The 288,358-nt window shown below is 48.1% G+C and overlaps 7 protein-coding genes across 14 annotated transcripts; 2 read left to right on the top strand and 5 right to left on the bottom strand.

The window, feature by feature from the left end:
- Positions 1-3,890: 3,890 nt before the first annotated feature.
- On the bottom strand, positions 3,891-47,274 carry LOC133350125 (cytoplasmic tyrosine-protein kinase BMX-like). The gene is made up of 5 exons (XM_061564153.1): positions 46,700-47,274; positions 42,823-42,927; positions 28,546-28,630; positions 6,014-6,145; positions 3,891-3,907 (listed from the first exon to the last, which is right to left on the bottom strand). Exons 1-5 carry the CDS (start codon positions 46,904-46,906, stop codon positions 3,891-3,893), a joined length of 546 nt encoding a protein of 181 aa, XP_061420137.1. The 5' UTR covers positions 46,907-47,274.
- A 16,161-nt stretch (positions 47,275-63,435) lies between these two features.
- MEDAG (mesenteric estrogen dependent adipogenesis) lies at positions 63,436-71,934 on the bottom strand. 4 transcript variants are annotated; one of them, XM_061563679.1, is made up of 6 exons: positions 71,811-71,934; positions 70,291-70,703; positions 68,442-68,554; positions 67,434-67,546; positions 66,104-66,416; positions 63,436-65,655 (listed from the first exon to the last, which is right to left on the bottom strand). In XM_061563679.1, the coding sequence occupies exons 2-6, from the start codon at positions 70,668-70,670 to the stop codon at positions 65,567-65,569; spliced, it is 1,008 nt and encodes a 335-aa protein (XP_061419663.1). In that variant the 5' UTR covers positions 70,671-70,703; positions 71,811-71,934; the 3' UTR covers positions 63,436-65,566. The 4 variants fall into 4 exon arrangements, with proteins under 4 accessions (XP_061419663.1, XP_061419664.1, XP_061419666.1 ...); XM_061563680.1 differs by having other exon boundaries at positions 71,783-71,911; XM_061563682.1 differs by having other exon boundaries at positions 70,291-70,700; positions 71,811-71,898.
- An 11,744-nt stretch (positions 71,935-83,678) lies between these two features.
- LOC133350103 (colipase B-like) lies at positions 83,679-88,187 on the bottom strand. Its single transcript, XM_061564126.1, has 3 exons — positions 88,053-88,187; positions 86,591-86,713; positions 83,679-84,189 (listed from the first exon to the last, which is right to left on the bottom strand). Exons 1-3 carry the CDS (start codon positions 88,131-88,133, stop codon positions 84,064-84,066), a joined length of 330 nt encoding a protein of 109 aa, XP_061420110.1. The 5' UTR covers positions 88,134-88,187; the 3' UTR covers positions 83,679-84,063.
- Positions 88,188-113,880: 25,693 nt separating this feature from the next.
- On the bottom strand, positions 113,881-142,846 carry NDUFA10 (NADH:ubiquinone oxidoreductase subunit A10). Its single transcript, XM_061563677.1, has 10 exons — positions 142,605-142,846; positions 140,311-140,476; positions 127,954-128,169; positions 126,300-126,386; positions 119,461-119,582; positions 118,624-118,703; positions 118,330-118,384; positions 117,457-117,542; positions 116,090-116,198; positions 113,881-115,021 (listed from the first exon to the last, which is right to left on the bottom strand). The coding sequence occupies exons 1-10, from the start codon at positions 142,701-142,703 to the stop codon at positions 114,953-114,955; spliced, it is 1,089 nt and encodes a 362-aa protein (XP_061419661.1). The 5' UTR covers positions 142,704-142,846; the 3' UTR covers positions 113,881-114,952.
- Positions 142,847-143,188: 342 nt separating this feature from the next.
- Positions 143,189-210,797, top strand: UFSP2 (UFM1 specific peptidase 2). Of its 5 annotated transcripts, none has more exons than XM_061563672.1 (12): positions 143,189-143,452; positions 161,724-161,802; positions 163,723-163,906; positions 165,719-165,779; positions 191,145-191,305; positions 195,717-195,972; positions 201,434-201,580; positions 202,504-202,668; positions 206,067-206,191; positions 208,610-208,686; positions 209,916-210,040; positions 210,618-210,797. In XM_061563672.1, the coding sequence occupies exons 1-12, from the start codon at positions 143,450-143,452 to the stop codon at positions 210,702-210,704; spliced, it is 1,470 nt and encodes a 489-aa protein (XP_061419656.1). In that variant the 5' UTR covers positions 143,189-143,449; the 3' UTR covers positions 210,705-210,797. The 5 variants fall into 5 exon arrangements, with proteins under 5 accessions (XP_061419656.1, XP_061419660.1, XP_061419659.1 ...); XM_061563675.1 differs by having other exon boundaries at positions 143,190-143,487; XM_061563674.1 differs by lacking the exon at positions 143,189-143,452 and adding an exon at positions 144,407-144,535 and having other exon boundaries at positions 202,597-202,668.
- A 1,456-nt stretch (positions 210,798-212,253) lies between these two features.
- On the top strand, positions 212,254-220,917 carry MTHFS (methenyltetrahydrofolate synthetase). The gene is made up of 3 exons (XM_061563678.1): positions 212,254-212,522; positions 218,474-218,807; positions 220,184-220,917. Exons 1-3 carry the CDS (start codon positions 212,409-212,411, stop codon positions 220,414-220,416), a joined length of 681 nt encoding a protein of 226 aa, XP_061419662.1. The 5' UTR covers positions 212,254-212,408; the 3' UTR covers positions 220,417-220,917.
- A 10,866-nt stretch (positions 220,918-231,783) lies between these two features.
- Positions 231,784-266,822, bottom strand: LOC133350102 (uncharacterized). Its single transcript, XM_061564125.1, has 10 exons — positions 266,723-266,822; positions 256,042-256,095; positions 255,435-255,544; positions 240,423-240,625; positions 239,288-239,367; positions 236,834-237,026; positions 236,049-236,225; positions 233,128-233,763; positions 232,444-232,592; positions 231,784-232,241 (listed from the first exon to the last, which is right to left on the bottom strand). The coding sequence occupies exons 2-10, from the start codon at positions 256,092-256,094 to the stop codon at positions 232,121-232,123; spliced, it is 1,722 nt and encodes a 573-aa protein (XP_061420109.1). The 5' UTR covers position 256,095; positions 266,723-266,822; the 3' UTR covers positions 231,784-232,120.
- Positions 266,823-288,358: the final 21,536 nt, after the last annotated feature.

The following is a 288,358-nucleotide window of genomic DNA, read 5'->3' as shown; positions in this document are numbered from 1 at the left end:
TGTATTGCAAACATCTCCTCAGCCACCTTTGTCTTCCAGCGGGGTCTGACAAGCAAAGAAAGGTCGCGTACGGGGTCGCGGGGGTGTCTGCTTCTTCTCGCTCTGTTTTTTTGTTTGTTTTCTCTCGCAAGAGACGCGGAGAGAGGAGAGGGTGCGCGTGTTGGAGTTAAACACGGCCGCCTTTGTCTCCCCGCAGCACGGACTGCAAGATTTACACACGCAAGCAAAATAACATTCCCCACCCCTCCTCCCAGAATGGTTACACAGCTGGGTCTTTACTAATTAACACGCACACGACACACGAAACACACGAACGCAGATGTGTTCAACCCACAGAAAGATATATGACGGCCTTCAAACAACTCGGGAAGACTGAGTGGATTTTCTCAATATAAGCCGGGGAAAAATCCATTCAACTCAGATCGTCCGGGCCACGGGCCCCACCACAGATCGTCCGGGCCACGGGCCCCACCACAGATCGTCCGGGCCACGGGCTCCACCACAGATCGTCAGGGGCTCCGGCCCCCACCACATCTCATCAAAGGCCCTGGGCCCCATCTCATCTCAACGCCGACAACGAAGAAGTTTTCGTCATCCAGAATGACGAGGTTCGCGGGGTATCGACGCACAGCTACAAGCCGAGGTCTGCACCACCTGAGAAGAATCGCTACCCTGTGTCGCCGAGCTGCGAGTGAAGCCAACAAAGACGCCAACGTCCACCCTGCCACGAACGAAGCATCGCTTCTCGTCAGAGTGACGACCAGCGAACAACCCGCAGGAAAGGCGGAGATCGCCAAGCGAGCAAAGCAGAGAGTCAAAGTCTTCCGAACGAGCGACAACGAGCGCCACCGAGCGACACCGAGCGACACGAGCGACCGAGCATCTTCACACACCACACAAGCTAACGACACAACTCCCGACTCTAAGAATTAATTAATATTACAAGGGGACAACGCACACACAGCACGCACACGAATAAGACTTTTAAAAAAAATTGTCTTTGCGTTTCAAAAAGGGTTGCCATTTCGAGGTGGTGCGTTCAATATCAACTGATCGTGCAAAGCAGTTGCTGCCGTCGAGTTACATGAATAAGAAATGTTTTAGTCATTCATTTTCGTTAACTGCATAATTTCGCCAATGAAGAAGTATTTTTAGTCATTCAATTTCGTTAATTGCATAAGATTGCCCATTAATGTATTTACGTATACTCGCTTTCGCATACTAGAGTGTCATGTGCTTGTTTAGAATTAAAATTGCTTAACACCAACTGTTCGAGTGCTTCTTTCCAAGTCCATGCAAAACTATCTTATTCTTGATAACTGTATCCTGTGATGAGATCTGAAACTGGAGACCTAAAATATCATAACACACACTAGGATAATCGGTAAATAATCTATGATAATCGTGTTATCCTGATTGATATAACTCTGGATAAACGAAGCTAAGCCTTATTATCACAACTGCACACATTAACATAATCGCAAGCATCCGCATAAATTACTACGATTATCTCCGTGATTATCATAATTTATGCATATTAATACACACACTATCATAATTAATGCGATTTGCGCATTTTTCGGAAAATTATTAATTTTTATTATTTTTATCAAAATTTCATAATTCCAACACATACAACAGGTGGGAATCCGGTTTTAGGTAAGCATCCGTATGGGTGGCTTTCCTGTAGACAGATTGGATCATTGAACCATCAGGTCTCCTTTTAATTAGGACATCCAAAAAGGGTAGCTTGCCATCTTTTTCGACTTCCATGGTGAATCTGATGGCTGGGTGTATGGAATTGATGTGGTCGAGAAATTGGTCTAGAGCAGGTCGGCCATTTGGCCAGATGACAAAAGTGTCATCTACGTACCTCTTCCATAAGGTCGGGCGTAGAGTGGCAGTCTGGATGGCGTCAGTCTTAAATTTCTTCATGAACACGTTGGCTACAACCGGAAATAGGGGGAGCCCATTGGGGTGCCCCCAGTTTGCTTGTAGAAAGTTCCATTCCAGGTGAAGTATGTATTGGTTAAGCAGTGTCTCACCAGGGGGGAGGTAGCCCAGCGTTCAGTCCTTGATGAACCAAGTCTTCAATGATTGCGATGGTGTCAGGTACAGGAACTTTGGACCGCATCCGTGAACATAAAGCAGACTTGAAACACGGTAGGACAAACACCTCAGCCGTGGCAGATCACTGTTACAATTCAGTGGGCTCACATGATATTGACTTCTCCAAGACAGAGGTTCTCTGCAAGCCATCTGGCTACCATGAGAGATTCGTTCATGAGGCGATCCACATTTACAAACACAGAGACAATTTCAACCGAGAAGATGGATTCTGGCTTAGCAATCATTGGAAGGACGTAATAAACCATTTCGGATCTTAACTGATTGTGTTCACGTTTACGGTGACTTTCAGACCACGTTCCACTCACTGGCATTGTATTCTCCGCAGGGAATGGATTCTTTGCTCCGCTGCAAGTTTTCCCACTACTCACCCATTGACATATTTCGTTGCTTCCTCTTATTATCTTTCGCACGACGGTCAATGGTACAGTGTATAATAACAAATAGTATAACATTTATATGCTTAATACAATGTACAAAGTAATATATAGTATCGTAATTGTATAGTCAATATACAGCAGTGTGCTATACATTAGGGTGGGTAGAATAATACATAGTGCAATATTACAATGTATAAGGTTTATAGCAATACAGTATATAATTTAATGTTGGGTTTGTCTATGGCAGTATATAGTACAGTGTAGACTCGTGTGATGCAAGAGAATAAAGTTTAGATGGAAGCATATTATATATGTTTTACGACATAGAATTGTAATGTATTACTTACTGTTAGTAACTCAGCTTATTGTAGAGTATATTTAGCATACTGATGATACTATGTAGTTTAGACTTTAGTTATTCTTTGTTTTTTTCGGTAAAGTCACGTATAAAAATAAAATAATAAATTAAATATTTAATTTATTATTTTATTTTTATACGTGACTTTACCGAAAAAACCAAAGAATAATTCCTGCAGTCACGAAAGCTCCAAAATTAAGATTAGACTTTAGTTGTTTACGTGGTGGTTTTAGTTACTGCAGCTACATACTATTAACACTCCTTCCCTTTATTAATGCTACCCCTATCCCCTCCCTTTGATGCTGCTAATCCTGCATAATGCACGGGCATGAGTAGTACTAATCACATACCTGCATTTCCCATAAATATGCTAAATGCCTCTTGATATGCATATTCTTTTGTCAAGGCACTCTTTTCCCCCCTTCCAACTCAGCTTATATATATGCTCCAAGCACGTGTGCTGTTTCATTCAGACGCTGTCGCCTCGACAGACCTGGTTTCACCTGAGGACGGCTGCTTGCGTTGTGGCCGAAACGTCGTGAGAATTGTTTTATTATGTTTTATTTTTAATATTTTATTACTTCCCTTCTACGTGACTTTACCGAAAGAACCAAGACGATGAATCCCTGCAGTCACGAAAGCTTTAAATCGAAAAATCTGCGACTCAGTTTGACTCACTCATAAACAATGAATGTGCGATTACGCACTTGAAAATCAAAATTTCTCCACTTATCTATTGTATGGAATTCGACAAACCCATTCTCTGGTCTTCCATGTGCCCTGTTAATTACAGTATCTCCAATTTTCGTCACGTTTGTTTTAAAAACAAAATACATTCTTCAAGCCCATCAGAATATATGTTCAGCCTTCCACATGTAAAGAACCCCAGACTTATCCTTTGTGTTGTATGTTGAACTTCTTTTGCCCCTTACCTAGCCAACCGTACTCATTGGAGGTACGCGTTGCTACCTTTTCCACAGACAAATTCAAACTGTGTACTTCCAACACACGCCGGTTACCAGATCTCAGTACAAAAACATACCTGCCACCCAAACACAGATGATGCCAACACCCGGACAGGTGGCAACCTCAGCCTGGGTAGTCCTTGAATTCGGGTTCCCACCATGCACAAACAGGCAATAAAATAAGAAGAGTAATTGTGTTCCTGCACAGACGGAGCTGACTCAGTGGTCAAGGGCATTTTGAGGATTGTTCAATACTCACGGCCAGCAAAGAGAGTATTGATTGACAGTAATGCAGCATCCCAATTTCTATTAGGTGAATCTTTGCTGGATGCAAATGAATGTGTACCTCTTGCTAATATTTAAAATGTCATTAATTCACATGCACCATGTTGTAACTCAAGTCTAGTGTAACTAACGACAGTCCCTTGCAATATATCGGCCATTTCTGGTGGAGTGCTGGAGGAATGTTGCATAACTACTCGTGGATGGTCCCCATCTTGAACGACGGTCCCCACCAACATCCCCATCCCCCCGTGCCCCACAATGCAGTTTCTATGATGCTATTTAGAGCACATCTTTGAACCGGTTTAAACCGGTTTTTTTATTAACGGTTAACCCCAACCAAACTATGCAACCCATATTGAACCGAATGGACTGTCATCAATTGGACCGTAATGATTGGACCGTAACCGGTTGAACTGTATTTGATTGGACCGTAACTTATTGAACCAGAACCGATTAAACCGTGACTGATTGAATCGGAACTGATTGAGCTGTAACCAACTGAGCCGTAATTGGTACGACTCTCCGATTGTCATCTTTGCCCAGGTGGCACATAGGTGATGCAGAACGTCTGTCACTCCTGTCACCAAATGCCGGGGGGATGCGGCAGGGAGAGCCTCACCAATCCAGGGACGTTCGGCAGACGACAAATCACTGCATTTCAATTACATTCACACTTTACTACCACCTACCATTCAATGAACACTTTATGACTTTTAACAATTAGCTGTTGACAGTGTAATGTTTACAATTAAAAGTCTTAACAAACACGTCCAAGGGAATTCACAGATAGTAAAGTGAACTTACCGGTAAGTTATTTGGGACAGCTGTGTTACCTACAGGGAATATAAGGAACATATTAGAACATCAAGTATTCAAGACAGACAGTCAACATAAGTCAACATGATCACGAGTGCCTGGCCAGGGTCAGGTGATTGACATATCGTGTGAATGTGAGAGGTATCCAGTGAGTGTCCGCTGAGTGGTCATTGCCTGTTGAGTGGTTGGTGAGTGAGTTCTGCGTGACTGATGAGTTTGATAAACCTTGGCTGAGAAATGTATCTGGGTTTGGTCTGTGGAATAGGTGACAACTCTAACCTGCCTGAGCCTCATTATATAGGGGCGCCACGGTGGCGAGATGTTATCTCCCTCGCCTGGTATACAGAAGGTCGTGGGTTCAATCCCGACCTTGACGCCTGTGTATTTGGAGTTTGCATGCCTCTCTCCCCGTGGTTGTGTGGATTTTTCTCCAGTTCCTCTGACTTTTCCCTCCACAATTAGAAACATGCGTTTAGAGTATTTGGCTGCTATATATATCAACACGGCAAGCCACTTCGTTGAGATATCATTTGTGGCCAGGATACTTCTGGAAAAAAGCATTGTAGCTCTGTGGACCTTACCTGGTAAGATACAGTATTTTTAAAATTCCATTTCGTATAGCAGCAATGTATTCAGGAGCTGAGTGCCAATGTGGAGGTCTGCTAGCCACAAGAACGCTTCAGAAGAGAGTTCGTGTAGTTTTGCTATTCCTCCATTGGAGGTAGAGGCAGACGACTGTACAGTGAATTACTACGTGGTCCACTATTTGGGTAGCATGGCCACAATCGCACTCCTGTGGTTTGTCTTTAATGTTCCAGTTTGGAAGGAGATGTGCGCATCACCCTGTTGATGTTCTGACGTGATTGCTGATTATTCCAGTGTCTTTGAGGAGGAATGTCAAAGCCAGGAGGTGCGATATTATTTGGGTCTCTGACGAGGAGGTGTTGATTCTGGACATCCACACTATTCCACTCTGTTCGCCAGCGTTTTTCCAGATCTAGGTGATGATTATAGAATGGCAAACAGCAGCAGCGTGATCCCAGAAGGGCATCGCAATGGGAAAGGATGCACGAGTGACTCACCAGCTCTGCTCATGCGCTGGTACTCCGTGCAGCCGATGGCATTCCTTGCAGTTTGCTGGCAGCAGAGCCACATCCCCTCACTCCAGAAGTGCGGGTGATATTTGACCCACAGGCAGGCATTGTGTTGGATTTCTAAACACAAACCAAATCCCACACACACCATTTTTGGTATAAACTAATATGCCTAGTAAGTGGAGGTTCAGTTACATCATACTATTTTGCAAGTCGAATTCAGTTTTATTTTAGTGATAATATCTGGGTACACTTATGATTCAACGTTAATATGGTAGGGCATTTTTTTCATTTGTTGGGTGTGGCAACTAAATATGTGGTTCAGATTCCCACACTATAATTGTCTCAATGCTCATCCCTACCCCACCTGGCAACAGTTGCCACAAACTGCCATGGCCACACTTGGCTGTAGGACCAGTACACGTGTAGTGACTGGAAATGTCACTGCGTGGTGCCGGGCCGGTGAAGCTACGGCGGGATGTCTACTGTTGTGGGTACACCCCGGGCACAGGGTGTAGTAGCAGCCCTAGTAGGGGCTTGGGTGAGCGCTGGTTAAACACGGAGGCACCACGCACAGCGTGTGGTGCAGGCTCCCGTTTAGAGAGCAAGAGAATGTCAGCCAGCAAGGGTTACATTGGGGGCATGATACTCTGGCTGACCTGGGAACACGTGGAGGGGGGCCACCGGTAGAGGGGGCCAATGGGTGGTCACATGGTCCGGGAAGAACTCTCGAGAGCCTTCGGGCAAGGGCGAGAGAGTTCGAGAAGGTGGGTGGGACGAGAGGCAGAGCCAGCCCCAGCCTGGCCCGATATAAGGGGGGCCCTGTGAGGGGCTCGGGGTTCTTACTGTTGGAGAGGCAGGAGATCCACGTCAAGCTTAAAGAAGCCTCCAGCCACGCGGTCCGGGACCCAGCTTGTGGTTCGGACCAGGTTAGTGGAACCGTGTCTAGTTCCACCGTAGCGTGGTTAGTTGGGTGGTCACCACCCGAGAGTATGTTGTGTTAATAGCCTGGAGCATGTTGTGCTAAGAGTTTAATAAAAACGTGTTGCTCCCTAAGACAACATCTGCGACTCAGTTGGACTCATACAACTGGTGTCGGAAGTGGCCAACTTGCTAGGAAATATATAGCGGTAGACAGTCATGTCTGCACATCGCAGAGTTCGTACACGGACGTCAGACGACAAAGATGATGAAGAGCTGATTCCGCCCACGGCCGTCAATAAAGGAGCGGAGGTGCTGCCAGCGGAGCAGAGTGCCGTCGGAGCGCGTGGCGCCTCACCATCATTGGAGGCGCTCATCAGAGATGCGCACGGTCACCTTGCGGAGCGTCTTCAGACGGCGTCCTCGATCCTCGCCGAGCTGCGTCCTCTTAACTGCTGCGGTGAAGGAGGGAGCGGCGGAGTCGTCTGGACGAAGCGACTCGGCCGCCATTTCACAAAGAGCGGGGACATCGACAGCGCAACCCACACTTGCGGCCGCCATTTTACCGCCAGTACGGAGTCCGCCAATCTCGAAGCGGAGCTGTCCTCGCCGATGGACATCCCGTCACTCCACCACCGACTGCCCTTCATTAAATAATTTGTTGCTGCCAGCGGCGATTGGGTAGCGTTTAAGCGGTGATTTCTCACCAATGCCGACTTGGCGAGATCGACAGAGGTGGAGGCGCTGAAAGCGCTGCCCGCCACCCTCGACGACGATGCCTTGGCAAAAGTTCGCCATAAGACGTAAAGGGGAGGGTGAGTCGGCTGTCGCCTACTGTAGCGCGCTTTTGGTGCTAGCAAAGGCCGCGTTCCCTAAAATGGACCACGACGGTCTTGATGCCTTGGTCCTCGAGAAGATGCTGGGAGTCTCGAAAGACCTCCACACTGTGCTTCCCGCCAAGGACGATGCGGTGTCTTCACTCTGGGTCGCCAGGTGCATCTAGGCGCAGCAGACCCTGCGCCACGACAGGGTGTTGGTGGCACGCGCAACATCCTCCACAGAGTCGGAGGCCTGCGCAGAGACCGAGCCTGCTCCTGCATGCTCACTGCACCAGTGGTTTGGCGTCCATCGGGGTGCTGATGATCGGCGGAGGGCCGCCCGACGACGGGTGAGGTCTTCATCGTCCCAGTCCAGGAGTGACCGGGTCCTCTGCTACAACTGTGGCGTGCCAGGGCACGTCCAATCGGGCTGTCGGGTTCCTCGACGGCAGCCCCCGGGAAGTCCACCTTCCTACGACTCCCTGCTTCATAAGGCGAGTTGCAGCGCATGCCACACTCGGCCCCAGGGTTCACTTCACCCATCAGGGGGGTCCGGTTTGGGTCGGGGTTGTGCGCGGGTTTGGGGGGAGTCGGGACGTGTTCGTAACGCGTGCCTGCTCCGACCGGATCAGTGGTCGGAGTTGGCCCATCGAGTGGCCGTGGCGGTTGCGGGTTTGTCGGCCATGCTTAGGTTTATTGAGGGAGTGGAAATCCGAATAATTTCTGAACTTATATTTAATTAACCTCCCTGGTGTCGCTTTTTGGAACCTGTGGATGCTCCATGTTTTGCCGCCAATGGCGGAGTTGCGTATCACCGATGTCAAATTGTCGGGCCACGTTCTGGTTTCTACGGCCCTAGCCATCCCGTGTTTGCTCAGGACTGATTTTCTGGGCAAGATGCCCCTGAAGATTTGTATTGATCAGGGCCGTCTGGAATTGCCATCGGGACGGCGTATGGTATCTCTTCCACCGCTGACTGGTATGTCTTCCGCTAACGGGACGGTGCAGGTTATGGTGTACCGAACAGTGCGGATTCCGCCTGGCGCACAAATGTTAATGCCCCTCTGGTTGTGAAAACCACTCGATGTGCACATTGCGGATGAGGGTGTTGTTTTGGAGCCCTCCACTAATTTAATCGCGGTATGTCGCTAGTGGCATCCCAGACATTGGTATCCCAGGACCAAGAACCTTTCATTCAGGTTCTTAATGCCGGGCCGGACACAACGGTCATCCAGGAGAGTACTGTATTGGCACATGCTTCGTTGGCACGTCCAGAAAGGGACGTTGTGGGAAGTGTCGGGGTCGGTGCTCAAGCTCACGGTGTCCGGGATGTAGACGAGGAATGGATTGGTAAACATTTCTCTGAGTGTGGCGATTTATCTATGGGACAAAGAGGGAAGCTGCGTGCTCTCTTGCGTGAATTTTCTCACATTTTTAGTAAAAGCAAATTTGATATTGGCCGTACGTCCCTTTTGAGCCACCATATTGATACAGGCGATGCTGCCCCGATTCAGTAAAATCCTTACAACCCGGCTGAGAAGGAACACATTCGTGTGGCGGTTGATGAGATGATGGCCGCGGACATCATCTCACCATCCACCAGTCCATGGGGTGCCCCAATCTTGCTTGTCAAGAAGCACGATGGCAGCTTGCGATTTGTGTTGATTTCAGCAAGCTCAATAAGGTTTCCGTCGCGGAAGCATACACCTTGCTGCATATGAACGATTCCCTGGACGCCCTGGCAGGAGCATAGTTCTTTTCCACCTTTGACCTTCTATTGGAATTTTGGCAATTTCCGCTCGATGATGCTTCCAAGCCCAAGACGGCCTTTCGTATGCCGCAAGGGTTGTTCGAATTTAACTGGCTCCCTGTGGGCCTCCACTCCGTGCCGGCCACGTTTCAGAGGCTGATGGAGCTGGTTATAGTGGGCCTCCAGTGGGATTCGTTCCTAATATATTTGGACATTATTGTCTTCGGTCGTACGTTTGATGAACATTTGGATCGCCTGTGGGCTGTTTTTCTTAAGATGCCTGCGGCCGACCTGAAATTTAAACCACAGAAGTGTCACCTCCTCCAAAAATCGTTTCAATATTTGGGTCACATAGAGAGTGAATCGGGTATCGCTACGGACCCGGAGAAGACGGCGTGTGTCCGCACGTGCCGACACCCACCTCGGCGAGCGAGGTGCGCAGTTTTATTGGTTTTTCTTCGTATTATTGCTGATTTGTCACCAGCTTTGCATCCATTGCTAAGCCTCTCCACGCCTTAACTGCTAAGGGGTGAAAATTTCATTGGGGGGAGGAGGAAGCCGCGTTCCGCTCCATTCACGATGGGCTGGTCAACGCCCCTCCCCTGCGTTATCCCAATTTTTAATTCCCATTCGTTTGGATACGGACGCCAGTAATACCGGTATTGGAGAGGTATTATCTCAAGTTGTCAATGGCGTGGAGCACATAGTCACTTATGGGAGAAGGGGGCTGTCCCCGTCCGAGCAGCGGTACTTGCGTTACGTGCCGAGAATTGTTGGCCATTGTTGTTTTCGTGCAGCAATACCCGCCTTATCTGTACGGCAGACATTTCGAGTTGTGCTTCGACCAAGCAGCGCTCCAATATGCGCTGCGTGTAGATCGGCCCTCAGGCCAATTACCACGCTGGCTTGAAACCCTGCAGGATTTTTCGTTCCATGTTACGTATCGCAAAGGTTTTCATCACACGAACGCGGGCGGCGGGTGTGCATGTTTTTCGGGTTCCGGTCGTTGTAGACCAGCCGAGTCAACCTCCCCCCCCCCCCCCACCTCTTGTTGTGTCCACCGCGGACACGATGGGTGGGTCGGGCGACGTCCCGGTTGTGCAGGATGCGGTAATCGGGTTGGACTATGAGGTGTGGGGTCGCTTGCAGGCGGAAGATGCGTTCTAGCTTAAATTACGGTGAGGCAGCTACACGTGGTGTCACCTCAGTTGTCCTGCAGGACGGGCTGCTCATGCACTGGGATGGTGGATTACGCTGGAACGCTATTGTTGTCCCTACCACTCTGTGTGGCGAGGTTGTTTGGGCCGTCCATAAACGTCTGTTACATCTGGGTGTGCAAAAAACGCTGGCTGCGCTCAAGTTGGATATTTCTTGGCCGTACATGGCCCCTGACATTGAAAATTTGCTTAAAGATTGCGTACAATGTGGCGGCGGAAGCCACTGGCGAAATCTTGTTGCCGTCCGCTGCAATCCATTCAGGCGTCACGAATCAACGAGCCGGTTGCCCTCGATATTCTCAGTCCAACTTCCGCGCAAGGCAACAAATACTTGCTCATTGAGTATTTCTCATGCTGGCCTATGGCCTGGCCGCTCTCGAATCAATCGGCTATAGCTGTGACCGAGGCGTTCATTAATGGCTATGTCCTGGATAAGGGTGCCCCTGAGCACATTTTTACCGATCAAGGTAAAAAATGTTCTTCGAAACTGCCGCGTGAGGTTTGCAATTTGCTGAGGACAAAGAAGGTGCACACGTCACCATACCATCCGCAGACAGATGGCATGGTCGAATTCCAGAATAGAATGCTGACCTCCATGTTGAGTCACCTAGTCACCGAGTCACAGCTGGATTGGGACTTGCATGTCCCTGCGGTTCTCGCCGCCTACAGGATGGCCCCTCACACGTCCACTGACTACTCTCCCTTCTTTTTGATGTATGGACGGGAATATGATCCTGCCATCGACGTATAGTTGCAGGCCGTGCCAGCTGTGAAAGTGTCAAGAAATTCGGTTTCCGTTCGTTTCACTCTTGCATAGCTCTCCGAAGCGTGGGAAGCTTCCAGGGTCAACTCCTGAGCCAGACAGTTGGCTAACGAGTGGCTGAAGGGGGCTCATGTTTCCCGGTCCGATTGGTTGCCGGGAGACAGGGCCTGGTTGCATTGTCCGCAGGTGCCCGTGGGCACATCCCCGAAGTTGCTGCAACCCTGGAGGGGGCCGATTGATATTGTTCGAATCGTGCGTCCACAATTTGTCCAAATTCGGCGTGGTACGTGGAATTGGTTTGTTCACCCCTCTCGTCTGAAGCCATTAATTGCTCCATGTTAATTTGTTTCATCTCCATATCGCAGGGGCCAAGTGTCGGGTGTGCCCGATGAGCTGAGGCGTGCGTCTGCTGACACCGGTCCTCAGGAAAGTGTTTCTGTCCCGTCCCCAGGTGCTGCACGATTGATGCCTCGCATGCGGCCGCTCGTGTCAGCCTCACGTGCTCCGGACGTGGAAGGTCGAACGGTCCGGCCGACTGCTGTTCGTGAGGAGCCGGCTTCATCTGATTGATTGCTCATTTCCTCTGAGTCGTCCAGGATGGACAAGCCCAACCCCCCTGGAGGCCCGGCATCGCGGATTCGCTCAAAGACTCGGGTTGCATAATCTGCGCATGTTGCACATTCCCACTCCGTCATTGGTTGTCGCGCTCGCATGAGTCATAGCGAGTAATTGGCTGAACCTGTTCGTCATTGAGCTCACGAGCTTTGTTACTTGTTGTGGGTGGGATATGTTGATTGCGGGGGCCCTGCATGTCGCAATTGTTATTGTTGTTCTGAATTTTTTTATTGTTAGCCAGTGTATAATTGTACAGGTGGGTTTGAAAATGTATTGGTTGTTTTGTTATTGTTGGAGCACACGTGTGTTCTGTTGTATATATTTCGTCATTGCTTCATTAAGGGGAAGTTGACAACCGGGATGTCTGAGTGCTATGTAGAGGGGGGGGGGGTGATGTAGTGACTGGAAATGTCACTGTGTGGTGCCGGGCCTGCGAGGCCACGGCGGGATGTCTACTGTTGTGGGTACAGCCCGGACATGGGGTGTAGTACCAGCCCTAGTGGGGGCTTGGGTGAGCGATGGTTAAGCGCACAGCGTGCCGTCCGGGCTCCCGTTGAGAGAGCAAGAGAGTGTCAGCCAGCTAGTGTTACGTTGGGGGCATGATTCTCTGGCTGACCTGGGGACATGTGACCGGATGATACTGGAGGGGGACCATTGGTGGAGGGGGCCAATGGGTGGTCACATGGTCCGGGAAGAACTCTCGAGAGCCTTCGGGCAAGGGCGAGAGAGATCGAGAAGGTGGGCGGGGCGAGAGGCAGAGCCAGCCCCAGCTTGGCCCGATATAAGGGGGGCCCCGGGAGGAGCTCGGGGTTCTTACTGTTGGAGAGGCAGGAGATCCACGTCAAGCTTGAAGAAGCCTCCAGCCACGCGGTCCAGGGCCCAGCTTGTGGTCCGGACCGGGATAGCGGAACCGTGTCTAGTTCTGCCGTAGCGTGGTTAGTTGGGTGGTCACCACCCGAGAGTGTGTTGTGTTAACAGCCTGAAGTATTCTCTTGAAAAAAAAAACTTTACTTTTTGATATACACCTGGAACGTCATCACCACCATTTCTTACCTATACCACATATCATGCAATGCGTCTCTCAGTTCAATAATACGGGAGTTTTAAATTATTTCTCAGAATGGAAGTTGATTGGAGACTAAGTGGGCACACGAACGCATTGGCTATCACACTGCAGGAAAGTATTTAAATTTATCCACAGTGGTGGAAAAGTGCTGGTATAGGCAGGTACGCCATACCATACCTGTCAACCCCTTATCAGTGCCTACCTTGTTACAGACCAATTCAGACCTTATTGGTCACCCCGTGCTCTTATAAATATCAACGTTCATCCTTCAAAGTCTCATCACAAGGGAGAAACACGAACAAATATCCCAACGTTTATTTTTACTCAATTTCCCTGTACAAGAATACAGGTAAAATTTCGATTTAAAGCTTTCGTGACTGCAGGGATTCATCTTCTTGTTTCTTTCGGTAAAGTCACGTAGAAGGGAAGTAATAAAATAATAAAAATAAAACATAATAAAACAATTCTCACGACGTTTCGGCTACAACGCAAGCAGCCGTCTTCAGGTGAAGAATGAGACACTACCAAACTAGGAGCTTATATATAAGCTGCATTGGGGGTTGAAGAGCGCCTTAACAAAAAGAATGTGCATGTGAAGAGGGATTTAGCATATTCATGGAAAATGCGTAGGCGTTGGGCGGGGGGGTGTCAAAGTCATATTATGCCCATGCATTATGCAGGATCAGCAGCAACCAAGGGGGGTGCAGGGATTAGCAGTAACAAAGGAAAGGAATGTTAATGATATGTAGCTGCAGTTACTCAACAACCACGTAGAAAACTAAAGTATAAACTACATAAAAAACTAAAGTATAAACTGCATCGCACCATCAGTATACTTACTATACTCTATAATAAGCTGAGTTACTAACAGCAAGTAATACATTACAATTTTACCTCGTAAAAATTCTATAATATGCTTCCATCTAAACCTTATTCTCTTACATCACACGAGCATATACCGTACTATATACTGCCATAGATAAATCCAACATTAAATTATATACTGTATTGCTGTAAACCAACCTATATCTTATACATTTAATATCACACTATGTATTATTCTACACACCCTAATGTGTATCGAAATGGTTTATTACGTCCTTCCAATGATTGCTGAGCCAGAATCCATCTTCTCGGTTAAAGTTGTCTCTGTGTTTGTATATGTGGATCGCCTCATGAACGAATCTCTCATGATAGCCAGATGGCTTGCAGAGAACCTCTGTCTTGGAGAAGTCAATATCATGTGAGCCCACTGAGTTGTAACAGTGATCTGCCACGGCTGAGGTGTTAGTCCTACCGTGTTTCAGGTCAGCTTTATGTTCACGGATGCGGTCCGAGACATGTCGTTTGGTTTCCCCAATGTAACTGCTACCACAGAGGCAACTTAGTTTGTAGACGCCAGGGTACTGTATGTCTGGAACCACATCTTTTACAGACGGTACCAGATCACGGATTTTATGTACTGTGTTGAATCGGACCTGGATCTTGTGTTTAATCAGGATTTTGGAGATCTTTTTTGTGACCCCAGCAATGTAGGGTAAGGTGATGGTCTTGAAAGGCTCCTCAACAGGATCCTTCTTGATGGTTGGAGTGATGGCTTTGCGGATTGTATAGTCGGAGTAACCATTTGCCTTAAGAGCTTGGCGTACGTGTTTGAGTTCACTGGAAATGTGTTCATGGTCGGAGATGCATTGGGCTCTATGATATAGAGTCTTGATGAGGGAATTCTTCTGAGATGGATGGTGGTGGGAATCCGGTTTTAGATAAGCATCCGTGTGGGTGGCTTTCCTGTAGACAGAGTGGCTCATTGAACCATCAGGTCTCCTTTTGATTAGGACATCCAAAAAGGGTAGCTTGCCATCATTTTCGACTTCCATGGTGAATCTGATGGCTGGGTGTATGGAATTGATGTGGTCGAGAAATTGGTCTAGAGCAGGCCGGCCATGTGGCCAGATGACAAAAGTGTCGTCTACGTACCTCTTCCATAAGGTCGGGCGTAGAGTGGCAGTCTGGATGGCGTCCGTCTCAAATTTCTCCATGAAGATGTTGGCTACAACCGGAGATAGGGGGGAGCCCATTGGGGTGCCCTCAATTTGCTTGTAGAAGGTTCCATTCCAGGTGAAGTATGTATTGGTTAAGCAGTGTCTCACCAGGGGGGGTACCCCAGCATTCAGTCCTTGATGAACCAAGTCTTCAATGATTGCGATGGTGTCAGGCACAGGTACCTTGGTGAACAAGGAAACCACATCAAAACTGACAAGCAGGTCGTCTGGGGACAGGGCAATCCCCTTGATTGTCGATACCAGGTCAGTAGAGTTAAGTACTGCAGAGGTGGTTTTTCCAGTGAAAGGCCGTAGGATTTCGGACAAAAAACGAGCCAGTTTGTAAGTGGGGGAGTTGATAGTAGAGACAATGGGACGAAGAGGTGTATCTTCTTTATGTATCTTTGGCAAGCCGTACAATCTTGGTGGTCTGGCTGCAGAAGGTTTCAACGAGAACTGTTTGGTCTGATCAATTAATGCGGTTGAAGCAGAAATGATGTTGTTGGTTTTGGAGACGAGGCTGTTGGTGGGGTCTCTTTTTATTTTTGTATAGCTGCCATCGTTTAGTAGTTCTTGAATTTTGTTGTTGTATTCTATTTTGTCCATGATGACAGTGGCATTGCCTTTGTCGGCTGAGAGGATGACAATGTCATCCCTCTTTTTTAATTGAGCTAATTCAAAACGCTCCTCTTTGCTGATGTTGCTAGCTGGCATCTTAGCGTTTTTGAGGGTTACAGAGATTTCGGATCTTGCTACGTCTGCAGCGATGTGACTCAAGCCCTTGAGAGCTACATCTACTCGAGCAATTATATCATTAACTGGTATGTGTCTAGGTGTGACTGCAAAGTTTAGTCCTTTAGCTAAAACGGATTTCAAACCTTCAGAAATAGGACTGTTACTGCGATTAATTACGACTTTGTTAATATCTAGCTTTTCAATGTGTGGGTCCGGTTTCTTGTTTGAGAGGCGATTGAATTTGGAAATCAAGTTGTCCTTACATTTAGTCGACATAGCGGCAGCTGAAGAGGCAGTCATTTTTTCCACATGTTCCCAATCCGATGTGGACATTGTTACACTCAAAGATAAGTGTGATTTGTAGAGTGTCTTGTCTAACTGATCTAGTTCGGTGCGCGTAAGTCTGATTTTCTCTGAGATAAGAGCTAAGCTAGTTCTAGACAGAATTCGTTTCGCATTAGAAGAAGTTACAGCAGCAGATGTTAGTGTAAATGCGTTTGGTATTACCTTAGAGTCGCGGCATCTCTTCAGAAAGGTGAGAGACTCGATTAGCTGAGCCTTCTTATCCCGGAGCTTGTTGAAGGATCTCAAAGTTATGTGGAAACCCTCCCCGTAGAGGCGGTTAAATTTCGATTTAAAGCTTTCGTGACTGCAGGGATTCATCTTCTTGTTTCTTTCGGTAAAGTCACGTAGAAGGGAAGTAATAAAATAATAAAAATAAAACATAATAAAACAATTCTCACGACGTTTCGGCTACAACGCAAGCAGCCATCTTCAGGTGAAGAATGAGACACTACCAAACTAGGAGCTTATATATAAGCTGCATTGGGGGTTGAAGAGCGCCTTAACAAAAAGAATGTGCATGTGAAGAGGGATTTAGCATATTCATGGAAAATGCGTAGGCGTTGGGCGGGGGGGTGTCAAAGTCATATTATGCCCATGCATTATGCAGGATCAGCAGCAACCAAGGGGGGTGCAGGGATTAGCAGTAACAAAGGAAAGGAATGTTAATGATATGTAGCTGCAGTTACTCAACAACCACGTAGAAAACTAAAGTATAAACTACATAAAAAACTAAAGTATAAACTGCATCGCACCATCAGTATACTTACTATACTCTATAATAAGCTGAGTTACTAACAGCAAGTAATACATTACAATTTTACCTCGTAAAAATTCTATAATATGCTTCCATCTAAACCTTATTCTCTTACATCACACGAGCATATACCGTACTATATACTGCCATAGATAAACCCAACATTAAATTATATACTGTATTGCTGTATGCTGGGGTACCCCCCCTGGTGAGACACTGCTTAACCAATACATACTTCACCTGGAATGGAACCTTCTACAAGCAAATTGAGGGCACCCCAATGGGCTCCCCCCTATCTCCGGTTGTAGCCAACATCTTCATGGAGAAATTTGAGACGGACGCCATCCAGACTGCCACTCTACGCCCGACCTTATGGAAGAGGTACGTAGACGACACTTTTGTCATCTGGCCACATGGCCGGCCTGCTCTAGACCAATTTCTCGACCACATCAATTCCATACACCCAGCCATCAGATTCACCATGGAAGTCGAAAATGATGGCAAGCTACCCTTTTTGGATGTCCTAATCAAAAGGAGACCTGATGGTTCAATGAGCCACTCTGTCTACAGGAAAGCCACCCACACGGATGCTTATCTAAAACCGGATTCCCACCACCATCCATCTCAGAAGAATTCCCTCATCAAGACTCTATATCATAGAGCCCAATGCATCTCCGACCATGAACACATTTCCAGTGAACTCAAACACGTACGCCAAGCTCTTAAGGCAAATGGTTACTCCGACTATACAATCCGCAAAGCCATCACTCCAACCATCAAGAAGGATCCTGTTGAGGAGCCTTTCAAGACCATCACCTTACCCTACATTGCTGGGGTCACAAAAAAGATCTCCAAAATCCTGATTAAACACAAGATCCAGGTCCGATTCAACACAGTACATAAAATCCGTGATCTGGTACCGTCTGTAAAAGATGTGGTTCCAGACATACAGTACCCTGGCGTCTACAAACTAAGTTGCCTCTGTGGTAGCAGTTACATTGGGGAAACCAAACGACATGTCTCGGACCGCATCCGTGAACATAAAGCTGACCTGAAACACGGTAGGACTAACACCTCAGCCGTGGCAGATCACTGTTACAACTCAGTGGGCTCACATGATATTGACTTCTCCAAGACAGAGGTTCTCTGCAAGCCATCTGGCTATCATGAGAGATTCGTTCATGAGGCGATCCACATATACAAACACAGAGACAACTTTAACCGAGAAGATGGATTCTGGCTCAGCAATCATTGGAAGGACGTAATAAACCATTTCGATACACATTAGGGTGTGTAGAATAATACATAGTGTGATATTAAATGTATAAGATATAGGTTGATTTACAGCAATACAGTATATAATTTAATGTTGGGTTTATCTATGGCAGTATATAGTACGGTATATGCTCGTGTGATGTAAGAGAATAAGGTTTAGATGGAAGCATATTATAGAATTTTTACGAGGTAAAATTGTAATGTATTACTTGCTGTTAGTAACTCAGCTTATTATAGAGTATAGTAAGTATACTGATGGTGCGATGCAGTTTATACTTTAGTTTTTTATGTAGTTTATACTTTAGTTTTCTACGTGGTTGTTGAGTAACTGCAGCTACATATCATTAACATTCCTTTCCTTTGTTACTGCTAATCCCTGCACCCCCCTTGGTTACTGCTGATCCTGCATAATGCATGGGCATAATATGACTTTGACACCCCCCCGCCCAACGCCTACTCATTTTCCATGAATATGCTAAATCCCTCTTCACATGCACATTCTTTTTGTTAAGGCGCTCTTCAACCCCCAATGCAGCTTATATATAAGCTCCTAGTTTGGTAGTGTCTCATTCTTCACCTGAAGACGGCTGCTTGCGTTGTAGCCGAAACGTCGTGAGAATTGTTTTATTATGTTTTATTTTTATTATTTTATTACTTCCCTTCTACGTGACTTTACCGAAAGAAACAAGAAGATGAATCCCTGCAGTCACGAAAGCTTTAAATCGAAATTTAACCGCCTCTACGGGGAGGGTTTCCACATAACTTTGAGATCCTTCAACAAGCTCCGGGATAAGAAGGCTCAGCTAATCGAGTCTCTCACCTTTCTGAAGAGATGCCGCGACTCTAAGGTAATACCAAACGCATTTACACTAACATCTGCTGCTGTAACTTCTTCTAATGCGAAACGAATTCTGTCTAGAACTAGCTTAGCTCTTATCTCAGAGAAAATCAGACTTACGCGCACCGAACTAGATCAGTTAGACAAGACACTCTACAAATCACACTTATCTTTGAGTGTAACAATGTCCACATCGGATTGGGAACATGTGGAAAAAATGACTGCCTCTTCAGCTGCCGCTATGTCGACTAAATGTAAGGACAACTTGATTTCCAAATTCAATCGCCTCTCAAACAAGAAACCGGACCCACACATTGAAAAGCTAGATATTAACAAAGTCGTAATTAATCGCAGTAACAGTCCTATTTCTGAAGGTTTGAAATCCGTTTTAGCTAAAGGACTAAACTTTGCAGTCACACCTAGACACATACCAGTTAATGATATAATTGCTCGAGTAGATGTAGCTCTCAAGGGCTTGAGTCACATCGCTGCAGACGTAGCAAGATCCGAAATCTCTGTAACCCTCAAAAACGCTAAGATGCCAGCTAGCAACATCAGCAAAGAGGAGCGTTTTGAATTAGCTCAATTAAAAAAGAGGGATGACATTGTCATCCTCTCAGCCGACAAAGGCAATGCCACTGTCATCATGGACAAAATAGAATACAACAACAAAATTCAAGAACTACTAAACGATGGCAGCTATACAAAAATAAAAAGAGACCCCACCAACAGCCTCGTCTCCAAAACCAACAACATCATTTCTGCTTCAACCGCATTAATTGATCAGACCAAACAGTTCTCGTTGAAACCTTCTGCAGCCAGACCACCAAGATTGTACGGCTTGCCAAAGATACATAAAGAAGATACACCTCTTCGTCCCATTGTCTCTACTATCAACTCCCCCACTTACAAACTGGCTCGTTTTTTGTCCGAAATCCTACGGCCTTTCACTGGAAAAACCACCTCTGCAGTACTTAACTCTACTGACCTGGTATCGACAATCAAGGGGATTGCCCTGTCCCCAGACGACCTGCTTGTCAGTTTTGATGTGGTTTCCTTGTTCACCAAGGTACCTGTGCCTGACACCATCGCAATCATTGAAGACTTGGTTCATCAAGGACTGAATGCTGGGGTACCCCCCCTGGTGAGACACTGCTTAACCAATACATACTTCACCTGGAATGGAACCTTCTACAAGCAAATTGAGGGCACCCCAATGGGCTCCCCCCTATCTCCGGTTGTAGCCAACATCTTCATGGAGAAATTTGAGACGGACGCCATCCAGACTGCCACTCTACGCCCGACCTTATGGAAGAGGTACGTAGACGACACTTTTGTCATCTGGCCACATGGCCGGCCTGCTCTAGACCAATTTCTCGACCACATCAATTCCATACACCCAGCCATCAGATTCACCATGGAAGTCGAAAATGATGGCAAGCTACCCTTTTTGGATGTCCTAATCAAAAGGAGACCTGATGGTTCAATGAGCCACTCTGTCTACAGGAAAGCCACCCACACGGATGCTTATCTAAAACCGGATTCCCACCACCATCCATCTCAGAAGAATTCCCTCATCAAGACTCTATATCATAGAGCCCAATGCATCTCCGACCATGAACACATTTCCAGTGAACTCAAACACGTACGCCAAGCTCTTAAGGCAAATGGTTACTCCGACTATACAATCCGCAAAGCCATCACTCCAACCATCAAGAAGGATCCTGTTGAGGAGCCTTTCAAGACCATCACCTTACCCTACATTGCTGGGGTCACAAAAAAGATCTCCAAAATCCTGATTAAACACAAGATCCAGGTCCGATTCAACACAGTACATAAAATCCGTGATCTGGTACCGTCTGTAAAAGATGTGGTTCCAGACATACAGTACCCTGGCGTCTACAAACTAAGTTGCCTCTGTGGTAGCAGTTACATTGGGGAAACCAAACGACATGTCTCGGACCGCATCCGTGAACATAAAGCTGACCTGAAACACGGTAGGACTAACACCTCAGCCGTGGCAGATCACTGTTACAACTCAGTGGGCTCACATGATATTGACTTCTCCAAGACAGAGGTTCTCTGCAAGCCATCTGGCTATCATGAGAGATTCGTTCATGAGGCGATCCACATATACAAACACAGAGACAACTTTAACCGAGAAGATGGATTCTGGCTCAGCAATCATTGGAAGGACGTAATAAACCATTTCGATACACATTAGGGTGTGTAGAATAATACATAGTGTGATATTAAATGTATAAGATATAGGTTGGTTTACAGCAATACAGTATATAATTTAATGTTGGGTTTATCTATGGCAGTATATAGTACGGTATATGCTCGTGTGATGTAAGAGAATAAGGTTTAGATGGAAGCATATTATAGAATTTTTACGAGGTAAAATTGTAATGTATTACTTGCTGTTAGTAACTCAGCTTATTATAGAGTATAGTAAGTATACTGATGGTGCGATGCAGTTTATACTTTAGTTTTTTATGTAGTTTATACTTTAGTTTTCTACGTGGTTGTTGAGTAACTGCAGCTACATATCATTAACATTCCTTTCCTTTGTTACTGCTAATCCCTGCACCCCCCTTGGTTGCTGCTGATCCTGCATAATGCATGGGCATAATATGACTTTGACACCCCCCCGCCCAACGCCTACGCATTTTCCATGAATATGCTAAATCCCTCTTCACATGCACATTCTTTTTGTTAAGGCGCTCTTCAACCCCCAATGCAGCTTATATATAAGCTCCTAGTTTGGTAGTGTCTCATTCTTCACCTGAAGACGGCTGCTTGCGTTGTAGCCGAAACGTCGTGAGAATTGTTTTATTATGTTTTATTTTTATTATTTTATTACTTCCCTTCTACGTGACTTTACCGAAAGAAACAAGAAGATGAATCCCTGCAGTCACGAAAGCTTTAAATCGAAATTTAACCGCCTCTACGGGGAGGGTTTCCACATAACTTTGAGATCCTTCAACAAGCTCCGGGATAAAAAGGCTCAGCTAATCGAGTCTCTCACCTTTCTGAAGAGATGCCGCGACTCTAAGGTAATACCAAACGCATTTACACTAACATCTGCTGCTGTTACTTCTTCTAATGCGAAACGAATTCTGTCTAGAACTAGCTTAGCTCTTATCTCAGAGAAAATCAGACTTACGCGCACCGAACTAGATCAGTTAGACAAGACACTCTACAAATCACACTTATCTTTGAGTGTAACAATGTCCACATCGGATTGGGAACATGTGGAAAAAAATGACTGCCTCTTCAGCTGCCGCTATGTCGACTAAATGTAAGGACAACTTGATTTCCAAATTCAATCGCCTCTCAAACAAGAAACCGGACCCACACATTGAAAAGCTAGATATTAACAAAGTCGTAATTAATCGCAGTAACAGTCCTATTTCTGAAGGTTTGAAATCCGTTTTAGCTAAAGGACTAAACTTTGCAGTCACACCTAGACACATACCAGTTAATGATATAATTGCTCGAGTAGATGTAGCTCTCAAGGGCTTGAGTCACATCGCTGCAGACGTAGCAAGATCCGAAATCTCTGTAACCCTCAAAAACGCTAAGATGCCAGCTAGCAACATCAGCAAAGAGGAGCGTTTTGAATTAGCTCAATTAAAAAAGAGGGATGACATTGTCATCCTCTCAGCCGACAAAGGCAATGCCACTGTCATCATGGACAAAATAGAATACAACAACAAAATTCAAGAACTACTAAACGATGGCAGCTATACAAAAATAAAAAGAGACCCCACCAACAGCCTCGTCTCCAAAACCAACAACATCATTTCTGCTTCAACCGCATTAATTGATCAGACCAAACAGTTCTCGTTGAAACCTTCTGCAGCCAGACCACCAAGATTGTACGGCTTGCCAAAGATACATAAAGAAGATACACCTCTTCGTCCCATTGTCTCTACTATCAACTCCCCCACTTACAAACTGGCTCGTTTTTTGTCCGAAATCCTACGGCCTTTCACTGGAAAAACCACCTCTGCAGTACTTAACTCTACTGACCTGGTATCGACAATCAAGGGGATTGCCCTGTCCCCAGACGACCTGCTTGTCAGTTTTGATGTGGTTTCCTTGTTCACCAAGGTACCTGTGCCTGACACCATCGCAATCATTGAAGACTTGGTTCATCAAGGACTGAATGCTGGGGTACCCCCCCTGGTGAGACACTGCTTAACCAATACATACTTCACCTGGAATGGAACCTTCTACAAGCAAATTGAGGGCACCCCAATGGGCTCCCCCCTATCTCCGGTTGTAGCCAACATCTTCATGGAGAAATTTGAGACGGACGCCATCCAGACTGCCACTCTACGCCCGACCTTATGGAAGAGGTACGTAGACGACACTTTTGTCATCTGGCCACATGGCCGGCCTGCTCTAGACCAATTTCTCGACCACATCAATTCCATACACCCAGCCATCAGATTCACCATGGAAGTCGAAAATGATGGCAAGCTACCCTTTTTGGATGTCCTAATCAAAAGGAGACCTGATGGTTCAATGAGCCACTCTGTCTACAGGAAAGCCACCCACACGGATGCTTATCTAAAACCGGATTCCCACCACCATCCATCTCAGAAGAATTCCCTCATCAAGACTCTATATCATAGAGCCCAATGCATCTCCGACCATGAACACATTTCCAGTGAACTCAAACACGTACGCCAAGCTCTTAAGGCAAATGGTTACTCCGACTATACAATCCGCAAAGCCATCACTCCAACCATCAAGAAGGATCCTGTTGAGGAGCCTTTCAAGACCATCACCTTACCCTACATTGCTGGGGTCACAAAAAAGATCTCCAAAATCCTGATTAAACACAAGATCCAGGTCCGATTCAACACAGTACATAAAATCCGTGATCTGGTACCGTCTGTAAAAGATGTGGTTCCAGACATACAGTACCCTGGCGTCTACAAACTAAGTTGCCTCTGTGGTAGCAGTTACATTGGGGAAACCAAACGACATGTCTCGGACCGCATCCGTGAACATAAAGCTGACCTGAAACACGGTAGGACTAACACCTCAGCCGTGGCAGATCACTGTTACAACTCAGTGGGCTCACATGATATTGACTTCTCCAAGACAGAGGTTCTCTGCAAGCCATCTGGCTATCATGAGAGATTCGTTCATGAGGCGATCCACATATACAAACACAGAGACAACTTTAACCGAGAAGATGGATTCTGGCTCAGCAATCATTGGAAGGACGTAATAAACCATTTCGATACACATTAGGGTGTGTAGAATAATACATAGTGTGATATTAAATGTATAAGATATAGGTTGGTTTACAGCAATACAGTATATAATTTAATGTTGGGTTTATCTATGGCAGTATATAGTACGGTATATGCTCGTGTGATGTAAGAGAATAAGGTTTAGATGGAAGCATATTATAGAATTTTTACGAGGTAAAATTGTAATGTATTACTTGCTGTTAGTAACTCAGCTTATTATAGAGTATAGTAAGTATACTGATGGTGCGATGCAGTTTATACTTTAGTTTTTTATGTAGTTTATACTTTAGTTTTCTACGTGGTTGTTGAGTAACTGCAGCTACATATCATTAACATTCCTTTCCTTTGTTACTGCTAATCCCTGCACCCCCCTTGGTTGCTGCTGATCCTGCATAATGCATGGGCATAATATGACTTTGACACCCCCCCGCCCAACGCCTACGCATTTTCCATGAATATGCTAAATCCCTCTTCACATGCACATTCTTTTTGTTAAGGCGCTCTTCAACCCCCAATGCAGCTTATATATAAGCTCCTAGTTTGGTAGTGTCTCATTCTTCACCTGAAGACGGCTGCTTGCGTTGTAGCCGAAACGTCGTGAGAATTGTTTTATTATGTTTTATTTTTATTATTTTATTACTTCCCTTCTACGTGACTTTACCGAAAGAAACAAGAAGATGAATCCCTGCAGTCACGAAAGCTTTAAATCGAAATTTAACCGCCTCTACGGGGAGGGTTTCCACATAACTTTGAGATCCTTCAACAAGCTCCGGGATAAAAAGGCTCAGCTAATCGAGTCTCTCACCTTTCTGAAGAGATGCCGCGACTCTAAGGTAATACCAAACGCATTTACACTAACATCTGCTGCTGTTACTTCTTCTAATGCGAAACGAATTCTGTCTAGAACTAGCTTAGCTCTTATCTCAGAGAAAATCAGACTTACGCGCACCGAACTAGATCAGTTAGACAAGACACTCTACAAATCACACTTATCTTTGAGTGTAACAATGTCCACATCGGATTGGGAACATGTGGAAAAAAATGACTGCCTCTTCAGCTGCCGCTATGTCGACTAAATGTAAGGACAACTTGATTTCCAAATTCAATCGCCTCTCAAACAAGAAACCGGACCCACACATTGAAAAGCTAGATATTAACAAAGTCGTAATTAATCGCAGTAACAGTCCTATTTCTGAAGGTTTGAAATCCGTTTTAGCTAAAGGACTAAACTTTGCAGTCACACCTAGACACATACCAGTTAATGATATAATTGCTCGAGTAGATGTAGCTCTCAAGGGCTTGAGTCACATCGCTGCAGACGTAGCAAGATCCGAAATCTCTGTAACCCTCAAAAACGCTAAGATGCCAGCTAGCAACATCAGCAAAGAGGAGCGTTTTGAATTAGCTCAATTAAAAAAGAGGGATGACATTGTCATCCTCTCAGCCGACAAAGGCAATGCCACTGTCATCATGGACAAAATAGAATACAACAACAAAATTCAAGAACTACTAAACGATGGCAGCTATACAAAAATAAAAAGAGACCCCACCAACAGCCTCGTCTCCAAAACCAACAACATCATTTCTGCTTCAACCGCATTAATTGATCAGACCAAACAGTTCTCGTTGAAACCTTCTGCAGCCAGACCACCAAGATTGTACGGCTTGCCAAAGATACATAAAGAAGATACACCTCTTCGTCCCATTGTCTCTACTATCAACTCCCCCACTTACAAACTGGCTCGTTTTTTGTCCGAAATCCTACGGCCTTTCACTGGAAAAACCACCTCTGCAGTACTTAACTCTACTGACCTGGTATCGACAATCAAGGGGATTGCCCTGTCCCCAGACGACCTGCTTGTCAGTTTTGATGTGGTTTCCTTGTTCACCAAGGTACCTGTGCCTGACACCATCGCAATCATTGAAGACTTGGTTCATCAAGGACTGAATGCTGGGGTACCCCCCCTGGTGAGACACTGCTTAACCAATACATACTTCACCTGGAATGGAACCTTCTACAAGCAAATTGAGGGCACCCCAATGGGCTCCCCCCTATCTCCGGTTGTAGCCAACATCTTCATGGAGAAATTTGAGACGGACGCCATCCAGACTGCCACTCTACGCCCGACCTTATGGAAGAGGTACGTAGACGACACTTTTGTCATCTGGCCACATGGCCGGCCTGCTCTAGACCAATTTCTCGACCACATCAATTCCATACACCCAGCCATCAGATTCACCATGGAAGTCGAAAATGATGGCAAGCTACCCTTTTTGGATGTCCTAATCAAAAGGAGACCTGATGGTTCAATGAGCCACTCTGTCTACAGGAAAGCCACCCACACGGATGCTTATCTAAAACCGGATTCCCACCACCATCCATCTCAGAAGAATTCCCTCATCAAGACTCTATATCATAGAGCCCAATGCATCTCCGACCATGAACACATTTCCAGTGAACTCAAACACGTACGCCAAGCTCTTAAGGCAAATGGTTACTCCGACTATACAATCCGCAAAGCCATCACTCCAACCATCAAGAAGGATCCTGTTGAGGAGCCTTTCAAGACCATCACCTTACCCTACATTGCTGGGGTCACAAAAAAGATCTCCAAAATCCTGATTAAACACAAGATCCAGGTCCGATTCAACACAGTACATAAAATCCGTGATCTGGTACCGTCTGTAAAAGATGTGGTTCCAGACATACAGTACCCTGGCGTCTACAAACTAAGTTGCCTCTGTGGTAGCAGTTACATTGGGGAAACCAAACGACATGTCTCGGACCGCATCCGTGAACATAAAGCTGACCTGAAACACGGTAGGACTAACACCTCAGCCGTGGCAGATCACTGTTACAACTCAGTGGGCTCACATGATATTGACTTCTCCAAGACAGAGGTTCTCTGCAAGCCATCTGGCTATCATGAGAGATTCGTTCATGAGGCGATCCACATATACAAACACAGAGACAACTTTAACCGAGAAGATGGATTCTGGCTCAGCAATCATTGGAAGGACGTAATAAACCATTTCGATACACATTAGGGTGTGTAGAATAATACATAGTGTGATATTAAATGTATAAGATATAGGTTGGTTTACAGCAATACAGTATATAATTTAATGTTGGGTTTATCTATGGCAGTATATAGTACGGTATATGCTCGTGTGATGTAAGAGAATAAGGTTTAGATGGAAGCATATTATAGAATTTTTACGAGGTAAAATTGTAATGTATTACTTGCTGTTAGTAACTCAGCTTATTATAGAGTATAGTAAGTATACTGATGGTGCGATGCAGTTTATACTTTAGTTTTTTATGTAGTTTATACTTTAGTTTTCTACGTGGTTGTTGAGTAACTGCAGCTACATATCATTAACATTCCTTTCCTTTGTTACTGCTAATCCCTGCACCCCCCTTGGTTGCTGCTGATCCTGCATAATGCATGGGCATAATATGACTTTGACACCCCCCCGCCCAACGCCTACGCATTTTCCATGAATATGCTAAATCCCTCTTCACATGCACATTCTTTTTGTTAAGGCGCTCTTCAACCCCCAATGCAGCTTATATATAAGCTCCTAGTTTGGTAGTGTCTCATTCTTCACCTGAAGACGGCTGCTTGCGTTGTAGCCGAAACGTCGTGAGAATTGTTTTATTATGTTTTATTTTTATTATTTTATTACTTCCCTTCTACGTGACTTTACCGAAAGAAACAAGAAGAAGAATACAGGTAACCCATATGGGTTTACAGGTATGCCATACTGGCCCTTCAACACGTTTCCTATTTCTATTCTGCGATGCTTTCCTAGAGGGAAGATGTAAATGAACATGGGTTGGTGCAGGAATAATATGTCTCATGCTGGGACTTTAGAAACATGCGTTTAGAGTATTTGGCTGCTATACATTTACACATGATAAGCCACTTCGTTGAACTATTATTTGTGGCCAGGTCAATTCTGAAAAATAGCTATATAGCTCAGTGGGCGTTACCTGGTAAAATAAAAATATATAGTTTAGTATATAGTTTTAGCACATTCACACTTGGACCGCTGATTATCCTGAAGTCGTGCAAGAACAGAAATGACGGTTTGCATTTACCTTGCTTGAGCATCGAGACCCATGTATGTTGGCTGACTTCGTTTGGGGCAAACACGTAGAGGCACCCATTCTGGTCATATATCACCTGAGGGGCAACAATGGAATTAACGTTTGAAAAATTAAAATAGGTTTTATCCTTCCTGGCAATAAAACAAGAGGCGTTAAGATGTTCGAACACCAAATAGAAACATTTTGCAAGGTATCAAGTCTGCATTCACCACACGTACGTGTGGTGAACATACAAACAAACATGCTCTGATTGTAAGCCAATCAGTTTCAAAGGGAATGCATATATTATCAGAGCATGTTAGTGTGTAAAAAATGAAATTAAAATTAAGAAAAATAAAACAATAAAAAATTAAAAATCACGACGTTTCAGAGGCAACACAAGTCTCCGTCATCAAGTGGGACCGTCACAGCCAGATTTTCTGCATCAAGTGAGGCAAGGATTCAAGATGTAAGCCCTTAAATGCAAGTTGAGGGGGAAAGAGAGGGGGGGGGGGAGCTTATCAGAATGTGGTAGCCAATGAATGGAACGTATCGGGAGGGAGGGGGGCGGAGCTGAAAGAAGGCACGAAGTGCTACGTAGAACGTATCGGGAGGGGGCGGGGCCAAAAGAATGCACGAAGTGGTACGCAAGAGCCGGCGACGTGGACGTGGTTGTGTGCAAGTAACTATTGTTGCACATGCTAATGTATTGGACGGGGAGGGGGAGGGGGGGCTAAAAGAGAGTATGGGGTGCAAGTGTACGTGGACATGTATATGTACAAGCACCTGTTGATACACATGATAGAAAAGAACGAAAATGCCCATGTTTATACCAGTGTTGGCTGACAATAAAGAGACGAGAGTACTGTTAAACACTGGGGATGTTAACACTCGGTAAAGTAAAGTAAAATAGTGTCTGTCAGATAATATGGTCCAAAAATGTGTAATTAAGTCTTGTTTGCATGGTTGATAACATCTTTCCAATGATTGGTGTTTGAACATCTTTACACCTGTTTTATTTCCAGAAAGGGTAATAGCTTTTCTTATTTTTCCCATGGAATGAAAGATGTCAGTTGAAAAGCACTCGACCTCGGCCACGTGGCTCAGTGGTCGAGCGAGTTGCTCGCAATCGTCAGGTTGAGAGTTCAAATCCTGATAGGGTTGACTCAACCCATCATTCTACCAGGGTCGCTACACCAGGTACTACTTTGTTAATTTCCACACGTAAAAAAAACATTTTCTCCAATGCACAAAATAACGTTGTTAAAACTATGAGCAGGGTAATGAAAACCATGAGATAGACGATGGGAGAAAGTTGCAAAGTCGAGCAGTGCGAGGGACGACACAGAGAGAGAAGTGTCGTGAAATGCAGTGTGGTGGTTGACAGGATGGATGAGACGGAACAGTCCGTGTCTGGTAGACTGAGTCCTGGACAAATGGTGGGTGGATGAATCAATGACTGAAGTTGACTTGAACAGTAGTAGCGGTAGAAGAATGATAAAGAGGTGACTGATCGCTGGCGAGTGAGTGGCTGGAGTAAATCAGAATTATTTTGACTGGAGGAGGAAACTGATGAGCTATGAAGCTCTTTTTCAGTCGGGGCGGGTGAGCAAGTTACAAAAACAAACAATACAAAAACGATAGAGTGCAAAATAAACACAAGGTAAACCAGTCACAATAAAAAAAGTAAATATAAATGAATGAATGAAGGAAAGAAATACAAATGACATAAGTACCTAAATTCCTGCCCATTTTCAACTCTGGACACAAGGCAGCAAACGACAGTCCCAGACCACACCAAGACAAAAAACAACAATCCCTCAATAACTTTGCAAATTATAATTGATATATCGATAGGGGTCAAAGGTACAAATTACATTTGAAAATCTGGTTGTATCCAGTGCAAACATTCTGTGTCAGGATATTTTTAAAAGAAGTTTTTCGATCATGGGACCTCCTTTGCCAGTACCAAAATATTAGAATAGGGTTTTCCGCTTTTTTTATGGCAACAAAACAGGTGTTAAGATGTTAAAACACAAAACTGAAAAAGTGAAAAACTTATTATCATATTTTGGTACTGGCAAAGGAGGTCCCATGATGTAGATGCTCAACCCGAGTTCTCATTACTCTGATCGTACATTGTCTTTGTGCTCTGTACGCCTTTTGGTGTCCTCTGGTCTAACACCGTTTGAGACGAGGCTCAAAAGAAAGCTGTCTCTGGTGTGGACCAATCAGTTTCAAGGACAATGCATATAATATCAGAGTATGTTTTTGTTTGCATTTTGACCAAAAGCATTGTGGTTAATGCAGACATGATTCCTTGTAAAAGGTTTCAGTTTGGTGTTTTAACATCTTAACACCTGTTTTGTTGCCAGAAAAATGAAAAAACCTATTATCAAATTTTTCGCTGTTAAGGGAGGAAACGAGGTTGTTCCAAAACGTTGGTGCTGCAACGGCAAAAACTGTATAAGGGCACGCTCATTACACACAAAGTTCTTGCCACAAAGGAACCAAAATACCTTGCTGATCTCTTCAAGGAGCATACACCATCGAGTGAACTCCGATCATCCTCTCAGCGGCTTTTGGCTAGCCACCAAACAAAGACGGTCACTGCATCGTGCAGCGCTTTCAGATCCAATTCCTTGCGATATTAGGAAGCCACTGAAGCTTTTCACTTTTAAATTATCTAGATTGAAAACTCATTTCTTAAGAACTGCTTTTTTGTGCTTAGTTTGTTGTCCTTCCCCCGCACCTCCGATTATATAATTATCACGGTTGGCTACGTACGGTGCACAAGAAGTTCAACAAACATACAGTACATACACATACCACCCATCGTTTTTCTTGTCACCTATTCCAATTCTTGAACCAGTGAGTACTGGATCATCAGTCACCCCCACTGCTTCAAAGTTGAGTTTGATCCAGAGCAGTGAGGTAGGAACTGGGTGTTCGGCCTCAAGTATTGCAGCAGGATTCCAACTTTGGCCGAATTTCTACAGATGTTTTGCAGCAGTATAGAAAACCAAGCTTCTTCAATGCCTCCTTAGCTAGATGAGTAACACAGCCAGATGAGTTATGCTGCCAATCATCTGACAGCTCAATTCCATCTTACAAACTTGGTTTCCACATTTATCCCAGTAGCTAATAGAGGCTAATGTTTTATTCGTGGTAAATAAACGTTTTAAGATAGCAGCTTTAGTTAAGTGGCGTTCGATGGAGGCACACTGTCAATGTGCTATGATTCTCGACCCTCTCTATAGGGTTTCTTTACAGATCTCCCCTTTGCACCACATCTCTCCACTTGACCCAGTGGTAGAGTGTTTCACCCTGTGGTAGAGTGTTTCCACTGTGGTAGAGTGTTTCACCCTGTGGTAGAGTGTTTCACCTTGTGGTAGAGTGTTTCACCCTGTGGTAGAGTGTTTCACCCAATGGTAGAGTGTTTCCACTGTGGTAGAGTGTTTCACCCTGTGGTAGAGTGTTTCACCTTGTGGTAGAGTGTTTCACCCTGTGGTAGAGTGTTTCACTCTGTGGTAGAGTGTTTCACCCTGTGGTAGAGTGTTTCACCCAGTGGTAGAGTGTTTCACCCTGTGGTAGAGTGTTTCACCCAGTGGTAGAGTGTTTCACTCTGTGGTAGAGTGTTTCACCCTGTGGTAGAGTGCTTCACCCTGTGGTAGAGTGTTTCACCCTGTGGTAGAGTGTTTCACCCTGTGGTAGGGTGTTTCACCCTGTGGTAGAGTGTTTCACCCTGTGGTAGAGTGTTTCACCCTGTGGTAGTGTGTTTCACCCTGTGGTAGAGTGCTTTGCTTCCCAATCAGAAGGCTCCGAGTTGAAATCCTGGTGTAACGTCAGGTCACTCCAACCTTATGCCAGTCAACACAATCAGTAACGCTTGGTGGGAAGTTAATAGAGAGGAGAACCCCTTCCAAAAGCGCGTCTGATGTCCACTGCTGGCGTAGAACATGCAACGCACATTAGTGCTGCCACAACGCCTGTTTAAGCGGGGACACACAGCTTGCACAATCAAAACGAGCACGTATTGATCCACTTTTGCAAATGGTGTAAACGGGCCTCGAACATAAAAATTGTATCAAATACAGTCGCGCAATTTGTAAATTCACTTCCAACATCATTTTTTGTGGCAGCAGAAACCAAACCAATGGTCCAATGTAAATTGAACACAAAATTGGAATGATGGCACACTGGTGGAGTTGTGAGTGTGATTACCAACTAGGCCAAGGATCGGCAACCTAATACCTGTCAACCCCTTATCAGTGCCCTACAATAATTACAGACCAACTCAGACCTTAGTGGTCACCCTGTGCCCTTTATAAATCTCAACGTTCATCCTACAAAGTCCCGTCACGAGGGGAGAACAAAATCAACCTACAGCACTGGAGTCGCATGTGGCTCTTTAAGGACTGCATCGTGACATTATTTATTGACGACCAACGACTCGTATTCACCACACAGTGCATTGCAGCTCTTGCAATATTGAGGGGTTTTTTTTACCTATTTTTTTTCTTGTTATTTTGGCTGTCGACCCCTGAACTAGGCCATCCAGACATCTGCTCTCCCCAGGATTTCACCTGGCGATCAGCTCATGGTAGAACTCTCTGCAGTGCGACTCACAACCTGTTCTTAAAGCCGAGAGCCACGAGTTGGCAGCGAGATTTATAAATACCAGTCTTGATCACACGTCATCACTTGTTTCCAGGAAAGCACATTTCATTCTTTGATATTGGTTACAACCGTTGTACACAAATTCAGTAGCCTATCGCATGGAGAAATCTACAGAAGCCTAGAGATTTCTCAAACAGTGCTTAATCACTCCTCACACCTGACCATGCCTCTGTGGTGGAGATTATTAAAATGAAAACCATGAAATGTACTGCCATATGTGTGGGTGAACTCAATGACCGGTCCCTCTCACGAGATTGCTGCGCTGATTAAAACAATGGTTTGAATGTGTATACAGTACTGTGAACTTGGGTTTGATTTACTGGCGTGTAAATGTGTTCCACAGACTTCTGAGTTCAGATTCCACTACAGCACTCACCTCGATTTGCGAATATTCGATATACGAAGTTTCAATAAAACGGATTAAACTCCATTATATTAATGGTAATACAAAGTAAAGTAGTAAATACAATCTAGATTTGAAGTTTTCGTGACTGCAGGGATCCATACTCTTTAGTTCTTTCTTTAAAGTCACGTAGGTATAAAATAAATTAAATCACGACGTTTCGATTGCAACACAAGCAATCATCATCAGGTGGGAAACCCACAGCAAGACAACATTTGCTGAAATGGGAGAGAGATGTCGTGGTAAGAGGTTATATAGGGGCAAGGGAGGGGGTAGGGGGGGGGGCGTTGCGTCACGCAACAAAGCATTGGCATTGTTACTCCAGTGGCGTTGTTACTGCAGTGGCGTTGTTGTTGTTGTTGCATTCCCCCCCCCCCGCGCATCCCCAGCTCTCTCATTGAACTGCCCATGTAGGACTCACAACTGTGATCTCTACATTGGGTCAAACTTAACATCTCTTAATGTTCGACGGCTTGTGCACCAGATCTTATTTATTCATGATGTACTTACAAAAAAAACCGCAGATTACCTGCTGGATCTCCTCTCTGTTTCAAAGAACAAATTTGACCTAAGGTATTCGCTCATTTACCAGCTTTACATTCCCTATTGCCGTACAAATACTGGAGGAAGGGCCTTTGCTATTCATGCCCCCAGGGTCTGGAATGTTATTCATAATCAACGTTTTTGGGTTTAGATCGCGTTATTTATAAATGTGTCGTAACCCTCCACCACCCGACACGGCCTACGTGTTAAACTGTCTGGAATGTTATTGCCAATAAACTGAAACTTGAGTCACTACCTATGAGATCTTCACTCAAAACTGCTCTAGAGGAGTTGTACACCCCAAGCTGCCACTGCTATTCAGGGGCCTTAAATAAAATGTTTCGCTCCGGATGATCGCTGCAAAGTATGACCTGTGTTTTGATTTAGTGTGCTGATCTTAAAGGTGCATTGAAACTTTTTATACTCCGACTAGTGCTCCTGCTGTTGTGGAGTGACTCATGCAGCCAGCTATGGCTGCAGAGTTTTGGTAGTACATGTTGTTTATGTCGTTTATTGTGAAAATTCGGTCACAGTTCCTATGATCGCTGTTTCATTGATTTTGTATGGCTTTATTTTGGTGATTTCGAAAAGTTTTTTGGTTTGGCCATGTTTGTTTGTTGTAGTACGGAGTTAGACTGATGGCCTTAATCTAATTTGTCTTGTGGTTGTTGTTGTTGTTTGACTTGCATCCCACTGGGATTTTTACACAAGGCGTTGGTGTACGGTGCTTTTCTGGAATATTTTGCTGTCTTTTCCTGGATTTTCTGTTTGCCCATAGTCACTTTAAGATGTCTTCTTGTTCATGTTTTTGTTTTTTGTTTGTTGCGGTTGCACCCGATTCAAGAGCCGAATGGCTCACAGGGCTATACTAATGAATGAACTTGAACTTTCACTCAGCCTCCCATTTCCAGCCCCGCCCACTTCCCCCCCCCCCCCCGTCCAGCTTCACGTCCCTCTCCTAGCGTCCCACCTGATGATGATTGCTTGTGTTGCAATAGAAACGTCGTGATTAATTTTATTTTACACCGACGTGACTTTACCGAGAGAACCAAAGAGTATAGTAAATACACTGAAATAAATAAAATCCATCTACAGTACCATATAAATAATAATCAAATTATATTAAGCGATGTGTGTCTTAAGCGTTGCGCATCGCGATGGGTCATATAATGTTTATATTCGTCTCGGCCAATCGGTGTGTATGTCGAACTTCTTTCGCGCCATCCGTAGCCAACCGTGCTAATCGGAGGTGCAGGGTAAGGACAACAAACGAAACACAAAAAGCAGTTCTAAAGAAATTAGTTTTTAATCTGGATGATTTAAAAGTGCTAAAGCTCCACTGGCTTCCTAATATCGAAAGGAAGAGCGTTCCAGACGGCCGCAGAAGCACATCGGAAAGCGCGCGATGCAGTGACCGTCTTTATTCGATGGCCAGCCAAAAGCCACTGAGAGGATGATCGGAGTTCACGTGATGGTGTATGCTCCTTGACGAGATCACCAAGGTATTGTGGTTCATTTGTGGAAAGTGCTTTGTGTGTAATGAGTGCGAGCTTATAATGTATTTGTCCGGCAGCCGGAAGCCAACGCAGCTTGGCGAGCACTGTGCGGGCATGGTCGAATATTGCAGTACCCGTCACGACACGTGCCAGAGAATTCTGCCAGACGGCCCATAGAGTTGCAAGTTGCAATAATAGAGCCTCGTCGATACTATGCTACACGTCACCGTGTTGGCTACATCACGACTCAATAGTGGTTGAAAGTGTCGTAGAGCCCTGATATGAAAATTGCAGGACCTGACTATATTTTGCACGTGGTGATCAAACGACATATTCTGGTCGGCGTATGGTGCCGAGACTCTTCAGATGAACTGAAAGGTGAATCCTGGAATCTTCGACCGCCACACCTGATCCTCTCACAAACCTTTTCACCTGAGCCTGAGTCCCAACCAGCACTAACGCACGCCAACCACTTACTTGCGGTCAGTCGCCTCCTTATCACTCTTTTATCACAACTATCATGCCGAAGACTCTTCTCATGAACAGACTGTTTCGTCTCATCTACATTGGTCAGCTACCATACTGTAGGTCACAACAACTCACTCACCCACCAACTAAACCCAACCGACTCACCGACTCACCAACTCACCAACTCACAAACGAACTCACCGACTCATCTACTAACTACCCCATCAATTCACCAGCTCACATATCAACTTATCGACTCACCTACCAACTAACCCACCAACTCATCTACTCACCCACCAACGTTCAGACTCACCCACCAACTAAACCCACCAACTCACCCACTAACTCACCAAACTCACCTCCAAACTAACCCACCAACTCACCGACTCACCCACCAACTCACCGATTCACCAAACTGTAGGCCACAACCCATCTCTGCTTCGTCACTCGCACTGCTCAACTCTGGAATCCTCTCGCATCGTCCCCTTTCCCAAGGTTTTAAAGTTGCCTTTTCTAAATTTAATACACGTGTTGACTCTCGTCTGTTACACGTTAGACATTTCTGTTTGTTGCTGGCCACTCTACGTTTTGGGCACGTGCTCAATAACTGTGTTTAGATGCAGATACAACTTATATAATCTGTGTTGAGTGACGCAATGGGTAGTAGCATCGAGAATGAGAATTCCCTTTCTTAAAGCGTGTCACTACATGTCTGCCATTTAACGGTGGGATTGCGTACTTTATTTCGCACCTAGATGTATGAGCATTTAAGTGTCTGGTGCAGCAGAGATAACGCTGGTAATCGGAATATTATTTAGACTGGAGGAGGAATCCGATGAGCTATGAAGATCTTTTTTCACAGATAAACAGGAGGAGCACGGGGTTAGCAGGGCAATGTCTGTGTCTCGGCTGGGCATGTGGATACAATGTGTTGTGCAGTAGAACCACGCGGAGACAAGGAATACTATAAGGGCTGTTGCCGTTTATTAAACCACTCTCACACTCGATATCCTACACTCACACCAGTGTAGGTGCACTCTATCTCGGTCCTTCCCCGGACACTGACACTATTTGGACCCTACCCTCGGCTATCCCTTGGCTCTCTCACTCGTCTGCCTGGGACGGGGGATCAGCCAACACCATCCCGCGACGAGGAGAGAGACCCTGGTCCTCTACCCTACTCTTGTACTCCGGAGATCCCTTAGGCTCTCTCACTCGTCTGCCCGGAGCGGGAGTTCAGCCAACACTACTCCCCGACGAGGAGAGAAACACTCACTCCGGCCGGTCCTTACCCTGGCTCCCCACAACGACTCCGCCTTCATCACGGGGCCCCCCTTAAGGATCCCTTGGGCAGCTCCTCCCCCCAGCTCAGCCCCGCCATTGTTCGCGAAGGTGCTCTCCGAAGCCCCTTACGTAACCCGTGACGTTACGTCACCCTTGACTGTCAACCCGTTAGCACCTCCTTCTGTTCGCCCCCTCATTGGTTACTCACAATACTCCACGACAAATGTAAGGGTTGACAGTCTGGAGGGGCGGTTCGTGGAACTAATCTAAGGTGTTTGCTGGGCAATATTTACAGGAAATGCGGACAGAAAGACAGTGAGAGGCATCTTCTGGAACAATTCATACAGGGCTGTTACAGACAACTAGTCTTCTTCCTAGCGTTGTTCCCGCTGTGGCACAGGGTCCGCTTTTCGGCATTGTCTTCTCCATTTGGCTCGGTCCAAGGCATCTTCGGGGGATGCGTTGACCGTCTTCATGTCTTCCTTTATTCGATCCATCCATCACTTCTTCGGACATCCGCGTGGACGGTGGCCCTCTGGCTCAATACGCATGGCAGTCTTGGCCACTGATGACTCTTCACTTCGCATCACATGGCCGTACCACCGAAGCCTTGCCTCAAGCATCCTGTCCGCAATGGGGGCCACACCAAGTCGCTTCCGAACGTCTTCGTTCATGACACGATCCCATTGAGTCCTTCCAAGGCTCCATCTGAGCATCCTCATCTCCATGGTATGGAGGGCTTGTTCGTGTACAGTTGTGGCTGGCCAGCACTCGGATCCATAGAGTGCCACCGGTCGGACGATGGTCTTGTAAATTTTTCTCTTCAGCCTATCCGGCATTTTCCAATCACAGAGGACTCCAGTGACTTGCCTCCACTTCATCCATGCCGCATTGACTCGTGACCTCACATCAGTCGTGATGCTTCCATCTGAGCTGATGGTGGAGCCCAGGTACTTGAAGTCCGTCACTTTCTTCAGATCTTCTCTGTCAATGCTGATGGTGCCGTCGGTTTGGGGGCCACACTCCATATACTCCGTCTTTTTGATGTTGAACCTCATCCCGTTTTCGTCCAAACGTTCCTTCCACAGGCGCGTTTGTCTTTCCACATCTCCTCTCTCTTCATCTGAGAGGAGGACGTCATCCGCATAGAGAATTGACCATGGCAGGGGCGTGTGCAGGTCAGCAGTGATCGTGTCCATGCACAGGATAAACAGGAGTGGTGACAGGGCCGATCCTTGGTGCACTCCAACGCTGATGAGAAATGGCGGTGATATGCCCACTGCGCACCTGACTGCACTGGTGACGTTCTTGTATAGGAGTTGCACCCAATGCACGTAGGTTTCAGGGACTCCATGGGATCGAAGCGAGTGCCAGATGAGGTCGTGGGGGACCCTGTCAAATTCCTTTTCAAGGTCTAGGAAAGACACATGCACAGATTTGTTCTTCTCTCTGTGCCTCTCCAGCAGGAGCCTCACCGCGAAAATGGCGTCCATAGTGCCACATGCTTTGACGAAGCCACATTGGTTGGGTGATAGGGTGATGATGTTTCTAATCCTCGTGTCCAAAACTCGCTCAAAAATCTTCATCGCATGACACAGGAGCCGGATTGGCCTGTAATTCGAGCATTCTGCCACGTCCCCTTTACCCTTCCAAATTGGAACCGTCGTGCTGGTCGACCAGGCTTCTGGGACCTCACCGGTGCTCGTGATGGTGCTGAAGAGCTGGATAAGAAGGGCAGCACCCTGCCTGCCAAGGATCTTCCAGGCCTCAGCAGGGATATCGTCCGGGCCAGTCGCTTTCCCATTCTTCATTCTCTTGATAGCTTGTTCCACTTCGATAATGATGATAGACAAAACGGGACCGAGGACGTGTTCAGCGCTAATAATCGGTGGGTGGGGAAATTCCTGGTTGCAGATTCCAGAGAAGTAGTCGCTCCAGCGTTGAAGGATGGCGGGCGGGTCTCTGAGAGCGCTGTGATTCTCATCCTTTATGCATTTAACCTGACCAATATCCTGAGTCGAACGATGGCGCGCCTCTGCCAGTCGATAGATCTTATTGGCACCTTCTGGGGTGTCCAGTTCGACATACAGTTGGTCGTATTGAGCTAATTTCACCGCTGCTACTACTCGCTTTGCTGCCGATTTGCAGTTTCTGTAGTGTTGGTAATCCAGATCTGCGAGCGTTTTGGCGCCACTTCTTGAAAGCTAGCTTCTTCTCTTTCACTGCTAGCTGCACTTCTTCGTTCCACCACCATATGTGCGTGTCAATGAAGCGTTTTCCCGGCTTAATTAGCCCCAGTGCTTCCGTTGCTGCTGTGCACAGTTGGCCAGGCGAGATCTTCCCAAATCGCATTCGCTGGTCGATTGGTGTTCACGTCAATCTGATTGAGGGTGACTCTCAACTAATCCTTGCATTCCTTCATCCGCCACCACTTAATTCGCTGCTGTCCCATTGTTGGTGGGCGATGTCGCTGGCCAATGTCCATTTTCATGTCCATGACCAGGATGCGATGTTGTGGGGTGATGTTGTCCGATGGTATGACTTTAGTGTTTGTCACCGTTTTCAGCTTATTCCGCTTGACAAGCCAGTAATCAATTTGAGTTGATCTCCCACCACTGGCGTACGTAATGAGATGGGACGGTCTCTTCTTGAAGAAGGTGTTGGCGAGGACAAGATCATGGGCTTCCACAAAGTCCAGGGCTCGATTTCCCTCATCGTTCCGGGTACCATATCCTTGGCCACCATGGTTTCGAAGGTATCCATCCCGGGCGTTTCCAACGTGTCCATTTAGGTCTCCACCAATTACTAACTGCTCTTCTCCGTTTATCGATTGCATGTGTCCATCAAATTGTTCCCAAAATTCCTCCTTGGTATCTGCTGGGCAGCCAGACTGCGGCGCATAACAAGATACGACCCTGAGGCATAGGTCGTTTGAGTCGATTTCGATGGACATGAGGCGGTCGGAAACACGGTGGACGGCCACGACGTTATCTCGTAGATTTTGGCTGACTGCGATTCCAACGCCGTTCTTGGTGGTTCTTTCACCGTTGTAGAACAGTTTGTATCCTTCTCCAATCTCTCTGGCCTTTGCTCCGCTCCACTTCGTTTCTTGGATGCATACGATGTCGATACGACGGGCCTTTAGGGCAGCTGACAATTCTCGACTTCTCCCTGTCAATGTTCCGATGTTGAGTGTTCCCAGTCGTAGTCGGACTAACTTCTTTAGCCTGCCCCGTCCATGAGCAGGTAGCCCTCGTCCACTTCTCGCGTCGTTTGGGCGAGGACGGCGCGCGTTTCCCCCGGGGGGCGCCCTAGCTTGTTCAAAGTTGATTTGACGTTGCCATAGATGCGACACAGAAATACTTTGGCCGGTGGGTCGCTCCATCTGACGCCAAAGACCCTCACTGTTGGTTGGAATCCAGCCGGCACCACGTGGAGGTGGTGATGGGATGTTGCCGGCCTGTTACAGACAACTAGTAAATTGGTAAAAGTGTTTAAAAAAATCGAATACCAGTTGTGAAAGTCATGAACCCGTGACTATTTCCACTGGAATTAGAGTCTTGAAGGCACTGCGATGCACGGGTGAAGGCCCAACCCGCCCTCGTGTCTGAGTTGAATGGTGGAAGGGCTTCCTCTGGAGGGGACTCCAAAGAGGGTATTTTTTAGTCTACTCTTTCACGCTGGATGGCAATTCAAGTGTGCACACCATTACACCGCCGTAGCAGTCACCTTAGTGTCTTAGTTAAAAAGGTATGGATGTTTTTATTGCTCTGGACATTTCTATATCTGCTTAAACCTGGTAACAACCAGTTGTTTTCTTTTTTTTTCATTCGGTTACCGGGAATGGAAAAATATATACGATTTTAACAACCCTGTTCTCTTATAACATTGAGGATTATATCTATGAGACCCTATTTATCAGTATCAAGATGATTAAAAATCCATATAATATGCTTTACCCCTTTCCGGCAGAAATATGGGAGGCGTTACAATGTCTAAACACCAACTAGACAACTAGACACCCAATCTTAATTTGGAGCTTTCGTGACTGCAGGAATTACTCTTTGGTTCTTTCGGTAAAGTCACGTATAAAGATAAAATAATAAATTAAATAATAGCATACGACGTTTCGATTGCAACACAAGCAATCATCAGGTATAAAAGAAATAGCAACAAAAATCTAACCAGAAAACTATAGACAGACATATAAGCAGACAGATATCACAACGATATATAGAGAGAGAACACACATCGGCACACAGAGAGAGAACGTCTCTGTGACGAGGCCTTAAATAGAGAGAGGGGGTCAGGGCGGAGAGAGGGAGGGGTTAGAGAAAAATTAGCATGTCAATGAGTAGGATGACGCGTGGTAAGGTACGCAAGCCTGAAAATTAGGAGAGTGGGTGAGAGACACACTAAATTAAATAACCTATCAAAATATCGAAATGTAATGTAATGCAACACATAGAGTCGGTCAACACACAATTAACGCATAGTCTGGTTGATTACCTATTTCAAAGATTGCTAAGTTACAAGTTAAGTGTGAAATTTGAAAGACACAAACACGAAGATCGCTACACAGGCAGAGAGAGAGAACAAAAAATCCAGAGAGAGAGAAAAAGATAAACTTAAAACTTCCCCGTAGAAGTGGTTAAATCTTAATTTGGAGCTTTCGTGACTGCAGGAATTACTCTTTGGTTATTTCGGTAAAGTCACGTATAAAGATAAAATAATAAATTAAATAATAGCATACGACGTTTCGATTGCAACACCTCCCTCTCTCCGCCCCCACCCCCTCTCTCTATTTAAGGCCTCGTCACAGAGACGTTCTCTCTCTGTGTGCTGATGTGTGCTCTCTCTCTATGTATCTCTGTGATATCTGTCTGCTTATATGTCTGTCTATAGTTTTCTGGTTAGATTTGTGTTGCTATTTCTTTTATACCTGATGATGATTGCTTGTGTTGCAATCGAAACGTCGTATGCTATTATTTAATTTATTATTTTATCTTTATACGTGACTTTACCGAAAGAACCAAAGAGTAACTAGACACCCATCACAAGGTATTCAGTCTGCATTAACCACGCATGTCTGTGGTAAAACATGCAAACAAACAAGCTCTGATAATAGTGCATGCATTGTCCTTGAAACTAATTGGCCTACACCAGAGCTACAGTGTCCTGAATGGCCTCGTCTCACCGGTGTTCGACCAGAGAACGCCAACAGACAAACAGCACAAAGACAATGCAAATATCAAAGCACACATCGGTCGAGTCGAGCAGTCACATCTCTTGAGGGATTTCTACTGCCGTTGTTTACTGGCAGTGTGTCTGTCAAGCCAAGGCGGGTGTCTGTGATGGCCTCTTGCGGGTGCTTGTGTATTGGGCCCTCGTGTTGGATGTGAAGGGGCTCCTCACTTGGAAGGGGAAGCGCTTCTCTGGGCTGGTGTAGGGGGTGGTCAGCACGCGGTCCACGCAGCGGATGCGGGACAGCAGAATGCATCCCTTTCGGCTTCCGATTTTCTGTGGAACGAGGGAGAGGATGGTTTGACGTTAATCATATTATTATAAAGTCACCTGCGCAGTGATGGCTCAAGAAATCCAGAAGCTTAGCAAAAAGGCATTCACTATACAGAGCACAAAATAATCAGGAACGTCTCTACAGGGAATATTAGCACCTCCAGTTAGCACGGTTGGCTACTTATGGTGCGAAAGAAGTTCAACATACATATACATGCATACGAACAGAATAAGTAGCTAAACACATTATGTTATGCACTATGCTGATAAAGTATTCGTTTTATCCACACTACACTCATGAGTATTGTGAGTTCAGAAATGTTATAATAGGTTTTCCTCAAACATTGCAGTGTGTGCAGTGGACGCGAGAATACCTTCGTCGTTATGTGGAATCTGGCGAACCTGTGCCTTTGTACTGTGTACACCGTAACCTTCCATGTGCTCTGTCAGTGTGTTCATCTTACGAACAAAACACACCAATCATTTGTTTTAATTGGAGGGACAGATGTGGCATATGTGCACCGCCTTCCCCTCATCCACCTCGGGGTCGGCAACCTGCAGTTCTTTAAGCACTGACTCAGGCATACCTGTAAACCCCTAATCAGTGCCTACCTAATTACAGGCAAATTCAGACCTTATTGGTCACCCTGTGTCCTTATAAATATCAACGTTCATCCTACAAAGTGCCATCACAAGGGAGAAACACGAACAAATATATATTTTTTGCCCGTATTGAAACGGCTGTACGACATATGGACCTGAAAACTCTATTTCCCTGTCTCCTCTTCTTGGTTCTTTCGGTAAAGTCACGTAGAAGGGAAGTAATAAAATAATAATAATAAAACATAATAAAATAATTCTCACGACGTTTCGGCCACAACGCAAGAAGCCGTCCTCAGGTGAAGAATGAAACACCACCAAGCTTGGAACGTATATTTAAGCTGGGTTGGAGAAATGTCTCCTCTTGTTATAAAAAAAAATGTCTCCTCTTGTTCTCAGAAATGTCTCCTCTTATAAAAAATGTCTCCTCTTGTTGTAAGAAATGTCTCCTCTTGTTGTAAGAAATGTCTCCTCTTGGTGTAAGAAATGTCTCCTCTTATAAGAAATGTCTCATCTTGGTGTAAGAAATGTCTCCTCTTGTTGTAAGAAATGTCTCATCTTGGTGTAAGAAATGTCTCCTCTTATAAGAAATGTCTCCTCTTATAAGAAATGTCTCCTCTTGTTATAAGAAATGTCTCCTCTTATAAGAAATGTCTCATCTTGTTGTAAGAAATGTCTCCTCTTATAAGAAATGTCTCCTCTTGTTATAAGAAATGTCTCCTCTTGTTGTAAGAAATGTCTCCTCTTGTTATAAGAAATGTCTCCTCTTATAAGAAATGTCTCCTCTTATAAGAAATGTCTCCTCTTGTTAGAAGAAATGTCTCCTCTTATAAGAAATGTCTCCTCTTGTTGTAAGAGACGTCTCCTCTTATAAGAAATGTCTCCTCTTGTTGTAAGAAACGTCTCCTCTTGTTGTAAGAAATGTCTCCTCTTATAAGAAATGTCTCTTCTTGTTATAAGAAATGTCTCCTCTTATAAGAAATGTCTCCTCTTATAAGAAATGTCTCCTCTTGTTGTAAGAAATGTCTCCTCTTATAAGAAATGTCTCCTCTTGTAATAAGAAATGTCTCCTCTTGTTGTAAGAAATGTCTCCTCTTGGTGTAAGAAATGTCTCCTCTTGTAATAAGAAATGTCTCCTCTTATAAGAAATGTCTCCTCTTGTTATAAGAAATGTCTCCTCTTGTTGTAAGAAATGTCTCCTCTTATAAGAAATGTCTCCTCTTGTTATAAGAAATGTCTCCTCTTATAAGAAATGTCTCATCTTGTTGTAAGAAATGTCTCCTCTTATAAGAAATGTCTCCTCTTATAAGAAATGTCTCCTCTTGTTGTAAGAAATGTCTCCTCTTGGTGTAAGAAATGTCTCCTCTTATAAGAAATGTCTCCTCTTGTCATTTCGGTTGCCGACGCAGGCCATAGCCATCCCTCCACTTATCAATGCTGCATAGAGTATTGTATTTAGAATATTGCATATTTTACATAGAGTATTGTATTTAGAGTATATTATACAATACATAGAGTATTGTACTTCGAGTATAGTATACAATTCTTAGATTATTGTATTTAGAGTATTGTATACAATACATAAAAAATTGTATACAATACATAGAGTATAGTAGACAATACATTGAGTATTGTATTTAGAGTATAGTATACAATACATATTATATTGTATTTAGAGTATAATATACAATACATATTATATTGTATTTATAGTATTGTAAACAATACGTAAAATATTGTATTTAGAGTATTGTATACAATGCATAGAGAATTGTACACACGATATAGGGTATTGTATTTAAGTAGGGTGTTGTATTAATAGCATACAATACATAGAGTATTGTATTTAGAGTATTGTATACTATACATAAAGTATTGTATTTAGAGTATTGTATACAATACATAGAGAATTGCATACAATATATAGGGTATTGTATTTATATACAATACATATAGAGTATTGTATACACTACATAGAGTGTTTTATACACTACACAGAGTACTGCATTGTATTTAGAGTATTATATACAACACATAGAGATGAGAAAGAGAGAGCAATGGAGAACAGAGTAGGTGATGGTTTGAATAGGAATTAAATGCTACAGCAATCACTTTTGAAGTGCAAATGACTACCAGAGTTATTGTCATAGACAGCTAAAGTCTTCTGTGACGCCAGGTAGGCCTCACTGCGTGGGGCGGTACCATTGGGGCATCACTATTTTAATAACGCCGTGCCCATCCATGAGTTAGAACGGCGTTACCAAGTAGGCGACTGTAAACACCACCGTTGTCATGTTCTGCTGAAATGAGCATTGAGGCAAGTGCTCGCCACCTGTTTACAGCCTCGAGCCAGCAGTGGACATTCCACATTCCTATGGCAGGAGTGAGTCTCTCCATAGGACAACCACTGTCGACTTTCCCACAAGTGGTTACTTATTTTGTATTATCGACCCCCGGAGGGATGATGGGCTGGGTCAATCACCAACCAGGATTTTAACTCGCGACCCTCCGATGGTGAGCAAGTCGCTCTCCCGCCGAGGTCGACTTTCTGGTCGCCAGTCTCCAGTGTGGAGTACAACCCGCTCAAAACAAACACACTCGTACACTCGTAACATCTAGCTGCGCTCACAATATTATTGTTTACGTTTAATCCACTGAGATTGTTTCATGATTGTAGGACATTTTCTTATTCAGGATCAGTGCTGCAATCATTTGACATAGTCTTAAAACAGCCATTGTGCGTACAACGTTTTTGTCACAATGATCTTGCAAAGCTGATAAGCTCGAGAAATCGAAGTACCAATCTTTTAAAGTTGCTCATTGTATAGCCACGAAAACATGTATCAATGGTAACTGTTGTATTGACAACCAAGAACGTTGACATAGAGTCACCATGACTTTATCCGTATAGTTACACTAACTTCCCCCTTTCCACAGACGAAGCACGAACATGTTTGTAATTCAGCCCAGGTGTACTTTTAAAACTGTGCAGTCTTACTCTAACAAAGTTCCACATAGCAATACCGGTACCAGATCTCGCGACAAACCAATTCCTGCTACCCGAACACAGATCCCAACCGGTGACAATCCTAAACGCCGATCCATTGTTGAAGGACATCAGGCCGGCGTTCCCCATGAGTCGAACAGGAGCTACATGCAGCAACGACTTGCTCACCTGGCTCGTGGGGTTGCACTCATAGTAGCAAAGAGAAGATTTGTTGAGGACGAACAGGCGCTCTTTGTAGTTGAGGGGGGAGAGCTTCTTTTTCTGCTGGGACCTCTTGAGGAGGATCTCGGAGAGAAGACAGTCCGCGCTGCTCCGTCTCACGAATTTCAGAGGATGCTCAGAACTGGCACTCCACGACGCACTGGGTGAATACATAACTCACCATGGGCAGTCGTGTCAAGAGGCGTGGTTGTGAAGTGTAAGGTCAGGTCAGCGTTTTCAACTATCCCGGCAAATATTTCCAACTTCAGAGCAACAAAATTGCGTGCCGAATATGAGTGTGGTGGAGTGATCGCTACAATTATGTTGGTGATCCCTTTCTAACCTCGTGCGCCCCTCGTCCCCCCCCCCTAACTGGTCCCTGTGGTTTGTTTGCTCGCTATGAGAAATGGCCGTGGGCGGAGACAGCCTCCTGCAAGAGCTCTGATAAAGCGCGCGCGGAAGTACCGCAGCCCGCCACGTGCCCGACGTTGCGATCTCACACTGGAAACACGCAAACGCTGTGTCCAGCACACACACACACGCCGGGTCCAGCACACGCGCCGGGTCCAGCACACACGCCGGGTCCAGCACACACACACACGCCGGGTCCAGACACACACACACGCCGGGTCCAGCACACGCGCCGGGTCCAGCACACACGCCGGGTCCAGCACACACACACACGCCGGGTCCAGCACACACACACGCCGGGTCCAGACACACACACACGCCGGGTCCCAGCACACACACACACGCCGGGTCCAGACACACACACACGCCGGGTCCAGACACACACACACGCCGGGTCCCCAGCATACACACACGCCGGGTCCAGACACACACACACGCCGGGTCCCAGCACACACACACACGCCGGGTCCAGACACACACACACGCCGGGTCCCAGCACACACACACACACGCCGGGTCCCCAGCACACACACACGCCGGGTCCAGACACACACACACGCCGGGTCCAGACACACACACACACGCCGGGTCCAGACACACACACACACGCCGGGTCCCAGCACACACACACACGCCGGGTCCAGACACACACACACGCCGGGTCCCAGCACACACACACACGCCGGGTCCCCAGCACACACACACGCCGGGTCCAGACACACACACACACGCCGGGTCCAGACACACACACACACGCCGGGTCCAGACACACACACACACGCCGGGTCCCAGCACACACACACACGCCGGGTCCCCAGCACACACACACGCCGGGTCCAGACACACACACACGCCGGGTCCAGACACACACACACACGCCGGGTCCAGACACACACACACACACGCCGGGTCCAGACACACACACACACACGCCGGGTCCCCAGCACACACACACACGCCGGGTCCAGACACACACACACACACACGCCGGGTCCCAGCACACACACACACGCCGGGTCTAGCACACACACACGCCGGGTCCAGACACACACACACGCCGGGTCCCAGCACACACACACACGCCGGGTCCAGACACACACACACACGCCGGGTCCCAGCACACACACACACGCCGGGTCCAGACACACACACGCCGGGTCCAGACACACACACACGCCGGGTCCCAGCACACACACGCCGGGTCCCAGCACACACACACACGCCGGGTCCCAGCACACACACACACGCCGGGTCCCAGCACACACACACACGCCGGGTCCAGCACACACACACACACACGCCGGGTCCCAGCACACACACACACGCCGGGTCCAACACACACGCCGGGTCCAGACACACACACACGCCGGGTCCCAGCACACACACGCCGGGTCCAGCACACACACACACGCCGGGTCCAGCACACACACACACGCCGGGTCCAGCACACACACACACGCCGGGTCCAGCACACACACACACGCCGGGTCCAGCACACACACACACGCACGCCGGGTCCAGACACACACACGCACGCCGGGTCCAGACACACACACACGCCGGGTCCCAGCACACACACACACGCCGGGTCCAGCACACACACACACACGCCGGGTCCAGACACACACACACGCCGGGTCCCAGCACACACACACACGCCGGGTCCAGCACACACACACACGCCGGGTCCAGCACACACACACACGCACGCCGGGTCCAGACACACACACGCCGGGTCCAGCACACACACACACGCCGGGTCTAGCACACACACACGCCGGGTCCAGCACACACACACACACACGCACGCCGGCACACTGGGTAGCCTGGATCCCCAAGCGCTGGACATGTGGGCCGCCGAGCGGGTTTTAGAATTGGAGCAGCGGTGCAGAGGTTAGCGGCCTGCCCTACGAAGCTGGTCAACCCGCATTCGATTCTCGGCTACGGCTGACGTCGGCGGTTTTTAACCCCAGCACGATTACCACTGTTATTATATCGCGTGCGTGTTGGAACTTTCCAGAGGGTCTGAACGATAATTGATTACAATTACTAAATACATTCACTTTGTAAAAAAAGTTGTAGATCGCGTTGAATAAAATCAATTGTGCCGAGATTTAAAAAAATACATTCTTATTGATCTGTTTTTCTTACCCCTTTGTGAATGCTGACATTGCTAAATAATCCTTTTTATTTTACAAATGCTTAGAACAAAAAGTACTACAACACCCCAATAGTTATAACTCTGGTTGATGTGATATGGGGGTGACATACGATTCACGATAATCTCATAATTGCGATCGTTCGCGTTCGTTTTATTATTCTAAATGTTCTATTATTCACGAAATATGAAACACCGATCTCAAATCATGACAGTGATAAATGCCAAGCCCTTGACAATTGAAACATGTTTTTCGGGGTGATTGCTGGTTTGATAATTACATGGCAGCATCGATATTCTAGTTTGTTTAATTATTGATTCTGCTGTAATCGGCAGAGTACGCGCTATGATTCGAGACTGCACTTTATAGGCCAAAGCTCATGAGGCCAACAGTCAAGGCCAGGGTCGAGGGCACTGGAGTCAGTCGAGACCAATGACCCTGAAGGCTGTCGCCACACTTCATCATTATCCAGATTTGTTTCCCTCAAATGCATCTCACAAATGTTTAGTTGAAGAAAAAATGCTGCACTGGTCCGCAGTGTGTGCATTGTGACGAAGTGTGTCACAGTGTGACACACTCTGACACACTGTGTGACACACTGTGACACACTGTGACACACTCTGACACACTGTGTGACACACTGTGACACACTGTGTGACACACTGTGACACGCAGTGTGTCACAGTGTGTCACAGTGACACAGTGTGTCACACTGTGTGTCACAGTGACACAGTGTGTCAGTGTGTCACAGTGTCACAGTGCGTCACAGTGCGTCACAGTGTGTCACACTGTGCAGTGTGTCACAGTGTGTCACAGTGTGTCACACTGTGTGTCACAGTGACACAGTGTGTCACAGTGTGTCACAGTGTGTCACAGTGTGTCACAGTGACACACTGTGCAGTGTGTCACAGTGTGTCACAGTGTGTCACAGTGTCACACTGTGACACACTGTGCAGTGTGCAGTGTGTCACAGTGACACAGTGTCACAGTGTGTCACAGTGTGTCAGTGTGTCACAGTGTGCAGTGTGTCACAGTGTGTCACAGTGTGTCACACTGTGTGTCACAGTGACACACTGTGCAGTGTGTCACAGTGTGTCACAGTGTGTCACAGTGTCACACTGTGACACACTGTGCAGTGTGCAGTGTGTCACAGTGACACACAGTGTCACAGTGTGTCACAGTGTGCAGTGTGTCACAGTGTGTCACAGTGTGTCACACTGTCTCCACTGCCTTTCTGCGCTCACCCGATGCTCTGCTCTAGAGAAAGGGGTATTACTTGAAACGTTAGCCTTCTCTATATTGTTTGCAAGTTAGTGTTCATAAATAAGTTCATGATTTGTATATATGTACGCAATTGCACAATATTTACTTTCTAATACACAAGCTATACAATCTTGATTGGAAGCTTTCGTGACTGCAGGAATCCATACTCTTTGGTGCTTTCGGTAAAGTCACGAAGGTAGAATTTATTTTATTTTATTTCTACCTACGTGACTTTACCGAAAGAACCAAAGAGTACTATCTATACAATGATGTATATACGTCGTTTTTTGTACAGTTAAAAAAAATAAACGTTTTTTTTTTAAGAGGCTGATAAGCTGTGCCGATGACTATCTCTCCTGGCTGTGGTGGTTGCTTGGAGTTTTTATTGAAACCCAATCTTGGCCAACCCAGAGCTGATACAATCCCGCCCGGGAGAAGCTGCACAAATTATAACGCTTCAGCACGAACCACACCTTGCACACAAAAAACATATCAACTCCTTTAAAAAAAGTTTTAAAAAACAACGGTTGAATTTTTTATTGCACTGAAAAGTGAAAAAAAAAATGTTTAGCCGTCACCAGCTGATCAGAATATTCTTCGACATTTGTAACTAAAACATAAAACCGTGGGGCGCTCCTTTAATATTTGTATGCATAATGAGTTGCTTTAAAATGTTTAAGTTTAATAAAAGTTGATTTGTGTGATAAAATGTATGTCTAAATTATTGTAAATCGTTAGTAGAAGAAGGGAAAATGTGGATTATGTAATTTAAGTTTGCCATGAAGTGTAGAACATTTGCAAGTATTTTGAGTATAATTGCAAAATCCGTATTGCTAGCTCTTTCTTCTATTATCCGTGTTGAAGTGCTTTTTTAAGAACAGTTGGCTGCAAAGTGATGAAAAGTATACCAAAACTCATAAAAAAAATTCACCTTCCTATGGCAACTTCTATTCTTGGTGAGAGTATATTAGTCGAAGGGAAGATAAGTACATAAATGACATGTACATGTAATTGCGAAATATAGATTTAAAAAAATTGGTTATCCCAAAATATAATAAAAGCGTAGTAGCTGTGTAACAAATTATTTAGAAGGTATTTGTCAAGTCTTTGTAATTGTAATTATTTTAGCTATTATTTATGCATTTTTTTATTTCCCTATCATAATCAAGTTGATATGTGCGTTTCAATTGCTCCAAATACTTGTTACTTATGTTGTAAAATTTTCACTTTTGATAAGTAAAGATTGCTCGTCAAGATTTACAGAAGAATAGTGAACTTTCTGTTATAATTTCATACTAGGCTTTTTATTATTGATACAGCGAGGGAAAAAAAGTTTTTGATCCCCTGCTGATTTTGTACGTTTGCCCACTGACAAAGAAATGATCAGTCTATAGTTTTAATAGTAGGTTTATTTGAACAGTGAGAGACAGAATAACAACAACAAAATCCAGAAAAACGCATATCAAAAATGTTATAAATTGATTTGCATTTTAATGAAGGAAATAAGTATTTGACCCCCTCTCAGCCAGAAAGATTTTTGGCTCCCAGGTGTCTTTTATACAGGTAATGAGCTGAGATTAGGAGCACACTCTTAAAGGGAGTGCTCCTAATCTCAGCTTGTTACCTATATAAAAGACACCTGTTCACAGAAGCAATCAATCAATCAGATCCCAAACACTCCACCATGGCCAAGACCAAAGAACTCTCCAAGGATGTCAGGAACAAGATTGTAGACCTACACAAGGCTGGAATGGGCTACAAGACCATCGCCAAGCAGCTTGGTGAGAAGGTGACAACATTTTTTCGATTTAAAGCTTTCGTGACTGCAGGGATTCATCTTCTTGGTTCTTTCGGTAAAGACAGACCTGTTCTTCACCTGAGGACGGCTGCTTGCGTTGTGGCCGAAACGTCGTGATAATTATTTTATTATGTCCCTTCTACGTGACTTTACCGAAAGAACCAAGAAGGTGACAACAGTTGGTGCGATTATTCGCAAATGGAAGAAACACAAAAGAACTGGCAATCTCCCTCGGCCTGGGGCTCCATGCAAGATCTCACCTCGTGGAGTTGCAATGATCATGAGAACGGTGAGGAATCAGCCCAGAACTACACGGGAGGATCTTGTCAATGATCTCAAGGCAGCTGGGACCATAGTCACCAAAAAAACAGTTGGTAACACGCTACGCCGTGAAGGACTGAAATCCTGCAGCGCCCGCAAGGTCCCTCTGCTCAAGAAAGCACATATACATGCCCGTCTGAAGTTTGCCAATGAACATCTGAATGATTCAGAGCACAACTGGGTGAAAGTGTTGTGGTCAGATGAGACCAAAATAGAGCTCTTTGGCATCAACTCAACTCGCCGTGTTTGGAGGAAGACGAATGCTGCCGATGACCCCAAGAACACCATCCCCACCGTCAAACATGGAGGTGGAAACATTATGCTTTGGGGGTGTTTTTCCGCATCAAAGGGACGATGGACGGGGCCATGTACCGTCAAATCTTGGGTGAGAACCTCCTTCCCTCAGCCAGGGCATTGAAAATGGGTCGTGGATGGGTATTCCAGCATGACAATGACCCAAAACACACGGCCAAGGCAACAAAGGAGTGGCTCAAGAATAAGCACATTAAGGTCCTGGAGTGGCCTAGCCAGTCTCCAGACCTTAATCCCATAGAAATCTGTGGAGGGAGCTGAAGGTTCGAGTTGCCAAACGCCAGCCTCGAAACCTTAATGACTTGGAGAAGATCTGCAAAGAGGAGTGGGACAAAATCCCTCCTGAGATGTGTGCAAACCTGGTGGCCAACTACAAGAAACGTATGACCTCCGTGATTGCCAACAAGGGTTTTGCCACCAAGTACTAAGTCATATTTTGCAGAGGGGTCAAATACTTATTTCCCTCATTAAAATGCAAATCAATTTATAACATTTTTTACATGCGTTTTTCTGGATTTTGCTGTTATTATTCTGTCTCTCACTGTTCAAATAAACCTACCATTAAAATTATAGACTGATCATTTCTTTGTCAGTAGGCAAACGTACAAAATCAGCAGGGAATCAAATACTGTTTTCCTTCACTGTAGGTGATATTCCATATAACGCATATTCTACATTGCCTAGAACCTTACACCTTACTTTTTTATTGTGAAATCAGATAGCACTCCCGTCATATTGTGAGACTTTAGTTTACAAAGGAATACTAGAAGCTATTTCATATTATAGTTTGTTCGAACTCTTTACAACCTAAATACTAGAATTTTAGCATGGAATAGGTTAGATCATTCCAAACGTGATACGAACATATCAAGCCATGTCAACCAACTAAGTACCATCATGACATTGTTAATAGCAAATAGAGATAGCCGTGCTATATTATTAGAAATGTTATAGTATTTTGTTATGCTATTGAGTAACATTTTGTTGATAACTTTCTTTAGCAATTCTTGGTCATCGACGAAGATAATAGTGGTATTAAAGGAGCACCCCACGGTTTTGTTTTAGTTACAAATGTCAAAAAATATTCTGATCAGCTGGTGACGGCTGAAAATTGTTTTTACTTTCCAGTGCACTTTTCAATAAAACCATTGTTTTAAAAAAACTTTTTTAAGGAGTTTATTTTATTATTTTTTGTCTTCATTTTGACAATGAATTTTTCTCAAGGAATATTGTTTGATAGTTTATTTTATAAAATACTTGCAAAAAATATTCAGTTTAAGGCTATGGCTAGTATGATGGTGAAGCTGACACTTTTTAACGAGCTCCCGTCAGACTTTTTATCTGTGCACACTTGGTCAATTTGTTTGATTCCCTCAGGTATATTGAATGAGGGATGATCTTCTATCCACACCGGCACGTGTAGATGCGGACTTGCACGATTCTGGAACTCGGTTCGCCCGCAGTGATCCTTCAATCGACCACCAGACACTTCACGATTCGCTTGTTGTCTGTCTAGACTTAATGATTATTTGTTAAATCGAATAATGAAGTGTCGAGTGACTATGACAGGTTCGATCAATCGTTGTGTGGCATATATGCTGAGTTCATTTGGATCTTCATCGGGTCTTTCATCAGCTATTAGGAGTGACTTGCGCATATCAAGGCAATTCAAATTATTGCAACTGAATGTCGCGAAGTATGTTGGTGGTCCTATTGAACGTATTTGTCCGATCAATTCATTCAGCGCTGTTTGCCAATATGCAGCTGATCCTCGAAGGTTAAGGTAGAGGTGAAGGTCTTCTACTCTAACATCTTATCCTTGAACCTTCTTTCCACAAGGTGAGATGTTAGATTGGATGCGATAATACTCGAACATTGATTGAAGAGGTAGTAGTTTCGTTCAAATTGTGTATCACTACGCAAGAATTCTGAATTGAAATGAGCCCAATGGAGTGATTCTGACAGCTCTTACTTATTTGAGTCCATTGATTCCTTTTGGGAAGGGGTAGAACCATGCACATTGTTCAGCTTTTAATCAATGTCCTTCGTTCAGAATGCTGTTGGTTGTATTACGCCTTATACTTATAGGAACCTCCTGGTTACACCAGCCCACAGGGGATTATTGTGTCCGTCGTGCAGGGATGGGCTGGGTGGGGAGGGAGGGAGGGGCTGGGTGAGGAGGAACTGGGTGGGGAGGGTGGGCTGGGTGGGGAGGGGAGGGTGGGGAGGGGCTGGGTGGGGAGGATGGGGAGGGGCTGGGTGGGGAGGGTGGGGAGGGGCTGGGTGGGGAGGGTGGGGCTGGGTGGGAGGGGTGGGGCTGGGTGGGGAGGGGAGGGGCTGGTCACCCCGTGGTGCCCTTATACAACTCAACGTTTAACCTACTCACGCCGGCTTGTGCCCGCCCTCACAGTCGGGCATATTTGCGGAATACACCACGCCGCCGTTGACACTGGCCATTGACCGAGCAGCCCAACGTTCCTACCAGCTCCCTTTGCAGGAATGTGTTTTCGTGAGTATTATCAGAGACTTCGTATTCATCTACCACATTTGGCTGATCACAATCTATCGAAGCCATAACTGATATTTGTACAGGCATCGATTCAACTTGTGCTACATATTTTCTTACATTGCCTCTCGCAGATGTGCTGATGAATCTTCTTCTTCTCGCATTCCTGGATCGGCAATGTAATATTTTTGGTTAACATCTATGTAGTTGATGGTGAATTGAACATTTCTTGATCCTGTTGATCGTCTGCAGATTCGTTCAAGTTCTTAAATTGTGTGACATTCAATTATGTATGCTCTGCCATTGCCTATCTATGCATTGTCCCATTGGATGCACTAATTAAAAAATGTAAATGGATAAAGCATCAATAGAAATGTTAAAAGTTAACTTTCAATGGGGTTAGTGCAAAAATGACGTCACTGACCCTACCCATTGGATGTACTACATCATAATAAACAAGTTTTGTAAACACACCAAAGCATTTGATGTGACTGTTAACCTTAAAGAAGGAAAAAAAAATATTGTACAAAAAATATATGTTCCAGGCAAGTTTCGAAGTGTCGACTGCTACGTTGGTATTAATATATATTTTTACAAAAACCTGTTTGCAAAGCACTCTTGGAATACGGCTTCCATACCAAATATGAATTGGTTTAAACGAGCCAAGTAATTGATTGATGGCGATTTGGATTCAGGCATGCATTGTGCCTGGATGTCAGTATGTGTGCAAAATTTGGGATCGATTGGACAACGGCAACTGGACGACATTTAGATTACAAGATTTGACCACGACATACGATGACACTTTTTTTCAAAACTTCGTTTAACTCACCGTCGAGAAGTGCGTCAATGATGCGGCGAATTAATAGGTTATTTTACTAATGAATCTTGAATGTACAACTTTTGTTTGTGTGGAGGGTGCCTGTATCTCGTTGACACAGAGCAGGTGTGCCTGAGACACGTGGCGCCTGCTTCTTGGGCAAGCCGATTGCAGAGTTTAGGGACCGCGGCGTGTTTGACCACCACAAATATATATAATTAATATGTTGTCCATATAAAAAGTTAATTGCTTTCAAGGAGCTCATTAATTTATTATTTAATTCCGATTTTGGTACACAACTTCGTTTAACTCACCGTCGAGGAAGTGGACGAAATGTAGATTACAAGATTTGACGATTTGACCACGACACAGGAGTCAAGTTAAGTAAAACCGTTGAAAAACGTGGACATCTCATGAGGACATTTGTACCATCGCTATTCGACCCTGCTCTCACTTATACAGGTAACAAGAGAGTGCACGCGACGAAATATAACAATAATACAATAGCCTCTTTTATATATAGTGCCAATAAAAAGTGTGTGAACCCCGTAGAATTTTCACATATTTTACATATTTCAAACTTAAAATTATATTAGATCTCAATTTGTCCTAATAATATATTTTAAAAAGATTCCGATTAAACAAATGAAGAAAAACATACTCTTTCAACATTTATTCATCCGCAAATGATTCTACATTCAATAACCATGTGTGAAAAAGTTTGTGAACCTTTAGATTCAGTAACTGGAGACACCCGTGAGCAGCAACGACTACAACTAAGCGTTTCCTGTAACCAGTGACATTTGAGGGTTGCCTTGCATGGACAGCTCCCTTCAGGTCCTGCCACAACATTTCGATGGGGTTAAGGTCCGGACTTTGACGAGGCCATTGTAAAATGCGGAATTTCTTCTTCTGCAGCCATTCTTTTGTAGATCTGCTTGTATGTTCAAGATGATTGTCTTGCAGCAAGACCCACTTTCGGTTCAGCTTCAGCTCACGGACGGATGACCTGACATTCTCCTCTAGCGTATTCTGATACAATGCAGAATTAATGGTTGTGTCAATGATGTCAAGCCGTTCAGGTCCTGAGGCAGCGAAGCAGCCCCAAACCATCACATTCCCACCACCACGCTTGGCGGTTGGAATGATATTTTTGCTGTTCAAAAGCAGTGTTTGGTTTTCACCAAACATAACGTTTCTCTTTTAGGCCAAAAGTTATTTCACTCCTCTGTCCATAGAATATTGTTCCAGAAGTGATATGGATCATCTATGTGCTATTTGGCGAACTTCAGACGGGCAGAAACGTTATTTTTGTAAAGCAGTGGTTTTCTCCTGAATCAGAATCAGAAAGGGTTTTATTCGCCATGAAAGTTCGCACAGACAAGGAATTTACTATGGCAGGAAGGTGTATACATTCAACATGTAGGAATCTTAAAACTTAAATAAGTGGTATACAGTCTAACTATACTAAAGTTACAAAGTCTAACTAATACTAAGGGGCTAAAGTATGTACATTTTTGAATAAGTATACAATATAAAATGTGAATTCGCCGTAATATACAATCTTAAAATACAAAAATACAAATAGGGTAACATGTTGTAAATATGGCAAGGTGTAATTTTGTAGATAAAATGTTAAAGTAAGTGTAAAAGTCATTTTAAGTGTAAAAGTCATTTTAAGCCCTTGGCCTTGCTGAAGAGGCCAACAGCGGATGGGAAGAAACTGTTTTTATGACGTGAGGTTTTGGTCCTGATGGACCGCAGCCTTCTGCCGGAGGGGAGTAGCTGGAACAGAGAGTGTCCAGGGTGAGAGGAATCGGCCACAATCTTCCTCGCTCGCCTCAGGGTCCTCGAGGTGTGCAGGTCCTCAAGGGTTGGTAGATTGCAGCCAATCACCTTCTCAGCAGTGTGGATGATACGCTGCAGTCTGCTCTTGTCCTTGGCAGTGGCAACAGCGTACCAGATGGTGATGGAGGTGAGGATGGACTCAATGATGGCTATATAGAAGCGCACCATCATTATCTTTGGTAGGTTAAATTTCTTCAGCTGCCGTAGGAAGTACATCCTCTGTTGAGCTCTCTTGATAAGGGAGCTGATATTCAGTTCCCACTTGAGGTCCTGAGAAAAAATAGTGCCCAGGAAGCGGAAGGACTCCACATTGTTGACTGGGGAGTCGCATAGGGTGATGGGGGTGAGTGGGGCTGTATTCTTACTGAAGTCCACAACCATCTCCACGGTCTTATGAGCATTAAGCTCCAGGTTGTTCTGGCTACACCAGGTCACCAGGTTGTCAGCTTCCCTCCTATAGTCAGACTCATCCCCATCAGAGATGAGCCCAATGAGGGTGGTGTCGTCCACAAACTTCAAGAGTTTGACGGACGGGTGACTGGAGGTGCAGCTGTTGGTGTACAGGGTGAATAGCAGAGGGGAAAGGACGCAGCCCTGAGGAGATCCTTGCTATCATTCTATGAACACCATTCGTGTTCAGTATTTTTCTGATATGAGTCATGTACACTCCCATTAGTCAAGGCGAGAATGGCCTGAGGATCATTGGATGCCTACAGGAAGGCCACCCATACAGATGTCTACCTAAAACCTGACTACTACCACCATCCATCCCAGAAGAATTCCCTCATCAAAACTCTACACCATAGAGCTCTATGTATATCAGACCATCATCACCTAGCCAGTGAACTGGAACACGTAAACCAAGCTCTCAAGATGAATGGATATTCAGACTACACAATTCGTAAAGCTATCACCCCAACTGTTGGGAAAGAACCATCTGAGGACCCAATCAAAACCATCACCTTGCCATACATAGCAGGGGTCACCAAAAATATCTCCAAAATCATGAGCAAACGCAAAATCAGGTTCGATTCAACACAGTGCGTAAAATTCGTGATCTGATCCCATCTGTGAAGGATGTGAGCCCTGACATGCCGTCGTCTGCAAACTAAGCTGTGTCTGCGGAAATCGTTACATTGGGGAAACTAAGCGACAGGTCTCGGACCGTGTTCGTGAACACAAGGCAGATCTGAAACACGGTAGGGCCAATACCTCGGCCGTAGCTGATCATTGTTTTAATGCGGTGGGCTCACACGAAATTGATTTCTCCAAGACAAATATACTTTGCAAACCCACTGGCTATCAACAAAGATTCGTTCATAAGCCATCCATATTTATAGACAAAAACACAATTTCAACCGAGAAGATGGGTACAAACGTAGCAATCATTGGAAGGACGTTATTAACCAGTGATGTTTCCACCCTACCTTCCGATGTTAGTTGTTATTTTCGGCTCTGATTTTACATTAACAAGTTACATTTCTCACACTAACACAGCCACCTCGTGCGCCAATGCTGCAGCAGCTCTGCAATCTCACATTAACATGCTAATCTCTCACATTAACATGCTAATCTCTCACATTAACATGCTAATCTCTCACATTAACATGCTAATCTCTCACATTAACATGCCTAATCTCTCACATTAACATGCTAATCTCTCACATTAACATGCTAATCTCTCACATTAACATGCTAATCTCTCACATTAACATGCTAATCTCTCACATTAACATGCTAATCTCTCACATTAACATGCTAATCTCTCACATTAACATGCTAATCTCACATTAGCATCACTAGTCCCGCCCACTTTGTTTACGACCCTTGGGCTACACCCATTTTAAACCTTTAAAACAGTCTGCCTCAGCAACTTTACTCTTTTTTCCTCCTGATGAGGATCGCTTGTGTTGTGATCGAAACGTCGTAGTTTTTATTATTATTTTCTTTCAACCTATCTACGTGACTTTACCGAAAGACCCAAAGAATATTAATTCCCGCAGTCACGAAAGCTTTAAGTCAAGGTTTACTTATTAATCTTGATTTGAAGCTTTCGTGACTGCAGGAATCCAATTAATTAATTTTTCTACCTACGTGACTTTACCGAAAGAATCAAAGAGTATGATTTATTTATTGTATGTTTAATTCATACATCATTTTGTTTCAAAAGACATGGAATTGGTAAATATAAACCCTATTGGCTATTTAAGAAAAGACCAGTTTTGATTCAAGAAGGCTATTATGGTAAAACTATGGAATTTCCACAATTATCATTGGGGTTAACAAACTTTTTCTCGGCACTGTATAGTACAGTAGCGCATATAAAGGCTATCGCAACTCTAGACGCTTCCCAATGTTACCTAACATAAGTACAAAATATTGTATTGAACACGTAAAAGAAGTTCAACCAATTATACGTGAATACGAACGATATAAAACACCTGGATTACGTTGCAAAATAAGAATATCAAGACGGATATTAAGGGCATAATTGGACAATTCCAAATCAAAGAAACTGGACGGTCGTGCAAAGGGTTCAGGTTAAATCACAGGAAGCGCTCTCAGAGCTGTGACTAAGACCCAATACATCAACAAAGAAAGAAAACAGAAGTAATACGAGAATTATGTAACAAAACATTTCAGGGCAGTCCATGACTTACCATCCTGCCATGGGTCATGTTCTGTTTATTTATTGAAAAATGTCCTTGGGAGTCATATTAGTATTTGCTTAGTACAATAGTCGCTGTAGAAAGGATTTGGTCCTCATACATAATACATATACAGTGTTATGGGATGCAATGTGCATGAATGACGCAATATAAAATGAAGGTATTATTATCATCCCTTCTTTCAAGACCAACTAATGCTAAAAACCGTCCGGCATGGCGTGGGCTTGTTGCGGCCTTATGCTCCACTGGGAGCGAAGTGGAGTAACTTGATTCCTTCTCCCCCTCCTCATCTCTCTCCCTGCTGCTGCTGCTCCTCTTGCGCCGTGCCCTCCTCTTTGTCCGTCTTGGGGACTTCTGCTCCAGCATCCTTCCTTTCCCTTTCGTCCTTCTCCCTACGTGACACGTTGGCTCTACTCCCCGTACTGTGCCATGGGTACAATGTGTTCCTCTCTACAAACGTCAGGGTTGTGCAAAAAAAACATTCCTGTCCTCATATCCTGAGCCCTTGAAATATATATGTCCCAAAACCAACATATTCAATGCAGCCATATTCCTCATAATCACGGCAAAACAATTACAGATAGACAATCCTTGTTTATTATATTTGACTATGAACAAAAACTTGTAAAGGCAAAAGCGCAGTAAAATTAAATCATCAAAAATTAATACATATGCAGCATAGCCACTACTTTTAAACGTACCCGTTTACCCACGAAAGCCTCACTGGCTCTAAAAACTGACCTTATTGTGCTATTGGTATCATGTTGTGATATGAAGTCCCCATTCTGAAGCCTCACGGTGCAGCCCTTGCATATACAGAAGGGCCCACAAAAGCAGATGTCATCAACACGCGAGCTACGAGGACCCTCCAAGTGACCTCCTGTACACACAACTAGAGGGCAGCACTTCCCCACTCACACGGGAACTTTCCTTTGAACAAAATTAAGTGCAGGTGTGACGTGGTGGGGATTTTTGCAGTCACTGCTGACTGGGCCGCGAGACCCTCAAGCCACTCGGCTTGAAAACCAGGTTTTGATAGCATGCGGCTGGCTGCCTGGATTCGAACCCGGGGTCTCAGCGGTTGCCAACTCAGCGCTTTCACAAACGATAACCTTCGAATGTTTACTTGTTTTAAAATGACAAAATAGGTCAAGCACGACGCTCATACCAGAGATGTCTTCAGGAGACAAAGTAGACCGAGGTGAAATTGCATGTTCAAATGCCATAAAAATTCGGTCTACATAATTATAATTCTCTCATATATTGATAGGTCTTTTTTTATAACTCCAGTTATAAACTACAGCATGAACACTGTACATTAATGTTCAAACTATAATAGGAGCACCAAGTAGGAAACTATGGTGTATGAAAACAACACGTTCACAAGCATACGTAAACAGCATACCCATATAAAGCACCCATATACAGCATAACCAATACGTTTGTATTCTTTGTTCTTTCGGTAAAGTCACGTGGAAGGGAAATAATAAAAAATTACAAATAAAACATCATAAAAATTATCACGTTTCGATTGCAACACAAGCAAGCGTCGTGAGAATTTTTATTGTTTTATTTTAATTGTATTCTTTCCCTTCTACGTGACTTTACCGAAAGAACCAAGAATATGAACCCCTGCAGTCACGAAAGCTTTAAATCAAAATTAAATACGTTTGCATTACTATGGCACACATCTCCAAAACACATTCCTGCGGAGGGAGCTGGTAGGAACGTTGGGTTGCTCGGTCAATGGCCAGGGTCAACGGCGGCGTGGTGTATTCCGCAAATATGCCCGACTGTGAGGGCGGGCACAAGCCGGCGTGAGTAGGTTAAACGTTGAGTTGTATAAGGGCACCACGGGGTGACCAGCCCCTCCCCACCCAGCCCCCACCCCTCCCACCCCCCACCCCTCCCACCCCCCACCCAGCCATACCCTCCCCACCCAGACCCACCCTCCCCACCCAGCCCCTCCCCACCCAGCCCCTTCCCACCCAGCCCATCCCCACCCTCCCCTCTCCACCCAACCCAACCACTCCCATTTTTGGATGCACGACGGACGGACACAATAATCCCCAGTGGGCTGGTGGAACCAGGTGGTTCCTACCAGTAATATTTACAATCAATCCTCATGTAGCCAATCAACAACATTTGGAGGCATTGGCGGTACATCGGTGCAGCATAACACAGCGGGGTCCTCATAAAACCGTCTGACAATGTCCCTGTTGCCCTCGAGTGAGCAGCAGACTCACAATCTGAAGTTACCTTTGATTCAGCAGCTGCATTCCCATTCGAACGTGTGGCGACACCACGAGTCGTAATCTTTTTTATGCCACCGTCCTCCATGAAATTATTCCAAAAATGAATCGAGGAACCGTCCAACCAAGTCTAGGGCACGAGGAGTCAAATCTGCCTTTGGAACAGCGAGCAGCCAATCTTCATCAGGCTGGGTGCTGCGAAATGGCAACAGACTGTGAAGCTTCGTGTTCAGCTGCTCATGACGTTCACCTTCCGACTGCTTCGACATCACGAGAACCGATTTTTATGCACCAACCTGCAAGGTTTCCTGACCAGAGGTTGCGAATTGCGGGGGGGGGGAAGCTTATACCACGCACCACCACCGGTGTACTGAGAATACGTTCAAATATTCACATTCCACACACCCAGCCACCACACATGCCAGCACAAATCCCTATTTTTGTAGTCCACGGGCCAGAGCAGAAATACCACCTAAGGTAGTGAAGCTTAAGTCACTACAATTTATTTACATAGCCAATAAGAGTGGATTACTTTGTAACACACTCATTTTGATTGGTTGTCAAAATTCAGTACTAATGGCCACATCAAGATATTGGAATCTGCAAAAGCTCCGCCACCTCAGGTAGCACCCAAAAGTGAAATATCTGGTCTGGGCTCATTGACCCACTGTGGAAATGTCAAGAAAACATGATTGAGACAATTATTCTGGAGATCTTTACATTGTCGTTTTTGTAAACCGGTATCCCTCGATTTAAGAACGTTTGGTTTGCGAAAATTCGCGTTAACACAATTGACAAATTACGGACACTTTTTGAATGACGAAATCGATTTTCCCGCAAGCGGCAAAATTTCACTATGGCAGGCGTCATCCATCCACGACAGCGTCACGGTGTCCTTGCAGTGCAACAGTAACGCCTCCACATCGCCTTGCCAGTCATTCCAACATGCAAACAGATCGTTTTGGAATTTCCCTGAAAACTGTAATTTATTTGTGTTTAATTAATTATTATTCAATTGTTTTCATATTTATGTTCTTTATTATTTTTGTATTGAGAAAAGTGATATGGGTGTCATTTTTTAGGCTGGCAGTCGAGCTATTAAATTAATGAGAAAAGCCATTCCGATTCATGAAATTTCGTTTTACGTGCGAATATTGAAGAGCGCATCCCTTTCGTAAATCGAGGGATACCCCATACATAAAATGTACACTTGGTTCAGAGGATGTCTCATTACATGGACACCACTCTAAGTACCTACTCATTCGAGTGTACTTTTAGAGAGATGAATATGTATCCAATAGCCCACTCTGAATAAAATTAGACTAATTTTTCTTTTTAAAAACTTACATCACAACATCACCACCGGCAGATGTGACCACGACTTCAAACCTACACGACTGATACTCAGACACGCACAGCTCTTGTCTGTGGAGATGGACACTGTAGATGTCTAGAGGTTTGCGCTTGTTGACTTTATCGATTGTCATAACTCCCTATATGCGCACTTAACACGTCTACTTGTCCATTTAAACGCAAGTGCAATCATCACCCCGGTACCATTTGAATTTTCTATAATTAATTATACTATTAATGGTTTTAAAGGTAAAATTTTCTTAGCCAATTCGTATTACAATGTGTTCAATGCGGTATACAGTAAACTCTTGATTATCCACGCTAGTGACGGGCAGGACGGCCGTGGATAATAATTCAAAATTGCGGATAATCCAAAAACATCTATTGTCCCCAGATCTCTATGCCAAAAAACACTAATGTAGGGGTATAAGTTATGTTTCAGTTGAGAAAATTTGTTAATGAGCAAAACAAAAAATTTGAGAGAATAACCGACCGATCGATATGCGTGCTCGGCCCACGAAGTGAATAACAGAGCCACGCCAATCAACATCTAATTCTGCCCACTGTTGTAAAGATCTGCAACTGTTGTACTGTAGAGGCGATCACGTGGATTTTGCATTAACTGGATCAACATATTTGTTCGGTTTAAGCACGTGACTTGTAATAAACATTTCCAAGAATAACAATGTATGTTTTTAGATTATTCACTTGGGCTTAATTTACGTCAACATCTAAGGTGCGAGCTTAAACTGCAAATTGGATAAACTGCAAGTGGATAATCAAGAGTCTACTGTATTTATTACTGTTCCTCAGAGAACCTGAAGAAACCCCACGCAGAGCAGGACAGAATACAAACCCCACACAGAGGGGCGCCGCCCGAATTAGGAATCAAACATAGGCCGTTCTTGCTGTGGGGAATGAGTGTTAACACTGCGCCACCCTGCTGCCCAGGTCGCCGAAAAGGATTTGTTCATTACCACTTACTCAGAAAGCTTAATGCTCAATGTAGTATTTGACAAGATGATTTCCAGCGAGATCTGTGCAGTCGTTCTTTGGCTAGTGACGGCACGTTTGAGACCAAGCCGTCTCGGATTGCAGTGTGGGACAGAGCGGCTGGGGTGGTCAGTTATTCCCACTGGACACGAGGCTTGCACGTGGGGACGATGACACAAACACATCTTCCCCACCCTCATCTTCCTCCAGGATGGAGTCTGTAAGACAAATAGGAATTGCGCTCAACACATTTTATACAAATCAACATTGAATGAAGAAAAGCATTTGTTCAGCTCAGTCTATCAAGACTATCTCATTGGTAGGTGGCCAAAGTCAGAGCACTGAGCTGCACCGATGGCAGTGATTTGCCAGCATTGATTCAAGCGAGCCAAACTCTGCTGATGAGTCGGGCTTGCTTAAAACAATGCTGGCTAACTGGCAGATGTTAATAAGCTAGGACCCTCTCTGCTAAGATACACATCCTACTTTGATGCAGAACTATTCGGGGACTCAAAACGCCACAATCGCTCGCGTCATTGTTTGAGAATATTTAAGTAACAAGGTGAGTAGAAAATTTCGCTTTCTCTAGATATACACCACGATCATGTAAACATAAATATATATGTACATGGAAGCATCGTTAAAGCAGAAGCAGCGCCGCCTGACCTTGCTTCTGGGGCTGCCTGGGCATTCCGCTGTCGCTGTCCAAGCTGCCCGAGCTGCCCGGGCGCACGAGCTCCTCCTTCATCTTCTCCAGCAGCTGCTTCACCCTGGTGCGTTTCTCCTCACTGCTGCAGGTCAGGTAGGCAGGCGTCACCTTCATCACCAATTCCCGCTTGCTGTAGCCCAACCAGTAAGCAATGTCAAAGAGTGCGTCCGTCTCGTATTGCAAGGTGAAGCGGAGGCCGGGGAGCGGAATGTCCTTGGCATAGCCCTCCTTGGAACTGAAGAAATCTTTGACAATTTTCTCCAGGCTGACCTGTTGACCAAGAATAGAAAAACATATATATACGAGCCTTTTGTCCGTCCAAGGACGGGTGTATTTCAGTAAATCTGAAACTTGCAAGCGAAAAGCAGACCGCAACGTGAAATTAATTGCATCAATTCGTGTGAAATTTGTTAAGCCGCGGTGACACAGACCTATTTCATTTAAAGGTTATAATCCCTCGTTCATCATGACGTCTTTTTTACTTCTATGTCTCAATAGGGTTATGGAAATCGCATGACGTGAGGGTTCTGCCTTTGTAGTGAGGGTTGTAAGTTGACGCCGAGGAGGGGGGAGGAGGCGCCTCACCCCCCCCCCCCATGTGGAGTGACGTCACCCTCTAAATATTATTAATGGGGGGGGCTGGCCGATGTAGAGTGACGTCACGCGCGGGACACACAGACACTCTTGGCTCATTATAGTAGTAAATACACACACATTTCCTTCATAAATATCATGATACTTTTTTTCCCAGGAAAGCCACAACGAGTCAAAATATTCCAGAGGGTCCTGTGGCATTTGGATGTTTGGTCAACATCAATTGCATAGTGTGCTGTGTGTGGTTGCAGCTGTGGGGAGAACCCGGAGAATCCGGAGGAAACCCACACCGGACAGGTGGAGAACACAGATAAAGGTGCCCGAATCAGGAATCAAACCCAGGTTCTTCCTGCTGTGAGGCACGAGTGTTACCACTGCACTACCTACCCTGCCATCCAATAAGTTGAAAAGTCTAAAGTCAATACTTAAATTGCAATACAGAACCATAATACAGATATAATGTCGTGTTGTATAACTGAATTGCCTGCTTCTTGTATGCAAACACAAATGGACTGCAATGTTTATAGGCAAGGACTGGTTTAGACATGCAGTGTCTCATCAGCAGTCCGGCTTGCTTGAACCAATGCTGGTGAACTGCCAAGCGTGTATAGGCAAGGACTCTTTCCGATGTAATACGAGTCCGAGTTGGACGTAAGCTACGTCATATACAAAACAGAGCAGGAGGCGGCTTACCTCGAACACATAGCTCTCTCCAGAGATGGACGCGATGGCATTGTCCATGGCTTTGATCAGCTGGTGGCGTATATTAGGGTGCCGTGTGTTGAGCAGCACGGCAAAGTCCTGATCTGAAAAGGCGCGGGACACAAACTCCACGTGTAAACACATTTTCTTTCACAGCACAGGGCAGCACGAATGTTTCGAGACTCGTGCCGAACACCTGCGAAGGTGCGTCGTCACATTCTCCCCCAGACGACGCCCATATGTCATTGTACACAGCGTCGGTCGTGAAAATTGTGTCTCGCATTCGCTGAAGGAATCACAGACAAGTGGGAAGGCAGCAATACAGTGAGCCGGCACTAACACTTTCCCCAAGGTCTGCAGTCCTCGATGAAGAAGTTTTAAAACCGATTCATGAGTGTTTACAAGTGGAACGAACATAATTGCTAGGTTCAATTCAACCCCTGGTTGGGGGGAGGACTCATCATCCCGTCAGAGTCAATAAAATGATTCCCACTTCATGGGGAAGTCAAAAGTGGTTGTCTTATGGTTTTAATTGCCCTTGCTATAGGAATGTGGAATTTACACCAATGGCTCAGGGTTGTAAACAGGATATGAACGCTGCCTGAATGCTCACATAAGCAGGAAATATAAGAAAACATGCATATTATGACAACTCTACTGATCTGTGATTTAGCTTATCCACAAAGCCTTAACAGACTTTTTGGGAAAGTGCTGTTAGCGAGCACCTGTGAAGATCGGAAGAGTAGAAGAAAGGGTGGGTGGTCAGCAGCACGCCTGGCCGCCTTTGTCTCCCCAGTGGCGATGTTTACACATTGCACCAAGTTCTCATTTAAAGCCGAGTCGACCTAGGGGAGGCCCAGGACCGGTTCAGATAATCGTCACTGGTGTTGGGCCGTGAGAGGGAATCGAACTCGGGTCGCCGGGTTCATAGCGCAGTACTGTGTGAACCGCTCGCTACGCCGCCACTCCCCGACTGTTCACACGCACAGCACCGCTCACCTTCAGGTGTGCCGTGACGCACGGCCTTCACGGTGATGAAGAACGCGAGGGGTTTGCTGGTGATGGCCTCGCGGTACTGCGTGTACTCCGGGAGCGAGCGAGTCACGTACTTTCTGCAGGACGCACGACACGCAGGCAATGTAGCGTGTGCGCGGGACGATCCACCCGACTTGTTTAGCATTTTGTAAGTGGTGTAAAAAAAAATCAGACGAATCTTCATAACGTTCATTTATATTTGTATTAATCATTATTACTACTACGCGTGTTTACCCAGGAAAGTCTCACCAAGTCTCAAGACGTTATTTTTTCCTGCCAGGTCTTCAGAAGAGCGGCAATGTTGTGGCTGTGTGTGATCCCAATTGAGGCATTTGCAGGTAAAATGTTCAGCATTGGAATGTTTTGGCCAATATCAGCTATATTGTATGTGTTTATTATACGTTGGCTTTCACAATCAATATTATGATTCATTTAATAGTTTATTTGTATAAGGTTGTATGTAAAAATGTGCACTGTATACCCTCCCCCACCCTACACAGCCAATTACTCAAGTTTCAAGTTTTTCAAGTTTCATGTATTAGGTATAGCCCTGTGAGCCATTCGGCTCTTGAATCGGGTGCAATCGCAACAAACAAAAAACAAAAACATGAACAAGAAAACATCTTAAAGTGACTATGTGCAAACAGAAAATCCAAGAAAAGACAGCAAAAAGTGTTACATGCATTTGGGAGAGGTTTTATTGAGGTGACATGCGTTTCTTTATTCAGCCCATCCACTAATTGTGTAACTGCTATAACTCAGCCAACCCGACTCTTTGGTTAGGACTTTCCTGGGTAAATAAAGTGTAACAATAATAACAATAAACGTATTTTCTGTAAAGATGTTGTTACCATTTGAACACAAATTGAGGAATGGCCTTTCATTTAAAATAATATTTACACTATATATTTAAATTCTAAACAATATTTCTATATACAGTGCCGGCACTTCTCAGAACACTAAACATGTGTACCGACACTTTGCAATACGTTTTAGCCTTAGGAACCACACGTTATATACACATAGATAGCATACACCTCCGATTAGCACGGTTGGCTAGGTACGGTGCGAACGAAGGTCAACATACATACAACTATTATTTTTATTTTACAAGGTAAGACTCACTGAGCTATATAGCTCCTTTTCAGAAGTGACCTGGCCACACATGATAGCTCCACTAAGTGGCTTAACATATTGACATTTAAAGCAGCCTAATACTCCAAACGTATGATTCTAAATGGAGGGGAAAGCCAGACCCAGAGAAAATTCACACGATCACAGTGAGAACATGCAATCTCCAAATATACAGGCATCAGGGTCGGGATTGAACCCACGCCCTCCCGTTTACCAGGTGAGGTAGTTAACATCTCGCCACCATGGCACCCTTACATACAACATGCATACACACACAGGGAGTAGACCACTCTGTGCTGGTGTTACAGTCCAAATCTGCCAAATTATAAAGTTACTTGCAAACTATTCAATCGGGATTAAAGCAATCATCACCCCCTATTGGGAGATTAATGCCCAATTGCAGGCCTGTGCCGAGTCACCTTGTGCACACAGGGCCAACTGACACTTGGTGTGAACTTTCAAACGTTCGAGACCAGATGCGGTTATCGCGTGTAAAGCGCTCCGAGATGCCCTGGAGTAACGGAGGGGAATTCTCATCAAGAACAAATCATGACTATTGTTATACACTACACGGCGAAACGATATAACAGCTGGCTGCCCACCCTGTTGGCCCATATGCGTGACGTGTACGACGGCTTTGCTGCGGGGAGGTTGTCGGGAAGTGGCGGCTCCTGCTCACCTGGGCAGGTAGTTGACGAGTGTATGGTGCTGGCCGTCCATGCTGAAGTCCCCGCCGCTGATGAGCATGAAGCCGCCGGGACCTTCCGAGTTGACCGTCAACACCCGGTCGGGCCCCTCCTTGAAGTCGTCGGCCATGAGCGCGAGGAAGTTACGCAGGGGCAGGATGCCCACCTGGCAGTTGCATGTCGAGTTGGTGGGCAGCACGGCCGAGCTGCTGGACAGCACCGAGAAGCTGCGGTACTCGCGCGGGAGCCGCAGCACAATGGGGACGCCCGAGGAGACGCTGCCCGACAGGTCCTCCGATTGGCTCCGCGTCCAGCGCTTGTCCAACGAGAACCTCTTCCTCTCGGGCAGCTGCATGCTCGTTCGCTTCATCATGTTGGGAATGGAGCTGTGGTCCTGCTGCTGCTACTGAAAAAGAAGGGCCAAGTTATGAACCGAGCCTGGGTCTGCTTGTGCTGTGGATGCGATTCTGTCGAGGACACGGGGAGAATGAGAATGTCCGTGTGCAATGGAAAAACAAGTGGTGATGATGCACAATGCTTATGATTCTTATGGACACTGAAACCATTACCTGGCACCTCAGCAATGCCATCAACATTACCTCCATTAACACTATCACAACACCTCCCACATTACCACAATCACAACACCAACAATATTACCACCATTAATATTACCAATATCATAACACTAGAAACTACGCAACAGCCGAATACACAAAGACAACTACAGCCTTGAACCACAGGTGGAAATTCTACGTTACTATGGCGGGACTGAGTCTTGCGTAGGCGAGCCTATCCATAGACAAGACACAGAGCCTCCGTGTATACCTTAACATACGTTTTGGCCAAGTGCCGTTAGCGAGCACCTATGAAGGCCGGCACGGCACACGAGGGGGTAGGTGGCCAACGCCACGCCCGGCCGCCTTTGATTCCCCAGTGGCGATGTTTACACACTGCACTAGGGACTCATTTGAGACTGAGTCTACCTAGGGGATGCCATCGGACCGGTTCAGATAATCGTCACCGGCGTTGGCCGTGACCGGGAATCGAACTCGGGTCGCCAGGTTCGTAGCGCCGCCGCGCTAACCACTACGCCACCGCTCCCCACTATCCAAAGGAACGTCCCAAAGCAACCACCATCTCTTGACCTTCCGGGTAAATGGTTCCCAGCAGCCATTTAAACGGCGTGTTCAACTAAACTGGGTCTCATCAGCAGTGATTTTCGTGTAGGGTAAACAGCCGCTTGTTGGAGAGCTCGACTCGGCGCATTGCCTCCGCGTTGGGGGGGTGGGGGCAGGTCTATCCAACCTCACCAGAGCGATGTTGGGACTTCGCAACTGCCGACTAACACGGCCACGCAGGTTCCATCACCTGCCTCACGGCACGAAGCTCTCGCGGCCCAACACAAACGCCGATGGCCACCGGTCCGGGTCAAACCCGGGTGACGACAACTGTGGCGTGACGCGATCGCCGCTGGGTTCCTACCACGGGTACGGCTCCTTGCTCGTCCTACCTCGCGGCTCGGGGTCTCTTGAGGCTCTGAGCGTCTCCTTCCTGGCCCACGACCTTTTTACTTTGCGCCTCGACGCAGCACAGGTGCGCTTCCGCCTCGCCCTCTCCGAGCCGGGAGCCCTCCCCCCTCCCTTCCCCCCTCCCTTCCCCCCTCCCCCCTCCCTTCCCCCCTCCCCCTCCCTTCCCCCCTCCCTTCCCCCCTCCCCCCTCCCTTCCCCCCTCCCCCCTCCCTTCCCCCCTCCCCCCTCCCTCCCCCCTCCCTTCCCCCCTCCCCCCTCCCTTCCCCCCTCCCCCCTCCCTTCCCCCCTCCCCCCTCCCTTCCCCCCTCCCCCCTCCCTTCCCCCCTCCCCCCTCCCTTCCCCCCTCCCCCCTCCCTTCCCCCCTCCCCCCTCCCTTCCCCCCCCCTCCCTTCCCCCCTCCCCCCTCCCTTCCCCCCTCCCTTCCCCCCTCCCTTCCCCCCCCGTCCCCCTCCCTTCCCCCCCCCTCCCTTCCCCCCACCCCTCCCTTCCCCCACCCCCTCCCTTCCCCCCCTCCCCCTCCCTTCCCCCCCCCCTCCCCCTCCCTTCCCCCCCCCTCCCCCTCCCTTCCCCCCCCTCCCTCCCCCTCCCTTCCCCCCCTCCCTTCCCCCCCTCCCTTTCCACCCCCTCCCTTCCCCCCCTCCCTTCCCCCCTTCCCCCCTTCCCCCCCTCCCTTCCTACCTCCTCTCCCCCCCCATCCTCCTCCCTTCGCCCTCCCCCCTTCTACTTCCCCCCTCCCTTCCCCCCTCCCTCCCCTCCTCCCTCCCCTCCTCCTCCCCCCTCCTCCCCTCCCCCCTCCTCCTTCCCCTCCTCCCCTCCCCCCTCCTCCTTCCCCCCCTTCCCTCCCCCCTCCTCCCCCCCCTCCTCCCCCCATTTGCCCCTCCTCCTCCCCTCCTCCCCCCTTCAACCCCCTCCTCCCCCCTCCTCCCCCCTCCATCCCCCTCCTCCCCCCTCCATCCCCCTCCTCCCCCCTCCTCCTCCCCTCCTCCCCCCTTCAACCCCCTCCTCCCCCCTCCTCCCCCCTCCACCCCCCTCCTCCCCCCTCCACCCCCCTCCACCCCCCTCCTCCCCCCTCCTCCCCCCTTCAACCCCCCTCCTCCCCCCTCCTCCCCCCTCCACCCCCCTCCTCCCCCCTCCCCCAACAGCTGCGATGGTCGCCGCGCCCGCGCCGTCACGCTTGAGGCTGCTGGGCGTTTGTGCCCGCGCCGTCCCGCCTCAGCGCTCCGCCAGGCTGACAGGGGACGGCGCCAGGCGGGCGGGGGGCCGTGCGGCTGTTGTTGCGGTGAGCGCGCTCACGGCCCAACACACCAAAGGTCGACTCGGCCTCAAATGAGTACCTGGTGCGGTGGGTAATAGACATTCTCCAATGGGGAGACAAAGGCAGCCGGGCGTGCTGTTGGCCACCCACCCCCTCGTGTGCCGTGCCAACCATTATATAGGTACTACTCTTAAACAACACTTGCCCCAATAGTCTGTTAAGGCTACCTGGGGGTTATTTGTCCCGTGAGGCTGACGCCGGAGCTGATAGTTGTCAGGCCCTCCGCGGCTCCATCGCGCGAGGCCGGCCGGGCGGTTGGTGGTGGCCACTCTGCACCTGTCCGGTGATCATCCGGCAGTGTGGAGGCAGCAGGAGCTTGGCTCTCCTGGATAAATAAATTAATATATTTCCATTGTGATCATGTCAACCCCGGCGGCCCCACAATAAGTAACATCTATTGTGCTGTAATGTATCGTAAACATTTTTTTAAACATCAACTTTTTTCATGGCTCATCTCCAAACCATTTTTCTTTAGACTGACGTGTGACTTTAAGTGCACCTCTATTGTGGTATTGTCATGGGACAAACTTGTAAACACCACATACCGGTTTGCCGTGCTTAAGTAAATGTCCAACAATAAACACAGCACGGTTACGGAGCTGTCGGCCTTGAGCCGCCACTGCCGAGCACAACACTTTCTGCTTCTTCCCTCGCACTGCTCCTTCACCTTGGAATTGTTTCCTCTGCTCATATATAGCCTTGCTCAATATAACGACAATTTTGTTGCAACTCTGATGGCGCTATGTGTTGTAGGCCAATTTACGTGTTGGGCCTTTGCTCAGCAACTGTTGAGAAAAGAAAACGGAAGCGATGAAAACTCTGGCCCAAGTACCGAACAGCCTAACGCGGTGGCCGAGATTTGCCGCACGTCCAATTCCACGCCTCCAACTTCCCAGTAGCATCCTTCATGAGCCCCCTCCATCAAGGCCAGTCTTGACACTGCTAGTACAGGTCACATTGGAAAGTCTACTCAGCTCCAAATCATTCTGTACCACATCAGCCCATCTCTGTTCCGTGCTCGTTGAGCCCCCTCTGGCCAAACAGAAGCTGCTGAGGAATGCATTGCCCTTTGAACCCAAGCATGACGAACTCCAGTGGCAGGGTGGCGCAGTGGAAGTAACACTTGGGCTCTGCAGCAAGGAGGACCTGGGTTCGATTTACGACTCGGGCGCCTGTCTGTGTGGAGTTTGTATGTTCTCTCCCTGCTCTGCATGGGGTTTCTCCGGTGTCCTCCCATAGCTAAACAAAATTAACGCGTCTTCTTGGTTCTTTCGGTAAAGTCACGTAGAAGGAAAATAATAAATAATACAAAATTAAACATAATAAAATACAATTCTCACGACGTTTCGGCCACAACGCAAGCAGCTGTCCTCAGGTGAAGAGCAGGTCTGTCGGAAAGACAGCGTCTGAATGAACACCACCAAGCTTGGCAGCGTATATTTAAGCTGGGTTAGAGGAGGAAGGGCACCTTGACAAAGGAATTTGCATATCAACAGAGGAATTTAGCATATTTATGAAAAATTCAGATATGGGATTAGTCACTACTTGTGGATGTGTAGGAGGTGGTATACAGTAGGGTGGGTAGAATAATACATAGTGTAATATTATGATGTAAAGAAAAAGTTTAGCTGGAGGCATATTATATTTTTTGCGACATAGAATTGTAATGTATGACTTACTGTTAGTAGCTCAGCTTATTGGAAAGTATATTTAGTATATTGATGATATTGATATAGTTTATATTTTAGTTTTTTACGTGGTGGTTTGGCTGCTGCAGCTTCTTACTATTAGAATTCCTTCCCTTTATTACTGTTAATCCTACATAATGCACGAGCATAATATGACTTTGAGACCCCCCCCCCCACCTCCTACAAATTCCATAAGTAGTGACTAATCCCATATCTGCATTTTGCATAAATATGCTAAATTAATCTGTTGATATGCAAATTCATTTGTCAAGGCGCCCTTCCTCCTCTAACCCAGCTTAAATATACGCTGCCAAGCTTGGTGGTGTTCATTCAGACGCTGTCTTTCCGATAGACCTGTTCTTCACCTGAGGACGGCTGCTGGCGTTGTGGCCGAAACGTCGTGAGAACTGTATTTTATTATGTTTTATTTTTATTATTTTATTATTTTCCTTCTACGTGACTTTACCGAAAGAACCAAGAAGATGAATCCCTGCAGTCACGAAAGCTTTAAATCGAAAATTAACGCGCAGTGGAACTGATATTGGCCCAAACACTTCGATGCTAAAATTACTAAATTGGGATTTAAACATAGCAACATCACTCTTCTTTGTAAAAACTAGGCAGGAGCCACCTGCAAAAGAGTGGAGACTTATTGAGGCTTTCCTGGGTAAAGAAGCTTAACCAACTTCATTGGTTTGTGCAAAATACCAAAATGGTATACTTTCGAGATGTACTCTCCGCGTGCCTGCTGCCAGTCCACAGAACAAACGTAACTAGTTTGACGTGTTTAAAGGAACAGACTGAAGGGATAACATTTGACTCATGTAATGCATGTAGTTTAACACACGTTTTAAACGTGTGTTAAAATAGTCTAATCAATGTTGTCTCTGATTGCGAGAACCGACATCGCCGATGGCGTATGAGCCCAGATTTTCTTCACCAATCGACGAAATGTGAGGTTAGTTTTTAAACCACGCGTGGCCGAACACAGGGCCCGAAAACGGAAAGCGGGCAGCAAGAGGCAGCACCGTCAGAGTTGTACTCGTCGACAAGAGGACAACACTTTCTGCAGGTGCGGGGTGCGGAATGCGCGGGCGCGCCCCGCTGACTCATACCTCGCCGAGCCGGCCTGCCAACAACAAACACTGCATTCGTTTCCAGATTTATAATACTTTTCTTATAAATCAGTTTACTTTGTAATACGTTTATGATTATTGAATGGTTGACCGTTATTCAGTATCCACTAGTAGGTCACTCATTCTATACCAATGTAAAACTCTTCATCAGGAAATATTAAATGTTGTTTTCATCAGGCCCATTATGTACAGGGTGGTCCAGATGTATTGTGACCCCACTTAATTGTCCCCTAACACGTTTTCTCTTTGCATATTAACTTCATTTGTAAATAAACCTCACTTTAGAAGTACAATATGACGTTTTAGAGAATTAAATGGGGGTCACAAGAAATTTGGACCACCCTGTACGGTGCAGTCTTCAGCCCTCATTATCCTCTCTGTCCCTTCACTGGCCTCTCGATGTGCGAGTAAGGGTCATTGCCCGAGCGTCTGTTACCTATTGTATTGTTCCTTAGGAGGCAGTTGTTGATGAATGTGCTGAGGATTCGTTAGCCTGTGCAACACTGCCCATGCAGCACCACCAAGTCATGCATTTGTTGCCTTTTGTGTCATCTTTAGATGGAGAGTAGACACACAGTCAGACGTTTAGTGAACTATAAGAGGCTGTTGTCAAACACTACTGTATGCATATTAACATGCAATCATATTAACATGCAATCATATTCAAACTTGATTTGAAGCTTTCGTGACTGCAGGAATTACTCTTTGGTTATTTCGGTAAAGTCACGTAGAAAGAAAATAAATAAAATACTATAAAATGTATTTAATAAATTAAATATAATACTATTTGATTTATTTAAATAGAATACTATTTAATTTATTTTCTTTCTACGTGACTTTACCAAAAGAACCAAAGAGTAATCGTATTCAACATAAGTCACGAGCTTTACAAACTATTTTTGTAGGGTATACATGACATTTCCATAACTACAGTGAGGGAAAACAGTATTTGATCCCCTGCTGATTTTGTACGTTTGTCCACTGACAAAGAAATGATCAGTCTATAATTATAATGGTAGGTTTATTTAAACAGTGAGAGACAGAATAACAACAACACAATCCAGAAAAACGTATGTCAAAAATGTTATAAATTGATTTGCATTTTAATGAGGGAAATAAGTATTTGACCCCCTCTCAATCAGAAAGATGTTTGGCTCCCAGGTGTCTTTAATACAGGTAACGAGCTGAGATTAGGAGCACACTCTTAAAGGGAGTGCTCCTAATCTCAGCTTGTTACCTGTATAAAAGACACCTGTTCACAGAAGCAATCAATCAATCAGATTCCAAACTCTCCACTATGGTCAAGACCAAAAATCTCTCCAAGGATGTCAGGGACAAGATTGTAAACCTACACAAGGCTGGAATGAGCTACAAGACCATCGCCAAGCAGCTTGGTGAGAAGGTGACAACAGTTGGTGCGATTATTCGCAAATGGAAGAAACACAAAATAACTGTCAATCTCCCTCTGCCTGGGGCTCCATGCAAGATCTCACCTCGTGGAGTTGCAATGATCATGAGAACGGTGAGGAATCAGCCCAGAACTACACGTGAGGATCTTATCAATGATCTCAAGGCAGCTGGGACCATAGTCACCAAGAAAACAGTTGGTAACACACTACGCCGTGAAGGACTGAAATCCTGCAGCGCCCGCAAGGTCCCTCTGCTCAAGAAAGCACATATACATGCCCGTCTGAAGTTTGCCAATGAACATCTGAATGATTCAGAGGACAACTGGGTGAAAGTGTTGTGGTCAGATGAGACCAAAATAGAGCTCTTTGTCATCAACTCAACTCGGCGTGTTTGGAGGAGGAGGAGGAATGCTGCCTATGACCCCAAGAACACCATCCCCAATGTCAAACATGGAGGTGGAAACATTATGCTTTGGGGGTGTTTTTCTGCTAAGGGGACAGGACAACTTCACCGCATCAAAGGGACAATGGACGGGGCCATGTACCGTCAAATCTTGGGTGAGAACCTCCTTCCCTCAGCCAGGGCATTGAAAATGGGTCGTGGATGGGTATTCCAGCATGACAATGACCCAAAACACACGGCCAAGGCAACAAAGGAGTGGCTCAAGAATAAGCACATTAAGGTCCTGGAGTGGCCTAGCCAGTCTCCAGACCTTAATCCCATAGAAAATCTGTGGAGGGAGCTGAAGGTTCGAGTTGCCAAACGTCAGCCTCGAAACCTTAATGACTTGGAGAAGATCTGCAAAGAGGAGTGGGACAAAATCCCTCCTGAGATGTGTGCAAACCTGATGGCCAACTCCAAGAAACGTCTGACCTCTGTGATTGCCAACAAGGGTTTTGCCACCAAGTACTAAGTCATGTTTTGCAGAGGTGTAATGCGAGCAAGGACAGGGTGGGCGCTGCCTCCGCACCACTCACGCGGGCCGGAGTATTAAGGGAGGTGGAGCCTGGTCGTCGGGGTGAGTGGGGGCGGAGTCAGGGTCACGTGAGGAGGAGGAGGAGTCAGGGTCACGTGAGGAGGAGGATATAGGGTGAGAACCTGAAGGGGATCGGGAGTCGAGAGAGAGTAAAGATAGGAGAAGCCACGCGGGGTGCTGGCGGAGGGGTGGCACGAATTGCCACGTGGTCGGAGTCATGGCACCGTCGGCCAGCGGTGTACGTGGAGCAGCAGAGTGGCTGCAGAGTGTGCGGGAGCACACGAAGCAGCGGAGTGGCTGCAGAGTGTGCGGAGTTACACGGAGCAGCGGGCTGGCTGCAGAGTGTGCGGGGCACACGGAGCAGCGGAGTGGCTGCAGAGAGAGCGGAGTTACACGGAGCAGCAGAGTGGCTGCAGAGTGTGCGGGTCACACGGGCAGCGGTGTGGCTGCAGAGTGTGCGGGTCACACGGGCAGCGGTGTGGCTGCAGAGTGTGCGGGTCACACGGGCAGCGGTGTGGCTGCAGAGTGTGCGGGTCACACGGGCAGCGGTGTGGCTGCAGAGTGTGCGGGGCACACGGGCAGCGGTGTGGCTGCAGAGTGTGCGGGTCACACGGGCAGCGGTGTGGCTGCAGAGTGTGCGGGTCACACGGGCAGCGGTGTGGCTGCAGAGTGTGCGGGTCACACGGGCAGCGGTGTGGCTGCAGAGTGTGCGGGGCACACGGGCAGCGGTGTGGCTGCAGAGTGTGCGGGTCACACGGGCAGCGGTGTGGCTGCAGAGTGTGCGGGTCACACGGGCAGCGGTGTGGCTGCAGAGTGTGCGGAGGACTCGAACAGCGTGCAGGGGCACGCGACGGAAGAGGTGCGGGTCCGACCGGGGACATCGCGGGGTGCGAGAAAAGAACCCAATAAAGGACAGACAGAGACCAACATCGCCTAAGAGTCCTTTATTACAGAGGGGTCAAATACTTATTTTCCTCATTAAAATGCAAATCAATTTATAACATTTTTGACGTGCATTTTTCTGGATTTTTTGTTGTTATTCTGTCTCTCACTGTTCAAATAAACCTACCATTAAAATTATAGACTGTAAATTTCTTTGTCAGTGGGCAAACATACAAAATCAGCAGGGGATCAAATACTTTTTTCCCTCACTGTATATACATATGTAAAAGCACTTTTCGGCATATCAGATGTCTTGAGCGTTTTGCAGGTCTTTAAGCAATAATCGAATACAAATGTATCATTCTTCTCGTCGCTACTTCAAGCCATGGTCCCTGTAGTACAGACAGCAGCCTTCATGGCTGTGACATGGACGTCTCTGCAGCCAGTTTCAAGATGATGCCTATGACACTCTTTTGAATCGAATGTTAGTTGTTCATGCGATAACCCATTCACTTATTTCAGTTGGTCGTTTGAAATGAGTAGCGTATGTGTAGAGGTGTTACGGGAGGGCAAACAAACACACCGGGGGTGGTTATGCCCGCACGCGGAAGGATGCTTACATCCACGTCCGCACCGTTTAGCCTGGGGGGCTAATACGGCGCTGGGATCGCCCAAGGCCCCACCCCTCGGTGGGGGAGTTGCTATATAAGGCGGTGAGCCGGAGGGCTCGGGGCTCAGTGTTTAGCTTAAACCAGCGAAGAAAGAAGACCGGCTAGATAGGCCCTGGGACTCCCCTGGATCGCTGTCCTTCTCAGGATCGACCAGGGCAAGCCAGTGGCGTGGCCCCGAGAGCCCAGAACCGATGTTCTTCTAAGAGCCGGTCTGGGGACTCAGGGTGCCATAATCCCAGCTTGACCAGAGCTGGGTCAGCTAGCCTCCCCTAGCCCTGTAGTGGAGGACCTGGGAGTAAGCTAGCCGGGACAGAGATTGTGGGATCTCCCTGTTAGGCGGGTGAAGGGGCCGATACCCCTTCGAGTGTTGTATATCTCGGCCTGTATATACAACTGTAGTTCAATAAATAAGTGTGCCTCCAACTACGTCGTCCAAGTCTTCTTGAACCTACTACATATGCACACGGTGCACAGAGCAGTGGCGCAGTAGTTTGCGCACTGAACTGTGACCTCGCTGAATTAAATTCGCACTCACGGCTTCCAATGTTGGCATTTGATATCTGAAGTGGCTCTGGACTACTCCTTCGCTAACCTGTACTGACCAGTCTGGTGAAATATAGTCAAACAACCCCCATGTTGTTGGCAGGTTGACAAATGACTGAAACTAATTCGGAAAATGTTACTTTTTTTTTTGTAGGTTTTTATAACATCTTAGAGCCTTAGCTAAAGTGAAGCTGGACACGGAGGCCTCTTACGGTGATTATTATCAAAACTCTCTGATTTAATGGCCAAGGTAACTGTTATAAAGACTGCAGATACTCAAAAAATGTAGCGTGAAGCTGCAGTAGGTATGTGGGTTATTGTGGCATTCACGGCTGACATCTGCAAAACCGGTTTGAGATTGATGCTGGATAAGCTACATTGTGACGCACCCGGCGCTGTGTGTTCATAGCACAGTGCATCATCGGTGACATTTACACCACTTCTATACAATAGATGACCCCAACAAATAATGTACCATTCCACACCAAACTACATTGCTGCTCTTTGTCAGGAAGCTGGAAATTCACTTAAAGATTATACATAAGGTGTTTGATGATATTGTATTAACAGTAAAATACATTTATAGTATGATGCATGCGTCATTATCTCTGCTTTGTTTGCATTCTCGTTTGTACTCCCATTTGCAACCTCTATTGCTGTTTTATGGAAATATTTTTTTGAGAATAGCTAGACCTTGATTATATTATTAAATAGAATACCTTTTGACGAGACACAGATTTTGCCAGTTAGCACTGACAGTGAGATTCAGGGTACATTAGAACACCTGCTGGAGTGAGCTTACGAGTTTTTAAGATGTTAAATCCATCAATTGAACTTTCAGTCAGGGATCTTTGATGTCTCACTTACAAAATAGTCAAAAGGCCGCGTAAAATATTTTGATCTGAAAGTGTCGCATAATATGCAGGAAATAGCAGTAAAATGTACGAGTGTAAAGTTGTAGCAAAACGTTCAAATTAAAACAATTGCTCACTTAGACGAAGAAAGTGAAATAAATAACTTGCCGCGATCATAACGGCACGGATGAGTTGACATGCACGCATTTTCTCTCTCTTGCTTTCAGTTATCTGAATCAGCGCCTCACGGGCTTCTCAGTTTGTCCTGCCCTTGGCCCATGATCTATATTTGTAATGCAGACTGCCTCGATTCCCGGGTAGAAAGGCGCTTTATGAATACAGTTATTACGTGCAGCAGTACAGGTTTGTACACATGGGACAAAGTTATAACACAACAGAGAAGTTGAGACAGCACTTTCTTCAAAAGGCAATGTAAGTCAATGTTCGGAATTGCACAGTCGTTGACGGATGAGATGACATCTGATTTTTCTAACGTTGACTGTATTGAGGGCATTGCGAATGTTGCTGAAGGGTGTGGTGGATTGCTTCCCAAAGCAGTCATTTCTCCGAAACAGCGCGTCGTAACTGTATGCTGCGTTGCGTCACTAGCGGCTCCGGTCGGGCCAGATTTAAATGATGGCACTTTGCCTGCAGACTTAATAACTTTAGCCCACATTTGTCCAATTTGTGAACAGCATATCTGTATCACACATCCTGACATATATTATTATACCCCCCCCACCCTGCGGGGGCCGATAAAATAAGTACCACTTTAAGGGGAATGCAACAGTTATTGTCCTATGGATAATATAGGACAATCCTGCCATAGGAACGTGGAATTGCTACCATTTTCTCGGGGTTGTAAACGGGGGGTGACCACCGCATAAATACTAATTTGCCTAAGAAATCGCTCTGACAGATGAAGGCTGCTTTGCGTGATTCACATATAAGGGGCCGTCCATAAATGACGTCACGCACCTAGGGGGGGTCAGACATTTGTGACGATGTGTGACGAGGGGGGGGGGGGGTGAGAAATATGACGTCACTTAATTGAATAGACTTTTTAATAAATGTTTTCTCCTACAACATCAGAGTGCAGCGCCACATTAAATACGCACTGCAATGACAATAGATTAAAGCGATTAGATGCATGTTTTATTTTGGGGGGGCAGAGCTTTGTGACGTCATATTTGAGGGGGGGTCTGAGTTTTTGTGTGACGAGGAGGGGGGGTCAAAAATCGTCCAAAATCGCGTGACGTCATTTATGGACGGCCCCTAAGCACAGTATATCTACTGTATATTAAAAGACCTTAGTTTGGATTTGGGCATCTTGCCCGCTTCTATGAAAAGTTGGCAAGACCTTCCAGACAAGAGTGTTGGTTTTTTTCTGGGTAAATACAATCATAATGAATCATGCGTAGGTCATTAAACCTACCCTACTTAGTTAGTTGGACTTCACGTTAACTTTCCAAGAGTCGTCTCGTGAAATATGTCCATCAGAGGTCCCCCCAACGTGTCCAAAGTATGTACATTTCTGCTTCACAAATAAGGCCTCGAGTGGAAGAGTGGGAGCGATCTCTCTTAGCACGGACGTGTTTGATATGTTGGCTGTCCATGGTATACTTCGCATTCTTCTCCAGCACCACATCTCAAATGCGCCGATCCTTTTTCGTTCACTCAATCTCGGCGTCCATGACTCACAACCATATAGGGCGACAGGGAAAACCAGAGCTTTGACAAGTCTCTTCTTGGTGTTTATGGTAATGGCTTGCGGGCGTCATTTCCATCGGATTCCCACTCGTCAAGAGTCCTGCGTATGTACCCATCGGCGTTGCCTTCGTCGTGTGCCGACAGCTGTGCCCACACGCACGCAGATCACTTTCACGCACGGAAGCCCTTCGTGTGTCGCTGCCTTCCCTGCTCCGATTCGTGTGTCTATCACAAAGGGTGGCTGCAAGTTTCTCGCATTCATATTTCCAAAACACGACAGTCCTCAACCCTAAACTAAACCATTAACTGTTTTTATTTTACCAAGGCCCACTGAGCGACTATGTAGCTCTTTTTCAGAAGCGACCTGGCCACAAATGATAGCTCAATGTAGTGGCTTATCATGTTGGCTTATCATGTTGGGGATTTATAGCAGCTAAATACTCTCAACTCACGTTTCTAAATGTGGAGGGAAAAACGGGAGGACCCGGAGAAAAATCCACGTGACCGCGGAGAGAGACACGCAAACTCCAAATATACAGTAAGCGTCAGGCTCGGGGTTGAAGCCACGAACTGCTGTAGGCCCGGCGAGGTAATTAACATCTCGACAAGTCCTTCTGAGACCAACTGCACCAAAGCCACACAAGACACGCTCGCTTGCTGCAAGTTGTTGTATGAGATTTATTTGGGCAATCAAAACATCGTTGCCATTTGTGTTATTTCGTAAGCTATCTGTGCCTTTGGTTGAATGTATTAAAACTCAATGACTGCTGACTTTGTTTCAGTGTTCTTAACTGTAAAACTCAGTGTCACGTTCAGCATGTTTTCGATCTCACTGCTAGGTGTCACCGTGGCTACGGTGTTGCACGTTTTTCACAAAGCAAATGTTGCACTCGCATTCGATGTGGACACTCGTTGTGCTGGTCTCGTGTGCTGCTGACGTGTGTATATGTGAACCGTGTGCAGGTGATTACGCGGCTTGGTCTGCGAGAATGTTGCAAGTGCTCGTCCTTGTAGTGGAGTCAAGAGCTGCCGCTGCTGCTGCTGCTGCCTCACGGGTCGTTGGGGTCGATGCAGACGCCGATATCATTGGTGACGATGATGCCACCGATGGTGCGGTCCACGTCGCACTTGAGGCCCGACTCGCACGGACACTCGTAGTACACGTCCCGGATGCCCTGTGCACACGCCGGGGTCACCGGCCTCGTCACTCACGCTCGCGCCAGCCGCAGTTTGTTCGAATACGTGAAGCAGGGTGAGACTCCGTCTCGAGAGGTCGGTGTCGAAACGGAAAGTAAACCGAAAGTGGCCAATTGCCAACTTTCGGCGCCGAAACCGAATTTCGTTCGGCCTCTATTCTAGTTTGTATTCTTAAGTGTGCTTTATGCATCATGTACGTGGTTGATGAATTTGAGTACAGGGTGTTTTAAAAAGATGGACCCAATTTCAAAACAGTACTGCTTTGTTCTAAAAAGATGGACAAAATTTGAAAGCAGTGCTGCTTCAAAGCAGTACTGCTTTTAAATCGGGTCCATCTTTGTAAAACACCGTGTATATTAGAACTGTTTGTTACGTGTTGCAACATTTTGGAGAATCTCTGCATTCTTTTCTGATGTTTACATGAACACATTGTTATGAAAGGCACAATTGAAACAAAGTCATGCTTGAATTAATTTCACAAAACAAATAAGCAATTACTTCCTGCACATTATCTGTCCTGCCACATAAACATTCACAATATTGCGTGTACACATCCCATCCGCAACACAGCCCTCTGGTAGTGCAACATATCAGCAGCATTGGGCCGGTTTTGACATTCAGTGTCTCATCAGCAGGCGCGCTTGCTTGAACCAATGCTGGAGAACTATCAGTTATAGAACACTAGCCGGCTTCCCCCGGGACTTGGATTCACCACGCCCGGCCGCCTTTGTGCCCCCAGTGGCGATGTTCACACACCACACCAGTTACTCGTTTGAGGCTGAGTCGACCTAGGGGAGGCCCAGGACCGGTTAAAATAATCGTCACCGGTGGTGGCCGTGAGCGGGAGTCGAACTCGGCCGGGTTCGTAGCGCAGCGCGCTAACCACGACACTACAACCACTACACTACAAGCACTACACTACTACACTAACCACTGCACTACAATGTGTTATGCTTCCGCACGCGTGGGTCACATGACAGATTTGACGTCACGGCTCACTTGCCGTGCAAAAAATATATGCATTATTGAGCTCCCCCACCCCCCCCAAAAAACACTAACGTGTATTTTCATAATGATTGCATGGTGTACAGTCTGGAAAGTACCCACATGGCAAATTTCCAGTTTGTTGCATGTCGGGAAGTACGCTAAACATTTTGAACAGACACATTCACAACTTTGCCTTTTATATACATGGAGATTATATCCTCTTTTCTAAATATGGTGCCTTGTTGAATACGACATTCTATATAATATATTATACATAGCTCAACAATCACATTATATGGAGGAACAAAATATGTGAAGGAGGCGTTTTATCTGATTATTTATTATTCTTTATATTCTCCACAACGACGTTAATAATAATTGTTTTTTTACCCTTTTGTCTGGCAACAAAACTGACACCTTTTTTACAAGGAGTCATGTTTGCATAGACCACGATACCTGCAGTCATAATGCAAACAAAAAACATAACTATGATCATGTATGCACTGTCCTTGTGCATACATTATCACAGTGCATACATTATCACAGTGCATACATTATCAGAGTTATGTGTTTTGTTTGCATTATGACTGCAGGTATTGTGGTCTATGCAAACATGACTCCTTGTAAAAAAAGGTATCAGTTTTGTTGCCAGATAAAAGGGTAAAAAAACAATTATCATAATTTTTACTGGCAAATGAGGTTTCAACGACGTTAATTATAATTTTGTGTTGGACTAATTATTGATCTGCTTCTTTAGCCAGTCTCAAGCCTCTTTTTCTGAAGGGTCCTGTCAAGCTTTTATCGCAGTCGGAGCAATGTTGCTGCTGTGCGTGATCCCCAATTGAGTAATTTGCAGCTAACATTTTGAACATTGGGATGTTTGGCCGTTATCAGTTACACCAGCGGTGGCCAATAGGTGGGTTGCAATATTATATCACAGCCAATTGTCGGTCATGGCTTTCGGGTGGATCGCAGAGGAGCCGTTGAGGTCCACCATAATGGATCACAGTGCTGTTTGTAGTGGCCACTGCTGAGTTACGTTTCACGTGTTTTTTTAGCCATGAGAGATACCCGGAGACCTCAGTGGAAACCAGAGAACCCACGTTTAGAGCATTTGGCTACTATATATTTCCACCTGTTAAGCCACTTCGTTGAGCTATCAATTATGGCGAGGTCGCTTCTGAAAAAAGCTATAAAGGCCCAGTAGCTCAGTGGGCCACCCTTAGTTTCAGAAACCCGAGCAGAACAGGGGATGAGGATACAAACTCCACACAGAGAGGCACCCTGCGAGGCACGAGTGCTACCGCAGTGCCACCCTGCGCCACCACCCTGCCACCGGTCATCATTTGCCCCCACAGCTGATGATGTGGGCACAGCCCTGCGTGGTCTCACATCGTACTGGCAGAGTTGGGTCTCGCTGGAGAGAGCAGCACAGCGGCGCGCGCCAATCAGATTTTCCCGCTTACAACATCCACTCTTGCACTGGCCTCCCTCCAAACACAGCTCGCCAACGTCCTGCAATCAGCCAAAACAACAGCGACACTCACATGTTTATATATATAGTCGGGAGCAAACTACGTCGTGTATGTGTACACTCGGCCACCATGAAATTGAATAATGCCCGAGCCTCCCAGGGAGGAAGCAGCTTCAGCATAATACATTAGGGACAAATCGCCATGAATGGGAAATGTGCAATCGCTGGAAGATATGCCTGTAAACCCATACAAGACACGGATCGCCTGTAAACCCATACAAGACACGGATCGCCTGTAAACCCATACAAGACACGGATCGCCTGTAAACCCATACAAGACACGGATCACCTGTAAACCCATACAAGACACGGATCACCTGTAAACCCATACAAGACACGGATCGCCTGTAAACCCATACAAGACACGGATCGCCTGTAAACCCATACAAGACACGGATCACCTGTAAACCCATACAAGACACGGACCGCCTGTAAACCCATACAAGACACGGATCGCCTGTAAACCCATACAAGACACGGATCGCCTGTAAACCCATACAAGACACGGATCACCTGTAAACCCATACAAGACACGGATCGCCTGTAAACCCATACAAGACACGGATCGCCTGTATAGCCTTAACAGCCCGTAGGGACAAGTGCTGCTTGCGAGCACCTGTGAAGGCCTGCACGGCACACGAGAGGATTGGGTGGCCAACACCACGCCCGGGCGCCTTTGTCTCCCATATTCTGGGGTAACTGACTAAATTAATCGGCAGACAGAAACCCTGGGGACCCCCCTCCGTGCCAACTTGCTGCATTTTAGCGACCCAGTGTTCCGTTGGTGTGCGCACGTATGTATGCATACTCTTTGGTTATTTCGGTAAAGTCACGTAGGTATGTATGTTGAACTTCTTTCGCACCGCATATAGCCAACCGTGCTAAGTGTCAGTGCTGCTCCTCCACCTGCCATTGTTGCTAGAGGGTGGCTGCTGCCAAACGGGCCGATTGATAAGCACTGAGACTGGGTTTTGACAACACTGGATGGCAAGTCCACTCAGTTCCAAATGTACCCCTACACACATCAGCCCATCTCATGATGCACCCATTTAGCCTCCGCTCTATCTGGCCAGACAGACACCATTTTGCTCATGTGGTGGCTGGGTATGTAGGCTGGTTGACATCTTAAATACAGCACCGTGCACTGTAGTACATTTATCTCAATTGATAAAACCATTGTGATGATAGATGTATGAATATCTGGCCGGAGAAATTAGAATTTTCTTACTAAAGATTGTCCTTTTTATAAAACCGTTCAAATGTATACATTCTTGGTATAATAGCCTTGTCCCGTGTAATGATAATGAAAGTTAGACTCACCAGGAAGAAAAACTTTTCCTTAGGAGGCACAGCAGACACCACTACTATGCAGACAGCAGCTAAGGCTATAATGAGTCTCATCGTGGAAGCTTTTGCGATCTCAGCTACAATTCCAGCCTCTGCGTGACTTTTATATGCGCTGATGAAGCAACTATGTCGGGAAATCAATACTTGACTTTACACATATCTGTTTCGACTGATAACACATCTCTCCAGTATCACCTGCACCTGTTTGCAAATAATCAACTCAGCATTTTTACGTGCAAATATAACACCTTTGGCTGCAGGATAAGTGACCAAACATTATTAGCAAAGCTTTTCAATGTCTAACAGTCACTGCATTTCATCTTGATAATTAATAAGAGCGCCAAGCACACTCTGAAAGTGACCTACTGCGTCTACACGATGCGACACGACCCCACTTCAACCTATCGCGGAGTGAAGCTGGGCCGTAAGCTGACCTTCCACAACCACCTGAAAAAGGTATCGTCAAGAGCAACACAAGGGGCAACCTGGTCCAGAAACTAGCAAGCACAAGCTGGGGAGCATCAGCCCCTCAGTGCTACGGTCATACATGGTGGCCCTCGTGTACCCTGTAGCCGTGTACTGTGTAGCAGTATGGACCAGAAGTTGCCACACCCGACTTGCTGATGTCCAACTGAACACTGCAATGCGGTATATCACTAGAACCCTCAAGTCGACCCCAATACCCTGGCTGCTCGTGCTGTGACACATTTCTCCCCCACCCATCACCTTTCCATTCATCAGGACCTCAATATCGTCCATCGTCATCGCTTGAAGTCGCGCAAGCCTTTTTGGACCCATGCGCTTATCCTTCAACAGTGCGAATTCAATCCCAATGAAGCTTGGAGAACTGAACGAAGTCAAACACATCTCGTAAACATCTCGTAAAAGATCCAATGCAGAAGATCCCTGGTTTTTAAATCCTTTATATTAAGTTCACTTGCTTGCTTGCGTGCTTGCTTGCTTACGACCGTGCAAATCTTTCGGTCGTTTTTTCACCCACTTCCCGTGATCCAATCGAGCTGACATTTTCCACACAGACTCGTTGTGCGTGACAATTATTTTCGTGAAATGTTTTCCAAAATTTTACACTGTTTAGGGAAAATGTTTTAAATATTTAATTACCAATTGCTTAATGCTGGCAGACAATCATCTGACCCATAGGTGGCAGCCATCTCAAGCCAGAGGACGAGAGGACTCTAGCCGCCACGCATATAAAGGATTTAGAGTGAAAAACTTAGTTTTACGGGTTAATTTTTCATTGTTTGCGTCACGCTGTGTGCAAGCTACCTGCTCTGTCGCTCCACACGAAGCTTCAGGTCTTCTCGGCCACAGTCATTCCCTCCCTTCTCTACGCATGCGAAACGTGGACCCCCTTATTGGAACAGCTTCACCGCTTACACACATTGAGGCTGGCCTGCCTACGATCCATCCTGGGTCTAACCACGCTGGATTGTGACGAGCTCACAAATCCTTTAAAGATCTGGACAAAGTCCATGAGCTCCTCCGACAGGCAAGGCTGCGTTGGCTGGCCCATGTAGCCCGCATGCCCAGACACCGCATGCCTAAACAGCTTTTGTTCGGCCAGATCGTTGGGAATAAACGCGCGCAGCACGGGCTAGAGAAGAGATGGAGTGATGTGGTACAGGAGGATGTGCAGCTGAGTGGACTTGACGATGACTGGTACCAGCGGTGTCAAGATCGGCCTCTGTGGAGGAGGCTCGTGACTGACGCTACTGGCCACTTGGAGGCAGTCGTCCTCCAACAACAACGGGGGGCGGAAGAGGGACGCTCACAACAACGAGCGGAGCGCCGAGTGGCTAAAGCACAGCAAGTTGCCAAAGTAGGGGGCACAGGTGGTGCATCAGCCATTCATCTCGGTCGTCTCAGTCAGTCGACCTGTGGCACCTGCTCGGTCTGGCCCGTGACCTCCTGCCAGCGGGCGTTCGACACTTTACGTGGCCTCAAGGTGCACATAGCCTGGCACAAGCGTCGTGGTGACGCCACTACCACTTAGTGTCGAATAGCGATTGTTATTGTGTAAGTCGATGTGTGTGTCTGTCTTTTTCGCCCGGGCAACGCTGGGTACTTACCTCTAGTGACACATAAAGGACTTAAGTCGTGTCGGCAGTTTGAGCAGCTCTCGACAAGACGTGCGATCCTGCCCATACTCGAGCATGGAGCGCGTTCACTAGCTCAGCTCTTCTGCGCATTCGTCCTCGCTGCGCTTGGACAAAATAAATTCATTAATTTCGATTTTCACTTCCGTTTATTAGGGACCCCGGGGTCCCGCCATAAGGTCAATATGTCCAACAGTAAATACATTTAATTGGTATTTTTGACACTTGTCAAGAGCATTCTCAACCATGTTCATATGCATACTTTTGTAATTGATACATTATGGCGCATAGTAATCATGCCCTGCATTGAACTGAACTTTACACTCTGCTGCAAGTTTATACGTTTCCAGTCGGGGCATTTCCCTTCTCATTGCTGTCGCAGCCTGCCAGGTTTTGGATATGTGCTGTGCTCTGGCACTGGGTGAGGTTAAACAACCTGTACATGCTCAAGTTCCCCATGTGGGTGCAGTATGCACGCTGTCGTGGCGTATGGACAGCAGTGGACCGCGGGCTGCTGTTGTCCAAGGACCACTGCTGTTGCAATGCCGCAATGCCGTCAGATATCTGCGGAAGTGCTTCAGATGCTACGATTGCTCGTGGGTTTTTAAATGAGTACAATGTCATTGGTGCATGGTGGTCTGCAAACGCAACTTGAAGGGTTGATAGGGACAGCTCATGGACCAAGAAGCGAACGTGAATTTATATTCTGTGTTGAGATGGGTAAACCACACCAGAGTTGAATATGACCATGTTATTCTGCTTCTACAAGCGAGAGAATGAAACATTATATTATTCTGAGGTAATAAAGTTGACAAGTGTTGTAAATGTATTACAATGAGAAAGCCATCTGCTGTGCAAACATGAATGCACTATACTCTTTGGTTCTTTCGGTAAAGTCACGTAGGTATGAAATAAATAAAACTAAATTGTATTTTATTTTATATCTACGTGACTTTACCGAAAGAACCAAAGAGTATGGATTCCTGTAGTCACGAAAGTTTCAAATCAAGAATGAATGCACTACTATGTAGCATCTAATCAAAAGGGTTGTATTTATTAAATTATCCTCCAGTCAATTTGATAACATATGTCTTACTCAACAGGCCTATGTTTACAGAAAGATGACTGATATCGTATATTAAATATATCGGCTTATAAATGATCATGGCCAATTCCATCATTGTTAAATGATGGAGGGAACTGTGGAATTGCCAGCCTTGCATGTTATCATTGGGATTTTTTTATTTGAACACGACCAGCTTTTGTCCCACCAATTTAAGAAGTGTTTCTTTTTAAAGTCCGTAGCGAGACCAAGAGCAGCAGCTGGGCAAGGGTGGCCCGCATCTCTAATCTCGCACTTGAGGCGAGACGCAACTTGATAATTTTGTTTATTTGAGTGAAGCATCTGCGTTGGGCAGTTTGATGTCTTTTCAGCTTCGATTTAAATGAGTGCAATGTATGAAGAGATACCATCATCACGTGAGTGGAAGATAAGTCAATAATAAAGAGACGCAACATGTTGGAGATGACACAAAGCGGAGTTCAAAACTGTGGAGTTCGTTTTTTCCAAAGTGCTGAGATTACGGGTCAAGGTTGACATCCCAAGAGAGTAAAATCAGTCATGTTAACCGTGCATGGAATTGAGACGGGTGTCAGAAACGGATGTAAGGAAGTGTGGCGATCTAAGATCGACGATGTGAGTAGCACGGTCAACTCATTGTTCAAGCTTCTCAATTTATAAACAAAGAAAACAATCAGCATCACGGCCAGCGTGGTTGAGTGTACTGGCAGTCTATAATGTAGACTGTACAAATAGTTATTAAGCTGGTTGAGTGTACTGGCAGTCTATAATGCAGACTGTAGCCTGGTTATTAAGCAAAGGGAGTGTAATGGCAGTTTATAATGCAGACTGTACAAATAGTTATTAAGCTGGGTGAGTGTACTGGCAGTCTATAATGTAGACTGTAGCCTGGTTATTAAGTAAAGGGAGTGTACTGGAAGTTTATAATGCAGACTGTATAAATAGTTATTAAGCTGGGTGAGTGTACTGACAGTCTATAATGTAGACTGTAGCCTGGTTATTAAGTAAAGGGAGTGCACTGGCAGTCTATAATGCAGACTGTACAAATAGTTATTAAGCTGGGTGAGTGTACTGGCAGTCTATAATGTAGACTGTAGCCTGGTTATTAAGTAAAGGGAGTGTACTGGCAGTTTATAATGCAGACTGTACAAATAGTTATTGAGCTGGGTGAGTGTACTGGCAGTCTATAATGTAGACTGTAGCCTGGTTATTAAGTAAAGGGAGTGTACTGAAGTTTATAATGCAGACTGTATAAATAGTTATTAAGCTGGGTGAGTGTACTGACAGTCTATAATGTAGACTGTAGCCTGGTTATTAAGTAAAGGGAGTGTACTGGCAGTCTATAATGCAGACTGTACAAATAGTTATTAAGCTGGGTAAGTGTACTGACAGTCTATAATGTAGACTGTAGCCTGGTTATTAAGTAAAGGGAGTGTACTGGCAGTTTATAATGTAGACTGTACGAATAGTTATAAAGCTGGGTGAGTGTACTGACACTCTATAATGTAGACTGTAACCTGGTTATTAAGTAAAGGGAGTGTACTGGCAGTCTATAATGCAGACTGTACAAATAGTTATTAAGCTGGGTGAGTGTACTGGCAGTCTATAATGTAGACTGTAGCCTGGTTATTAAGCTGGGGGAGTGTACTGGCAGTCTATAATGTAGACTGTAGTCTGGTTATTAAGTAAAGGGAGTGTACTGGCAGTCTATAATGTAGACTGTACAAATAGTTATTAACCTGGGTGAGTGTACTGGCAGTCTATAATGCAGACTGTAGCCTGGTTATTAAGTTGGGGGAGTGTACTGGCAGTCTATAAGGTAGACTGTAGCCTGGTTATTAAGTAAAGGGAGTGTACTGGCAGTCTATCATGTAGACTGTACGAATAGTTATTAAGCTGAGTGAGTGTACTGGAAGTCTATAATGTAGACTGTACGAATAGTTATTAAGCTGGGTGAGTGTACTGGCAGTCTATAATGTAGACTGTAGCCTGGTTATTAAGTAAAGGGAGTGTACTGGCAGTCTATCATGTAGACTGTACGAATAGTTATTAAGCTGAGTGAGTGTACTGGCAGTCTATAATGTAGACTGTAGCCTGGTTATCAAGCTGAGTGAGTGTACTGGCAGTCTATATTGTAGACTGTAGCCTGGTTATTAAGTAAAGGGAGTGTACTGGCAGTCTATAATGTAGACTGTACGAATAGTTATTAAGCTGGGTGAGTGTACTGGCAGTCTATAATGTAGACTGTAGCCTGGTTATTAAGTAAAGGTAGTGCACTCACCACTCACCCTCACCACTCACCACCAACACTCACCACTCACTACTCACCCTCACCACTCACCCTCACCACTCACCCTCACCACTCACCACTCACATTCACCCTCACCACTCACCCTCACCACTCACCACTCACCACTCACCTCACCACTCACCACTTACTCTCACCACTCACACTCACCACTCACCCTCACCACTCGCCCTCACCACTCACCTTCACCCCTCACCACTCACTACTCACCCTCACCACTCACCCTCACCACTGACCCTTACTACTCACCACTCACCCTCACCACTCACCACTCTTCCTCACCACTTATTCTTACCAATCACCACTCACCACTCATCCTCAAAACTCACACTTACCCCTCACCACTCACGCTCACCACTCACCCTCACCACTTACCCTCACCACTCACCCTCACCACTCATCACCACCACTCACCCCCACCACTCACATTCACTACTCACATTCACTACTCACCCTCACCACTCACCCTCACCACTCACCAATCACCCTCGCCACTCACCCTCACCACTTACCACTCACGCTCACCACTCACCCTCACATTCACCACTCACCCTCACCACTCACCATCACCACTCACCAATCACCCTCACCACTCACTGCTCACCACTCACCACTCACTCTCACCACTCACCATCACCACTCACCCTGTTTAACAGCAGAGGTCTCACTCCTAATCAGTCCAGCGGCATTGTCTTTTTAAATCCTTTATATTAAGTTCGCGTGCTTGCTTGCTTGCTTAGGACCGTGCAAATCTTTCGGTCGTTTTTTAACCCACTTTCCGTGATCCAATCGAGCTGACATTTTCCACACAGACTCGTTGTGCCAGACAATTATTGTTCGTGAAAAAAAATTCCCAAAATTTTACACTTTTTAGGCAAAAAACATTTATTTTACATATATTCAAATAGAACGCATTCATGGCTTTGGCTGAACGTCAGAGTGTAAGAGCCCAGAGCGTAACCCCTCCACAGGCCGTGGCGGAGTAGCGCAGTTGGTAGCGCCCTCGCTTCCCATGCCAAAGGTCGCGGGATCGATCCCCGCGTCTTCCACAGGCGAATATATTTTTAAATCCTTTATATTAAGTTCGCTGCCACGCATATAAAGGATTTATAGTGAAAAACTTTGTTTTTACGGGTTATACTTATTTAATCCTTTATATTAAGTTCGCGTGCTTGCTTGCTTGCTTAGGACCGTGCAAATCTTTCGGTCGTTTTTTAACCCACTTTCCGTGATCCAATCGAGCTGACATTTTCCACACAGACTCGTTGTGCCAGACAATTATTGTTCGTGAAAAAAAATTCCCAAAATTTTACACTTTTTAGGCAAAAAACATTTATTTTACATATATTCAAATAGAACGCATTCATGGCTTTGGCTGAACGTCAGAGTGTAAGAGCCCAGAGCGTAACCCCTCCACAGGCCGTGGCGGAGTAGCGCAGTTGGTAGCGCCCTCGCTTCCCATGCCAAAGGTCGCGGGATCGATCCCCGCGTCTTCCACAGGCGAATATATTTTTAAATCCTTTATATTAAGTTCGCTGCCACGCATATAAAGGATTTATAGTGAAAAACTTTGTTTTTACGGGTTATACTTATTTAATCCTTTATATTAAGTTCGCGTGCTTGCTTGCTTGCTTAGGACCGTGCAAATCTTTCGGTCGTTTTTTAACCCACTTCCCGTGATCCAATCGAGCTGACATTTTCCACACAGACTCGTTGTGCCAGACAATTATTGTTCGTGAAAAAAAATTCCCAAAATTTTACACTTTTTAGGCAAAGAAAATTTATTTTACATATATTCAAATAGAACGCATTCATGGCTTTGGCTGAACGTCAGAGTGTAAGAGCCCACAGCGTAACCCCTCCACAGGCCGTGGTGGAGTAGCGCAGTTGGTAGCGCCCTCGCTTCCCATGCCAAAGGTCGCGGAATCGATCCCCGCGTCCTCCACAGGCGAATACATTTTTAAATCCTTTATATTAAGTTCGCTTGCTTGCTTAGGACCGTGCACATCTTTCGCTCGTTTTTTAACCCACTTCCCGTGATCCAATCGAGCTGACATTTTCCACACAGACTCGTTGTGTGACAATTAATTTTCGTGAATTTTTTTTTCCAAAATTTTACACTGTTTAGGGAAAACAAATTAAATATTTAATTACCAATTGCTTAATACTGGCAGACAATCATCTGTCCCATAGATTGCAGCCATCTCAAGCCAGAGGACGAGAGGACTCTAGCCGCCACGCATATAAAGGATTTAGAGTGAAAAACTTTGTTTTTACGGGTTTAATTGTTAAATCCTTTATACAGGGTGACCAAAAAAAAACGGGCCCCGTGCACACGGGGCCTATTAGAGTTGGGGCCCGTTTTTTTTGGGTCACCCTGTATTAAGTTCGCTTGCTTGCTTGCGTGCTTGCTTGCTTACGACCGTGCAAACCTTTTGGTCGTTTTTTAACCCACTTCCCGTGATCCAATCGAGCTGACATTTTGCACACAGACTCGTTGTGCGAGACAATTAATGTTCGTGAAAAATTTTTCCAAAATTTTACACTGTTTAGGGAAAACAAATTAAATATTTAATTACCAATTGTTTAATACTGGCAGACAATCATCTGACCCATAGGTGGCAGCCATCTCAAGCCAGAGGACGAGAGGACTCTAGCCGTCACGCATATAAAGGATTTAGAGTGAAAAACTTTGTTTGTACGGGTTATACTTATTATCTTCCGTGAAGCTCATGGTCCACCCTAAACCACATACACTGCACAAACATGGCAGATGCGGATACCTAATGCACCAATGGAGACTTAAAAACTGTCCAGCGTGGGACTGTGGTCATCCAGAATAGACGGTACAACGTGTAACGACGCAATGCTCGATCCACAAATATGAAGGAGACACCACAGCGATGATACACTTCGCTGCTCCTGACGTGGTTACCTCGCTTGACCACATGAATGTGAAATTGTAGTTGTTGCTCTGCATCTCCATCAAACATACAAACGAAGAGGAAGAATGGGCTGCACTGGTGAGTGTTTGAATGTTCATGTTACTGACTCTGATAGTTCACGGTCAAGAGGTCATTACCACACCTCACTGCCTCTTCTTTCTGCCAAATCTCAATTGTACAAGGTATGACCACCACCAACCCCGTTTCAATATCTGGTTGTGGTTGTCGGCCAGCACTCGATCCAATGCTGTACGGCTCTGGCTGTGGTTCGCGTGTCTTCTCACGGTAGTTCCACCTGCTACGCGGTATCCCAGTGAAACGGGTTCCCTGCAGGCCATGGTGCCGCCGGCGAGTACCCGCAGCCAAAGCCCATTGGAAACGCTGCCTCATCACGTGGTGTGTGTGTGCCACCTGGAGTCGTCTTGTGTGCCGGTTCGTGACCGGAGGCGGCTCCAAGCAGATGATTGGTGGGAGCAGTGGTGAGGCGACTTTTGCGAACATAGTGAGTGGCCTTCGGCTGTCGGGTGCTCTGGCTGTACCAGCCCAGTGAACGCGGGGAAAAGCTTCTCCTTTATTGCTTTGTTAAAACATGATAATTGCTCTACTGTGGCAAAACGATCATGTCTTGTTTTTCTTCTGTAAGATGTCTGCAACGTCACAGTAACATCACGTTTGTTTATCATCACCTTAAAACAACTGAATACTCTACATAATAGAAACTGGGATCTTACCATCATCTGACCTCGCACACTCAATGTTCCCAGCCCACAGCCGTTTTCACTCTTTGGAATTGAAGAGTGAGTTTTGTGTTACCCAACCATGATCTTGCCATCTCTGGCCTTGATTTTGATCATCTGTAGGTCTCCGTATTTCTCCCTCCCTCCAATAAATGAATTCTCCGATTGTAGGACTGCCACTGGACGTGTATCCTGGTGCTGCGACCCTCGTCCAATCGTTCACGCTGTTAAGAATCCACGCTATACTTGAAGACGGCATTTGGATGTTTTTCAATTGAGAACAACCTTGAACAATGAACTGTGCTACTACATAGCAAGCCCTATCTTAGCTCAGCCCACAACTCAATACACTGTTGATGTTAATGCCCGAATTAGCACGCGTGACCACTGTCTAATCACCGTGCGGTATCCCTTCACCTTGACGTGAAAATGTAGGAAGGCTGAAGGCATTTTGTGGCATTTCAATAATGCTGATTGGGAGGGTCTCCGTGACTGATAGTTATCCAGACTTTTGTGAGGTCAAGGAAAGTCACTTGTGAAAGACATGACTGTGTGAAAATCCACAGCACGTACGAGCTGTGTTTGTTTGTTTGTGTATCACCAGTGCAGCTCGACAGCCAGGCAAGGGCGTGTTTGTGGGAAAGTCAACACCTGACGAATTTCGATTTTGTTTCGTGCATGGCTGCAGATAAAATACTTCGTCAATATGTTTAGAGATAAGGTGGTAGAGACCTTGTCGTTATTTTCAAACACCGAATACACAAACATATACAACATGCATAGGGACGTTGCTGATATAATTATGAAGAGTAAAAAGCACTAAAATTTGGCAGTGAAGACTGTGCTTGTAATACCAAATAATTAAAAACATCAATTCGTATATTTGGCCCCCAACATCCATTTGCTTCTTTCTGGTTTGTGAGATCATTGTCCCGAGCGACTTTCACCTTCACAACAGTTCATGGCTACAAGACAACCACGCTGGCCGTGATGCTGATTATTTTGTTTGTTTATAAATTGAGAAGCTTGAACAATGAGTTGACCGTGCTACTCACATCGTCGATCTTAGATCGCCACACTTCCTTACATCCGTTGCTGACACCCGTCTCAATTCCATGCACGGTTAACATGACTGATTTTACTCTCTTGGGATGTCAACCTTGACCCGTAATCTCAGCACTTTGAAAAAACGAACTCCACAGTTTTGAACTCCGCTTTGTGTCATCTCCAACATGTTGCGTCTCTTTATTATTGACTTATCTTCCACTCACGTGATGATGGTATCTCTTCATACATTGCACTCATTTAAATCGAAGCTGAAAAGACATCAAACTGCCCAACGCAGATGCTTCACTCAAATAAACAAAATTATCAAGTTGCGTCTCGCCTCAAGTGCGAGATTAGAGATGCGGGCCACCCTTGCCCAGCTGCTGCTCTTGGTCTCGCTACGGACTTTAAAAAGAAACACTTCTTAAATTGGTGGGACAAAAGCTGGTCGTGTTCAACTAAAAAAATCCCAATGATAACATGCAAGGCTGGCAATTCCACAGTTCCCTCCATCATTTAACAATGATGGAATTGGCCATGATCATTTATAAGCCGATATATTTAATATACGATATCAGTCATCTTTCTGTAAACATAGGCCTGTTGAGTAAGACATATGTTATCAAATTGACTGGAGGATAATTTAATAAATACAACCCTTTTGATTAGATGCTACATAGTAGTGCATTCATTCTTGATTTGAAACTTTCGTGACTACAAGAATCCATACTCTTTGGTTCTTTCGGTAAAGTCACGTAGGTATAAAATAAAATACAATTTTGTTTTATTTATTTCATACCTACGTGACTTTACCGAAAGAACCAAAGAGTATAGTGCATTCATGTTTGCACAGCAGATGGCTTTCTCATTGTAATACATTTACAACACTTGTCAACTTTATTACCTCATAATAATATAATGTTTCATTCTCTCGCTTGTAGAAGCAGAATAACATGGTCATATTCAACTCTGGTGTGGTTTACCCATCTCAACACAGAATATAAATTCACGTTCGCTTCTTGGTCCATGAGCTGTCCCTATCAACCCTTCAAGTTGCGTTTGCAGACCACCATGCACAAATGACATTGTACTCATTTAAAAACCCACGAGCAATCGTAGCATCTGAAGCACTTCCGCAGATATCTGACGGCATTGCGGCATTGCAACAGCAGTGGTCCTTGGACAACAGCAGCCCGCGGTCCACTGCTGTCCATACGCCACGACAGCGTGAATACTGCACCCACATGGGGAACTTGAGCATGTACAGGTTGTTTAACCTCACCCAGTGCCAGAGCACAGAACATATCCAAAACCTGGCAGGCTGCGACAGCAATGAGAAGGGAAATGCCCCGACTGGAAACGTATAAACTTGCAGCAGAGTGTAAAGTTCAGTTCAATGCAGGGCATGATTACTATGCGCCATAATGTATCAGTTACAAAAGTATGCATATGAACATGGTTGAGAATGCTCTTGACAAGTGTCAAAAATACCAATTAAATGTATTTACTGTTGGACATATTGACCTTATGGCGGGACCCCGGGGTCCCTAATAAACGGAAGTGAAAATCGAAATTAATGAATTTATTTTGTCCAAGCGCAGCGAGGACGAATGCGCAGAAGAGCTGAGCTAGTGAACGCGCTCCATGCTCGAGTATGGGCAGGATCACACGTCTTGTCGAGAGCTGCTCAAACTGCCGGACACGACTTAAGTCATTTATGTGTCACTAGAGGTAAGTACCCGGCGTTGCCCGGGCGAAAAAGACAGACACACACATCGACTTACACAATAACAATCGCCATTCGACACTAAGTGGTAGTGACGTCACCACGACGCTTGTGCCAGGCTATGTGCACCTTGAGGCCACGTAAAGTGTCGAACGTCCGCTGGCAGGAGGTCACGGGCCAGACCGAGCAGGTGCCACAGGTCGACTGACTGAGACGACTGGAGATGACTGGCTGATGCACCACCTGTGCCCCCTAATTTGGCAACTTGCTGTGCTTTAGCCACCCGGCGCTCCACTCGTTGTTGTGAGCGTCGCTCCTCCGCCCCCGGTTGTTGTTGGAGGACGACTGCCTCCAAGTGGCCAGTAACGTCAGTCACGAGCTTCCTCCACAGAGGCCGATCTTGACACCGCTGGTACCAGTCATCGTCAAGTCCACTCAGCTGCACATCCTCCTGTAGCACATCACTCCATCTCTTCTCTAGCCCGTGCTGCGCACGTTTATTCCCAACGATCTGGCCGAACAAAAGCTGTTTAGGCATGCGGTGTCTGGGCATGCGGGCTACATGGGCCAGCCAACGCAGCCTTGCCTGTCGGAGGAGCTCACGGACCTTGTCCAGATCTTTAAAGGATTTGTGAGCTCGTCACACAATCCAGCGTGGTTAGACCCAGGATGGATCGTAGGAAGGCCAGCCTAAATGTGTGTAAGCGGTGAAGCTGTTCCAATAGGGGGGTCCACGTTTTGCATGCGTAGAGAAGGGAGGGAATGACTGTGGCCGAGAAGACCTGAAGCTTCGTGTGGAGCGACAGAGCAGGTAGCTTGCACACAGCGTGACGCAACCAATGAAAAATTAACCCGTAAAAACAAAGTTTTTCACTCTAAATCCTTTATATGCGTGGCGGCTAGAGTCCTCTCGTCCTCTGGCTTGAGATGGCTGCCACCTATGGGTCAGATGATTGTCTGCCAGCATTAAGCAATTGGTAATTAAATATTTAAAACATTTTCCCTAAACAGTGTAAAATTTTGGAAAAAATTTCACGAAAATAATTGTCACGCACAACGAGTCTGTGTGGAAAATGTCAGCTCGATTGGATCACGGGAAGTGGGTTAAAAAATGACCGAAAGATTTGCACGGTCGTAAGCAAGCAAGCACGCAAGCAAGCGAACTTAATATAAAGGATTTAATAAGTATAACCCGTAAAAACAAAGTTTTTCACTATAAATCCTTTATATGCGTGGCAGCGAACTTAATATAAAGGATTTAAAATTATATTCGCCTGTGGAAGACGCGGGGATCGACCCCGGGACCTTTAGCATGGGAAGCGAGGGCGCTACCAACTGCGCTACTCCGCCACGGCCTGTGGAGGGGTTACGCTCTGGACTCTTACACTCTGACGTTCAGCCAAAGCCATGAATGCGTTCTATTTGAATATATGTAAAATATTTTTTTTTGCCTAAAAAGTGTAAAATTTTGGGAATTTTTTTTCACGAACAATAATTGTCTGGCACAACGAGTCTGTGTGGAAAATGTCAGCTCGATTGGATCACGGAAAGTGGGTTAAAAAACGACCGAAAGATTTGCACGGTCCTAAGCAAGCACGCGAACTTAATATAAAGGATTTAAAAAGACAATGCCGCTGGACTGATTAGGAGTGAGACCTCTGCTGTTAAACAGGGTGAGTGGTGATGGTGAGTGGTGAGAGTGAGTGGTGAGTGGTGAGCAGTGAGTGGTGAGGGTGATTGGTGAGTGGTGATGGTGACTGGTGAGGGTGAGTGGTGAGTGTGAGTGGTGAGCGTGAGTGGTAAGTGGTGAGGGTGAGTGGTGAGGGTGAGTGGTGTTGGTGAGTAGTAAATGTGAGTGGTGGTGGTGAGTGTGAGTGTTGAAGGTAAGTGGTGAGGGGTGAGTGGTGAGGGTGAGTGGTGAGGGTGAGTGGTGAGGGAGAGTGGTGAGGATGAATGGTGAGTGGTGAGGGTGAGTGGTGAGGGGTGAGCGTGAGTGGTGAGGGGTGAGTGGTGATGGTGAGTGGTGAGGGTGAGTGGTGAGGGAGAGTGGTGAAGGTGAGTGGTGAGGGTGAGTGGTGAGGGTGAGTGGTGGTGGTGAGGGTGAGTGGTGGTGGTGAGTGGTGAGGGTGAGTGGTGAGTAGTGAGGGTGAGTGGTGAGGGGTGAGTGGTGAGGGTGAGTGGCGAGTGGTGAGTGTGAGTGGTGAGGGTGAGTGGTGAGTGTGAGTGGTGAGGGTGAGTGGTGAGGGTGAGTGGTGAGCGGTGAGGGTGAGCGGTGAGAGGTGAGGGTGAGTGGTGATGGTGAGTGGTGAGAGGTGAGTGGTGAGGGTGAGTGGTGAGTGGTGAGGGAGAGTGGTGAGTGGTGAGGTTGAGTGGTGAGGGTGAGTGGTGAGTGTGAGTGGTGAGTGATGAGTGGGGAAGGTGAGTAGTGAGGGTGAGTGGTAATTTGTGAGAATGAGTGGTGAGGGTGAGTGGTGAGTAGTAAGGGTGAGTCGTGAGGGTGAGTAGTGAGGGTGAGTGGTGAGGGTGAGTGGTGAGCGTGCGTGGTGGTGGTGAGGGTGAGTGGTGAGGGTGAGTGGTGAGGGTGAGTGGTGAGTGATGAGCGTGAGTGGTGAGTGGTGAGAATGAGTGGTGAGGGTGAGTGGTGAGTAGTAAGGGTGAGTCGTGAGGGTGAGTAGTGAGGGTGAGTGGTGAGGATGAGGGTGTGTGGTGAGGATGAGTGGTGAGTGGTGAGGGTGAGTGATGGTGGTGAGTGGCAAGGGTGAATGGTGAGCGGTGAGTGGTGAGTGAGTGGTGAGTGAGTGGTGAGTGTGAGTGTGAGTGGTGGGGGTGAATGGTGAGCGTGAGCGGTGAGTGGTGATGGTGAGTGGTGAGGGTGAGTGATGAGGGTGAGTGGTGAGGGTGAGTAGTGAAGGTGAGTGGTGGTGGTGAGTGGTGAGGGTGAGTGGTGAGTGGTGAGGGTGAGGGTGAGTGGTGAGGGTGAGTGGTGATGGTGAGTGGTGGTGGTGAGTGTGAGTGATGAAGGTGAGTGGTGAGGGGTGAGTGGTGAGTGGTGAGGGTGAGTGGTGAGAGAGAGTGGTGAAAGTGAGTGGTGAGGGTGAGTGGTGAGGGTGAGTGGTGGTGGTGGTGGTGAGGGTGAGTGGTGGTGGTGAGGGTGAGTGGTGAGAAGTGAGGGTGAGTGGTGAGGGGTGAGTGGTGAGGGTGAGTGGTGAGGGGTGAGTGGTGAGTGGTGAGGGTGAGTGGTGAGGGTAAGTGGTGAGCGGTGAGTGGTGAAAGGTGAGGGTGAGCGGTGAGAGGTGAGGGTGAGTGGTGATGGTGAGTGGTGAGCGGTGAGAGGTGAGTGGTGAGTGGTGAGGGTGAGTGATGAGTGGTGAGGGAGAGTGGTGAGTGGTGAGGGTGAGTGGTGAGGGTGAGTGGTGAGTGTGAGTGGTGAGTGATAAGCGTGAGTGGTGAGTGGGGAAGGTGAGTAGTGAGGGTGAGTGGTGATTGGTGAGAATGAGTGGTGAGGGTGACTGGTGAGTATGAGTGGTGGGGGTGAATGGTGAGGGTGAGCTGTGAGTGGTGATGGTGAGTGGTGAGGGTGAGTGATGAGGGTGAGTGGTGAGTGGTGAGGGTGAGTAGTGAAGGTGAGTGGTGGTGGTGAGGGTGAGTGGTGAGGGGTGAGTGGTGAGTGGTGAGGGTGAGTGGTGAGGGTGAGTGGTGAGTGGTGAGGGTGAGTGGTGAAGGTGAGTGGTGGTGGTGAAAGTGAGTGGTGAGGGTGAGTGGTGAGGGGTGAGTGGTGAGGGTGAGTGGTGAGTGGTGAGTGTGAGTGGTGAGGGTGAGTGGTGAGTGTGAGTGGTGAGGGTGAGTGGTGAGGGTGAATGGTGAGCGGTGAGTGGTGAGAGGTGAGGGTGAGCGGTGAGGGTGAGTGGTGATGGTGAGTGGTGAGCGGTGAGTGGTGAGTGGTGAGGGTGAGTGATGAGTGGTGAGGGTGAGTGGTGAGTGGTGAGGGTGAGTGGTGAGGGTGAGTGGTGAGTGTGAGTGGTGAGTGATAAGCGTGAGTGGGGAAGGTGAGTAGTGAGGGTGAGTGGTGATTGGTGAGAATGAGTGGTGAGGGTGAGTGGTGAGTGTGAGTGGTGGGGGTGAATGGTGAGCGGTGAGTGGTGATGGTGAGTGGTGAGGGTGAGTGATGAGGGTGAGTGGTGAGGGTGAGTAGTGAAGGTGAGTGGTGGTGGTGAGTGGTGAGGGTGAGTGGTGAGTGTGAGTGGTGAGGGTGAGTGGTGAGGGGTGAGTGGTGAGTGGTGAGGGTGAGTGGTGAGGGTGAGTGGTGAGTGGTGAGCGAGAGTGGTGAGGGTGAGGGAGAGTGGTGAGTGGTGAGGGTGAGTGGTGAGGGTGAGTGGTGAGGGTGAGTGGTGAGGGTGAGCGGTAAGGGTGAGGGAAAGTGGTGAGGGTGAGTGGTGAGCGTGAGTGGTGAGGGAGAGTGGTGAGTGGTGAGGGTAAGTGGTGAGGGTGAGTAGTGAGGGGTGAGGGTGAGGGTGAGTGGTGAGGGCGAGTGGTGAGGGTGAGTGGTGGTGGTGGTGAGGGTGAGTGTGAGTGGTGAGTGGTCAGGGTGAGTGGTGATGATGAGTGTGGTGAGGGTTAGTGGTGAGGGTGAGTGGTGAGGGTGCGTGTGAGTGGTGAGGGTGAGCAGTGAGTGGTGAGGGTGAGTGGTGAGGGTGAGTGGTAAGGGTGAGGGAGAGTGGTGAGTCGTGAGGGTGAGTAGTGAGGGTGAGTAGTGAGGGTGAGTGGTGAGTGAGAGTGGTGAGGGAGAGTGGTGAGTCGTTAGGGTGAGTCGTGAGAGTGAGTGGTGAGAGGTGAGGGTGAGTGGTGAGTGGTGAGGGTAAGTGGTGAGGGTGAGTGGTCAGGGTGAGTGGTGATGATGAGTGTGGTGAGGGTTAGTGGTGAGGGTGAGTGGTGAGGGTGAGTGTGAATGGTGAGGGTGAGCAGTGAGTGGTGAGGGTGAGTGGTGAGGGAGAGTGGTCAGGGTGAGTGGTGAGGGTGAGTGGTGAGCGTGAGTGGTGAGGGAGAGTGGTGAGTGGTGAGGGTGAGTAGTGAGGGTGAGTAGTGAGGGTGAGTGGTGAGCGAAAGTGGTGAGAGAGAGTGGTGAGTGGTGAGGGTGAGCGGCGAGTGGTGAGAATGAGTGGTGAGTGGTGAGGGTGAGTGGTGAGGATGAGTGGTGAGTGGTGATTGGTGAGAATGAGTGGTGAAGAAGAGTGTTGAGTGGTGAGGGTGAATAGTGAGGGTGAGTGGTGAGAGGTGAGGGTGAGTGGTGAGGGCGAGTGGTGAGGTTGACTGGTGGTGTTGATGGTGAGTGGTGAGTGTGAGTGGTGAGTGTGAGTGGTGAGGGTGAGTGGTGAGTGTGAGTGGTGAGGGTGATTGGTGCGTAGTGAGCGTGAGTGGTGAGTGTTAGTGGTGAGCGTGAGTGGTGAGGGAGAGAGGTGAGTGGTGAGGGTGAGTGGTGAGGGTGAGTGGTGAGCGTGAGTGGTGAGGGAGAGTGGTGAGTGGTGAGGGTAAGTGGTGAGGGTGAGTGGTGAGGGTGAGTAGTGAGTGGTGAGGGCGAGTGGTGAGGGTGAGTGGTGGTGGTGAGGGTGAGTGGTGAGGGTGAGTGGTCAGGGTGAGTGGTGATGATGAGTGTGGTGAGGGTTAGTGGTGAGGGTGAGTGGTGAGGGTGTGTGTGAGTGGTGAGGGTGAGCAGTGAGTGGTGAGGGTGAGTGGTGAGGGTGAGTGGTGAGGGTGAGTGGTGAGGGTGAGTGGTAAGGGTGAGGGAGAGTGGTGAGGGTGAGTGGTGAGGGTGAGTGGTGAGCGTGAGTGGTGAGGGAGAGTGGTGAGTGGTGAGGGTTAGTGGTGAGGGTGAGTGGTGAGCGTGAGTGGTGAGGGTGAGGGAGAGTGGTGAGGGTGAGTGGTGAGCGTCAGTGGTGAGGGTGAGGGAGAGTGGTGAGTGGTGAGGGTAAGTGGTGAGGGTGAGTGGTGAGGGTGAGTAGTGAGGGGTGAGGGTGAGTGGTGAGGGCGAGTGGTGAGGGTGAGTGGTGAGGGTGAGTGGTCAGGGTGAGTGGTGATGATGAGTGTGGTGAGGGTTAGTGGTGAGGGTGAGTGATGAGTGGTGAGGGTGTGTGTGAGTGGTGAGGGTGAGCAGTGAGTGGTGAGGGTGAGTGGTGAGGGTGAGTGGTGAGGGTGAGGGAGAGTGGTGAGCGTGAGTGGTGAGGGTGAGTGGTGAGCTTGAGTGGTGAGGGTGAGTGGTGAGTGGTGAGGGTGAGTAGTGAGGGTGAGTGGTGAGGGTGAGTGGTGAGTGGTGAGGGTAAGTGGTGAGGGTGAGTTGTGAGGAGGAGTAGTGAGGGGTGATGGTGAGTGGTGAGGGCGAGGGTGAGTGGTGGTGGTGAGGGTGAGTGTGAGTGGTGAGGGTGAGTTGTCAGGGTGAGTGGTGATGATGAGTGTGGTGAGGGTTAGTGGTGAGGGTGAGTGGTGAGGGTGAGTGTGAATGGTGAGGGTGAGCAGTGAGTGGTGAGGGTGAGTGGTGATGGTGAATGGTGAGGCTGAGTGGTGAGGGTGAGTGGTGATTGGTGAGTGGTGAGGGTGAGGATGAGTGGTGAGTGGTGATTGGTGAGAATGAGTGAAGAAGAGTAGTGAGGGTGAGTGGTGAGGGCGAGTGGTGAGGTTGACTGGTGGTGGTGAGTGTGAGTGGTGAGTGTGAGTGGTGAGGGTGAGTGGTGAGTGTGAGTGGTGAGGGTGATTGGTGAGTAGTGAGCGTGAGTGGTGAGTGTGAGTGGTGAGCATGAGTGGTGAGGGAGAGTGGTGAGTGGTGAGGGTGAGTGGTGAGTGGTGAGGGTGAGGGTGAGTGGTCAGGGTGACTGATGAGCGGTGAGGGAGAGTGATGATGATGAGTGTGGTGAGGGTTAGTGGTGAGGGTGAGTGGTGAGTGTGAGTTGTGAGTGGTGAGGGGTGAGTGGTGAGCGAGAGTGGTGAGGGTGAGGGAGAGTGGTGAGTGGTGAGGGTGAGTGGTGAGGGTGAGTAGTGAGGGGTGAGGGTGAGTGGTGAGGGCGAGTGGTCAGGGTGAGTGGTGATGATGAGTGTGGTGAGGGTTAGTTGTGAGGGTGAGTGGTGAGGGTGAGCACCACCCGTGTTCGGGGGCCTCGCGCGCTACATGGGCCCCGCCGGACCCCCAGCCCCGAGGCGTCCTGGCCCCGCCAGGGGAGGGCGGGGACGGCAGCCCTTAAACCCCTCTGCCGCGGAGTTTGTTCCCCAGCCCGCATGTACCGAGGGACGAGAGGAACCACTGGAGTGGAGAAGGAGACCACCGCAGGAAACCCTGAGGATGGAGCCACCTCCCCCGAGACCAGCCACGAGGTCCGGGCGGATCCGCCGGACCCCACAGCGCTACCTCGTGGGCGCGACCCAGGCGAGGTGCTCCAGTCAACCCGGGACGGGGACTGGCACCTCGGGGGGCTATGTGATGCCACCGCCACGGAGCCGATCAGCGGGTGCCCCACCTACGATCTCGCCGCCCCCGAGCAGCGAGGCCGACGCTGCTTCCCCCTCACCACCCCCCACCTAAACACACACTCACGCATTCCCCCCACATATAGGGCGCAAGTGGAGAACCCCTGGCTGACAGGTTTTCACCTAGAAGCCCTCGTATAGGGATAATCTTCATGGTTTCCTGCGGCCAGGGAATTAGACGGTCTCCTCCGACGCTAACAGACACCGTGGCGTCGTAACTCGAGTAGAAATTACATGGTCATGACGGGGCTCCCCAGCCACCGCGGTTAGGACACGCACCACACACACGGATCGCAGATAGGAAAGAGGAACCGGAATAGGGGTGGAGCCACAAACGAACAGCGGGAAAACGGGGCCCCGCCCACTGTTCGATGAGACGACGCAATCCGTCACGCTAACCGGATTCTAACCGCCGGAAGCCAGCCAGAGGACAGGTGAAGCGCTCTGATTGGCCAGCGGAGCGGCACCCCCTGTGAGGTGAGGGGAATAAAGAGAGGGGTGAAGGAGGCATAGGGGAGTTCTTCTCAAGTCAGCTCCCGGGCCGTCAACTCCCTAGTCCAGCCACTCGAACGTCCGTGCGACGTGTCGACGTGCTGCGAGGACAAGCCGACAGGAGCGTCTAACCGTGAGTGAGAGAGAGAGAGGGAGGTGGGACTTCGTTTAAAAAAACCTGAGAAGTTTAAGTTTAGAGGGATAAGGTAAATTAAGATTCCTGAAAACTGAGAGATAGAGTGGTTCTGCCCTGCTGACTCCTACTGACTCGGGTAATAGGGGTTCACTAATACGCCGGGAATAAATTGTTAGGATCAATAACAGCCTGGTGTGGTCTTTGCGGGTGTGTGGGAAGAGCATGCGAGCGGGTGTCCGCTTGCCGTATCGCGTATAGTTGGGGCCCGTGAGTAAATATCAACCTGGTGTGATTCTCGCGAGTGTGTGGAAAGAGCGTGGTGGCGTGGGTGTGCTTGCCAGATCGCGTGCGGTCGGCACCCCGCGAGTGTGTGCTCTAACCCGCGGCTGCGGACTCCCACGTTGTGCACGGATAAACACCCGGCACGCGTGCCCACTCCACAGCCCTTTAAACCCATTTAATACAATCTCCCAATCGGCGGCGTGGGCACGAGTGACGTCGTTTGCCCTTCGACCCCTGACCCCTCGATCCGCGCGTGTGATTGGTGCGTGGTACTGCGCGAGTGGAGGTGTCGCGTTCGATTGCCGGCAAAACCCTAGCGGGTATCCGGTCGGGAGCAATGCCTTACCGGCAGGACACGCGGACTCGGGGTGGGGGGTTGCCCCAGGGAGGGGAGCCGGAGCGCGGCAACCCTTCTCCGACCTATGATGAGCACAATGGTAGCAGCTCTCACACTAGTGGAGAGTCTGCGGGCGACGGGACTTCTCGGGCAGGGTCACAGGCGGGGGAGACCCCGAGGGCCGACGGCCCCCACAGAATTACCGTGGCGGAGAAGACCTGGAGCTTCATGCGCAGCGAGAGACCAGGTAGCTTCCACACAGCGTAACGCAGCCGATGAAAAGTGAATGGCGCTCGACTAATTTGGAGTGAGACCTCTGCTGTTAAACCGGAGCCGGTCATGAGCACACTGGCCAGTTATGGGAATCTTTCCGATCTCTCCACAACTGCCGCATTACTAATTGTGAGTTGTGGGGGTGGTTTGTCCAATGGTACAAAATACCTAGGCTGGTGCTTAGTTTTGGTGGGGCTGATGGTAAGGCCCCACCTCTTAGTGGCAAGCTCCAGGTTCAGCAGCTGTGAGCAGCAATGACCAGAGCATCGGCATACATAACATGGTTGAGCAATATGGAGGCATCCCTTGACCGCACCCGGGCATCGATCAGCCTCCCATTGTATCTGTACCATATAGTAATTCCTCGGGTACAGCCATTGAAGACTTCACGAACTACGTGGTCAAAAGATGTTAAATAATGTGGAGCCAGAGGACATCCCCGTCACACCCCAAGGTGTAGAGGGAATGGCTCTGACTGACGGCCACGTAGTTTGACGCGGGGCCGCTCACCATCATGAAGGTCCTTAAGAATCGTGAGCAAAGTTTGAGGGACTCCGAAAGCATGAAGAACAACCCAAAGGCCAGGCCTACTGATGGTATCATAGGCCTTGAGCAGGTCAATAAAGCACATACTCACTCACACGCACACATGGACCTACAGACACGCAAAGAAATGGACTTACACTGACTGACATGGAGCCACGCACACAAAGCGACTAACACAGACGCCCATGGACTGACACACACAGACATATCGACTCACACACACAAACACACGGACTTACACACACACACATATGGACTCACACACACATAGACATGCACTTTAGATACACACACATGGAGTTACACACACATGGAGTTACACTCACATATATCGACGTACACACATACAGCGACTCACACACACACGACTCACACACAGACATATGTGGATTCACACACACATTGACGTAAACACACATGTACTTACACACACACATATCGACTGCCATGCAGACACATCGACTTACACACACACATTCACTTAGACACACACACATGGAGTGAAACACACACGTATGGACTTACACAGACATGTGGACTAACACACACACAGAGACTGATATGCACAAAAATGGACTGACACACAAACACTTGTACGTACAAACACACACATGGGGCGTTGTCCGTTTGAAAAAGACAGACACACACATGGACTTACACACAGACATGGACCCACATACATAGAAACCCATCGACTTACATGCACACAAACACATATGGACTCACACACACAGACATCGACTTTAGACTTGATAGCAGTAACTGCATGCATTTGGGGGGGGAAGAGGACATCACACTGTGAAGAGAAATCAGCAGCGTGATGTGTATATTTATTCCATGTTAAAGGCGTAAAATAAAATGTCCGCCCCCCCTCCCCCCCAGGCAATTGTCGTGAGTTGTTACGGTCGATGTCACGCAATAAGTAAATAATTAAATTAAGAATGCTACTTATTCGTTAATTAAACGACTTAAAACTTTAGGGACGTGAAAACGGAATAGCCTATTCCCACCACGGAGCTTAGGGTGTGCCGGCTGGCAAATTATTTCGGTCTTAAAACCCACCGTCAGAGAACCAAATCCCCCGTAAGCGCGAGCGTGCAGAGACTTTTATATATAAGAGAAAGAAAGAAAGAGAAGAACAAGAAGACTAGTGGGAAGTACCCGGCATTGCCCAGGCAAAAAATCTATTTCAAAACTTCTAGAAAAAACCTAACATATACATATGTAATGTGAGAATATATCCGGGTCGCTGACGGATCATAACTCGTCACGATGATTGGCTCTGCCGGTCCTAGTCCATAGCCAATGGGGGGAAGCCTAGGGGCGTGGCCCTGACGTAACGGGAAGGTGAGTAGAGGATTGGTTCTGCTGGCTTTAGCCACAGCCAATGGGGAGACGAGTCAGGGGCGTGGTCCCGGGAGCCTACGATGGAGTCTAGAAGATTCCACAGAGGCTAACCAGGATTGGTGGAAAGGTACCACGTGACCCGGGTATTAAATAGGGGTGGAGATGAACAACACGTGGTCAGAACTGGAACGAACGGAGGGAGAGGCCACGCGAGAGCGGGGGTCAAGGCAGCCACGTGGCTGCGCGCGTCTCTCTATCCCTCTCACGCTGTCTGTCAGCAACATGAAGGAGTGTTGTAAAGAAAGACAAAGAAAGACTGGATTCCAGAAGTCGCTTCCACGACCTTTATTACACATACACAGATACTAAGGTATTGTGAAAGTCCAGTGGGCCGTTTGTCCATTTCTCCACCAACAAAATTATAAGAGGCTTGCAGAAGTCAAAAAAGTTATATAAGGTGGGGGGTAAATAGTTGATCTAAAAGGTTACCGAAAATAGTCGACCCCCACCTAAAAAAGGTATTTACCCCCGCGTAGGTATATATTCCTACATACGCTACCTACAACAGAGTAAGTAGTATCTCCTGACTGCACTGAGCCAGTAGTAGCTACTGACTGTATAGTAGTATTTACTGACCGTAGTGGTATATACTGACTGTTTTAGTATCTAACTCTATATAGCAGTATCTACCAACTCGATAGCAGTATCTGTCACTACAGCAGTGCATATCGACTGTGGTGGTACCTGCTATCACTACAGCAGTGTATACCGACTGTGGTGGTTCCTGCTATCACTACAGCAGTGCATACTGACTGTGGTGGTAGCTGCTTTCGCTATAGCAGTGCATACCAACTGTGTGGATACCTGCTATGACTACAGCAGTGCCTCGTGACTGTGGTGTAACCTATCACAAAGGCAGTGCATACTGACAGTGGTGGTACCTGGTATCACAAGAGCAGTGCATACTGACTGTGGTGGTACCTGTTATCAGTACAGCAGTGCATACTGTGGTGGTAGCTGGTATGATTACAGCAGTGCATAGTGTGGTGGTACCTGCTATGATTACAGCAGTGCATATTGTGGTGGTACCTGCTATGATTACAGCAGTGCATATTGACTGTGGTGGTACCTGCTATTACAGCAGTGCATACTGACTTGTGGTACCTGCTATGATTACAGCAGAGCATAGTGACTGTGGTGGTACCTGCTAGCACAGCAGTAGTATATACTGTTTCGCAGTATATATGGAATCTATAGCACAAAGTAGTAAGCAGAGTGCCGTGGTGAGGCCTAGTCCCCTGCAGAGCCCCCGGGCTCGCCTAGATTTACCAGCTCGCCAAGGTGTCACCTGGCAGGCTGGGGGCTGGTCCTGACCCCCGGCCACGCGACAATAATGAGATGTAAGCGCTATAATATAATGTAGGGGCTCTATAGTCATTTCAGGACGCAATGGGGGTATCATTGTGGTGGGGCGAGAAGAGGACATCGCACTGTGAAGAATCTACGTGTTGTGTTTTTGCTGCATATGTAAGGCGAATGCAAATTTGTGGCGATTGTGTGTGCGTTGCTAGGGGCAACCCATGTGAGCAGTGCAAAGTGTAATTAAATAAATGCTCATAAGACGAATTTGTGGGACTTACGTCTTATCTAAAAGCATATCATACAAAAGTGTGCGACTTACCTTGGCGCGTGTGGATTTCTGGGGGTAACCTCGTGGGCGCTGTGCGCAAGTGCAGCAGGCTGCGTTGTGACCCAGTGCACGGCGAAGATAAATAAATAAAATACAAACTAACCAAATAATGAAATTTATCTCGCCAAAAAAACGCTAATTTAACTAATTTCAAGGTGACGGACGTGAAAAATGAATAGCCGATTCCCACCGCGGGGCTTCTGGCGTGCTGGCTCGCAAGTTTTTTTCGACAAAGCCCACCGAGAGCCAAATCCCTCGCAAGCGCGCGCGTGCGGAGACTTTTATATATAAAAGAAAAAAAATAACGGTATGCATAATACAGTGAAAATGCTCTCATCTTCATTATTTGTGACCTACCAATGTCTGTAGCCAGGATCTATCGATAACAATCCTATTACCTGCAGATATTTAACAGATGAGATGCGTTGCACCGTTAATGCCTCCTGTTTGATAATACTTCTCTTGTCCGTATGCATCTGTGCAGATAGGTTTTTTTGTGGTTAAGCCATAGTCCCCACATACCGCTCGTATCAATGCGAATAAGTGGAGCGACGACCCACTGTAGAACATTGGTTTCAACGCTTGTTACAATATGAACAGCGCATTGAAAACGCGCACTATTTTATTTACTGTTTACAAAGTGTGTTTACAAATCCACACTGAGAAACACGCTTGACAGAGGGGTATAAATTATACTGGTAGGAACCACCTGGTTCCACCAGCCCACAGGGGATTGTGTCCGTCCGTAGTGCATCCAAAAATTGGAAGGGGTGGGGCTGGGTGGAGAGGGTGGGGAGGGGCTGGTCACCCCGTGGTGCCCTTTTAAAACTCAACGTTTAACCTACTCACGCCGGCTTGTGCCCACCCTCAGTCGGCCATATTTGCGGAATACACCACGCCGCCGTTGACCGACCAACCCAACGTTCCTTCCAGCTCCCTCCGCAGGAATGTGTTTTTTTCGATAGTGTATTTAAATAGAGGTAATGCAGGTAAGTAGTTTTCAGTTTTAAAGGCATAGTTTAATAAGACAACACTTGCCATCATCCTTCAAACCCATTGGTATAATGTAAACTCAAGTTTTTATTTACATTATGTTTATGCAAGAGCTTATGGGACCACGGAGCCCCACCATAAGTAGAATTGTGAATTGTAAAAATTCTGTATTGAAAGAGCTTGCCATTATAAATTTAGAAACTCCAAAGCAGGCTTTAAATGAAAACAACACACATTTACAACTGAGATTAACCTTTATTAAACGCAGATTGATCAGTATTCAACAGCAGCCACTTCATGTGGATGAAGAGAGCATGCATAGATAGCAAAGTGCGCAATGATTACAACATCTGTGCTGCTTGACTATGGGTTCTGCAACTTACGAGTGGTGTTTCCTATCTTACACATCACGCGTGCATCGTATACCGACAACTCTGGTTACGCTCGTTTATCCAACAAAGCCACACCGAGTCTCAATACTCTTTTTCAGGAGAGTCTTGCCACGTTTTTTTCCATCGGGACAAAGTTGCTGTGTAATCCTAATGTAGTAATTTGCATTTAAATAGTGTTTTTTTCTTTGGGATAAAACTGGAAATCCCAGAGGAAACCCATGCAGAACAGAGGGAGATCATACAAACCCCACACAGGAGCCCGATTCAGAAATCGAAACTAGGTCCTTCTTGCTTTGAGGCACTGCGCCACCCTGCAGACTATTGTAACATACTCGAGGCTACCAGTTGGCCAGCGCGGTTGGTAACCAGTATGCAAGGCATTGCTTGAAACAGGTTTGCATCTTCATTGTATGGTACTCTTGTTTTAGCAGTCTGACACAATTAAAAAATAATTTGTTTTTAACCAACTTCATTTAGGAGTCACAGGTTTTATTTAGCATTTTGACGAAAACGTTCAATATAATTTACGTGCATATCTGAGAATGGGAGTAAAATCAAGGCAACTTTAATATTTAAAATATTGAGTCACTATGATAAGTCAAACATAATTCATATTAGAGGATATTAACATGTAGGTTTGTACCTAATTGCTGAATTTGGTTAAGAGAATCGGTTCTTTCAACTTATCAGTGAGCTGAAACAACAATGACTGCTGCATAAAACATTTGACAATTTACTTGCTTGGTTGTATTGACAAAAATGTGGTCTGATCACGTGGCCTAATCAATAAAATAAAAGTATAATTTGGAACAGCGTTTCTTTAAGGGGCAATTCAACTTCAAGGAAATGGGCATATCTTTAAATGTTATACTTTAACTTTGAAGCAAGTGTTGATGAAATTGTGTAGCTTTGATTTTACTTCAACCAGATCAACTTGTCACCCACATCTGCATTGTATCCTGGTGAGTATTTCCGCCCAGGCAGCTGAAAAACAAAAGTGTCACCATTTACGTTAAAATTTGTATTCATCACTCGAATCAAGCTTGCAAGTTCACATCCTGGTTTAGAGATTGATTTAGCCCACAATCCCTCGGGGTTCAATAAACAGAGTACGAATTTGAGGGGAAGTCAATCGTGGTTGTCTGATGGACTCTCCCCAGGAATGTGAATTCCGTAAGCGGGGAATGATGCTAATTTGAGCAGGAGATTACTTGAAAATTGTTGTTACAGATTCTTCACACTGTGAGGGTATTTTCTCTAGGCTAGTGTGTTCGCTGAGACCAGCTCTTCAGGGGCTCATGATGAATGGTGAACCAAGTCTTTAGGCATAAACTAAGTCTTTTTGCACTGTCACGCATGATGCAACGTGTAATAACCAGAAAATTATGTATTTGGTGAAAAAATAATAACACCAATTTTGAGTATAAACTCGTGTTAATATGGAGGCCACCTCATCCATGTCCCAGCATGACTTGGTGTCACTATCCTTATAGGTGCTTGGTCTCAAGATGCTTGCGATGGCTCAGGCAAGGAAGGTACATCAGTCTGGTTAGTGATGTTTAACCTTGTTATTCTTATGCTAATTTACTAATTTCTGTAATTCTAAGTTCCCTAAAATGTGAATATCCATTTTTGTTATTCGATTCTCTGGTCTATGCATATGAATGATCAAATATTTAAAAGTTCCTTCTAAAGTTAACAAAAGGAATAGTAATTTGAACTCAAAACTAATAGATTTGATCTGATAAAAACTAACACATTTAGAGTAATGTATGACATTGTAGGCGATAAATGAACAAGTTACAGAACAACACTTCCTAAACTATTTCATTGTCGCCGTAGCTAAGCCCCTTCTTCTCTAATTGTCACTTGTAAAGGCATTGAAATAAATGGTGCGATACCAATTCAGTCACAGATGGGTAACGAAAAACAATAATTTTGTCTTGAAGGAGCAATCAAGACCAATGTACACATACTGCAGTGAGAAATATAGAGCTATTACACGAGTCAATGCGTTGGTGTGGTGAAGGTGAGTGGTGGTTGGTAGCTCACATTACGGTAGGAGTAATAGATTTCTTCAACTTCGTAAGGCCCGACGGTGGCTTCTGGGACGAACATTGATGTGACGGTCAGGTTGGCCACTTTCATCTTATCAGACATGCTGGGGGTAGAGGGTGAAGAGTGGAGGTATGTGTGGGAGGGAGAGAATCAATGCACATTTAGAAATAGTTTGGCCAATACAGGTTAATGGCCAATACCAGTTACATTTGTAGTGACTGTGAATGTCACTGTATGGTGCCGGGCTTACGAGGCCAAGGTGGATAATGTGTTGGCATTATGTGTAGCCCGCTTACTGGGCATAGTACCAGCCCTAGCGGGGCTTGGGTGAGCGCTGGTCAGCACCACGCACAGTGTGCGGTGCGGGCTCCCGGTGAGGGAGCGAGAGGGAGTGTCAGCCAGCCAGGGTTACGTCGGGGCATGATACGCTGGTTGACCTGCCGACACGTGACTGGATGATATTGTGGAGGGGAGCCACCGGTGGACGGGGGCCGCTGGGCGATCACGTGGTATAAAAGAGCTCTCGGGAGCCTTCAAGAAAGAACTCGAGAAATCTAGAAGGTGGGCGGGGTGAGGGGCGGAGCTAGCTCCAGCCCAGGCCGATATAACGGTGGCCCCGTGAGGGGCTCGGGGTTCTTCGTGTTGCTGGTGAAGAAGATCCACGTCGGGTAAAAGAAGCCTCTAGCCACGCAGTCCGGGACCCAGCTTGTGGTCCGGGCCAGGATAGCGAACCGTGTCTAGTTCTGCCGTAGCGTGGCTAGATGGGCATTCAACACCCAAGTGTAGGTTGTGTTATGTTATGTTGAGTTGGTGAAATAGTGTTGCTCCCAAGACAACGTCTGCGACTCAGTTGGACTCACTACACGTTGTATATTTTAAATGCGCTATAGTACCAGGAGGAAAGATATTCAGAACATTGGGGAGAACATACAAACTCCACAAAGAAAGACACCGGTCGAAGATTGAACCCAGGCTCTTCTGGCTGTGAGCCACACGTGTTACCATTGTGCCACACAAACAAAGATCCCCCATATAGCCTTAACAGACTGTAGGGGCAAGTGCTGTTAGCGAGCACCTATGAAGACCGGAACGGTACACGAGGTGGTGGGTGGCCAGCGCTACGCCCGACCGCCTTTGTCTCCCTAGTGGCGATGTTTACACACCACACCAGGTAATCTTTTGAGGCTGAGTCGACCTAGGGGAGGCCAAGGACCGGTTCAGATAATCGTCACTGGTGTTTGCCATGAGCGGGAATCGAACCCGGTCGCCATGTTCGTAGTGCAGCGCGCTAACCGCTACACTACCGCTCCCCACCACACTGCCACTCTATCACAAGCAGCATTCAGCAAGAGACCACTTACAAGTCACGAATGTGGTACAAGGTCACGTTATCCTGCAGCTTCCATGGATCCTTTTCCCAATTCAAGCTGATGATGTCGTCGTACACCTGTAATGCACGTACACGCAGACACGCACACACGTGTATGCGCTACAAGAGCACTCTCTGTTGCCAATGCTTTATCTACTTTTCTGCGACTATCCATGATTCCAGGTACTACGTGGCGATGCTGCACGTGGCCAGTAATCTGTGGAAGTGAGAGTTGGTGCATCACACGCACATTTGTGCAACTTCTGGCTTTCCAGGATATGGCAGTACAGCAAGTGTATTAATTTCCATCTCTATTCCATCTATATGGGGATTGAGTGTCACCACCCTCGCATGTATGGGTTTTCTACGGGTACTTTGATTTACTCCCACACGTGTAAACAGTGCGCTTTAAACATTCTCCAGTATGTTTAGAAGCAATTTGCAAGCATGATGCTATATTTAAATAAAATGTATTATCGTATCACAATAATAATTATCGTTATCTAATTACAAAGATCTCCGAGTTCACCACTTATAATTATGCCTTTCTATACCAAAAAATGAAGAAACATGAACCCATAGATTTACAGTACGGTCCCACAAAACGTTCAAAGAAGCAGGAAGTCCTGGAGTTTGGTGCACCTGGTTTAGTCAGATTATAAACAGGAGGAACCACAACACAAAATAATTTCGAAAATCAGCGAGTAGTTAATCAGATGAAACCTAGTAAAGCATTCTCTCAGATGACCTTTTGACCTTGAGCCTATGTGGTAATTATTCAAGTTCAAAACTTCCATGGATTTTTTTTTGTAAACGAGTCCACAAACAAGAACTGGATGTTTTAAGTGTGAATTGTAAAAGCTACCCGCTCAGTATCTTCTGCGATTTTCCAGTTGTACTCCAAGACCTCTGACACTTTTCTGCAAAGACAGACACACATGCTAGCTGACATCCTCACTCCCAAACTCCGTGCAAAGGACACAACGCACTGGGGACAGACAAGTTTCACTCTATACCGTATATAAATGTAATGTCTTCAAGCGCAATTCTACTTGCAACATTACTATAGTCTGTCATATGTCCGACTGTCAGTGGTGTGAACATGCACACATTTCTCAAGGAAGCTTGTGCATGTGGTGCAATAAAATACTTATGTTACCTGGCTTCTGGCAGGAACTTCTGCTTGTAGCAGGCATCAATGTTGGTCAAGTAGGCAGGGGAGATGTTCTGCTCCATTGGCTGTAAGCAAATGCCAGGACCGCACATACATTATGCCTTTCCACAACAAAACCCTACCATATTGTGATGGAACATTAAACGTCCCAAATACTCGCTTTAAGGGATTTATTTAGGCGATGTAACAAGTGTATAATGTATAAACATAATTATGTTGGTGTTTCAACCAAAAGTGCCACGTCTCCCGAAAGAGCAAAATTTTTACGCGTGATTATGCACTGCTGTCAAAGCAGCATCAACAGAAACTTTGTATAAAATGTATTACAAGTCTAGCCATAGACCTGTATTTTACAGGTAGGAACAACAGTTCCACACTGCCCACCAGGGATTATTTGTCTGTCTGTCTGTCGTGCATAGCCACGCCCTCGATTTGTATTTCATAGAGCACTTCTGGCGGGCTCAGCACCACGTGACGCGCCGCCCCACGCAGCTTGCGCCACGTGACACGGATCGCACGAATGCGCTGTCCAACCAAGTTCCTACCTGCCCACTCCGAAGGAATGTGTTTAGTCACGGCTCAGTTCAGCCTTGGCTCTGGCTCAGATGAACCAGCTAAAAACCACGCTCAACTTGAGACGGCTCTGAGCTTTGGCTCAGCCACGTTCAGGATTTCCGTGACCTGAGCCCGAGCCAAGCTACGGCTGAGCCACTCGTATATCTGTGAAAGCAGCTGAGCCGTGTCAGAGGCCAGGTCAGAGCCGACTCGTGACTAAGACCACGGGACGTATTGTCTGGGACAGACGTAACGGTGTGCTGTCACCTTTGCCTTCTGCTTGAGACGGGCCTGCACCTCCTCTACAGGCATGTCGATATACACCACCAGGTGTGGCGGCAGGAACTCGCATATGCTGATCGCCTTCAGCTCGTTGTAGTAATCCACACCTGTGAGTGACCGAACATCATATTAGCCCCTTTGCCTTTAATACATTTGAAACCACAGAGTGAAAAAAACACTCAAAATATGGATTTTTTACCATAAATCCATAAAGAAGGAACACCCCTTCATCCTATTGTCTCTACCATTGACTCACCCACCAACAAACTGGCCCGATTTCTGTCTGAGACCTTACAACCATTCACTGGTAAGACCACCCCAGCTGTACTCAACTCAGCTCACTTGGTATTGTTAATTAAGGACATCTCACTATCTCCAGGTGATTTGCTCGTCAGTTTCAATGTGGTATCTTTGTTTACCAAAGTTCCTTTGATTGACACGATTGCAATCATTGAAGATTTGGTCCAACAAGAACTGAATGCTGATGTACCGGCCCTGGTGAGACACTGCCTGACTAACACTTACTTCACCTGGAATGGAACATTCTACAAACAAGTTGAAGGTACCCCAATGGGTTCTCCCTTATCTCCAGTTGTAGCCAATTTTTTCATTAAAAATTTTGAGACAGATGCCATCCAGACATCCACTCTACGTCCGTCGTTGTGGAAGAGGTACGTAGGTGACACGTTCGTCATCTGGCCGCATGGCTGACCAGCTCTGAACCAATTCCTCAACCACATCAATTCCATACACGCAGCCATCAAATTCACCATGGAGGTGGAAAAGGATGGCAAGTTTCCATTCTTGGATGTTTTAATTGAAAAAAGACCAGATGGCTCAATGGGACACTGTCTACAGGAAAGCCACCCACACAGATGCCTACTCAAAACCTGACTCCCACCACCATCCATCCCAGAATAATTCCCTCATCAAAACTCTACAGCATAGAGCTCGATGTATTTCCGACCATCATCACCTAGCCAGTGAACTGGAACACGTACACCAAGCCCTCAAGATGAATGGATATTCAGACTACACAATCCGTAAAGCTATCACCCCAAACATCTGAGGACCCAATCAAAACCATCACCTTGCCATACATAGCAGGGGCCAATGAAAATATTTCCAAAATCATGAGCAAACACAAAATCCAGGTTCGATTTAAAACAGTACATAAAATTCGTGATCTGATTCCATCTGTGAAGGATGTGATCCCTGACATGCAATACTCCGGCGTCTATAAACTAAGCTGTGTCTGCGGCAGTAGTTACATTGGGGAAACAAAGCGACATGTCTCGGACCATGTTCGTTAACATAAGGTAGATCTGAAACACGGGAGGACCAATATCTCGGCCGTGGCTGATCATTGTATTAATGCGGTGGGCTCAGACGAAATGTATTTCTCTAAGAAGACGGTACTTTGCAAGCCCACTGGCTATCAAAACAGATTAGTTCATGAAGCCATCCAAAAAATGTAGTGTCTTGTAAAATCACTCAGTCGGACACGTTGTCACAAGTCACCTGCTTACACTTTATTACCCTATTCTTGCACCAGTTGTAGGCACTGCTGTCTCTGTCTATATGGCCACTTTTGTTAACCAACTTCTCCCATCTACTTTACACCTCGCTGACCTGCCTGCAGCAGCTCTTCCTCTAAGCAGCTCCGCACTCACAGCTCCGCACAGACAGCAGCTCACACAGACTCTTAGGTTTTTTTCGGTAAGGTCACGTAGGTAAAAAATAAAATAAAAAATTACTAAAAGTAATAATAGAAATAAAATAAAATAATAAATCACGACGTTTTGGAGGCAAGACAAGTCTCCGTCATCAGGTGGGACCATCACAGCTAGATTTGTTGTATCAAGTGAGGCAGAGATTCCAAGATACAAGTTCTTAAATACAAGCTTAAGGGGGGGAGGAGGGACATTCTGTCTACAGGAAAGCCACCCACACAGATTCCTACTTGAAACCTGATTCCCACCACCACCCATCTCAAAATAATTATCTCATCAAAACGCTATACCACAGAGCTCATGGCATTTCTGACCAACACCACCTGGCCAGTGAACTAAGACATGGACATCGGGCCCTCAGGATGAACGGATACTCTGACCGCACCATCCGCCAAGCTGTTTCTCCCACCATACAGAAACAGCCACTTGAAACTACGATCAAAACTATCACGTTGCCATACATAGCAGGCGTGACTAAAAAGATCTCCAAAATTCTAAATAAACATAAGATCCAAGTCTGATTTAGTACAGTGAAGGATGTCATCCCTGACTTGCAATACCCTGGAGTCTATAAACTGAGTTGCAGCTGTGGTGATTGTTACATTGGGGAAACGAAACGTCATGTCTCTGATCGTGTCCGCGAGCACAAGTCAGATCTGAAACACGGAAAAATGTAGTCTTCTGCCGTTGCCGATCATTGCTACAACGCTGTGGGCTCTCATATTGTTTTTTTCCGAGACCAAGGTGCTCTGCAAACCCTCTGGCTACCATCAAAGGTTTGTACATGAAGCCATCCAGATTTACAAACACAGACATAATTTCAACCGTGATGATGGGTACAAACTGAGTAATCATTGGAAAGATGTTATTAACCATGTAAAAAATATTTAACTACGCATTTTTGGACCATCTTATTTGACAGGCATTTACTTTACCGAGTGTTAACATCCCCAGCGTTTAACAGTACTCTCCTTTTTGTATTTGATTGTCAACCAACACTGGATAAAACAACATGGCCATTTTCGTTCTCTTCTCGCATGTGCACCAACAGGTCCAACAGTTCCACACACTCTCTTTTAGCCCGACCCCCTTCCCAATACGTTCCTTTCATTGACCACCACATTCAGATAAGCCCCTCCCTCCCTCCTCCCCCCCTTAACTTGTATTTAAGAACTTGTATCTTAGAATCTCTGCCTCACTTGATACAGCAAATCTAGCTGTGACGGTCCCACCTGATGACGGAGACTTGTGTTGTCTCCGAAACATCGTGATTTATTATTTTATTTCTATTATTACTTTTAGTAATTTTTTATTTTATTTTTTCCCTACGTGACTTTACCGAAAAAAACCTAAGAGTATGAATCCTTGCAGTCACGAAAGCTTCAAATCTAGAAGCTCACACAGAGCTTGCACACGGCTGCGCTCACACAGAGCTTGCACACAGCAGCGTTCACAGAGGCTTCCACCCAGCTTCACTCACACAAAGCTTCCACCCAGCTTCACTCACTCAGAGCTTCCACCCAGCTTGCACACAGCAGCGTTCACAGAGGCTTCCACCCAGCTTCACTCACGCAGAGCTTCCACCCAGCTTCACTCACTCAGAGCTTCCACCCAGCTTCACTCACACAGAGCTTCCACCCAGCTTCACTCACACAGAGCTTCCACCCAGCTTCACTCACACAGAGCTTCCACCCAGCTTCACTCACACAGAGCTTCCACCCAGCTTCACTCACACACAGCTTCCACCCAGCTTCACTCACTCAGAGCTTCCACCCAGCTTCACTCACTCAGAGCTTCCACCCAGCTTCACTCACACACAGCTTCCACCCAGCTTCACTCACTCAGAGCTTCCACCCAGCTTCACTCACACAGAGCTTCCACCCAGCTTCACTCACTCAGAGCTTCCACCCAGCTTCACTCACACAGAGCTTCCACCCAGCTTCACTCACTCAGAGCTTCCACCCAGCTTCACTCACACACAGCTTCCACCCAGCTTCACTCACACACAGCTTCCATCCAGCTTCACTCACACACAGCTTCCACCCAGCTTCACTCACACAGAGCTTCCACCCAGCTTCACTCACTCAGAGCTTCCACCCAGCTTCACTCACACACAGCTTCCACCCAGCTTCACTCACACAGAGCTTCCACCCAGCTTCACTCACACAGAGCTTCCACCCAGCTTCACTCACACAGAGCTTCCACCCAGCTTCACTCACACAGATGCTTCCACCCAGCTTCACTCACACAGAGCTTCCACCCAGCTTCACTCACACAGAGCTTCCACCCAGCTTCACTCACACAGAGCTTCCACCCAGCTTCACTCACTCAGAGCTTCCACCCAGCTTCACTCACACACAGCTTCCACCCAGCTTCACTCACACAGAGCTTCCACCCAGCTTCACTCACACAGAGCTTCCACCCAGCTTCACTCACACACAGCTTCCACCCAGCTTCACTCACTCAGAGCTTCCACCCAGCTTCACTCACTCAGAGCTTCCACCCAGCTTCACTCACACACAGCTTCCACCCAGCTTCACTCACTCAGAGCTTCCACCCAGCTTCACTCACACAGAGCTTCCACCCAGCTTCACTCACTCAGAGCTTCCACCCAGCTTCACTCACACAGAGCTTCCACCCAGCTTCACTCACTCAGAGCTTCCACCCAGCTTCACTCACACAGAGCTTCCACCCAGCTTCACTCACACAGAGCTTCCACCCAGCTTCACTCACACAGAGCTTCCACCCAGCTTCACTCACACACAGCTTCCACCCAGCTTCACTCACTCAGAGCTTCCACCCAGCTTCACTCACTCAGAGCTTCCACCCAGCTTCACTCACACACAGCTTCCACCCAGCTTCACTCACTCAGAGCTTCCACCCAGCTTCACTCACACAGAGCTTCCACCCAGCTTCACTCACTCAGAGCTTCCACCCAGCTTCACTCACACAGAGCTTCCACCCAGCTTCACTCACTCAGAGCTTCCACCCAGCTTCACTCACACACAGCTTCCACCCAGCTTCACTCACACACAGCTTCCATCCAGCTTCACTCACACACAGCTTCCACCCAGCTTCACTCACACAGAGCTTCCACCCAGCTTCACTCACTCAGAGCTTCCACCCAGCTTCACTCACACACAGCTTCCACCCAGCTTCACTCACACAGAGCTTCCACCCAGCTTCACTCACACAGAGCTTCCACCCAGCTTCACTCACACAGAGCTTCCACCCAGCTTCACTCACACAGATGCTTCCACCCAGCTTCACTCACACAGAGCTTCCACCCAGCTTCACTCACACAGAGCTTCCACCCAGCTTCACTCACACAGAGCTTCCACCCAGCTTCACTCACTCAGAGCTTCCACCCAGCTTCACTCACACACAGCTTCCACCCAGCTTCACTCACACAGAGCTTCCACCCAGCTTCACTCACACAGAGCTTCCACCCAGCTTCACTCACACAGAGCTTCCACCCAGCTTCACTCACACAGATGCTTCCACCCAGCTTCACTCACTCAGAGCTTCCACCCAGCTTCACTCACTCAGAGCTTCCACCCAGCTTCACTCACACAGAGCTTCCACCCAGCTTCACTCACACAGAGCTTCCACCCAGCTTCACTCACTCAGAGCTTCCACCCAGCTTCACTCACTCAGAGCTTCCACCCAGCTTCACTCACTCAGAGCTTCCACCCAGCTTCACTCACACACAGCTTCCACCCAGCTTCACTCACTCAGAGCTTCCACCCAGCTTCACTCACACAGAGCTTCCACCCAGCTTCACTCACACAGAGCTTCCACCCAGCTTCACTCACTCAGAGCTTCCACCCAGCTTCACTCACACAGATGCTTCCACCCAGCTTCACTCACTCAGAGCTTCCACCCAGCTTCACTCACACACAGCTTCCACCCAGCTTCACTCACTCAGAGCTTCCACCCAGCTTCACTCACACAGAGCTTGGCGTCTGTCAGGCCATCAATCACCCCTTATCGCACGTCTCCCAGGCGACACCTCCAGTGCCAGCGTACAACCCCGGGCCGACCCCGTCTGCAACCGAATTTCCCATTAATGAGGTGGTTTGCTCGTGAAACCTTACGTTCCACACGCGCACCTGCCTGCCTTCGGTTTCCCTTGGCTGGCAGTGCGCACCGTGTATTTTACCACACTACATATATATATAGACACAGACACAAACTAAGCTATCATTGGAAGGACGTTATTAACCAGTTTAAGTCATAACTGGCTGTGATGTTTCCATCCTACCTCCCGATGTTAATAGTTATTTTCGACTCTCTGGTTTTACATTAACAGGTTAAATGTCTACACCCATTTCAAACCTTTAAAACATCCTGCCTCAGCAGCTTTCCCGCAATTTTTTATCCTGCTGACGATTGCTTGTGTTGCGATTGAAACGTCATAGTTTTTTGTTATTTTATTTGAACCCATGTACGTGACGTCACCAAAAGACCCAAGAATATACATTCTCAAATGTTATTGTACCCAGGCTAAGGTCAATGCAGAGTGGTCAGAATCTATACTATTTGGTTCTTTCAGTAAAGTCACACAGGTATTAAATAAAATTAAATCACGACGTTTCAGGTGCAACACAAGCGTCCATCTTCAAGGTGGGACAACCACAGCAGAAGTGGGCAAAAGGGCTATAGCCTCTTGTCACGGCAATCAATGGATTTGTGAATGAACTACATGAACCAAGTCTTTCTGCTTGACAGCTCATCGGATTCCTCCAGTATAAATAAATATTCTGAATCTAATTTGTGTCATGTATGCATACCTGTCAACCCATACGGTTTTCAGGTCCATACAGCCGTTTCAATCCGGGCAAAAAAAGTGTTTATTTGTTTGTGATTCTCCCTTGTGATGGGACTGTCGGATGAATGTTGAGATTGATAATGGCACGGGGTTACCAATCAGGTCTGAATTTGTCTGTAATAAGGTAGGCACTGATAAGGGGTTGACAGGTATGTGTATGTGTGTGAGATTATGACATTTGCATGAGTGATCTTTATTCATGATACGTATGATTCTGATACAATGAAGCAGGAGGCATCAGACGGTCTAATGGCACCTACACTGTTTGCGGACGTAGCCTTGCTTGTGCATAGCCTCCAGGAAGACAAAGTCACTGAAGAGGGACCGCTCCAGCACCACTCCCTGGCCTGTAGGGAAATCACGAGCAGAAAAACATCAACCTCCAGTTACCAATGCGGTCAAACAAGAAACGTAATAAATGCCTTGCAAACATGCAACTTTGGAAATGTACACACAATGTATAGCACATACATAGGTATTCCTCGATTTACGAATGCTCGGTCTACGAAATTACACGATGACACAATTGACAAATTATTAACACTTTTCAATTTCCGAAATCAAATGTTTGCATCAAACAAGCCACCCGGGAGGCTGTGTCATCATCCATCCACGACAGCGTCACGGTGTCCCTGCAGTGCAATAGTAGCACCTCTACATTGCCTTTCCAGTCATCCCAACATGCAGCAGATCTTTAAGTGACTTCCCCGAATTGGTGAATTATTTTTGTTTTCAATAAATAATTATTCAATCGTTTCAAATATTTGTTCTTTAAATTAATGGGTAAAGCCATTGCGATTCACAAAATTTAGTTTCACTCGCGATTTTTGAAGAATGTAATATACATCGTACATCACCTCAGCCACACGCCGGCTGAGGTGCATGGAGCAGTGATATCTCGACAGCAATTATGCATGGGGGTTGTCTTACCGGTAGCTGATTGTCTGGTGTCGTGGGATGACAATATCCCGAGCAGCCAAAGCTGTGTTCGTGGGTCCATATTTTAGATCTCGCTAGGACGTGCACAAATATTCTGGGATTTGCACAACACAGTTCACAGCCTCTGCCAATTGCTGCCTGACAAATTGTATGCTCATTTCCTGTAGTCCGGTCCTAGGAGCTCAACGAGGTTGCACCTGGAGGCTTTGAGGCTTCACATGCGAGCGGCCGCAGGAAGGTCGAGATCGGTTGAAGTGCTATATACACTGAAGGTCGGTGAACCCACGAGCGGTTGCTGAAGTGCTCCGGGTAAAGGGATCAAGGCATTGAGCTCCGCATCTAGAAGCTTTCCATCACTTATGAGGCAATAGCTTCTGACAGCCACTTCAAGAATTTCAATATGCAACAGCTCCATGCATTGTTCTCGAATTAAAAGGAAGGAAAACTAATTTTCTGCTCCCATTTCTATTTGATGTCTAAAAGTGTACACTGCTATGTAGGGGAAACTCGAACACTTAGGTTGTGCTGCAACTCATTATAATGGGTCAAGAAACAAAGGAAGCTGCCGCGGTGCAATGGTGAGCACACTTCACTTGCAATCCAGGTCACCGGTTCAATTCCATCTCCCAGCGTGGGAATTGAAACAATGGAGCAAGTTTCTTAAATTCCCTCTCCTCTGTCCACCCAGCAGTATTCATGTGTGCACCAGTTAGTGGATCGGAAGGTCAAATGTGGTGGGGTAACGTGGGTTCTCTATCTCTTCCTATTAAAATGCCACTGCAATTCCCTGTTCCTGACATTCAGAACTGGTAATCAATTCTGAAAATGGTTACCTGTTTACTAGTAACCATTTGACAACACTCATTAATATGACAATATTTAACAAAGCTGAAACATTCCTGAGCAATTACAATGTGAATATAGCATTCATCCTCATCACCGTGTAGAGTGAACTGTGCACCCCACGTTGCTTACCGGTGCTGAGCAGGTGAACCAGTGCATCCGAGTACTGCAGCATACGTATGGTGTACATCCACAGCTGCAGGCGAAAGGCATTTCCATCCGGGTTGTTTGGGTTGGCTAAGAACTTCTCCAAGCTGCAAATGCCGCTGTAGCACGGATCAAGGATGGACCTGTCACCCGTGATGTGGTCCCAGTAGTGCACATCCGCAGCTGGCAAATGCAGCATGTCTAGCACAAGTGGCAAAGAAAAAATATTACACGTGCTACTCACATTGATCGTTTTTGCGTGTAGAGGGCGCTCCATTAAATATGTAGTGGATCCAACTGAGTCGCAGACGTACTTCTTGGAGGTAACACATTTATTAACACCAACACATAACACAAAGGGGTTACTGCCCCTTTACCAGATAACCTATGGTGGTGGACCACCAGGCTAACTACGCTAGTTACTGGGAGTAGCTACAAAGGACAGGACCGTAGCTGGGGTCCTCATCCACGTGTTGGTGACTTCTTCTTGGACGTAGAACGTAGATCTTCAGATGACGACAACAACGCTGAACCCCGTTCCCTGTGCGGACCCGGTTTATATCCTCCTGGGACGTGGCTGGCCCCGCCCTTGGCCACGACCACCTTCGAGAAACCTCTTGTCGTTTCTCGACCCTTCCCGTAGGATCTCACCCTGGCACGTGACCACCCCCTAGCCCCCACCTGGGGCCCTTGTGTAGATCTTACTAGTCACGTGCCTTCCAGGGTCAACCAGAGTGCCATGGCCTAGGGTAACCTCATCCCATGGCGGACACTCTCACACTCCCCCTGTAGGAGTCGGCACTGCACGCCATGTGTGGTGCCACTGCGCTATCCCAGCACTCACCGAGCCCCCTCTAGGGCTGGTACTACACCCACCTACGGGGTGTCCGCGATGACAATGCATTGAACGCCATGCCTCGCTAGAGCCGGCACCACACGGTGACATCTGTGATGTTACTACATCACCCCCCCCCCCCTCCGTAGCACTCAGCCATCCCAGCTGTCAACTCCCCCTTTTAACGAACTAAGTAAGGTGATAAAAGTGAGTAAAAAGTGATTACCGCTATGTGTGCCTCAACAAGTAACAATAACCAATTAAATACCTAAACTCACCTATACAATATTTACACTACCTACAAATGTACATTAACAAAGGGGAGAAGGGTGTGAGTACAGAACAACACGAGTGAAAAAAACACTGTGCAGTGCACTGCGAACGCTCGGAATTCCCTTTATCGCTAACATCTCCCACCCTCACAGAGTAACAACACTCGCAAGCACAATAAGGGTTAGGTTCAGCCAATAACCGATACGGCTTACCGAGTGTGACAACCAACTGAGGAAGTCAGAGTGTGTGTGTGTGGGGATCACGAAACCCGAAGAGTTTTAGAACGAGTTCTTGTGGCCGAGCCTCCAGGGGAGGTGGACTTTCTCTCCCTGGAGGTCACGGGGGAAATATGCCATTGTCCCTTCGAGTCCGGCTCCTCACGAAGAGCAGTAGGCCGGGTTGACAGGTTCTCCTCTCCCGAATCCAGTGGAGATGGCGCAGGCGGCGGTGCTAGGGACGTCAGGCGAGCGGCACCTGGGGAAGGGGTTCATACAACTCCCCTGAGGACCACCTTCAGCGGGCACACACTCCGGCTCGCCGGACACATCTGACACTCGGCCCCTGTGGTGTGGAGATGAAATGAACTCGCATGGCGCAATGAAAGGTTTGAGGCGCGAGGGATGCACAAACGAACTCCGCTGCCCGAAGTAGATCTGGATACACTGTGGTCAAACAACCCAAATCACATCAACCAGCCCTCTCCAAGGTTTGAACAATTTGGGCGACGTACCCACCGGTACCTGTGGACAGTGCAACCAGGCTCTGTCCCCAGGCGCTCACTCATGCATAGAAACACAGGAACCCATGAGCCGCTCATTGGCCAATTGACGCAAACCGGAATCAACCCTAGAGGCTTCCCACGCTTCGGAAAGCTTCTGAAGGGTGACATTTTGGATTTAGCTTTGTTGGGCACGGCCTGTAACTGAATATCAATCGGGGGGTCGTGTTCTCTCCCGTACATAAAAAAAACGGTGAGTGGATGAGTGAGGGGCCATCCTATATGCAGATAGGACTCCGGGAATGTGTAATTCCTAGTCGAGTTGGGACTCGCTGACCTGGTGGCTCAACATGGACGTCAGAGTCCTGTGTAGGCGCTCAACCATGCCATCCGTCTGCAGGTGGTACGGTGATGTGCATACTTTCTTTGTTCCCAACAAATCGCACACCTCCCGCAACATCTTACAAGAAAACATTTTTCCCTGATCAATCAGAAGACGTTCGGGAGCGCCCTTGTCCATTACAGCCATTGAGGAATGCTTCAGTCATCGTCGCCGCTGACTGGTTGGGGAGCGGCCAGGCCACAGGCCATCGTGAAAAATACTCGACTCTCACCAGCAAGTACTTATTCCCACGAGGGGTAGTGGGGAATAGACCAAGGATGTCTAGCGCAACTAATTCGTTTACGCGGGAAACCTGAATCGTTTGTAATGGTGGACAACAGGGTTTCGCCGGCGGCTTCCGCCGCGCGCACTGCACACACCCTTTCAACAAATTCGCGGCATTCTCAGCCATGCCAGGCCAGAACAAGTCCAACTTAAGTGTGGCCAGCGTCTTATGCACACCTAGGTGCAACAAGCGCTAGTGTACCGCCAAAATTACCTTGCCCCACAGGGCAGTGGGCACAACGATGTTGTATTGGCGCAACCCTCCGTTCCAATGCATTAGCAATCCGCCTTTAAGAATGACAGAGGTAATACCCCGTCGATCCTCACCCCCTTCAGGCTCTCTGACACGGCGTCGCAATTTAAGCAGGGAAGTGTCCTCCACCTGGAGGCGCCCCCATTCTGCGTGGTCCAGCGTCACGCGCCGCCGGACCCTCGGCCCACTCAGATATTACCACGACAGCCGACGTCACGAGGGGAGGGGACGAGGGCTCAGCGACCGGCTTACAGCGCCCGGAGCCCGAAAAGCAGGCGCACCCGCCGCTCATTGGTAATCGCGACAGGGCGTCAGCATTCGTGTGACGGGAGCCCTTGCGATAAGTAACCTTAAAGGAGTAATCCTGGAGGACCTCCAACCAACGTGAAAGTTGGCCAAACGGCTGGTCAACACGTAGCGCGTACCGTAGCGCTGCGTGGTCAGAGCGCACTTCAAAGTGCCTACCATATATAGAACGCGAATCCTATGAAACTGTGTACCTCACCCACCGACATGGGGGTCGGCCAAGTTCGAACACACGCGGTTTTGTCCGGGTCAGTTGCAATGCCCGATTCACTTACTATGTGGCCAAGATATCGAACCGATTTCTGAAGGAAGTGACATTTCTGTGGTTTCAATTTCAGGTTGGCCGCACGTATTTTGAGAAAGACAGCGCGTAGCTGTTCCAGGTGTTCGTCAAGCGTATGGCTGAAAACGATGACATCGTCGGGGTATATCAAGCAAGTCCCACTGGAGACCAGCCAGGACCAGTCCCATTAATCGCTGGAACGCGGCCGGCGCAAAATGAAGACCCATCAGAAGCCGATTGAATTCGAACAAGCCTTGTGGTGTACGAAAGGCTGTCTTGGGTTTAGAGGCTTCGTCTAGTAGCAACTGCCAGAACCGGATAGGAGATCAAGGGTAGAAAAGAACCGCGCTCCGGCTAGAGCATCCAGTGAGTCATCCATTTGAGGTAAGGGGACGCATCAGCGACAGAGACCTTACTAAGCTTACGGAAGTCAACACAAAAGCGGAAGCTATCATCGTGCTTTTTAACGAGTACAATTGGTGCTCCCCTGGGCTGATGGACGGTTAAATAATGTCCGCGGCTAACATTTCGTCAATCGCCAGCCGAACGTATTCTTTTTACACAGGGCTCAGCCGGAAGGGATTCTTTTGGATGGGAGCGGTATTGCCCGTATCAATGTGATGACTCAAAAGCGTAGTGTGTCCAATATCAAATTTCCCTTTACTAAAAACATCTGAAAATTTGTGCAAAAGCACTCGCAGCTTCCCCCTCTAGACCTCGGACAAATCCGCATTCTCGGAACCCAACTTCTCCATCCACCCCTCATCAGATTTCTGGTGCGGCCGCGTATTCGACGCGGCACCCACATTGCCCACAATGCTTCCCTCAGGAAGCGCTGGCGACGCATGAGCTAGCACGGTACCTTCTTGGATGACCGGCGTGTCTAACCCTGCGTTAAGGACCTGAATGAAGGGCTGCTGGTCGTTGGATACCAACGTCTGCACCCCCACCAACGTCAAGCCACGACTGACTTTATTAACAGGACCCAAGATAATTCCTCCCGCCGTCACCCCCCGATCTAGCGGCTTCCGCAATCGTAGGAGAACCAACATTTGTGCGCCGGGGGGAATCCTCACCGTCCTACACGCAAGTGCTTGCACGGTAGCATTAGCCGTGTATAAGCGCGTGGGAGAAGGCAAAAATGCCATTCGACGGCCGGATGGTAATTCCAAGCACCCCTGGTCAATCAAAATTTTCAGGGGCATTCTTCCCAAAAAATCAGTCCCGAGCAAGCAAGGAATTGAAAGGGACGTCGAAACAAGAACCTGCCCTGTCAATGTAACATCAGCAATGCACACCTCCACTGTTATTTTCCCAATAATTCCCAATGAACCACCGTTTGTGGCGAAGCAGAGCATGAGGAACAACATTTAGGGAGTAAGATGTTATAAATCAATTCTGAAATGATGGTCGCTGATGCACCGGTGTCAACGAACATCCTAATTTACACCCCTTCTATCCGTCCAATAACAGCGGATGAACCTGCGGTCGCGGCCACCACTCGCTAGGCCAGCTCCGACCACTTACCCGGTCGGAGCATCCGGCCGGCCCAATCAACATCAAGATCCTCCCGCCCCGACGCGCGACCGGAACGAAACCCAAAAACACGAGATGAGTGAGGTGGTTTCAGGGGCCGAGTGAGGAATGTGTCGCGACTTGCCTTAGGGTGCAGTGGAGCGAAGGACGGTCGGGCGGATGACGGCGGTGGTCCGGGGAGTCATCGTCGCCGTACGCGGCAGCACGACGAGACGTGTCCCGGCAGACCGCAGCTGTAGCACACGATGGGGCTGCTCCCGGGACGAGGAGATGTCTTCCGCCGTCACTGGTCATCCGCCCGCCGCACAATGCTGTCCCCTCGCCCACCTCCACTCTGGGTCGATGTGCAGGCTGGGACGGGCTCCACGTCTTCAGGTGTGGGACACGGAACACGCCACCAACCCCTTGTGCCGTTGCAGGAGCTGGTGAGCCTGAATAAAATCGTCTTGGTTCTTGGTTATTTAGGTAAAGTCATGTGACTTTACCGAAAGAACCAAGACGATGAATCCCTGCAGTCACGAAAGCTTTAAATCGAAATTGAGCCTGAATGCATTTCGCCACTTTTGTAGTGGCATGGTTGAACATGATCACCACTATCTATAGCTGGCAGTGCTAGCTTGTGCCAGTAGGGAGCGGAAGGGAGAATGAACCTGATGGATAATGATGACGGGCCATTGGCCCGAGGCAATCCCTGGGGGGAGCATCGTGACCAACGGTCGGGACCCCAGACCCCAGGAAGGGGGCTGGGGGATAATGTCATTATTCAGGCCCTTGGAGAAGGTCCTGGAAGGAAGGCGTGGCTAGTCGCGGAGTGAGCCCGGACCTTGTATATAAGCCAGGGCCCTAAGCGGTCCCGGCAGTCATCGTCCGGCCGAAGACCGAAAAGCCTCACCTGGAGCCCTGAAGAGAAGAGCCCAATGGGTAGAGCCGAGCCCAATGGGCAGAGCCGAGCCCCTGGCTAGGGTCGGCTCGAGCTCGTACCAGTGAGAGCTCCAGCTTATAACCAGTGAAGACTCAAGAGAAAACTCAAGCCCCAACAGTGTAGGCGTAGTGATAGCCAGTAAGAGGCGAGCTAGCCCGGAGGAACTCCCTCCATAGAGTATTGGGTGAAAGGGGCCATTACCCCTTTGTGTTGTAGTCTGTTGGTGTTGCAATAAACGCGTTGCCTCAGAGTAAGCTTCCTCCAGTTACACCATTGGAACCTCATTTGCCAGTAAAAATATGATAATTGGGTTTTTACCCTTCTATCTGGCAACAAAACTGACACCTTTTTACAAGTAGCCATGTTTGCATAGACCACAATACCTGCAGTCATAATGCAAACAAAAAAACACAACTCTGATAATGTGCACTGTCCTTGAAGTTGATTGGTCCACACCCGAAACAGCTTTCCTTAGAGCAGGGTGTCCAAACTTTTTGCAAAGAGGGCCAAATTTTATAAAGTGAAGATGCCCGGCGGCCAATAGTTCCTTCCGACATTTTTACCACAAAATTTACGTGAAAATACACACTGTTATAAAACAATTATCATTGTTACAATTACCTTTATTTTTCAAATGACAATGTAACCAAATATAAGCCACTCAGGCAGACGTGAACAACTCTAAAAACACAATTCTGCCTTTCAGTCAGATAACATTGAACAAACTGTATAGAATACCTTAAATTTTCATGAGTTAAATATATTTGCCTCATGAACATTTTAAACAGGAGTTATAAGTAATGCAAAGTGGTCTGTTATCATTAAACTTTAAAACAAGTGAATTTTGCCCTCTCTCTTTACGTTGAAATCCTTAAACAAGGCATCCGTCTCTTTACAAATTAGACAAACAAAATTGCCTCGATTTCCAGTGAAGAAGTATTGTAATTCCTGCCACTCCTGAAAGCGGTGGCCCTCACTGTCAACTTTTCTCTTTTTTTTTTGCAGTCGCCATGGCAGAAATGATTCGAGGATTCGCGGCACGGATGCAACATTAGAGAGCATTAGAATGGTGCTGCCACCGTGTGGCGGAAGGAGGAATAACATCTTTAAAGTTTTATGATTTATAAGACCGAAGCTGCAGGCCGTATGAAATCTGACCGCGGGCCGTGATTGGCCCGCGGGCCGGACTTTCGACATGCCTGCCTTAGAGCCTAGTCTCACATGGGTTGGACCAGATGACGCCAAAAGGTGCACAACTCAAAGACAATGCGCCAGATAGAAGGGTAAAAAAACAATTATCATATTTTTACTGGCAAATGCGGTTCCAATGGTGTAAATGCTTACCCCGAGCTCTCATACTCTGATGGTGCATTGTCTTTGAGTTGTGCGCCTTTTGAAGTCATCTGGTCCAACCCATGTGAGACTAGGCTCTAAGGAAAGCTGTCTCAGGTGTGGACCAATCAACTTCAATGACAGTGCACATTATCAGAGTTGTGTTTTTTGTTTGCATTTCATTGGGATTAAGGTCTGGAGACTGGCTAGGCCACTGAAGGACCTTAATGTGCTTCTTCGTGAGCCACTCCTTTGTTGCCTTGGCCGTGTGTTTTGGGTCAATTTCATGCTGGAATACCCACCCATGACCCATTTTCAATGCCCTGGCTGAGGGAAGGAGGTTCTCACCCAAGATTTGACGGTACATGGCCCCGTCCATCGTCCCTTTGATGCGGTGAAGTTGTCCTGTCCCCTTAGCAGAAAAACACCCCCAAAGCATGTTTCCACCTCCATGTTTGACAGTGGGGATGGTGTTCTTGGGGTCATAGGCAGCATTCCTCCTCCTCCTCCAAACACGGCGAGTTGAGTTGATGCCAAAGAGCTTCATTTTGGTCTCATCTGACCACAACACTTTCACTCAGTTGTCCTCTGAATCATTCAGATGTTCATTGGCAAACTTCCGACGGGCATGTATATGTGCTTTCTTGAGCAGGGGGACCTTGCGGGCGCTGCAGGATTTCAGTCCTTCACGGCGTAGTGTGTTACCAACTGTTTTCTTGGTGACTATGGTCGCAGCTGCCTTGAGATTATTGACAAGATCCTCCCGTGTAGTTCTGGGCTGATTCCTCACCGTTCTCATGATCATTGCAACTCCACGAGGTGAGATCTTGCATGGATCCCCAGGCCGAGGGAGATTGACAGTTCTTTTGTGTTTCTTCCATTTGCGAATAATCGCACCAACTGTTGTCACCTTCTCACCAAGCTGCTTGGCGATGGTCTTGTAGCCCATCCCAGCCTTGTGTAGATCTACAATCTTGTCCCCGACATCCTTGGAGAGCTCTTTGGTCTTGGCCATGGTGGAGAGATTGGAATCTGATTGATTGATTGCTTCTGTGAACAGGTGTCTTTTATACAGGTACCAAGCTGAGATTAGGAGCACTCCCTTTAAGAGTGTGCTCTTAATCTCAGCTCGTTACCTGTATAAAAGACACCTGGGAGCCAGAAATCTTTCTGACTGAGAGGGGGTCAAATACTTATTTCCCTCAATAAAATGCAAATCAATTTATAAAATTTTTAACATTTTCTGGATTTTGTTGTTATTCTGTCTCTCACTGTTTAAATAAACCTACCATTAAAATTATAGACTGATCATTTCTTTGTCAGTGGGCAAAAGTACAAAATCAGCAGGGGATCAAATACTTTTTCCCTCACTGTATGAAACCAGAAGAGACCCGAGTCTGAGTCCAGCTCACATCCACCACTACCATCAGCAGCGATTATTTGAACCAGGTCCTGGGCCTCCCCTAGGTCGACTATCCTCTTTTTACATTCTCTTTGGTTCTTTTGGTAAATATGTCTCTGATCGTGTCCGCGAGCACAAGTCAGATTTGAAACACGGCAAAATTGAGTCTTCCGCCGTTGCCGATCATTGCTACAACGCGGTGGGCTCTCATGATATTGTTTTTTCCGAGACTAAGGTGCTCTGCAAACCCTCTGGCTACCATCAAAGGTTTGTACACGAAGCCATTCAGATATACAAACACAGACATAATTTCAACCGTGATGATGGGTACAAACTTAGTAATCATTGGAAAGATGTCATTAACCATTAAAAAAAGATTTAACTACACATTTTGGACCATCTTATCTGACGGGCACTATTTTACTTTACCGAGTGTTAACATCCCCAGCGTTTAACAGTACTCTCTTTTCTCGTATTTGATTGTCAGCCAACACTGGATAAAAACAACATAAGCATTAAATTTCGATTTAAAGCTTTCGTGACTGCAGGGATTCATCTTCTTGGTTCTTTCGGAAAAGTCACGTAGAAGGGAAGTAATAAAATAATAAAAATAAAACATAATAAAATAAAATAATTCTCACGACGTTTCGGCTACAACGCAAGCAGCTGCCTTCAGGTGAAGAATGAGACACTGCCAAGCTAGGAGCTTATATATAAGCTGGGTTGGAGGTGGAAGAGCACCTTAACAAAAAGAATAAGTTACAGCAGCAGATGTTAGTGTAAATGCGTTTGGTATTACCTTAGAGTCGCGGCATCTCTTCAGAAACGTGAGAGACTCGATTAGCTGAGCCTTCTAATCCCGGAGCTTGTTGAAGGATCTCAAAGTTATGTGGAAACCCTCCCCGTAGAGGCGGTTAAATTTCGATTTAAAGCTTTCGTGACTCCAGGGATTCATCTTCTTGGTTCTTTCGGTAAAGTCACGTAGAAGGGAAGTAATAAAATAATAAAAATAAACATAATAAAATAATTCTCACGACGTTTCGGCTACAACGCAAGCAGCCGTCTTCAGGTGAAGAATGAGACACTGCCAAGCTAAGAGCTTATATATAAGCTGGGTTCGAGTCTGTCACCTTTCTGAAGAGATGCGGCGACTCTAAGGTAATACCAAACGCATTTACACTAACATCTGCTGCTGTAACTTATTCTTTTTGTTAAGGCGCTCTTCCACCTCCAACCCAGCTTATATATAAGCTCCTAGCTTGGCAGTGTCTCATTCTTCACCTGAAGATGGCTGCTTGCATTGTAGCCGAAACGTCGTGAGAATTATTTTATTTTATTATGTTTTATTTTTATTATTTTATTACTTCCCTTCTACGTGACTTTACCGAAAGAACCAAGAAGATGAATCCCTGCAGTCACGAAAGCTTTAAATCGAAATTTAACCGCCTCTACGGGGAGGGTTTCCACATAACTTTGAGATCCTTCAACAAGCTCCGGGATAAGAAGGCTCAGCTAATCGAGTCTCTCACCTTTCTGAAGAGATGCCGCGACTCTAAGGTAATACCAAACGTATTTACACTAACATCTGCTGCTGTAACTTATTCTTTTTGTTAAGGCGCTCTTCCACCTCCAACCCAGCTTATATATAAGCTCCTAGCTTGGCAGTGTCTCATTCTTCACCTGAAGACGGCTGCTTGCATTGTAGCCGAAACGTCGTGAGAATTATTTTATTTTATTATGTTTTATTTTTATTATTTTATTACTTCCCTTCTACGTGACTTTACCGAAAGAACCAAGAAGAAAAAACATAAGCATTTTCGTTCTCTTCTATCAAGTGCACCAACATGTGCTTGTGCACAAACAGGTCCACGTCCACGTACCCCTCTCGTCCTCTCTTACACGTCGACGCCTACAAACACCTCTTTTAGCCCCCCCCCCCTCCCAATACGTTCCATTCATTGGCTACCACATTCTGATAAGCCCCCCCTCCCCCTTAACTTGTATTTAAGAACTTGCATCCTGGAATCCCTGCCTCACTTGATACAGCTAATCTGGCTGTGACGGTCCCACCTGATGATGGAGACTTGTGTTGCCTCCGAAACGTCGTGAATTTTATTATTTTATTTTTGTTAATTTTAATTTCATTTTTTACCTACGTGACTTTACCGAAAAAACTAAGAGTATGAATCCTTGCAGTCACGAAAGCTTCAAATCTAGAATCTTTCGGTAAAATCACGTAGGTTTAAAATAAAATAAATCACGACGTTTCGGGCGCAACACAAGCATCGGTCATCAGGTGGGAAAGCATGGTCTGCTGCTGAGGCAGACTGTTTTAAAAGGTTTGAAATGGGTGTAGCCCAAGGGTCATAAAGAAGTGGCCAGGGCTAGTGATGTTAATGTGAGAAATTAGCATGCAACTGTCGAAAAGGAGAAAAAGAGCGGCCACCTCGACGAGGGAGTGGAACTCAACGGGTGTAATCTAAAGGGCCTGTGAGTATGAGAGTGCAATCCAAAATACATGTGAGCATGAGAGTGCAATCCAAAGGCATGAGAGTGCAATGCAATGGACATGTGAGCATGAGAGATCTAAGAGAGAGGCAGAGAGACACAGAGAATCGAAATAACAGCTGACATTAACATGCTAATCTCTCTTACATTGGGGAAACGAAACGTCATGTCTCCGATCGTGTCCACGAGCACAAGTCAGATTTGAAACACGGCAAAATTGAGTCTTCCGCCGTTGCCGATCATTGCTACAACGCTGTGGGCTCTCATGATATTGTCTTTTTCGAGACCAAGTTGCTCTGCAAACCCTCTGGCTACCATCAAAGGTTTGTACACGAAGCCATCCAGATATACAAACAGACATAACTTCAACTGTGATGATGGGTACAAAGTGAGTAATCATTGGAAAGATGTTATTAACCATGTAAACAAGATTTAACTACACATATTTGTACCATCTTATTTGACAGGTACTATTCTACTTTACCGAGTGTTGACATCCCCAGCGTTTAACAGTACTGCTTTTTGTATTTGGATTGTCAGCCAACACTGGTTAAGTCGAAGTGCACCGATTGTTCTCTTGTAGCCCCGCCCACCCCCCCCCAACACATTCTATTCCCTGGCTACCACATTCAGATAAGTCTCTTGGAATTTTGCCTCACTTGATACAGTAAATTTAGCTGCGACGGTCCCACCTGATGACAGAGACTTGTGTTGCCTCCGAAACGTCGTGATCTATTATTTTATTTCTATTATTATTTCTAGTATTTTATTATTTATTTTTACTTATGTGAATTACTGAAAAAACCTGAGAGTATGCTAATCTCTCACATTAACATAGCCACTTGCGTGCCCTCTAATTTCTCACGTTAACATGAAGCTAATCCCTCACCAACATAGCCACTTCCGTGCCCTCGTCGAGGAGGCTGCTCTCCTAGCTTACATTTACATGCTAATTTCTCACATTAGCATCATGCTAATCCCTCACATTGACATAGCCACTTCCATGCCCTCATCTAGGAGACCGATCTCCTATCTTACAGTTACATGCTAATTTCTCACATAAACATCACTAGCCCCGGCCACTTTTTGATGACCCGTGGGCTACACCCATTTCAAACATTTTAAAACAGTCTGCTTCAGCAGCAGACCACGCTTTCCCACCTGATGACGGACGCTTGTGTTGCGCCCGAAACGTCGTGATTTGTTTTATTTTATATCTACGTGACACTTTTAACACTTACATTCAATATGAAGCGCTATCACGACTCAATTAACTAATCACAGGGCATGGGTAAGCAGTATCTTACCCAGTTTTTTGGCGAGCTCTTTGGCCAGCGTTCTCTTGCCAGTGGCCACGTTCCCCTCCACCACAACCAGCTTGCTATTTGGCTTGAAGTTGTCCTGGATCCTCTCGCCCATGAGGTACGCCAACCAGCCGCGTCTGCCGCATCGTGCGCTTGAATGCACGGATGCCTGCTTATCAAACAAGTCATTCGCAGTGAGCGGGGCAAGTGCTCAGGCGTTCGCTTGAATGGTAATAAAGATTACACTTTGAATCATAAACGAAAAAAACACACTCGTGAGAACGCCTGAAAATTTTCAGGAAGAACCAAACTTCGAATGCACGTAAATTGGATAATTGGTGATAGTTTGTGGATCGTTGGTAGCAATTGGAGTCGTTTATTGAGGATTTGTTGGAGAGCCTGTAGAGTGTAGAGGGGCTCGTAGTCAGAAGTGAGTCACTGAACGGAGAGCAATTAGAGAGTCAGTAGAGAGTCACAGGTCAGGAGAGTCAGTAGAGAGTCACAGGTCAGTAGAGAGTCACAGGTCAGGAGAGTCAGTAGAGAGTCACAGGTCATTAGAGAGTCAGTAGAGAGTCACTGGTCAGGAGAGTCAGTAGAGAGTCACATGTCAGGAGAGAGTCAGTAGAGAGTCACTGGTCAGGAGAGTCAGTAGAGAGTCACAGGTCAATAGAGAGTCACAGGTCAGTAGAGAGTCAGTAGAGAGTCACAGGTCAGGAGAGTCAGCAGTCACAGGTCAGGAGAGTCAGCAGTCACAGGTCAGTAGAGAGTCAGTAGAGAGTCACAGGTCAGGAGAGTCAGTAGAGAGTCATAGGTCAGTAGAGAGTCCGTAGAGAGTCAAAGGTCAGTAGAGAGTCACAGGTCAGTAGAGAGTCACAGGTCAATAGAGAGTCAAGAGAATCAGAGGTCAGTAGAGAGTCAGTAGAGAGTCACAGGTCAGTACAGAGTCAGTAGAGAGTCACAGGTTAGTAGAGAGTCAGGAGAGAGGCACAGGTTAGTAGAGAGTCAGTAGAGAGTCACTGGTCAGGAACGTCAGTAGAGAGTCACAGGTTAGTAGAGAGTCACAGGTCAGTAGAGAGTCACAGGTCAGTAGAGAGTCAGTAGAGAGTCACTGGTCAGTAGAGAGTCAGTAGAGAGTCACAGGTCAGGAGAGTCAGTAGAGTCACAGGTCAGTACAGAGTCAGTAGAGAGTGACAGGTCAGGAGAGTCAGTAGAGAGTCACAGGTTAGTAGAGAGTCACAAGTCAGTAGAGAGTCACAGGTCAGTAGAAAGTCACAGGTCAGTAGAGAGTCACAGGTCAGTAGAAAGTCACAGGTCAGTAGAGAGTCAGTAGAGAGTCACAGGTCAGTAGAGAGTCAGTAGAGAGTCACAGGTCAGTAGAGAGTCACAGGTCAGGAGAGTCAGTAGAGAGTCACTGGTCAGTAGAGAGTCAGTAGAGAGTCACTGGTCAGTAGAGAGTCAGTAGAGAGTCACAGGTCAGTAGAGAGTCACAGGTCAGTAGAGAGTCAGTAGAGAGTCACAGGTCAGTAGAGAGTCAGTAGAGAGTCACAGGTCAGGAGAGTCAGTAGAGAGTCACAGGTCAGTAGAGAGTCACAGGTCAGTAGAGAGTCACAGGTCAGTAGAGAGTCAGTAGAGAGTCACAGGTCAGTAGAGTCAGTAGAGAGGCACTGGTCAGTAGAGAGTCAGTAGAGAGTCACAGGTCAGTAGAGAGTCACAGGTCAGTAGAGAGTCAGTAGAGAGTCACTGGTCAGTAGAGAGTCAGTAGAGAGTCACTGGTCAGTAGAGAGTCAGTAGAGAGTCACAGGTCAGGAGAGTCAGTAGAGAGTCACTGGTCAGGAGAGAGTCAGTAGAGAGTCAGTAGAAAGTCACAGATCAGTAGAGAGTCAGTAGAGAGTCAGTAGAAAGTCACAGGTCAGTAGAGAGTCAGTAGAGAGTCACAGGTCAGGAGAGTCAGTAGAGAGTCACTGGTCAGTAGAGTCAGTAGAGAGTCACAGGTCAGGAGAGTCAGTAGAGAGTCATAGGTCAGTAGAGAGTCAGTAGAGAGTCACTGGTCAGTAGAGAGTCACAGGAGAGTCAGTAGAGAGTCAGTAGAGAGTCACAGGTCAGTAGAGAGTCAGTAGAGAGTCACAGGAGAGTCAGTAGAGAGTCAGTAGAGAGTCACATGAGAGTCAGTAGAGAGTCACAGAAGAGTCAGTAGAGAGTCACATGAGAGTCAGTAGAGAGTCACATGAGAGTCAGTAGCGAGTCAGGAGTATGGGGAGGTCAGGAGAGACACAGGCCCGGGGCCTTGTCCCCGTCACCTTGAACGCGGCTCTCCCCTCCAGCACGGGGCCCAGAAGCGGCCTCGCGGCGGCGCTCGTCCCGCGCACGAGCAGAGCGGCTGCCAATGACGCCGCCATCGCGCGCTGCTGCTGCTGCTGCCGCTGCTGTTGCTGTAGCCGCTCGCTCCGCAACCTCGACCTCAGTTCCCACGGAGCTCGACTCTGCTCCCTCACGCGGATCCAGGCCCCGAGCCGTGACGTCGAACCCACGGTGACGTAATCACGTAGCGATACGCGATGACGGGAGGGCGATACGTGGTGATGTCATCACGCACAGCGAATTTGCGGTGACGTAATCACGTAGCGATACGCGATGACGGGAGGGCGATGCGTGGTGATGTCATCACGCACAGCGAATTTGCGGTGACGTAATCACGTAGCGATACGCGATGACGGGAGGGCGATGCGTGGTGATGTCATCACGCACAGCGAATTTGCGGTGACGTAATCACGTAGCGATACGCGATGACGGGAGGGCGATACGTGGTGATGTCATCACGCACAGCGAATTTGCGGTGACGTAATCACGTAGCGATACGCGATGACGTCTCTATGCACAGCGATCCACGGTGGCGACTATCGATTAAAAACACGCGACCCGAGTGTGGCTGCAGCTCTCAGTCCATCAATTGAATCGATTTTTAATAATCTCGGTGATGTAGCGAATCGTCGCTGACGAGCGAGAGAAGCTCCGTGCGACTGTGAGGGCGACTTGCGGTGGTGGCGAATCGAATCCTTCCTCACCCCGCGAGAGACACCGAGACGCTGACGCGGCCGCCTCCGTCCGCCAGCGAAGGGGGCAGCAGCAGCAGCAAGACGCCGCCATGGTGATTACGGCTCTCTCCTGCTGCTCCGTCCTCCAGTCAGTGTGTGCAAAGGCCTCTCTCTGGTGCCTCGTGCAAGCCTGTCACACCATCCCGTAGTCGGGTCCATGCGGCGGGCACAATGTTTCGTGTCTATTTGTGATGGAACTTTGTTAGTTGATCGTTGAGATGGAACGGGGTGACCAATACGGTCTGAGTTGGTCTGTAATAAGGTAGGCACTGACTAAGGGTTGACAGGTATGTTCATTTAAACGCGAGGCTTTTGAGAATGCGGTGGTATTGACATTCGAGACGGACTGTGCCTTGTGTAGTTCGCAGTGCTTGAGACACACAAGCCGACTTGGTGACCCAACCCAGCGACGGTATAACCTCAATCCTTGACGATAGTTTAAGGGCCATAATCGTTTTTGGTGAGATCGCGTAAATCTAAATGTGTTAAACCCGTCACCACCCGACAAAACAGCCAATTAGCAAGGGTTGTCACGTAAACAAACATGCCAATTAGTTACACGAGTTGAGCACACCGGTGTTGGAGAGTTGTAAACGTTTACTCTGACGTGACAAACCTTCTTGCTAATTGGTGGTGGCGGGTTTAACGACACATTTATATTTATGCGCTCTAACCCCCCAAAAAAGCCTCTGTTATGGCTAATATTGTTCACTAAAGCCTCCAATGTGTCGAACAGTATAAAGAGCATCCAGAGACGGCAGCTGTTCCCGTGAGGCACACGCGGCTTGGCACGCAGCCTGCGAGCGGCCCGCTCGTGTGATGGCTTTGCGCGCCATCCCGACCGGGGTCATTGAACGAGCAGAATTTGGCCTTCCCTCGTACACAACGTCCACTGCGCAGTCGACGGCGCGTGGTATGTTCTGGTGAATACACCTTGCAGTGATGACCAGGGCGTGCTGCTGAGTACGTACCGTCAACAGAGACAAAGATCCCCCCCCCCGTGTGTAGCTCGTAAGAGACTTGGGGCAAGTGCTGTTCGCGAGTCGCATCTAAGGCCGGCATGAGGGTGTGGGTGGCAAGCACCACGCCCAGCCGCCTTTGTCTCCCCAATGGCGATGTTTACTACACCGCACCAGGTACTCAATTTGAGGCCGAGTCAACCTAGTGGCCCTACACACACACCAATACCCGCCATTCGCCACTAAGTGATGGTGACATCACCACGGTGCCTGTGCCAGGCCAGGTGCACTCTGAGGTGTTGTATGTGTTGTGATTATGAAATTTGATGAAAATAATAAAAATTAATAATTTTCCGAAAAATGCGCAAATCGCATTAATTATGATAGTGTGTGTATTAATACGCATAAATTATGATAATGCGTGTGATTATATGCATAAATTATGATAATCGTAGTAATTTATGCGGAGGCTTGCGATTATGTTAATGTGTGCAGTTACGATAATTTGCTTAGTTTCGTTTATCCAGGGTTATCAATCAGGATAACACGATTATCATAGATTCATTTACCGATTATCCTAGTGTGTGTTATAATATTTTAGGTCTCCATTTTCATATCTCATCACAGGATACAGTTGTCAAGAATAAGACAGTTTTGCATGGACTTGGAAGGAACACTCGATATGCTTCTGGATTACAATTTTATTCTAACAAGCACGTGACATTCTATCATGCAGGTCAAACATGCGTCAATAATTCATGGGCAAGATTATGCAATTAACTAATATGAACGACAAAAACTTATGCAGTTGTGACATTATGCAATTATGCAATATGAATAACGAAAACTCTTATGCATTTGACTAAAATGAATGAATAAACACTTATGCATTTAGCTAAATTGAATAACTAAAAATTCTTATGCATTTGCGATATTATGCATTAACTAATATGAATAACCAAAACTCTTATGCAATTACGAGATTATGCATTTGACTAAAATGAATGAATAAACACTTATGCATTTAACGAACTGAATGACTAAAAATTCTTATGCATTTGCGATATTATGCATTAACTAATATGAATAACCAAACTCTTATGCAATTACGAGATTATGCATTTGACTAAAATGAATGAATAAACACTTATGCTTTTAACGAACTGAATGACTAAAAATTCTTATGCATTTGCGATATTATGCATTAACTAATATGAATAACCAAACTCTTATGCAATTACGAGATTATGCATTTGACTAAAATGAATGAATAAACACTTATGCATTTAACGAACTGAATGACTAAAAACACTTCTATCAATTGTAACCTCTACTTTTCTACCAGGCATCATTAGTTCGCCCATGTATTGATCACAATCGGCGACTGGTCGAGTTTGAAAACAAGCATGACACACTTCATATGGCGGTAATAAAAAGCACTTATTGTATCCCAGAGGCGAAAGTATATGTCAATAGATTCATCGGCAAGTCTAAAATCCTTTTTAACGGAATGTTTGATACAATGGTGGGTGAGGGCGTGTGGGCGCGAGAGCGAATCTGGCTCTGTTGTAATTAATTCTTCGGCGAGACTCTGGGACAAAGGAAACTGGTTTGACAAGATATTCTCTCTCTGTGTTCGGTCGATTCGTAATGAGGATTCCGAGAGTTTGAGTTTGCCTTGACGAGTCTATTGATCGCCTATGTGATGAGCGGAACAAGGGAAAGACACGGTAACAACTTTACTCTTATAACCGACGGACTCTTAATCACTCGATGGGCCGCGATTCCGCATGGCCAGCTGATGGTTCATGTAGTTGATAATCAGTCTTCTGATAATTGACTAGGGTTGATACGATGGTAAGGGTGAACTAGATGGGATAGTCTCACAGGTGAGTGGGGCGTCAATGCGTGCGTGTGTGGGTCTATTGGTGGGGGAAGTTGTGGGTACGAACGACTTTCGGAGAAGGACCCTCTGGCTTGCGCAGCTGCGGTGAGAGGGTGAGCGGCTCGCTTTCCGACTCCTTTCTTGGCTGACCCCGTACGATGACTGACGCGCGGCCACGCTCGTTTGCGTGGTCAGGCGATGCACCTCGGCGTGGCGACACGGCAGGGGAGCTGGACTCGTACACTCGTGTGCGGCAGGCGATGCACCTCGGCGTGGTGACACGGCAAGGGCGCCTGGCTCGTACACTCGTGCGCGGCAGGCGATGCCTCGGCACCGCGCGATCCTCGTCCTTCTGGATGACGAAAAGCTTCTTCGTTGGCGGCGACGAGGAGAGATGGTTGTCGCCCTGGAGAACTCTGGTGGGGCCTTAGCCCGGAGACGAGATGAGATGTAGGCCGGAGCTCGTGAAGATCTGTGGTGGAGCCGAAGATGGGCTCGTAGCCCGGATGATATGTGTGTTGGAGCCGAAGCCCGGACGATATGTGATGGGGGCCAGAGCCCCTGACGAACTGTGATGGAGGCCAAAGCCCCTGTCGATCTGAGTTGTATGGATTTTCCTTCGGTTTATATCGGAAAATTCCACTCGGCTCCCCGAGTTGTTCAAAAGCTGTGTCATAAAACCTTCCTGTGGGGGTGGACCATCTGCGTCCGTGTGTGTGTCCGTTCGTGTGTTTCGCGTGCGTGTTTGTCCGTGTGTTTATTAGCTTTGAAGACACAGCTGTGTGTGTCGTTCTGGAAGAAAGGGGGTGGGGGCCTCGTGTCGGCTGCTTCAGAAGTTATCCATTAGCCAGACCGATGATTCGCGTTGAGTTAAAAAAAAAACATTCGAATCCATGTTTTGTTACTGAATAACATTTGTCGCGAAAACCTACGCGTTAAGCGAGCTTAACTATTCACTCCCTTGCTCTGGGATCACATCCTTTGTCTCACACAGCTTAAGTTGGTTTGGTTTGGAAGTTGAAATGCGACTTATTTGCTGCTTGGTTATGCCGAAACAGTGTTCACGATGTTTCATCGTGACCCGATCTCCCATGGAAATGTCATTTCCTGGTTTGTGCAATTTTTGCTGTCCGTGTTGTGGGAAGACAAAGGCGGTTGTTTCCACGGTGGGAGCACCCGGCGTGTTTATTTATTCGAAGGCGTGTGTTAATTCCCTTTGAGCCCTTGCCCCAACTTTTATGGGTGTCATTTCCTGGCTTGGTGCCTGTGTGTCGTGATCCTCTCGGAAAGACAAAGGCGGCCGTGTTGCTCGCTTCCCATGGGTGTTGTGTTTGGTTAATTTTGAGAGCCTTCTCCGCCCTTGATTCCTCTTCTACTTTAATTCCGTACTTATTATTTGACTTCTTGTGATTATTTGATCTGATATCCCGGCTAGGAATTTTGTTTTGGAGCGAAATCGATGCCATAATTATTCTTTGATGCTTCGGCCCGGCCGTGTAGATATTCTTTAAAGGTAAATAATGTCAGTATTTATTAACAATGATGGGTCGCGATTCTGGTTTTGCTTGTCGTCTGGTTTTCAATTGGAGTGAGGATGGATACTGTTTGCTTAATCTTTATGGTTAAGTTGGTAACTTGTGTATTTAATATGGTTCAAGGACCCATCTGTGCTTTTTGTCGTCGATGCTGTTTCTTTGTTAAGAATATAATTATCTCTTCCTCCGTGTCTCCTGGTTCTGCAACCCCCCGCCTGCAATTCCCCCCCTCCCTTGTTCCTCTTGTGTGAATTTAGGGGAGTTTTTTTTTTATTACCTTATTGCCCCCCCTTTCATGTCCTCTTTCCTTTGAAATGAGGTATGCGCGCATCTGTGGAAGTGTGGGGGCCTCTGTGGAAGTGTGGGGGCGTGTTCGTTCCCACGTGGCCGCGTCTATTAAAAAAAACGATATTATCTATGTTGGCAGAATAATTCTTAAAAAAAAAATATTTAAAAAAAATAAAAAGGGGGCATATACACAACAGTCCGCCCTTTTGAAAATTATCAGGGGTCGATTTGGCCACTGGCGAATTTTCAAACAAAGTAATGCCCCCCTTTTTTTTTTTGTCATGAATCCCATCAGCCGCCCTTACTCTCGGCGGTTATTCTTACGACGCGCGTGCACGTATTACGATCTTAACCTTATTACATTTGAAATAAGCAAAGAAAATAAACAACACGTTGAACATCGATATTGAGTTACATCGGTTCTCATGCATCATAACTACGGCGAATATAAATGTTGTTTTTTTTTTTTTTTTTTTTTTTTTTTTTTTTTTTTTTTACGCTTGGTAGCGGTTTCGGTGGTTATTTCTTACAACGCGCGCGCAAGTATCACAGTCTTAACATGGTTATATTTGAAATAAGCTAAGAAAAGTAAGGAAGAGGGAGGGAGAGAAAAAAAAAAAGGTACATTCTACTGGTTACGTTTCCTAGGGGTTGCGGTTACTGTGGCTTCTGTCAGTTGACCTGCCCTCCCCCTTTTCCTGTTTTTTTTTTTTTTTAGGCCTTGGTTCCTCCTTTGTTCCTGGGCTCGAACGGTATGTGCTTTGTGCCTGCGATTAGTCTTTTAAGCTTGGCATTCATCTTGGACACGTGGTATGCTAGGGTTAGGATAGCCATGGCTAGTATGATCATTCCAGTTGCTCCGGTGATCCCCAGTCCCATCTGTTGATTTCGCTGGTGTCCGAATTCATCGGTTGCCCAGGTGAGGTCAGTGACGTTAATTTCTGAATCACTGATGGCTAGTCTCACGGTGTGGAATTCTTTACTGTTTAATAGGTTCGACAGGGCGTTGCTTATTTCAAACTTGTGGCTCCTGAATATGTTTACTGTTTCTACATCTGCTTGATGTAGGCCTTTGTCCAGATTATATAGTACTTTATCCCCTATGTGTACGAATGTTCCTTTTGGTACCGTGACTAGCACGACAGGGCTTGGTATCGGAACTTTCATGGTAACGGAATGTCGATCGGTGGAAATGGTTGCTGTATCCAGAGGCGTGCTGACTAGCCACTGGGCATCAGCTATCATGGCCACTGTTTCGGTTCTTTCTTTAGGTTTACTTAGTTTGAACTTGCAGGTCTCTTTGAGGCTTTGGGTCGCCAGTCCGCACATTATTTCAGCTGTATTGATTAGGAAGGGTTTGCCTGGACAGAGCCAATGGACGTCTTTCATTATCTGGCACATGGTTAGGTCGGGTACTAGGTATTTCAGGGGGCTTTCTTCTTGGTAGGCTATTACGGAGGGTGTCTCCATTTTGGAGTAAATGTCATTTCTCCATGTACCCACATTTAATACTGTTCGTAATCGGTATACCTGTTCGGGTTTGACTAGTGGCAAGTTTAACAGGAACGCCAGTTGTCTGGTTTGGGGGTTCACATATATAGGTGTGGCTGTACCCATGTTAAATGCAATTTGTACTTGTGTTGTACTGATTCTTTCTAGGGAGGCTGTTTGTAGCACGTTTTGTATCAGCGTTGGAGTTACCAGATACGAGGGAATTTGACCTTGGATTAGATCACTGATGCTTCCGCTGATGCTACGCAACAAGTCTTGGATTACCCATTGGATTGGTTGTCGAAGATTTTCGTCTTCATATAGGTCTCGGAGTGTATGCCCCAGTTCTTGGATGGTTAAGTTCAACATGGCTGAATGTAGGTTGACCAGAACTATGGTGTCTCTAAGGGTGGAACCCATTTCGATTAAGTTTTTTTCTTGGTGACGGATTTGTCGGCGGATTTGCAGCATATCGAGTTGTAGGTTTTCGATGCCTTGCGTGAGGTGTCCAATTTTCACGGCGTTGGATATAGATACTCCTAATGTGATTAGGGAGCTAAAGCCGGACAGGACTCCGAAGGCCACTCCCAGGCCGATCGATCTCTTGGTCCGTGTGGTGTTGAACGTGACGGGGGGAAGTATCATGGTTCTCTGTAATTGCTCCAGGATCGTTTTGATATTCAGTTGGCTGTATTTTAGGAAGCCATGGTACCAAACTATGGTTTCTGTGGTGGCCGAGGATGGTAACTTCCCGAAATGTCTCTCTACTGCCAGGGCAGGGTCTAATGTAACATAGACTTGTTGGGTTACTATTTTCGTTTCAGTTACTAGGAAACCGGAAGAATCTCTCAGCATCACCCCGGATTCTGGTCCTGGCTTGAGTAGGTCTTGGCTGCCTTCTAGCTTGGTGATGCACGTTAGCAGGAGCGTGAGTAGGAGGGCTGCCATTTCCTGGAAAACATTTATACGTTGTTTTAATGTGATATCCCCACTCCTTAGTTTCTTCCCCCCTTTTATTGTACCGTTACATTTACTTCCCTGGTTCCATCTGCACAGGGTACAACTTGATTTGGTTGATGTGTACCCACTTGTATTGCTGCTCCCTCCCCGTCTTTGTAATTTTTAATTGGTACACGACTGGGGATATTTTGTCAACAATCTCGTATGGTCCTGTCCAGGAAGGGAGGAATTTCCTGCATTTTTGTTTTCTTTTCTCGTAATTGAGGTACAACACCTGATCTCCTAGCTGATATTCTGCATGGCTAGCTTTTTGGTCGTAGTATGCTTTGCTCCCTTGAGCCTCGGCTTGCAATTTGTCTCTGACCATCGCGAACGTGTTCTGTAGGTGGCTGTTCAATCCGGTTATGTATTCCGTCGGTGTCATTGCCGTCGTGACCTCGTCCTCCACTGGAACGTATAGCAGGTGTACTGGAAGGGTCATCTGTCTTCCGGTCATGATCTCGAAGGGTGTCCTGCCTGTCGCCCGGTTGGGGGTGGCTCTAATGGCCATCAATACTAGGGGTAGTTTTGTGTCCCAGTCGCGTCCGGTAGTGGACACATATTTTTTTAGGAGGCTCACAATGGTCCTGTTGGCTCTTTCCACCTGTCCTGAGGATTGTGGGTGGTATGCGACATGTAGTTGTCTTTTTACTCCTAATGTCTTCCACACTTCTGCAATTACATCGGCTGTGAAGTGGCTTCCTTTGTCAGAATCGATGGTTGACGGTAGGCCCCATCTACTGAATATCTGGTTGACCAGTAGGGTAGCTGTCGTCTCCGCGGTGTTGTTGGGGGCTGGTAAGCACTCCACCCACTTGGAAAAGGCACAGGTTACAGTCAGCATGTATTTGTTTCCTTTGGTTGATCTGTTGACAGGTCCTATCCAGTCGATTTGTAGGTTAGACCAAGGGAAGTCTGTCCCCCTTTTCTGTAGGGGTGCTCGGTGTTGTGAGTTCGTTGGTTGGTATTTGCAACACACGAGGCAGTTGGACACATGCTTGTGTACGTCTTCACCCATTTTGGGCCAGTAGGCCACCTGTCGCAACATCTGTCCTGTGTTCATCTCGCACCGATGTCCGCTACATGGTTCATCGTGGGCGTGTTGTAGCATTGTGTCCCGATATTGCAAAGGAACTACCCATCTGGTTTTTCCGTCTTTTTCGTTTGTGTATACCAGTAGCCCTTTCCGCATTGAAAATCTTCTGACTTGGTTATGCATGGTCTCGAGTTCCTTGTTGTTGTCCAGGTTGTCTGTCGTGATTGGTTTTCCTGTCGGATCCTGGATATGGTCGGCTAGCGTCTTTATTGTTTCGTCCTCTTGTTGCATTCTGATCAGGTCTTCGGGAGGCTGTGTATTGCTCAAGTGAGCTCTGGTCCCAGTTTCTGCTGAGTTCTTCCCGCTTCTTGTGACCAACCCTATAACGACAGAGTCTGAGTTCGTCGGCTCTTCTAGTCTGTTAGGTTTGGGTTGGTCTTCTAGTTTCCAGGGGGTGCCTTCCAAGCTTCCTAGTTTTGCTAGGGCGTCTGCTCGGTCGTTCCCCGCCTTCTCCTGGCCTGGTATCTTGGAGTGCCCTTTTACTTTCCTCCAAAATATCTTCATGTCGTTCTGCTGGATCATAGTGTCTATGGCCTCGAACAGTTCTCGATGGTGGATCGGTCTATTCCTATGGTTCTTCATGCCATTTTTCCTCCATATGGGTAGGTGGTTTAGGAAGCTGTATTGTACGTAGTCAGAATCGGTGCACACCACCATGGTCTGTATCTTGTTATCGGCTGCCATTTGGAGGGCAATGTGTACCCCAGCTAGCTCTGCATACTGGTTTGACTTCGGTCCCAGCTGGAACCCCTCTTGGATACCTGTGAGTGGTCCGGATTCCCACATGATTCCTGCTCCGGCGTGGAGCTTGTTTTCTTTCATTTTGGCACATCCATCGATGTACACCTTTGGTATGTTGGCACATGTTTCTTTGTCAAAGGGGAGGTGCTGGCTGTCATCGGGAGGTACCCCTACGTCGTGTGCTCCTACGGTCTCTAGGGTGCAATCGTGTAGATCGGCAAGTCCTTGGGCTACTGGGCTTTTCTTATTTTTCGCGTATTTTACTGTGATTGGTAAACCTTGGAGAGTCAGTGCCCAATTGGCTATTCGGCTGCTGGTCACGCGGCCCTCCCGAATCTTCTTGCTGTTGAGATACGCCAAGGATTCATGATTTGTTTCCAAGATGATCTTTTCCCCATTCAACAAGTTCCGAAAATGTTGTATAGCCCAGATGTTTCCGAATATTGCCTTCTCACATTCGGAGAATTTTGTCTCTACTCCCCGGAGTGCTTTACTGGCATAGGCAATAATTTGTTTCTCTGTCTCTTGTCTCTGGTACAGTACCGAGCTGATACTGTGGTCTGAGTAGGCAGTCTCTAGGTAGTATTCCTTTCCTTTCTCGGGAAAGGCTAGGCAGGATGCTCTTGTGATCTGTTGTTTCAATTCTTTTTCTGCAGCTTCCTGTTCTGGTCCCCACTCCCATGGCTCGTCCTTTTGTAGTAGTTTGACTAAGGGTCGAGTGATCCCTGCATAGTCGTCCACGAACTGTCGGAGGTAGTTGCAGATTCCCAAGAAACTCCGGAGGGTCGTGACTGTGTTGGGCGACTTGAGTGCGAGGAGGGCTTCGATTCTGTTTGTTTGGGGTAGCAATCCCTCAGTGCCAATCTGATACCCAAGATAGTCAACCCTTTTCCGTGCCCATTGCCCTTTTTGTATCGAGATTTTTGCTCCTGCTTCTTTTAGTTGTTCAAGGGTATGTTGGAGGCTCTTGAGATGTTCTTGCCATGAGGAGTCCTTGACTAGTATGTCGTCGACGTAGACGATGGTGCCTCGCTCTTTTGCGTCGCCCATCGCCTTGTGGAGGAATATGTTGAAGTCTGCAGGTGAGTTCGAGTATCCGAACGGGCAGCGATTCCAAGTATACTGTATTCCGTCGAAGGTGAAGGCCAACTTGTATTGATCGGTTTCTTTTACTGGCATGGTCCAGAAGCCATTTGCTAGGTCCATTGTGGTGAGTACCTTTGCGCCTTTTATTTGGTTGAGACCGTGGTCGATTTCTGCCATGGGCCATCGAGATAGGGGAACTGTTTTATTGAGTTGTCGGTAGTCGATCGTGAGTCTCCATTTTCCCGTGGGTTTTAGTACTGGCCAAATGGGTGAGTTGTAGGTCGAGTTGCATTCCCGGATTATGTTCTTTTTGAGTAGGTTCTCTAGGGTTTCTTGGATCGATTCATAGGCGGCCAGTGGAATCTTGTATTGCTTCACGTATACCGCTGGTGCTCCCTCCAGTGTGGGAATAGATACCACATGTAGGTCGGTTTTGCCACAATCATAGGAGTCTTTGGAGAACAGGGAGTTGTATTTTTGGAGCAGTTGTCGTAGCTCGTCTCGTTGAGTGTCGCTCTCTAGGGCGTCTGCTGTTTCAATTTGTTGTTCTATTTGTTCTTCTATTGTAAGGACTCTTTTCTCTTGGTTTGGATCTAGGGCCTTCGTGGTTTCGGGCGGCTCAGTTTGGTGTTTTCTTTGTGTTAGTGGTGGCTGGATCGCCTTTGCTTCACTCGAAGGGGGTGAGCTCTTGCCCTTGGGCTCTCCCTTTGTTTCCTGTTCACTTGTTTGGCCACTAGTGGGCTGTCGATATTCTCTGGAGTGATGGTCCTTCGGAAAAACCGGCCGTGGGTCGGCTTCATTAAGGTCCTTTTCCCGTTCGTTGGTTATCAGTTGAGTGGTACGTATTTCAGCCGAAATCTTATTTTTGTCTTTGATTGTCGGTGGCAGGTCGTTGAGTTCTTGTGCTAGCACCTGGGTTCCTGTGGGGCTTCGTTCTTCTTCTTCGTCCTCTGGATCTCTAGGCCATTCCGGTATTGATTGTGCCCAGATTTGTCGGGATCCAAGGTTCACAATGGGTTTTAGCCGATTCAGTAGTTCGATCCCAATAATCAGTTCTTTTCCTGGGTATTGTACGACATATAGTGGATGGTTCATGTTGATCCCGTTGAACGTGAGCTTCATCATGACTTTGCCCAAAGGTCGCATGTGGGTCCCTTCGCATCCTGAATAGGTAAGCTTACTTGGCATCATCTGTAGTGCTTCATTTTTCCGCTGGAGGGCAGTCTGGAGTTCGCCAAATAGGTGATCGGAAATCATTGATATTTCTGCTCCGGTATCACACAGGCCCTGGCTGGTCAGAGTGTCTTGAAGTCTTACTTCCAAGTGGACTCGTCCGCCCGGTCCTACAGGAATTAGTTCTCCCAGATGGTGACCTCTACCCTCGGGTATCACCTCAGTGGCTGCTTCGGGGTTTCTTGAGCTTCCGATGTTCACTTGGGCTATCTTTGCGTTGGGTGCGTCCTCTTCCTGCATGTGTTCTATTGATGTCCTTGCCTTTGCTGTTTGCATGGGAGTCTTCCTGTTCTCTAGGGGTTCCCTTTCCATCCGGATGTGGTGAGCATATCGATTCCAGTTGGTTGGTGGTGGTCTATGCTCTATGGCTAATGAAGATGGCAGTGGGAGGCGGTATGGTGATTGGTTTGGTGGGCGTCGGCCTCCCCGGGGTGTGGGTGGTCCATCGTTCGCTCTCCACCCCCCGTGGTTGTTCCAGGATTCGCTTGTGTCGGCATTCCCTGGTGGTGGTTGTCGCGGGTGCCAGCTTACTCTTGCCTCGTCTTTAGATCCATTGTTCAGTGGTTGGCCGGTGGATGTTGGTTCTTGTCGGTTTGGCGCCCTCTCCTGGGGTTTTCCATGTTCGTCCCGTGTGATGTTGCTGTTGTTTTCAGGGGGTTCGCTTCCCTCTAGGTCGAGGCGTTCTTTATCCTTGGTGACGATATGTGTTTTGACTATGTTGGTTGTCCTCCGGCCGTTCACCCAGGCCGTGTGGGCCTTGCTTTCTATCTGGCGTAGGGAGGCCGTTTCGGGGTCTAACATCATTCCTACTATTCTCATGATTTCTGGCCTCAGTGATTGGAAGAACATCACTTTTAATATTTTCCCTTCTTCCTGGGCGTTGTCTACATTGCCTGCGTAATATGCTCTCTTGAGTCGGAGGAGGTAATCTCGTGGGTCTTCGTCTGCACGTTGCGTCATTAGTTTTGCCGCGTTCAACCCTTCAGATAGAGTGGAGTATTCCCCAAATCTTTTAATTACTGCCTGGCTTAATTGTTTGAAATCGTTCTTGACTCTGTGTGGCAGGGAGGCTACCCATGGTCTGGCATGTTCATGTAAGCTTCTTGACAATAAGCAGGCTTTTTCCTCTGACTTACCCAGACCCCGGATCTTAGCCTCCTGTCTTACAATAGCGATGTGAATGTGTATATCTCGATTCTTGTTCTGTGGATCAAAATAGGGAATCCTCACGAGCGCTTTGTCCATTAGCTTGATGGTTTTACTGTTGAAAGAGTGTTGGTCATCATCGGTGGCGTCGGTTTCCGAGGAGTGCTCACTCGAGTCGTCTCTGCTGTCGCTGCTATCGCGTTTCCTTTGTCTGTGTCGTGGTTTCGCTTTATCTGACGAGTCGTGTCTGTCTCTTGGCTTGTTCTTGTGTTTCTTATGTTGGTCTCGTGTTGGCGTGCGTGGTCTTCTTGATTCGTGCCTATGTGGTGAGTGTTTCTGAGCTCGGCCTTCACGCCGTCCACCATGGGTGTGGTGTCTGTTCGGCGAGGTGCTTAGATTCCGATGTCCTAGCCTGGTGTTTGATTTATGTTGGTGCCGTGCGTCGTGACTGTCGTAATCACTGTGGCTGTCGTCTGTGGTGCGGGTCGGTTTTTTTTTGTGGGTTTTGCGTGACATGTGTTTCTCTGGTGAGCTGTCTGCGCTATCTGGTTGGTCATGCTTGCGTAGTGCGCGTCCCTCTCGCGAGTGATTTCTGTTGGTGGTTCTACGTCGGTCGTGTGTACGTGTCGCGTGTGTTTCTGGCGAGCTGTCTGCACTGCCCGGTTGGTCATATTTGCGCAGGGTGCGTCTTTGTGGTGAGTGATCTCTGTGGTTGGTTCTGCGTTGGTCGTGTGTGCGTGTCGCGTGTGTTTCTGGCGAGCTGTCTGCACTACCCGGTTGGTCATATTTGCGCAGGGTGCGTCTTTGTGGTGAGTGATCTCTGTGGTTGGTTCTGCGTTGGTCGTGTGTGCGTGTCGCGTGTGTTTCTGGCGAGCTGTCTGCACTACCCGGTTGGTCATATTTGCGCAGTGTGCGTCTTTGTGGTGGGTGATCCCTGTCTTCGAGTTGCTCGTGTTCTTTTTTCTCCGTTTTTATTTGTACTGCATATCCTGCCAATTTTTTTTTTATTTTTCCTTTCCCTCCAGCTTTGGGGTCGTCAGTCTCAATTTGTTTTGTCTGTATGTCTCCCTCCCTTCTCTCGAATTGTGAGGGGTATTCTTTGTGACGGATATTTTGATCGATACCCATACTTTTTGTGTGATCTGTCCCAGGATTGCACCCCCGTGGGTCGAAGTGTGACAGGCTGGTGATCCCGCTTGTGTGCTGTGTGTCAACATTTGTGGTTTTTGCCAATGTCTCTAGGTAGTGTACCTGCTCATCCAGGCGGGCTTGGAGGCGTTCTACCTCGTTTTGCATACTCCGTTTTTCAATTTTTTCCCTTTCATATCTTTCCTCATTCCAGGCTCTTTCTCGGTCTGTTTGTCGGAGGAGATACGAGTCTAATCTCGCTATTTCCGCAATTTTCACATCATGTTCGCTTTTGGCACATTTTATCAAATCCTTCAGAAGTATTGTTCGGTGTATCTTAATGTCGTCGATACAGCTCCCTTCCCATACGTCTCTATGCCTATCCTGCTCTGTGGCAGTCCGGCCTGTGCGTTGCAACACAATTTCCCGATAATCTTCCTCTAGTGAGTCCGTCGTCCCTCGGGAGGACTGATCCCCGTTATTGGGGTCACTCATTTGGGTACCAGTCTTAGAACCTTGTGAGTCGAATTCCGTTTTCGTGGACTCGAGAATTTATCTTAGCCTTAACATTTCTCGCGTGGCGTCAGCTGCCCTGACATCCCTTTTCAGAGTACTTGTAACAGTTGTATCAGAAAATGTAGTCAGTTTGACTCGAGTTATTCTGTTATTTTCCGATTCGGAGTGCGTACCTCTAACACCATTTATCACAGGATGCAATTGGTTTGATACGATATTATCTTAATTCCACTGTCTCTGTTTTAACCTGCTATTCTGGGTTTTAACCTTAGAGGGCGTTTTTTGTTTTCCGCCCGTTCACAATTACCATGCAATGTTCGATCCTGATATTCTGGTTAACGCGAAGTGATTCATTCCATCATCCATGCAAAACACTGTCTGTGAGAGATCCCGGACGGGCCACCCATTATGTTTTATGTGTTGTGATTATGAAATTTGATGAAAATAATAAAAATTAATAATTTTCCGAAAAATGCGCAAATCGCATTAATTATGATAGTGTGTGTATTAATACGCATAAATTATGATAATGCGTGTGATTATATGCATAAATTATGATAATCGTAGTAATTTATGCGGAGGCTTGCGATTATGTTAATGTGTGCAGTTACGATAATTTGCTTAGTTTCGTTTATCCAGGGTTATCAATCAGGATAACACGATTATCATAGATTCATTTACCGATTATCCTAGTGTGTGTTATAATATTTTAGGTCTCCATTTTCATATCTCATCACAGGATACAGTTGTCAAGAATAAGACAGTTTTGCATGGACTTGGAAGGAACACTCGATATGCTTCTGGATTACAATTTTATTCTAACAAGCACGTGACATTCTATCATGCAGGTCAAACATGCGTCAATAATTCATGGGCAAGATTATGCAATTAACTAATATGAACGACAAAAACTTATGCAGTTGTGACATTATGCAATTATGCAATATGAATAACGAAAACTCTTATGCATTTGACTAAAATGAATGAATAAACACTTATGCATTTAGCTAAATTGAATAACTAAAAATTCTTATGCATTTGCGATATTATGCATTAACTAATATGAATAACCAAAACTCTTATGCAATTACGAGATTATGCATTTGACTAAAATGAATGAATAAACACTTATGCATTTAACGAACTGAATGACTAAAAATTCTTATGCATTTGCGATATTATGCATTAACTAATATGAATAACCAAACTCTTATGCAATTACGAGATTATGCATTTGACTAAAATGAATGAATAAACACTTATGCTTTTAACGAACTGAATGACTAAAAATTCTTATGCATTTGCGATATTATGCATTAACTAATATGAATAACCAAACTCTTATGCAATTACGAGATTATGCATTTGACTAAAATGAATGAATAAACACTTATGCATTTAACGAACTGAATGACTAAAAACACTTCTATCAATTGTAACCTCTACTTTTCTACCAGGCATCATTAGTTCGCCCATGTATTGATCACAATCGGCGACTGGTCGAGTTTGAAAACAAGCATGACACACTTCATATGGCGGTAATAAAAAGCACTTATTGTATCCCAGAGGCGAAAGTATATGTCAATAGATTCATCGGCAAGTCTAAAATCCTTTTTAACGGAATGTTTGATACAATGGTGGGTGAGGGCGTGTGGGCGCGAGAGCGAATCTGGCTCTGTTGTAATTAATTCTTCGGCGAGACTCTGGGACAAAGGAAACTGGTTTGACAAGATATTCTCTCTCTGTGTTCGGTCGATTCGTAATGAGGATTCCGAGAGTTTGAGTTTGCCTTGACGAGTCTATTGATCGCCTATGTGATGAGCGGAACAAGGGAAAGACACGGTAACAACTTTACTCTTATAACCGACGGACTCTTAATCACTCGATGGGCCGCGATTCCGCATGGCCAGCTGATGGTTCATGTAGTTGATAATCAGTCTTCTGATAATTGACTAGGGTTGATACGATGGTAAGGGTGAACTAGATGGGATAGTCTCACAGGTGAGTGGGGCGTCAATGCGTGCGTGTGTGGGTCTATTGGTGGGGGAAGTTGTGGGTACGAACGACTTTCGGAGAAGGACCCTCTGGCTTGCGCAGCTGCGGTGAGAGGGTGAGCGGCTCGCTTTCCGACTCCTTTCTTGGCTGACCCCGTACGATGACTGACGCGCGGCCACGCTCGTTTGCGTGGTCAGGCGATGCACCTCGGCGTGGCGACACGGCAGGGGAGCTGGACTCGTACACTCGTGTGCGGCAGGCGATGCACCTCGGCGTGGTGACACGGCAAGGGCGCCTGGCTCGTACACTCGTGCGCGGCAGGCGATGCCTCGGCACCGCGCGATCCTCGTCCTTCTGGATGACGAAAAGCTTCTTCGTTGGCGGCGACGAGGAGAGATGGTTGTCGCCCTGGAGAACTCTGGTGGGGCCTTAGCCCGGAGACGAGATGAGATGTAGGCCGGAGCTCGTGAAGATCTGTGGTGGAGCCGAAGATGGGCTCGTAGCCCGGATGATATGTGTGTTGGAGCCGAAGCCCGGACGATATGTGATGGGGGCCAGAGCCCCTGACGAACTGTGATGGAGGCCAAAGCCCCTGTCGATCTGAGTTGTATGGATTTTCCTTCGGTTTATATCGGAAAATTCCACTCGGCTCCCCGAGTTGTTCAAAAGCTGTGTCATAAAACCTTCCTGTGGGGGTGGACCATCTGCGTCCGTGTGTGTGTCCGTTCGTGTGTTTCGCGTGCGTGTTTGTCCGTGTGTTTATTAGCTTTGAAGACACAGCTGTGTGTGTCGTTCTGGAAGAAAGGGGGTGGGGGCCTCGTGTCGGCTGCTTCAGAAGTTATCCATTAGCCAGACCGATGATTCGCGTTGAGTTAAAAAAAAAACATTCGAATCCATGTTTTGTTACTGAATAACATTTGTCGCGAAAACCTACGCGTTAAGCGAGCTTAACTATTCACTCCCTTGCTCTGGGATCACATCCTTTGTCTCACACAGCTTAAGTTGGTTTGGTTTGGAAGTTGAAATGCGACTTATTTGCTGCTTGGTTATGCCGAAACAGTGTTCACGATGTTTCATCGTGACCCGATCTCCCATGGAAATGTCATTTCCTGGTTTGTGCAATTTTTGCTGTCCGTGTTGTGGGAAGACAAAGGCGGTTGTTTCCACGGTGGGAGCACCCGGCGTGTTTATTTATTCGAAGGCGTGTGTTAATTCCCTTTGAGCCCTTGCCCCAACTTTTATGGGTGTCATTTCCTGGCTTGGTGCCTGTGTGTCGTGATCCTCTCGGAAAGACAAAGGCGGCCGTGTTGCTCGCTTCCCATGGGTGTTGTGTTTGGTTAATTTTGAGAGCCTTCTCCGCCCTTGATTCCTCTTCTACTTTAATTCCGTACTTATTATTTGACTTCTTGTGATTATTTGATCTGATATCCCGGCTAGGAATTTTGTTTTGGAGCGAAATCGATGCCATAATTATTCTTTGATGCTTCGGCCCGGCCGTGTAGATATTCTTTAAAGGTAAATAATGTCAGTATTTATTAACAATGATGGGTCGCGATTCTGGTTTTGCTTGTCGTCTGGTTTTCAATTGGAGTGAGGATGGATACTGTTTGCTTAATCTTTATGGTTAAGTTGGTAACTTGTGTATTTAATATGGTTCAAGGACCCATCTGTGCTTTTTGTCGTCGATGCTGTTTCTTTGTTAAGAATATAATTATCTCTTCCTCCGTGTCTCCTGGTTCTGCAACCCCCCGCCTGCAATTCCCCCCCTCCCTTGTTCCTCTTGTGTGAATTTAGGGGAGTTTTTTTTTTATTACCTTATTGCCCCCCCTTTCATGTCCTCTTTCCTTTGAAATGAGGTATGCGCGCATCTGTGGAAGTGTGGGGGCCTCTGTGGAAGTGTGGGGGCGTGTTCGTTCCCACGTGGCCGCGTCTATTAAAAAAAACGATATTATCTATGTTGGCAGAATAATTCTTAAAAAAAAAATATTTAAAAAAAATAAAAAGGGGGCATATACACAACAGAGGCCACGTGCAGTGTCCAAGGCTCTCTGATAGGTCACGGGGCAGACCCAGGTGCCATGGGTTCACTGAGATGACTGGCAGGTGCACCACCTGTGTCCCCTACTGTGCCAACACACACACATATACAGTACTGTATACGTGTGTGTGTGCCAACACACACGTATACAGTACTGTATGCAGCACTAGGTAACTGTGCTTCCGCAGGTGGTGCTGGACGGCAGTGACATCTTGTTTCGACTGAGAGGCAGCCTGGACCTGGATATCGTGTTCCGTGACACTAAAGGTAATTCTGATGGTTACTACCCTGGTGACTTTTATTACCAGTTAATCGCGAGAATCATTTGCGTTTTAATCAAAAGACATCATGATGAATTTGTGTTACGGCACCTGGCCGTGACAGTCAAGGTGCTTGGCATAGAGAGGAGGTTGTGAGGCGTTGTGCAGGGCGACTGGTAGAGGAGAGAGATGCGGGGAACGACCGAGATCGGTGGCGCAACGGTTAGCGTGCTGCGCTACGAACCCGATGACCCAAGTTCGATTCTCGGCTCACGGCCACAACCAGTGACAATTATCTGAACCGGTCCTGGGCCTCCTCTAGGTCGACTCAGCCTCAAATGAGTACTCTACCTGGTGCGATGTGTAAACATCGCCGCTGGGGAGACAAAAGCGGCCGGGCGTGGCGTTCACCACCCACCCTCTCGTGTGCCGTATCGGCCTTCATAGGTGCTCGATAACAGCACTTGCCCAAACAGTCTGTTAAGGCTATACGTGGGGTCTTTGGAGGTGGTATCTTTTCTCCGACCCTACTATTGGCGATGATGGGAAGCCAGTGGGGTAGAGGTGAAGGAATCTAGCGAAGCATGACGCGGGTGAGATTGTTTTGCGACCGTTCGAGTTTCATGAGGTTACTCGATGAAGATCGGAAAAGGACGGAGGTGTAATAATTGAGGCGAGATCCAACTAATGTGCAGGCAAAAGTTTAGGAGATATCGGAGATTGTGATCAGAGGACGTAGAGGTTTGTTGTGGGTCGATATATTTCCAAGGTTGTCTGGATGGATGCCCGGTTTCTTGAGCAGCCAATTACTCTAAAACGCATGTTTCTAAATGTGGAGGGGAAAACCAGAGGACCCAGAGAAAAATCCACGTGACCACAAAGAGAGATACGCCGCAAACTCCAAATATGCAGGCGTCAGGGTTGGCATCGAACCCACGACCTCCTGTATACCAGGCGATGTAGTTAATATTTTGCCATCGTGGCGCCCCACGCATTGGGGGCCTCCTCACTTGGCCCCATCGCAGTGTCAGATGTAATGCTTCCGGTTTAGTTTGAAGTCAACGGGGGGCCCACACGGTGTGATTTGCCCGGGCCCCGCACCCCCTCTATGGATGGCCATGGATATAGATCATGGTGGAGAGTCCTGTGGCACACTGAACTGCGAATTGGGGAGTGTGTTCAGAGGAGACAACTGGATATGCAGTGCTTGCATAAGAGAGAATACATTCTTCGGCAGCACAAGTGAGATGGACGGGAACGTTGCAGGAGTTGAGGTGTGGGGTGGTGCAAACTCCCCCCCCTGTTCTGCGTGGGTTTGCTCCAGGTTCTCCACTTTCTTCCCAGACACAATGTACCTGGTATTATCCAAATGTCATAATGCTGAAAAATTTCCTGCAAATTGCTCACTTGGGATTACACGCAGCAATATTACCCTCTTCTATGAAAACTGACAGGACCCTCCCTGAAGACGGGTCTTGAGACTCGGCAAAACTTTTCTGGATAAACAAGTGTAATAATAATACCAAAAAATATTGCATTTAAATATACAGGCAGTCTCCGATTTACAACGCATCTTCCGACACGACTCCAAACATTTGAGCAGAGGTAGTCTGGTTTGGGATGTGACTTGGTGTGGAACTTTGGTTTTATTCTAAAGTGTGTTTGTGGCTTTTTACCTATTAAACCCCATTAAAGAGCTAATAAATGGGAAAAACACATTGGCAAGTAATGTTGCTACTGTTTTTTACTGTTTATGGGGAAAATATGATCCGGTTTACGACGATAGGGTTTCCAAGAATCCATTGTTACGTTAATGCGGGGAACTGCCTGCATTCTAATTTTCCTCGAAGCCTGACAGACACCTCAGCAGTTGTCATTGCAGTGTGGCATCGTGGTGTTCTCACAAGGACCCGCTTACTTGTTGCAGATGACAGCATCGAGGAGGCCATTGTGCAGGCAATGAAGAGGCTGCGGCAGAAGGTGGCTTCTCCATCAGCGGTTTTGCGCGTGGAGAAGAGTGCCGCGTTCGTGTGGCCTCATGCAGGAACCTCCACCCTCCCCGACCAACTCAAGGATGACACTCCATGCTGCGTCCTGCTGCAGTTCTCGACGTTAGTGAGGCGCTCACCAGTCCTCTTCTTGCACATTCTCTTATTAATACCGCTTTCCAACTAATGTTGAATGCGTTCATGCATTAGCTCTGTCTATCCGACTGTAAAATTGGGTCACGATAACTCATGTAAAGATGATCCAATTTGAGCAAAATTCAAGTGTAAATGTGTATTGCTAGCAGGGACTCGCTGTATAGAAAATCAGCAATTTGATCAGAGGTTTGCCCAAAACTTGGTGTTCATTCCACTTCGGCCAAAGCAATGGCGTCATACGCCCATGTGGGCGCATGACACTATTACACTAGTCATTGAGTAGAGTAGTATTTTTTACACATCCTATCGTAGAGGATGGGATGGAACAGTAGTATAGTGTTGAACACACACACTTTTTCTTGGAGGCAACACATTTATTACAACACCCCAACAGGGTAACTATATAACGTACACTGGTTTTACATTTATGTGATAACTACACGGTTAACTAGACCACAATGGGGTAACTACATTACCGGGTCAGTCAGTATCACACTGCCTGACCCACGATGTGGAGCGTAACATCGAAGACCGAGGATCGAAGAGACGTAGCACCGACGGGTTCCATTCCAACAGAGAGCCTCGATCGCTCTCGGGACCTCCCTTGATGCTCCCGAGCGTGGTCTCGCACCGCCCTCGGCCACGCCCCCTTCTAGATCCTACTAGAAGGCTCTGGGCCATATCACGTGTCCCTCGAGCCCCCTTTCGAGCCCTCTTGCTACCCTGCCCCCGTCACGTGCCCTCTCGGGTTCACACAGAGTATTATGTTCTCACTTGCTCTCTCTCCGACCCTCACCAGAACTATGCCCCCTAGGGCCCACTTCCATGCCACATCCACTCTGGTGCCAGAGAGAGGCTCAAGACGTACAATTCCACTCTTGTTACAGTAGTTGGTGCTAAACACCATAGTGACTCCATATAAGTCACTACAGTAGTAAGAGATGAGAAAAGCAAGATAAGGTGGGACAAGACCATGAAGGGGTTTATAGACTAGAGTGAGAAATGAAAACAGACAGTGATAGTAGGCAGGTGGCCAGTGGCATTGGGAAAGTAGAGAAGAAGTCTGGGAATTGTGGGTTAGGTTAAAACTGGTCCAGGCTAAGGCATTTTGTATCTGTTATTGGAGAAGAGTGAAGGTGTAGGCAGGAAGGCCGAGAAGAAGAACGTTCTCACCTGGTTGAGCAAATTCAACTTGAATACTGCCTGCTGATATTTTTCAATAACAGGGCCTAATGGAGAGGATCTTGGCCAATAAACATCTACAGTATCTGGAAGTTGAGCAGCATTGGTTTAAGCAAGCCTGACCGTTGATGAGACATGGATTGTTGAAACTGGTCGAGTGTTTACCTTGTGTTGAACCAACGCTGCAGACAATTAATTCCCAGAAGGCCGTATGGCCGATAGGATTTGTAAAAAAATATGGAACTTTTTTTATGTTGAGACAGATATGTGAAGGAGGCATATTGTCTGCTTGCTTATTTAGTTGTTTTCAGTAAGGTCAGGTGGCTCACCGGTGAGCACCTCAGGGTGGGCAAAATAAACACCACTTTCTGGGGAAGTCAACAGTGGTTATCCTATGGATAGACTGTCCCCCACCATAGAAATGTGGAGAAAATACACTGCTGGCTCAGGGCTCTAAATGTGAGATGAGTACCAACTTCATGCTAATTTGAGCAGTAAATCACAGTGAGAAAGGTCAGATTAAGTGATAAACAGAGCATCTGCCCATTTGCTGAACGTTCTCTTGTGAAGACAAAAGAGTGAATCGTGTTTGGGCAGGGATGCTGACGAGACCCAAAAGAAGCTGCAAGGCAAGAGGAGAGAGAGAAAGATCCAACAGGTGAGTTGTATGACCAGTGCTTGGCAAATTTGCTGTTGAGATCATGTTCTTGGTGAAGTTTACATCCTGTGTATGTTGTTTCTCTGTTTATATTGTAGGGCTGTTACAGAGGGGCTGTTTGTGTAGGGCTGTTTGCATGGGAGCTAACGGATAACAAACACAGTGGGCGGGGACTCCGTGAGCACACGGGGTGGTGCCCGCAACGACGTCCGCACTGGACGGCGTGAGGGGGGTTTCGATCCTCTAGGGGGGTATAAAAAGGGATGAGCCAGAGAGCTCGGGGTTGAAGTCTTAGAGTAGTTAAGGGAAGAAGGAAGACCGGCCAGATAGGCCCTGGACTTCCCCTGGGACGCCGCCCTTGTAAGGGCAGCGCAGGCTGGAGCCAGTGGCGTGGTCCCGGAACCAGAGTTAGTCCTCTGGGATTCCGGGTACCGTAGCCCGACTGACCAGTGTCGGGCCAGACAGCCTCCCCTAGCCCGTTAGTGGAGGACTCGGCTAGGAAGGCTAGTTAGAGGTGAATTCCCAGTTATACGGGTGAGGGGGCCGATACATCCCTCAGTGCTGTAAGACATTGTGTAAATAAATACGTGTGCCTTACTACGGTGTCCACGCGTCTTCAAGAGTACTTCATCTGGCGTCAGAAGAACTAAGAACATGGACACGCGCCAATCAGCTCGAGCCAAAGTACAGCAAATGGAAGACGCCGCCGAAATTGTCGAGCCCGAGATGGCTCAACAAGACAACGTGCAGCCGGGGCCGGACGCGTTCTTACCGGAGCGTCGGCATGAAGAGGAGCCGCGGACAGACGACCTGAGGCTGGCTCACGAGAGGCTGGCTGAACTGCTCTACGCCGCTGCCGCCACGCTAGAAAACATCACACGGCTGGGGGCTGGTGGTCCACCGCGGGGCGAGGGGAGCCGGCGTCCGGAGCGCCTTCCCGCCATTTCCGAAGATTCAAACTTTGAATTTCCCGCCATCGACGCTAAGGGCGTGGCCGACCTCAACCTGGGGTCCGACATCGGCCGCGCTGGGGCTGCCGCGTCAACGACGGAGGAGGGCGCGTCATCAAGGCTGCGACAGGCGATACCATCTGCCGTTCGCGCCGAGACACAGCCGAGTCGGGGAGACAGCAGCCCACGGGACTCCACGGCAACCGCTGCGCTGCACCAAAGGCTGCCTCCGCTTAAAGAATTCGTGGGCGCAGAGGGCGACTGGGGCGGCTTCCAAAGACGCTTCCTCGCCCACCAAGAAATGGCCAAATGGACAGACGCTGAAGCTCTCAGCGCGCTGCCGGCGCTCCTCGACGGCGACGCGCTCGCCGCCCTCACATCGGCGCCGAAGGAGAAGCGCTCTACGCTGCCGATGGCGCTGCAGCTGCTGGCCGGAGTCTACGGGCCTTCCGCGGAGTGTAGGCAGCAGTTCTACGACCGCCAGCGGGGCGCGAAGGAGTCGCCGCTGGCTTACAGAACAAGCCTCCTGGCGTTGGCCAAGACAGCCTTTCCTCGCATGGACGAGGACGGGGTCGACGCCATGGTAACTGAGAAAATCCTCCTGCTAGCAGACGACCTGGACATCGCCGTCGTGGCACAGGAGGATACAGAGATGACTTCTCTACAAGCGGCGCGACTCCTCCACGCCAACTTGCTGTCGCAGCGGCGGAAGGCCAGCAGGGCAGCGGCTGGGCGTGCGGTGGCGGCAGCCACCCTCCCGGCGGAGGAGGTCTTCGCCGTCAACCACCGTCGGCAGCAGGGGACGGGAGCACGGCCGGGCCGGGATGGGTCGAGCCGCTTCGACCGTCCGTCATCGCCGCCGCCGCTTCCGCGCTGCTTCAACTGCGGCGTCCGGGGCCATGTCGCCTCGGGATGCCGCTCTCCCCGACAGCGTGGGACGACGCCTCGCCAGGACGCCGGGCCTCCTCCTCCTCCCAAGCTTCATCAGCATGATCCGGCGAGTCGCGACACCACACATGTTTGGCCAACACACACACCTGTCGCACACTCTCGCATCGCAACGAATGGGGGGACGACATCGCATCGCGACGGGCCGGCGCGTACCACTGTGGGGACTCGAATTGAGCCCGGGCAGTGGTCCGCGTTGGCCCATCGCGTTGTGGCCGCATCGTCAGGGTCGTCGGCCGTCGTGGGACTTATTGACGGGGTTGAGGTACGCATCCTGGTTGACACGGGGGCATCGGCGACCATTATTTCCGAATTGATTTACAACATTTTGCCTGTCCAAAGCCGTCCCTTACTACCAGTTAATGTCCCATTCTATGCGGCGAATGGGGGCTCCCTGGGTATTATTGGACAAATTCGAGCGCAAATTTGTATCGGGGATATCAAATTATCAGGCCCGATTTTTGTTTCCTCCTCACTGGCGGTTCCGTGCCTGCTGGGGACGGACTTCTTGGGTAAAATGCCGATCCGTATTTTAATAGACCAGGGATGTATTGAGCTTCCGTCGGGACGGCGCATGGCGTTTTTACCCTCCCCTTCGGTGATTCGGACGGCGTTCGTAACTATACCAGCGTCCGTCGTCGAAACCGTTCGTGTGCCGCCGGGGGCTCAGATGTTAGTACCTCTAAAACTTCGTCGGCCCTTCACAGAGGGTATCGGGGCCCAGGGGATCCTGTTGGGACCGTCTAGGGCCGGGGTTAGTGGACCGCATTTGATTCCGGCCCTGACCGTTGTGAGGGGAGATGGGGACCCTTTCATCGCGGTCCTCAATGTGGGATCGCAACCTGTTGTGGTTCCTCGAGGGACGGTGCTTGCGCACGCGACGCCGATGCCCTGCGAGGAACCAGTTGCGAATCATGTCGGCACCACCACCCGACTGCACCCACATTCGGACAGCGATGACGGGTGGCTCGACGCGCTTTGTGCGGGATCGACGGACCTGTCAAATTCAGAGCGCCAACAGCTTAGATCACTACTGCAGGAATTTTCCGACGTTTTTAGTCGAAATAAATATGATTTGGGTTGCACTCATCTGCTGCGTCACCATATTGACACGGGTGACAGCGCGCCAATTCGCCAAAATCCGTTTCGGTTGAGTCCTGCCGAAAAGGACCATGTCAAATTGGCTGTGGATGACATGTTAGCCGCCGACATCATTTCTCCCTCTACCAGCCCTTGGGGAGCGCCGATCGTCCTGGTTAAAAAGCAGGACGGCTCGTTGCGGTTTTGCGTTGATTTTCGGCGCCTTAACAAAATCTCGGTTGCCGACGCATACCCGCTCCCACGGATGGACGAATCGCTGGACGCCTTGGCGGGAGCGCGATTTTTCTCCACGCTGGATTTACTTTCGGGATTCTGGCAGCTTCCTCTGGATGATGAATCGAAACCTAAAACTGCTTTCCATACACCGCACGGCCTGTTCCAATTCAACCGGTTGCCGATGGGCTTACACTCAGCGCCGGCAACCTTCCAACGTTTGATGGAGTTGGTTTTGGCTGGATTGCAATGGGAGTCGTGCCTGATTTATTTGGATGATGTTATTGTCTTCGCTAAAACTTTTGACGAACATCTCCAGAGGTTGCGGGCGGTTTTCCTAAAGATGCGGGCTGCTAATTTGAAGTTCAAGCCCCAAAAGTGTCATTTGTTACGCGATTCCGTGCGTTATTTGGGGCACATCGTAGGGCGCTCGGGTATTGCTACCGATCCCGCCAAAACGCAGTGTGTCAGCTCCTGGCCAACTCCCACCACGGTGGGAGAGGTCAGGAGTTTCGTCGGCTTCGCGTCATATTACAGACGGTTCGTCGCCGACTTTGCAACAATTGCCAAACCCCTACACGCATTAACATCAAAGGGGGTTCGGTTCCACTGGGGTCAAGAGGAGGAGGCTGCTTTTTGCTCCCTTCGGGACGCCTTGGTAAAAGCTCCTCCCTTGATCTACCCCGATTTTTCAAAGCCGTTCCTGCTCGACACCGATGCGAGCAACACGGGTATTGGGGGCGTGCTTTCCCAGGTGGTTGACGGCGTCGAACGGGTGGTTGCGTACGGCAGTCGGGTGTTGTCTCAAGCAGAGCAAAGATATTGTGTTACCCGCAGAGAACTGTTGGCAATTGTCTATTTCATCCAACAGTATCGCCCATATCTGTACGGTCGGCGTTTCACCGTCCGCACAGATCATGCGGCACTGCAGTACGCCCTGCGAGTTCAACAGCCATCGGGACAATTGTCCCGATGGTTGGAGATCCTCCAGGATTTTGATTTTGACACCACATACCGTAAGGGCGTCCGCCACACCAACGCGGACGCTCTGTCGCGCATGCCAACCACCTCGGAATGCGCGTGCCTCCTGGGGTCGGGACGTTGCAAACCAGCAGGGGACGGGTCGGTTCCGGGCCTTGCGGCCGCCGCCGACAGCGGGACAGTTGTTCTGAATTCCATTGAACAACAAGGGAAAGATTCCCTGCTGGGTTTGCACATTCAGGAATGGGGGCGCCTCCAGATGGAGGATACCTCCCTCCTCGCGTTGCGTCGTCGCGCCGGGGAGGCAGGGCGGGGATCGGGTGATGCCGACGCATGGGAAATGCACGCGGGGTTGCTGTTGCACTGGGACGGAAAATCCCACCGACACCGGCTGGTGGTCCCTTCGGGCTTACGGGGTAGGGTGGTGTGGGCTGCTCATGAGCGCCTCCTCCACCTGGGTACCCAAAAGACCCTCGCCTTGCTCCAGCGTGATTTCTTTTGGCAAGGCATGACAAGGGATGTCTCTGATCTGTTGGCTTCATGCCCGCGGTGTGCACAGCGAAAACCACCAGCGCGAGAATCTAACCCGCCCTTGCAGTCTATCAGGGTCTCCAGAGTAAACGAACTTGTCGCGCTGGATATTCTGGGCCCATTCCCCGCCACCCCTAGGGGAAACAGATACTTGTTAACCGGGGTCGAGTATTTTACGCGCTGGCCTATGGCCTGGCCCCTGGCCAATCAGTCGGCAGCAGCCATCGTCGACGCCTTTGTCCAAGGCTATGTCATGGACAAAGGTGCCCCGGAGCGGCTGCTGACCGACCAGGGTAGAAATTTTTCCGGAAAACTCCTCCAACAGGTTTGTGAGCTCCTAGGAACGAAAAAGATTCGTACTTCCCCCTATCACCCGCAAACTGACGGGATGGTCGAGCGTCTGCATCGTACCATCTCGTCTATGTTATCACAGCAGGTTTCGGACTCACAGACTGATTGGGACTTGAAAATCCAAGGGGTCTTGGCAGCATACAGATTGGCCCCCCATGCTGCAACGGGATTTTCGCCATTCTTCCTCATGTATGGGCGCGACCCTGACCCACCCATTCGGGCGCAGCTGCAGATCCCCACACCACTGGGTAAAACTACATTAATTGACCATGTCAAATTCAACCTTGAAAAATTGACTGAGGCACGGGATGCTGCCATGTTGAATTCGGAACAGCGTCAAAAAGCAAACGAGCGCCTCAGACTGGGTCGCGCGCACGTGCTGCAGTGGAAGCCGGGGGACAGAGCATGGCTGCACTGCCCCCAGGTACCGCTCGCAACATCCCCTAAACTGGCGCGGCCGTGGAGGGGGCCTGTAGAGGTGGTCGAGGTTCTGCGGCCTCAGTGTGTTCGCATCAAATGGGGGAAGCGCCGGTGGTTTGTGCACCCCTCGAGGCTAAAACCATTCGTTGCGGTGCGAGGCCCCACTCCACACACGCGTGGCCAAACATGTGGGGGGTCGGCCGACTCAAAGGGTCCGTCCTCACTGCCCTCGCCTGACGTGTCGCCGGCTGTCCCACCCACAGGTGCACCGGGACTGACGAGCTCGCACCCACCTACTGCTGCGAGGGATGCCGAGGGTCTCGCGACGTCAGACGCGGACTCTATACAAAATGAACAACCGCCACCGGCGGGTTCGCCACCCGGGATTGCCCCGTGTGACGGGCCTGCAGCAAGGACACGCGCAAAAATGCGCAGACTCTTATAATGCATTGGACGAACACTTTATTCTCTTACGTACGGTTGCGTGGTGCTGCGTCGGTGGGGAGCTCCTACCACATTTTTTTTGTTGTGTTGCATGCGTGCTAGGAGTTCCCTGCTAAACCTGTATATACGTCGCTCTTACGGTATTCGTATTTATTCAAGGGGGGTGCGTCGGATTGTTCCCTTCGGGGTTGTGGGTTTTGTTGTTGTTGTCGTTGTTGTTGTTGTTGTTGTTGCTGTTGTTCCCTTCATGTTATCGTTAAAAACGTTTTTTTTAAGGCACACGCGGGGATCCAGGGGTTAAATAACTTTTATTGAAGTTGTTGCAGCCGGGACGGCTGCGAGCTGTACAGGGGGGGGTGATGTAGGGCTGTTACAGAGGGGCTGTTTGTGTAGGGCTGTTTGCATGGGAGCTAACGGATAACAAACACAGTGGGCGGGGACTCCGTGAGCACACGGGGTGGTGCCCGCAACGACGTCCGCACTGGACGGCGTGAGGGGGGTTTCGATCCTCTAGGGGGGTATAAAAAGGGATGAGCCAGAGAGCTCGGGGTTGAAGTCTTAGAGTAGTTAAGGGAAGAAGGAAGACCGGCCAGATAGGCCCTGGACTCCCCCTGGGACGCCGCCCTTGTAAGGGCAGCGCAGGCTGGAGCCAGTGGCGTGGTCCCGGAACCAGAGTTAGTCCTCTGGGATTCCGGGTACCGTAGCCCGACTGACCAGTGTCGGGCCAGACAGCCTCCCCTAGCCCGTTAGTGGAGGACTCGGCTAGGAAGGCTAGTTAGAGGTGAATTCCCAGTTATACGGGTGAGGGGGCCGATACATCCCTCAGTGCTGTAAGACATTGTGTAAATAAATACGTGTGCCTTACTACGGTGTCCACGCGTCTTCAAGAGTACTTCAATATCATAGCACAACTTACACATTTCAAAATTACCCCCAAAATTGTAAATAAGTATCCCTGATAAACTGTCACCTCGATCTCCTGGGAATTTAATAAAAAGGTTTTTCCCCTGTTTTCTGGCAACAAAACTGAAACCTTTTTATGAGGAATCGTGTGCATTAACCACAATACTTGTGGTCAAAACGCAAACAAAAAACACTGATAATAGCCTCGTCTCAATTGGTGCTAGACCAGAGGACGCCAAAAGGCGTACAGCTCAAAGACAATGCACTATCAAAGTAATGAGGGCTCGGGGTAAGCATCTACATCATTAGACCTCCTTTGCCAGTACCAAAATATAATAAAAGGTTTCAGTTTTGTTGCCAGAAAAAAGGGGAAAAACCTTATTATATTTTGGTACTGGCAAAGGAGGTCTAATGATGTTCCTGGGAATTGTTTAAAATGATATTTTCGAGTTCTCATTTGGATAAATAAACCATGTCTGGCCACACTCTTTTTTCTGTCTGGTATCATCTCAGCAGTGCCAGCTCTGCACTCTAAACTTTAAGCCACCCAGTCACCTATAACTCAACTGTATTTTAATAAACATTTGAATAACCCTGCAGTGTACTTATTCAAACTCAGGTATCCCGATTTATTGTCCACGACAGAGAAGTACCCAGCATTGCCCGGAGGAAAAATATATTTCAAAACTTGTCTTAAAAAATAACATGTCCATATGTAATGCGAGCGCAAGCGGGGTTCGCTGCTGGCCTTTGGGCCAATCACATGGGCCGGTGTATTGGGGGGCAGAGCCAATATGGGGGCGTATGTGAAGGTCCCCGCTCACCTTGGGTCCAATTGGAAGTGAGGTGAGTGGGGGCGGAACCTAGGGGCGGAGCCAGCAGGGCACGAGGGAGAGGCGAGATCTGGAAGGTTCGGAAGCACGTGGTGTGGGGGAGGAGACAGGGTCACGTGGTGAAGGGGATATAGGTGGGAGCCCGGAAGGACTCCGGGTCAGTTGTTGGAGTGAAGAAGCGGGACCACGTTGGGTGGCCGGAGGGAATCTGCGCCATCAGCCACGTGTCTGCAGGGGCTTCAGCACACCGTCGGCCAGCGGTGTGCGGAGCGGGTTAGCTGGAAAGACTGACGGAGGAGCGCGTGCGGGGCACGTCGCGAGGAGCTGCTGGTCCGGTGTTGGGACCAGCGGGGTGCGGGTGTTAACCCGAATAAAGACTGACGGAGACCAAGCAGTGCAGTGGCAAAGTCCTTTATTACACATACACAAATACTAAGTTATTGTGAAAGCCTGGAATGCCGTTTGCCCATTTGTCCATCAATACAATTATAAGAGGCATGCAGAAGTCCAAAAAGTTGTAGAAAGTGGGAGGTAAATTGTTGATCTAAAAGATGAAAATTGTCGACCCCCCTCCCAAAAAATATTTTGACCCCTGCGTAGGCATATATACCTACACACCCTACATACGTAGTGAGTCCAACTGAGTCGCAGATGTTGTCTTGGGAGCAACACTATTAGATAAATCAACATAACATAACACAACCTACACTTGGGTGTTTGAATGATCATATAGCCACGCTACGGCAGAACTAGACACGGTTCGCTATCCCGGCCCGGACCACAAGCTGGGTCCCGGACCGCGTGGCTAGAGGCTTCTTTTACCCGACGTGGATCTTCATCACCGGCAACGGGAAGAACCCCGAATCCCTCACGGGGCCCTCGTTATATCGGCCTGGGCTGGGGCTGGCTCTGCCCCTCGCCCCGCCCACCTTCTGATCTTTCGAGCTCTTTCCCGAAGGCTCCCAAATGTAACCCTGGCTGGCTGACACTCCCTTTCGCTCCCTCACCGGGAGCCCGCACCGCACACTGTACGTGGTGCCTTTGTGCTGACCAGCGCTCCCCCAAGCCTCGCTAGGGCTGGTACTACACCCAGTAAGTTGGCTACACATAATGCCAACACATCTGTAACGGGTTCCGGAGACACTTGTAGAGGTAACTCCTTTATTACAATACAACACTCCAACAGTCCTGATACTCTGTTACAGCCTAGGTACACAGCCTAGGTACACAGCCTAGATACTCTACTCTGGCTACGCTCTGGAACTCGCCCTCACAAGGTCGCCGAGTCGGGAGTTCCAGAGTCCCACCACTGGCTCTCACAACATCCCAGGGTCTTCAGATGGCTGGTCGTGGGTCTTGGGTCTTGAGTTACAACTGGCCCCGATCGTCTAGGGAGCTCCCCTTTTTATGCCTAGCCCAACGAGGGGTGGGGCCGTGTGCGCCCCCAGATATCCCACAGAGCACACACAGCCCCCCCCCCCCCCCCCCGTTGGCGGCGCCAAAAGGATTAAGCGCCTGGGAACCCAACGCCTGACGCTAAGAGGCTTAAGCGTCTGACCCGCCTGAGAACCCACGCCTGGCGCCAAGGGGATTAAGCGCCTGGCCCTCCCAGGGACCCAGAGCCCCCAGCAGCCCCTCCCTTCTTATGTCACTACACATCCGCCGTGGCTTCGTAAGCCTGGCACCACACAGTGAAAATCACAGTCACTACACATACAATAGAGTGAGTAGTAAGGACACGGGCCAGAAGAAAGATCCCAAAGGGGGCGTGGCCGAGTGCGGAGCAAGGCCATGCGCAGGGGATAAGAAGGGGGTCCTGTGAGCTGAGCGGGGCTGTTCTCTGGGATCAACCCGTCGTGCTACGGTCTTCGGCACGACATCGTGGACCAGGCAGCATGTTAGCTGACCTGGTCCGATAATATAGTTATCCCGTCAAGAGCGTATATAGTTATGTAGTTACCCTGTTGGGGTGTGTAATAAACGTGTTGCCTCCAAGTTAGAAGTGTCTGTCTTCGTGGAACCCACTACCGTAGTATCAACAAACTCTATAGTATAAATACTGATTTTACAGTAGTGTCTAATGACTATAGTAGTATCTACGGAATCTATAGTTGTATCTATTGACTCTATAGTAGTATCCACTAACTATATTCTCCCCAGAGTGGCCTCGCCACGCCCCTGGCCACGCCTTCTTTTCCGAACTGTCTCCGCCAATCCCAAACATCCCCCCATGGTTCCCTCCTGTAATTATCCCTCCACCCACGCACCGTCTCTCTCTTTTCTCACTGTCCCTACATCACCCCCCCCCCCCCCCCCCCCCCCCCCCCCCCGTCTATGGATGCGGCTATTTGGTTGGGCAACGGCCAGGCCATTGGCCTCCAAGAAAAATACTCAACCCCAACAAGGACAAATTTATTTTCCTTTTGCGTTGTTGGAAAGGGCCCCAGAATATCTAGTGCGACCCATTTGTTAATGCAGGACACCGTGATAGATTGTAAAGGGGGTTGAGATTTTTTCGCCGGTCGCTTGCGACACGCACAATCGGTGCAACTTTTAATGAAATGGAAGATATCATTAGACATTCCCGGCCAATAAAAATCTCTTTGCACCGTAAGCAAGGTTTTCCGGTGCCCAAGGTGCATCAACTTGTCAGCGTGCACTGCCCGTGTCAACCTACCTCGCAGGCCTGTGGGGACTACGATACATAATCTGCCCGAAACCTCATGCCACCCTATAAGGAACCCTTCTCGGATGACAAACCTGCGAGATCCACTTACGGCTGGGTTTCTTCTGATCAAGATCCACGCGGCCTCGTAAGTTCAAGAGGGAGACATCCTCCATCTGCAACTTACCCCATTCTGCCCGCGTGACGCCTAGCATGTCCTGATGTGGGTCCGCCACGGCGAGCTGCGGGTCACCTGAGGCCGTTACAACCCCAGTTTACCTGCCCCCAAGCAATCTACACCGGCCTGCACCCGCCTAGCATGCACAAGGGTCATTTAACGGCAAGCGCGACAACGCATCGGCATTCCAGTGCCTCACACCCCAGTGGTAAACCACGCAGAAGGAATACTCTTGGAGTAGTTCTAACCACTGAGAGAGCTGGCCAGATGGCTGGTCCACTTTCAAGGAGAGCTGGAGGGCCACGTGATCCATACGGACCACAAATTCTCTGCCATAAAGGTATGGCCTATACTGTTGGACAAAGTACACCATAGCCAACAATTATCTACGAGTGACACAATACCGCTGTTCCGCGGGTGATAGGACGCGGCAGCCGTATGCAATTACCCTTTCCACCCCGTTCTTAACCTGGGACAGGACAGCTTCTATACCCATGTCACTAGTGTCCGTCTCCATTATGAACGGCAGGGAAAAGTCTGGATAGTCAAGAGAAGGCGTGTTGGAAAGGCGATCGCGCAACGCAGCGAACGCGGCCTCATCCTCTTGGCCCCATTTAAATTTCTGATTCTTACCTGTCAAGGCATGCAAGGGTATAGCAATCGTCGCAAACTGCGGAACAAATCTCCGGTAGTACGATGCAAAGCCTACAAAACTGTGCACCTCGCCTACCAATTTAGGGGTTGACCAATCATGCACACACGCAGTCTTATCAGGATTCGTTGCGATACCCTTCGCACTGAAAACATGACCCAAATACCGCATGGAAGTCTGCAAAAAATGACACAGCAGGTTTTAACTTAAGGTTCGCCACCCATACCTTATAGAGCACCATCCGCAACCGCTGCAAATGCTCAACGAATATTCTGCCAAAGACGATGATGTCATCCAAATAAATGAAACAAGAGTCCCATTGTAATCCAGCCAACACCGATTCCATAAGGCGTTGGAAAGTGGCCGGGGCTCAATGTAATCATATAGGGAGGCAATTAAACTGGAACAGTCCCTGGGGCGTGCAGAACGTCGTTTTGGGCTTGGACGCTTCATCTAAGGGGAGTTGCCAAAACTCAACAGTAGGTCCAGAGTGGAAAAAAAACGAGCGCCCGCCAACACGTCCAGAGAATTGTCCATACGTGGCAGCGGGTAAACATCTGCCACCGAAACCTTATTCAATCTATGGAAGTCAATGCAAAAGCGCAAGCTGCCATCTTGCTTCTTAACCAACACCATGGGGGCTCCCCAGGGGCTGGTTGAAGGTGAAATTATGTCCGGTGGATGTCGAGAAGGACGTCGAGGACGTCGAGGGCTGAACGTCACTCCGGCATCCCTGCGCAATATGTCCCGGTTGTGCACACCGGGAGCAGGAGATGGAGGGTCCGTGAGGCAGAGAGATCGTCCTTCTCCCGGGGACCCAACCTTTTGGTGGAGGGGTGACCTGTCCCCTAGGAACCCAACCTCATGGCGGAAGGGTCGCCTCTCCCCTGGGGACCCAACCCCGAGGTCGTCGCGGGGTGTCCCCTCGCCGCCAAAGCCATCTTGCGAGACAAGTGGCACATTCGGCACGCCAGACCCCGGCAGGTCAACAAGTGGGGATGAAGGGCCAGCACGTGGGTCAACATAGGGCTTGAGCCGCGGCGAGTGAACATACCAACGACGTTGGCCATACTGGATGCGAACACTCTGGGGATTCCGAATGTCCACCAACCTCACAGGCCCCCGCCAAGGCCTGTACAGTTTAGGGGACGTACCCACTGGCACCTGAGGGCAATGGAGCCATGCCATATCGCCCACCGACCAAGGCATGTCAGTTCGCGATCGACGCGCACACCTCTCGTTCCATGCCTGCGTACGGGTCGTCGCACATCTGGCGGCCTCTCGCGCCTCCGTAACCTGTTTAAGCGAGTCCCGCACGTGGTCAGGCAAGGAAAGGGACGGTTGTTTCCCCGCTGCACCAAGTTGCACATCAATCGGGGGTACATTCTCACGGCCATACATAAGGAAAAATGGCGAATATCCTGTGGACGCATGCGGGACCATGCGGTATGCCGCCAGGACGCCCGGTATGTGCAAGTCCCAATCGGTTTGTTTTTCACTCACCGTGTGACAAAGCATGGCCGAAAGGGTGCGGTTAAATCATTCCAACATGCCATCCATTTGCGGATGGTAAGGGGAAGTGCGGATTTTCTTTGTACCCAAGGCACGGCACACGTCTTTGAGCAATTTAGAGGAGAAGTTACGTCCTTGATCCGTGAGCAGCCCTTCAGGTGCTCCTTTATCCATGACGTACCCATTCAAGAAAGCCTCGGTGATGGATGAGGCCGTTTGGTTAGGTAGAGGCCAGGCCATAGGCCAGCGAGAAAAGTATTCGACCCCAACCAAAAGGTATTTATTGCCCCTAGCCGATGGAGGGAACGGGCCCAGGATATCCAGAACAACCAGCTCATTAATACGGGACACCTCGATCGATCGTAGGGGCGGGACATAATTTTGACGTGGCGGTTTCCGTTTCGCACAATCATGGCATGACCGGATAAAGCTGGTGACATCCGCTGTCATGCCTGGCCAAAAGAAATTTGGCTGCATCGCGGCCAATGTTTTCTGCACGCCAAGGTGTCGGCGTGCAGCGCGCGGATCAGATCGTGGCGAAGGGACGTCGGCACAACCAGGCGCGAACGGTCCGACAACCCATCCGTACACATTAGTAATCCCGCCTGGCCCCGAAACAACTGCCATTTCAATCCTGCCAAATGAGATCTCGGTTTCCCGACCAATTCCCGCAGTGGAGCCAAAGAGGCCTCTTGCTCGCGTAGCCACACCGAGTGCGGAAAATGCAGCGTATTGTCGGCTCCAACGGGTATATCCTGGCCTTCATCCTTTGACATCGCCCCCATGACTGGACAGGGCGGGGTAGGCAGCGCCGCACAGCGGTGCGTACCCGTCAGACAAGCGCAGGGAGGGGTCGCGGGCAACCTAGAGAGAGCGTCCGCGTTGCCATGGCGAGTACCCTTGCGGTACGTGATCTCGAAGGAAAACTCCTGCAGCGATTCCAACCACCGAGCCAATTGACCGGACGGTTGTTCTAATTTCAATGAATATTGCAAGGCAGCATGGTCAGTGCACATGAGGAATTTCCTTCCATACAGGTACGGCCGGTACTGGCTAACAAAATGGACGATTGCCAGCAATTCCCGTCGCGTCACGCAATAGCGTGTCTCGGCAGGAGACAGAACCCTGCTGCCGTATGCCACCACTCACTCGACCCCGTCTTTCCATTGCTACAAAACGGCCCCTATGCCGATGTCGCTAGCATCCGTGTCAAGGATGAACGGCTGGGAAAAGTCTGGGTAGTCGAGTGTCGGAGTGGTGGCCAGGCGATCCCGGAGAGACTGAAAAGAGCACTCCTCTTCCGGGCCCCATTTAAATCTCTGATTCTTCCCTGTCAGAACATGCAGCGGCTTAGCCAGCGTCGCGAAATTCTTAACAAATCGGCGATAGTAGGATGCGAACCCTATAAACCACCGTACGTCGCCCATTGAAGTGGGCGTAGGCCACTCTCGGACACAAGACGTTTTCTGAGGGTCCGTGGACACACCGTCAGAGCTGACGATGTGTCCAAGGTAGCGGACAGATCGTTGCAAAAGGTGGCACTTCTTTGGTTTAAATTTTAGGTCGGCCGACCGCATCCTCTGAAAGACAGTCTCCAGCCGTTGGAAGTGTTCTTCGAAGGTGCGACTGAATACAATGATAACGTACAAATATATGAGGCACGTTTCCCACTGCAGCCCCGTTAGCACCAGTTCCATCAGGCGTCGCCGGTGCTGCATTCAAGCCCATAGGTAGGCGGTTAAACTCAGAGGCCCTGCGGCGTGCGGAACGCCGTTTTCGGTCTAGACGCGTCATCGAGGGGAAGCTGCCAAAACCCAGACGACAGGTCGAGGGTAGAGAAGAAATTTGCCCCCGAAAAAGCGACCAACGAGTCGTCCATCCGTGGCAAGGGGTATGCGTCTGCCACGGATATCTTATTCAATCGGCGGAAGTCTACACAAAACCTCGTTCAGCCATCCTTTTTAACCAACACCACCGGCGTGCCCCAAGGACTGTTGGACGGCGAAATTATTTCGGCCGCCAACATGTCGTCCACCGCGCCACGTACGTGTTCCCTTTCTGCAGGGCTCATGCGATGCGGGTACATACAAATCGGTCCCGCCACACCGGTGTCGATATGGTGCGACAAGAGCGAGGTATGGCCCAAATCCAAATCGTTTTTACTGAAAACGTCAGCGTACTCCGACAATAGTGAATGCAAGGCGCTCTGCTGCGTGGCCGAAAAGGACGTATTTTCCCGGCACAATTCTGCGATCCATCAATCGTCCGAACGAACGGATTGTGGCACGCCAGCGGCCATTTTTGTGGGTTTTGTGGGTTGGTCGCTCTCAAAGCTGGTGAAATCGGTAGTGGCGTGAGCCAATACGACCACCCGGTCCGGGCCCCCATTTAACACTTGTATTAATGGGGCCTGACCAGGCCGAACGATAGTTTGAGCCGCCACTAGGGAAACGATTTAGCCACAGAGTTTGTAGGGGACAACAACACACCCGTTGCATCGTCCGCGGCTTCCAACCGCTTTCAGTAACGCCGTGGGATAAGCATTTGTGTGCCCGATATTACTTCTACCATGACAGCAACAATCGCGTTAACAGCGTTCCTGGGGGCGAACGGCCCAGCAGGGACGGCAGGAAGAACATTCTGGCATTCCCAAGCAACCTTGATCGGCGAGTATTTTAACGGGCATCCGACGAAGGAAATCGGTGCCCAATAAGCATGGGACGGCCAATGAACACGAGATCAAAACTGGTCCCACCGCGGTGATATTCCCTATAGCAATGCGCACATCTACTCGTCCCAAAATACCCATGCTACCCCCATTCGCAGCAACGCATGTATAGTTAGCCGGTCGGATCCGCGACATAGGAATGGACAGGAGATGAAAAATAACATCGGAAATGATGGTTGCAGACGCGCTGGTGTCCACCAAAATACGGACATCAATCCCATCGATAGTACCCCGTACCGTCAAGGACCCCGACGCGGCTGCCCACCACCCTTCGAGCCAATTTTTTGTGTAACCGAGTGCGGCATCGACCCAGGTGACCCACAATTCCCTTTAGGAGTGCAAACATGGGTGCGAGTGGATGCGTGATGTGTCAAGACCTACCAGGTGTCCGATGTGTGCCGACTTGCCCGAGGGTGCCGTGGATCCGCGTCCGGTGGAGGAGATGGAAGTCGGCCCAACGGGAGCTGAGAAGGTTGGAGTCGGCAGCGACAATCCCCGGCGAAATGGCCTCGTCGGCCACACTTGAAACATGTGGCCGCCGCCGCCCGGCAGTCGGTCGCCCCGTTCCCCGCTCGTGGACGTCCGGCCCCGTCGCGCTGCTCGCGCGGCCGGCGTTTCGGGACCCAGCGAGGAACGGCTGCAATCACCTCGTCGTCGCTGGAGTCGTTGGAGCCGTAGACGACACGATGTGGAGCCCATCCCAACGGGGGCCCGTCTACCTCAGGATCACCCGTCCATGCCGCCATCTGGTCCCAGCGTTTGAGGTTGAACTTGGCGTCCAAACAGGGCGCCGCCCATCGAGACGTTAGCGGTTCGTGGCCGCACACCGGCAATGATATGTTAAGTTCCTGGGACAACTCTATCATTCTAGAAAGGATGAGAGGATCCAGGAGATCGGCTGACGAATCGGGGTAGGCGGCCATGGCAAGCGCCAACAGCGCCCCTTGGTAGGCCAAGGGCGATTCTTCCGCTCCTCGACGCCGCTGCATGAATTTCCTGGTAGCCGCCATCAGCGGCTCGTAGAACTCCGCCATTTCCGCGAAAGCGTCACGTAGCGTCTTTTTCTTACTCGCCGGGATGGAGCGGAAGACTGCCAAGGAGACGTCCAACAGTGTGGGCAGATCCTCCAGCGCTTCTGCCTCCGTCCATCGCACCGACCGGAAGGCTGACTCGAACCGCCACGTGAACGCGCTCCAGTCGCCCCCGGCGACAAATTCTTTAATATGAGGAAGGCGATGGCCGCGGTGAATATCCAAGGCCTCGGACGTGTCAGATCCCGCTCCCCGCGCAGCACGCGGCTCCGTGAAGATGGCGTCCGGCGGCCGCGTGGCAGCAGCCCCGCCCAAGATGAAGGCCTCCCCCTCCGCGCAGGAGTAATGGCGGACGGCGTTTCCCGCTGAAGATCTTGGTCATCAGCCCTTGGGTGAGTTCCACACGGCCGACCGAGGGCCGCAGATGACGCGACCACCATTGCAAGATTTAGCAGGATTGCACGGAGCGACTCTATTTGCTCCGCCACCCGACGCCACCCCTCGTCCGCAGCCGGAGACGCCTCCTCGCCGGCCTGTCGTTGATGCGCGGCATCGGGGAGAGCGGCAGAGGACCCGAGGCTCCCAGCAGCTCGTCCCCGTCCGCTTCGTCATCTTCATCCGAGGATCCAGTGGGTTTCTTTTCTTGAGGTGCTTGGACATTTTCTAATAATTGTCCAAACGGTCTCAAGAAGCACTTCTGTCACCAATGTAATTAAGGTCGTGGAAGCGACTTCTGGAATCCGGTCTTTATTTGTCTTTCGTTCACAACACTCCTGTCTTACTCCTTCACGCTGCTGACAGACAGCGTGAGAGGGAGAGAGAGAGCAAGACTCGTGTGGCCACAAGGCAGGCCTGGACCCCGCTCCCGCGTGGCCTCACCTTCCGTTCGTTCCAGATCTGACCACGTGTTGTCCGTCTCCACCTCTTTTAATACCCGGGTCACGTGGTACCTTTCCACCAATCCTGGTTAACCTCCATGGAATCTTCTAGACTCCATCGTACGATCTCAGGACCGCGCCCCTGACTCGTCCCCCCATTGGCTGTGGCTAAAGCCAGCAGATCCAATCATCTACTTACAGATGTCACCTTCCATTACGTCAAGGCCACGCCCCTAGACTTCCCCCCATTGGTTATGGGCCAATCATCGTAACGAAGTGCGATCAATCAACCACCCGGATATATCCTCACATTACAATAGTATATATCGACTCTATAGCAGTATCTACCGACTATATAGTAGTAACTACTAACTCTATAGTAGTATTTACTGACTCTATAGCAGTATCTGCTTACTCTATAGCAGTATCTACTGACCCTACAGTAGCATCTCCCGACTTTACAGTAGTATCTACCAACTCTACAGTCATGTCTACCGACTATAGTCATATATACCGACTCTATAATAGTATATATCGACTCTCTAGCAGTTAACTACTAACTTAACAGAGTGCTGTGGTGAGGCCTAGTCCCGTGCAGAGCCCCTGGCCTTGCCTAGATTTCCCAGCCGGCCGAGGTGGCACCGTGGCAGGCTGGGGCTAAGCCGCTACCCCCCCCCACCACCATCCCCCCGCCCGCTCTACAGTAATAATATCTAAGGACTATAGTAGTATCTACAAACCCTATAGTAGTAACTGCACACATTGGGGTGGGGGTGGGAGAAGAGGACATCACACTTTGAAGAATTTACCTCAGTGTTGTGTTTTTTTTTGCATTTAACGCGAATGAGAATTTTTGCCCACCCCCACCGATTGCGTGTGTGTGTTGCTTGGGCAACCACGGGTCAGCTTTTTTGCGCATGCGCAGCTGCGTGTTTTGGCGCGCGCTCAGCGTAGTAATATATTAATAAATAGTAATAAATTGTTCATTTAACTACTTTACATTTGACGGATGGGAAAAAGAAATAGTGATTTTTCGGTCAGGGGCTTATCGCGTCGTACGTTTGTAGTCTGTTGAAATGTAAAGCCAGCAGTTTGTGAGTTAAATGCGTCACAAGGTGTGTCCACACACACGGACACATAGACAGACAAAAAATTCCTTTTATAGGTAAGATGTTTCTGACAGGAAAAAACTCAAACAATGAAGGAGGACATTTTTCCGAGGTCTCCATTTCAAAATATATTAATTTCAGTGAACACTCACTTGGTTGGTGACATGGCCCAATGGCAACAAGCCACCCTGATTATTACTGTGGGTTTATTAACCATAGCATACGTGCTGTCTGCTTCACAGTGGTCGATAGAGATCCTGTGACCTCATTCACAATGAATAGGCCATCGACTCACAAAGTCACGCAATTGGCAATACACATAGCAACATTGTCCGCTATTGGCAGACTAATGTCCTTTTGCAAGCCAGGAAACTACCCCTGGGGGAGATGCCAAATAAAATATCTTTGTAATGCGAGCACAAACGGGGTGGTTGTGGGCCTCCGCGCTAATCACGCGGGCCGGAGCATTGGGGGGCGGAGCCTGGTCGATGGAGCATGTGGGAGGAGCCACTGCTCATCTCGGCTCCAATGGGAGACTCGGTGAACGGGGGGCGGAGACGGGGGCAGGAAGGAAGGGTCACGTGAGGAGGAGGATATAGGGGGAGAGCCGGAAGGAGATCGAGAGTGGGAACGGAGCGAGAATAGGAGGAGGCCACGCTAGGCATAGCGGGAGCAGCGGCGCCATCTGCCACGTGGCGTGGCGTCGACGAGGCTAGAGGGGTGTGAGTGCTAGCCGAGTATGCGGGGCACACGTGGCTAGTGAGTGACTAGCGGAGTGTGCGGGGCACACGGAGCGAGCGGTGTGGCTGGCGCGTGTGCGGGGCGCACGGAGAGAGAGGGAGTGGAGCGGCCACCAGCGAGGGCGGCCCACACGGAGTGTGCGCGGGGCGCGCGCGGAGGCGGTGCGGGTCGGCCCGAGGACCAGCGGGGTGCGGTGCAAAGAACCAAATAAACGACACAACGGAGATCCAGAAAGCCTGACGGAGTCGTTTATTACATTGGTGTCAGAAGTGGAACGTGATGTCTAAGCACCTCAAGAAAAAGAATATGCCGGCACCATCTTCGGAAGACGAAGAGGATCTTCCTCCGGGGGTAGCAGTCCCGACCATGGAAGGCGTGTGCGAAGTGGCGGCGGCGAGCGAAACGCCAGGAGTACAGGATGTCGTCGGGGCGGCCAGGCCGCCTGCATCGACGGGCGTCGAGGACGGCTGGCAGCACTTTGCAGTCCAGCTTGATTCGCTATGGGCCGTTCTGCTGCAATTACTCACCCTGGTGACGCCAGCGACGATGTCGGATCGCCCAAGTGGGGGGCCTTCGAGTGGGGCCGAGCTTGTCCGCCATTGGGGCCTGTGCGACGCTTCCCGCCATCTTGGGCGTGGTCGGGGATGAACGGCGGGAAGCCGCCATCTTGTCGCCACCGCGTGGAACACCTGCAGCGGGAGACGGTGACTCGGGGACCCGCAGCCATCGTCTGACGACGGTTAAGGAGTTCTCAATCGGCGGGGATTGGAGTGCATTTGCCTGCCGTTTTGAGGCGGCGGTCCGATCCGCCAAGTGGACGGATGCGAAAGCCTTGGAGGTCCTGCCGACGCTCCTGGACGACGAATCCGTGAGATTCTTCCGCTCCATCAAGGCTGCGAAGAAGACGACGCTGAAAGGAGTGTTCGATGAAATGGCGGAGGCTTACGAGCCCCCGGACGACGCACATCGCAGATTCGTGCAGCGGCAACGGGCACCAGAAGAATCGCCAGTGGCTTTCCGGGGCGCTGTGTTAGAGCTGGCTATGGCCGCATATCCGGACACGGAGCCCGACCTGCTGGAACTTTTAATATTGGGCAAGATGTTGGAGCTGTCCAGGGATTTGGGCATCCCCATGCCGGTGTGTGGCCATGAGCAGCTGACCTCCCGGATAGCGGCTAAGTGCCTTGACGCGCAATTCAACCTACGCCGGTGGAAGCAGGTGACGGCCTGGACGGGGAGCCCCAACATCGAAGGTGGTGCCACCGGGCGGGATCCGTCCAAGGCCGTCTATGTACGGGACGAGAGGGGGCCTGAGGAGCTGGCGGTGGCATCGACCCAGTGGCCTACTCGAGGGGGAGCGGAGTTGCGCTCGGGGTCACCCTTGCGGGATCGCCAAGACAGAGGGGGTGCCGGACGACGAGCTGACGCGTCGTGCTTCCGCTGCGGCCGTCGGGGGCACTTCGCCAGGGAGTGTTGGGGTCGCTCTCGGCCGCCGCTCCAGCCGGAGGCACCTGCCAAGGCCGCGACGCGGGAAAATCAATCACAACAGGCAAGTCGGTACGCATCAGACACCCGGCAAGGCCTGTCATCTCATGCATCTCCGTCATTACGCGGTCCGGGAGACATTCCTAATGGGGGGGCGCTGCGAGATCCGCGTCGTTCGCTGACGCAGTGGCGCAAATTGGCACGGAGGGTGGTTGCGGCCGCTACTGGGTCGTCGACTGTGCCGGGCTCGATCCAAGGGGTCGACGTGCACATTTTGGTGGACTCGGGTGCGTCCGCGACCATTATCTCCGACGTGATAATCCATCTCCTGTCCATTCCGCCGGGGCGGGTACGACCGGTTTACGACTCGTGCATAGCGGCGAACGGAGGGAGTATGGGCATCGTGGGTCAGGTGGACGCGAGTATTTCGGTTGGGGGTGTGTCGGCTTCAGGGACAGTGTTGATCTCCAGGTCTCTCGCGGTGCCATGCTTATTGGGGACCGTTTTTCTGGCGAAAATGCCCATTCAGATAAGAGTGGATCAGAACTGTATTGAATTGCCGGGGGGCCAGAAAATTTCCTTCTTGCCGTCACCATGGGGCCGGTCCGCTCCTGACTGCCAGGTTCAGGCGCTGTCCGAAGTTTCAGTTGACGTTCCACCTGGATCACAGATGCTTATTCCGCTGCGGTATCGGAAGCCAGTGCCGGGAATCGAGGGCGCAGCGGGCGTCTTGCTGTCGCCGTCCAAAGCGATTACGAGTGGCTTGACGTTGGTCGCAGCACAGACGATTGTTCGGCCGGGTCAGCCTCCGTTTTTGCAAGTGTTGAATGGGAGCGGGGAAAATGTCATCGTGCCGGCTGGAACGGTTTTGGCACATGCCACGACTGCTTTCACGGCCCATGACGATCAGGGCAACCGGGGCCTCATAGGGGGGGTCTCTGCCTCGACGGCACAGGATAATCGATGGATTGCCGAATTGTGCCAGGAAAATGCGTCTTTGCCTGAGGACTAACGGTCCGCGCTTCGCGCGCTGTTGGGGAAGTATTCGGATGTGTTTAGCTCGGACGATTTCTATCTGGGACGTACCTCGTTGCTTTCCCACCATATTGATACGGGGGATGCCGCTCCGATCCAGATGAACCACCACCGGTTGAGTCCGGCGGAGCGGGACCACGTACGCGGCGCAGTGGAGGATATGCTGGCCGCCCCCGCGATGTTCCAGCGATTGATGGAGCTTGTGTTGACCGGTCTGCAGTGGGGGACACGTGTTTGATATATTTGGATGACGTTATCGTCTTCAGCCGCACGTTTGAGGAACATCTTCGGAGATTGGACGCGGTATTTGCTAGGTTGCGTTCTGCCAATTTGAAATTTAAGCCTAAGAAGTGTCACTTGTTCCAACGATCTGTGCGCTATTTGGGCCACATAATCAGTTCGGACGGCGTGGCCACGGACCCAGACAAACTGCGTGCGTCCGAAACTGGCCGACTCCGGCCACGGTGGGGGACGTACGTCGGTTCGTTGGGTTCGCTTCCTATTACCGCAGGTTCGTTCCAAACTTTGCCACGATCGCTAGGCCGTTGCACCTCCTTACGGCAAAGGGCCGGAGGTTTAGCTGGGGACCGACGGAGGAGGCGACGTTTCAGGGCCTACGCGATTGTTTGGCGTCGGCGCCGACGCTGGACTATCCTGATTTTACTCGGCCTTTTATACTGGATACTGACGCTAATGACACCGGGATTGGGGCCGTTCTGTCCCAGTCTAAGGGCGGCGTCGAACGCGTGGTGGCTTACGGTAGCCGCGTTCTATCTCCGGCGGAGACCCGCTACTGCGTTACTCGTCGGGAACTCTTAGCAATAGTGCATTTTCTTTCGCAATATCGCCCGTATTTATACGGCCGTCAGTTTATTGTGCGCACGGAGCATGCGGCTTTGCAATATTCCCTGAGGGTTGACCAACCGTTTGGCCAATTGGCACGATGGTTGGAAACCTTGCAGGAATTTTCGTTTGAGATTCAGTATCGTAAAGGATCACGTCACACAAACGCGGACGCGCTCTCCAGATTGCCGCAGGGGCCCCCTTGCGCCTGCGCTTCGGGCACGAATAGGTGCACGCGGGTTCCGCAGCCCTCACGGCCTGTTATGTCCGCTGTGGAGGTGCCTGAGGCTCCTACGTGTCCGGAACCAACTGATGGGGTTTTGAATTTGCCGCGTTCTGTATGGGTTCGCGAGCAATTGCTCGATGAGTCACTGGGGGCCTTGCGAGGGCGGGCCGCGAAGGAGAGGGGTGGGCCGCTGTCCGATGGGACGCCGGGAGCTGCTCTCCGTGATGGCTTGTTGATGTGGAGGGAAGGCTTGCACGATCGCTGGCGTCCTGTGCCGTCGTCGTTGCGATACGAGTTGATTTGGACTCTGCACTCTGAGAAGTTGTTACATCTCGGGGTGGAGAAAACCTTGTTAACGTTACAGCGGGATTATTTTTGGCACGGCATGACGACTGATGTCGTCGGGCACATTCGGGTGTGCTCCGACTGTGCCCGGCGGAAGCCGCCTAAACACCCATATGTTCCACCAGTGCAGTCCATACAGGTGTCGCGGATTAACGAATTGGTGGCGTTGGATATTTTGGGGCCCTTTCCGCCGTCCGCTCGGGGAAATAAATTTTGTTGGTCGGGGTGGAATATCTTTCCCACTGGCCGATGGCCTGGCCCTTGGCCGACCAGTCAGCGGCGTCTATCACGGAGGCCTTCCTGTTCGGATATGTTATGGACAAAGGGGCACTGGAGAGGTTGCTCACGGACCAAGGGCGAAATTTTTCTTCAAAATTGTTAAGCGACGTGTGCGCTGCACTGGGGACCAAGAAGGTGCGGACGTCTCCCTACCATCCGCAAACGGATGGGATGGTTGAACGGCTGAATCGGACCCTGTCGACCATGCTCTGTCAAACGGTTAGCGAAAAGCAGGCTGATTGGGATTTGCATATCCCTGGGGTGCTCTCCGCGTACCGTATGACGACACATGCGTCGACGGGGTGCTCGCCTTTCTTTTTAATGTACGGCCGCGAAAACATGCCGCCGATGGAAGTGCAACTGGGCACGCGGGCGAAGGGTCCTGTCAAGCCTCTCCCTGAGTATATTCGGGACACCGTTCATCGCGTGGCAGAGGCGCGGGAGGCGGCCCGATTGGCTACGGCCAAGACCCAGGCCCGGAACGAACGTTGTGCACGGCGCTCGCATGGTGAGTCCCCCTGGCGGGTGGGGGACATGGCCTGGCTGCACTGCCCACAGGTACCGGTGGGGACCTCCCCTAAGTTACACAGACCGTGGCAGGGACCGGTTGTGCTTATTGAAGTTCCCAGTCCGCAGTCTGCGGGTGTTCGGTTTGGGCCGCGGCGCTGGTACGTTCATACGTCTCGATTGAAACCCTACGTGGCCCCGCGAGTCGATGCGTCATCTCCTAATTTTGCCTTGCCGGTGTCTGTCGCGGCCGACGCGCCACTGACCTTGCCTGTTCAACCTGCAAGCACGCCTGTCGTGCCTCCTGTAGACGGACCAGCAGTGATCCTGCCGGACACAGGGATTCCTGCACCGGGTGGGCCTACCACGGCGACGGGGACAATTGACCCCGCTGCCCTTCCAACCCCGCCGCGGGTGCAGTCGCAGGAGGCCCCGATGATGGGCCTCGCTGGGGAACGAGACGCTGGGATTGACAGGCCTCCACCAGCGGCGGACGGTTCCGGCTCCGCCGCTCCTAAAACCCTGTCCAGATCACGGTCAGTGCGCGGGCTGGGCCCCGTGCAGGACGGGCCGTCGACTCGCACTCGTTCGAAGTCCCTTCCCTTTCGTTAATTGTTGTTGTTGTAATCTCCGTTGTGTTCTGTGAGTCCTGATTGTTATGTTGTTGCTCGCATTATTATTGTTCTGTTGCAGCCGGGGACGGCTGGCTTTTTCATCAGGGGGAGGGGTCATGTAATGCGAGCACAAACGGGGTGGTTGTGGGCCTCCGCGCCAATCACGCGGGCCGGAGCATTGGGGGGCGGAGCCTGGTCGATGGAGTGTGTGGGAGGAGCCACTGCTCATCTCGGCTCCAATGGGAGACGGGGTGAACGGGGGGCGGAGACGGGGACAGGAAGGAAGGAGGAGTCTGGGTCACGTGAGGAGGAGGATATAGGGGGAGAGCCGGAAGGAGATCGAGAGTGGGAACGGAGCGAGAATAGGAGGAGGCCACGCTGGGCAGAGCGGGAGCAGCGGCGCCATCTGCCACGTGGCGTGGGGTTGACGGGGCTAGAGGGGTGTGAGTGCTAGCCGAGTGTGCGGGGCACACGTGGCTAGTGAGTGACTAGCGGAGTGTGCGGGGCACACGGAGCGAGCGGAGTGGCTGGCGCGTGTGCGGGACGCACGGAGAGAGAGGGAGTGGAGCGGCCACCAGCGAGGGCGGCCCACACGGAGCGTGCGCGCGGCGGAGGCGGTGCGGGGTGCGGTGCAAAGAACCAAATAAACGACACAACGGAGATCCAGAAAGCCTGACGGAGTCGTTTATTACGTCTTGAGATGAGAAATGATGTAAAGTGCTCTGCAACACCCCGATGTAAACGGGTGATATTTCAGCACCATATCACTATCATTATTCTCATTATTGATTGGTTGGATGGAGAGCATGGAACCGATCCTCGCTTGAAGGCTTAACGCTCTGCCCTGTGCTGGAACGTTCAGCCGCTGGTGAACGTGAAGCTACTGCTGGAGCTGACGCGGGCAGAGGGCACGGCAGAGCGGAACCCGGCTCTCCACGTGACAGAGCACCGCGGCCCCGCGCACCTCGCCCGCCTCCGCCTCGACGTGCTCTCCACCTGCCCCGCGCTGCATACCTGGAAAATGTAGGGCACCCCCTCTGCCGCGGCATGGCTACCGCCGGTAGGCGGTCCGTGAGCATCGCGCGCTCATGGGCCCGCATTCTCCATTGTGACTCCAGCTCGACCTCTGACACGGCTCGCCTCAGGGTCGAGCTGTGCGGTCGATTTCAAGATGCAAGAATAAGCGGTTCGGCCGTGGCTTGGCTCGCATTCAGCTTGTCGGAATTCTGACCTTGGATGGGGCCGGGGCTCGGAGACGGCCTGAGCAAAGCCGTGACAACAAAATGCAGGCCTTAGTTATTTGAAAATGACAAAACAGCACAACGGTATTAAAACGTTTGAATTATTGTTGCCATATTTGGGGCAGAGCACTCAGGTCCTACCTCCCTGTAAACGATAGAATTCGGCATAGAGCAGTCAGGTTGATTTTAATGATGGAGCACAGTACTCAGTGATCCACTCCAGTTTCACGTTCACCGGTGGTCAGTCACCTCCTTATCACTCTTGTATTGCTGCTATCATGGCTACTATCCCAATGGACTTCAATCAATGATTAATCTTATATTTAGGACTCATTCTACCATCCACACTGTTCATACTGCAGGTGAAATCCACTCACCCACTCACTCACCTACACTCTCACCCGCCACACTGCAAGTCCGAACACATATTTGTGCTTTTACCCTTGCACTGCTGCACTTTGAAATTCCTTCCCATCATTTCTTTCTCCAAGCTCGTATCATAATCTTTCTTAATTCAAGAAACACATTGACTCAATCAGGAACCAGAATCTTAATTTATCAAGCTCTTTTTCACAGATGTCCATTAGGTGACTCTTAATTATTATAACTTTGATAGTGCCGTTTGTAGCTAGCTGCTTGACATTTTGGGCCTTTTGGTCTGTGCTCAGCAAATGTTTAAAATAAAAACTTGACATGTATAATTTTCGGAGATAATATCATGATTCATAATTGTTTGATGGTTAGGCCATGTAAGGATCTGACCAAATTATTGTCGTTAAGACAACATTTTTGTTAAGTGGCTCTTAAGATGACCCTAACAATTATTGCCCTATATCAATCTTATCACCACTGATTCAATTATTTGAAAAATCATTAAATACCCAAATAAGTAAATATCTTTCAGACAATAAGCTGTTGCTCTCCAAACAATCAGGATTTCGTAAAAGATACAGCACAACTACCGCTGTCATAGACTCCCTTAACTTTGTTTTCAATAATCTACAGAGCAAATAATGCTGCGCCTGCCTATTCCTGGATTTATCTAAAGCATTTGACATAGTAGACCACAGAATCTTACTAAAATAGACTTAGTAGCCTATGATTCACCAAGCACACAGTTAATTGGTTTAAATGCTGCCTCTTCACGAATTCAGAAATGATCCACTGGTAACCTGGTGTCAAACACAATTGAAATCCATTCTGAAATCCAGACCCATCTTGTTCTAGCTTTATGTCAATTACTTGGGGACACAATTAGAACATTCTAATATTAACATCTTTGTGAATGACTCTGTTTTGATGGTTACTGGACACTCCACTGAAGATGTGTACAGGAAATTACAAAGCGATTTTAATACAATTCAACATCATCTAAACTCACTCAAGCTGGTTCTGAATGCCAATAGATCAAAAGTAATTTGTTTCTCTCCAGGGAAAGGACAAGCAGGAATTTTTTCTAAACTATGCACGCTGGAAAACAAACAAATCGAACAGGTTGATAAAATAAATTACCTTGGTCACTTTCTAGGATAACATTCAATGCACTGGGAGTAATGCTAAATTAAAAACGAGCTCTCTCTACAGACATAAACATGTCTTACCAGCTCAGTTTTGGTTATAATTGGAAGGGCTACCTCACCATTATTTAACTACTGCGACGTGTATCAATCCACCTCCAATACAACACTGAATAAGCTCATTCCCACTTATCATTCCATTCTAAGATTTTCTCTGGATGCCCCTTATCAGACCCATCATTGTGACTTGTACAAAAAAACTAAATTAACATCACCTCTTGATCACAGAACGATTCACCAGGGGTTGTTTATTTACAATATGTTTCATTTCGATTTAAAGCTTTCGTGACTACAGGGATTCATCTTCTTGGTTCTTTCGGTAAAGTCACGTAGAAGGAAAATAATTAAATAAATAGCTATTAAACATAAAATTATTCTCACGACGTTTCGGCCACAACGCAAGCAGCCGTCCTCAGGTGAAGAACAGGTCTGTCGGAAAGACAGCGTCTGAATGGGCACCATGCAGATATGGGATTAGTCACTACTTGTGGAATGCGTAGAAGGTGGGGGGGGGGGGGGTTTCAAAGTCATTATGCCCGTGCATTATGCAGTATGCAGGATTAGCAGCATTGATGTGGTTTCCTTATTCACCAAAGTTCCTGTACCTGACACCATCGCAATCATTGAAGACTTGGTTCATCAAGGACTGAATACTGAGGTACCCCCTCTGGTGAGACACTGCTTAACCAATACATACTTCACCTGGAATGGAACTTTCTACAAACAAACTGAGGGCACCCCAATGGGCTCCCCCCTATCTCCGGTTGTAGCCAACGTTTTCATGGAGAAATTTGAGACTGACGCCATCCAGACTGCCACTCTACGCCCGACCTTATGAAAGAGGTACGTAGATGACACTTTTGTCATCTGGCCACATGGCCGGCCTGCTCTAGACCAATTCCTCGACCACATCAATTCTATACACCCAGCCATCAGATTCACCATGTCTACAAACTAAATTGCCTCTGTGGTAGCAGTTACATTAGAGAAACCAAACGACATGTCTCGGACCACATCCGTGAACATAAAGCAGACCTGAAACAAATTCCTTTGTCAAGGTGCTCTTCCCCCTCCAACCCAGCTTAAGTATACGCTGCCAAGCCTGGTGGTGCCCCTTCAGACGCTGTCTTTCCGACAGACCTGTTCTTCACCTGAGGACGGCTGCTTGTGTTGTGGCCGAAACGTCGTGAGAATTATTTTATGTTTTATTTTTATTATTTTAATATCTTTCATGGTAATTCGGCAGAATATTTGTTGGGTTTGTTGAAACGAAGGGAGGGCAAGACCTCACCCGAGGCGTTCATCACTCCTTCTGTTGCACGTTCCCAGACATAAAATAAGTTTTGGTGAACGAGCGTTGTCGGTGGCTGCCCCTAATCTGTGAAACAATATTGCCACAAAACTTGGTCTGCAGTCATTGCCGTTGATCACTCGCTTTAAATCACCACTATCATGTGAATTCGTGCCCAGCTGCCAATGTATGAAGAGTTAGACAAGGTATAATTATGGATTGCCTGTAAGTGACCACTTTTGTGCATTGTGTTTACACTGTTTTTTTAGATATTGCTATAATGCTGCCGTGTTTTAGGCCGTATCTGCATTACAAATAATATTACACATTTAAAATAGTATATTTTTTTATAAAGCGTGCTAATTAATAATAATTAATTTATATTTAACTTAACTTTTCTGAAAAATAAGAAAATGTTTTATATTGCGATTATGATTTGCTATCTATTTTTTTATTTTGCTTATTTGTTATTGTTTATCATCAATTTATTTTACCGTGACTTATACATTTCGTGGAGAAGCAGTTGGAAAAGCAGTATTTTTATGATGAAACCCGATTTAAGAGCTTTTGGCTCACAGGGTAATTCAAAATAAACTTAAACTGAACTGAAGACCTCCACCACCCGACATAGTCAAACAAATGAAACTGTTGCGTGGTGTACAAGCATTTAACGGCGCACTGATTGCCGTTGTTCTAGCTCGCTTGCCAAAGGGATTTTAAAAAACAATCATTACAGAAACACGCAGAAATTACGCACGCGACGCTTTATTTTAAACTACGGCAAACATCATCAGGACAATCTCCATAACCGCTGTCACCTGACTAGGCTTTCTTAAATAGGTGTCTGACCTCTTAAAGAACAACCTATGAGATTTAAATCAGATATTAACCATTGCAATTTAGTTTTCAAATGTTATCATTATCTGGGCCAATGGTTAATCACTATAATTACTCGTGAATATTCTAACCAGTGGCAGGATAGCATTGTTATGTTGGCTAAAGCTTAAAACTAAGTGTTAAAAATGTTATAGTTGATTATTTAAAATATCACCGAATTGTAATAACGTTTCCAAACTGCAAATAATTTCTAAGAATCAGCTTAATTGAAGTTGTTTTTCTCTATCTCTTATTCTCTTTAATCTCTATAAATTACAAATCATGTTATTGGCTGCAATAAACCTACGGGTTAAGGAACATCCTGAATCACTACAATTCATTTCTTTGGAAAACTTGCCCAAAAGTAGAAAAATCGAGCGTAACAGATGGTGTCACATCCGCTATCAATGACATCCCCCGCTACGGCGCTGCTACTGCTGCCGTTGTAGTGCAGTTGGCGCGCTGATGCAAGCCGTGGAGCAGCAGCTGTATGAGGCCGAGGAGCACGCGCTGCGCTTCCGCTGCTTCGCGTCGCCACGCGGCGGTGCCACAGCCGTCCTGGTTGTGCCGGAGCCGCTGCATTTCGTTGTGCCGCGCGGAGAGCTGGACAAGCGCGGAGAGGGAGAGCAGAGAGAGGGAGAGCGCATCGTCACCGTGATGCTGCCGGCCGGAGTGGGTGATGAGAGCCTCATCGACTACCGCAGGGTGCTCGCTCGCACTCAACACTCGCACACACACCACGCACTCACACAACCACGTATTGACACAACCACGTATTGCAACAACCACGCACTTGCACAACCATGCACACACAATCACACTCGCACAACTAAGCACTCATACATTCACTCACACAACCACGCACTCACACATTCACACAACTACACATTCACACTCACACCACCACGCACTCAAACAACCATGCACTCACACACTCGCACCATCACACACTCACACACCACGCACTCACACACTCGCACACTCACTCCCATAACCAGGCACTCACACATCCAGGCGGTCACACAGCCACGTAATTGTACAACCACACAATTGCACAATCAAGCACTCACAACCACGCACTCATACACTCACTCACACAACCACGCACACACACTAACTCACACTCGCACAACCACTCACACAGCCACGCACTTACACACATAAAGACAAAGACCCCCCGTATAGCCTTAGACTGTTGGAGCATGTGCTGTTCACGAGCACCTATGCAGGCCGGTACACGAGAGAGTGGGTGGCCAGCACCACGCCCGGCGGTCTTTGTCTCCCTAGTGGCGATATTTATACACCGCACCAGGTACTCATTTTAGGCTGAGTCGACCTAGGGGAGCCCCAGGGCCGGTTAAAATATTTGCTGCCACTGGTGTTGGCCGTGAGCGGAAATTGAACTCGGGCCGCCAGGTTCATAGCACAACACGCTAACCGCTACACTACCGCTCCCCATACACACACTCAACCACGCACTCACACACTCACACAGCCGCGCACTCACACACAACCACAACAACAACCGCCATTCGCCACTAAGTGGCGGTGATGTCATCACGACGCTTGTGCCAGGCCATGTGCACCTTGAGGCCATGTGAAGTGTCGAACGCCCGCTGGCAGGAGGTCACGGGGCAGACCCAGGTGCCACGGGTCGACTGACTGAGATGACCGAGATGACTGGCTGATGCACCACCTGTGCCCCCTACTGTGCCAACTTGCTGTGCTTTAGCCACCCGGCGTTCCGCTCGTTGTCGTGAGTGTCGCTCCTCCGCCCTCTGTTGTTGTTGGAGGGCGACTGCCTCCAACTGCTCATGAGCCTCCGCCACAGAGGCCGATCTTGACACCGCTGGTACCAGTCATCGGCAAATCCACTCAGCTCCACATCCTCCTGTACCACATCACTCCATCTTTTCTCTAGCCCGTGCCGCGCCCGTTTAGCCCCCTCGATCCAGCCGAACAAAAGCTGTTTGGGCATGCGGTGATTGGGCATGCGGGCTACATGGCCCAGCTAACGCAGCCTTGCCTGCCGGAGGTGCTCACCGATAGGACTGTCCAGATCTTTCGACGATTGTCAGCTCCTCACACAATCCAGCCTGGTTAAACCCAGGATTGATCGTAGGCAGGCCTAAATGTTTCTAACTGGCGAAGATGTTCCATTAGGGGGGTCCACGTTTCGCAAGCGTAGAGAAGTGAGGTAATGACTGTGGCTGAGAAGACCCGAAGCTTCATGCGGAGCGACAGACCAGGTAGCTTCCACAGAGCGTTACGCAACCGATGAAAGGATAATGCCGCTCGACTGATTCGGAGTGAGACCTCTGCTGTTAAACCGGAGCCGGTCATGAGCACACTGCCCAGGTATGGGAAACTCTCCACTCTCTCCACAACTACCTCATCACCGATTGGGAGTTGTGGGGGTGGAGTGCCCAATGGTACAAAATACCCAGGCAGGTGCTTCGTTTTGGTGGGGCTGATGATAAAGCCCCACCTCTTAGTGGCACACTCCAGTTTCAGCAGCAGCATCTCCAACTCCTCCTGAATGAGCAGCTATTACCAAATCATCGGCATACATAACGTGGTTGACCAATAGGGAGCCATCCCTTGATCGCACCCGGGCATCGATCAGCCTCCCATTATATCTGTACCAATTGGAAATTCCCCCGGTACAGCTATTGAAGGCTTCACGAACTACGTGGTCAAAATAGATGTTAAATAATGTGGGAGCCAGAGGACATCCCTGTCGCACCTCAAGGTGTACAGGGAATGGCTCTGACTCCCGGCCACTTAGTTTTACACGGGCCCGCTCACCATTATGAAGGTCCTTAATGATCGTGAGCAGAGGGTCAGGGACTCCGAAAGCACGAAGAACAACCCAGAGCCCAGGCCTACTGATGGTATCATAGGCCTTGACCAGGTCAATGAAGCAGAGATGTAGGTCTTGTTGGAATTCCCTACACCTCTGCTGTAGCAGACGGACAGAAAATATGGCATTTGTGCAGGACCGCCCTTTCCTGAAACCACATTGGGGCTCCGCAAGCCTCTCCTCAGCGTGCCTAGCAAGGCGATGTTGAATAATCCTTGACAGGACCTTTCCCGGCACACTGAGTAGTGAGATGCCCCTGTAGTTGTTACAGTCTGTGCGTCCCGCTTCTTAAAGAGGGGGACCACCAGGGCATCCTTCCAATCCTGCGGAACCCGTCCAGTGGCCCAGACTGTTGTTATGATGTCATGTAGGGCAGTCTGCACACAAATGCCACCCTCCCTCAGCATTTCACTTGGGAGATCATCTCTGCCCGGTGCCTTTCCTGGTCTCAGACTCTGGATCGCCTTCAGTACTTCCTCAACAGATGGCACCTCAGCCAGCCACTCACAGGGGGTGACTTCTTCCAATATTTGAGGCACCACAGCCTCAGCAGGGTCATCCCCACTTTGTCCCATGATGTTTTCCAGGCTGAGTGATTCCCCCTCCCCCAGGACCTCACAGAAATGCTCAGCAAAATCTGCAAACCTGTTCCTGGGGGTCGGAGATTGGATCACCGTTCTTTCCCCTAATGATGGTAATAGGTGTGACGCTGTAGGTTACTTTTTGATGGAGTTAAATAGGGATTTGTGATCGCGGGCCATTGAGGCAGACTCCATCTCCTCAGCAACCCGCGACCACCACCCATCCTTGCAGCACCTCACGGCTCTCCGAAACTCTGAGCGAAGGCTGCGGTAAGCCTCCTCGTTCTCTGACGTGGAATGCTGTAGCTGATGAGAGTGGGCCTGTCGCTTTTTCTCAACCATCCTGAACACCTCCTCTGTCAGCCAGGGTCTCTGGGGAGGTCTGAACCGCATACCCAAAACAGCCATTACAGCTGAATGAGTCACAGTCCTAAACCTCGCCCATTTACCCTCGACATCAGGAGGAGTGGGGGACGATGCCAACCCCAGCCGCAAGCGATGATGAAATTCTCGCTTGCAACTTCCATCAGCTAGCTGAGACCAGGCCACCTTAGGTTGGAATGGGGTCCTGGGTGTACACCCACCACCGGAGTAGAAGAATGGCAGGCGCATCTTACAGATGATAAGTCGATGGTCAGAGGGCAGATCAGCTCCACGGTAGGTCCTGGTGTCAAGGACATGGGCTCGCATCCTCTGGTTCGTCACTATGTAGTCCAGCAGATGTTCTTGCTTGGACCCGGCATGCATCCATGATGTTGTGTGGATGCGCCGATGCCGGAAGAGCGTGTTGGTAATTACAAGTCCATGGGCTGCACAAAAATCTACCAGCCTCCTACCGTTGTTATTGAGCTGATCTGGCCCATGCCTTCCAATCACTCCAGACCAGGTGCCAGTATCATGACCAACTCGGGCATTGAAGTCACCCAACAAGATGACTCTATCCCGAGGATCCACTTTAGCCAGCATCTGTGACAGGAGGTCATAGAAGGCATCTGACTCATCGGTCTTGCCTGCATCCCTCCACGGATGTTCGTCTTTGGTGGGGGCATAAGTAACCATGACCACCACTCCTCGCCTCCGGTTGATGGGAAGGCGAGCCCAAAGTAGCCTGGGGCTTACAGCTTCTCACACCTCACCGCCACGCTCCCACGCCCCCTTCATTATTTTGTTCAGAAGAAGAGCCACACCCTGTTGTTTGGCAGTCTCCTGCCCCGAGTAGAGGACTGTCCACCCCTCATGATGGCAAGAGCCAGAACCAGTCCACCGGACCTCCTGAATGCCACAGAGATCCAGGCGGTACCGGTCCAGCTCCCGACAGAGGAGTGGCAGCCTCTCCTCCGCAGTGAGCGTTCGAACATTTCACGTGGCCACACGAAGTGGTTTTTCGTTGTTTCTGGAGAAGCCCCGAGGGTAAAGATTCAATCTCCTGGCTCTGCCAATTGGGGTTTGGCCAGGAGACGTCATAGACGCCTGTCCCCCCGGGGCCTTCGGCACAAGATTATTAGCTACATATTTAATTGGTGGTTTCGTGGTAATTAATTGAAGGTGGAGGGGTTACCAGCCCCTCGCACCCGTCCAGAGCCCCTGTTTAGCCACTGTGGTGGTCACAGACGCTATGAGGGGAGAGGCCAATCGGCATTGGCCCTCCCCCCACAGCACTGTCCACGACAGAGTTGCCCGTCTGGCACCGCGAGGAGGTAGGGGGTTGTTTGCCACACTCACACAACCACACACATTAGCACATTCACAAACACACAACCACACACACACTTGCACTGTATTAGTGAGTACGTGTGAGTGTTTGTATGTTCTCCCCCTGTTCTGCATGGGTTTCTTCAGAGGTCTCTGGTTTCCCATATATATGGCTTTATTTTGGTAAAACCCATTGGGCAATAAATGCTCATTCGTTCGGGATCTGGTGTACACCATAGACCCTTGGTTACTACAGAAAAAAAACACGCAAATAAAGCAACCCAAAAACAACCACTATACATGGTCAAGTTCCAAATGGCTAGGTTCTACATTATTACGGTGCAACTTGTACAAAAAATACAAGGCGAATATAACACATCACATCATAAAATATGTAACTTAAAGTATGCTTAGCAGAGCGCTTAATTGCACTTACACTAGAAATAAAATCTGACGTCCAAAAATGATTAAAAGTAGGATTGGGAACAGGGAGTAGCTTCTAAGGATATGGGAATTTACCAAAAGATATGGCTGAAAAAACATACACAGTGTAACTGGCATTGGCCAAACATCTGTGTTGAAAAATTACCTGCAAATTACTCCGTTGGGAATCACACACAGCAGCAACATTGCCCCTACTGCAGTCCCCCTACTCGCCAGGTCATGAGTTCGGTCCCAATCCTGACGCCTGTATATTTGGAGTTTGAATGTTCTCCCTGTGGTCGTGTGGATTTTTCTCTATGTCCTCCAGTTTTTCCCTGCACATTTAGAATCAACATGTGTTTAGAGTATTTGGCTGCTATATATTTCCACGTGATAAGCCACTTCGTTGAGCTATCATTTGTGGCCAGGCCGTTTCTGAAAAAGAGCTATTTAGCTCAGCGGGCCTTACCTGCTAAAGTAAAAAAAAAAATGTATGGTTTTTATCGTTTTAGCTTTGGAGCACCCTTCTGAAAAAGAGTCTTGAGACTCAGGCTTTTGTAAACGAACAAGTGTAGTAATCAGAGCGTTTATGTGCATTGCCCCCAAGGAGCTGCATGCACGTTTCTTGCTGCCAGCCGACCGGCCTCTCTTCCGGAGAGCCAACGTGCACACATTCCCAGACGAGCAGCGAGACGACGGGTACCTGCGGAGCCCACACCTGGGCCTCCGTTCACCTCAGGTGGAGAACGTCAAGGTGATGTATGCCACTGACTTTTCCTGCTCGTCAAACACAACAGATTGTGGCATAGTCGCTGGGCACAGAAGGCTGAAAGGCCCAAACATGTCAAGTGGACGACAGTAAACAGCACCATCAAAGTTGTGATAGGTAATAGCTAATATACGTCTCTTCAATGAAGTAAGATTATGATAAATAGTTTGGGAAAACAGACAATGGGATGGAATTCCAGAGTGGAGCAGTGCGAGGGAAGAAGCAGAAAGAGAAGGTCTGTGCCCTGCAGTGTGGTGAGTGAGAGAGTGGGTGGGTGAGTAAGCGGATTTGAGCTGCAGTTTGAACAGTGTGGGGTCATGGGTATAGTACCAATGGTAGTCGCGATACAAGAGTGATAAATAGGTGACTGACCACTTTGTGAGCAAGAGGCTGGAGTGAATGAGTGAGTATTTTACTACATCATTAATCAATGTGAATTCTCTATGCTCAAGTTTTGAAATCCTCAACATGGTAGCAGTATACAATGTAGTAGTGATAGAAAAATGGTAAGGGGACAATGAACCACCAGTGAGCGAGTGACTGGAGTGAATCGGTGGCTGTTGGAACATCCAATCACCCCGACTGCTATCTTTTGAATTCTATCAAGTGCAGCGAGGTAGGAATTTCATGCTGCACCCTAGATATGACAGCAGTGTTTAAACTTTGGCCGAATATGTACTCTATATCATTGTAATAATTGTTCGGAGTTGAGGCTTTGACACAGAAAACACTGAGACGAGTCCGAGCCTCTGACATGAAGTCCAAGTCAATCTCGTGAAATATCTCTTGTTCTCGCCTCTTCATCCCCCTTCCTATTCTGCCAGAGTCTGGTACTCATGGCGCTCTCTCATCCCCTGCTCCCCGTCGCTCTCGCTTTTCCCCCATGCATCTCCCCTCCTCGCCGACAGATCCAACTGGTGCAGGGCACGTACACCTACCACCACTACATGCAGGAGCGTGTAGATGACAAGGGCTGGGGCTGTGCATATCGTTCCCTGCAGACCATCTGCTCCTGGTTCAAGCAGCAGGGCTACACGCAGCGCGCCGTGCCTTCACACAGGGACATACAACAGGTGACGTAAAACTCAATGCATTCGTTAAATAACACTGCGACTTGAAAAGGAACAATATGCACTTAAAGCTTTCGTGACTGCAGGAATTCATATTCTTTGGGTCTTTCAGTAAAACCACGTAGATAGAAAAAATAATCTAAATAATAACAATATCACGATGTTTCGATCGCAACACAAGCAATCGTCTTCAGGTAAAAAAAGAGGGGGAAGTCTGCCGAGGCAGGTTGTTTATAAAGGTTTAGAGATGGGCGGGGCCGTTAATGCCAATGTGGGGGAGGTACTACGGAGCTGTGGGGAGTGGCCATTGTATTGTGAAAGATTACCATGTCAATGTAAGCAGGTGACTTTTTTTATATAGTAAGTTAAATAGTGACGGTGCTGGCACCGAGTCTTGAGGGAGACCATTGTTCACAGTTCTGTTGTGGCTGGGTTCACCGGGAAGGTGCAACCGGAGAGTTCGGTGGCTGAGCGTCGTGTCGCTTAGGTGTATAGTAGGAAGTTATCCGATGCTTTGGGCCCATTCAGCAGCAGGCTTCGATGCTAAACAGTTGTCACAGGCAGCAGAGGAGTCAATCATTGCTGTGACAGTTTTTTGTTGACGCTGGAAACCAGTTCCAGTGAGGGTGGGGAAGACATCAATTCGTTGGCAGCAACAACAGCCGGTTTGGAATCCGGCTCGTTCAGGTTACAGTTGGGGGTCGATAATGGAGACCGTCTGGAAAGACGTGGGGGCACGTTCCATCAGCTTGGAGGTGCAGGACACGAGGGATGTGGCCCTGTAGCTGGAGGGTGAGTCTTGCTGCTTGAATGGTGATGACTCTGTCTTGCTTATATTTTTTTTGTATTTTGCCATCCTGTGAATGAAAGTGAAGAAGTTTGCAAGCCGTATGTTGTCCATATAGTCCCAGACTATTTTTGGGAACTCGGGACACAGGCCTTGTTGGACTTTGTGGCCCTGAGAGCTGCTGCATGGTTTTTTTGGATCTGTTGCTTGTGGTAGTTGACTCGAGTTAATGGAGAGTTATATCCGGACAGCTTGTTTGGGGGAGCTTGCCCATGGTGCCTCTGGCCAGGACAGCAGCGTAGGAAGCAACAGCATTCGCTATGGCAAGGTGGCATATTGTCTGATAATATATTGTGTTGCGTATATATTCTCCACAAAGCTAAATGTCAGTACACATGTCACTTCAGCTAGTTTTCAAGGGGTCAACAGTTACAGTGAGGGAAAAAAGTATTTGATCCCCTGTTGATTTTGTACGTTTGCCTACTGACAAAGGCTGGAATGGGCTACAAGACCATCGCCAAGCAGCTTGGTGAGAAGGTGACAACAGTTGGTGCGATTATTCGCAAATGGAAGAAACACAAAAGAACTGTCAATCTCCCTCGGCCTGGGGCTCCATGCAAGATCTCACCTCGTGGAGTTGCAATGATCATGAGAACGGTGAGGAATCAGCCCAGAATTACACGGGAGGATCTTGTCAATGATCTCAAGGCAGCTGGGACCATAGTCACCAAGAAAACAGTTGGTAACACACTACGCCGTGAAGGACTGAAATCCTGCAGCGCCCGCAAGGTCCCCCTGCTCAAGAAAGCACATATACATGCCCGTCTGAAGTTTGCCAATGAACATCTGAATTATTCAGAGGACAACTGGGTGAAAGTGTTGTGGCCGTGTTTGGAGGAGGAGGAATGCTGCCTATGACCCCAAGAATACCATCCCCACCGTCAAACATTGAGGTGGAAACATGCTTTGGGGGTGTTTTTCTGCTAAGGGGACAGGACAACTTCGCCGCATCAAAGGGACGATGGACAGGGCCTTGTACCATCAAATCTTGGGTGAGAACCTCCTTCCCTCAGCCAGGGCATTGAAAATGGGTAATGGATGGGTATTCCAGCATGACAATGACCCAAAACACACGGCCAAGGCAACAAAGGAGTGGCTCAAGAAGAAGCACATTAAGGTCCTGGAGTGGCCTAGCCAGTCTCCAGACCTTAATCCCATAGAAAATTTGTGGAGGGAGCTGAAGGTTCGAGTTGCCAAACGTCAGCTTCGATACCTTAATGACTTGGAGAAGATCTGCAAAGAGGAGTGGGACAGAATCCCTCCTGAGATGTGTGCAAACCTGGTGGCCAACTACAAGAAATGTCTGACCTCTGTGATTGCCAACAAGGGTTTTGCCACCAAGTACTAAGTCATGTTTTGCAGAGGGGGTCAAATACTTATTTCCCTCATTATAATGCAAATCAATTTATAACATTTGTGACATGCGTTTTTCTGGATTTTGTTGTTGTTATTCTGTCTCTCACTGTTCAAATAAACCTACCATTAAAATTATAGACTGATAATTTATTTGGCAGTGGGTAAACGTACAAAATCAGCAGGGGATCAAATACTTTTTTCCCTCACTGTAATTTTTTCTCAATTATTCATAAAATGGTGTATTTTATAATGAGCTATTTTATTTACTACTTACCTTTCTTATGCTATTCGTTGCGTATGGTTGCACTTCATTTTGCGCGAGGTTGCAATTTATTTCACTCAGTCGGTGTTAGCCGCTGAGGTTGTGGCTTGTTTCTATTTTCACTCTTGTTGCTTCTTGCCCCCGGTACTGCTCCCGTTCTGTTGTCATGTGCACTTATGCCTCCTTTATTGAGGGCTATATTGGCACGTAAAATGAAGATCGATTGATTGAGTTTCCCAGGCTGTTGTTTCACAGCAGACTGGGTAAGTTATGATAATTTATATTAATTCAGTACCTTTAGTATTCATTCCATTATCATTGCAGAAAGGCTATCACAAAGCTTCGGATGTTGCTGTTTCCCAGTGAGGTAATTTGCGGGCATTATTTCAATTTGTACTGTGACGCTGACACAATGGCCCACTCATTTCGAATGATGTCACGGAATCTTTGACATCCACTGTGAAGCAGATGGCGCATAGTATTTTACGGTTAGTACCCCTGCGGTAATAGCCGGCGGTGGCGAGATGTTATTTCCCTCACCTGGTATGCAGGAGGTAGTGGGTTCGATCTAATATTCTGACGCCTGTGTGTTTGGAGTTTGTATGTTTTCCCCGTGATCACGTAAATTATTCTCCAGGCCCTCTGGTTTTTTCCTGCACGTTTAGAAACATGTGTTTGGAGTGTTTGGCTGCTACAAATGATAAGCCACTTCGTTGAGCTATCATTTGTGGCCAGGTCGCTTCTGAAAAGGAGTTACATAGCTCAGTGGGCGTTACCTGGTAAAATAAAAATAGTAATAGCCAGGGCGGCCTGTGGTATTGAAACTACGAACCTCTGCAACAAATGGTGAATGCGCTACCACTGGGCCACGTCTGTGGTAAACGTGCATCTGCACACATCTGCACGACCGTTAGCGTGTGCTCATGTGTGCCCCAGGCACTGATGGACACAGGGGACAAGTCCTCTTCGTTTGTGGGCTCCAGGCAGTGGATCGGCTCCATTGAGGTTCAGACTGTGCTCAATCAACTCCTCAATGTCACCTCCAAGATCATGTTCATCAGGTACAATGTGCACACCCAGACGTTCACACCCTATGCCTTCAATGAAAATCTCCGTATTCTGGGATTATGTAAGTAGCCTTTGCATTTAATGCACAAGCACTCGTGTTTTTACAATGCTGCATGCAAAACAAACTTGTGTGCGCATCTATTGCGCATGTCATACTGGTTTGCACTTGGCTCACAGCCCAACGGGTGCTCACTATGGAAGGGGTTACACCGTATACACACACGCCCCCCTAGCCCACCCCCTACAACAACCGCCGTACACCACTAAGTGGAGGTGACATCACCACTTGTGCCATGCTAGGTGCACTTTGAGACCACGTGAATTGTCGAAGGCCTGCTGACAGGTCACGGAACAGACCCAGGTTCCATGAGTTGACTGTCTGAGAGGATTGGTAGATGTGTAATAAAGGCTGTTGAGACAACTCTAGATTTGAAGCTTTCGTGACTGCAAGGATTCATATTCTTAGGTTTTTTCGGTAAAGTCACGTAGGTAAAACATCAAAATTAATAAAAATAAAATAAAGATCACGACGTTTCGGAGGCAACACAAGTCTCCGTCATGAGGTGGGACTGTCACAGCCAGATTAGCTGCATCAAGTGAGGCAATGATTCAAGATGTAATCCCTTAAAAGCGAGTTGAGGGGGGAGGAGAGGGGGGGGGGCTCATCAGAATGTGGTAGCCAATGAATGGAACGTATTGGCCCCGCCCCCCTCCCTCCCGATACTCAATTGAGGCTCAGTTGACCTAGGAATAGCCCAGGGCCAGTTCAGATAATCATTACTGGTATTGACCGCGAGCAGGAATTGAACTCGGGTCGCCGAGTTTGTAGCGGAATGCGCTAACTGCCATACTTCTGCTCCCCACACACACCCCTACCCCAGTCTACACATACACCCATACCCCACTATACACATACACACCACTACCCCACTCTACACACACACACCCCTACCCCACGCTACATATGCACACACCCTCTGGTTTCCTTCTATAGTTAAATCAAATCACACCATGTAACTGGTATTGCCCAAACATGCCATTGCTGAAAATTTGCTACAAAGTACAGTACCAAATTTCTATTGCACAGAGCAACGTCGCCCCGAACTGCAAACACTTGGCATCGAGTCTTTCAGACTCAATTAAGCTGCCCTTGGTACAGAAGTGTAATAATATTTACAATTGTTCAAAGGAGATCCTGGGAGAAAAGAATTTCAGACATGATCATGTTTGTGGCATTTGTGCAGAAGGGCAACTATCAACAGAGGCATTGAAGTGGCACCCAGGGATCAGCAGCCAAGATGAAGATCGAATAAAAAAAACATCTGGCAGTTTCAGTTTCATTTATTTCGTATAGCCCTGTGAGCCATGCGGCTCTTAACTCGAGTGCAACCGCAACAAACAAAAACATGAACAAAGAACATCTTAAAGTGACGACGCGCAACAGAAACATCCAGGAAAACCCAGCTAAATCTTCCAGAAAAAAACACTATCAACGCTGTGTGCAAAAATCCCAGTGGGATGCAAGTCAAACAATAACAAACATAAGACAATTTAGATTAAAGTTATCAGGCTAACTCCGTACTTTAACAAACAAACATGGCTTAACCATACGTTTTCGAAATCACCAAAATAAAGCTATAAAAACAGTGTAATAGTGATCATAGGAACTGTGATTCTAATTTAACAATGAACGATATACATAACATGAACGACCCATCTTTGCAACCATAGCTGGCAGCACGAGTCACTCCATAACAGCAGGAATATCAGCAAGAGTATCAAAAATTTGAAATGCACCTTTAAAGATCAGCACACTATAATCAAAACTCAAGATCATACTTTGCAGCGGACATCCGGAGAGATGCATTTGATTTCAGGCCACTCTGCCTAGCAGTGGCAGCAGGGGGTGTACAGCTCCTCAAGAGCAGTTTTGAGTGCAGATCTCACAGGTAATGATCCAAGTTGCAGTTCACCAGTGTTGCTTTAAGCAAGCCTGACTGCTGATGGGAAACTGAATGTCGAAACCGGTCTCTGGTCAGCTCATGTTAAACAAATGCTGCTGAAAGAATTCACTCCCAAAAGGCAATGTGTAGCCGATTGGGTTGTGTAAAAAATATGATAATATGGTATGTGGAGGGACAGGTTTTGGAAGGAGATGTGTTCTGATTATTTACTTTATTACTTATGTTCTCCACAGAGACGCAAATTATGATATGTTATCTAATCTCGGAGTATAATACTAACAGACTCTGGAGATCTGGTACTGACTGAGTGACACTGTGCCTCGCCTGGCTGCAAGGAAGTGCAGGGGACGTTTGTTGACGTCAGAATCATTGGCCTCAATTAATTTTGATATCGATCTCTGCTATCCCTTTAACTGGGGATCTTTGTCATTTGTGAATCGCTGACAGCAAAGGCTCAGAAATGGCATCCACTGGAAGGGAGCTGTCGATGCACTTTGAGAATGAAGGAACGCCAGTGATGATCGGTACTGAGCACAGATCCACACGCGCCGCGCTACGCACTCGTGTTTACAACCGGCAACTGCACGTGTTTGGTGTCAGTGATGCACGCTCCGATGGACCAAATTGGATTTAGAGCTTTGTGTGTACAGCGGGATACATGATGGGCAGCAGAGGGAAATTCAGCAAAATCCATGCTTCCGATCTGATTTACGAAAGAGATGCTTTCTTCCAAAAACACGCGTAAAACTAATTTAGTAAATTGGTATGGCTTTTCCCAATAGTTTAATACAAAATTTCCAACTCTACTGCTAACATAAAAATATACATGAATATTACTTTTCACTATATCAGTTTTCACAGTATAATAATAATAAATAACATACATATTAAAACGATTTAATAATTAATTTAAAACAAAAATAATTCACCTCAGGGAACTCCCGCTGCATGTTGGAATGACTGGCAAGGCGATGTGGAGGCGTTACTGTTGCACTGCAAGGAACACCTTGACGCTGTTGCGGATGGATGGCGACGCAGCCTCCCGGGTAGCTTCTTGTTTGGTGATTTCGTGGTGCATGCCGAAGCGAAATTTAGTTAACGCGGAAATTCGATTTCGTGAACCGAAAAATGTCTATAATTTGTCAATTGCGTGAATGCGAAATTTCGTAAACAAAACGTTTGTAATCAAGCGATACCTGTACACTATGTACGCATCAAAAACATGATGAAACAACATTACGCTACATCAGATAGATCATTTCACAAGTGGAAGCCAGACGGTTGCACCAAGCCAATTATAATCTCATGACTCTCTGAGCACGTGCACGATGCGGTGCCTGTGCACCCGATAGGCACCCTTGCCCATCGACAATGGACCGCGAGTCCTGCTCCAGTGTTTGGCGGCAGCGCGGTGGTGACACTCGTGCCTCACAGCAAGAGAAGGGCCTGCATCGGATTCCCGACTCAGGCGTCTTATTGTGTACAGTTTGTATTCTCTTCCCCTGCTGTGCATGGGCTTCCTCCACGTTCTATGGTTTCCTTTGATAGTTAAAAAAAAAAACTGTAACTGGTATTGACCAGACATCCCTATGCTGTAGACCGAGCTACTATTAGGATGACACACAGCAACATCACCCTCTACTGCAAAACCTTTACAAGACGCTCCTGAGATTAAGCCTTGAGGTTTTAGTGAGGTTTTCCTGGGTGAACGGGTGTTAACAGCAATAATTATATATTTGTGTGTGTGGCCCAGGCGGAGGGCTGCTGGCGCACACCATCGTGGGGGTGGCGTGGAGTGAGAGCTCGGGACAGATCCGCTTCCTCATCCTGGACCCTCACTACACAGGGGCAGAAGACCTGAGCACTGTGCAGGACAAGGTGCAACGCACGCCAGTAGAAACGTTTCGATTGTCATGGTTCGCAACATGTAGCGGTTTGTTCTGGTTAAGTTACACTTATGGTTCGATTCGACTCCCCTGACTTGCTCATACTATGATCGGGAGATGTTAAATTGTATTCTAGTCGCAAGCATTCACATGTACCTACAACTGTGGTGACACCAACGATGTGCAGTCACTTGCACACAAGTGCAAGTGACTGCATGTGCTGATGGATGTTCACCGTGGTGTGTTGTGTCCATGGAGTCTGGAGTTGTCTGTCAAGAGTAGTTTCACTGGGCAGCCAGATGGCCCAGCAGTAGAGTGAGTGGTTCACAATGGGAAGGATGGGCATTGATCAGCCCATCGTCCCTTTGGGGTCCACAGAATAAACACCACTTTTTGGGGAAGTCAACAGTGGTTGTCCCTATGGAGACACTCACCCCTGTTCTAGCAATGTAGGATTTTCACCACCGGCTCAGGGCTGTAAAAAGATGAGCTCCACCTTAATGTATTAACATATTAACGTGCAGGAAGTCACTTGACGTTTTGTTTACCTGTACCCATTCCCTCTGCAGGGTTGGTGTGGGTGGAAGGGACCGGACTTCTGGGACCGCACTGTCTACTACAACATGTGCCTGCCGCTGCGTCCCCGCGAGCTGTGAGCCGTGAGCGCAACGTCCTTGCGCCGCTCTGTAGCGCACCACGTGGGGAATAAAGAACAGACGCACAGGGGTGTCGTGTGCGCTCGTCTTGAACTGTCTGTCATCTCGGTGTGTTCCGCGACGGCAACTAGAGCGGGAAAATAAAAATCCGCCTCCATGTAGAACGCTATTTATTTTGAGGTATTCTGCAGATCAATAGGCAAAAATCATCAAGCATGATAACCGTGACTACCCACCGAATTTACAAGCGCTAGTGCCATTCGACCGATAACCACACTACATCAAGACAACATTAACAACTGTTAATATTGCCACTACTTGTTTATCATGAAAAGTCTAATTTTTTTTAAGGAGGGTCCTTCCAAGTTTTTGTATTTTAGGGTGGTCTTGCTGTGCCACCCACTTGAGGTCATTTGCAGGTAATTTTGGACGTTTAACTTGGGACATTTTGGCCAATGCCAGAAATGGGAGGAACCCCGTGTAGAACAACAGGGGGAGAACTTAGGAACTCCACACAGCCTGGCATTGAACCAAGGCGATGCTTTTTGTGAGGTGCAAGTGTTAAACCCGTGCCACCCTGCCACTGTCTTAAGGACGATGCAGACCCAGACAATGTTAGTAACGTTATTTGACTTGAGTGCCCATCAGATAATCTTCAGTTGTAACCCTCTCATAGAATTCTACAGCTTAAATTGGTTGTGCAAGACCTATGATTTGCCCAAAATAGAAACGCAAACAATTTCCCTCCCCATCTCTCTCCACATAACAAATACGAGTATTGTTTACACAGTCCGTAGTCCCCGCGGGAGTGCATTATTTCGGCAGCATTGGTGCAGCACAATATAACTCTGGGACTGGTTTCGACACAGCATCTCATCAGCAGCAGCCCAGGCTCACTCCAATCATCAATGCTGCTGAAATGATGTACTCGAGCAGGATCAGGATCACGGAGCAAAGCCACGTTTCTCATTGGACTCCGCGTGGAGAGCGTAATGTGTTGTGACATCCATCCGTTTGTGACGAACTAAGAACCTAATTCCTACAGAGAGGGACCTCGCCTCTTACGTCTGGCAATTCAGCAGCATGGATTATTTATTAAAGCGGGCCGCACTGCTGCTAATGAGACGCTGTGTTGTCCAGAGTCGACTTGTACTGAACCAAAGCTGTTAAAACCATGCACTCCAAGCAGGGACGTGGTGGGGGTGGCGATGGTCTGTTTCCACAGGACTTGTAAAGGAGACATTTTTATTTTGTTATTAATATGCCAATGATTTTGTTTTGAGTCCCAATAGTAAATTACGGAGTGATGTGGCGCGCAAATAACAAACACATTCACCAATAACAGTACTGTAGCCTTAAAAGATCTTCCATCTGTTCCGGAAGTCATGAACGATCGAGTTTTGTTACTTAACAAGAGTAAATGGCCGCGGTCCCTCGGGAAGGGGTGGGGGGGGGGTGATACGCACGCGCATCGGGCCGTGTGCGAGACGGGCGCCGCGGGCAGCCAATGGGAACGACGCGAGGGAGTGGGGGGGGGGCGAGACCGGCCCGGCAGGAGGCGGGGCCGGCCTGAGGGGGTCTCTTGACGCTGCCCTCCTCGCGCCACTCGCGCGCGGATCTCCGGGCAGCCGCCGTTCCTGCCCCCTCGGAGCAGCCGCCGTTCCTGCCCCCTCGGAGCAGCCGCGGCACCCACCGGGAGTCGCCATGGCATCGGCCGTGCGAGCCGCGAAGCGCGCGCTGCGGAGCGAAGTGAAGGCCGCGCTGGGGGCGATGGCGCCCGACGAGCGTGGACGGCAGCAGCTCGAGCTCACGAGGCGGGTGCGCGGGGCGGGGGGCGGTGGGGGGCGGTGTGTGGTGGGGGGCGGGGTGTGGGGTGGGGGGGCGGTGGGTGGTGGGGGCGGGGTGTGGTGGTGGGGGGTGTGGTGCGGGGCAGGGGCGGTGTGGTGGGGGGGGTGGTGTGTGGTGGGGGGGGTGTGTGGTGGGGGGGGGCCCGCGCGGGGCGTGCGCCAGGCGAGGTCACTGACCTATTCGGCCTCTGCGGTCACAATCAGGATTTTTACTTAGACTGGAGGAGGAATCCGATGAGCGAAAAAGCTCTTTTTCGCAGATGGCCAGTCGTGGCGGGTCGGTAAGTTATAACAAAAAACTCTAGGAAAACACAAGGAGTGCAAGGTAGAGAAAAGATAATGAAGTCTCTAATAAAACAAATATAAATACAAATTGCATAAGTACAGTATACATACACTCCTGCGTATCACAACTAAAAGCAAGCTTGGGCAAGACAACAATAGTCTCACACCAAGAACACAGTAGGTACAAGTCGTTCAATTAAATTGCACATGAAATGTAACTATCGATACTGCACGGGTAAGGATCAAAGTTACAAATCACATTTGCAAATGCGGTTGTATCCGGCGCAAATCTTTGCTTCGGGATATCTTTGAGGGAATCGTTGCGATGTAAACGCAGGAAACGAGGTGATTGGTGGCCGCTGCGCGTCCTTGAGGAAGCCGAGTGCCGATGCGGGAGGCTCCGGTGGCTCGGAGGGGGCTTCAGGAGAAGAGTCCGCGTGGTCGTTGTCGCTTACGCCTCCATCGAAGCAGTGCACAACTACGCAGTGGCTTCCTGTGCGGTTCAGTTTGGGTTGCCTGGCCACAATTGCACCGCTGTCGCTCATCTTTAATCTCCCGTTCATGAAGGAGATGTGCGCATTGGCCTGTTAATGTTTGAAGGTTACTCCACCAGGGTTTTCTAGAAGGAATGGCAAAGCTCGGAGGTGCGGTGATGTGTGGGTCTCAAATGAATGTATTTATCATGGACGTTCACGCTGTACCACTCCGTTCAGCAGCGTTTTTGCAGATTCGGTTAATAAGGGGGATCTGTTGAAGTGGAAAGTGGTTATGGGAGGATTCGGTCGAAGTCTCCAGCGATAGCAATACATCTCAATTGCAGTGACCATCGGCTGTTAAAGGGTATTCTCAATGTGCTTGATGTGTATGTCCTATGCAGCAAATGCTACGCCATCTGCATACTGTATATGAACTTTTGAAATGCTGTACATGGCAGGTCATCTATGTGCATTGGCATAAAGCTAACTGTTGGACAGCAGCAGCAACTGCAGGTGGGCACTTAGCGCACACGCCGCTGAGCATATACGCAGGTATGCTGGCAGGGCGGAGGAACTGGGGCAAGGGTCATGATAGACCTCGTGTGGAAGCCCCTGGAATCCTCTGGAGGGTTCGAGAAGGGAGGCATGGCTAGGGTAATATAAGCAGTGGAGAGCAAGAGCTCTGGGCTGCCGGTTCTGGGATTGGACTCGTCACTGTCGCTGTCGTCATCGCCCTTGTCGCTGCCGCCTTCACCTGATCATTGTGTGGCCAGACAGTAGTTGGCTGTCCCGGTCGACGCCGTCGGTGCAACGCGGACAGGGTCATGTCTGGGACGGGTCGTGCGGCAGCGGGGTCTGATCGAAATTAGGGATTTCGATCGATCATTGGGGGGGCATGCCCCCCCCCCCCCCCCCCCCACTTGGACCAACTTCGATAGCAGGCCTCGATGCCAAGCAGTTGTCACGGGCAGCAGCGGGGTCAATCGTTGCTATGCCAGTTTTCTGATGACACTGGAAACCAGTTTCAGTGAGGGTGTGGAAGGCAACGATCCGTCGGCAGCAGCTACAGCCGGTTTGCAATCCGGCAGTTGGGGGTCGATAATGGGAGACTGTCTGGTAAGACGTGGGGGGCACGTTCCATCAGCTTGGAGGTGCAGGACATGAGGGATATTGGCTGCTGTTGGAGTTTCTTGAGGTTACATACCCAGGTCTGTGGAACTCTGCGAGTATATACATTTCTATACCACTTCATTGGTCACTGTTTAAGTCTATGGATCTCTTCGTAATTCTAGATTTGAAGCTTTCGTGACTGCAAGTATTCATATTCTTAGGTTTTCGGTAAAGTCACGTAGGTAAAATTAAAATTAATAAAAGTAAAATAAAAAATAAAATAAAAAATCACGACGTTTCGGAGGCAACACAAGCTTCCGTCTTCAGGTGGAACCGTCAGCACGATAGCTGTATCAAGTAAATGAGATTATACAAGAGATACTACCCCATATATATACTGGTTGGGGGGGGGGGGCCAGGAACGGCCCACTTTTTATTATTATGGTAAGGTGCGGCTTGTCACTACGGCTAGTCTACATAAAGGACTGAGCCTGAGAGGGGGGGGTGCCAGAGTTGTTCAAAGTGCAACTGCTGCTAATGAGACCGAGCCTCTGCCATGTACATGGTAAAAGCACAAAAGCAGGTCAGGAAGAAACAGCCTCCTGCTATGTTGTTTGGTGGGTAAAACTTATAGCAGGAAACCAGTGTGTGAAAAAAGAAGCTAAACATGGTAAAACAAAACTGGCTGTCTATTAGTAACCTGTACAGTAACTCAAGAATAGTTGTCTGTCAAATAAGATGGTCCAAATATGTGTAGTTAAATCGTTTTTGCATGGTTAATCACATCTTTCCAATGATTACTCAGTTTGTAACCATCATCACGGTTGAAATTATGTCTGTGTTTGTATATTTGTATGGCTTCGTGTACAAACCTTTGATGGTAGCCAGGAGGTTTGCAGAGTACCTTGGTCTCGGAAAAGACAATTTCATGAGACCAACAAAATCATCACGAGTTCGACTTCCCTAATTGAACCAACCAAAACGTCCCTCTCTAAAACCATCGGCGGCAAGACCTCCCAGACTCTATGGTCTTCCCAAGATCCATAAAGAAGGCACCCCGCTATGACCCATCGTGTCGACGATCAACTCTCCTACCTACAAACTAGCCCGGTTTCTACCAGATACTCTGATTCCCTTCACAGGCAAGACCTCTTCGGCAGTACTCAACTCAACCCAATTAGTCTCTATGGTCAAGGACATGGTACTATCTCCTGATGACATCCTCGTCAGTTTTGATGTAGTATCTCTGTTTACCAAAGTCCCAGTACCGGACACCCTAACAATAATTGAGGACTTGGTCCAACATGGATTGAATTCGGATGTACCTGCGCTGGTTAGGCATTGCCTCACCAACACTTATTTTACCTTGAATGGCACCTTCTATAAACAGACTGAGGGTACCCCTATGGGCTCCCCGTTGTCACCAGTGATAGCCAACATGTTCATGGAAAAGTTTGAATCAGACGCCATCCAGACATCCACCCTGCGTCCTTCCCTGTGGAAGAGGCATGTGGATGACACTTTCGTCATTTGGCCACATGGCCTCCCAGCATTGAACCACTTCTTGGACCACATCAATTCCAGACACCCATCCATCAGATTCACCATGGAATTGGAGAAAGATGGTAAACTACCATTCTTAGATATTCTGTTTGAGAGGAGACCTGATGGATCCTTGGGAGATTCTGTCTACAGGAAAGCCACCCACACAGATTCCTACTTGAAACCGGATTCCCACCACCACCCATCTCAAAAGAATTCTCTCATCAAAACGCTATAACACAGAGCTCATGGCATTTCTGACCAACACCACCTGGCCAGTGAATTAAGACATGTACATCGGGCCCTCAGGATGTTACGGATACTCTGACCGCACCATCCGCCAAGCTGTTTCTCCCACCATACAGAAACAGCCACATGAAACTTCGATCAAAACTATCACGTTGCCATACATAGCAGGTGTGACCAAAAAGATCTCCAAAATTCTAAACAAACATAAGATCCAAGTCCGATTCAGTACAGTGCATAAAATCCGTGATCTGATTCCATCTGTGAAGGATGTCGTTCCTGACTTATAGTATCCTGGAGTCTACAAATTGAGTTGCAGCTGTGGTGATTGCTACATTGGAGAAACGAAATGTCATGTCTCTGATCGTGTCCGCGAGCACAAGTCAGATCTGAAACACGGCAGAACTGATTCTTCGGCCGTTGCCGATCATTGCTACAACTCTGTGGGCTCTCATGAAATTGTCTTTTCCGAGACCCCGGTGCTCTGCAAACCTCCTGGCTACCATCAAAGGTGTGTACACGAAGCCATACAAATATACAAACACAGACATAATTTCAACCGTGATGATGGTTACAAACTGAGTAATCATTGGAAAGATGTGATTAACCATGCAAAAAGATTTAACTACACATATTTGGACCATCTTATTTGACAGAAAACTATTCTTGAGTTACTGTACAGGTTACTTATAGACAGCCAGTTTTGTTTTACCATGTTTAGCTTCTTTTTTCACACTGGTTTCCTGCTATAAGTTTTACCCACCAAACAACATAGCAGGAGGCTGTTTCTCCCTGACCTGCTTTTGTGCTTTTAGCATCTACATGGCAGAGGCTCTGTCTCATTAGCAGCAGTTGCACTTTGAACAACTCTGGCACCCCCCCCCCCCCCTCTCAGGCTCAGTCCTTTGTTATGTAGACGAGCCGTACTGTCAAGCCGCACCTTACCATAATAATAAAAAGTGGGCCGTTTCTGGCCCATCCCCCCCCCCCCAACCAGTATATATATGGGGTAGTATCTCTTGTAATCTCTCATTTACTTGATACAGCAATCGTGCTGTGACGGTTCCACCTGAAGACGGAAGCTTGTGTTGCCTCCGAAACGTCGTGATTTTTTATTTTATTTTTTATTTTACTTTTATTAATTTTAATTTTTTACCTACGTGACTTTACCGAAAACCTAAGAATATCTCTTCGTAAGTCTGTATGCAAGTTACTGGTAACGAGACTGGAACCATCAACTAGCTACCCTTTGAGAACCCTGTTAGGTAGTGAAACCCGCATTGGAATCCAGGATCCAGTGGTTCCGCCAGCTCAGTACTCTGACCTCTGAGCCCCCTGGCAGCTTCAATGTAATGCATGTTTGTTGTGAATGTGTAAAACGCCTGCACGCAATTATTTTTTTACCATGGTCGATTTGAGCTATCCGATTGGTTAAGTAACCGATTACTATACCAATGATCACTTTCATTCTTGGACTAGTTGGATAAACCCAAAGAGGTCATGGGACTGTATGGAAGGCGAGGCCGTTGGGTGGGGCTTGGTGACGCTACGCTAGTCGTGTCTTCGAAGGCAGAATGTGGAGGCAGCAAGCGGCCTGAGTAAATCTCATGCAAAAAAAGTTGATTACAATCTTCAGTCAATTACTCTATTTAATCCGCGGATCGAGTCTTCTTATTACGTATAGAGAAAAGCCTCACTGAGACGAGACTTTTCGGAATGATCCTGCCAAGTTTTTGCGGTAGGGGGGCGATGTTGCTGCTGTGCATAATCACAATCGAATGATTTGAAGGTAATTTTTCAGCAGTGCGATGTTTTTGAAAATACCAAATCCATTCTCTTTAGTTCTTTCGGTAAAGTCATGTAGGTATAAAATAAAAATAAATCAATTATAAAAATAAACAATCAAAATAAATCAAATCACGACGTTTTGGAAGCAACACAAGCCTCCGTCATCAGGTGGGACAGGCACAGCAAGAAATAATTTGCTGTAGTGGACAATAGCTGCTCGTAACAAGATATTATAAATCCATTGTGCGTTGTTTTAGCTGTGGGAAGAAACAGAAGAACCCAGAGGAAACCAAATTGCATAGACAAAGGTACCCGAGTCGAGAATAATACCCAGGCCCTTGTTGCTGTGAGACACAAGTGTTACCACCGTTCCATCATTCCGCCCAGATATCGCGACAATCTTATCATGAACATTTGTCTCATTGTACCGTGACAAAACAATATTGTGGCAACTCCGCCAATTGCAACGCCTCAGGTTATCTCTCACCCACGATTCCTGGCGGCACGTCGCATCGGCATCTATCTGAGCCTGTCGGACGAGCCCGACACGTCGGCCATCCTGGAATCAGCGTTTCTCCGTGGGACGGCTTGCTTCGTGCCCCGTTACGCCCACGGGGCCCCCGCAGGCCTGGCTGGATCACCTGCATTAGCAGACTCCTCAGAATCGCCGGCAGCAGCAGCACCGCCACCGGACATGGAGCTGTTGCGAGTGGCGTCCATGGAGGACGTGCTTTCTCTTCCGCTGACCCCGTGGAGAATCCCGCAGCCCGCGATGGACGATGATTCCCGGGAAGATGCAATCCAGGGCGGTGAGGCCAGAGGGAAGGGCTTACTTTCACCCATCACACCATCTCCACCATACTTACTTTTTCTCTGGCTGAGGTTATTACAGGTCACCTGCGCCAGTCTACAGCTACCTGGAAAATGTGACATAGTAAGCCATGACAGAGACTTATGAACTTACAGAGACCCGCAGATTTACTCCAGAATTATAATTCTAAGAGAGGCTCGCATAGACGCACATCGAGACCCATCAATTTACTCTTGGCATAATTTTCCGTCGGGACCGTTTGGTTCAGCGACATAGAAAAAATGTCCTCACCTGGTAACAGCACAGTATACCCCTGGCTCTGGCTGACGGTATATGCCTCACGGTGGACATCATCATCGACTGATGTTATCCCAACGAGCTTTGGCCACACCTGTTGGTGGCACGATTCAAATTGCTAAATTTGCACTGACTCACAAATTACTGGTTTGGGTAAAACCACGTAGCAATATCGTCCTCTACTGGCAGATTACGGTAATGCCAATTTGAAAGCCAGTGCTGCGTAGGGGCAGCTGGCACTGGGTTCCCTTGACTAGACACCACAGTGGGCGCCACAGTGGTGAAATCTTAACTACCTTGCCTGGTATACAGGAGATTGTGGGTTCGACCCTGACCCCTGTATATTTGGAGTTTGCATGTCTCTTCCCGTGGTCAGATTGATTTTTCTCCGAGTCCTCCGGTTTTCCCCTCCACATTTATAAACGTGTTCAGAGTATTTGGCTGTGATACATTTCCACATAAGCCAATTCGTCGAGCTATAATTTGTGATAGCCAGGTCGCTTCTAAAAAGGAGCTATGCAGCTCAATGGGCTTTATCTGATAAAAAAAAATGGTTTAGTTTGAGTTTCTAGATTGCCACAGACGGCAATGGAATGGTTGAGATGATGTGTGTGATGCAAGGCACCGAGTTGCTGAGACACTTAAGCAAGTGCCCCGTACGTGCAGTAATTTCCCTGTCGATTATGTAATTGTTGCTGTTATTGTCAAACAGGGGAGCTGTACGCCATGATTGTTGTTGCTTTTTTAAATTATTGTCATTGTGGTTGTAGTTACTAACTGGCCAGGTGCCTCAGCAGTACGGTGAGCAGCTTGCTAATCAGAAGGTTGCGAGTTCAAATCCAGGTTGGGGATTGACTTGGCCTATCTTCTCTCTGGGGTTGATAAAATAACTACTGCTCCGCAGGGAAATCAAAATTGGCTGCCAATAGGAGCATGAAATTTCCACCACTGCCTAAGGGTTGTAAACTGTAGACGAGCACTGCTCAATCGAGCAGAAAACCACTTTAACTTGAGTTGTTACTCTCTTGGGTGTCGCTGCAGCTATCGCTCTTTGTTGTTGTTGTGGTTGTCACACAGGAGGGCTGGACCTGCTGATCGTCCCGGGCCTCGCGTTCTCCCGTGACGGCCGTCGTCTCGGCAGGGGGAAAGGATTCTATGACCGCTTCCTGTGCCGCCTGCGCTCCGCTGCGCGGGGGAGCGCACTGGCACCGCACCCATACACCCTCGCCATCGCCTTCTCCATGCAGATCCACGAGGACATCCCTACGGAGCACGTGGACGAGCTCATCGACGAGGTCCTCACGGTGTGAGGGTCGTGGCCAGGGAGACTGGACGGAGCTTCTTTTTTAGCCAAACACCCATAATCTGCAGCATCAATATTTACATGATTATTACTACGACTGTCAATTCCCATCACTTTTGAACCGCTTTGCCTTGTTAATGCATCGCAAAAAAGGTGGCAAGCGTTAATACGTTCGTGCCGTCCAACTATCTGTAATAGGGATTACGAAAACTCTCGCGATAGATAACTTCATATAAGTAAAACTATAGTTGTGTTGCTTACCCCAGAAATAAATTGCCATTTTGATAAAAGATTGCTCAAAACTTGAAAATAACAATCGGGTGCTCGGCGTATCAACATTTTTGGCCAAGGTGATGACATGCATCATGCGAGCACTGCAACTTCCCCTCCTCTCCAGGTGATATCAGGAGGTGTGATGTCATTACCATGTCATGCTTCATGTGACAACCCATGTGACTTGGAATGTAATATCATGATCACTCATTAAATACTTCCTAGGCCAAACGAATGTAAAGTTTTCCAGAATCGATGCATTTTTATGTTTTCCCAAAACCTCAAAACAATGTTCATCTTATTGAGTGCTGGTTTGCGTCTCCAAAGTGTTGGCCAACATTTAATCATTGTGACTGCTTTTCAATAAGGCGAGTTACTCACAGAAGCACAACTTTGCGTTAAAGTTGTATTTTGGTTCATGATAGTTATCTTGACCCCATGTTAGACAGGAAAGCTTTATCTTCATGTGTCTTTCCCGAGAGTAAGGAGCAATGGTCCAGAGGCGTTCCATAAATGTACGATTCACGAGATTAGGTTAATGAGAAAATGGACGTTAATTGCATTTTCATATCCGTGTGGTGTCACTGCTGTACGGCTTCCATAATGCAATGTGGGAGCCAGCACAAGTTTTGTCTTGAACAGCCTGTAGCTGCATCGATTAAAACATAATTACGCTTATGGTAGATTAATCTAATTCTGCAAGAATAGATTATCCCTTCTTACATGTTGCATTGGATCATGTGAACCCTGCAGCCACTAGTGGCACTACTTTAACGACTGCGAAAAAAGTAGTCATTTAATCAGTTGGCATCAGGCATAAGCGATAATACATTACTAATCTTCAATGAAGTAATCTCCATATATATAAAAGGCAAAGTTGTGAATGTGTGTCTATTCAAAATGTTTAGCGTACTTCCCGACATGCAACAAACTGGAAATTTGCCATGTGGGTACTTTCCAGACTGTACACCATGCAACAATTATGAAAATACACTTTTTTTTTTTTTGGGTGGGGGAGCTAAATAATGCATACGTATATTTTTTGCAAGGCAAGTGAGCTGTGACGTCAAATCTGTCATGTGACCCGCGCATGCAGAAGCGTAACCCAGTGTAGTGTAGTGGTTAGCGCGCTGCGCTACGAACCCGGCGACCCGAGTTCGATTCCCCCTCACGGCCACCATCGGTGACGATTATTTGATCCGGTCCTGGGTCTCCCCTAGGTAGACTCAGCCTCGAACAATTAACTGGTGTGGTGTGAACATCGCCACTGGGGAGACAAAGGCGACCAGGCGTGGTTAATCCAAGCCCTGGGCGAAGCCGGTTAGTAAAGCTAGTACATTATTGAAATTATATTAAACGTTGGATCAGTTTTCATCTTCATAGCCCTTAATTGCATCTTCCTGATCTCAACACATCTCCAAACCATCTAAGTTTAGCCTTTGAAGATATCAATGACCTCTGCTATGGGTCTTAACTTCATCATTCTGCTTCCTTTGCTATATATTCCCAACATCCTTCTGGGCTTTCTCCTTTCAATTAGTGAAATGTTCATAATATGGAAGAGCAACAGAATCCAGAAACAATGCATTTCATTTCTTAAAACTGAAAACTCGAGCAATGTTAGGGCAGGTCACTGGCAAGACATTTACTGTGAACAACTGTAGCGACTTGGTATGACAGTTGGTAGTGTGACAATAGAGTTGTGTTTAGTTAATTAACACAGTTTAAAAATAACTTTGCTGGAAAGGGCTGGGTATCTCAAATCAGTGCCGAGCTGGCACAGCTGAAATATTGGCTTCGAGTCGAGGCTTCAACCATCCAAACATAATAAATGCGGCTTCTCAAGGACTGCGAGTTTATGGTCTCAGCCCGGTCAACAAAAAACACATTTTGGTTTTGCACTTGATTTGGCAAAATTCCAGCTTTGACTATCGATTTAACAGTTCACCAATCGCTTTAGATACATATAAGAGATGTCAAAAAAAGTTGAATACGTCTTCATTGCACAAAACCTTGACGTATGCGCATTTTATCTGATCGGATTCAGAATCAGAATATTTATCCTGAAGGATTCCGATGGGATATGAAGATTTTTCAGCGATGCCCAGTTACCCACTAGGGGGGAATCGATCAGACACGTTTGCAATAGAAAATTGAGCAGCAACAATTTCAGGTGGCAATTGCTATAAAATATATCTGGTGCATCATTACCAAAATAAAATATTAAAACTAATGTTAGTGCCTCTACAAACAAATCTGGTGCAAGTTACTCATGCAAAATCATGACGTTAAAAGCAACTTGTATTATGTTCTATGTGTTGTGCAAGTGTTCGTTTCTCAGTCCGCTTGTCCTAGTGAGGGTCGCGGCGGCAGCTTGTCGAGTAGGGCGGTCCAGACATCCCTTTCCCTGGCAACAGACTCTAGCTCTTCCTGGGGAATTCCCAGGGTTCCCAGGCCAGCCGAGCGACACAGTCCTGCCAACGTGTCCTGGCCTGGCCCCCGGGGTCTTCGCTCAGTGTGGAAGTTGTCTTTTTCATATATTTACTCATGCCTTTTCACAATTGTATCCCGATTGCGCTGTCGGGTAAACGGAGGACATGAGTATAAAAAAGAGCAAAATAGATCCAAGAGGAATATTGAAAGTCAACGGCAAGACCTGGAGTAGCATCGGACATTGGATGCCAGAGCATTTCACCAAAATGGGAAAAAGCCAGAGATGCTTTACTCTTTTGGTTCTTTCGGTAAAGTCACGTAGGTATAAAATAAATTAAATCACGACGTTTTGGGCGTAACACAAGCGTCCGTTATCAGGTGGAACAACCACAGCAAGAAACAATTGCTGAAGTGGGCAAAAGGGCTGCTGTAACAAGAGGCTATATGGGCAATAGAGGGGGGAGGAGCAGGGAGGAGAGACGGGGGGTTTGAAGTAGGGGGGGTGGAGCGCTGCGGAGTGAAGAGCAGCAAGAAGAGATTAAAGGGCGAGCAGAGACAAAATGTCGGGGGGTGGGGAGGGGAAGAGAGCGGGGCTGGGAGTGGGGAGCTGAAGCAACAGGAGATGCAGATATGAAGGCAACACCATAAAGCATTTAAGGTTTTACCTGGTTAATAACATCCTTTAAATGATTGCCCAATTTCTATCCATCTTCTCAGTTGAAGGTATGTCTCTGTTTATATATCTGGATGGCTTCATAAACAACCCTTTGATAGTAGCCCGAAGGTTTGCAGAGTACCTTGGTCTCGGAAAAAACAATATCATGAGAGCCCATAGCGTTATAGCAATGGTCAGCCACGGCGGAGGTATTCGTCCTGCCATGTTTCAGATCTGCCTTGTGCTCGCGAACACTGTCCGAGACATGTCGTTTCGTTTCCCCAATGTAACAATCACCACAGGTGCAACTTAGTTTGTAGACTCCAGGATATTGCATGTCAGGAATGACATCCTTCACAGATGGGATTAGATCACGGATTGTGTACTGTACTGAATCGGACCTGGATCTTGTGTTTAATTTTTTTGGTAACGCCTGCTATGTATGGTAACGTTTTGATCGGCATCTCAGGGGGCTGTTTGTCCATGGTTGGAGAAACCGCTTTGCGGATAATACGGTCCGAATATCCATGCATCTTAAAGGCCTGGTCTATGTGTTCCAGTTCACTGGCTAGGTGGTGTTGGTCAGAAATTCAGTGGTCCCTATGGAGGGAATTCTTCTCTGCCATATGGTGGTGGGAATCAGGTTTCAGATAGGAATCTGTGTGGGTGGCTTTTCTGTAGACAACGTCCCAAAGAGACAAAACATCCAGGAATGGTAGCTTACCATCCTTCTCCACTTCCATGGTGAATTTGATGGATGGGTGTATGGAATTAATGTGGTTGAGAAATCGGTTCAATGGCTGGCAGGCCATGTGGCCAAATGACTAGTGTCATCCACATATCTCTTCCACAAGGAAGGACGTAGGGTGGATGTCTGGATGGTATCTGTTTCAGATTTCTCCATGAAAACATTTGCTATCACTGGAGATAAGGGGAAACCCATGGGTGTACCTTCATTTTGTAGAAAGTACCATTCCAGGTGAAGTGTTGGTAAGGCAGTGCCTAACCAGAGTAGGAACATCAGGGTTCAGTCCATATTGGACTAAATCTTCAATTATTGCTAAGGTGTCAGGCACAGGAACCTTGGTGAACAGAGAAACCACATCAAAGCTGACGAGAAAATCTGGGGATAGTGAAATGCCCTCGATTCGAGAGACCAAGTGAGCTAAGTTATGGACTTCTGAGGTAGTCTTGCCAGTGAATGGAAGCAAGGTATCAGACAGAAAACAGGCCAGCTTGTAGGTAGGTGAGTTGATAGTGGAAACGATGGGTCAAAGTGGTGTGCATTCTTTATGGATCTTAGGAAGACCATAGAATCTGGGTGGTCTAGCAGCAGGTTTTAGGGAGAGCCGTTTGACTGGTTCGATTAGAGAAGTCGAACTAGTAATGATATTGTTTTTTGTAGTCAGGCTGTTAGTAGGATCTTTGTTGATTTTGGTGTAGCTGCCATCATTAAGGTCCTGGATTTTGTTGTTGTACAGTATGTGGTTTGTGGTTGCCCCACCTGACGCTTGTGTTGCACCCGAAACGTCGTGATTTAATTTATTTTATACCTACGTGACTTTACCGAAAGAATCAAAGAGTATGGATCCCTGCAGTCACGAAAACTTCTAATCTCGATCAGAGATGCTTTGTTGGTAAACCCAAACTGTACAACGCCACACTCTGTGAGAATACCACGACCAAGGGGAAGGGCGGAGTGCTGATGGTGGGAGACCGTCAAGGCTGATGTTGGAAGTGGCTGCTCGTCCCCTATTCAGCAGCAGCTGTTGGGTCGAGCAAGAGGGTGATGGCGAGGGTTGGCGAGATGCAGCGGCAGTGGTGGTGACATCAACGCCTTTGACCATAGTGACATCCTTATCTTGGAGACACAAGCCATGCAGTCAATTCACATTTAATTGTATGGTTAGGGTAGGGGTTTAGGATTAGGCTAGGGTTAAAGGAGTAGGAATTAGTTATTTTGGTTAGGGTTTAGTTGTGAGGGGTTATGGTGCGGTTAGGGGATATCGTACATTTACTATCACAGCTTGGTATTAAATCAGATTTCATATTAAAAAGAGACAAAAAATGTTACCAATTTTTTTCAATGCTTGGTATAAATTCCGTATTAAATTCAAAATAAAGAGTATAATTTTTCAGATTTTGACCATAAAATGAAATGGATATGTTGGGTTTCTCCGAGAAAAATCACCAATATTTTAATGTTTACTGTTAAGAGGCCACACGGGAGATGTCTACAGAACTCCTGCTGGAAGGCCTCTCAAGCGCTTCTTCTCGCAGCATGAGCAGCACCTATCAGCACGGCTGGCTACGTATTGTGCAAAATAAGCTCACCATACTGTACATACATTCGGGTACCTGAAGTCTGGGTCCAGAGCCACTGAATGCTCTTGTATCCTTGAGCACTGCTCGGGCGAGGCAATGTTCCCCCGTGGACGTAAAGTAATTCCCCGTGGCGAGGACAGCTCTAAGTATATTTAGTAAGCACACTTATAAACACGCAACTCTTATAACCTAGGTTATCACGAGTGCGCAATATTCATACGTTGTAAGCTCTATTCAACAGTTCTGCTTTGCATATTCTCCTGAAATTGTTAAATATCTGTAGAGTTTTAAACATTGTGAAGCGGCAATAAGTTCCAGGCCGATGGGACTGCTGAGTAGGTAAAGTAGGTGGGTGAGGAGATGAGTTCCAGGCCAATTGACTGCTGAACGCAAAGCTGCGAGGTTCAAATCTCGCTGAGTGTGTGGAATGATCAGGTGGTCACCACGAGCTGCTGAGCGATGATGGCAATGATTGACAGGGCAGTGGTCCGGCACATACCACGTGCCCATCAGAGTGGAGCAGACTGATGAATACGAGCTCTCAGATCGCAGTTTTAATCGAATTATGAATTCTAGATTTGAAGCTTTCGTGACTGCAAGGATTCATACTCTTAGGTTTTTTCGGTAAAGTCACGTAGGAAAAAAATGTAATTAAAATTCATAAAAGTAATCATAGAAATAAAATAATAAATCACGACGTTTCGGAGGCAACACAAGTCTCCGTCATCAGGTGGGACCGTCACAGCTAGATTTACTGTATCAAGTGAGGCAAAACATTCCAAGGTACAAGTTCTTAAATACAAGTTAAGGGGGGAGGAGGGACATTGTCTACAGGAAAGCCACCCACACAGATTCCTACTTGAAACCTGATTCCCACCACCACCCATCTCAAAATAATTATCTCATCAAAACGCTATACCACAGAGCTCATGGCATTTCTGACCAACACCACCTGGCCAGTGAACTAAGACATGGACATCGGGCCCTCTGGATGAACGGATACTCTGACCGCACCATCCGCCAAGCTGTTTCTCCCACCATACAGAATGTGGTAGCCAATGAATGGAACGTATGGGGGGGCGGGGCTAAAAGAGAACATGTGCACAGAGCGACAATGCACGTGTTGTTGTTTTACCCAGTGTTGGTTGAGAATACAAATACAAAAAAGGAGAGTACTGTTAAACGCTGGGGATGTTAACACTCGGTAAAGTAGAATAGTATCTGTCAAATAAGATGGTCCAAAAATGTGTAGTTAAATCTTTTTTGCATGGTTAATAACATCTTTCCAATGATTAGTCAGTTTGTACCCATCATCACGGTTGAAATTATGTCTGTTTGTATATCTGGATGGCTTCGTGTACAAACATTTGATGGTAGCAGAGGGTTTGCAGAGCACCTTGGTCTCGGAAAAAAACAATATCATGAGAGCCCACCGCGTTGTAGCAATGATCGGCAATGGCGGAAGACTCAATTTTGCCATGTTTCAGATCTGAATTGTGCTCGCGAACACGATCAGAGACATGACGTTTCGTTTCCCCAATGTAACAGTCACCACAGCTGCAACTCAGTTTATAGACTCCAGGGTATTGCAAGTAAGGGATGACATCTTTCACAGACGGAATAAGATCACGGATTTTATGCACTGTACTGAATCGGACTTGGATCTTATGTTTGTTTAGAATTGTGGGGATCTTTTTGGTCACGCCTGCTATGTATGGCAACGTGATAGTTTTGATCGGAGTTTCATGTGGCTGTTTCTGTATGGTGGGAGAAACAGCTTGGTGGATGGTGCGGTCAGAGTATCCGTTCATCCTGAGGGCCCGATGTACGTCTTAATTCACTGGCCAGGTGGTGTTGGTCAGAAATGCCATGAGCTGTGGTATAGCGTTTTAATTATTTTGAGATGGGTGGTGGTGGGAATCAGGTTTCAAGTAGGAATATGTGTGGGTGGCTTTTCTGTAGACAGAATGTCCCAAGGATTCGTCAGGTCTCCTCTCAAACAGAATATCTAAGAATGTTAGTTTGCCATCTTTCTCCACTTCCATGGTGAATCTGATGGGTGTCTGGAATTGATGTGGTCCAAGAAGTGGTTCAATGCTGGGAGGCCATGTGGCCAAATGACGAAAGTGTCATCCACATGCCTCTTCCACAGGGAAGGACGCAGGGTGGATGTCTGGATGGCGTCTGATTCAAACTTTTCAATGAACATATTGGCTATCACTGGTGACAAGGGGGAGCCCATAGGGGTACCCTCATCCTGTTTGTAGAAGGTGCCATTCCAGGTAAAATAAGTGTTGGCGAGGCAATGCCTAACCAGCGCAGGTACATCCGAATTCAATCCATGTTGGACCAAGTCCTCAATTATTGTTAGGGTGTCAGGCACTGGGACTTTGGTAAACAGAGATACTACATCAAAACTGACGAGGATGTCATCAGGAGATAGTACCATGTCCTTGACCATAGAGACTAATTGGTTGAGTTGAGTACTGCCGAAGAGGTCTTGCCTGTGAAGGGAAGCAGAGTATCTGATAGAAAACGGGCTAGTTTGTAGGTAGGAGAGTTGATCGTCCACACAGTGGGTCGTAGCGGGGTGCCTTCTTTATGGATTTTGGGAAGAATGATAAATTTCCACATGCTGGCGGAATTGATTCTTATAGCCTGCAGTGCAGGCCCGAGGTGAGGCTTGTTCCGAGCGAGGTGAGCGTGTATGGTGAGCGTGTATGGTGAGCATTGTGAGTGTGAGTGGTGAGCGTGTCCAATGATGGAATGAACCAGGCCAGGCAGGTCAGAAGTTCTTAAAGCTATTGTGGGGTCACCAAAATAGGTCGCACCGGAGATATACACAGCGATAGTGGGGGCCTCGGTGGCCTGGTGGATGGTTCTTCCCTCTGCCGCTTGTCCGTCCCCATCATGTCGCTGGTTTCAATTTTCTTCGGCGGTGCAATGGTCGTCCGTCCATGTTGCCCGCGTGGTAGTGCATGGGGTTGTTAAGACACCACTGCCACCAGTGTAAAGAGGTTGGCGAGGTGACCTCGGACAACACAAAAGTCTTCTCTTTAAACGTTGGGCGGGTTTATTAACAAAGTTAAACATAAACTGTATCAGCAGAGAAATAATGCGCATTGCATCGATCAGTGTGCTGTGTGCCACCCGCTACCCATACCCATCCTCAACATTGTCCACGTGCTGATCGGCAGCATGAAACTAAAATCTTTCCTTGCGGCTGCCGTCTCTACCCATGCCATCCCCTTCCCTTGGTCCCCCTTCCCCTATTCTACGTTTTACCCTGGTCCTGCCAATCTCTCCGCCCCCATAGAGTCCTCAGGTGCTCCCGTCCTCTACACGTTATCCCAGTGCATCCACACCCCTTCTACGTTGCAAACCCCTCCTCGTCCTAATGTGCCTGTCCCCATCTGTACTGTCCCACCGAGTTCCTGTCCCCTGTGACAAAAACAACTTTGGTGACCAGGCTGAGACGTTTAAATCACTAAACTTCGATTTAAAGCTTTCGTGACTGCAGGGATTCATCTTCTTGGTTCTTTTGGTAAAGTCACGTAGAAGGGAAATAATAAAATAAAAATAAAACATAATAAAATAATTCTCACGTTTCGGCCACAACGCAAGCAGCCGTCCCTCAGGTGAAGAACAGGTCTGTCGGAAAGACAGCGTCTGAATGAAACACCACCACTTGGCAGCGTATATTTAAGCTGGGTTGGAAGGGGGAAGACCGCCTTGACAAAGGAATTTGCATATCAAGAGGAATTTAGCATATTTATGGGAAATGCAGATATGGGATTAGTCACTACTTGTGGAATGCGTAGGTGGGGGGTTTCAAAGTTATTATGCCCGTGCATTATGCAGGATTAGCAGCATCAAAGGGATGGAGTAGGGTTATCATTAATAAAGGGAAGGAATGTTAATAGTATGGAGCTGCAGCAACTAAACCACCACGTAAAAAACTAAAATATAAACTACATCAGTATCATCAATATACTAAATATACTCTCCAATAAGCTGAGCTACTAACAGTAAGTAATACATTACAATTCTATGTTGCAAAAAGTATAATATGCCTCCAGCTAAACTTTGTTCTCTTACATCACACGGGTCTATCCTGTACTATATACTGCCATAGACAAACCCAACATTAAATTACATACTGTATTACTATACACCACCCTATACCTTAGACTATACATTGTAATATTACACTGTGTTATTCTACCCACCCTACTGTATACCACACTGCTGTATATTCACTATACAATTACGGTACTATATATTACCTTATACATTATATTAAACATTACACTTTTATACTATTTATTATTATACAATCTGCTATACACTATACCATTGACCGTCGCGTGACAGCTACTAAGAAGAAGCAACGAAAAATGTCAAGGAGAGAGTGTTGGTAGGAGACTTGCAGCGGAGAAAAGATTCCATTCCCTGCGGATTATAAAAGATATATAGTCAATGCCAGCGAGTGGACTGTGGTCTGAAGTTCACCGTAAACGTGAACACAATCAGTTAGGATCCTAAATGGTTTATTACGTCCTTCCAATGATTGCTGAGCCAGAATCCAGGAGACAATTTCAACCGAGAAGATGGATTCTGGCTCAGAAATCATTGGAAGAAGTAATAAACCATTTCGGATCTTAACTGATTGTGTTCACGTTTACGGTGACTTTCAGACCGCAGTCCACTCACTGGCATTGACTATATATCTTTTATTCTCCACAGGGAATGGATTCTTTGCTGCCATTGACATATTTCGTTGCTTCCTCTTAGTACCTTTCACACGACGGTCAATGGTATAGTGTATAGCAGATTGTATAATAAATAGTATAAAAGTGTAATGTTTAACATAATGTATAAGGTAATATATAGTATCGGAATTGTATAGTGAATATATAGCAGTGTGGTATACAGTAGGGTGGGGAGAATAATACATAGTGTAATATTACAATGTATAGTCTAAGGTATAGGGTGGTGTACAGTAATACAGTATATAATTTAATGTTGGGTTTGTCTATGGCAGTATATAGTACGGGGTAGACCCGTGTGATGTAAGAGAAAAAAGTTTAGCTGGAGGCATATTATACTTTTTGCGACATAGAATTGTAATGTATGACTTACTGTTAGTAGCTCAGCTTATTGGAGAGTATATTTAGTATATTGATGATACTGATGTAGTTTATATTTTAGTTTTTTACGTGGTGGTTTAGTTGCTGCTGCTCCATACTATTAACATTCCTTCCCTTTATTAATGCTAACCCTACTCCCTCCCTTTGATGCTGCTAATCCTGCATAATGCACAGGCATAATATGACTTTGAACCCCCCCCTCACCTCCTACGCATTCCACAAGTAGTGACTAATCCCATTTCTGCATTTCCCATAAATATGTTAAATTCCTCTTGATATGCAAATTCCTTTGTCAAGGCGTCCCTTCCCCCCTCCAACCCAGCTTAAGTATACGCTGCCAAGCCTGGCGGTGTTCATTCAGACGCTGTTTTTCCGACAGACCTGTTCTTCACCTGAGGACGGCTTGCTTGCGTTGTGGCCGAAACGTCGTGAGAATTATTTTATGTTTTATTTTTATTATTTTATTATTTCCCTTCTACGTGACTTTACCAAAAGAACCAAGAAGTACACTAAACTTGAGAACTACAAGCAGATGAAACCCAGATTCGGCTCAAGTGCCGATCACAGCCCCCCTTCCATCTCTAAAATTAGATTTTTTTAAATATGTATACTATACTCTAATTTCCATTAACTACATTCATTTCACAACAATTATCACTGGTTATCTGAAATGGTTAATCATTGTAGACTAAGCACAGATACTGATGTAGGCAAGATTGCTGAATTTAGGAAACAACACAATCACAGCGAATACTTTGTGACCGCATCTAAAGACCCTGCACGCTATATGTGGGTGCATTCATTCTGTGGAGAGAGGCAGCCATAGGCGGCGCACGAGAGGAAGCTTCCTCCAGTGAGCGGACCGTTTGCTGCCGCTACGGCCTCTGGCTGGACAAGGCGAAGGACACGAACTCCACGATGGCGCGGATGGACTGGCTGCTGAAGTGACTTCCGTATGCAACCTGGGCTTTCTTCAGAACCTCAATGATCTGTGCACTGAGCAACAAACAAGGGTCACGATGTTCCACTGGAGAGCAAAATGCTTTCCACATTGCAAATGCAACCGTCAGCGCTGCTGCTACTGCTGCTCAAGTGAGAAACATCTCTCCCGCCGACACACACACAGTTGTAAACTCCGTCGCTTTACAAATGCCACCGCGAAATGGAAGACTGCGCCCACACGGCAGTGGCCACCGACCTGGTGTGGTAGGGATGCTGCTGGTGTAGCAACAGCAGCAGCCGCCTCACGCCGTCACTCACGCCGGCGCCAGTGGCTGCAGGGCTGGCGGTTGGGTCCGGAGGAAGGACGGCCGCTCCTGGGGCCGGAACAAGCCCTCCGCTCTCACCCTAAACACAGCAAGTGGCTGGGGGTTCACAGGCGCCTGCTCAGGCAATGCCCAACGCTGCTGCTCTATAAGTGAGCTGCACGTTAGCTTTGTTCATCCGTCCATAGCGGAGGGGGTCGAGTGAACCTCGTAAAGATGGTTCATTATAAGTGCATCATATAAAGTTGTGTTTTCTCTCATATAGTTTACCCTTGCTGTCGGTGTCATGCGATGAGACAGAAGTAGAATCTAACAGAGCAGTGGGCTTGTGTCAGAGTGTGGCGGAGATTTCTTACGTGGTGTCTCCCAGCAAAACCCTCCCTGTGGCTCCTCTCTCTTCCCTGCGCCTCTCTACGCGGAGCGGTGGCAGAGCGGTTAGCTCACTGAGCTATGATCCCAACGATCCAAAGTAAATTCCTGTCCACGGCAATAATCAGCAGCGAATTATATTTTAATCGATCCTGGCTCCCCCTACCCCCCACTCCGCACCGCCCAATGAGTTTAGTCACACAAACCACCCCCGCCCCGCGCAGTAATGAGAGTGAGGTTATTGGCACCGTGTTGGTGTCTGCGATGTCCACTTCTACATGTTCCTGCTGCACACCGAGCCTCTGCTTCAGAATCCCACCACTGTTGTTCCCTGGGTCTCCTGATTTGTCCGGCTGACCACCACTGCAAGTAGCTGCAGTGGCCCATTCTGCCGAATTGGGCTTTGAATCCACGGCAGCAATAGCGGCAGCGGCTGTGACAGCGACAGCACGGGCATCTTCAGGTTGAGTTTCGCTCTGGGTGATCGTTTCCCATGGGGACGCCATGTAGGACTTGGGTCGCGCCAGCGTGAAATAGCTCGATTGGGTCGAGGTAGGCGCGGTGGCGGGAAATCCGAGATGGCGGTGGCTCGACGGCGACGCGAGCTCGCCGTCTCCCGGAGAGCTATGGACAGCGGAACAGTTTTGGCCAAACACTGGTTCCTGGGTCTTGGTTTCAAACACCAATTGAATCGGCTGCTCGAGTACAATGGAAGCACGTGAGATGGCGCCACACTGAGGCATTGCACCAGGCTGCTGGATTCCCAGCTGCAGCACCCCTGGTGCTGCTTTGTCTGCGTAATTACTGTCCAGTATCTCTACAACCTCTCCTTTAGGTTGTGTTTCTGAGAAAGAGTCAGAGTAGTGGTCTGTCCCGAAGAGCACCTACAGAAACAAAACCAAAAAAACATTGAATTGAAACGAAATGCACTTCTACGTCACTTATTACAAGAGGATCACCATGAAAATTTTATTTCGGGAAAATATTCAACTGCAAACCACTGTAAATGTAAGACTGAAAAGGCTTAATTATGGTGGCTCAGAGGACATAGTGTCTGTGCCAACGCCACTTAAGACCCTAGGTGCAAACATCGGCTTCAACCGCCAGCGATTAAACTGGGTTCTCGAGTTGATGGTCTTTGCCTGGCCACCAATCATATTTATTAGACAAATAAAAGTAGTTTGGTTTTGCTCTTAATTTCACTAAATTCCTGCTCTGATAATTCAAAATACAGGCAGACCTCGCTTAGCGCTACCCGGTAGAAGGCCGATTCTGTTACACCACTCTTTGTCCTGGAAAAAAATGCTACTTAAAAAATGTAAACTCTTAAAAGTTGCTGACGAGGGAAAACACGCAGCGCTGGCCAAGGAAAAGCACCCAATGCCATCTTTGTTTATATTCGCTGAGCCAATGAGAGTGAGGCGCTCTGAGCCGAGCAGCGCTTGCCAGTTATTACAACACACCCGCCTGCCAACGTGCGTTTACTCCGCCTTGGTCTCTCTCTGTCTTGTTCTGGTATGTTATTTGTATGTTGTTGAGTATTTTAGACCCTCTTCTTCTTGGTTCTTTCGGTAAAGTCACGTAGATTGGAAATAATAAAAATAAAACATAATAAAATAATTCTCACGACGTTTCGGCCACAACGCAAGCAGCCGTCCCTCAGGTGAAGAACAGGTCTGTCAAGGAGACAGAGTCTGAATGACACCCCAGGCTTAGAGCGTCTTTTTTAAGCGGGTATGGAGGGGGGGAGAGCGCCTTGACAAAATAATTTGCATATCAAGAGGAATTTAGCATATTTATGGGAAATGCAGATATGCGATTAGTACTACTTGTGAAATGCGTAGGAAGTTTGGCGAGGAGTTTAAAGTCATTATGCCCGTGCATTATGCAGGATTAGCAGCATCAAAGGGAGGGGGTAGGGGTAGCATTAATAAAGAGAAGGAATGTTAATAGTATGTATCTGCAGTAACTAAACCACCACGTAAACAACTAAAGTATAAACTACATAGTATCATCAGTATACTAAATATACTCTTCAATAAGCTGAGCTACTAACAGTAATACATTAGGTGTCACATTAACACCTCACAGCAGTGAGGATGAGTGCACCCCCTAGTGTATGAGCAACAGAATTGCCACTTATAAGAATTTTGGACAAGTCCCTGCAACAGAATCTCTGCGTCACCCATTCTTTGACACACAGAGGACGCTGCTGTCACGTCCCCCCATGGATTCTTCACCTCATTGCATGACGCCGATTTAATGAATGAGATTTCCATTGCCTCACAGCAAGACATCTGAGACTGTGAGGCTATGTCAGTGTCATAAATATAAATGTGGTTACTCTGTTCATGGCACTGAATGTTACAAATAAAAAAAATTAATGACTGAGATTTTAAATAATAAACAATCCAGCTTGGGTAAACCCAGGATGGATCAGGTAGGCCAGTAGGTCACTGAAAGCTGATCAGGCTCAAAATCATGGCAAAAAGAGGTGAAAGAGAACAGGATGTAATGCTTTTGGAAAGCTGAATTTGACAATGAAAATCAACGCAATCATGTGCCAAAATAAAGTTACATCAGTTTGCGCTGCCGAATATGACGTACGGACACACAAACACTGACAAAGAGAAGGAACACAAGCTTAAACGTGCGTAGAGAAGCAAGGAGATATGCATACTTGCACATACACTGAGAGAATGAGTGACAAATGGTCTTGAGAACACAACAAACACAAATGGGAGACATCACATCGACTGTTAATGGCAGTTACAGGATACTCTGCTAGAAGGGGCAATGCCCGACGGATGAGCCTGACAACGGGCACAGCTGTCAGAACGCCCTCAAGGGGACCACCACGGAGATGGAGCGATGTGACCAGCTCGCGTGCAGGAAGGAGCACGGCATTACGAGACCACGAAGGGTGGTGACGGCGTGGGGAGGCCCTCATGCGACGGTGATGGACAATGCTGACGTGGTCAAGAAGACCCGGAGCTTCGTAGGAAGCAACAGGCCAGATGACTTCCACATAGCGTTAAGTGGCCAACTAAAAGATGCCGCTCGACTGATTCGGAGCGAGACCTCTTCTGTCAAACTGGAGTTGATCGTGAGCACGCTGCCCAGATATGGGAACCTGCACGCTATCACAAAGCAAACGGGAATACAGCACCTTCCAGGGACAGTACGGCTTGATCAAGTAGCGTGGAGAGTGCAGAGTGAAGGAGAGGGGCTCTGTTGCATCGAGGTGGCCCCCGTTCTCAAGGAAGCGCTGAATCTTTTGATAATTGCAGTGCAGCTGATCCAGTGCCATTGCTGCGATGCGCGCAAATTCCCGATCTGCTGAGTTCTATAGCAGACGCGCGCAGACAACGCCAACCCGTCAGCCTTATACCGACTCAGCCACTTGTGTTTGTGATGAACGGCCTTTTATCGACACACTGCTGGATGATGCCCCCCCTGCCGCTTTCGGCTACAAGGTCTGTTGCACTAAACTTCGCTACCCCGGTCAGCGCAGGATTGTGAAGGGAGTGCTCAGGAGTGGCTAGAATATATCGCTCGCCACGCATTTTGCCCACGGAAACTAATCGAACTCTGTTTGCTGTATTCATAGCGTGTTGCCTGCCACTGCTCTACCCTGATGGGAGTCTCACTGTTTTAAAAACTATTATTCACACAGTTTCATAGGGTATCAAAAGAGATACACACACATATGTAACTTTTACCTCACTTGAAAAGTGTGGCACAGTGTGGTTTGACACAATAGATTATTCTCTTAACATCATTCAGATTGAGGCATGGCACCGTGGTTCATGTACTGAGCTATGAACTGGAGAACCAAAGTTTGATTCCCAGTCACGGCTGACATCAGTGACAAGCGATTTCTGAACAAGTCCTGGGCCACTCCTTTAACAAACCCACAAAAGAGAGTGGGTGCAAGGGATGCGCATGACTGACCCTCTGTTCTCTGAGCGCATCTGAAGCGGGGCACAGCGCTCTGTTGTATTCCCGCAGGCACAGCTGGTATTGCATCTCCAGCAGCCTCAACTCAGAAATCTCGGCGCGTCTCCTGTCGTCGAGCTGGGTGGTGCTTTCCTCGCCGCCCCTGGGTCCCTCTGCATGAGCGGTGGCTTTCAGCTGCTCACGCAGACTGGCAGAAGCAGTCCTGTGAATTCTATCAGATTTTATGCAACCAGAGCTGGCATTACCAACACCCGCTGATAGAACCAGGTAAACCACTGCTGACGACTCGATATTGTTCCTACGCAGAAGATTCGCGTTGCACAGCATCTGAGCTTATGAAAAACATAAGTGAAGCAATTTTACTCGTGAGCTGAATATTAGTTGCTCCTCACTCGTCGAAGGTCAGTATATCAGTTGACCACAAAATACATCGGTATGTAAACCAATTACTCTAAAAAGCAATTTAAACAGACGCCACATTTTGTGTCTTCACCTAATTCACAATGAACGTGTTTTAAAACTTCATTCCCAAGCATTTTGCGTTATCTGTGTTTTGTTTTACCCGGGCGTCAACTCCCCTTATACCCCAGATAATCCAGGGTAGACCGTATTTAGTTATTGTATATGGAAGTCCTTAATTGTAAGAAGGGCACAATTACTCACATGACGTTGTTTATCTGATAACAAAGTTGATAAACGCCCATGTTTACAGGTAACGTGGGTGGAGTGGCGGTTTACACACTGCGCTACGAACCTGGCAACCCATGTTCGATTCCCAGCCATGGCTGCCGCAAATGTGGCGGGCGATATCTGAATCAATCCTGGGCTACCCCAACTTCACAGTGACCGGCGTGATGAAGCATGGCTAACGGCGCGACCTTCATGCAGCGGTGGATGATCGAGGAGATGCACATTGTTACGAGTGATCCGCAGAGCCTGCACCACAAGGCCCAAGTCGACACCTTCCCCACATGTGTGGACGCCTGGTAAAGGCTTCTCAGGAAAAGTTTGATTGATTATTAACAAAATGGACGATTAATAACATTATTAAAACTAACACGAGCCTTTTGCAAACACCATTCTAGCTGAAAGCCTCCCCACGCCGTGTCAGTCATGGTGGTTGTTTGAACTTACATGGTGTTTCAAAAATATGGACCCGATTTTAAATCGCTATATCTCTGCAACCACGAACCGCCCATGAATGAAACTCTTAACACTTGAAAGGGCGGGGCATAGAGAGGGCGGGGCATAGAGTTTCAAATGAATACCGCTAGATGCCTCTCTTACCGCACAAACAGCCCCTAGCCTCAGTCATTCGCAAGATGGCGACCCCGCAATACAAGGCGTTTTGCGTTCTGCAGTTCAGCAAGACCAAATCCGTAATTGCGGTGCAGCGTGCGTTTCAACGGAGTTTTGGCATTGATCTGCCAATGTCAAAGAGCACAGTGGCACAAAAGACCGTGTTTTTGTGCCACCATTAGCGACTAATCTGGATGACCTCAAAAACAGAATTACAGTAGCGGTGACTTCAGTGGAAGAAGACACTTTGACTGGAACACACAGATTCGTGAATCCCATTCATACAAAGCAAACACAAATCACTCTGGATCTGTGAAGGGGAACACACGTGACCGCAATCCAAGACGCTGCACATGACAAAGAACACCCCCGTATACCCTTCAGACTGTTGGAGCAAGTATGTATGTATGTTGAATTTCTTTCACAACGTACATAGCCAACCGTAATGAGAGGTGCAAGCACCTAGTTAGGCCAACACGGTGCATGAGGTGGGAGGTCAACACCATGCCCAGCCGCCTTTGTCTCCCCAGTCATGATGTTTACACACGAGGTACTAATTTGAGGCTGAGTCGACCTAGGGGAGGCCCAAGACCGGTTCAGACAATAGTCACTGGTGTTGGTCGCCGTGAGCAGGAATCGAACTCAGGTCGACGGGTTCCTAGCGAAGTGCGCTAACAGTTGTACTACCGCTCCCCACAAGACGCTGCACAGACATCAGGGAACGCGCGCATCCAGGGAGGTAAAATAAACGGGGATTGAGAATGTTTACAGCACTGTAATCATTGCTCAGAGCTCATGGGAGAAGAGTAAATTAATACAATTCACCAGCAAAGACAGTCACAGGTGCAAGAAAAGTAGAGTACTTAGAGCCTGGACTTGGACCAGGTGATGGCTCTTAGCATTGGGGATGGGCTGTTGAAGATAGCTCCAGACTATAGGGGCAGCAGCAGCGAAGGGGGCAACCCCGATTGAGCAACATTTGAATGAAGGTTCTCACAGGAAGCATTGGTTGCTGTAGGCGAGAGAAAGTGAAGCAGAGGAGAGAGATGAGATGTGGGAGAGTGCGCTGAGGGGAGTAGAGTGAATTAAGCATGGAGGATACGAGATAAAGCTTGCATCTTATTGCTGATATTGCGATAGAAATGGTACCTCTTGTTGATGATCATGAATTTTTTGTTTCTTCGGAGAGATGTTATCAGGCATTGCCAGGTGATGTAAAGATCAGATGCCTGCGGAGACAGAGTCACTTCCATTGACAAATCCAGATGAAGAGATGATAATAACACTGTGGCTCATAAGTGACTGACTCCATCACTATAAAACGAGTCAAACACGCTACCTTGGAGCAATGCTTAGATCAATCCTTCAATTCAAAATGGAGATAAAACAAACTTGAATAACTGCACACCCATGAAGCTCTCATTGCACGGATATAAATTACTCATGAAAATCACTGGGAACATAATAACTAACAAATTAGATGGGAGCCAACCACAGGAGCAGACAGAGTTTAGGAAAGACTGCCACCATCAATCACACGCACACTATAAATCTGTCTGGAATTGACCAATGAATTCTGATTTCCATGGCGCCTGGCCTTTGTCGACAATGAATATGCATTCGACTCAGCAGAGATGGAGTCATCCAAGCTCTCAAAAAACGCTAACCACACTGTGCTAACCACTGCACCATCACTCTCCGCACACATAAGATTAGAGACAAAATTTCTATTCAGTCCAAAGCAAGCAAGCCCTAATGAATACGTATTTGTTTTTAACCGAAGCTGCTACCAGCACTGAGAACCAATTCGTGAAATACAAATACATTGTCTAATAGCATCTAAATACCAGATCGTGCGCTGCACTATGAACCAGTAACTCAAGTTCGATTCCCAGCCACGGAAAACATTTGTGATAAGCAACATCCAAAATTGGTCATGGATCTCCCCTCCACCATCCTGCACAAGGTGGTTTTCATTCAGCAAGGAATTGACCAAGGGCTGTCAATGACTTGGTATTCATGTTAAGAAAAAGTGCATGGGTGGGAGAAGCAGCATACTGGGTGGACTGCACTCTGAACCCGGAGACGTGAGTGAGATTCCTGGCCACGGCTAACACCAGTGGCAAGCAATATCTGAAAAGGTCCTGCGCCTCCACGTCAACCCACACTGAACAGCGAGGGGAAGAAGCAGTCAAATAACCCCCACAACAGACATATCACAGGGAGGTCCTTCACAGCTGCAAAATGACAAGGACTGTGAAGCATCAGTAGTATTATGACTCACAACATCACTTGAATCGAAGAAGTCGTCTTCAGTGATTGAGGCATTTTGCTGAGCTCCACTCACACTGACATTGTCAGTATTGGCCCCACGTTCACTCCGAGCTGAGCCTTCACTCTGCATGGACGTCTCCAGCAGCATGAGGAGATGAGCGCCCTTAGCTGCTGAGCTGGATAGGGTCGTGGAAGCTTCAGAAACACTCGGGCCTAAGTGAAGGCAACACAAAGAGTGCGCGAGTTAGTCCTGTTTCTCATTCTTCTCTCCCACTGTTCTTCGCTCTCTCATTTCTGGAGAGGGGGCACGCTTGGAATTATACCGAGATATGATAATTGTTTTTTTACTCTTATCTATTAACAAAACTGACACCTTTTTACAAGGAGTCATGTTTGCATTGACCACAATACCTGCGGTCAGAATGCAAACAAAAAACACAACTCTGGTAATGTATGCACTGTCCTTGAAATTGATTGGTCCACACCCGAGACAGCTTTTCCTAAAGCCTAGTCTCACATGGTGTTGGACCAGATGACGCTAAAAGGCGCACAACTCAAGGACAATGCACCATCAGAGTATGGGAGCTCGGGGTAAGCATTTACACCATTGGAACCTCCTTTGCCAGTAGCAAAATATGGTAATTGTTTTTTACCCTTTTATCTGGAAACATATTTTGCTAATGGCAAGGGAGGTTCCAATGGTGTAAATGTTTACCCCAAGCTCTCATACTCTGATGGTGCATTGTCCTTGAGTTGTGTGCCTTTTGGCGTCATCTGGTCCAACACCATGTGAGACTAGGCTCTAAGAAATGCTGTCTCGGGTGTGGACCAATCAATTTCAAGGACAGTGCATACATTATCAGTTATGTTTTTTGTTTGCATTCCGACCGCAGGTATTGTGGTCAATACAAACATGACTCCTTGTAAAAAAGGTATCAGTTTTGTTGCCAGATAAAAGGGTAAAAAAACAATTATCATATTTTGCTACTGGCAAAGGAGGTTCCAATGGTGTAAATTATACAGAGAGTCGGACAGAGGAACGCATCGGCGAGAAACAAAATGTCAACGTCATAGTGACTGCCAAGAAGAGCGGGCTTAGGCCGGACATGTCCTTGGCAGGGTAGATGGCCGGTCATTGAGACTGGCAAAGGAGTGACAGAACAAAGTGCAGGAACAAGCCCGATATAGGTTAATGCCATTTAAAATGATTTGTTGATACATTCATTGTAAATTAACGCTTCTTTGTCGGTGTACGTCTTGTTTATTTCGTTATTATGTCCGATGACCCGCAGGGGAGGCAAACCCTCCTACAGCCCCTCCCTCACATTTCCCAGTCGCCACTCCTCGCCACAGCATCATCTCACACACCCACCTCACAGACCGTGCCCCAGTGGCGATATATTCTCTCAGGAGGTATACAGGTCGTGGGTTCGATCCTGACCGTGACACTTGTATAACTGAAGTTTGCATGTTCTCCCCGTGGTCGTGTAGATTTTTCTCCAGGTACTCCAGTTTTTCACACCACATTTAGAATCAACATGTGTTTAGTGTATTCGGCTGCTATAAATATCCACGTGATAAGCCAACTACCGTTGAGCTATCATTTGTGGCCAAGTTGCTTCTGAAAAAAAGCCTTACCTTATAAAATAATAAAATTTTAGTTTAGTTTATAAAATGGCATTTTATGGGAAAATACGTTTCCATTTACAATTTTTCACTTTACATTCAGGTTTTCAAGAACGCAACCCAAACGTATAGAGGTATGCCCACATCTGTCAACTTATACTGAGAGATGGGGGGGGGGGGGTACAGAAGTGTAACTGCACACTAGGAGCAGCAACTAATCTGCACGTGGAGCAACACCCAAACTCGGAACACGTTTTCACCATTAGAGCAATGCAGAGAGTTATTACAATTAGAGCAATGCAGAGAGTTATTACAATTAGAGCAATGCAGGGTTATTACAATTAGAGCAATGTGCAGGGTTATTACAATTAGAGCAATGCAGGGTTATTACAATTAGAGCAATGCAGAGTTATTACAATTAGAGCAATGCAGGGTTATTACAATTAGAGCAATGTGCAGAGTAATTACAATTAGAGCAATGCAGGGTTATTACAATTAGAGCAATGCAGAGTTATTACAATTAGAGCAATGCAGGGTTATTACAATTAGAGCAATGCAGGGTTATTACAATTAGAGCAATGCAGAGTTATTACAATTAGAGCAATGCAGGGTTATTACAATTAGAGCAATGTGCAGAGTAATTACAATTAGAGCAATGCAGGGTTATTACAATTAGAGCAATGCAGAGTTATTACAATTAGAGCAATGCAGAGAGTTATTACAATTAGAGCAATGCAGAGAGTTATTACAATTAGAGCAATGCAGAGAGTTATTACACTCGCGCTACCAAAGCCGCACCACGCTACATTGATGTAACACTGCATCTGTGTGGAACGCTTGCACCCAAAGGCTCGTGCAATCGTGTTCGGGACATTTTCAGTCAACCTCTGCTAGTGTAGAGGGAGAGTTGATGGTGGTTATGAAGCAGTTGGTATTCTTAGGCTTCAAGTATTCCCCGGATGGAAGTGTGCAGGTAACATCAAGACGACCGCACCGCTATAAATTACAGACTTCCAAGTAAATACTCCAGCAACAAGAGGAGAATATGGAGAAGCAGACCACATGTAAAAAACATTTCGCCAACCAGCCCTGGAATGTTGTATACACCACAGAACCACCACGTGGAGTCACCTCACCAGGCATGTATCTCCCCCAGAATTATTATACAGCCAGGAAGATATGCACAAGACAACGCCACCGCACTATTAACTATTTAACTGAGCTACGTAGCTCTTTTTCAGAAGTGACCTGGCTACAAATGATAGCTCAATGAAGTGGCTTATTACGTGGAAATGTATAGCAGCCAAATACTCTAAACCAGTGGTTCTTATCCTGGGGTGCACGTACCCCCTGGGGGTGCGAGATACCCTTTCTGGGGGTGCGAGACATGCCAGATTTCTTTAGAAGGTAACCATCGAAACACAAATTAAGCACGGTCACATAAGCCCAACTACTTTGTTTTATCAAACCTATGTATTTATTAACATTATTTTTTTTTATCGATTGAGAACCAAAAGGGTGCAAGGCTGCAGTAAAAGTTAAGAACCGCTGCTCTAAACGCATGTTTCTAAATGTGGAGGGAAAAACCGGAGGACCAGGAAAAAAATCCACACGACCACGGGGAGAACATGCAAACCTCAAATACACAACAGGCGTCAGGGTCAGAATCAAACCCACGACCTCCTGCATACCAGGCGAGGTCGTATGATCTCGCAACCATGGCACATGCTCTGCGACACCAGCGCACATCTCTGTCTCTTCCTCCCAGTGATCAAGAGCGCTACCGGTGTCGTCGTGTCACAAGACAGACTCAATTTGCATCTCTTGCAGAGAAGTGCATCACCCAGTTAGAGAATAGCCCACAGAAGCAGATATTATATAACTACTTCTAAGATCCCTGCAATTGAGCTCTGGTCCATATGTAGTGACTGACTCAGAGACACTAAGAGTAGGAGGCACTCTGGTTTATTAACACGGCCTGACAGTAACACTTAGTAACTACGGTTCCCAGTTAGGACAGCTTGGCGACGCCGAGATGGTGAAGACGGAGATGACGGTGAAGACTCCAGCAGCATGACGGGATCCCACTCCTTACGACAGCCCCGAGGGTTCCCTCCCGGGGCCCCTCTTATACTGTCAGCGTGGCCTGGCTCCGCCCCCAGCCACGCCCCCTTCTGGAACCTTCCAGCGGGTTATCGATGTGACCCTTCCATAACCTTTCCCCTCGATCAATCTCCGGTTCTTTACGTGGCCTGCTGTCAGTCAGGGCTGCTGTGAACTACAGATCCCCTTCCCTGCCAGCAGTCAGCGCTATGCTGCAATGTGACTGTTTCTATTTCACTACACATACAACAGGGGGCAGCAATGTCACACCCACCCTGCTACAGAGCAGCACCACATCTATCACCATCATTAGGGGAAAAAGGTGATCCGATCCCCAACCACCAGGAACAGGATTGCAAATTTTCTGAGCATTTCTGAGGTCTTGGGGGAGGGGAAATCCCTCAGGCTGGAAAACATCATGGGGAAAAGTGCGGATAACCCTGCTGAGGCTACAGTGCCTAAAATATTGGAAGTATTCACCTCCTGTGAGTGGCTGGTTGAGGTGCCATCTTTTGAGGAAGTACAGATCCAGAGTCTGAGACCAGGAAAAGCACAGGGCAGAGATGATCTCCCAATCGAAAATCTGAGAAAGGGCAGCATTTGTGCGTAGACTTCCCTACATGACATCATAATAACAGTCTGGACCACAGTCTGGAGACTGGTTCTGCAGGATTGGAAGGATGCCCTGGTGGTCCCTCTCTTTAAGAAGGGGGACCACACAGACTGTAACAACTATGGGGGATCCTCCCTCCTCAGTGTGCCGGGAAAGGTCCTGGCAAGGATCATTCAACATCGCCTTGCCAGGCATGCTGAAGAGAGGCTTGCGGAGCCCCAATGTGATTTCAGGAAAGGGCGGACCTACACAGATGCCAAATTTTACCTCCGTCTGCTACAGCAGAGGTGTAAGGAATTCCAACAGAACCTACATCTTTGCTTTATTGACCTGGTCAAGGCCTATGATACCATCAGTAGGCCTGGGCTCTGGGTTGTTATTCGTGCTTTCGGAGTCCCTGACTCTCTGCTCACAATCATTAAGGACCTTCATGATGGTGAGCAAGCCCAGGTAAAAATACTTGGCCGGGAGTCGGAGCCATTCCTTGTTCACCTTGGGGTGCGACAGGGATGTCCTCCGACTCCCACATTATTTAACATCTATTTTGACCACGTAGTTCGTGAAGCCTTCAAATGCTGTACCGGAGGAATTTCCATCTGGTACAGATACAATGGGAGGCTAATCGATGCCTGGGTGCGGTCAAGCGATGGCTCCCTATTGGTCAACCATTTTATATATGCCGATGATGGTGACTGCTGCTCACTCAGGGGAGGAGTTGGAGGCGCTGCTGCTGAACCTGGAGCATGCCACAAAGAGGTGGGGCCTGTTGTATACTAACCCTTCTTCCAAAATTGAGATTAATAATATTTGATGATATTTTTATATATTATCTTTTTACTTGTTTTTTTAATGAATGAAACACACCAAAAGCGCAGCAAACTGCAAAACACCAGGTGTTGTTAAGTAATGAACTGGAGGAGGGCTAGGATGGCAGAATTTGCAACCTTGCCTCAAGGAAAGATAAGGCCTGATGAACGGGCACATGTCACCCGTGCAGGCGGCAGAGACAGTGGGAGTGTCAGCCAGACATAGTTAAGGCAAAAAGCCCAACCATCCTGCATGGTTTTAAAGTAACGTCAAAATTCGAAATTCAACAACAGAGTAGGCTAAAGTATCGATCCTCCCGCTCGCTCAAATTGGAGACCAGGCTGCGAGCTACATCAATGAACCATTGCCATTTGCTAATCCAATACTGAATGTTAATATTACTGAAGTCAAAACGAATTCTATGACCTCAGCACATGGGCAAATAATAGGGCAGTGTCGACTCAAAGGCAATGGAAGAAAAGCAGAGGCGCCTTTGTCTAAATCACAACCACAGAAAGCCAGGAATCATCACTGATTGTGTGTTTAGGGATTCCGAGCTAGTTGGAACACGTGCACAGGGGAGGGAGCTGATTTAAACAACCCTGCACGTCTGAACGTGAGGGGGCCTTTGACCTGAAATTAAGAATAACACTCCCAGAGCAGAAGGTTGGATGGCCACAGTGGGACGAGAATAAGAGTGGTGTATATCTCTCAAGGAGGCAGACCCAGCTGAACAACAAGGCTGCGGGGGTCACCAGAAGTTCGCGTTCGCCTAGTTAAGACAAAAAGCTCAATTATTCTGTATTGCTATTAAAGTAACGTTAAAGTCGGAATTTAACAACAGGGTAGGCTAAAGTTATTGATATTCACACCCACTCCAATTAAACCAGGCCACAAGTTACGCCTACTGAACCATCACCATCATTAAGTCAATATGAAATGTTATTTCCATACTTTAATACTTTCTATACAACTCGACCCGAAGCATATGACAATCAGAACCTTCCTAAGTTAAAATTGAATCGCACCCAGACAGGAGCGAATAGTCGATATAAGGTTGAAGAGGGAAGGAAATTAAGAGCACGGCGAACTGCAAACGTAAGCAAAAAGCCGGGAACGACCAGCCCAGCAACAGCGAGTCGGGCTTCGACAGGCCATAAAAAGTAGAAATAATAACTCCCGAGGTCAGGGGACACAAGAAGAAGCAGGCAGACAAAAACCAGAACTGACTCCAAGGTTCAACCGCCCTCACACACAAGGAGTGACGGAAATTAATGAGGCCTTGAGTTAACGACGTCAGCTGGACAGCAACAACCACGGCGAGCAGAGATAGGGTGGGGCAAAGACTGCGGGGCTATGGAATGCAACTTCGTGTCAGTAAAGCCCTGACAAACAAGTTAAGTTAAAGACATCACAATACATAATATCGTACATAACATCAATGTTAACGCTATTCACCGTAAACTATATTCCGCTTATATAACCATGCAGACACCAAGGAATACGAATTCCTAGGATCAAGAAACTTACCCCTTAACCTAAGATATCGGAAATAAATTAATAGTAATAAGCACATGCATGAAAAGACAAAAGTAAAACTTATGGAAAAGCCAGGATAACGGGATGAATCACCACCAGGTCGAATATAAATACATAATAAAAAAAAACGATGTTAAACCCAGGGTCGGAGAGAAAGGGAGATCCCGGCCGTCTTTGTATCCCCGCAGCGCGGGATAGGAGTGTGTATACGCTCGGGGAAACACCTCCACTTGAGTCAAGCACCACGATGGGAAACGACAGACCTTAGGTTACATACAGAATCATAACTGTGAAATAGTAAGGGACAAATGTTAACTTAAAACTTCTTAACCATTTCTTTGTGCGCCGGGTCGGAGAGAGTGTTGCCCCTCCCTCCAGGTTGTGCAACACGAACAAAGACGCCTATGAGACGATTTGTAACGTCTGTGTTTTGGGTTCATGAAGAAGGCCAGACAAGAGATAATATTGCACCCAGACAGAGAGACGACTTCGAGGCAATTTGTAACATCTGATTGTTTGCTCGTGGGTTTTATGGAGGGAGGGTGACAACGGAATATACCGTGAGTGATGCACACAAGGACATACGGACGTACGGACAAACACATGGACACACCTGCCTACGGACAGATCCTGACACAGCAAAAATCGAAAGAAGCCCCGCCTTGTGGGCGGGATCCAGGGGGATTTTTCGGCATAAAGGAAAGGAATCCTGAGCATTGGAAATCAGTGCGACCAGCGGGTCGGCTCACGTGGGGAGTGCGACCAGCGGGTCGGCTCAGGAGCGAGCTCGACCGGGAGGGTTGACTCAGGAGCGAGCTGCGACCAGCGGGTCGGCTCGACTCATCTTCAGCTCGTCTGGGACTCAGCCGAGTTCGATCGGCTTGCCAAAGCCGGCTCTCGGGGCTCGACTCAAGCGGCTCCCCATCTCCTCTGCAGGCGGGCAAGACCCGCTTGACAGCTCAACTCGGCCTGCGTGGGTCAACCTCTGCCGAGTCGGAGGTCTCTGCTGCCGCCGGAGTGGTGAGGGTCGCGGTTTGGCGACGAGGCTCCGTGCACACGACGACCCCACCACTGCACGCTGCGAGCGAGTTGTGGGCGCCACCTACCGACCGGGTTCCGAACTGCGACAGCGTATCAACGGGCATCCGAACCAGTTCATCACGGTGACAGGGGAGCGACTGATACGTATGACGCGCACCGCCCCCTCACCACACGACCACCAGGCGTCTGTTTGACATAAAGAATCGACTCCGAACACTGACTATTCAAGACAACTCTTACCACTCAAACACACTCGAACCCATAAGCCATCTGTGGCTGGGAAGGCATCACAACGAGACCGAGTGATGGCCATCCGTCGTTTATAAAAGTATTCGTAATTTTTATCTTTAATATTTAGTGGGCTGTACTCTTAATCGCATAAATTCCCAACAGATCCATCAATACGAACTGATTCTTGGCACCTCCTTCCGCCGAGCCACGCTCACGTGGGGAGTGGTGGCCCACCGGATCCTTATCAGGTGATCTGGTCCCCAATTAGTAAACTTGGTATAAGATAACGATCTTCGGAAAAGGAGCACCGTCGCAGGCCCTTACTCCGAGCCGTTCTGTTGTCAGATAACCTGCCGATGTATCTGTTGAGATTGATGCCTTCAAGAATAATAACTGTTTTTGATTGTGTTTTGTTTATCGCCGTATAATCTTTCAAGTATCTTTCAGTCATAATCGCCGCACGTACTCGCATCCTCTACAGAATATTCAACTGTCCCGTGACCCAAGGTGCTAACAACGTCATAAGGGTTGCGTATGATCAATAAGGAGTGCGGTACTGCGTGAACAATATTGAGTATAATCATTCATTAACGTTAAGGTTTTCTTAGCATAGTATTTGCATATTTTAACGACTCTCTCTCTCACTAACAACCATCGCGTTATGCGGGATCCATGTGCCGTTGTCAAAGTGAAATCAGACAATCGTTGATGATACTGTATTGATGCCGTGTTGACGTTCCGGGATTGAGAGTTCACATACTATATCATAGTTAAGGTTGAATTAGTAATAAATTGATCAATACAGAAGTGGTTGTGTGATTCTTTCCTGAAATCTATGCATAAGATCTGCTTCTGCGTTGAGATCTGAACTTGGTGACCTTAATAAACACACTAATACATACTCAGTAAATGTTAAAGCGATAACGGGGTGAACCGGGGACCTAAAATATAACCACGAATACACACTCTGGGAATGTTAAAGCGAGAATGAGACGAACCTAGACAACGATGCCGAGTTAATCTAAGTTAATCTTGCATACTTACACCACACCTGCATAACTGCATACGATTAATTGCCTTATTCCGATCGATAACCCACCCTCGTCACCGAGGCGGGGTATGGTTATCATAACGACTTGCATTATCATAATTACACCCACTCGCATAATTAATACGATTACCTCTCGAATTGGCATAATTAAAATGTGCATAATTACATAAATTAACATATTTCCGGATAATTACACATTTGGCCAAATTTCATTTAATTATTATTATTTTCACTGAATATTCATAACCCACATATACAACATAATAATTTCACCCACGCACGCATACAACATAACAAATTTTGATAACCAACATATACAACAGGCCTTACCATCATCCCCACCAAAACTAAGCACCTGCCTGGGTATTGTGTACCGTCAGACACTCCGCCCCCACAACTCCCGATTGGTGATGGGGCAGTTGTGGAGAGAGTGGAGAGTTTTCCATACCTGGGCAGTGTGCTCTTGACTGGCTCCGGTTTGACCGCAGAGGTCTCACTCCGAATCAGCCGAGCAGCATTATTTTTTCATCGGCCGCATAACGTTTTGTGGAAGCTATCTGGTCTGTCTCTCAACACGAAGCTTCGGGTCTTCTCGGCCATGGTCATGTCCTCCCTTCTCTATGCTTGTGAAACGTGGAGCGCGCTGCGCTCGGCATCCGACCAACCAAGTTCAATTCCCGCTCGTGGCCATGACCAGTGACGATTTTCTGAACCGCTCCTGAGCCTCCCCTACGTCGACTCAGCCTCACAGTTATAATTGAGCGTGACGTTGCCAGCCGGTGTACTGTGAGGCAATTCACGTGGTAACGTCACGCTCAATTATATTCACACCAACGCGTAAGCAATGGCGGCGGCGTGTGTCAGCGTGCGAGTTGTTCTGCGCGAGTATAAAATGTGTGTGAGAATGAGAATGCGCTGTGTGTGAGTGTGTGAGCTGTGTGTGTGAGTGAGCCGTGTGAGAGGAGTGAGCCGTGTGAGTGTGAGCCGTGAGAGTGAGACTTGTGTGTGAGTGAGCCGTGTTAGAGTGAGCCGTGTGAGGGTGAGCCGTGTGAGAGTGAGCCGTGTGAGTGTGAGCCGTGTGAGTGAGCCGTGTGTGTGAGCCGTGTGAGCGTGAGACTTGTGTGTGAGTGAGCCATGTGAGTGAGCCGTGTGTGTGAGCCGTGAGAGTGAGACTTGTGTGTGAGTGAGCCGTGTTAGAGTGAGCCGTGTGAGGGTGAGCCGTGTGAGAGTGAGCCGTGTGAGGGTGAGCCGTGTGAGAGTGAGCCGTGTGAGTGTGAGCCGTGTGAGTGAGCCGTGTGTGTGAGCCGTGTGAGAGTGAGACTTGTGTGTGAGTGAGCCATGTGAGTGAGCCGTGTGTGTGAGCCGTGAGAGTGAGACTTGTGTGTGAGTGAGCCGTGTTAGAGTGAGCCGTGTGAGGGTGAGCCGTGTGAGAGTGAGCCGTGTGAGGGTGAGCCGTGTGAGAGTGAGACTTGTGTGTGAGTGAGCCGTGTGAGAGTGAGCCGTGTGTGTGAGCCGTGAGAGTGAGACTTGTGTGTGAGTGAGCCGTGTTAGAGTGAGCCGTGTGAGGGTGAGCCGTGTTAGAGTGAGCCGTGTGAGGGTGAGCCGTGTGAGAGTGAGCCGTGTGAGAGTGAGCCGTGTGAGAGTGAGCCGTGTGAGAGTGAGCCGTGTGAGAGTGAGCCGTGTGAGAGTGAGCCGTGTGTGAGTGAGCCGTGTGAGAGTGAGCCGTGTGAGAGTGACCCGTGTGAGAGTGAGCCGTGTGAGAGTGAGCCGTGTGAGAGTGAGCCGTGTGAGGGTGAGCCGTGTGAGGGTGAGCCGTGTGTGAGTGACCCGTGTGTGAGTGAGCCGTGTGAGAGTGAGCCGTGTGAGAGTGAGCCGTGTGTGAGTGAGCCGTGTGTGAGTGAGCCGTGTGAGGGTGAGCCGTGTGAGGGTGAGCCGTGTGTGAGTGACCCGTGTGAGAGTGAGCCGTGTGAGAGTGAGCCGTGTGTGAGTGACCCGTGTGTGAGTGACCCGTGTGAGAGTGAGCCGTGTGAGAGTGAGCCGTGTGTGAGTGAGCCGTGTGAGAGTGAGCCGTGTGAGAGTGAGCCGTGTGAGAGTGAGCCGTGTGAGGGTGAGCCGTGTGTGAGTGAGCCGTGTGAGAGTGAGCCGTGTGAGAGTGAGCCGTGTGTGAGTGAGCCGTGTGAGAGTGAGCCGTGTGAGAGTGAGCCGTGTGAGAGTGACCCGTGTGAGAGTGAGCCGTGTGAGAGTGAGCCGTGTGTGAGTGAGCCGTGTGAGAGTGAGCCGTGTGTGAGTGACCCGTGTGAGAGTGAGCCGTGTGAGAGTGACCCGTGTGAGAGTGAGCCGTGTGAGAGTGAGCCGTGCGAGAGTGAGCCGTGTGAGAGTGAGCCGTGTGAGAGTGAGCCGTGTGTGAGTGACCCGTGTGAGAGTGAGCCGTGTGAGAGTGAGCCGTGTGAGAGTGAGCCGTGTGAGAGTGAGCCGTGTGTGAGTGAGCCGTGTGAGAGTGAGCAGTGTGAGAGTGACCCGTGTGAGAGTGAGCCGTGTGAGGGTGAGCCGTGTGAGGGTGAGCCGTGTGAGGGTGAGTCGTGTGTGAGTGACCCGTGTGTGAGTGAGCCGTGTGAGAGTGAGCCGTGTGAGAGTGAGCCGTGTGTGAGTGAGCCGTGTGAGAGTGAGCCGTGTGAGAGTGACCCGTGTGAGAGTGACCCGTGTGAGGGTGAGCCGTGTGAGGGTGAGCCGTGTGAGGGTGAGCCGTGTGTGAGTGACCCGTGTGTGAGTGAGCCGTGTGAGAGTGAGCCGTGTGTGAGTGAGCCGTGTGAGGGTGAGCCGTGTGAGGGTGAGCCGTGTGAGAGTGAGCCGTGTGTGAGTGAGCCGTGTGAGAGTGACCCGTGTGTGAGTGAGCCGTGTGAGAGTGAGCCGTGTGAGAGTGAGCCGTGTGAGAGTGAGCCGTGTGAGAGTGAGCCGTGTGAGAGTGAGCCGTGTGAGAGTGAGCCGTGTGTGAGTGAGCCGTGTGAGAGTGAGCCGTGTGAGAGTGAGCCGTGCGAGAGTGAGCCGTGCGAGAGTGAGCCGTGTGTGAGTGAGCCGTGTGAGAGTGAACAGTGCGAGAGTGAGCCGTGTGAGAATGAGCCGTGTGAGAGTGAGCCGTGTGAGAGTGAGCCGTGTGTGAGTGAGCCGTGTGAGAGTGAGCCGTGTGAGAGTGAGCCGTGCGAGAGTGAGCCGTGCGAGAGTGAGCCGTGTGTGAGTGAGCCGTGAGAGTGAACAGTGCGAGAGTGAGCCGTGTGAGAATGAGCCGTGTGAGAGTGAGCCGTGTGAGAGTGAGCCGTGTGAGAGTGAGCCGTGTGAGAGTGAGCCGTGTGAGAGTGAGCCGTGTGAGAGTGAGCCGTGTGTGAGTGAGCCGTGTGTGAGTGAGCCGTGTGAGAGTGAGCCGTGTGAGAGTGAGCCGTGCGAGAGTGAGCCGTGCGAGAGTGAGCCGTGCGAGAGTGAGCCGTGTGAGAGTGAGCCGTGTGTGAGTGAGCCGTGTGAGAGTGAGCCGTGTGAGAGTGAGCCGTGTGAGAGTGAGCCGTGTGAGAGTGAGCCGTGTGAGAGTGAACAGTGCGAGAGTGAGCCGTGCGAGAGTGAGCCGTGTGAGAGTGAGCCGTGTGTGAGTGAGCCGTGTGAGAGAGCCGTGTGTGAGTGAGCCGTGTGAGAGTGAGCCGTGTGAGAGTGAGCGGTGTGAGAGTGAGCCGTGTGTGAGTGAGCCGTGTGAGCCGTGTGAGAGTGAGCCGTGTGAGAGTGAGCCATGTGTGAGTGAGCCGTGTGAACCGTGTGAGCCGTGTGAGAGTGAGCCGTGTGTGAGTGAGCCGTGTGAGAGTGAGCCGTGTGAGAGTGAGCCGTGTGAGAGTGAGCCATGTGAGAGTGAGCCGTGTGAGCCGTGTGAGAGTGAGCCGTGTGAGAGTGAACAGTGTGAGAGTGAACAGTGTGAGAGCGAGCCGTGTGAGAGCGAGCCGTGTGAGCCGTGTGAGAGTGAGCCGTGTGAGAGTGAGCCGTGTGAGAGTGAGCCGTGTGTGAGTGAGCCGTGTGAGAGTGAGCCGTGTGAGCTGTGTGAGAGTGAGCCGTGTGAGAGTGAGCCGTGTGAGAGTGAGCCGTGTGAGAGTGAGCCGTGTGAGAGTGAGCCGTGTGAGCCGTGTGAGAGTGAGCCGTGCGAGAGTGAGCCGTGCGAGAGTGAGCCGTGTGAGAGTGAGCCGTGTGTGAGTGAGCCGTGTGAGAGTGAGCCGTGTGAGCCGTGTGAAAGTGAGCCGTGCGAGAGTGAGCCGTGCGAGAGTGAGCCGTGTGAGGGTGAGCCGTGTGAGAGTGAGCCGTGTGTGAGTGAGCCGTGTGTGAGTGAGCCGTGTGAGAGTGAGCTGTGTGAGAGTGAGCCGTGTGAGAGTGAGCCGTGTGTGAGTGAGCCGTGTGAGCCGTGTGTGAGCCGTGTGTGAGCCGTGTGTGAGTGAGCCGTGTGTGAGTGAGCCGTGTGAGAGTGAGCCGTGTGTGAGTGAGCCGTGTGAGCCGTGTGAGCCGTGTGTGAGCCGTGTGTGAGTGAGCCGTGTGTGAGTGAGCCGTGTGAGAGTGAGCCGTGTGTGAGTCAGCCGTGTGAGAGTGAGCCGTGTGAGAGTGAGCCGTGGGAGAGTGAATGGGCTTTTCCCGGCGGGGGTCTCTGTGCTGCCCTGAGGCAGAGCCGTGCTCTCTCCACTGCTGCTCTGAGGGAACCCCGTGCTCTCCACTTCTGGCTTGAGGGAGAGCCGCGCTATCTCCACTGCTGACGTGAGGGAGCCAGATGCACTCTCTCCACTGCTGCCCTGAGGCAAAGTTGTGCTCCGTCCACTGCTGCCCTGCGGGAGAGCCGCGCTCTCTCCACTGCTGCCCTGAGAGAGAGCCATGCTCCGTCCACTGTTGCCCTGAGCAAGATGGCCTCCTGAGACGCGCGCTACCGGGGCGCGCTCCCAGTAGTGGCTGGTGGGGCCGTTTGTGTGGCCATTTGTGAGGGGGTCGGGTGAGTTTAACCAGGCAGGATTGTGTGAGAAGCTCACAAATACTTGAAAGATCTGGGCAAAGTCCCATCGGTGAGCTCCTCCGGCAGGCAAGGCTGCAGTGGCTGGGTCATGTAGCCCGCATGCCTAGCTACCGCATGCCTAAACAGCTTTTGTTCGGACGGATAGAGGGCGTGGCACGGACTAGAGAGATGTGGTACAGGTGGATGTGGAGCTGAGGGAACTTGCCTATGACTGGTATCAACGGTGTCAAGATCGGCCTCTATGGAGGAGGCTTGTGAAGGATGTTACTGGGCAGTTGAAGGCAGTCGCCCTACCACAACAACAGAAGGCAGAGGAGTGACGCTCACAACAACGAGCGAAGCGCTGGGTGGCTAAAACACAGCAAGTTGATACAGTAGGGGGCACAGGCGGTGCATCGGCCAGTCATCTCAGTCAGTCGAACCATGGCACCTGGGTCTGCCTCGTGACCTCCGGCCAGCAGGCGTAGAACACTTAATGTGCACATAGCCTGGCACAAGCGTCGTGGTGACGTCACCGCCAATTAGTGGCGAATGGCGATTATTTTTGTTGTTTCCTCAGAGCGTAACGATCGCCGCACGAGTCAAACAGATATTTGTATGCATTCCATCTGGAACTAGACTACAACGTCCCAATTGCTATTATTTTCGCACGGCTATTTATTTAACCCATTACGCTTTTTAATTATGACAGAGGCAAAAAAAAATCACTAAGATGTGAAAATGGCCCATAATAGAGTATTTGTTGGGTTAGATCGCATAAATATAAATGTTGTTAAACCCACCAGGTTTGCCACGTTAACAAACATGGCAATTCGCTATTAGTACAATACTCCGGTGTCTTGGAGAGTAAACCCACAAAATTTACAATTCGAGTACGACGTTTCGCTGGTAATTACAACCAGCATCATCAGCCAGAGTTGTGGAAAAATCCTCCTCCTGTTTCGGTCTTAAATAGAGAATCGCGCTCGATTCCCGAGAGCAGAACCGTTACCGGGCGAATGAATGCGCGCTCCGCAGCTGCCACAGGCGGTGCAGCCGTCGGCGCTGATGGCGTTGCAGTCTCCGCAAAGCCACGCGCACGGCCGCGGAGCAATCTGCAACCTACGGTGTGGGACAAAAGCGTTAAGTCAGAGCGCCGAGTCAATCCACTGCTGAATGAAGGCCTGCACCATTTGCAATCATATGGCGTTTAAATGCAACCGCGTCTCAAGTCGCTGGACAAAAACAGTGTTAATGGTTACATCGCAGAGAGGCAGCGATTCAGGCACAAGGTCAATAGCACGAGAGCAATACCCCGGTTTATGTCGGGGATACATTACTGAAAGGTGCGATGACAGATATTGAAAAGATGTCAATCAAAGCAATTTACAGGGCAAGTGGAGGCGAAAGTCGAGGCGATAGATACGAGAGAGGAAGGATGATGCTGTCAGCAACGTGTGGGTTGAGGCGACGCAAATCAGGCAATTGTTTTAAAAAAGTGAAATGATGTAAAAAGGGGGAGACTTAAATCAGGGTATTGGAGTTGGGTAGAGAGACATAACATTCACCAAATGTAGCCAGGTGCATGTGCAGTGCTGAGCGAGGCCTGTGAGCCGTACCGTGAGATGTGGCGATGCACAGCTCTGCTGCACTCTTGGGCATCCATGGCCATCCTGCACAAAGCACCAACACGAGCAACGCTCCTTACACTGCAGAGTGGCATCACAGTGAAGTGTTAATTCCACGTAGATTCACAAAAATAAATAATCCCTTGTTCATACACTGTGGGATCATGCATGGCATCCTCACGCCGGCCACAGGATTTCTAGACCATACTTTACCGCGTTGGTCAGTGCAGGTAGCCGAATGGGGAGGTTGAGCCGCTTCAGGCATTACTTACCATTGATATTAGCCGTGGCAAGGATATGCAACTCAAGTGGGTGGGTTCGGAGCACCGTAAGATCACCACTGCACCACCACTCCACCCCAGATAAGTTACAGCAATACCCCGTTTTATGTCTCCCCCTTTTACGTAATTTTGCAAATGCGCTGTCACTTTATTAACACCGCAACCTGATTAGTGTCACCTCAACCCCACACTTACGTCACTGACATCGTCCATCCTTTCTCCATACCTCACAACCCATACGGTTTACCCATGTAATGATAACTGACGCATTTGTCTTGAGATGGTTTCTTTATTTAAGGAACCACGTGCTCACACTTGGACAGGCAGAGACCCCACTGCAACAGCCAAGTCTCCTGCGCATCTCCCTTACATACAGTCCCGAGGCCACGCCCCCAATCCCGAACCTTCTCACTGGTTTTAGACCGCTCGCTCTACCAGCAGACTCGACCGTCCTCTTCCGTCACCTGGCCACACTCCTATTCTCAATCATTCCCGTAGCCACCAGTCTATTTGTACTGCAGGCCAACTCCCCTGTCATTACCTCCCGTGGCCACAAGTCCACTCACACATTAGGTTGACTCTACTGTTATTACACTCGTATTTTTGTACAGGGAAATTTAGTTTTCAGGTCCATACGGTGTACAGTCGATTCAAAACGGCCAAAAAAAATTGTCTATTTGTTTGTGTTTGTCCCTTGTGATGGAACTTTGTAACATGAACGTTGAGATTTATAAGGGCACCGGGTGACCAACAATGTCTGAATTGGTCTGTAATAAGGTGGCCTCTGATAAGGGGTTGACAGGTATGTTTCTCGTAAGCGTCACCTCAGCCTTCATCTCCACCTACCCTGTAAATCGCTTTGATGTCGTTTCGATATTTGTCATAGCACCTTTCAGGAACGCATCCCCGATGTAAACCGGGGTATTACTGCTGTCTATATGCAGACCAGAGGAACGTTTATTTAGTTATCATCACAATAATGGAGCAAGCTTGCATTTATTACTCTGTTTTGTCTGTCCAGAATATAAAACAATTAAAAGCCCATTCTTTGATCGCCTAACATTTGTGAAAGATTATTCAATTACTCGCGGAAAGTACCCAGCGTTGCCTGGGTCTTAAAATAATTCAAAACTACTCTTAAAAATCTAACAGCAGTTACTGTGGTGGTACATGCTATGATTACAGCAGTGCATACTGTGGTGGTACCTGCTTTCACTGCAGCAGTGCATACTGTGGTGGTACTTGCTACATCTAGCGACTGTATAGTAGTGATAACTGCACGCATCGGGATGGGGGAGACATCACACAGTGAAGATTTTTACAGCATTTTTAACGCGAAAGAAGATGTCCCCCCCCACCTACGTGACTTTACCGAAAGAACCAAAGAGTATGGATCCTTGCAGTCACGAAAACTTCAAATCTAGAATGAACCACCTCTACGGGAAGGGATTCCACTTATCTGTTAGAGCTTTTAACAGACAACGGGACAAGAAATCACAGCTAATCGAGTCGCTAACCTTCTTCAAGAGATGCCGCGACAACAAGGTAATACCTATCGCATTTACACTCACATCTGCTGCTGTCACTTCACCGAAAGTTAAACGGATTATATTTAAAGCTAGCCTATCACTAATCTCAGAGAGAATAAGATTGCTCCGATTTGAACTCGATAATTTAGACAAGATTCTCTTACAATCACACTTAACATTAACGGAAAAAATGTCCACGTCTGATTAGGACCGTCTAGATAACATGACTGTCTCCTCTGCTAATTCAATGTCAACCAAATGCAAAGCCAACTTGATTGCTCAATTCAACCTCGTCAAAAAAGACTCCAGACCCACAGTTAGAAAAGTTAGATGTTAATAAGACTGTCATCAATCAGAGTAGCATCCCAATTTCTGACAACCTAAAATTGGTACTAGCCAAAGGGTTGAATTTTGCTGTCATCCCCAAACATATCTCAGTGGATGATATAATTTCCCAGGAGGATGTGGCCCTAAAAGGCTTGGGACACATCCCGACAGATGTTGCTAGAGCTGAAATTGCTACCATCCTTAAAAATGCTAAGAAACTCGTTAGTAACATCAGCAAAGACCAGCGCTTGGAACTCGCAAAATTGAAAAAGAGCGATGACATAGTCATCCTCTCAGCCGGCAAGGGCAATGCTACTGTCATCATGGATAAAACCACATACAACAACAAAATCCAGGACCTTATTATTGATGGTAGCTACTCCAAAATCAACAAAAAAGTCCCACTTACAGCCCGACCTCTCTAATCGATCCAGCTAAACGGCTTTCCCTAAACCTTCTGCTGCCAGACCACCCAGATTCTATGGTCGTCCTAAGATCCATAAAGAAGGCACACCACTTCGACCGATCGTTTCCACTATCAACTCACCAACCTACAAGCTGGCCCATTTTCTGTCTGATACCTTGCTTCCATTCACTGGCAATACTACCTGAGCAGCACATAATTCAGCTCACCTTGTCTCTCTAATCATGGGCATTTAATTGACCCCAGATGATCTTCTCGTTAGCTTTGATGTGGTTTCTGTGTTCACCAAGTTTCCAGTGCCTGACACCTTAGCAATAATTGAAGATTTAGTCCAACATGGACTGAACCCTTATGTTCCTATTCTGGTTAGGCACTGCCTTACCAACACGTACTTCACCTGGAATGGTACTTTCTAAAAACAATATGAAGATACACCCATGGGTCCCCCCTTATCTCCAGTGATAGCGAATGTTTTCATGGAGAAATCTGAAACAGATACCATCCAGACATCCACCCTACGTCCTTCCTTGTGGAAGAGATATGTGGATGACACTAGTCATTTGGCCACATGGCCTTCCAGCCATTGAACCGATTTCTCAACCACATTAATTCCATACACCCATCCATCAAATTCACCATGGAAGTGGAGGATGGTAAGCTACCATTCCTGGATGTTTTGTTTAAGAGACCTGATGGCTCTTTGGGATGCTGTCTACAGGAAAGCCACCCACACAGATTCCTATCTGAAACCTGATTCCCACCACCATCTGGCAGAGAAGAATTCCCTCATCAAAACACTACACCATAGGGCCCACTGAATTTCTGACCAACACCACCTAGCCAGTGAACTGGAACACATAGACCAGGCCCTTAAGATGAATGGATATTCGGACCGTATTATCCGCAAAGCGGTTTCTCCAACCATGGACAAACAACCCCCTGAGATGCCGATCGAAACCATCACGTTACCATACATAGCAGGCGTTACCAAAAAGATTGCCAAAATCTTAAACAGAAAATTCAAGTCCAATTCAGTACAGTACACAAAATCCGTGATCTAATCCCATCTGTGAAGGATGCAATTCCTGACTTGCAATACCCTGGAGTCTAGAAACCAAGTTGCCTCTGTGGTGATTGCTACATTGGGGAAACGAAACGTCATGTTTCTGACCGGATCTGCAAGCATAAGTCAGATCTGAAACACGGCAGAACTAATTCCTCCACCGTTGCTGATCATTGTTATAACACTGTGGGCTCTCATGATATTATTTTCTCCGAGACCAAGGTGCTCTGCAAGCAGTCTGGCGTACCATCAAAGATTTGTTCATGATGCCATCCAGATATATAAACATAGACATAACTTCAACCGAAAAGACGGATACAAATTGAGCAATCATTGGAAAGATGTTATTATCCAAGTAAAATGTACTGGTTCATAGTTGTTCCATATTATTTACTGGGTTACTAGTCTATTTCGCCAAGTTAATTATATCCTCAACGTTCAGCAGTGCAGCTATTTTGTTTTGAGCTCCAGCATCTGTCTTGACGGCAATCGTGTCGCCGTTTTGCTCTCCTCTCCGCACCTGACACCGCGCCAGGTTACTTACAGCCGCGCCCACTTCCCCCCCCCTCTGCCCAGTCTCATGTTCCCAGTCATTAATCGCACACGCAACGCTCCCCCTCTCCTCATTCCCCCCCCACCGCCCTCTCTGACTTATATAAACCCTCTCAACTCCGGCATCTCTCCCACTTCAGTAAAAACATTCTTGCTGTGGTTGTCACACCTGATGATGATTGCTTGTGTTGCAATCGAAACGTCGTGATTTATTCATTTCCATTTTTTTTTTCACCTACGTGACTTTACCGAAAGAACCAAAGAGTAGTGATGTTTCTATTGTGCAACGTTGTAGAAAGTTGTGCATTTTTTTGTTTTCCAAAGGTCAACTCATTTAAGTACAGTAAGGAAGAAGGCAAGGTGGAAACATTGAAAATGCGGAGTGACATCAGGAATGTCACTGTATGGTGCCGGCCCGGGAGGGTCGTAGCGTGCGATGTTCCTACGTCGCGGACAGCACTGCTGTGTAATGCCGGTTGTACTATAGCACGGCGTGCGATGCACCGTCATCGCGTATACCCCGTAGATGGGTGTAGTACCAGCCCGAGTGGGGCTTGGTGAACGCTGGGATAGCGCGGACACTGCGCATAGCGTGTAGCGTGGGCTCCCACAAGGGGGAGCAGGAGAGTGTCAGCCCAGGGGCAGGGTTGCCCCGGGTCATGGCACTCTAGTTGACCCCGTAGACACGTGATCCGGAGTGTCCACAGAGAGGGCCCCAGGTGGGGAAGCTAGGGGGTGATCACGTGTCCGGGGAGAGCTCTCGAGAGGGATCGAGAGGGAGCTAGAACACTTGTGAAGGCGGGCGGGGCCTGGGCGGAGCCAGCCCCGACCCATAAGGATATAAGGTGGGTCCCTGAAAGGGACCGGAGTCGCTTCGTTCTACAAGCTGGAAACTCCATGTATTACAAGCTGGAAGCTCTACGTCCTACAAGGCATCAACGCATGGCCGGGGCCCGAGTGAGGGTCCGACCCTTCGTAGCTGTAACTCCTCCGTATAGTGTAGTTAGCTGGGTGGTCACCACTCTAGGCTGTATCTGGTAAAGGGGCAGTTACCCCTTGTGTATTTCGTGTTGATATAATAAATGTGTTGCCTCTAAAGAATAACGTCTGCGACTCAGTTGGACTCACTACAAATGAATGTGTCAATGTCAGTAAAAAAAAATGTCATGTTCAGCACTGCACTCGGGGGACATATGAACCTTATGGCGGGACCCCGGGGTCTCAAATAAACGGAAGTCAAAATCATAAATAATTAATTATTTATTGCCAACTCCGTCCCACTGCGCACATAAATACCGCGACCCACCTGGCGCAGATCATTCTGTTGTCATCTCGTCCAAGCGCAGCGAGGACGAATGCGCAGAAGAGCTGAACAAGCGAATGCACTCCATGTTCGGGTATGGGGAGGATCATAAGTCTTATGCAAGCTGCTCAAACTGCCTACACGACTTAAGTCCTTTATTTGTCATAACGGTATGTATAATACAGTGAAACTGCTCTCTTATCTTCATTATTATTTGTGACCAACCAATGTCTGCAGCCAGGATCAATTGATGACAATCGTATTACCTGCAGATATTTAACAGATGAGGATGCGTTGCACCGTTAATTTACTTCTGTCAGTTAAGCCATTGGTTATTAATCTTGATTTGAAGCTTTCGTGACTGCAGGAATCCATACTCTTTGGTTCTTTCGGTAAAGTCACGTAGATATAAAATAAAATAAATCACGACGTTTCGGGCGCAACACAAGCGTCCGTCATCAGGTGGGAAATCGTTGTCCGCTGCTGCAGACTATGCTTTCCCACCTAATAACAGACGCTTGTGTTGCGCCCGAAACGTCGTGATTTATTTTATTTTATACCTACGTAACTTTACCGAAAGAACCAAAGAGTAATGGTTACTACTTTATACATTATCGAGAAAAATTGGGTTTTTATCCCGTGTTCAGGAACCACAACACCCATTTATAACATTGCGCCTATGGTAACATAGGGTCCGAAAAATTATGACCACATTTACGCGGGGGTTTCCAGGGACACGCTGTGTCATAAACACGGCCACCGCCTGTAGTACTTTCAGTTCGATGATGATACAATTCACAAAAAAAATGTACATGAATGGCAAACTCAGAACTTTCTGGCAATCTTGGAATTTTACAGCGATATCAGAGTTTTACGGCAATCTCTCGAATATATAATTACCCAGCTTCTCAGACGTTACGAGTCTAGACCAGTGGTTCTTAACCTTGTTGGAGGTACTGAACCCCACCAGTTTCATATGCGCATTCACCGAACCCTTCTTAATTGGAAAAATAAAATAAGATTTTTTTCTAATTCAAAACATAGGTATATGTTTTACTGGTGCACAAAATGAACCGTGCATCAACATCACTGTGTTCAAAGAACAAAACCAGCATGATTTTCACACAAAAACATAATAATGAATACTTACTGCAAATCAGTGTGACTTCTGCTGTTGCCTTTCAGAGACCAGTTCAGAAATGCGCGGCTTCACCTTGGCAAGTGCCACTCTCATGTCATTTTCGCAATAAAGTCTGTTCCTTTTCTTCGTTTTTATGTCCAGCATCCTCGAAAAGGATTGCTCGCAAAGATATGTTGTAATAAACGGTATGAAAATCTCCAGGGCTTTCTTAGCAATAACAGGGTACGTTACCATTTGTTGACACCAAAACGTTGAGAGTGTTGTTGTTCTGAAGAGTTGCTGTTGAACCTGGCTCTGCTGAATTTCAATGATTTCGTCGAGGTATTCATCATTGACATCTGCTGTCTCAACACTAAACGTGAACGGCTGTCTCACCCATGCTGGATATGACTCTCTTGTAGGGAAGTATCCGTCGAGAGACTTTGCAAGCTCGTCTAAGTGCGTGGCAATTGCTTGCTTCAGTTCCGCGGGTACAGAAATGTCTCCGATTCCAGATACATCTTCGATCTTACTTACATAGTCGTCCAGCAGGGGAAAGTTTGCGAAGTTATCGTTCTCTGTTCGTCATTTCCATAAAAGCCTTCAGGTTTTCTTCCGCTTCAATGATGTTGACTCCACCGCCCTGCATCTGCTGATTGAGATGATTGAGAGCTGCGAAGATATCAGTTATGTACGCTAAAATTAGAATGCACTCAGAATTTTTGAAGCAATCTGCATGATAATGTTAGTGCTCTTGAATAAACAGGGCTAATTCCACACGCATGGCATAAACACGATTCAGCACCTGTCCCCGGGATAACCACCGAACGTTATAATGGTACAGAAGTACCTCGAATTCAGAGCCCATTTCTTTACACAGCTCACTGAAGATGCAGTGCCTCATAGCACTATTTCGCACATAGTTCACGCATTCCACTACAATTTGTAATACTTCTGTCAGTTTTGGAGGCAAGGTTTTTGTTGCCAATGCATGCCTGTGCAGAATACAATGCGTAACAATGATGTGTGGTGCATCGGCTTTCACTAGCGCACCAAAACCAGACTTTCTTCCCAGCATGACTGGAGCTCCGTCCGAACAAACTGCAGAAACCATATCCCACGAAAGATTGTTGTCTTTGAAGAAGTCATCCACAAGTTTCTTCACATCGGCTGCCTTAGTTGTTTTAAGAGGCTTACAAAATAAAAAAAATCTTCCTTTATCACGTCGTCTTTCACATAGCGCACGAATACAGCAAGCTGGCTTAGATTGGAAACGTCTGTGGTCTCGTCGAGTTTGAGGCTGAATTTTGCTGGGCTTTAAATCAGATCTGCAACTACTTGAGCCAAGATGTCTTTGCTCATGTCCTCTATTCTGTCGCTGATGGTGTCATTTGAAAGAGGAATTTGGGATAACTTAACTTCAGCCGCTTTTCCCAACATGATAATCGCCACCTTCAACACAGCTGGTTTCATGAGTGTTTCACCAATGGTGTGTGGTTTGCCCTGCTTTGCGATCAGGTAAGCAACTTCGTACGATGCTGTGAGGATCGGTTTGTTAATGGGTACAAAGCCGAGAATAGGCAGAGTAGCCTTTTCATCGAATCTGACTCTCTTCACCTTTAATTCAGCGAGCGTTGTGTTCTTGTATTCCCCATCTCCATGCAGCTTAAGGAAGTGTTCCCTTAGTTTTGCCGGTGCTAGACTAGAATTGCTCAACTTGGCATTGCAAATCATGCAGTTAGGACGCCGACTCCCATCACGTTCCGTTATACATGTGAATCCATATTGTACATATTCGTCTGACCACTTTCTTTTTTTGCTCGACATAGTTAGTATGAAGGGATTAAAATATTAAGAAAGAAATCACACGACGTACCATCACGACAGTCACAAGTCGACTACCGAGCGCACCAAATTCCCTGCAGCACAGATAGGCCAAACGATGTAGCGTGATCACTTGCAGCCAATGATGGCCAAACCGGACGTGTCATCATGAATCATGAGTTGGGTGTGTGTCTTAACCTCCGCCGAACCCCTGAGACTGACACACCGAACCCCTGGGGTTGGATCGAACCCAGGTTAAGAACCACTGGTCTAGACGAATAAAAAATTAACCCGTAAAAACAAAGTTTTTCACTATAAATCCTTTATATGAGTGGCAGCTAGAGTCCTCTCGTCCTCTGGCTTGAGATGGCTGCCACCTATGGGTCAGATGATTGCCTGCCACCATTAAGCAATTGGTAATTAAATATAATTAATTTTTTCCTAAAAAGTGTAAAATTTTGGGAAAAAATTTTCACGAAAATAAATTGTCACGCACAACGAGTCTGTGTGCAAAATGTCAGCTCGATTGGATCACGGGAAGTGGGTTAAAAAACGACCGAAAAATTTGCACGGTCGTAAGCGCGCAAGCAAGTGAACTTAATATGAAGGATTTAAAAACGGGCAGCTTCTACACTTCAAAATCAGTGGCGTTTACCCACTTCCAGCTGAGCTCAGCCATCTCCATGTCTTGTAAACAAGACCATCATTGCTCCGTGGTGGCGAGATGTTTACTACCTCGCCGGGTATACAGGAGGTCGTGGGTTCAATCCCAACCCCTGTATATTTGGAATTTACATGTCTCTCTTCCCGTAGCCGTGTGGATTGTTCTCCGGGTTTTCCCTCCACATTATTAAACATGCGTTTCATGTATTTGGCTGCCTGTAAATTTCCACGCGATAAACCACTTCATTGAGCTAGCATGTGACTAGGTAGCTTCTGTAAAAGAGCTGTACAGCTCAGTGGGCCTTACCTGGTAAAAAAATCTTTATATTTGCTCCTACAAATATGATGAACCGTTTTCCTGCTGAAGAGTCTACAAAAGCTCAGATACAGTGGACAATGAATTCATGAACCAGTTCAACCATTATGGACTTCCACCTCACTTGCTCAAACTGAAGGTTGGCCTCCTGCACTATGCTCCTTCGGGATTTCGATGCAAGCAATGGCCACTGCAATGGGATATGCTACATCATCTGGACAAGGAACAAATCACATTATCATCGAAGGCGTGGTTGCAAGTGGACTATAGAGGAGTCTCGAATATAGAAGTGACAGGAGTCGTGTATACAAGTTAATGACTGCTCCACACGCAGACTGTGGGGCAGTGCTGTTAGCGAGTAGCACTTATGAACGCGCAGGCGGGGGTGGGTGGCCAGCACCACGCCCGGCCGCCTTTGTCTCCCTAGTGGCGATGTTTACTATACACCGCACCAGATACTCATTTGAGGCCGAGTGGACAGTTCAATACACATACTGCACACACGAATCACTCACCCACACGCTCTCCAAGTGTCACACGCACGCACCTCTTGCACACTACCACGTCACTTCACTCGCATATCACAGCAGGTACACACACCACTTACAATCACTTAATACCCGTTACACACCCCGCTTAACAGCCACCATTCGCCACTTGAGTGGCGTTGACGTCACTGCAGAACTTGTGCCAGGCTAGGTGCACGTTGCGGCCACGTGAAAAGTGGGAGGCTCACTGGCGGGTCGCGGGAAACCCGCCAGGTACTATGGGTCGACTCAAGGCGACTGGCGCAACAGCAACTCCTGTTCGCTACGAAGTGGCGGTGACGTTACCACAGCGCATGTACCGGGCTATGTGGAAGAGACGAGATCCCCTGTGTAGCTTTAACAGGCTGTTGGGGCGGTCGTGTTAGCGAGTAGCACCGATCAAGGCCGGCACGGCACACGAGGGGGTGGGTGGCCAACACCACGCCCGGCCGCCTTTGTATCTGTAGTGGCGATGTTTACACACCGCAGCAGGTACTCATTTGAGGCTGAGTCGACCTCGGGGAGGCACAGGGACCGGCTCAGATAATCGTCACTGGTTGTGGTCGTGAGCGGGAATCGAACTCGGTTCGCCGGGTTCATAACGCGCAAGCCGTTACACTAGCCTCCCCCACTGAGGGGAATACACAAACACACACACCCACGTTACAAACCCTTGCATTTATGTTAGACTAATCCTTATATTAGCTTTAAATATTACATCTCAGCGAATTAAATTCACTTACGATCTTCGTTTCCGTTGATGTCGCCGTTCCTGCGGCGAGGCCCGTGAGACGAGGCGTCGCCTAGACCTTAAGGCCTCAGGTCTTTCATTGTCAACGCCACAGATGCACTCGCAGCCAATCAGCTCTTCCCGCGGTCGTATCGCGTGCGCGGTCACGTGTCTCGCGCCGCGGGGCGTGGCCTCCAGCACTCTGTGTCACTCTGTGTCACTCAGTGTCACACAGATTTGCCAAAAATGATTTTTATGGATGAACAGGGCCCAAAGTAGATTTGCTTTTGCATCAAGTTATCTTAGATTACATATTAAATTTATGTCACAATGGTGGGTCCTGTATGGCACATCCAGTGCAAACGAAGAGCAGAATCCACTGCAGGATCAAGAACTGAGCTATGTAGCTCTTTTTCAGAAGCGACCTGGCCACATATGATAGCGCAACGATGTGGCTTATCATGTGGAAATGTATAACAGCCACATACTATAAACGCATGTTTCTAAATATAGAGGGAAACCCTGAAAAACCCGGAGAAAAATCTATGCAACCACTCATACAAATATACAGACGTCAGGGTCGCGATCTAACCCACGACCTCCTGTATACCAGAGGTCGCAACCGGGTACCCGATACCCGTACCCTACCCGATACCCGGCTACCCGTACCCGGCCGGGTAGGGGTACCCGTTTGCGACCCTGGTGCGGCCGGGTAAGGGTACGGGTAGACCGGGAGTCACTGGTGAGTAACCGTTTGTCACTCATTTCCCAACGTCTTGTCTCTTCTCACAATTCAAGTTCCTAGAATCAACCCACCCGCGCCTGCAACATGGCTTCATCCTAGAGGTCGCAATCAGGTACCCGATACCCGTACCCTACCCGTACCCGGCCGGGTACGGGTAAGGAATCAAAACCCGTTTGCGACCTCTGCTGTATACCAGGCGAAATAGTTAACATATCCCCATCGTGGCGACGTCAACATAGTACTTGTGTTGAGTAGTTCCGACGGACGTACTCGGAGACGGAGGTAAGTTAAGGGTTTTCGCCAGGGTTTATTAAAGCTGTTACAATATTACACAGGGTACACAACTCCCAGGGGCTAGTGGTCCTACTCTGAGTCCGGGTCCCTGCCGGCTAGCTCTGGTCTCTCTCTCTCGTGTCGGATCGTGGACTCTGCCGACTCCACCGAGCGGAGAGAGAAGCACCTCTATGGCTACCACCGGCTTCTCCCCAGACTCCCTATTCGATCCCTCGCTCTATCCCTGGTTCCCTCTTCACCCTGTTTACCCGTTCCCACAGTGACCCCGCTTACGTCACGGGGTATCCCTTAAGTACCCTAGGAGACGTGACGTCATGTGCACTGTCCAGCGCGCGTGACCCCACGTCCCGTGACGTCATCGCACTGGACAGCGCACACGACGCCACTACTCTACACTTGTTCCATGCTATGTGCACTTTGAGGCCACGTGAAGTGTCAAAGGCCCACTGGCAGGTCACGGAACAGACCAGGTGACATGGGTTGACTTACTGAGAGACTGGCAGATGAACCGCCTGTGCTCCTCACTGTGCCAATTTTCTGCGCTTTAGCCACCCGGTGCTCTGCTGCACATTGCTGTGAGCATTGCTCCTCTGCTCTCTCGTAAGTTGCTGGAGGGCGACTGCCTCGAGCTCCCCAGAAGGGTCCTTCACAAGCCTCCTCCACAGAGACCGATCTTGTCATCAGCAAGTCCAGTCAGCTCTACATCTTTCTGGACCACAATCGTCTATCTCTTCTCTATCCCGTGTCGTGCCCGTTTAACCCCCTCTATCCGGTCAAACAGAAGCTGCTTGGGCATGCGGGTGTTCACGAATGGGAATGTGTACAGATCTTCACAACAAAGATCTCCCGTATAGTATCTAACAGACTGTCGGGGAAATTGCTATTAGCAAGCACCTATGAAGATCGACATGGCACACGAACGAGGGGGTTGGGTGGCCACCACCACACCCGGCCGCCTTTGTCTCCACAGTGGGGATGTTTTTTACACAACGCACCAGGTACTCATTTGAGGCCGAGTCGACCTAGGGGAGGCCCGGGACCGGTTCAGATAATCGCCACTGGCGTTAGCGGGAATCGAACTCGGGTCACCAGGATCGTAGCGCAGTGCGCTAACCGCGACGCCACCACGTCGCCAGTGCGAGACGCTCTGGGTGGGGGTGACGTCATGTCATCTCCGCACCGCGACTCCGTATGACGTTTCGAAGTCCCAGGAACTGTGGCTCGCTGTGAGCCGAGGTGAGATGTTTATATCGTTTTTAAGATTAATTTGCCTCAACCTGGCGAATTACTTTACCTCACTGAGGTTCGGGAGCGTTTTTCCAGTGGGGAGAGATGTTTCTGCGTGTATTCACGATTGCGTCACTTGCCGGTCTTTTTGAGAATTAGAATATTTGGACAATACCAGTTGAGAAGTTTATTTCAGAACCAGGAGTTTATGACCCGGGTAAAGCCCATTGAGCTCAGACGCTCTTTTCAAGGGTGATTTGAACGGCAGTTAACATCAAAGCATTACTCTTTGGGTCTTTCAGTTAAATTTCGATTTAAAGCTTTCGTGACTGCAGGGATTCATCTTCTTGGTTCTTTCGGTAAAGTCACGTAGAAGGTAAATAATAATAATAATAAAACATAATAGAATAATTCTCACGACGTTATGGCCACAACGCAAGCAGCCGTCCTCAGGTGAAGAACATGTCTGTCGGAAAGACAGCGTCTGAATGGGCACCACCATGCTTAATTCTAGATTTGAAGCTTTCGTGACTGCAAGGATTCATACTCTTAGTTCTTTAGGTAAAGTCACGTAGGTAAAAAATGAAATAAAAATAATAAAATAAAACAATGAAAATCACGACGTTTCGGAGGCAACACAAGTCTCCGTCATCAGGTGAGACCGTCACAGCCAGATTAGCTGCATCAAGTGAGGGAGGGATTCAAGATGTAGGCTCTTAAGTACCAGTTAAGGGAGGAGGGGGGGAGGGGCTTATCAGAGTGTGGTAGCGAATGAATGGAAAGTATCGGGAGGGGGGGCGGGGCTAACAGAGGGACCGGGTACTCGTGGTCGAGGTCAACGACGTGTTTATGCACAAGTCACTGTGGATGTACATAATAGGAAAGGAAAGAAAATGGCCATGTTTATACCAATGTTGGCTGACAATAAAGAGAGTACTGTTAAACGTTAGGGATGTTAACACTCGGTAAAGTAAAAAGTAGTGCCTGTCAGATAAGATGGTCCAACAATGTGTATTTAAATATTTTTTGCATGGTTGATAACATCTTTCCAATGATTACTAAGTTTGTACCCATCATCACGGTTGAAATTATGTCTGTGTTTGTATATCTGAATGGCTTCGTGTACAAATCTTTGATGGTAGCCAGTGGGTTTGCAGAGCACTTTAGTCTCGGAGAAAACAATCTCATGAGAGCCCACCGCATTGTAGCAATGATCGGCAACGGCAGAAGACTCAATTTTGCCGTGTTTCAAATCTGACTTGTGCTCGCGGACACGATCAGAGACATGACGTTTCGTTTCCCCAATGTAATAGTCACCACAGCTGCAACTCAGTTTATAGACTCCAGGGTATTGCAAGTCAGGGATGACATCCTTCACAGATGGAATTAGATCACGGATTTTATGTACTGTACTGAATCGGACTTGGCGGATGGTGCGTTCAGAGTATCCGTTCATCCTGAGGGCCCGATGTACATGTCTCAATTCACTGGCCAGGTGGTGTTGGTCAGAAATGCCATGAGCTCTGTGGTATAGCGTTTTGATGAGAGAATTCCTTTGAGATGGGTGGTGGTGGGAATCCGGTTTCAAGTAGAAATCTGTGTGGGTGGCTTTCCTGTAGACAGAATGTCCCAAGGATCCGTCAGGTCTCCTCTCAAACAGAATATCTAAGAATGGTAGTTTACCATCTTTCTCCACTTCCATGGTGAATCTGATGGATGTGTAATGCGGGCGTAAACGGCCTCGCGGATATGATGTCACGGGGGGAGGGGTTAGGTCACGTGAGGGAGAGGGGTAAGCTCTTAAGGGAGAGAACCGGAAGAGACGAGAGGAGAGTGTGGGGATAAAGACAGGGTGAGGCCACGCAGGGCAGAGGGTGGAGAGCGGCGAGATCGTCACGCGGTGAGACTCGGCACCGTCGGCCAGCGGTGACCGGGCACAGGAGGAACAGAGAGCAGCAGGTGAGCTGCAGCGAGGGCAGCTGAAGGACTGCACAAGGAAGCCTGCAGCGGAGCTGCAGCGGAGTGGGGAAAGGCTACGGGAGCGACGGCAACTGTCGAGCTGCCAAGCGGGGAGGCTCTGAGCGAGGGCCGTGCGGGACAAGTGTAAAGAACCCAATAAAGGACAACGGAGACAGACACCGTGAAAGAGTCCTTTATTACACTGGTGTCAGAAGTGGAACGGCATGTCAAAACAGCTCAGAAGAAAGAATATTCCTGCGCCATCATCTGCTACATCATCCGATGACAACGACCTTCCTCAGGCGGTGGACCCGCCTGCGATGGAGGAGGAGATCCGTGCGGGAACGAGTACGGGGCCGGGAGTCCAAGATGTCTCCGCGTCGGTGGACCGGTCCGCGCCGGAGGACACAGACTTACGATGGAGACAGATGGCGGCGCAGCTGGAGACCTTGAAAATCGTGCTGGCGCAATTGTGCGAGCTCGTCACGCCGAGGACGGCATCGAGGAGGGCCGGTGGTGATCTGCAGGCCGCCGCCTTGCCTGCGCTGTCAGCGCCATCTGCCACGCGGCACGAAGACGCCATCTTGGGCGTGGCAGGGGAAGAACGGCGGGAAGACGCCATCTTGCGTTCTCCGCGGCGGGGAGCCGCCATCTTGGACACGTTGCGATGCGACGCCATTTTGAATATGCCGCGTGATGAGTCATCTGCTGAGGACGGCGCAACAAGGAGTCGCAGTCGTCATCTGACAACCGTTAAAGAATTCTCCATCGGTGGCGATTGGAGTGCTTTCGCCTGCAGATTTTTGGCGGCGGTGCGCTCCGCCAGGTGGACTGACGCTGAGGCATTGGAGGTTCTACCAACTCTTCTCGACGACGAGTCGGTGCAATTCTTCCATTCTATAAAGGCCGAGAAGAAGAAAACGTTGAGAGAAGTTTTCGACGAGATGGCTGATGCATACGAGCCACCGGATGATGCCCATTGTCAGTTTGTTCAACGCCAGCGAGCACCCAAGGAGTCGCCGGTGGCATACAGGGGTGCTGTCTTGGAGTTAGCCATGGCCGCATACCCGGAGACGGAGCCTGACCTACTCGAACCCCTCATTTTGGGAAAAATGCTCGAGCTGTCCCGGGATTTGGGGATCCCTATGCCGGTGTGTGGGCACGAAAAGCTGACATCCCGGGCGGCCGCTAAATGTCTGGATGCCCAGTTCAATCTACGCTGCTGGAAGCAAGTCACGGCATGGACAGGGGGGCCCATCATCGAGGGAGGTGCCGTGGGTTGGGATCCCAAGAAGGCGGTGTACGTTCCTGACGGGGGGGGCCCGCAGGAGCTGACAGCCGCCTCTGCTCAGTGGTCGGCTCGCAGTAGACCGGGGCCGCGATCGGCACCGCCGACGCGGGAGCGTCGGGACGGAGGGCCTGCGGCTCGGCGCAACGACATCGACTGCTTCCGCTGCGGTCGTAAGGGCCATTATGCCAGGGACTGCTGGGCCCATATCCCAGGTCCGCCCCAGCAAGAGGCCTCGACAGCGGACGCGCCGTGGAAGGATCCTCCAGGACAGGCAAGTCGGTGCGCACCAGACACCTGGCAAGGCTTGACACCTCATTCATCACCATTGTCGCGCGATCCGGGTGTTGTTAATAACGGGAGGCCATCGACTGGGCCATGTCGCTCGGTAACGCAGTGGCGTAAATTAGCACGGCGGGTCGTCGCGGCCGCTACTGGTTCGAACACTGTACCTGGTTCTATACAGGGGGTTGACGTGCACATTTTAGTGGACTCCGGGGCGTCCCCGACCATTATATCGGATGTAATTTTCCATCTGTTGGGCATCCCACCGGAGGCCGTGCGTCCGGTTTACGATTCCTGCGTTGCGGCGAATGGAGGTAGTATGGGCATTGTAGGCCAGGTGGACGCCAATATATCTATCGGGGGAGTGTCGGCCTCGGGGATTGTGTTAATTTTGAGGTCCCTTGCGGTTCCTTGTTTGTTGGGAACTGACTTTTTGGCTAAAATGCCCATTCTGATTAGAATTAATGAAAACTGTATCGAATTACCGGGGGGTCGTAAAATTACATTTCTGCCGTCGCCCTGGGGGCGACCTGCTCCGGTCGGCCAGGTGCAGGCGCTGTCCGAGGTATCTGTTGACATTCCACCTGGCTCACAGATGCTTATCCCTTTGCGATATCGGAAACCGGTGCCTGGTCGTGAAGGAGCACTTTGGGTTTTGTTGTCGCCGTCCGCCACCATAACGGGCGGATCAGCGCTCGTCGGGGCGCAAACTATTGTCCGGTCGGACCAGCAGCCATTTTTGCAGGTGCTTAATGGGAGTACGGAAAACATGTGTGTGCCAGCTGGTACGGTTGTGGCACATGCCACTACGGCGTTTACGGTCCAGGATTATCTGGGCAGCCAGGTCATGGTTGCCGGTGTTTCGGGACCTGGGGCCGCAGATAATCGCTGGATCGCCGAATTGTGTGGGAAAAATCCTTCCCTTTCCGGGGACCAACGTTGTGCGCTTCGTAAGTTATTGCTGAGTTATTCTGACGTGTTTAGCTCCGACGAATTGGACTTGGGACGCACCTCGCTGCTTTCCCATCATATTGACACAGGGGACGCTGCCCCTATTCGGTTGAACTTGCATCGGATGAGTCCGGCAGAGCGAGATCATGTTCGAGGGGCAGTGGATGACATGTTGGCTGCGGACATAATATCTCCATCTAACAGCCCATGGGGCACACCTGTTGTCTTGGTTAAAAAGAAAGACGGCAAATTGCGATTTTGTGTTGATTTTCGGAAATTGAATAAAGTGTCCATGGCAGATGCGTACCCCCTGCCGCGTATGGATGATTCCCTCGATGCCTTGTCGGGGGCGAGGTTCTTTTCGACGCTGGATCTCTCTTCGGGATTCTGGCAGCTTCCCCTCGATGAGTCCTCGTGGGAAAAGACTGCTTTCCGTATGCCGCAGGGGTTATTTCAGTTTAATTGTCTTCCGATGGGGTTGAATGCTGCCCCCGCCACATTTCAGAGGTTGATGGAACTGGTATTAACTGGGTTGCAGTGGGAGACATGTCTGATATATTTAGACGATATTATCGTCTTCAGCCGCACATTTGACAAACATTTACTGAGGTTGGAGGCGGTGTTCGCCAGGATGCGTTCCACTAACTTGAAATTTAAACCTAAAAAATGTCACCTACTGCAACGGTCCATGCGCTATTTGGGACATATCGTTAGTGCGGACGGGGTTACCACAGATCCGGACAAGACGGCGTGCGTCCGTGACTGACCAACCCCGGCCACGGTGGGGGATGTGCGTCGGTTTTTGGGGTTTGCCTCATATTATCGTAGGTTTGTTCCAAATTTTGCAACGATCGCGAGGCCTCTGCACCTCCTTACGGGTAAAGGACGGAAATTTGCTTGGGGACCGCCAGAAGAGGCGGCGTTTCAAGGCCTGCGCGATCGGTGGGCTACGGCTCCAACATTGGATTATCCGGATTTTGATCACCCCTTCATTCTGGATACGGACGCGAGTGACACGGGCATTGGGGCCGTGTTGTCTCAGTCTAAAGGCGGTGTGGAGCGCGTGGTGGCGTACGGTAGCCGGGTTTTGTCTCCTGCAGAAACCCGCTACTGCGCCACTCGCCGAGAACTTTTGGCTATTGTTTACTTTCTCCGCCAATTTCGACCGTATCTCTACGGCCGTTCGTTTATTGTGCGCACGGATCATGCGGCCTTGCAGTATGCGCTGAAGGTGGACCAACCATCCGGCCAGCTGGCACGGTGGTTGGACACGCTGCAAGAATTTTCCTTTCAAATTCATCATTGGAAGGGGGTGCGTCACGCGAATGCGGACGTGCTCTCTAGGTTGCCGCAGCGATCCCCTTGCACGTGCGCGTCCGGGACGCATAGGTGTGCGCCGATGCAGCATCCCCCTCAGCCTGTTGCGTTGGCGGTCGAGGTGCCTGAGGCTCCAATGGGGCCGGGACCGGCTGATGGGGTTTTGAATCTTCCAAGGGCTGTGTGGATTCGGGAACAAATGCTGGACGATTCATTGGCGACCTTACGGATTCGGGCTTCAAAAGAGAGTGAGGGACCGGGTTCTGGGGGTACGTCGGAAACCGCTCTCCGCGATGGTCTGCTGATGTGGGGGGAAGGGTTACAGGAACTCTGGCGTCTTGTTGTACCGGCATCCTTGCGGTACGAATTGATTAGGACTCTGCATTGCGACACGCTCTTACATCTGTGGGTGCAGAAGACCCTATTGACGTTGCAGTGAGATTACTTTTGGCACGGCATGACAACAGATGTCATCGGTCACGTTCGCGCGTGTCCCGATTGTGCCCGGCGGAAGCCGCATAAGCACCCATATGTGCCACTGATACAGTGTATTCAAGTGTCTCGAGTTAATGAACTGGTCGCTTTAGATATTTTGGGACCCTTCCCGCCATCTGCTAAGGGTAATAAATACTTGCTAGTTGGGGTGGAGTACCTCTCCCGCTGGCCGATGGCCTGGCTCTTGCCCGACCAGTCGGCGGCGTCCATTATAGACGCCTTTCTATTTGGGTACGTTATGGACAAGGGGGCGCCGGAGAGGCTCCTCACAGATAAAGGCCGAAATTTTTCTTCTAAATTGTTGGGGGAAGTGTGCGCGGCTCTGGAAACTAAAAAGATACGGACATCTCCCTATCACCCACAGACGGATGGTATGGTCGAACGGCTAAATCGGACTTTGTCCGCCATGCTGTGTCACACGGTGAGTGAAAAACAATCAGATTGGGATTTGCATATCCCTGGGGTACTCTCGGCATACCGGATGACGCCGCATGCGTCTACAGGATATTCGCCGTTTTTCCTTATGTACGGTCGTGAAAACGTGCCGCCGATGGATGTGCAGTTGGGAACAGGAGCGACGGAACCTACTAAGCCTCTTCCTGATTACATTCAGGACACCGTTCGCCGTGTCACTGAGGCGCGGGAAGGGGCCCGCATGGCTACGGCCAAAGCCCAGGCCCGGAACGAACGGTGCGCTCGACGCTCTAAGGGGAAGTGCCCCTGGAAGGTGGGGGACATGGCCTGGCTGCATTGCCCACAGGTGTGGCCAGGAACCTCCCCTAAATTACATAAACCATGGCAAGGGCCTGTTCGCCTCATCGAGGTTCCCAACCCACAGTCTGCACGCGTTCAGTTTGGATCTTGGCGTTGGTACGTTCACACGTCTCGCTTGAAACCATATGTGGCCCCTCGAACTGATGCTTCATCTCCTGATGTTGCCTTGCCGGGGTCTGTTGCTGCCGAAGCACCCTTGCCTGTGCCTGTTGACCCTACCACGGCTGCGGGGACACCGAGCCCCGCCGCCCTTCCGACCCCGCCGCAGACACGATTGCGGGACACCCCGGACTCTGGGCCTTCAGGGATACGGGACCGGGACGTTGGCGGGCCTCCAATAGCGACAGGAAGACTTGATCCTGTCGCTCTTAAGACCCCGTTGCGTTCCTGGTCTGCAGGGGGGCCGCCGCCCGTCCGGGACGGGCCGGCGACCCACACGCAGTCTAAGTCCCTTTCGTTTCGTTGATTTATACTGTTCGTGTTCTTGTCGTTATTGTTATATTTATTGTATGCTTCGTTGTCCTCACATGTATGATGGTTGTGGTCGCTCGCATTACTTGTTGTTGTTGTTCAGCCGAGGACGGCTGCAATTTTATCCACGGGGGAGGGTGGTGTAATGCAGGCGTAAACGGCCTCGCGGATATGACGTCATGGGGGGAGGGGTTAGGTCACGTGAGGGAGAGGGGTAAGCTCTTAAGGGAGAGAACCGGAAGAGACGAGAGGAGAGTGTGGGGATAAAGACAGGGTGAGGCCACGCAGGGCAGAGGGTGGAGAGTGGCGAGATCGCCACGCGGTGAGACTCGGCACCGTCGGCCAGCGGTGACCGGGCACAGGAGGAACAGAGAGCAACGGGTGAGCTGCAGCGAGGGCAGCTGAAGGACTGCACAAGGAAGCCTGCAGCGGAGCTGCAGCGGAGTGGGGAAAGGCTACGGGAGCGACGGCAGCTGTCGAGCTGCCAAGCGGGGAGGCTCTGAGGGAGGGCCGTGTGGGACAAGTGTAAAGAACCCAATAAAGGACAACGGAGACAGACACCGTGAAAGAGTCCTTTATTACAGATGAATGTCTGGAATTGATGTGGTCCAAGAAGTGGTTCAATGCTGGGAGGCCATGTGGCCAAATGACGAAAGTGTCATCCACATACCTCTTCCACAGGGAAGGACGCAGGGTGGATGTCTGGATGGCGTCTGATTCAAACTTTTCCATGAACATGTTGGCTATTACTGGTGACAAGGGGGAGCCCATAGGGGTACCCTCATTCTGTTTGTAGAAGGTGCCATTCCAGGTAAAATAAGTGTTGGTGAGACAATGCCTAACCAGCGCAGGCACATCCGAATTCAATCCATGTTTGACCAAGTCAATTATTGTTATCCATAAAGAAGGCACCCCGCTACGATCCATCGTGTGGACGATCAACTCTCCTACCTACAAACTAGCCTGTTTTCTATCAGATACTCTACTTCCCTTCACAGGCAAGACCTCTTCGGCAGTACTCAACTCAACCCAACTAGTCTCTTTGGTCAAGGACATGGTACTATCTCCTGATTATATCCTCATCAGTTTTGATGTAGTATCTCTGTTTACCAAAGTTCCAGTGCCTGACACCCTAACAATAATTGTTTTCTCCGAGACTAAAGTGCTCTGCAAACCCACTGGCTATCATCAAAGGATTGTACACGAAGCCATTCAGATATACAAACACAGACATAATTTCAACCGTGATGATGGGTACAAACTTAGTAATCATTGGAAAGATGTTATCAACCATGCAAAAAAGATTTAATTACACATTGTTGGACCATCTTATCTGACAGGCACTACTTTTTACTTTACCGAGTATTAACATCCCTAACGTTTAACAGTACTGTACTCTCTTTATTGTCAGCCAACATTGGTATAAACATGGGCATTTTCTTTCCTTTCCTATTATGTACATCCACAGTGACTTGCGCATAAACACGTCGTTGACCTCGACCACGAGTACCCGGTCCCTCTGTTAGCCCCGCCCCCCCCCCCCTCCCGATACTTTCCATTCATTCGCTACCACACTCTGATAAGCCCCTCCCCCCCTCCTCCCTTAACTGGTACTTAAGAGCCTACATCTTGAATCCCTCCCTCACTTGATGCAGCTAATCAGGCTGTGACGGTCCCTCCTGATGACGGAGACTTGTGTTACTATTTTTTATTTCATTTTTTACCTACGTGACTTTACCGAAAGAACTAAGAGTACCACCAGGCTTGGCAGCGTATATTTAAGCTGGGTTGGGGGGGAAGGGGCGCCTTGACAAAGGAATTTGCATTTCAAGAGGAATTTAGCATATTTATGGGAAATGCAGATATGGGATTAGACACTACTTGTGGAATGCGTAGGAGGTGGGGGGGGGGGGGTTCAAAGTCCTGCAGTATGCAGGATTAGCAGCATCAAAGGGAGGGAGTAGGGTTAGCAGTAATAGAGGGAAGGAATTTTAATAGTAAGGAGCTGCAGCAGATAAACCACCACGTAAAAAAAACTAAAATATAAACTACATCAGTATCATTAATATACTAAATATACTCTCCAATAAGCTGAGCTACTAACAGTAAGTCATATATTACAATTCTACGTCGCAAAAAATATAATATGCCTCCAGCTAAACTTTTTCTCTTACATCACACGGGTCTATCCTGTACTATATACTGCCATAGACAAACCCAACATTAAATTATATACTGTATTACTATAAACCACCCTATACCTTAGACTATACATTGTAATATTACACTATGTATTATTCTACCCACCCTACTGTATACCACACTGCTGTATGTTCACTATACAATTAAAATACTATATATTACCTTATACATTATATTAAACATTACACTTTTATACTATTTATTATTATACAATCTGCTATACACTATAATATTGACCGTCGCGTGAAAGGTACTAAGAGGAAGCAACGAAATATGTCAATGAGAGAGTGTTGGTAGGAGACTTGCAGCGGAGCAAAGAATCCATTACCTGCGGAGAATAAAAGATCTATAGTCAATACCAGTGAGTGGATTGTGGTCTGAAAGTCACCGTAAACGTGAACACAATCAGTTAAGATCCGAATGGTTTATTACGTCCTTCCAATGATTGCCGAGCCAGAATCCATCTTCTCGGTTCAAATTGTCTCTGTGTTTGTATATGTGGATCGCCTCATGAACGAATCTCTCATGGTAGCCAGATGGCTTGCAGTGAACCTCTGTCTTGGAGAAGTCAATGTCATGTGAGCCCACTGAATTATAACAGTGATCTGCCACGGCTGAGGTGTTTGTCCTACCGTGTTTCAGGTCTGCTTTATATTCACGGATGCGGTCTGAGACATGTCGTTTGGTTTCTCCAATGTAACTGCTACCACAGAGGCAACTTAGTTTGTAGACGCCAGGGTACTGTATGTCTGGAACCACATATTTTACAGACGGGACCAGATCACGGATTTTATGTACTGTGTTGAATCGGACCTGGATCTTGTGTTTAATCAGGATTTTGGAGATCTTTTTTGTAACCCCAGCAATGTAGGGTAAGGTGATGGTTTTGAAAGGCTCCTCAGCAGGATCCTTCTTGATGGTTGGAGTGATGGCTTTGCGGATTGGGTAGTCGGAGTAACCATTAGCCTTAAGAGCTTGGCATACATGCTTGAGTTCACTGGCAATGTGTTCCTGGTCGGAGATGCAGGACTAAACTTTGCAGTCACACCTAGACACATACCAGTTAATGATATAATTGCCCATATCTGCATTTCCCATAAATATGCTAAATTCCTCTTGATATGCAAATTCCTTTGTCAAGGCGCCCCTTCCCCCTCCAACCCAGCTTAAATATACGCTGCAAAGCCTGGTGGTGCCCATTCAGACGCTGTCTTTCCAACAGACCTGTTCTTCACCTGAGGACAGCTGCTTGCATTGTGGCCGAAACGTCGTGAGAATTATTCTATTATGTTTTATTTTTATTATTTCCCTTCTACATGACTTTACCGAAAGAACCAAGAAGATGAATCCCTGCAGTCACGAAAGCTTTAAATCGAAATTAACCGCCACTACGGGGTGGGATTCCACGAAACTTTAAGATCCTTTAACAAACTACGGGATAAGAAGGCTCAGCTAATCAAGTCTCTCACCTTTCTGAAGAGATCGTGCGACTCTAAGGTAATACCAATTGCATTTACACTAACCTCTGCTGCTGTAACTTATTCTAATGCTAAACGAATTCTGTCTAAAACTAGCTTAGCTCTTATCTCAGAGAAAATCAGACTTATGCGCACCGAACTAGATCAGTTAGACAAAACACTCTACAAATCACACTTATCTTTGACTGTGTAATAAAGGACTCTTTCTCAGTGTCGATCTCCGTTGTCCTTTATTTGGGTTCGTAGAATCTCACTCACACGGCGTCCTCGCTCAGGCCCGCGTCTCCTCCGACGATCACTCCACAGCCACTCTGCTGTTCCGCTCTGCAGCCTCACTGCTGCTCCGCCCTGCAGCCACACTGCTGCTCCGCACTGCAGCTAGCCTTCCACAGCCCGCTAGCCCTCTGCGTCCTGACACCGATGGCTGACGGTGCCGACGTCTCCCGACGCGTGGCGATCGCGCCACTCTCCCCGTACTGCCCAGCGTGGCCTCCTCCCGTTTCACTCCGTCGCAACTCCCCGATCCCCTTCTGGTTCTCTCCCTAAATCCTCTCCCCCACGTGACCCTAACTCCTCCCTCTCCTCACGTGACCCAGACTCCGCCCCCCTCAATCCTTGCTCGCATTACAACTGCAACAATGGCCACATCAGATTGGGAACATGTAGACAATATGACTGCCTCTTCAGCTGCCGCTATGTCGACCAAATGTAAGGACAACTTGATTTCCAAATTCAACCTCCTCTCTAACCAGAGACCGGACCCACACACCGAAAAGCTAGACGTTAACAAAGTCGTAATTAATCGCAGTAACAAGTCTATTTCTGATGGTCTGAAATCCGTTTTAGCTAAAGGACTAAACTTTGCAGTCACACCTAGACACATACCAGTTAAGGATATCATTGCCCAAGTAGATGTGGCTCTCAAGGGCCTGGGTCACATCGCTGCAGACGTAGCAAGATCTGAAATCGCTGCAACCCTCAAAAACGCTAAGATACCAGCTAGCAACATCAGCAAAGATGAGCGTTTTGAATTAGCTCAATTAAAAAATAGGGATGACATTGTCATCCTCTCAGCCGACAAGGGCAATGCCACTGTCACCATGGACAAAATTGAATACAACAATAAAATTCAAGAAATACTCAACGATGGCAGCTATACAAAAATAAAAAGAGACCCCACCAACAGCCTCGTCATTAAAACCAACAAAATCATTTCTGATTTAATCGCATTAATTGATCAAACCAAACAGTTCTCGTTGAAACCTTCTGCAGCCAGGCCACCAAGATTATATGGCTTGCCAAAGATACATAAATAAGATACACCCCTTCGTCCCATTGTCTCTACTATCAACTCTCCCACCTACAAGCTGGCTCGTTTTTTGTCTGAAATCCTGCGGCTTTTCACTGGACAAAACACCTCTGCGGTACTAAACTCTACTGACCTGGTATCGACAATCAAGGGAATTTCCCTGTCCCCAGACGACCTGCTTGTCAGTTTTGATGTGGTTTCCTTATTCACCAAAATTCCTGCACCTGACACCATCGCAATCATTGAAGACTTGGTTCATCAAGGACTGAATACTGAGGTACCCCCCTTGGTGAGACACTGCTTAACCAATACATACTTCACCTGGAATGGAACTTTCTACAAACAAACTGAGGGCACCCCAATGGGCTCCCCCCTATCTCCGGTTGTAGCCAACGTTTTCATGGAGAAATTTGAGACTGACGCAATCCAGACTGCCACTCTACGCCCGACCTTATGGAAGAGGTATGTAGATGACAGTTTTGCCATCTGGCCACATGGCCGGCCTGCTCTAGACCAATTCCTTGACCACATAAATTCCATACACCCAGCCATCAGATTCACCATGGAAGTCGAAAAAGATGGCAAGCTACCCTTTTTGGATGTCCTAATTAAAAGGAGACCTGATGGTTCAATGAGCCACTCTATCTACAGGAAAGCCACCCATACGGATGCTCACCTAAAACCGGATTCCTACCACCATCCATCCCAGAAGAATTCCCTCATCAAGACTCTACACCATAGAGCCTAATGCATCTCCGACCAGGAACACATTGCCAGTGAACTACAGCACGTATGCCAAGCTCTTAAGGCTAATGGTTACTCCGACTACACAATCCGCAAAGCCATCACTCCAACCATTAAGAAGGATCCTGCTGAGGAGCCTTTCAAAACCATCACCTTACCCTACATTGCTGGTGTCACAAAAAAGATCTCCAAAATCCTGATTAAACACAAGATCCAGGTCCGATTCAACACAGTACATAAAATCCGTGATCTGGTCCCGTCTGTAAAAAATGTGGTTCCAGACATACAGTACCCTGGCGTCTACAAACTAAATTGCCTCTGTGGTAGCAGTTAACTGCAGTTAACTGCATTTAACTGCTACCACAGAGACATTAGTACTACATATGCCCGTGCTGCATATTTAGTACTAATAACATTCCTGCATTTCCCATAAATATGCTAAATTCCTCTTGATATGCAAATTATTTTGTCAAGGCGCTCTTTCCCCCGTTTCCAACCCAGCTTATATATGCTCCAAGCTCGTGTGCTGTTTCATTCAGACGCTGTCTCCCCGACAGACCTGGTTTTCACCTGAGGACGGCTGCTTGCGTTGTGGCCGAAACGTCGTGAGAATTATTTTATTATGTTTTATTTTTATTATTTTATTACTGCCCTTCTACGTGACTTTACCGAAAGAACCAAGAAGAGAGGATATCTATGAAAAGTTTGCCAAACTGTGAATGGTTTGGAGCTGAACTGGGCTAAACTAGCCAGTGTGACAACTGATGGTGCTCCTAGCATGGTGGGGTCTAAGAAAGGAGTAATTGCTCGCATTAACCAAGAGATGGACAAACATAACCATTCTCATCCAATAGCCATACACTGCCTCATCCACCAACAAGCGCTGTGTAGTAAATCAATGAAGTGGGACTCGGTTATTAAATTTGTGGTATCTTGTATTAACTTCATTAGAGCTCATGCACTAAACCACAGACAATTTCAGGCATTTCTGTCTGAGCTAAATGTTGACTATGAAGATGTTCTGTATCACACAGAAGTCCGTTGGCTGAGTCGAGGGGTAGTTTTGAAACGTTTCTATGACTTATTTCCACAGATTACAGCTTTTCTGCTTTAAAAAAACAAAGAAGTACCAGAGCTCAATGATGCAGAATGGAAATGGCACCTTGCCTTTCTGACAGATGTAACAGAGCTACTCAACAGTTTCAATGTGCAACTTCAAGGAAAGGGGAAGCTCATCTGTGATATGCAATCACATGTCAAAGCATTTGAAGTAAAATTAGGCCTCCTCATCAAACAAGTTAAGGAGGAAAACTTCTGCCATCTCCCCACAACTCAAAATCTGTTAGCGGAAAAACCATTGGTTGCATTCCCAAACAAAACGTGTGGATTCACTGGAAAAATTGCAAAAGGAGTTCCAATTTGGATTTAAATAGCTTCATCTCCATGAACAGGACATATAGCTTTTCCGTAACCCATTTTCTTTTGACATTGAAAATGTGGATACAATTTACCAAATGGAACTGGCTGAACTGCAGAATTGTGACTCTCTGAAAGACGCATTCAAGTCAAGCAGCCTTCATAATTTCTATGCATCTCTCCCCTCTGAGACATATCCTCATCTCAGGAACCATGCACTCAAAATGGCAACCATCTTTGGCAGCACTTATGTCTGTGAACAGACTTTTTCCTGAATGAAACATTTGAAATCTCCAACCAGATCTAGACTAATGGATGCACACTTGCATCACTTGTTACGACTAGCAGTGACAAATATGGAACCGGACATTGGCCATCTCATTAGCCAACAGCAGGCCCATAATTCCCATTGAAATACTGCCAAGTTTGTTGATTTAACTTTACTTGTTCTTCATTTTAAATATTGTATTTGTTCCCGTTTTGTTTCTTCACTTCAAAATAAGATATATGCAGTGTGCATAGGAATTTGTTCATAGTTTTTTTTAACTATAGTCCGGCCCTCCAACGGTCTGAGGGACAGTGAACTGGCCCCCTGTTTAAAAAGTTTGAGGACCCCTGGTCTAAGGTTAGGGTTATAGTAATGCAGTATATAATTTAATGTTGAGTTTGTCTATGGCAGTATATAGTACGGGGTAGACCCGTGTGATGTAAGAGAAAAAAATGTAGCTGGAGGCATATTATATTTTTTGCGACATAGAATTGTAATGTATGACTTACTGTTAGTAGCTCAGCTTATTGGAGAGTATATTTAGTATATTGATGATACTGATGTAGTTTATATTTTAGTTTTTTACGTGGTGGTTTAGCTGCTGCAGCTCCTTACTATTGTAGTGACATAAGAGGGGAGGGGCTGCTGGTGGCTCTGGGACCCTAGGCAACCCAAACGCTTAAACCCCTTGGCCCCAGGCGCTGGGTTCCCAGGCAACCCAGACGCTTAAGCCCCTTGGCGCCACCAACAGGGGGGGGGGGGCTGTGTGTGCTCTGTGGGATATCTGGGGGCGCACACAACCCCACCCCTCGTTGGGGACGAGGCATAAAAGGGCAGCTCCCTGGACGATCGAGGCCAGTTGTAGCTCAAGACCCAAGACCCAAAACCAGCCATCTCAGGACCCTGGGATGCTGTGAGAGCCAGTGGTGGAACTCTGAACCTCCCGGCTCTACGTCCTTGTGAGGGCGAGTTCCAGAGCGTAGCCAGAGTAGTGGATCTAGGCTGTGTACCTAGGCTGTGTACCTAGGCTGTAACAGAGTATCAGGACTGTTGGATTGTAATAAAGAAGTTACCTCTACAAGTGTCTCCGGAACCTATTACATTTGTAGTCAGAAGTGGCCATGGAGACAAGAAGTAAGCCACGTACCTTCAGTCCTGACGGCGATGTCGAGAAACAAGCGGCGACGGGGCAGCCAACTTGGGCCGACAATGACGCCGCACCGCCGGCTGAGCAGCCGTCCACCACACCTGCCAATCCTCCTCCAGCGTCGGGAGCAGCAATGGAGGAAACGCTGCTTCGCCTAACTGAGCTGCTCCACGCCACCGTCTCCATCCTGGACGACATGCGTCGCTCACAGGTGGAGACAGGAGGGAGAGAGACGGCGCAGCGGCCGCGCCATTCTGCCGGCTCCAACACAAAGATGGCAGCCGTTCCCGCCACAAATACATCCAGGTGTGTCGTCACTTCTGTCGGGGGAGCAGTGGCCGCTGGGAGTGACATCACTTCCAACGGGAAAGCAATGACCGCTGGGAGCAACGTCACTTCCAGGCCCAGCGCGGTACAACCAAACAACGCTGCGTCATCAGCGCTGCGTCCCTCACCGCCGGGTGACAGCGCTGCGAACGCGAAGCCAGCTTCAGCCGGGTCGCCAGGCAACGAGCGCGGGGCTCACGTCCAGCAACGCTTGCCAGAACTCAAGGCATATTCTTCAGAGGGGGGTGAGTGGGCAGCGTTCGAACGCCGGTTCGTCTCTCTGATGAAGCGCTCCAGGGCCTCCCGGCCATACTCGATGACGACGCCCTCGCAGCACTCCTTGCGGTGCCACGGGCGAAACGTGCCATGCTCACGGACGCCCTTCATCAGATGTGGCTGATTTATGGACCCCCGTCCGAAGCACGTCACCGCTTCGATGCAAGGAGGAAGAAGGCCTCCGAGTCGGCGATGGGGTACCGCAGCGCGCTGCTGGCCATGGCGCGGGTTGCCTACTCTCGCATGGATGAAGACGCTGTGGAGTCACTCATGCTGCAGAAGCTCATGAGCTTGAGCCAGCTTCGAGTTTCCATGCCGACAGCCGACAACGATGACGACTTCACGTCGCTACGTGCTGCCAGGTGCATCCAAGCACACCTCCATTGCGATGAGGACATGACCATCGCCGCCTGCGCAGGTCCACCTGATGCACAAGCCTATGACGTGCATTCGGGGCCTCATCAGGCCTTCGCGGCAACAGAAAGTCACGGATTGTCCAACTGGCGATCCCAGCGAGATCACCACCAGCGGGACCGGCCAACCTCGCGCCAGGACGGGGCGTCCATCATCTGCCACAACTGTGGCCTTCGGGGCCATGTGGCGTCCGGCTGCCGGGTCCCCCGATGCTGGACTTTAGGACCTCCGACCCCGGTGCCTCGCTCACCACCGTATCCTCGGCATACCCAGGCGAGTCGCGACACCTCGCACTCTCGGCCCTCACTTACACCAAGCACGCACCCTCACACCACACAGGGGGGTCATGCTTCGGAGGAGGGGGGTTCGGGCCCATCATTGAGCAACCGGGCGCTCGGACCAGGTCAATGGTCCGAGTTGGCCCATAGGGTTGTTGCCGCAGCGGCAGGGTCCTCTGCCGTAGTGGGTTCCATCGAGGGCGTTGATGTTCGTATGTTGATCGATATGGGTGCGTCGGCGATCATCATTTCAGACATAATTCATAACATTCTGCCCGATACATGCCGTCCCTTGCAGCCAGTTGATGTGCCATGCTATGCCACAAATGGGGGTTCGTTGGGCATCACCGGACGGATCAATGCTCAGATCCGCATTGCTGACGTCTAATTAGTTAGGCCCATTTTGGTATCATCAACCCTCGCCGTTCCGTGCCTCCTCGGAACAGATTTCTTGGGGAAGATGCCCATTAAAATTCTCCTTAACAAAGGGTGTATTGAGCTCCCCTCCGGCCGATGCATGGCCTTCCTGCCCACACCCACTGGGTTGCACTCTGAATCTACGACGGTGCAGGCGTTGGCGGCCTGTACAATTCACATTCCTCCCGGCTCTCAGATGTTAGTTCCCCCCCGGTTTCTTAAACCCCTTGACTACAACGCGTTCATGGGGGGTGCTGTGATCGAGCCTTCGCGTTCAGCTGAGCAGGTGTCGGACCTCGTGTGTGCACAAACGCTCGTGCGAAGCGACCACGACTCCTTTATCCAGGTCCTTAACGCGGGATTGGAAACGGCCGTTATCTGTCAGGGAATGGTGCTTGCTCACGCGATGCCAGCCCCGTCAGAAGATGTGATCGTGGGTCACGTAGGGGGCGAGTCCTCTTCCGTTGCCAAGCCAGGTCCTGACACAGGATGGTTCGAGGCGCTTTGCTCCACTTCTGCCGATTTGTCACCATTACAACATGCTAAATTACACACGCTGCTGAGCAATTTCGTCGACGTTTTCAGTCAAAGCAAATTCGACATTGGCTGCACTAAATTGCTAAGCCAACACATCGACACGGGTGATGCCGCTCCAATTCGTCAAAACCCATTCCGGTTGAGCCTGGCTGAAAAGGAACATGTACGGGTGGCCGTCAACGATATGTTGGCGGCCGATGTCATTGCGCCATCAAATAGCCCATGGGGGGCGCTGATCGTTCTTGTTAAGAAGCACGACGGGAGCCTCCGCTTTTGTGTTGACTTCAGGAAACTTAATAAGATTTCTGTGGCCGACGCCTACCCGAGTGATTGATTGATTGAGTGATTGATTGAGTGGGTGAGTGGGTGAGTGAGGGAGTGAGTGGGTGAATGAGTGGGTGGGTGAGTGAGTGGGTGAGTGGGTGGGTGGGTGAGTGAGTGAGTGGGTGGGTGGGTGGGTGAGTGAGTGGGTGGGTGAGGTTGGGTGGGTGGGTGGGTGGGTGAGTGGGTGAGTGGGTGAGTGGGTGAGCGAATGATGGAGTGGGTGAGTGAGTGGGTGAGTGAGTGAGTGAGTGGGTGAGTGAGTGAGTGAGTGGGTGGGTGAGTGGGTGAGTGAGTGAGTGGGTGGGTGAGTGAGTGAGTGGGTGAGTGAGTGAGTGGGTGAGTGGGTGAGTGAGTGAGTGAGTGGGTGAGTGGGTGGGTGAGTGGGTGGGTGAGTGGGTGAGTGAGTGGGTGAGTGAGTGAGTGAGTGAGTGGGTGGGTGAGTGAGTGAGTGGGTGAGTGAGTGGGTGAGTGAGTGGGTGAGTGGGTGAGTGGGTGGGTGGGTGGGTGGGTGGGTGGGTGGGTGGGTGGGTGGGTGAGTGAGTGAGTGAGTGAGTGGGTGGGTGAGTGGGTGGGTGGGTGAGTGGGTGGGTGAGTGGGTGAGTGGGTGAGCGATTGATGGAGTGGGTGAGTGAGTGGGTGATTGAGTGGGTGAGTGAGTGGGTGAGTGAATGAGTGGGTGAGTGATTGGGTGAGTGAGTGGGTGAGT

The sequence above is a fragment of the Lethenteron reissneri genome, chromosome 32 (assembly GCF_015708825.2).
Source record: "Lethenteron reissneri isolate LAM-NWPU_2019-01 chromosome 32, ASM1570882v1, whole genome shotgun sequence".
Lineage (NCBI taxonomy): Eukaryota > Metazoa > Chordata > Hyperoartia > Petromyzontiformes > Petromyzontidae > Lethenteron > Lethenteron reissneri.
This window is presented reverse-complemented; position numbering and strand designations above follow the sequence as displayed.

Bases quoted from the DNA above. Each gene is read 5' to 3' on its own strand.
- MEDAG (XM_061563679.1), bottom strand. From the start codon at position 70,670: ATGATGAAGCGAACGAGCATGCAGCTGCCCGAGAGGAAGAGGTTCTCG. The intron at 68,555-70,290 runs GTGAGCAGGAGC...TGCGTCCTGCAG, and splicing joins CTCGTCAACTACCTGCCCAG to AAAGTACGTGACTCGCTCGC. The intron at 65,656-66,103 runs GTCAGGCGGCGC...TTTGTCTTACAG, and splicing joins CAGGCAGCCCCAGAAGCAAG to ACTCCATCCTGGAGGAAGAT.
- MTHFS (XM_061563678.1), top strand. From the start codon at position 212,409: ATGGCATCGGCCGTGCGAGCCGCGAAGCGCGCGCTGCGGAGCGAAGTG. The intron at 212,523-218,473 runs GTGCGCGGGGCG...GCAACGCCTCAG, and splicing joins AGCTCGAGCTCACGAGGCGG to GTTATCTCTCACCCACGATT. The intron at 218,808-220,183 runs GTGAGGCCAGAG...GTTGTCACACAG, and splicing joins GGAAGATGCAATCCAGGGCG to GAGGGCTGGACCTGCTGATC.
- LOC133350103 (XM_061564126.1), bottom strand. From the start codon at position 88,133: ATGAGACTCATTATAGCCTTAGCTGCTGTCTGCATAGTAGTGGTGTCT. The intron at 86,714-88,052 runs GTGAGTCTAACT...GGCTGATTGCAG, and splicing joins AGGAAAAGTTTTTCTTCCTG to GACGTTGGCGAGCTGTGTTT. The intron at 84,190-86,590 runs GTGAGACCACGC...GCGTGTGCACAG, and splicing joins CCCAACTCTGCCAGTACGAT to GGCATCCGGGACGTGTACTA.
- LOC133350125 (XM_061564153.1), bottom strand. From the start codon at position 46,906: ATGTATTCACCCAGTGCGTCGTGGAGTGCCAGTTCTGAGCATCCTCTG. The intron at 42,928-46,699 runs GTGAGCAAGTCG...CTCGTTCCACAG, and splicing joins AGTGCAACCCCACGAGCCAG to AAAATCGGAAGCCGAAAGGG. The intron at 28,631-42,822 runs GTGAGGAGCCCC...GTTGCCCCTCAG, and splicing joins AGAAGCGCTTCCCCTTCCAA to GTGATATATGACCAGAATGG.
- LOC133350102 (XM_061564125.1), bottom strand. From the start codon at position 256,094: ATGGCCATGGATGCCCAAGAGTGCAGCAGAGCTGTGCATCGCCACATC. The intron at 236,226-236,833 runs GTCAGTCATGCG...CGTCTGCTATAG, and splicing joins ATGCGCTCAGAGAACAGAGG to AACTCAGCAGATCGGGAATT. The intron at 232,593-233,127 runs GTGCCAATAACC...TGCTGTGTTTAG, and splicing joins ACATCGCAGACACCAACACG to GGTGAGAGCGGAGGGCTTGT.
- NDUFA10 (XM_061563677.1), bottom strand. From the start codon at position 142,703: ATGGCGGCGTCATTGGCAGCCGCTCTGCTCGTGCGCGGGACGAGCGCC. The intron at 128,170-140,310 runs GTAAGATACTGC...CACTTGTGCTAG, and splicing joins AGAGCTCGCCAAAAAACTGG to ACATGCTGCATTTGCCAGCT. The intron at 126,387-127,953 runs GTAAGCAACGTG...ATTTCCCTACAG, and splicing joins GGTTCACCTGCTCAGCACCG to GCCAGGGAGTGGTGCTGGAG.
- UFSP2 (XM_061563671.1), top strand. From the start codon at position 144,509: ATGGCGATGTTTACTACACCGCACCAG. The intron at 144,536-161,723 runs GTACTCAATTTG...GTGCTTCCGCAG, and splicing joins TGTTTACTACACCGCACCAG to GTGGTGCTGGACGGCAGTGA. The intron at 206,192-208,609 runs GTACAATGTGCA...AATCGCTGACAG, and splicing joins TCCAAGATCATGTTCATCAG to CAAAGGCTCAGAAATGGCAT.